This window comes from Melanotaenia boesemani, chromosome 4 (genome assembly GCF_017639745.1).
Source record: "Melanotaenia boesemani isolate fMelBoe1 chromosome 4, fMelBoe1.pri, whole genome shotgun sequence".
NCBI lineage: Eukaryota > Metazoa > Chordata > Actinopteri > Atheriniformes > Melanotaeniidae > Melanotaenia > Melanotaenia boesemani.
This window is the reverse complement of record NC_055685.1, coordinates 182610-470967: the sequence shown is the minus strand read 5'-3', so window position 1 is coordinate 470967 and position 288358 is coordinate 182610. Positions and strand designations below refer to the sequence as shown.

Here is a 288358-nt window from a genome sequence, read left to right as displayed (position 1 = left end):
ATTTTAAAGAATTTGGTTAATTGAAGATTTGAACATTAAATATTTTTAACCACTTGCAGTGACATTACATAACTTTTCCCTTTAAGAGTTAGTGCATATCAGATTAACAAGTGTAAACCGAGTTGATTATTTACGTCTATAAACTTCGTACCAAAACAGTTTTAATAGTTGGGGGTCAACTGATAGATACTAGCTGATTGTATAGCCTAAATATATTTTCTGGTATAATTACTTCTGAATAGTCTGTACAACAGTTTAAATAACTAATCTGTATAATTTCAGATAACAATATATATCAATTCTTGTGCATATTTGGAATAAAGTATCCAAGAACCACTGAACACACAAGAGTAATTTGTACTAAAGTGTGTGGTAATTAAATACTGCTTTGATTCAGCATAAGTTGTACTGAGGTTTTTGGTCGTGTGAAATCTTGAGAAATTATTTTTCTTTAGTGTTTATTAAACTTGAGTTTGTGTTTGAGAAGACATAAAACCTGTTAACTGAGTAAAACTCAAATCTGTTAGTGTTATCAGTACAAATAAAGTAAGGTTTGAGGTTTTGAAGGAGCAAAAATGCCGAGAGCAAAACGTGGGTCTCAGTCTCAGAAGCGCAGATGGGAGAAGGCAAGACAAGCTCGTGAACAAGCACAAGGTACCAGTTCTCAGAGCAGCAACCAGGTGTCCCAGACGGTGTCTTATGCTGATGCTCTAAAGAGAGGATCACACAGTGATGATGTTGGACAGACTTCTGATGGTCCCCAGGTAAACCAGAGTGTACCACAGCTGTCTCATGCTGAAATGCAGATTACCAACAGAGGCCAGAACAGTTCTAGCGAACCACCAGTTCCTAATGAGAACACTGTCATAGATACTGTCCAGAATGATCCCTCTAAAGGACAACAGGTAAACCAGAGTGTACCACATGTGTCTTATGCTGACATTGTAAAGAGAGGACATGATGCAACCGGACCATCTCATTTACACACCATGACCGAGGAACCTGAACCATCTGTGACACGACTCTCTGCTTCATACAGTCAGGCTTCATTCAAATATGGAAAAATGTCAAGGAATAAGCAATGTGTGGCAAACAGTTTGGTGTTTCTATCATATCTGCATGAGGATGAAAACATTACCAAACAAGATCTTAACCATGTTTTGGATAAAGGTGACGCAATGTACAGAGAGGTTCGAAAAAGGTTTAAAAACAGTACTTTCCTGGCAACTGATGAACTCCCAGATGAGGTGACAGCACGAAAGGCTAAATGTCATGTAGACTTAACTCAGGAGTCTCATTATGGAACATATGGAGGTGGAGAGACTGTTCTAAGCCTTGAGGAAGGACTGAGTTGTTTGTTGTCTGATGTACAGTACGCACTGTTGCTAATAACAGGATTATGTGTTGCAGTTTTCCGGACCGAATCTGGAGAATATGGTATTTTTGACCCACATCGTCGAGATACAGATGGACTGCCAGTGCCATTAGACACACATACGTTTGCAAGTGCTGTAATGCTGAAATTCTCACGTCTGAGTGATTTGATTGACAGGATCATATTGTCCTACTCTGCGTTTATGCTAGCACCATCTACTCAGTATGAACTCAAGCCTGTGTCATTTTACACTGCAAACCCATCCAGCTCAAGAAATGCTGTGTCACAGACAGACTGCAGAACGCCAGCTGTTAATACACAGACTCTGTCACATGATGCTGTTGATAAATCACACAGATATATACGCCATGATCACTCTGAGAACATTTCACCAGAAATAACAGCTAACTGTAATGTGGTCGAACAACAGGAGATTGAAACTGCATCATTCCAAACACAGGATTCTCCAGTACATCAATCAAACATGACAGCTCACGTAATGAACACTACAAGTGATCTTTCTGATAACGTAATGCAAAGTGTGTCTACTGATACCAGTATGCCATTACCTATGAGAGAAGATGAGGTTCCATTCTGTAATACCAATGTTGTACCAGAAACAAGTGAATTCTATTCATTCATTGCACATGATGATACTGTCTGTGATGCTGTTAGTGATTTCTCTGATACTGTGCAACTGGAAATCTCCCGGAAACTAACAAAGCTGAGTAAAGCTGAAAGGAGAAAAATGAAAAAGAGAGTAATGATGACCGAAAAACCTAGACAAAAAAAAGATGATAAAAAACAGAAAGAGAGGCAAAAATATTCTTCTAATGAACTTTATAGAAAAAAGAAAAAGTGTGCCTCTACCAAGAGATATCAAAACAACCTTGCTTTTAGACAGAAGAAAACTCAGTACATTAGAAATCAGTACAAACACAATCCTGAGTTTAGAGACAGACAAAGATCATACGTTAGAAATTCCTATAGAGAAAATGCTGAGTTTAGAGACAGACAAAGATCATACGTCAGAAATTCCTATAGAGAAAATGCTGAGTTTAGAGACAGACAAAGATCATACGTTAGAAATTCCTATAGAGAAAATGCTGAATTTAGACAGAGACAGAAAGAGTACATAAAGCATTGTTACAAACAAAAGGAGGTGTTTCGACAAAAACAAAAGACATACATCAGAAATAATTATAGACAAAGTGAAGCATTTCGAGAGAGACAGAAAACCTATGTCACCCAACGTTATGCAAATGACAGAGAATTCAGACTCAGACACAGACAGCTTATGAAAAAACGAATGAGAGACAGATACAATAACAACTGTTCTTTCAGGATGATGCATAAGATCAGATGTGCAACAATCATTAAAAGAAAATACAGACAGATGAACAGACAAACTCACAATGTAGAAACTGAACCAGAAAACAGAATCAATCCGATTGTAGAACAGAACCAGAGTGAGCCAGAAAACAGTTTAATCAATGAGGCAATCTCTGTCTTCAGATCAAACATAAAGGCAGGTCCCACCTTTGTTTGTTCTTCATGTGAAAAAGCATCTTTTCCCAACCAAGTCAAACTTTGCAAAAGATCAAATTATAAGAAAAATCCAGATGTAGTCGCACAGTGCCTGACAGGAAAGTACATTCATGTTTGTGATGAATCCTGTATAAATGAGCAGTGCTCTGTGCCCGATGAGAGAAAGAAAGAGTGGGTTTGTCACACATGCCATGAACATCTTAAAAAGGGGAACATGCCAAGACTTTCTGCAGCAAATAACCTTCAACTCCGTAAGATTCCACCTGAACTGTGTGATCTAAACATCTTGGAGAGACATCTGATAGCAAAGTGCATACCGTTTGCTAAGATCATTCCCCTACCTAAAGGCAGACAAAGACTCATACGTGGAAATGTGGTGTGTGTTCCCTCAGAAGTTAATGAGACAATTAACATGCTGCCTAGACTTCGGTCTGAGTCTCAAGTTTTACGAGTAAAGCTGAAAAGACGTCTGTCTTATAAAGGCCACCAGCTGTTTCAGTCTGTCACCTGGTCCAAACTTGTTCAAGCACTTCTCAAACTGAAGCAGGTCCATCCCCAGTATCAGGATATTACTATCCGAGATGAAGCTGAACTCTGTGATCCAACACTTCCTGATGCAGACGATGATGATGATGATGATGATGTAAGCATGGCAGAGGATGACTATGATGAAGCTGATTTAATGGAGATTGACATGATTGAGAAAGATGCACTGTGTGATGCAGAAAATGAGCCTGAACGTGATCAGGACATGCAGAGTGACACTGAACAGGAACACAGAGATGATGCAGAACCAGATGATCTACCAAATGGAGGTTTTGCTATAGAATCATGTCTTCAGCCTGTTGACATATCAGATGAGATTCTCTGTTACACCGATAGCATCTACTGTGTTGCTCCAGCAGAAAGAAATGATCCGATCAGCTTTTTTAAAACACCAAAACTCGAAGCCATAGCGTTTCCCTGCCAATTTCCTACTGGTCAGAACACCATAGATGAAGCTCGAGAAACATATGTCACACCTAGTGGATATTTCAAGTCCAGACTTTTCCACATTGATGAGCGGTTTGCTAGAGATCCTAATTATCTGTTCTTTGCACAATTTGTCACTGAAATTCACTTGGCCAATTCCAGCATGATGGTACAGTTAAGAAAAGGAAAGACTAAAACCAGAGATGGAAGACAAATAACCTCAGCCATGTTACAGGACAGAACAGAAGTTCAGAAGCTGGTGAGAAATAAAGATGCAGTCAGATTCATGATCCCACTAAGAGGAACTCCTGCATACTGGCAGAAAACCTCCAAAGACCTTTTTGCTATGATCAGACAGTTGGGAACTCCTACGTTCTTTCTGACTTTTTCTGCTGCTGAATTCAGATGGCCTGAAGTGATAACAGCTATAAAGAGACAGCAAGGTGAACAAGTAGATTTTGAAGCTCTAAACTGGTCAGAAAAAAGTGAAATTCTCAGATCAAACCCTGTCACATCCATGCGTATGTTTGATAAGCGTGTTGAAGCCCTGTTCAGAGACCTGCTTCTCTCTCCTTCACAACCTCTGGGAGAAATTATCGATTTTTTCTACAGACTGGAGTTCCAACACAGAGGAAGTCCACACATACATGGTCTCGTTTGGGTAAAAAATGCTGTAGAACTTGATGTGAATGACGATCAGACTATCTGTGATTTCATTGACAAATACATCTCAGCCCAGTTGCCTGACCCAGACACACAACCTGAACTGTACAGGAAAGTGAGTGAGCTCCAGAAACACAGTAGGAACCACACAAGAACCTGTTTCAAGAGTGTAAACTCTGGTTGTCGGTTTGGTTTTCCAAAGCCGCCCTGCAGAAAAACCATGATTGTGAGACCTGAAGAAGAAGGAGACATTAACGCTGCCAAAGAGAAACTGAAACCTTTCATGGACCTGCTTAATGAACCTGAAATTGCTTCCTTGACTTTACAACAGATCCTGGTTCGTTGCAACCTGACGCTGCAAGAATATGAAGGATGTCTTCATTTGATGAACAAAAAGATTGCCGTCCACCTGAAACGTGATCCCAAAGACTGCTGGATTAATGGTTACAACCCACATCTGCTGAAAGCCTGGGATGCTAACATTGATGTTTCATATATTGTGAATGCTTATTCCTGTGTGGAGTATCTCTGTAAATATATTACAAAACAGGAGACAAATCTTTCAAACTACTTGACAGATATGTTACAGAACGCAGACAGAGATCATGTCAATGAGTGTGATGAGATGCGAGCCGTCATGCAAGCTTATTCAAAGAAAAGAGAAGTCAGTGCTCAGGAGTGTGTGACTCGTGCATGTGGAATAAAAATGAAAAAATCTTCACGAAGCACAATTTTCGTTCCCACGGAAGAAAACTGCTGTAAAATGAGTCGTTCTATAGCATTCTTGGAGGAACTGCCACCAGAATCTTGTGACGTCTGGATGACAAGTTTGAATGACAAGTATAAAGCCAGACCTGAGAGACCAGAGTATGAGGAGATGTGTTTGGCTGATTTTGCTGCTAACTGCAGGTTTGTCAAGAGTGAAAATGCTAAAAAGGACGATGTCTTTCCACTGCTCAATGGACTAGGATATGTTCAACAGCGTAAAAATGATAAACCTGCTATTATCAGATATTACCACTGTTCAAAGGAAAAGCATCCTGAAGAATTTCATGAGAGATTACTGAGACTGTACCTTCCTCACAGATCAGAGCAGGAATTAAAGAGAAACTTTCCTACATATCAGTCTTTTTACTCTTCTGGATGGGTCGTGCTACCCGGATCAAACCATTCTGTCTATGTGAAGAACATTGTCAAACACAACAGAGACAAGTACGAGAAACACAGTGAGGCCATTGAAGAAGCACTGGAGGAGTTTGAGGAGAACAGAAACGTTGTGATCGATGAATGGTGTAATCTTGCTCCAGAATCTGAAGTTGTGAGGTTGGATTGTGATGAGGACCTGCTGGTAAGAGAGCTAATCAATGAAAACGAGCAGGAAAATGTTCCTGACCTTTGTCCTCAGTCTGATGCTGCAACAGAACTCAGTGCAATCAGACAAGCCCCTGCCATTGATCCAACTGTTCTCAGACAAATGTATCAGAACCTGAACCAGAAGCAGGCCTGTGTGTTCTATGCAATCAGAGACTGGTGCATCAAACGTGTCTGTTCTGTCAATCAAGAGCCATTTTTCTTCTATGTAAACGGTGGTGCAGGAACAGGAAAGTCACATCTTATCAAATGCATTCACTCAGAAGCATCAAAGATACTGAGCAGACTGCCGAGACATGCAGAGGAAGCCGACATATCGAGCCCTACTGTTTTTCTCACTGCATTTACGGGAACTGCAGCTTTCGGGATTGGTGGAACAACGTTGCATTCTCTCCTCCACTTGCCTCGCAGTTTAAAACCTCCCATTCAAGGACTTGGCAATAAACTGGATGAAGTCAGAGCTGAACTGTACAATGCTGAGATCATTATCATTGATGAGATTTCTATGGTTTCCAAGCAGCTTTTCGCCTATGTGGATGCCAGACTGAAACAGATCAAGGGTAATAACAGACCTTTTGGAGGAATGTCAGTCCTAGCTGTTGGAGATTTTTATCAGCTGCCACCAGTACGACAGTCTAAACCTCTCTGTGTGCACGACCCATCTCAGATTGACCTATGGCAGGAACATTTTCAGATGATCACCCTGACTGAGATCATGCGTCAGAAAGATGATGTTGCCTTTGCAGAAATGCTGAACAGGATTCGAGTGAAGGAGAAAGATGAGGAACTGTCTGACTCTGACAGAGAATTGCTGACACATACCATCACTCAACCAGAACTTTGTTCCACCGATGTTCTGCATATTTTCCCCACAAATAAGTTGGTTGAAGATCACAACTCAGCAACGCTGTCTCGGTTATTTTCTGACATCATCACTATTGATGCAGACGACTTCCAGAAAGATTCTCGATCACAAAGAATGACACGGCAAGACAAACCCAGCAAAGGAGGACGCAATGATTTACCTGACACCTTGAAACTTGCGGAAGGAGCTCGTGTCATGCTCACCAGAAACATCGACATACAGAAAGGATTGGTGAATGGTGCCTTTGGTACTCTGATGAAGGTGATTACTTCTGAGACGGATCAACGCATCACAAAGCTTGGGCTGAGAATGGACAGTCAAACAGCTGGAAGACGTAGTGGACCTGCAGGATCTGACGATCTGGTTTACGTGGAGAGAGCAGAGGATACTGTGAAACAGAAAGGAGTGGTACGTAGACAGTTCCCTGTAAAGCTGGCCTTTTCTTGTACCGTGCATAAAACTCAAGGCTTAACAACACATGCAGCTGTAGTTTCCTTGAAGAAGATCTTTGAAGCAGGCATGGCTTATGTGGCTCTAAGCAGGGTGACTTCTCTCAGCGGACTGTATCTGTTGGACTTGGATGAGAAGAAAATCTACGCCAACCCTGAAGTTACTACAGCCATCCAGACCATGAGACAAGCCAGTGTGGATGACATGATGCCTCTTCTTCCTCTGAGAGAAACCGTAAGCAGGCCTGACACTCTGACCGTCGTCCATCACAACACAGAGGGACTGCCATCTCACATCGATGACATCAAGAGACATCATGAACTGTGTCTGGCCGATGTACTGTGTCTAACCGAATCTCACCTACAGGGCTCCTTTGTTGCAGACAGTCTTCAGCTGGATGGATTCACCTTGTACAAGCGTAACAGACACGTGTCGTACACAAATGTTCCTCAGATGGCCAGCAGATGTGGCGGTGGAGTTGCTGTTTATGTGCGATACCACATTCAGGTGCATGAAAAACAGTATTTGCATAATGTTACTGATCTTGAATTTGTAGTTCTGAAGGTTGAGGCTCCAGTCCAGGCACTGATCGCAGCTGTGTACAGACCCCCGAGCTACAGTTTGAGGCGCTTCCTGGAAAACATGGTAAGCCTTCTGGATGCACTGGAGACGATGGACTGTCACCCTGTAATTGTTTGCGGCGACTTTAACGAGAATCAGGTACCCACTTCTCCCAAGCCCATTTTGGAGCTGTTCCAGTCTAAAGGTTATACACAGCTGATCACATCTGCCACCACAGACAAGAACACACTACTAGATCTTGTATTTATATCCCAGCGTCAGCAGTGTCTCCATTCTGGTGTGATGAGGACGTACTGGAGCTACCATAACCCGGTGTTCTGCATCGTTTCCACCAGTGAACCATGAACATGTGTGGTGAGTTTTAAAGAGGACGTTCATTTGAAAAACACTTTACTTTGTATTTTGGTGTACAGATCAGTGAAAAGTGTGCAAAAATTTAATAAATCATGAAGAAATCATGGTACAGAGAAATTATGGGAACAGAAATAATGATACAGAATATTTATAGAAACAGAAATAATGATACAGAATATTTATGGAAACAGAAATAATGATACAGAAATTTGATGGATAGAGAATTAATGGTACAGAACCTTTATGGATAGAGAATTAAAGGTAGAAAATAATTATGGAAATAGATTTTTGGCCTGTGCATTTACCTGGGTGGGTGGGTTTGGGTTGGTAAATGCACAGGCCAAACATGGTAAGCCTTCTGGATGCAGAAGAATTCCCATGAAGTGCAGCGGCTGGTTTTGTACAAACCAGCCGCTGCACCTCATGGTAAGCAGCTGTACTGCAGCAACTGCAGCACAGTTGCTGGTTTTGGGCATACCAGCAACTGTTTGCAGCATCCAGAAGGCTTACCATGCAGTACAGCTGCTGGTTTGTATACATCCAGCAGCTGTACTAAAGCTGTTCAAAATAACTACATCAATACACCAGAAAGCATGAGCTTTCTGGTGTATTGATATACCAGCTGATACCCACAGGGTGCAGGGCATGGTGGGTTGGGGGTGGGGTGGGCAGTCAAAGGAACCATCACTGATTTATTCAGCTATTCACAGTTTCATTGCACTATCTGTGTGTACTTAGAGCTGAATGGCCAAATCTTTGACACGAGGATGTTTTTACCGGCAGAAAAGATGTTTTTGTTTAGAAATTCCTTTTTTAGACGTGTGTACTCCAGACAGGACACATGTTCTCCTGTGTCCTCTGTGACAACTTCATCCAGCACAACCATCTGCAGAAGATCTACACCATCACACTTCTACATCATCTTCATGAACTATTGGTGCAAACAAGAGACACCACTGCTGGACCACACAGAGAAGTCTTCTACATGCTGCCATCCCAGTCTTTCTTCAAGTAGGTGATGAAATGTCACCTGTGAAGCTTCACCTGACCGCCTGACTGGGCCTAAGAAAGATTATTGCCATAATGCTGCCATGCTGCACACCAACAACAGAGGAAGCAAGACTTCACGGGACTAAGAGACTCCTCCTCCTCCTGCCAGTGACCTGGGTTCCTCACAGTAGAAGAAAAGGTAATGAAATTATTCATTATTATTGTAATTAATATATATTCATCCATGTTGCAGATTACAGCATCTAAAGAACATTTGCTTTCTGTTTATCAGCTCTTCCTCTGCTGTGAGTCTTTCTTTTCACCATCGATCCTCATCAGAATACTGTCATCAACACTCCCAAAGCATCTGGGTGTGAAACTGCACTGGCCAGGAGAAGACTGGACCCGCAGCACATTTAAGGTATTTCGTTATCATGTGTTATGCAGGCTTTCAGCTGGTGGTCTTAGAAAAATTGAGTTAATAACAAAATGTGTTTATCCATTTCTTTTCCTCAGGACCAGTTCCATGTTCATGCCTGCACGACACCATCAAAGAGTAACCTGTGCTGACTCTTGAGTCAGAGACCAGCCATGTTGCTGCAGGGAAACGTTGCTGAGGACCAGTCAACATTTCTGGACTAACTTCCTCTTATCTGTGTAGCAAAAGGCCTTCTCAGTAAGACTCAACCTTCCTGTGTGCAGCAGAGACTGCACTGGTCCATGGAGGCAGCAGATGATCAGCCTCTGGAAAAGGAAACCATCCCATGGTGATCACACCGTACATCTTCACTGTGACAACATTTTCTCAGACTCTCTGGTCTGCACCAACACACAACAGAACTGAACTCAGCTCACACCATCCATCTTTGTAAAGACTATATTTTATAGTACAGTTTCATATTATTTATAGTTAAATAATTAGTTTTGCAGTGATAACAGTAATGAAAGAATCACAATAACTGACAATTATAATAAAAAAATTATTTGAAAAAACAAATTTTTAATATAAATTATAGGTTCATAATTGCCAAGTGAATTCTATTAAATTAAAAATAGATTATTTCCCTGATAATAAATTATAATGTTGTAAAGGTTTTAGTTTTCTTTGTTCTGTTAGCCTTCTCTTTGGTTCCTTTGGCTGCCCACCCACCCGAAGACACTCTGTTTATCTTCAGAGTGTGTTGGGGTGTGAACAATTGTCCATATTCCATATAATCATATGGAATATATAATATGTATATATTTACATGAATGTGTCTGTATGGGTATGTGTATATACATATTTACAGTATTTTGTGTCAGTTGCTATTATTGTATATTATAAGAATAACAGATATGTTTATAATTATCATTAGAAATGATTATTACAGTACAGTAATTATACTGATTATTTGTAGAAAGCATCCAGCGGGACTCACACATACATATGTTAATCTTTGGATGCTGACTGTGCCTAATATTTAGGCCTTAACAATAATAAATTGCCTAAGTGAAATAGGACATTGCAATGCCATTTCAAAACTTGGCATTTTCCACCATAAAGACTGCAAATGCAGCTAATAGCAGGTCCACAATTCAGTTAACAACCACAGCATCACAGTGTTGAAGCTGAAGAGACGGCCAAGCTAGCAAAGCCTGGAACATGTTTGTGTGAGTCCTGCTCAAGTGTGGGGTATCTGCTGGTATGTAGGTAGAAAACACATATATACACTTAACCTGGACTAATATAGACCCCAGTTAGAGACAAACATCATATAAAGAATATAATGTGACCAAATATATTGACAATGATCCTCAGGGTGTTCAAAGTAGTTCTGAAATGCCCACAACTACTGAGGAGGTCACACAGGCCACATCCAGAGATGTGAGTCGTCTTGTAGTTTTACGTTCAACCTGGGGTAATTCTGGTTATATGTACATAAATTACGCTTTTAATATGATTATCTGGAGTGGGGCTGGGTCTATGAAAGACTGTGTGTACCCACATCGAAGCACAAAAGAAAAGTCTGATGGGATGTGGCTCCACATATCCATTTAAACTGTGATATGTATTTTTTTAATTACTATTAATGCCCAACAAAGGGTGATGTTTGTTTGAGTGTGTGCTATTAATAGCTTTTTGATTTTCAAATGTATTATTCCATATAACTGCTGGCATTTAATATGATTACGTTTATCAAACAAAGCCAGTGCTTTCTGTAGGGTGGAGAATTCTCTTTTTTTTGTTGTTGTTTTTTTGTTTGTTTGTTTTGTTTAGTTAGATTCTCCTAATATTTTATTTACATTTTTTAATATATCTGTTAAACTGTATTGTACTTGTGAATGTTTCAGTCATAATGTTAATATAAATTATATTTGCTTTGGATATTGCCACATTTTCTTGGAGAAAATGTTTTAAATCTGTGCTGTCATTGCAGATATTCTGCTTTCTTTGTTAAAATGGCTATTTTTTTCTAATAGTGATATCACTTTTATGTGTCATATTTATTCAATCTGAAATGTTATCAAACTCTGGTTAATCTATTTGTCTAATTTGTTCCATAGTTATAAAATTAATTGCTGCCACATTTATTTTTTAAATTGTCATTCATGTTACTACATTTACAGATTATTAAGTTTCAATGTAATCTATGGCTTCCTAGATTAAAAATGTCTAACTTCTACTTATACAAACACCACAGATCTGCTTTGTAGAAAGAATAATAAAAATGCACATTTTGAATATTGTCAGACTGAGTTTGAGATTATTCTCCTATTGAATTAAACTTAATTACTATTTATGCTAAGACTTCAGCAGAAGGTTTCAAGTTTTGAACTTTAAAGACTAATAGTGTTAACTTCAGCTGCATAAATACTTTGTCAACCAGCAGATTTCACCTGTCTTCAAACCTCTTCAACTATATTAAGCACATTTAAGTTAAACTTTCCATCATTTCATCACATTTTCTCACCAGTGTCAGCTTTTCTTTTGCTTTTTAAAATCATTTATTCCACTTTTCACCACTTCAGACCCTTAAAACTGAGAATCATATAGTTCAAGTATAACTTCATTTGAAATATATCAAAACAATCTTTAACAACCACATTTCAAGCACTCTGTCTGTCCGATCTGTTGTTTCCTTCAGCACCATGGACAGGAAAATTATTAGTCTGTTGTGGGTGTCCACACACCTCCTGACAGCACCACGGACAGCAGCACAGTTTGCGCTTCAACCTTTCACCCTTTCAGCACCTTTCAAGTCCAGTTTGAGCTTTACATCCTTCAACTTCTCACTTCAGCTTAATAAATATTTCTTCAACAAAGACATTTCAGCCTTTTTTAACCATCTTCAGCCATTTTTCAGCATTTTATTTCAATCATTCAGCATGACAGCATTCACACATGCTGTTATGCAATAACAGCTTTTTCTAGTTATTATTATTCTTATTATTCTTCCGCCGTTTTTGGGCACCTTCCTCCTTCCGCATTTTTTGTGCTATTTCAACAATTTTGGTATCAAAACGTTCAGCTCGTTCAGGACATTCCTGCTCTGACTTTTGGTATTGATAACTTTTATACTTTTTAAAATATTTAACTTTAAACAAAAATATTTTGCCATTGAAATCAATGGAAAACGTTTCAGCTCATTCAAAAACTTCCGCTTCTTTCAACTCCTACTACTTTTACATACTTTCAGCTAGAAACACCATTCAAACTTTAAACAACTCACAATGGATTGGGCTATTTAAAAATGACTTTTTTTGCCGATATGTTTTACGGTTTTGGATTTATGGAAGTTTAAAAATCATCAAAATCTTGATTTTCAACAAAATCTCTTGTCACTCTAGCGCCCTCTAGCTTTTCAGCCTGTTCCGCCACTCAAACAAATTCTCATAACTCCTACAATTTTCATCGTAGAGACATACATTATACATCAAAACGGAGGAATTTAAGTTGGCTTCGAATAGAACCAAGCACGACAGAGCTGGGACTTATAGATTTTGAGTTACGCCTCTCCAAGCGAGCAAAAGTCAACTTTTGCTCCTATACCCTTCCATTCAAATCAGAGGCAGGATTCTGGGTCAAAGTGCATTTCTCCTCTGTTTTTAACTCGCCACCATTTAAATTCTGTTCAAAGTAGGGATGAATAAATTACATCCCTGCCTTCCTCAGACCCTCCTGGCGCTCACGGTGAAAGAATTATTTGGATATCTCCTAAAGTTTTCTGTCAGGAGCGAGGAGTTCGAGAGGTGCGCAGAGTGATTCGGCAGTTCTGCTCTGCTCTTTTCCCAGTCTGTGCCTGTCAGTTAAGTGAGGGGCTGTTGTCATGACAACTCACTGAGTGCTCTCAGCTGTTAGGAGCCAGCTGACCTTTGACCTCATACATTCAGTCTTATTGATCCAGATTATGGATTTCTCACCTGGTTTTGTCCTCCTAATGAGTCCACATATGTCTCTGTCCTCTTCTCCTGTCTCCTCCTTGTCCTTGAGGCCACATGTCCTCCTCTATCTCTCCTCCTCTTGTCTGTCCTCTCATCATGTCCTTTGCTGCTCACTTATATGATTGACTGTGTTTCAGCTGCCAATTCACCTCTTTTTCAGCTCTTTCTGCCTTTTACAATCATTTGCTCTACATTCAACCAGTTCAGCACCTTTAATATTCACTTTCAGCTGTAAATCCTTTAACTATTGACTTCAGCTTCATGATTACTTCGGCTGGTGCTTCAGCAAGCAGACTTCAGCCATTTTCAGCCATGTTTCACTTTCTTAAGCACATTTCAGTTCAACTTTCCACCATTTTAACTACATTTAAACACCAATTTGTGCTTTAAATGGTTGAACTCTTCATTTCAGCTTCATATATACTTCTTCAACAACCATTTTTCAGCCATCTTCAGCAATCTTTCAGCACCTTTTAACTCCACTTTGAGCTTTCAATCCTTCAACTTTTCACTTCAGCTTAATAAATACTTTTTCAAAAGTCACATTTCAGCTATCTTTCACTATCTTCAGCCATCTTTTCAGCATTTCAGTACAATCATTCAGCTTTAAATACTTTAACTATTTAGCTTCAGCTTCATGATTACTTCAGCTGAGGCTTCAACACCCAGACTTCAGCCATTTTCAGCCATGTTGAACTATCTTAACCACATTTTACTTCAACTTTCCACCATTTTAACTACATTTAAACAACTATTGACTTCAGCTTCATATATACCTCTTCAACAACCATAATTCAGCCATTTTCAGCCATGTTGAACTATCTTAACCACATTTCAGTTCAGCTTTCCACCTTTTTAACTACATTTAAACACCAATTTGTGCTTTAAATTGTTAAACTCTTCATTTCAGCTTTATATTTCTTCAACAACCATATTTCAGCCCTTTTCAGCCATCTTCAGCCATCTTCAGCAATCATTTCACTTCAACCTTTCACCCTTTCAGCACCTTTTAACTCCAGTTTGAGCTTTAAATCCTTCAACTTTTCACTTCAGCTTAATAAATATTTCTTCAACAAAGACATTTCAGCCTTTTTTAACCATCTTCAGCCATTTTTCAGCATTTTATTTCAATCATTCAGCATGACAGCATTCACACATGCTGTTATGCAATAACAGCTTTTTCTAGTTCAGCTTTCATGTTTCTTTTTAGAAACTCCTCATAAGTTTCGAATTCATTCTGTTTTACTCTGTAATCCATAATGCAATAAATTAAATCCAAGAATTAAGAATAGTTTAAATGCTCAGCTCAACTAAATTGTGAATTTGCAAATTCACAATTCCTTCCAAAATAATTCTGACGTCATAAAGGCAAAGATGTCATGTTGCTTGGCAACATCATGATGCAACTATCAAAGCTCCACACCCTTGGAGAAAAAAAAAAGAGCCCATGGGATATTCTGTTACTATGGTGACGCTATCTTCCATAGTCCAGTGTGTTATGTTGGAAACACACACACACACCCATATTGCGATATTTCACTTTGGACATTCCCCAAAATAAAGTATATCATATAAATATATTTTCACATGTATGTATAATTTTGGTCTCAAGAGAAAGCAGAGACATGATAGATTACTACAGAAGTGTCAGAATCATATATGTGTTAGTGTGTCAGAGTAAATGTACCAGGCACACAGTAGAAAATGTAAATGTTTATCTCCTCTTAAAAGAAAACCACATTACTTTCAATCTTAAATGGTCTGTTGTTGCAAGCTGCTTGTTTAAAGACCAGGTTGAAGAAAAAAGTATTTTTCTGTTGCCCTCAGGGGATGGTTGCTCACTCGGTGTTGTAGGAAAATTAACCAACTCTCAGAGAAAAAACTGTTAATAGTAAACAGAATTGTTTACATTTAAACACAAACAAAAGTATCAACACAAACAAAAGTTTGAATACAAGTACAAATTTAGTTTGAATTTAGCTTAATTTTCAGCAGTAAACACCTGTTCATGTTCCCGTGGACACCCAACTTCTGTTAAAAGAAAATCTCAATCTGTTCTTTTGTACTTTTTCAGTGGTACGAAATAAAACAGATTTTTTCATTTCATTAATCCATTCATGAAAAAAATAAATAAATAATCTGAATTATTTTATATTACCTTTGACTCTTCTAATGTGAACACATTGAATTGTCCCTTTTAACTCATTTATTCTTGTTATATCCTGTTTTTAGTGAACTACAGCATTTACCAGCTGTTATATTGCAAAAAGATGGATAAAATCATGTTGCAACATAAAAAAAACATGCATGATCACACTGTCTTTGCTGTTATGGACAGAATAGTGAATATGAAGATGTAAGGGATATGGTGTTGGACTGCTATGTGCTGTTTCATACACAACCGTTTGCTTTGCTGGTAACACTATTTGTGTACATGCATGGTTTTTAGCTTCTGAAGCCATGCGGGGCTCCACTCCCCTGGATGTTGCAGCATCCAATGGACAACAACGGCTTGGCTCTGGCTTTGGAGGAGCCTGATCTGGAAAAGGTTTGGATGTTTATATGTGTGTGTGTGTGTGTGTGTGTACTGTCTTCTTCTATGGTTCTTTTTAGGCGTTACATATCACAAACGGTGCTCTAGCACTTATCAAACAAAGCACTGCAAAGTACTGCAGTTTTAAAGCTCAGAGGTTCTCACTTCACACACAGAATTGTTTGTCCATTCAGTGACACCGTAGTAAATCTGGTGGCACTAATTTAGCAGTTGCCATGCTTGTGGACCCACAGCAAGTAAATATAAATGGCTAATAACAGAATAAAAGTTATATTGGTAAAGTGATAAGATACCAATAAAACACAGTTTTTAATGACATATTAAATTTTTTCTGTCACGGACCTTTGATTTTGTTACACTGCATCTTTAAAGAAGTGTAATCAAAGACACCACAATTTAAAAGATTTGAAGTATTTGTTTTTTTATCTGTTTTAAATCTTTAGATGAACTGAAGTTAATCATTTTAATATGGCAGGAAATGTTTAAAATAGGATCAAGTCAACAGTTTCTATTGGGTGTGGTTATTTGTTTTTTTGTTTTGCAACTTAAGTTTAAACCACATGCCTTTGTTGTGTGTTTTCACCAAAGTTGTTTAACTGGATCCTCCGCTAATCCTTCTTGGGCTGAATAATTTCTGATCTTTTCCAGTTCATTTAAAGCAGGGATGCCCAGTTCCGGTCCTCAAGGTGCTCGGGACTGTTTGGGTAAAATTAAACAAGAGCGCCACCTATGTATGATCCCCCCCGCCACTGCACGTCAGATTCACTACGCATGTTCTACCTGCTTGAGCGAAAGAAAATTAAAACAACATATCTGAACCAAAATGGCCACATATGATGCCAGTCCCATCCTGAACACATCTACATGTCAATATTTGGATTAGTAATTGGCCACAACCCTGGCGACAGGAAGTCATGGTTTTTATTCAAAGACCCACTTATCTGGCGTTTGGGACACAACCAGGTCTAAACTGGGTCAGACAGCAGAAAACAAGTTGGTGATGATATCCGGTGAAAACTGTTGCTCTACGCTGCAGGGCGAGACCGTGGTGCCATGGCGAACTTTGATAAGACGCCATGACATCATAAATTAGTATAAATCTCTCAATTCCCATCCAATCCCCATCAGCCTTGCAGGGATTAATCAGGGTCTGGCGATGAACAGATCTATATGACCAATTCCGGTCTAGCCCTAAGCCCCGCCCACTTTCAACAGGAAGTGCTTTTTGTCAGACGCCGGGGTCCATCTCCTCAGGAATGAAACTTACACACTTGAAAGTTCTTCACAACAGGTCAAACCCTTTCATGATACCACAATAAAAAGCTTAAGTTCCTTTGCCAAATGTAACCATGGCGAATAGTAGTCTGACGCATGACACAGGAAGTCCTTGTAACTGACCCATTGTAACGTTGATCTTCACCAAACTCACCAGGGAGGGTCAGGCCGGGAACTTAACCACATTGACATATGCTGGAAAAATTGCAATATGGCTCTATAGCACCCCTACAAATATTTTATTGATCATAACCGCCTACTACACATTGACCGATATGGCTGAAATCCGGCATATTGATAGAACTTGGAAGGATGTACAAAACAGCCTCTTGGAGCTATATGATAACTTTAACAGGAAGTCGGCCACTTTGAGAAAAGTGTCATTTTTGGGGTCATTTTTGCATGTTTCATTGCTTTGCATTTAAACTGTTTCCTCCCAGAGATTTGATCATGCTGGCCTCAAAATCGGTCTCAACACTTCAGAGGCATGTGTGATAAAAAGTTATCAAAAACATTTTCAAAGGAATTGGTGTTCAGCGGCAGTGCATCATCAAGTTTTCATGTTTCGCCATCAAGCACGGAATCCATTATTTGTGACATACAGCACTCAATCTCAAGAATCAAGAATCTTTATTGTCATTATGCAAGGCACAATGAAATTTTGTTCAGCAGTTCTTGGCTTAAGGCACACAGTAAGACACATATAAATATAAAAATATAAAAGTATAAAAATAGAATAAACAGAATAAAAGAATAAACTAACAGTGCAGATCAAATCTTTAAAGTGACCAGGATGAATATATTACACATATTGCACAGTATTAAAGTGCAGTGCATTGGGAATGTCTGTCTGCAGGGGTTTAATGCTCAGTCTATGGGTGGATGGGGGGTGGATGTGTGAAGGGAAGGGGGTGATGGATTTCACAGCTCTGGGGAAGAAGCTGTGTCTCAATGGTCACTTTCTTTTGGCATTTAAATGTATTAGAGTATTACCTTTTTCTGGCTGTTACAAAGGCCAGTCAAACCCCTTCAAGACAGCAATCACTTGGGAATCAGAATGCAATGCTTGAAAAGTGGCAGGAGCAGAAGACTAGAAAATAATTTAAATGAGAACAGTGTGTAAAGATAATTACAACATTCAATGCTGTTTTCAAAAGATGTATTGGTTATCTGTTCAGATAACTTACCTTAACAGATATTCTCGATCTTAGTAATGTCAGCAGCATTCAACCTACTTCACAAAGACACTGAAACAAAAGCTCAAACGTTCTTCAAATACAGTTTGATTAACTTAATGCACAGTATAACAGAGTAATTCAAATCAATCAATTATTAAATCCTCTAAAGAGGCTTCTCTTTATAATAAGAAAAGACAAAATTGGAAAACTCAGCATGTAACATAAAGTTACAGTAAATCACAGTTTTTGTAATCAGTCAGTCCTTCCCTCAAATTGTCTCAATTTTCAGGCCTGATAGAAACAACAGCCTCCAAAACATGAAAATAACAGTAGTATTAATGCCAAATGTTTTCACTTTGACAATTGTTGTGGAATTTTGTTTATCAAAGATCACACACTAAGTGAGAATCAAACAAAGTATTTTTAATAAGAGCTGATCAGCAAAGAAGTTTTGGCTGTGCAAGTCTGAACAGATACATTTGGGTTTGGTTTATATAAACTAGCATGAGCTGATCACATCAAGACAAATCATTAGTCCTCTGTTTCAAAGGAATGTTACAAGAAGATTGGAAGGGGAGGTAGATGAAGCTCACTCAATTCTTATCTGGGTACAAGTCATCCTCCTTCCTCAGTAAAACACAAGACAAGGTTTTGTAACAATACAAAGTGCATGTGTATAAAATTTCCCATTACACCTTATTTCTCAAGTACTGAAAAAAATAAAAAATAAAAAACCAATAAAAAAAACAAAAACAAAACACTGTGAATTTGCTTCTAGAATCCACTAATCACTTTCTCAGAGACAATAGCAGAGTCAAGGTTGACCAAGGCAGGTAAGGGCAGCACTGTGTTTGGAGTGGGTGAATATACATAAAAATGTGCTGACATCAGCCCATTCAAAAGAACTCTGAAAACTTGGCCTTTAAAACGTACAGTCCTGTTTAATATGAACATCCAAAATTGTAAAGACAACATGATGGAACATGATGAAAAGTATAATATTTCTCCATTACCAGTCAAATCTTTAATGATCTCTCCACTCGTGATCTGCAAGATCCGAGATGAGGGTGAGGACTCGTGGGTTTACAGCTAGTTGCTTCTTGTTTTGCCTTTTTTTCCACTTTTGTTCCGTTCTCGGGATTGATGTTGAAGAAACACCTTAATGAACACAAAAAATTATAACCAATCACTAATCTAAATACAGGGGTGTGTTTTAAAGATGTGTGTGTGCGTGTGAACAGGTGGGCTTTTCCCTCCTACCTCTGAAGGAATTCAAGTGTTGAGTTCAGTTCCACAGGATAATGAGTGTTGAGGCAGTAGTAGCTTGCGTGCATCAAACAATTGGCAGATCTGAAGCTGGGGATTTGCCCGTTCACAATCTTTTGGTCAACACAGAGCATGAATTGCTTGGCAGCAAAGCAGGAGTCTCCTGCAAAGAAGAAGTAGAAAATAATTAATAACAAAACAGTCATTACCATCCAAAAGTGGACTTAAAAACAGGACAATGAATTACACATCATATTTGGCTTAGTTTCTTTTAGTAAAACTCAATATCAACTTATCACATACAATGATGCATTGTGTGACTGGCAGACTTTCCACATGTACTTCTTTCACCAGACAGGTTTCTTCCACGTAATGAATAGCAGAGAAGAAGGAGTATCTTGTCTTTTAGATCTTCTGAGCAGTCATCATTTTGTCCTTTCAGAATGTGCAGGTTTGTGACAAGTTGCAAAATTTTTCTGCTCTTCTCTGCACAAACAGTTCTCATAAAGTTCAGAAGCCGCTCTCCCTTTTTTTCTACGTTACAGAGGAAAGTTTCCTTCAATGGTACTCCAGTTAGTTCCTCAAAGTGGACTGCCATGCCACTTTCCTGAAACAAAAAAGGCCACTCCTCCAAGAGGGTTTGCAGTTCTGTCTCTTTATTTCTTTCCGTTGTGAGTAGTAGGTGCTCTTGATAAGATTTTTCACCTCGTGAATACTGAAGTTCAACTGTTCACTAAGCCCCTTCATTTCATCTTTCTCCTTTTGCTGGGTTTCTGGTGTCTCACTTACTGGAAGGAACTTCATGACCCATTTCACGCAGCCCTAAGTATCTTGTACTGCTGCCCTTTTTTCTGCTGGAATCTCGTCCGTGTCATATTCATCTGACACTTTTTTGTGTTTTGTCATCACAGGTGTTGAGGACCGCTTTACCTTGTCATCCCTGGTTTGTAACTGTTTCACACGGGAATGATAGCCTGGTCCCACAACAACGCCTTCAATGGCATCTTGCAAAGACTTTTGATACTTTGCAACCATTTTTTTTGGCCTTCTTGCTTGGGGATGGGCAGACCTTCATCATCTCCGAAACAACAATCCAAATCATTTCTTTACGCAGCCGTGGCTTTGGCCTTTTCTCCCTCTCCAAACACTGGATCAGTTCTTCTGGAAGAACTTTCCATGGAATCTCAAAGTAGTCAATCCAGTCTGGACCAGTAATCTGGTGGCTGTCAGAAGGTGAGGCTTGTAATGAGGAGCCTGATGAGGTAGATGGAGAGGATAATGCTGGCCGACGGCAGATTTCAGTGTTCTGTGCTGTAAAACAAAAATGAAATAATTAATCAAATGTAATGAATAATGTTTTTTGTTCTTGGCTATAGTAGAAAGGGAATTTTGTCAAAATGAACATACTGGTTTGTTTCCAGGCAGCAACCAATTTCCTTGCTTGAACTGGTCTGAGTACTGACAGCAGATCACTTTCTTGTACAAAGGTAAAATCTTCATTTGTCTCCACCCCCAATGATTGTAGGGTTTCCACCAAAATATCCAGAATTGAAGTTGGGAGTTCTGGCAGCACTCTGGTAATGGCACTACGTACGCTGTCATTATGTGCATCATCCATTTCTAAGTATAAAAAAATGAATTAAGCTCAATGAACTCCAGAATGTAAGCAGACCCAGACATCTTTTAGTGTGACAGTACACAGTGTTTTAATGGAACCATTTGGTATCCTTCTTTAATGTAGGATGGCAAAGGACAGAAATTAAGTCACTTATTTTTAGACATTTCAAATTTCATTATCTTTTCGAACTGAGTATACATAAGATAAGATAAGATAAGATAAGATGTACTTTATTAATCCCGAAGGAAATTTTGAACACCCGTTGCTCATGCCCCATACAAAAGCTTGCATATATTATAAATAAATAAAGTTAAGAGTTCTATTACTAAAAATGAATCAATAAAAACCAAGCAAAATAAAATAAGATCAATCATAATAAAATCACAAGTCCACGCTAATGTATTCCAGCCAGGGAAGCTCCATCTCCTCTATTCCTTTGACCGATCCTCGAATGTCCACTTCTCCTCTGCCCCCCTCCCTAACCCCGCCCCTCCAGAGAGTTGTGCAGCCTAATAGCAGAGGGAACAAAGGACTTCCTCAGTCTGTCCGTGGCACATCGGACCGATATCAACCTGTTGCTGAATGTGCTCTTCCTCTGTGATAGGACAGAGTACAGGGGATGTGTGACATTGTCCATGATGGAGCGAAATTTGGACAGAATTTGTTGTTCTGCCACTGACTCCAGCTTCAGTCCCACAGCCGATCCGGCCTTTTTAATCAGCTTATTCAGCCGATTAAGGCTCTTTCTCCTGATACAGCCCCCCCAACAAACCCCAGCATAAAAGAGCACGCTGGCAACCATTGACTGGTAGAATATGTTCATCAGTGTGCTACAGATGTTGAAAGATGCCAGCCTTCACAGGAAGTAGAGCCTGGTTTGGCCCTTCTAATAGAGGTAGTCCCAGTTTTTTTAGACCAGTCCAGGTTATTGTCCAAGATGAGACCCAGGTATTTCTAGGATGTGACTGTCTCTATAGCCACACTCCCGATACAGACAGGTTGTAGAGACGGCTGCTGTTTTCGGAAATCCACGACCAGCTCTTTGGTTTTTGAGGTGTTCAGCGTTAGCTGGTTCCTCCCACACCACTCCGTGAAGTCCTCCACCAGTTTCCTGTACTCCCTCTCCTCATTTCCTCTGATGCATGCAATAATAGCCGTGTCATCTGAGTATTTCTGCATATGACAGGAATCAGACTTGTGCCGAAAGTCAGCAGTATATAAGGTGAAGAGAGCAGGGGACAACACAGTCCCCTGTGGGGCTCCCGTACTACTGATTAGGGTACTAGATACCGTGTCCCCCATCCTAACAAACTGGGGTCTGTCTGTGAGGTAGTCTATTATCCAGGAGACAAGGTACGGTTCCACTTCCATGTTGATTAGCTTGTCTTGCAGTAGGGGGGGGGGGGGGGGGGGGGGGGGGGCTGAATGGTATTGAAAGCGCTGGAAAAATTGAAGAAAAGAATCCTCACAGCACAACCCCCCTCATCCAGGTAGGAAAGAGTCCGGTGTAGAAGATACAAGACAGCATCTTCCACCCCCATCTTCTCCCTATATGCAAACTGAAGTGGATCCTGTGCATGCTGGACCTGCCCCTTTAGTAGTTGCAGTACTATCCTCTCCAGAGATTTCATGACCTGTGACGTTAGGGCCACAGGACGAAAGTCATTCAGTTCTCTGGATTGCCTGTTCTTGGGGACAGGGATTATACATGATGTTTTCCAGAGAGCAGGGATTCTCCCCAGACGCAGACTCATATTAAAGACATGCTGGAGAGGGTTACCTAACTCCTCCGCGCATATCCTTAGCAATTTAGGGCACACCCCATCCGGGCCAGCTGCCTTCCTCACAGTTAGCCTCTTCAGCACTCCGGTGACCTGTTGTGCAGTAATGTGAGGGAACTTGGGGTCCAAGGAGGAGGATGAGCATTTTGAAGAGGGTGGGCTGGATGTGGGGCGGGGGGAGGGAACCTGTTGGCCGTTATTTGGTACGGACGATGTTGGGACAGAGGGAGAGGGAACGGCAGCAATAGAGTTAAACCTATTAAAGTAAATATTGAACTCAGTTGCTCTCTATAAGTCTGTACCACTTACTCCTGCATTCCTTTTTCCGCAGCCAGTAATAACCTTCATTCCCTCCCACACCTCCCTGATATTGTTCTCCCTCCACTTCCCTTCCACCTTCCTTCTATATGCCTCTTTTGCCTCCCTCAAGCAAAGTTTGAGCTCTCTTTGCACTGCCTTGATCTCCTCCATGACACCCCTTTTAAAAGCTCTCTTCTTTCTATTCAGGACCTCTTTCACCTCGCTGGTAATCCAAGGTTTATTGTTTGGGTAACAATGGTACTCAGGACAGAATTCTGCTACATACACTAACACCAGAAAATGAACAGTGTCATTTTTTATCAAAATGTGCACTAGTTCACCAAACTCCACACAATCAATGCTACCTGTAATAAGGAACTGTCCTTTCTTATATGATGTTCCTTTAGCCATGACTTCTACTGTGGCCTTTGTGTTTGTGTCGCTGAAATCAAATTGTCTGGCTGCATCTTGTATGGCTTTGCTGTACAATACTGAATAAAATGGAGAATGATCTTTAACTTGCAAGACAGCTCGTCTCATTGATCCTGCTGAAAGATAAGCATGCAGCCTCCGATGTCTTTCAGAGAGCGTATAGCAGAGATTTTTAAAGTTTTTTAAATTTCTCGCACAACTCTTGAAGTAACTGTGCTTGCTTTCAAAGCGCATTGTCCATAGCCTGATTATAGGGCCAAAATTTCAGAATGAGAGCTGGGTAATGACGCAAATAATGGTGCTTTGGTTTTAGGTTGCTTTCAGGGAACACAGCTTTCGGTGACTCTAAATATTCTTGAATAAGAATGTCGAGATGAGCAACCTGAGGAACAGAGATTTTCTGTGCACATACCATCTCCACAATGTCTTTCAGCTGCATTGTCAAATGCCAGATATCATCTGTTTTGTCTTTTACTTTGTCGCCAATTATGAGAGGCAGCAGCCTTAGGAAATTCCAGTTCTGTACAGCCTGGCCTGACAGTTTTAGCTGCTTGAGGGCTGACTTCATATGGCTTTGTGGAGGCATCAGAGTCACACTAACCGAACTGTTGAATCTGCCGATTCAAAGTAGAATACAGAGTTGAAAACAGACATGAATGCTATTCTTTCCACATCTGCAGTACCTTTAGTTTGGAGGCGATCAACAGCAGAAGTGTAGTTCTCAGGTGTACGCTCGGGTCCACACAGATTTGGGTCACCACCCTGAAATTGAGATCATGTTATCAGGCAATACCTACAAAAGTATTCTGAGCGACTAACATTTTCATGGAAGCCTCCAATACAATGTAAGCCCAAATTATCTCCCACTGTTCCTTTGACAACAGTTTCATCTGATCCTACTACCCCATTCATCTCTTATTCCTTCAAGTCAGTTTGTAATTCAGAAAAAACCTTTGCATGTCCAAATTCTTTGAAATCTTTCTCTCTGCATAATAACACAAGAAACATGTGGTCTGTGTCTGACAGCACATGAAGTGACAAGTTAGCAACCGATGCATAGACAGCTCTCTCTCTCTCTCTATATATATATATATATTTGTAAAGATAGTTGAACCTGTCGGTACTATATTTTACTATTCCATTACCTCTGTAAACCAACTGTGAAGTCACAACATCATGACAGTGAAAATAACTGAAATTGACTCATCAGGATCTCAACTGGTAGAGTCCATGAGACGTGTCAATCCAGAGGGGGACATGATGCCACGCTTGTCTATTCAGACTGCCAGATGCCGTCACTACAGTGTGCCAGTACCAAGTTACCTCTGGCATATAGATGGAAATCATAAGCTAATCCGGTCAATATTTGAGAGGGGGTTGTTGTGAAAATATTGGTCTGGTCCAGACCATGGTCCGGACCACTGTGATGGATGGTCCCTGCCACTAGGAGACATTTAAATCAGTGGTAGCAACATAATAAACATTTCAGATACCAATATAAGAGAGGCTAATTTTATAATTATTTTTCTTTTCTATTTTTTTTTTTACATTTTCCAAGGAAGAACAAAATTCATCATAAATGAAAAAGATATTTGGTAAAATATGAAAAATGAAGTATTAGAGCATTAGATTTTGAGTTATTGGTAGGTACCATTAAAATTCATTTGTTAAAACCTTTTTTTTTTTGTTTTGTTTTGTTTTTTCTGTTACAAATTTTCACACAACCTTTCCCCCCATGCTTCCACTTTACGGAATAACAGAGTGATAACCATTTATAGAAAATCAATGTTTAAACAGAATTGATATGAAAAAGGCATTGTCTTTGTAATGGACTTTCTGGACATAAATGGAAATATTTTAATCAACATTAAATTTATTTTTTATTTTCCTAAAATAAAATTCATTACAGTTTGCAAACCATTCCTGTACCCCTGCTTATTGTCTTACAGAATGATTTGCAATATTCTCTTCTGAAACCAAGTTTAACAAAAATTGCAGGAGGACTTAAATTTTTTAAAACTGATTATTACATTGTTTAAATCTACATATTCTAAAATTATGATCGACACATCAGACAAACAGCAGATTCTAAACTTTTTCAGTGATAAAACCTAGTCTAATTTTATAGAATGCCCTGTAAGACCCAAAGTCAAGGAAACACATTTTAAAATGATAAAAAAAAAAAAAAAAAAAAAAAAACATCTATCCAGTATCAGACATTTTAAATCATTTAAGATGAACCATGCTCTTTGTGTAAGGTTGCAGTAGAATCCTTACAGCATTTTTTTGTCCTGCCCTCTGTCAAACAGTTTCTGGGTTACTAAAAGAATTCAATCCTTTAGGCTTTTGACATTATGTCTACTTAATGGTTAACCTAAAATTAAATTTCTTTGATGTTATCAACATTATTATTTTATTGGGAAACTAGAGAAATTACAGAAGCGTGGAGCGGTCACCCAAATGAAACAAAATGAGACCTTATCGCGTTATAACGTGATAGTTTTATTGTAAAAACGTGAAACTTATTGCGTTATAACGTAATAATAATAATAATGATAATACATTTTATTTAAAGGCGCGCACCCAAGGACACTGTACAAAAGAACATAGTTACAAAAACAATAAGTACAAAACAAACATTAAAACGGTTAAAAACAATAAATACAAAACAAAACATAATACATTTTGTGGTGAAAATGTGGACTATAAACCATATTTGTCGTTAAATGGGGAAACTGTGCGTGCTACGTTCAGAGAAATGCCTAATTTACCAAATGGGATTAAGTTGTACTTCATTCAAGGATTCAAGGATTCAAGGATTCAAGGAACTTTATTGTCATACCAGCTCACATTTACATGTTTATGGTACGAAATTAGAACTGAGGTCCCGGTTTGAGCCATAAGAAGGAGGGCAATAAGTGAAATAAAATAAGACATGAAGAAAAATAGAAATATAGGCTAAATATAAATAGAATATAAGCTAAATACAATAGAATATAAACAGCAAAATTTTTTAAATAAAAATAACAGTAAACACTAAAGAGCCCAGTTTGCATGTGCAGCCTAGATAAATATGTGCAAGTATGTATGTGCATGAGGTAGTGATAGTCCAAAGTATAACATTTCTGATATTAATATTAATGATATTGCACTTATATGGACAGCAGGTAAACATGTAAACATGTGGACAGGAACTCCCCTGGGGGGAGTAAAGTGTTTGCAGTGCAGGTCTGTTTGTCGGAGGGGGGGTGGGGGGGGGGGGGGGGGGGTGGATTCAGTTGGGGTGGGGATGGGGGGGTGGGGGCAGGGCAGCAGGGTTTGGGCTGGTGTTCAGAGGTGGGGAAGTAGGGTGGGGTCTACAGGGCATGGCAAGAGTTCAGCAGTCTGACAGCTTCAGGGAAGAAGCTGTTCCTGAACCTGGTGGTCTTGCTCCTTATGCATCTCAGCCGCCTGCCTGAGGGGAGGGGTTGGAAAAGTCCATGTGCTGGATGGGTGGAGTCCTTCATGATGCGGAGGGCCCTCCCCCTGCATCGTGCTGTGTAGAGGTCTGAGGTGGTGGGAAGGCTGCTCCCCATAGTCCTCTGTGCAGCCTTTACCACCCTCTGCTGAGCCCTCCTCTCAGCGGCGGTGCAGTTGCCGTGCCACACAGTGATGCAGGTGCAGAGGACGCTCTCCACCGCGCAGCGGTAGAAGCTCCTCAGGACAGCGCTCCCTAGTCCGGCTCGCCGCAGCTTCCTAAGGAAGTAGAGGCGCTGGTGTGCTTTCCTGACCAGCTGGGAAGTGTTGGTGTTCCAGGTGAGGTCCTCGGTTATGTGCACACCCAGGTACCTGTAGCTGGAGACCACCTCCACAGCTACTCCTCCGATGTGCAGGGGAGGAGTAGGGTGCTTATCCTTCCTGAAGTCCACCACCATCTCCTTGGTCTTCTTCACATTGATGCAGAGGTTGTTTTCTCTGCACCACTGCACCAGGTGTTCCACCTCCTCTCTGTATTCCGACTCATCGTTGTTGTTGATGCGTCCCACAACCGCTGTATCATCTGCAAACTTCACTATATGACAGCTGGGATGTCTCGCCGAGCAGTCATATGTCAGCAGAGTGAACAGGAGGGGGCTCAGCACACAGCCCTGAGGAGAGCCAGTGCTGAGGGTGATGGAGGAGGAGGTGGAGTTATGGATCCTGACAGTCTGAGGTCTGTTGGTCAGAAAGTCCAGGACCCAGTTCCCCAGTGTGTTACTCAGACCAAGGGTGGAGAGCTTCTGGACCAGTGTCTGTGGGATGATGGTGTTGAAGGCAGAGGAGAAGTCCAGGAAGAGCAGGCGGGCGTATGAGTTTCTGCTCTCCAGGTGGGTGAGGGTTGTGTGGACCACTGATGAGATGGCGTCATCAGTGGAGCGATTTGGTGAAGCTTGGAGGACACTGTGTTGATGTTGCACCCTCAAAGCAGACAGGACCACGTCTTTGTGTCGGCAACTTGTTTCTCCCGGTCCCAGCGGTGCATTTATCTTTTATAATTTTCATTTTTATGTTTAGGCGTAATCACTGGTAAGTGTTATTAACTAAAAGCAGCGCGCACACTATGGGAGGAATCACCAGCCTCTTGAGTCAATGTCCTGCAGGTTTTCACTGCATCCCTGCTGCAACACACCTGGTTCAAATGAAAAAGTTCTCCAACAGCTTGTTGTTAAGGTCCTCACCAGCCTCTGAACAACCCATTATTTGAGTCAGGTGCTACGGAGATATTAAAAACCTCTGGCTCAAGACGTCCCGAGCTGATGATGCCTGCTCTACGGCAATTCAGGTACACACACGCACCGTGCGCAGGCAGGTGACGCACTGCATTGCTCATAGCTGTCCCACATTTCTGTGTGTACAATAAATAAGAGAACAACAGTTAATCATTGGTAAAAATAACTGAAATGTTAGTGCTTGATGACTATATTTACCATAAAATGTACTTTGCTCCAATATAGATGTAAAGGTGCTAAGCCTATTGCTTAAAGCGCCTGAAGTGTTGCTAATGGGAACTTTCCTGACGCGTCGTCGTCGCTGTCATACTCGTGCACAAAAGCCAAGTCCAAGCCATCTTTGTTTGTTTTGTTCTTTTATTACTAAAGTGCTCAATAAATCCATAAATTGCGGTGCTCACCGCTCTTTCCCAATGCACAAGTGTGGCTTATCCATACAGCAGCGTGTTTCATTCTTCTGTCCAACATTAAGGTGTAAGGATTGAGTGAACAATGAATGAACAATGAACGGTCAAAAACTGTGTTCACCCTCCTACCAGCAACACCTGTCACCTGCAGAAAAGTTCCCACCTAAATAAGCAGCGACATAGGCTACACAATGCTGCCACCTAGTGCCCAAACAAAATACAAGTGTTTAAAATGGCTCCTACAATAGATCACAACATACAGTACAGACTATGTTCTTACAACTTATCACGTTATAACATGACACGTTTTTACACGTTTTTACAATAAAACTATCACGTCATAACTCGATAAGGTCTCAGTTTTTTCAGCTCCACGCTTCCGTAAGAAATGAACCTTCCTATGCTTGTTTTAAAAATGTGTTTATCATATATTATTCGTGCCTAAGGAAAATGTCAGACAAGTATGCAGATAAATTTGTGGTGCATTTTTAAAAATATTTTTCCTCCAGAAAAGTCCTTTCATGTGATCTATATGTAACTGATTTACATGATTTGATGTTGGCTTTTTACTATGGTTTGATGACAGCTATGTCGCTATACTTTTCATTTAAATGTCCACTAATAATTTATCTTTATTTACTGAACCCCTTTGGTATGTTTTTTTTAATCCGGTGCATTTTATACATTTGTGTAGTGTACTTCCCTGATGATAGATTATATATATCAGCAGTATTAATAAAGAGAAAAAATTAAATCAGTGGTTTCTGTCAAGCACTGCTGCACCATCCTCTGGGGAAAAACTTACTTTCATCGTTTAAATTGATTTACTCTTTTTCACGTTTGATTTTGGCGATTTATATTTTAAATGTATTGCACTTTCATTCTTGTATTTTATTGTAATGCATCTTTGAGTGTCATGAGAAGCGGTCTATAAATAAATTGTCCCTGGACCACTGTAATGAGTGGCCCCTTCCACCAGGGGGCGACTAGATCAGTGGTCCTTGCTGTGGTCCTTAGACTCATCACCACAGAAGTACTCAATAGATTTTGATTCAGTCAAAAATTGAGATGAAAAGTGTGTTTGCTCCTTAATTTAAGCAGGCCTTTTAAATCTGAGAAATATAATGATAATGATAATAATAGGCTGAATAATAATTATATTTAGTATTAAATGGACAACCACATCTACTTTTGATATTCTCTCCATTCATTATATAATCAACTTACTCTAAACAAACACCGTTGAACATCTGTCTGTGGTTATTATTGAGCAATTATGTAGCAACTGTTTAATTTCATCCAGCATATATTTGACAATGAAAAAGAAAACAACAAACCCAGTCAGCTGCAAAATAAAAAAAAAACATAGTCCCGTTTTAAGGCCACATTCTTCCACTGTTCTCTTGCCATGATCAATATGGCGGACGCGTTCATCGTATCCTAGCAACGGGCCGAAGCGGCGCCTATTTTTGTCGAAGAATAACAACTTCCGGCGCCGAGATTTCGTCACTTCCGGGATTGAGCTACATCACTTCCGGGATAGAGCTGAGAAATGGCGGCGCCGTCGTCCGCCATCTTAACTGCAGTTGGGTACTCTTGAACTAGGCACCCCCCCTCCCCCCGCGCCATTTTGGATGCAACTCAGATATAAACTTGAAAAAGCTGTTATTAGCATAACAGCAAGTGTGAATGCTTTCATGCTGAATTATTGGACTGAAATGCTGAAAGATGGTTGAAGATAGTGAAAGATAGCTGAAATGTGCCTTTTGAACAAGTATTTATTAAGCTGAAGTGAATTGTTTAAATATTTAAAACTCAAACTGGAGCTAAAAGGTGTTGAAAGGCTGAAAAGTTTAACAAAAATGTGCTTAAGATTGCTGAAAAGATCTGAAACATAGTTGCTGAAAAAGTATATATATGAAGCTTAAGTCAATAGTTGGAAGGATTTAAAGCACAAGCTAATCCAGGTTTTACTGTTTTTGACAGATTGTCAATGTGGATCGAGGAAGCCAAAGACAAGTTTGAGTAACCTATATACTTTTTACAAATTGTTCCCAGACTTTAAAGTTTTACTCTGCCATTTACTTTAACAACATCTGCCCTCTTAACAGTCCAGAAGAAATGCGAGAATTGCTGCAGCAAATGCAGCACACTACGGCTCTGCTGCTGAACAGGATAGGGCAGTTTCCATCTGCTCCACCACAGTCCAGGCTGGAACCTACAAGGAGTGCAGTGAATCCTCTGCCTGCTGTTATCCAGCATCCCACCCCAGCGTTTCAAACCAATGCCCCTCGAATGCTGTCTGGGTCACGGCAGCTGCCTGCTCCATCCAGCCATACCCTGCCTGCTACTCTGAGCCCCATCCCTTCTGCTCAAACTTGCCACATCCCACCAGCTCTACCCAACCACACCCCACCTGCTCCACCTTGCCAAATCCCTCCTGCTCAAACTTGCCACTACCAAGCTGTTGCCCCTCGCAACACTGTTTATCAGCCCCAGCCTGACAATGTTCAGGTACAGTTGTCAAGGCTTTTTCGGCATCATCAAAGAGGAGTAGGTGCTGGGGTTAGAAAGAGGAGGCGGGAGACCCCTTGGTCCCATACTTTCATTTGTTTACCTGAGCCTCAATGGACTTGTATGCCCACAGTAGAGGAGGCTCGCTACTTTTCTTCTTGTGGATTAGGACGAAAAACTGTGTGGTTCCCACACAATGAAGGAGACCACTTATATTTTAGCGAGCATCTCTTCTCTGCGTTCCCAGCTCTTAGGGATGGCGGTGGGTTTGTCCTGGCCCGTGGCAGCAGAGGAAAGGTTTTGAAGCAAATGCCAATACCACTAGAGGGATACAGCGTGAGCTTTGCACGCTCAGCTTCTACAAGGGCTCCCTTGTACATCATCCCCCTTCAACGCAGCCTTACGCTCAGTCATCCGTCAGTTGAAGAGGCAGGTTTCAAACTTTTTCAATAGAGGTGTGTGTGTGTGTGCTTTTAGACTGTATGGATATTTAACTTATTTTTATTTTATTTTTTGGTACAATGTTGTAACCCAGGTGCCAAAACTGCTAAAGCTTGGGTTCTCACTCTCACTCCACTATGACTCTTTGCATTTGGTGTCCGGGAGTGTGTGTGTCATGTGATTACCTGTGGTCACATGGGCCGCGCTCAGCCAATCGTCACACTTATTATTCGGCAGTCAAACACTGCACGGGAGATGATGAACCCGAGAGCTAGGGTATCCGCCCTACGGGATAGCTTGTTGGAGGGCTGGTGGAGAGAGACCGCAGAGGGGTTGGCATAATCCGGTTTGTGACTGGGACGGGATGGCTTCCCTGGCGGATGAGGAGGAAGACATGGACAGTAGTCAGATAGACAGGATGAGAAGGATGAGTAGGGAAGAGAGGAATGTTTGTAAAAATAGGAAACGGAGTCTGAGGGAGGCCAGTTCTGATGAGAGTAGTGGAGCTGTGGGTCGGAAAAAAGTAGTAAGAGAGCAACAGAAGTTTAAAGTCATTTTGAAGTTTAGACATGAAAACGAAATAACTAAAGTGAGTTTGGTAGTGTTGGCCAGTGTTGGGAAAGTTACTTCCCAAGTGTAATATATTTCACATTACCAGTTACTTTCAATTTTAAGTAATACATTTCTTTACAATATTACTCTCTGTATAAAGTAATAAGTAACATATTACTTTTCAGTTACTTTTCACCAAAATAAGCATTTAGGACAAGGCATTACGCAATGAAGGTGCGCAATATTTTGTCATGGTGAATAGTTCTCATTTAAATGTAGTTCCTCATTATTATAGTATGTGTGTGGCAACAAAGTCTAATGAGGTTGCATCAGAAAGTAGTTGTTAATATGAACTGCTGAATTACAATAATGTAATGATATGGAAGAATTAAACGACATGATGTGATACAAACTCTTGTTCTACACCTCATTGTTCTTTTCGATTTCTCTGATGTATTCAAAATAGTGAGAGTAAACCCACTTAGAAAATGTCGAGTCGGTTGCCATCATTCCTCGTCCTTTTCTTCTTCTTCTTCTGTTAATTTAAAGCCGCCGCCCTCGTCTTCTTCTTCTTCCTCTTCTTCTTCTTCTTCTACTTCATATTTATTTTCGGCTGTTGCGCGATGGTTGTTTTATTATTTATTTGTCTGATGTTTATACTGACAGTTGGGATTGTAACGCATTACCGGACTCATTTACTGTAATAATATTACCAAAATATAGTTAGTAACGCGTTGTATTACTTCGTTACTGCCAAACGTAGTATATTAGAGTAACGAGTTACCTTTGTAACGCGTTACCCCCAACACTGGTGTTGGCCAAGGAACTGAAAAGGAAATTAGGTGAAGTGGAGATGGCAAGAGTGTTAATTTATGAGGCCAGATCAGTCTCAATAGGAATGAACTCACGCCAGGTTTTTCACAAATGCACATGCTCTGGTTTGCATTTGTATTTCAGAATCGGAAATGCACACTTGCTGTTTCACAAATGCACATGCTCTGATTCACAAATATAATTTTGAGGCACACTTGTAAGATTATACGAATTGCTGAACGTGCATTTACGAACTGCTTCTCATTTGTGAACATCTCTGCATTCGTGAGAGAATTCTCTGCGGTGGATTTTGAGACTCCCCTGACGTCGCAGGGTAACGAATGTCACCATTGGTTGACTAATCTGTCAATCAAATTTCCGAGTGTGATTGACAGATTCATCAGTCAATCAGGTGTGTTTGCATTCAGCCAATCATACTGCTCCTTACATTTTCTCCATACTTTTAAACCTGTCGCAGAGCTATTTGAGCATGGTAGTTCAAGTCCAACTAGCGGGCAGACATGGAGGAGACGCAACAAGTGATTGTTGCGTCTCCTCAAATAGCTCAAATTGACACGGTCGGAGACCGTAGTACCAGGAACCGGACCCAAATGCAGTAACACTCGGAGAGATGAGGTAAGATGCAAACAATATTTATTACAGTGATTGTGAGTGGCAAGGTCCAGGTCCGGTGGGTCTTTCTGTGAAGAGACTGAGGATTAGTGTGGGTCTGACAAAGAGCCTGATGATATCTGTTGTGGCTGCGGCTTACTGAATTCCAGAGAAAGGCTAGAGCTGGAGGGGGTAACCGGGAGGTGGTGAGAGTGTTCGGTTGCAGGCAGGGCGAGCAGGCAGGCAGTCGGCTTGGCAAGCAGTTGGTTAATATCCTGGGTGCTGTGGTTATCCAGGGGATCGAGATCTAGAGCTGAGGAATACAGATATTAAAGAGAGTCTTCACTGAGAACAAGACACAAGACTTGGGAAATGGCCTGGTTACCACGCAGTAAAGTGTGACAATCTGGCGAAGACTGGAGCTCCTGCTTGCCCCTAAATAGCAGGGAGTAGAGTTAGATAATGAGCCTGCTGATGTGAGACAGGTGGCAGCAATTGTGGCTCCAGACTCCGCCCTCAGTCCCCATGGTAACCTGCTCACCCTGACCTGCAAACTCAGACACACACCAAAACATGACAGTACCCCCCCCTCAAGGGACGCCCCCAGGCGGCCCAACAGCCGCCCGCCGCCGGGAACGGTGGAAAGCAGACACCATGGCAGGATCCAGGATGAAACGCCGGGGAATCCAAGACCGCTCCTCCGGACCGTAACCGACCCAATCCACCAGATACTGAAACCCACGGCCGCGGCGGCGAACATCCAGGATGCGACGGACCGTAAAGGCCGGAGCGCCACCAACGACCCGGGCGGGTGGAGGGGGCCCGGCCGGAGGGCACAAAGGACTGGTCAAGACAGGCTTGATCTGGGACACATGAAAGGTGGGATGAACCCTGAGCGAGGAAGGAAGACGGAGTCGAACGGCGGAAGACCCCACCAAGGAGACGACCTCGTAGGGACCAATGAAGCGAGGAGCCAGCTTAGGAGGCATATTCCGCAGAGGGATATCCTTGGCGGATAGCCACACCTTCTGGCCAGGTGAGTATGTGGGGGCAGGACGGCGGCGACGATCAGCCTGGCGTTTGTTGCGCTCAGCAGTGCGCAGCAGGACCGCTCTCGTCCGGGTCCACACCCGCTGCACCCGTTGCAGGTGATGCTGCACAGATGGGACGTCCAGTTCCCGCTCCTCCGTGGGGAACATCGGGGGCTGGTAACCCAGAGAGGCCTCAAACGGGGAACAACCAGTAGCAGAAGAGGACAGGGAATTGTGGGCATACTCGATCCAGCTTATGTAGCGGCTCCAGGAGGCGGGATTATTGGACGCAACACAGCGCAAGGCAGCCTCAAGCTCCTGATTCAGCCGTTCCGTCTGGCCGTTGGACTGGGGATGGTGACCGGAGCTCAGCGAGACCTTAGCCCCCAGGGCAGAGCAAAACGTCTTCCACACTCTGGAGACGAACTGAGGGCCCCTGTCCGAGACGATGTCCGTGGGGATACCGTGGAGGCGAAAAACGTGGTCCACCAGTAGATCCGCTGTCTCCGTGGAAGTGGGCAACTTGGCAAGAGGGATGAAATGTGCAGCTTTAGAAAAGCGATCTATAACCGTAAGAATGGTGGTTTTACCTTGTGAAGGAGGCAAGCCGGTGACGAAGTCCAGAGAGATATGCGACCAAGGCCGGCCTGGGACCTCCAACGGTTGTAGCAAGCCTGACGGGGGTTGATTGGAGGTCTTGTTCCGGGCGCAGACTGCGCAGGCCGAGACGTAGTCCTTGGCGTCCGCCTGCAGTGATGACCACCAGAAACGCCTCCTGAGTAACCTGATGGTACGGTGGATCCCGGGATGGCAAGTGAACTTGGCGGAATGAATCCAGTGCAGAACTGCGGAACGAGCCGGTGTCGGCACGTACTGGCGGTTGGGAGGGCCGTGCCCAGGGTCCGGGTCCGCAAGCAGCCCCTGGCGAATCTCATCCTCCACTTGCCATGAAACCCCACCAACAACCACCGATGGAGGAAGGATGCGCACCGGCTCCGTGGTCTCCTTATCTGTGGCATAGATCCTGGACAGAGCATCGGGTTTGGTGTTCTGGGACCCTGGGCGGTAAGAAATAGAAAAGTTGAATCGGTTAAAGAACAGTGACCAGCGGGCTTGACGGGCGTTCAATCTCTTAGCGTTCTGTAGATATGCTAAATTTCGGTGGTCCGTCCATACCAGGAAAGGCTGTTTTGCCCCCTCAAGCCAGTGCCGCCATTCCTCCAGGGCTAGCTTAACCGCTAACAGCTCTCTATTGCCCACGTCGTAGTTCTGTTCAGAGTTGGTTAAACGTCTGGAGAAAAAGGCGCAGGGGTGCAACTTGTCCCCCTTACCTGATCGCTGGGACAACACCGCTCCCACCCCAGAATCGGAGGCGTCCACTTCTAGGACAAACTGTCGTTCAGGATCCGGCTGTACCAGGATTGGAGCGGTGATGAAGCGTTCCTTTAGGTTGCCGAAGGCCTGTTCAGCCTTCGGGGTCCAGATGAATGGACTCTTCACTGATGTTAACCCGGTGAGTGGAGCTGCAACCATGCTGTAATTTCTAATGAACCGTCGATAAAAATTAGCAAACCCAAGAAAACGTTGCAGTTCTTTCCTGTTGGTGGGCGTGGGCCACTCGGCGACAGCCTTGACTTTCGTCGGGTCCGTCTTCACCTGCCCGCCCTGGAAGATGTAACCCAAGAAGGAGATTGATGAGACGTGGAAGTCACATTTTTCAGCTTTGACATACAGACGATTCTCCAGCAGTCGCTGCAAGACCAGGCGCACATGTAGTTGGTGTTCTGTTAGAGTGCGGGAGAAAATGAGAATGTCATCGAGATATACAAAAACAAAATGATGCAGAAGGTCACGTAAGACGTCGTTTATCAAGGCTTGGAAAACGGCAGGAGCGTTTGTGAGTCCAAAGGGCATGACCCGGTATTCAAAATGCCCGAGGGGAGTGTTGAAGGCAGTTTTCCACTCGTCGCCCTCTTTTATCCGGACCAAGTGGTAAGCGTTGCGCAGATCCAGTTTGGTGAAGATTCTGGCTCCCTGAATGGGTTCAAAAGCAGATGAGATCAATGGTAAAGGATATTTGTTCTTTATGGTGATATGGTTTAACCCCTGGTAATCTATGCAGGGCCGCAAGGTCTTATCTTTCTTTTGTACAAAAAAAAATCCCGCACCGAGGGGAGAAGAGGAGTGTCTGATGAGGCCTGCCTCTAGTGATTCGTGGATGTAGTTTTCCAGTACCTCACGCTCGGGTTTGGATACGTTATACAGTTTACTACCGGGGAGAGTCGCTCCCGAGACAAGGTCTATGGCACAGTCATAGGGCCGGTGTGGTGGTAGGGATTTAGCTCTGTCTTTACTGAAAACCTCGCCCAGATCGTGGTAGACTGCTGGAACGGATGATAAATCCACCGGACTCTCGGGCGGATGACCTGGTGAATTAGTGGGTGGACGTGCTGATCTAAGGCAGTTGGACAGACAGAAAAGACTCCAGCTCTCTATGCGGTTTTGACTCCAATTTATGTGAGGATTGTGCAAGGCTAACCAGGGGTAACCTAAGATGAGAGGGACATTAGCCACGGGGAACAGGAGGAAATTTACAGTCTCCCTGTGGTTACCAGAAACCAGGAGAGAAAGTGGACCAGTAGAATGAGTAATGGTGGTGAGAAGCCTACCATCCAAAGCCGTAACCGAGATAGGTGTTGTCAGCGCAACGGGGGAGAGGCCGAGTCTTTGAGCCGTTCCTGGATCCATTAAATTCTGTTCCGCTCCTGAGTCAACTAGAGCCTGTAGCTGATGGTCTGCTCCCGCTATCGTGAGTGTGACGGCAAAAATGCAACGTGGAGGATGTGGCTGTTGAACCCCGCCCACCAGTACTCCTGCCTCTACTGGCTGGCGCTGTCTTTTGGCCGCAACCGACATCCGGTAACAACGTGCGATGAAGAACCGCAATAAAAGCACAAATGATTGCGGGCTCGGTGTTGGCGTTCTTCGGCTGTTAGTCCAGCGCGTCCCAACTGCATCGGCTCTCCTCGTTCGTCTGGTACGGGCAGAGCCGGAAAAGCGCCGCTGGCAACCGGAGGCGGAGCTTCCAGCCCGGCTGCCGTCCTCCTACTGGGCTGAGAATTGCGAAAACCTCGTTCGCGACGTCTCTCGGCTAACCGGTTGTCCACTTGGATCACCATGACAACCAGGTCCTCGAACGTGGCTGCTTCCTCCCGCAGAGCAAGCTGATCCTTTAGTTGATCGCTGAGTGCATTGAGCAGAACCCCCTTCAGAACGTCCGGCGGCCAGCCAGTCTCTGCTGCCAGAACCCGGAAGTCCACCACAAAGTCCACTGCGGGTTGGCTTCCCTGTCTTATGTTTAGCAGACGTTTGACTGCGTCTGCTCCTTTCAAGGGATGATCGAAGGTAAGGCGAAGGTCTTCTAGGAAGGAGGAAAACAGAGTCGAATCAATGGTGCGTGTTTGGAAATAGGCTAGCGCCCATGCAAGCGCTTTTTCACGGAGGAGGGCGATGACGTAGGATATCCTGGCTGTATCTGAGGGAAAAGATCGGGGAGAACGAGAAATGGCTAAGGAACACTGTAGTAGAAAACCTCCACACTTGCTTACGTCCCCGGAGAACGGCTCAGGCGTGGGACAAGCGGCGTCACGGAAGACTGGATCGGATGTAACAGGAGGTCCAGTCAGGGTGGCAGTAGGAGAAGATCCGGTGGCTGCTGGAGAAGAAGCAGATAGTAATTGGTGAATACACTGCAACTGTTCGGATACTTTGTCCAGGCGATGGCTGCATAGACCCTGTTGTTCTCCGAGGAGGCGCAAAGCTTTTTCGTGCTCTCCCAGGAGTTTTCCTTGCCCTGCGAGGGCAGAATGAAGAGCGTCTGCTTGGTCCATGTTTTGGCCAGATTGTACTGACACGGTCGGAGACCGTAGTACCAGGAACCGGACCCAAATGCAGTAACACTCGGAGAGATGAGGTAAGATGCAAACAATATTTATTACAGTGATTGTGAGTGGCAAGGTCCAGGTCCGGTGGGTCTTTCTGTGAAGAGACTGAGGATTAGTGTGGGTCTGACAAAGAGCCTGATGATATCTGTTGTGGCTGCGGCTTACTGAATTCCAGAGAAAGGCTAGAGCTGGAGGGGGTAACCGGGAGGTGGTGAGAGTGTTCGGTTGCAGGCAGGGCGAGCAGGCAGGCAGTCGGCTTGGCAAGCAGTTGGTTAATATCCTGGGTGCTGTGGTTATCCAGGGGATCGAGATCTAGAGCTGAGGAATACAGATATTAAAGAGAGTCTTCACTGAGAACAAGACACAAGACTTGGGAAATGGCCTGGTTACCACGCAGTAAAGTGTGACAATCTGGTGAAGACTGGAGCTCCTGCTTGCCCCTAAATAGCAGGGAGTAGAGTTAGATAATGAGCCTGCTGATGTGAGACAGGTGGCAGCAATTGTGGCTCCAGACTCCGCCCTCAGTCCCCATGGTAACCTGCTCACCCTGACCTGCAAACTCAGACACACACCAAAACACGACACAAATAGCTCTGCGACAGGTTTAAAAGTATGGAGAAAATGTAAGGAGCAGTATGATTGGCTGAATGCAAACACACCTGATTGACTGATGAATCTGTCAATCACACTCGGAAATTTGATTGACAGATTAGTCAACCAATGGTGACATTCGTTACCCTGCGATGTCAGGGGAGTCTCAAAATCCACCGCAGAAAATTCTCTCACGAATGCAGAGATGTTCACAAATGAGAAGCAGTTCGTAAATGCACGTTCAGCAATTCGTATAATCTTACAAGTGTGCCTCAAATGATATTTGTGAATCAGAGCATGTGCATTTGTGAAACAGCAAGTGTGCATTTCCGATTCTGAAATACAAATGCAAACCAGAGCATGTGCATTTGTGAAAAACCTGGCTTGAGTTCATTCCTATTGAGACTGATCTGGCCTCATAGTTAATTGACGGTAGTTTGCTAATTGTTTGCACGTCGGAGGAACAGAAAAGAAAAGCGTTACAGCTGGAGCATATTTGTAAAGTTTCAGTGAGTGAAAGGAAAGTGATTGGGGGAAAGAAGACAGCTCGAGGAGTGATTACAGGCGTCCCTTTGGGTGAAGATTTAGAGAAGTTTAAACAATGCATGGGAGGAGAGGTGATTGGAATTAGACGACTGATGAAACGTGTTGATGGACAAAGTGTGGCGAGTATGTCGCTTTTGTTGGAATTCCAAGGAGCAGTACTTCCTGAACGGGTGAAAGTTGGGTGTTTGAGTTTTTTGGTGAGGGAGTTTGTCCCGCCTCCACTCCGGTGCTTTAAATGTCAACGATACGGACATATAGCAGCTGTGTGTAGGGGAAAGCAGAAATGTCCAAAATGTAGCGGGGATCACAAAAGTGAAGAATGCAAAGAGAATGTCAGATTGAAATGTGGGAATTGTGGAGGGCAGCATGCTGTTACGTATGGGGGATGTGAAGTCAGGAAAAGAGCTGTGGAAATTCAAAAGGTGAAAACAACGTGTAATATTTCCTATGCAGAAGCACTAAGAAGAGTTCAAGGCAATGGAGAAGAGAGAAAGGATGATAGACCAATACGGAACAATGTTGAAGCAGATGCCAAGATGACCATGGACAAACTGATTGTATTTTTGGCCTATATTATAAATTGTACAGATCAGGCTAAACATAGAACTGATAAAATTAAGATTATTGTGAAAGGGGCGGAAAGATTCTTGGGTGTGGAAGGTGTTACATGGGAGCAAGTCAACAAGAAGCTGGAGGAGGAGCAAAGGCAGGAGGGAGCAATTGATAGGATACCCTGATTGTCATACAATGGAACGCAAGAAGTTTAGTGGCAAATGGTCAAGAATTGAAAGGATACTTGCAGAACTGTAAGCAGAGACCAGATATAATATGTGTTCAAGAAACTTGGCTTAAACCATGCCTGGATTTTTGCATTAGGGGGTATTCATGTGTGCGGAGGGATAGGCCAGATGGAAATGGTGGAGGGTGTGCAATATTTGTTAGGAATGGGATGCAGTATAAAGAAATAGTGAAAGGAAGGGAATTAGAATTTATTATCATAGGAGTATGGGCAAAGGAGGGAAAAATTTTGGTGGTAAATTACTATAATCCGTGTAGGCGGTTAACATTAGAGAATCTCCAGGAGATTAGTATCCATTTGACGGGAAACATTGTGTTTTGTGGTGATTTTAATGCACATAGCACTTTATGGGATGGGTATGATGATGGAAATGGGCTAATAGTTGAAGAATTAATGGAAATAAAAAAATTAGTATGTTTAAATGATGGGAGTGGAACAAGGCTTAATGTACAAAATGGAAGTGAATCAGCTATAGACTTGACGTTAGTATCAGAATCTATTGCAGGTATTTGTTTTTGGGAAGTTGATAAGGAAACAACGGTTGGTAGTGACCATTATCCTATAGTGGTTAAGGTAGGGATCAGTTTGAGAGAAAATGACATGAGTGGACTAGAAAAATGGTGTTTTAATGGAGTGAAATGGGACAGATTTAGTTATATTTGTGATAAAGAAATGGGGAAAGTTAGTAAAAACGCTTGTGTTAATGATTTTAATAATGGGTTGTTTAATGTCATCCTGGTGGCAGCAAAGCAGACAATTAGAAAAAAGAAGCGAACGGGGGTTAAGAAGATTGTCCCATGGTGGACAGATCAGTGTAAGGAGGCTGTCCAAAATAGAAATAAGGCTTTTAAGGTGTTTAAAAGAAATCATTGTTTTCAAAACCTATGTGAATATAAGCGAAGGCTTGCTATAGTGAGGAAAGTGGTAAAGGATGCCAAGAGAACGTGTTGGAGAAATTACTGTAATACATTAGAAAGTCGGACAAATATAAATCAAGTTTGGAGAACAGTAAGGAGAATGTCGGGGGGTGATAGGAGGGTAGGGTGTCCCGTCATGACCTGTGGAGAAAGAACCTTGTTGGATGATAAAAGTAAAGCAGAACTGTTAGTACAGTACTTTAGCAAAGTGCATAGCACAGCAAATCTGAGTTTAGAAGAAAAGAAAGCAAGAAGGAGAACAGTTGAGAAATTTAAGCATAGTTTGGAGGAGGATGGGGACTATGTTGAGATGATTAATGCTGAGTTCACAATGTTAGAGCTGAATAAGGCCTTGGGTGGATGTGGAAAAACTGTTCCAGGAGGAGATGATATAACCTATTGTATGCTGAGAAATCTGAGTGTAGAAAGTAAGAAGGTACTATTGAGGTTATACAACCAAGTTTGGGCAGTTGGTGTTGTACCAGAGAAGTGGAAGGCGGCGATTATAGTACCAATAGTTAAACCAGGTAAGGACCCTTGTGCAGCAGAAAGTTATAGACCTATAGCGCTGACGTCTCATGTGGGGAAAGTGATGGAAAAAATGGTAAATCATAGATTGATTTATTTCTTGGAGAGAAAAGGCACACTGAAAGGTCATCAGTTTGGATTTAGAAGAGGAAGAAGTACAGTAGATCCCTCTTTAATACTGGAAACTGAAATTAGAAAGGCTCAAGTGAATAAGGAATGTGTTGTGGCAGTTTTCTTTGACGTGGAAAAAGCATACGACATGATGTGGAGGGAGGGACTATATATAAGACTACATCAGATGGGCATCCGGGGAAGAATGTTAAAGTGGGTGAAGAGTTTTTTATCAGGTAGATGTATATCGGTTCGCGTTGGGAAAGAGTTTAGCTCTGAATATGAGGTAGAGAATGGCACTCCTCAGGGCAGTATAGTGAGTCCAGTATTTTTTTCCATTATGATTAATGAAATTTTCTGTAATGTTGAAGCCTCAATAGGCGTGTCACTTTTTGCTGATGATGGGGTAATGTGGACAAAAGGTAGGAATATTAAATTTATTGTTAAAAAACTACAGCAAGCTATTTGCAAAGTGGAAGCCTGGACTCTAAGATGGGGCTTTAGGTTTTCAGTTACTAAAACAAAGGTTATGTTTTTTACCAGAAAAAAGTTAGATAATGATATTAATCTTACTCTATACGGGCAGAAATTAGAGATAGTAAATGAGTTTAAATATTTGGGATTGTGGTTTGACAAGCATTTGACTTGGAATTTCCATATTAAGAAAGTGGTGGAGAAATGTAAAAAGGTGGTGAATGTGATGAGGTGCCTTAGAGGGCGGGAATGGGGGGCTAGTCAAACAAGCTTGAAAATGTTATATGTAGCATTGATTAGATCAATTTTGGATTTTGGGTGTGTGGCATATGGCTCTGCTTCTAATAGTAGCCTTGTAAAGTTAGATCAAATCCAATATCAAGCTTTGAGGATCTGTTGTGGAGCAATGAGGTCTACCCCAGTCTCTGCACTCCAGGTGGAGGTAGGGGAGATGCCACTGAAGTTCAGAAGGTTGCAGATGGCAGTGTCATACTGGGCAAACCTGCGTGGACATAGAGAGGATCATCCCGGACTTGGAATGCTAAAGTCATATCAGGAGAAGGAGAAAGCACAGTTATCTAGTTTTGGGTGGATAATAGAAAAGATAACCCGGGATGTTGGGGTGGATGACATGGAGCTGAGTCCAACTGTCTCCCTCCCTTCTACTCCAATATGGATGGAGAAAGAGCCTGATGTTGATTTAAGTTTATTAGATAAGGAATGTCACAGTAAGATCAATGCAATAGGATATATCAGGAGAGCATATGGAGCATATGTGGTACTATACACAGATGCCTCAAGGTTAGAGAATGGTACTGTGGGCATTGCCTGTGTCGTTCCAGACATAGGTGTGGTTATAAGTCAGAGGACAAATGATAAGTTAGCGGTCTACACAGGGGAACTACTTGCACTGGTTTTGGCATTGCAATGGGTGGAGAAAAATGGTCCAAAGGAAAAATTTTTGATAATTTCGGATTCTAGTAGTGCTTTACTTAGCATAAAAAATATTCAATCAGAAACTAGGCTGGACGTTGTGCAGGAAATAGTACAAACAATAAATAGAATAAGATCAGCAGGGAAAGTAGTGATACTTATGTGGGCACCAGCACATGTGGGGATAGATGGTAACGAGTTAGCAGATAAATATGCTAAGAAGGGAGCGAATAAAGCAACTGTGGATTATCCGGTCGAATATAGTAAATCAGAGGTGAAAAGTATTGCTAAAGTGGGTATAAAAACAATGTGGCAGAAAGATTGGGATGAGGGAGTGAAGGGTAGGTTTTATTATACTGTCCAGGGGAGAGTGGGAGAAGCAGGGGTGTGTGCAGGCCTTAGCAGGAGAGAAGAAGACATTATAACACGGATAAGATTTGGACATACAGGACTCAACAGTACATTGAAGGTTATGGGGAAACATCTGACTGGAAATTGTGAATATTGTGAAGAACTAGAAACAGTAAAGCATGTTCTTATTCAGTGTACAAGATATGACCAGGAGAGGAAGGTACTTGTGGCATACTTAAAAGAATGTCAGGTCCATTTTACTATTGAGGCTATATTGAAGGGGTGCACGAAAAAAGGTGTAGTAAAAGCAATTATACGATTTTTGAAAGAGACCGGTATAAGTAGCAGGATTTAGTGGATAAAGGTATAAACCGAGCATATGGGGACCATCCCGGCCCACACTCCATTCCGGAAGGTGGCGGTAATGCATCTTAAGTTGTTTGCCAACCGCCATTAAACACCATATGAAGAAGAAGAAGAAGATGCACGGGAGATGCGAGGGATACACGGGGGAGAGTTGCTGCAGGTTGGTGCTTAATTATTTTATTCGCTTTTACTTAATGACAACCTGTGAAACTAAATGTACTGATTGATAATTCACAGGCGCTAACTACCGCTGCCCATATTGGTCGAAAGCCGCGTTGGCTGGCTTAGAAACTGTGGAATTGGTGAGTAACTCTGTTAGCGCTAGCTTAACTCAGCCGCTCCTATTAGTTTGTATGGGATAGCTTAGCCTAGCCGGTCCCATTAGGTTGTATAGGCTGGTTAGCCTGGCCGGTCCCATTAGTTTGTATGGGCTGGTTAGCTTCGTGTTTTGGGCTTGTTCTCTCACAACATCCATGGTTATACGAGACCAAATGAAATTAATCATGTTTAAACTGTCTTTTGAAACACTGTGACTTTTTAACGTATTTTGTGGCATTTGTAAAGGGCCAAACTTTATACTCCATTGGTGCTATTAATCCAATGCATTTTGATGCACTTGTGGGTTAGCATTTGGGTTATTGTTAAACCTTTAATCATCTATGATATATTTATCCATTATATTAATATAAATATAGCAAATATTTATTCATGATTATTGGATAAACAAAACTGAATTATTACTAGAACATTGTACAATATTGAGCTCTAGATTACTTAATATTCATAATGCAAACCGTATTATTTATTTTGAATACTGAATTGTGAATTTTGTGCACAAACTTATTGAACATTCGGTCCTGTTCTGCACAGGCCAGGTTTTTGGATGGCGAGCTAAGACTAGGCCACGAGCCTGGAGAGTCCACCAGGGTGATCTGAGGACCTGAATCTGAGAGACTCAACCTGCTTTAGCTGGGCTGGTAGGAGGCTCCTGCAGCCATTTTGAGAACTCTGCCCTTGTTCTTACTGTCCCACCAGCTACAGACACATCTATATACCTACACACTCTGGACTGTTTCTTTTTTTTTTCCCCCTTTTTCTTGAGAATTCAATCGTGTGGATTGCAATTGGGAGAGGATCAATAATCCTATATACAGTACAAGGTTGTTGGCATTGTTGTTGGGATTTTGGTATTGTCGCTAGTTTTGATATTGTTGCTTGTTTTCTTTTCTTTTGTAAAGCATTACACTGAATGATTAATAGTGTTAATTGTTCCTTGCGAATGGCCATTCGAACTCACTGTTATGTATGTTGTTTGTCTGTTGTTTTTCCCACAATATATGGTACCAACCCACACCAAAGAAAACCTACAGTCTCTGTCTACTCTCTCCATGAGTTGAGCCAGTCTTCTGACCTAGCCCAAACCTTAAATGATATAATGTAATGTTACCCAAGGCAGTGCTTTCATTATAACTATCATCACTTATAGCAACGTATATGCTACATATTCGTGGCGAGCTAGCCAGGAGTGAGTTTGTACAGGACTGAATTAAATATTGTGGTCAACAACAACAGTAATACATAACTATGGATGTTCTAGAGAAACATGGCATTAAAATACCCAATGCAGTTCTGGTTGAAGGTATGACGGGGACAGTAATGGGTGATGAGGTCATTGACTTTTTGAAACAGTATGGCGCAATTTCAAAAGCTGAGTACATTGTTGAACCCGAGTCCGTGTTTGATCGATCAATAATTGTTGAGTACAGTTCGGGTGCTGCCGTAGTTGCACTACGTCAAATTTTGCCATATACTTACGTTTGTGCTAATGACAAAGTTACGTATGAGATTTCTGAGTTGTCAATCATTTGTACGGCTGAGGTAGGTAAGCTAAAGACCAAAAATTACCTATCTGATTTGCAGAATTTGGCCAAACTCACCGGGAAGGACTACACGGAAGTCCTTAAAGGTGTGATGTCTCTGCTTGGCCACTCCATTACGGAGCTTTGTCCAGCCACAGCACAAGTAAAGGAGCCGCCAGAAGACAGTGAGAGTGTGACGCCACCTGTGCCTTCTGTTTCTACTGGAGTGTCACCTGCACCTCTGCCTTCTGCTGCCACCTCTGGATCACAAGAAGAAGCTTCTGCTGCCACAGTTCAGGATCCGGGGGGAGCAATACCAAAGGACCAGTCTGCTTCAACAGCTCGTTACACTACAAGACAGTCTCTTCCACACATGGCTGCTCCTGACTTTAATCCACCTGAAGTTCAGCTCTATGTGGTGGAACATATAATGAAGAATGAGGACAATGCAATGCTCCACCTTTCTTCACAACGTCTCAGAGCTTTCTCCGGCAGAGTTCCCCGACCACAGAATGAAACAGATTATGAAACATGGCGTTCCAGCGTAGATCTACTGTTGACAGATCCCTCTGTGTTTGATTTGCAACACTCACGGAAAATCTTTGAGAGTCTTCTGCCCCCTGCTGCAGATATGGTCAAACATCTCCGATCAGATACATCACCTGCAGTCTATCTCCAGATTCTGGATTCTGCTTATGGCACAGTTCAAGATGGCGATGAGCTCTATGCTAAGTTCATGGATACTTTCCAGGACGCGGGGGAAAAGCCGTCTGCTTATCTACAGCGTCTACAGGTGACATTGAACTTAGCAGTAAAAAGGGGAGGAATCTCTGGCACCAACATAAACAGGCATTTACTCAACCAGTTTTGCAGAAGCTGCTGGGACAATACTCTAATATCTGAATTACAACTCAAGCAACGGAAATCTAACCCCCCATCCTTTGCTGAGTTACTGCTGCTCCTTCGCACGGAAGAAGACCGCGAAGCCGCAAAAATATCCCGGATGAAGCAACATCTCGGTTCAGCTAAACCCAGAGCCACTACACATGCGCAGTATGCCTATACTGCCGGTGAAGGGACGGACGTGTGTGCGGCTTTGACTACTATAACTGAACAACTTGCTAAGCAGCTGGCTGATATCCAGAGGCAGCTGGCATCTCTGACCGCTGCTCAGTCCAATCCGAAGCAGGCCATACCACCAAAACCTACTCATGCCAGTAACCTTGGTGTAAGTCCAAAAGTTGGGAGGTCTGGTGCTCGACTTTCCAAAAGAACTCCACCTCATGGGCCCAAGCCAGGTTATTGCTTTCAGTGTGGTGAGGATGGCCATATAAAGCTTGGTTGTGATAACCCCCCGAACCCAGCTCTCGTTAGTGCCAAGAAGAAGCAGTTCACAGAGCGACAACAGAAGTGGCAAAAGTCAACCGCTAACACCCAGTCTTTAAACTAACTGCAGTTCCGGTCACGGGGCGAACTGGAACTGCGTCGGACCCACAATGTCCCAAGAACCTGACCTCCATTGAATGCACAGAGCTGACCGAAGCCATGCCCGTTGTGAAATCCCGACTCAGTCCAATCCGAAGCAGGCCATACCACCAAAGCCTACTCATGCCAGTAACCTTGGTGTAAGTCCAAAAGTTGGGAGGTCTGGTGCTCGACTTTCCAAAAGAACTCCACCTCCTGGGCCCAAGCCAGGTTATTGCTTTCAGTGTGGTGAGGATGGCCATATAAAGCTTGGTTGTGATAACCCCTCGAACCCAGCTCTCGTTAGTGCCAAGAAGAAGCAGTTCACAGAGCGACAACAGAAGTGGCAAAAGTCAACCGCTAACACCCAGTCTTTAAACTAACTGCAGTTCCGGTCACGGGGCGAACTGGAACTGCGTCGGACCCACAATGTCCCAAGAACCTGACCTCCGTTGAATGCACAGAGCTGACCGAAGCCATGCCCGTTGTGAAATCCCGACTGCCTAAGGGACTAATTGGTTCCCGGTGCACAGCCCAAGTCAGTATCGCTGATCACGTCTGCCAGTGTCTACTCGACACCGGGTCGCAGGTCACCACCATTCCAGTGTCGTTCTATAATAAGCACTTCTCCAATCAACCTTTGAAACCCCTCTGCGATCTGCTGCAAGTGGAGGGCGCAGCCGGACAAGCAGTACCATATCTAGGATATGTAGAAATGACTGTTACGTTTCCAAGAGATTTCCTCGGTGCCGAATTTGATGTATCCACTATTGCGCTCGTTGTCCCCGACGTACGTCAAGCATACCAGTCACAGCAGGTGCTCATAGGGATGAATACCCTGGAACCGTTATATGATCTGTATCTGGGAAGTGAGGTTTCTGGCTTCCAACCAGCCATGCATGGATATAGAGCAGTCCTACACCTCCTGCAGTTACGACACCAACAAAATCAGTCAGGCAGTGAGGGAGTCGTGAGACTTGCTGGTAAGATTCCAATCCTCATTCCAGCAGGCCACACCATTGTTGCTGAGGGCTCTGTCCATGTTGCCACTCCACTCACAGGTCAGTGGGCTCTTATAGAACACCCTGGTACGCCATTGCCTGGTGGGCTTTGTGTTAGAAGCTGTCTCGTCACTGTTCCCAGTCATGCTCCTTACAAGGTCCCAGTCATCCTCACAAATGAGTCGGAGCAAGACTTATCCATTCCTCCTCTGAGCGCAATTGCAGAACTTGCTATGTCACCCCAGATTTTATGCCATGACGTCTCCACCAAGAGCAACTTATGTGAGAATCCTCCGGATACTCTGCATTTGGATTTTGGTGACTCACCTATTTCCCCAGCGTGGAAAGAACGTATCACCAACCAGCTCAATGAAATACCCGAAGTCTTTTCTCAACATGACTTGGATTTTGGATGGACCAACAAGGTGAAGCATGCCATCAAACTGCATGACCCAACTCCATTTAAACACCGCCCTAGACCCATTCATCCTCAAGATATTGAGGCAGTCCGCAAACATCTGCGGGATCTTCTGGAAGCGGGAGTCATTAGAGAGTCGGAGTCACCGTTCGCATCACCTATTGTTGTTGTTCGCAAAATGAATGGTGAAATCCGCCTTGTTAGTGCATCTCCGATCAGATACATCACCTGCAGTCTATTTCCAGATTCTGGATTCTGCTTATGGCACAGTTCAAGATGGCGATGAGCTCTATGCTAAGTTCATGGATACTTTCCAGGACGCGGGGGAAAAGCCGTCTGCTTATCTACAGCGTCTACAGGTGACATTGAACTTAGCAGTAAAAAGGGGAGGAATCTCTGGCACCAACATAAACAGGCATTTACTCAACCAGTTTTGCAGAAGCTGCTGGGACAATACTCTAATATCTGAATTACAACTCAAGCAACGGAAATCTAACCCCCCATCCTTTGCTGAGTTACTGCTGCTCCTTCGCACGGAAGAAGACCGCAAAGCCGCAAAAATATCCCGGATGAAGCAACATCTCGGTTCAGCTAAACCCAGAGCCACTACACATGCGCAGTATGCCTATACTGCCGGTGAAGGGACAGACGTGTGTGCGGCTTTGACTACCATAACTGAACAACTTGCTAAGCAGCTGGCTGATATCCAGAGGCAGCTGGCATCTCTGACCGCTGCTCAGTCCAATCCGAAGCAGGCCATACCACCAAAGCCTACTCATGCCAGTAACCTTGGTGTAAGTCCAAAAGTTGGGAGGTCTGGTGCTCGACTTTCCAAAAGAACTCCACCTCCTGGGCCCAAGCCAGGTTATTGCTTTCAGTGTGGTGAGGATGGCCATATAAAGCTTGGTTGTGATAACCCCCCGAACCCAGCTCTCGTTAGTGCCAAGAAGAAGCAGTTCACAGAGCGACAACAGAAGTGGCAAAAGTCAACCGCTAACACCCAGTCTTTAAACTAACTGCAGTTCCGGTCACGGGGCGAACTGGAACTGCGTCGGACCCACAATGTCCCAAGAACCTACACCGGGTCGCAGGTCACCACCATTCCAGTGTCGTTCTATAATAAGCACTTCTCCAATCAACCTTTGAAACCCCTCTGCGATCTGCTGCAAGTGGAGGGCGCAGCCGGACAAGCAGTACCATATCTAGGATATGTAGAAATGACTGTTACGTTTCCAAGAGATTTCCTCGGTGCCGAATTTGATGTATCCACTCTTGCGCTCGTTGTCCCCGACGTACGTCAAGCATACCAGTCACAGCAGGTGCTCATAGGGATGAATACCCTGGAACCGTTATATGATCTGTATCTGGGAAGTGAGGTTTCTGGCTTCCAACCAGCCATGCATGGATATAGAGCAGTCCTACACCTCCTGCAGTTACGACACCAACAAAATCAGTCAGGCAATGAGGGAGTCGTGAGACTTGCTGGTAAGATTCCAATCCTCATTCCAGCAGGCCACACCATTGTTGCTGAGGGCTCTGTCCATGTTGCCACTCCACTCACAGGTCAGTGGGCTCTTATAGAACACCCTGGTACGCCATTGCCTGGTGGGCTTTGTGTTAGAAGCTGTCTCGTCACTGTTCCCAGTCATGCTCCTTACAAGGTCCCAGTCATCCTCACAAATGAGTCGGAGCAAGACTTATCCATTCCTCCTCTGAGCGCAATTGCAGAACTTGCTATGTCACCCCAGATTTTATGCCATGACGTCTCCACCAAGAGCAACTTATGTGAGAATCCTCCGGATACTCTGCATTTGGATTTTGGTGACTCACCTATTTCCCCAGCGTGGAAAGAACGTATCACCAACCAGCTCAATGAAATACCCGAAGTCTTTTCTCAACATGACTTGGATTTTGGATGGACCAACAAGGTGAAGCATGCCATCAAACTGCATGACCCAACTCCATTTAAACACCGCCCTAGACCCATTCATCCTCAAGATATTGAGGCAGTCCGCAAACATCTGCGGGATCTTCTGGAAGCGGGAGTCATTAGAGAGTCGGAGTCACCGTTCGCATCACCTATTGTTGTTGTTTGCAAAATGAATGGTGAAATCCGCCTATGCATCGATTACCGGAAGCTCAATCTTCAAACCATCAAAGATGCTTATGCACTGCCAAACCTCGAGGAGTCATTTTCTGCCTTAACCGGTTCGCAATGGTTCAGTGTCCTGGATCTGAAGTCTGGATACTACCAGATTGAGATGGATGAAGATGACAAGGCCAAAACAGCCTTTGTAACTCCTCTTGGGTTTTGGGAGTTTAATCGCATGCCACAAGGTGTCACAAATGCTCCAAGTACGTTTCAACGCCTCATGGAAAAATGCATGGGAGACCTGCATCTAAAAGAGGTTCTTGTGTTTCTTCATGATTTGATAATATTTTTCAGTACGTTGGAAGACCATGAACGTCGCCTGTTGAGAGTACTTCATCGGTTGAAAGAATAGGGCCTGAAACTATCTTTGGAGAAATGCAAATTCTTTCAAACTTCAGTGCGTTACCTTGGCCATGTAGTGTCCGAGCGAGGAGTTGAGACCGACCCCGAGAAGATAAGTGCACTCAAATCCTGGCCAATTCCTAAAAATCTGAAAGAGCTCAAATCCTTCCTGGGATTCGCAGGATACTACCGACGCTTCATTAAGGATTATGCCGCAATGGCTAAGCCGCTAAACAACTTGACCCGAGGGTATGCACCAGCTGGCAAGCAGGGCCGCAAGTGCTCCAACCCCCTTAAGGCTCAATGACTCAAAACAGCCATTTGGAGAGCGCTGGACAGCAGAGTGTCAACATGCTTTTGAGACGCTGATCGACAAATTGACAACTGCTCCGGTTCTTGGGTTCGCTGACCCGAAAAAGCCCTACATCCTACACACCGATGCCAGTAATATCGGGCTCGGAGCTGATCTCTATCAGGAGCAGGAGGGAGAGCTGAGGGTCATCGCTTACGCCAGCCGTGGGTTGTCAATCAGTGAGCCAAGGTACCCAGCGCATAAATTGGAATTTCTCGCTCTAAAATGGAGTGTAACGGAAAAATTTCACGACTACCTGTATGGAGCTAATTTTGTCGTTGTCACGGACAATAATCTCCTCACGTACATTTTGACGTCAGCCAAGTTGGATGCTGCCAGTCATCGATGGCTTGCTGCTCTCTCGACATACACCTTTACACTTCAGTACCGTGCTGGCAAGCAAAATCTTGATGCCGACGCGCTGTCCCGCCGTCCTCATTACCCCTTCGATGGTGATTCTCCCCAAAGGGACTGTGACTTAATTCATCAATTCACTCAGGATCATAGTGGACCAGAACATGAAATTTCTCCAGAGGTCGTGGCCGCCATTTGCCATAGCTATCATCACTTATAGCAACGTATATGCTACAATGTGCTTAGGTGCCAACAGTGATGGAGACGTGTCTTAGCTGCCAGTCCTTAATGCCACTTTGTGACTTGGCTGACCATATCCTGGAGTGGTAATAAAGACCATTAGTTTTGCAAAAATATATAGCACTATATTATATATTTGAAGATATAACTGGCCAGAGTATTTATCCGCTAATGACACATTGCTCTTATGAAAAACAAAATTTAACTGAAACTGAATCATTTTATTCTTTGTTTTGCCTTTCTACAGTACAGGAAAAGAAGAATCAAGGAATGATGAGTATGTCCCAGTTCAGATCATTATCTTAGGAAAACAAACATTTGTGAAACTATTTTTATTTTTTAAATAACCCACTTTTTTCAGAGACTACATGGATGATGACCTGGCTGTGGCTATACAGCAGTCTTTAGAGCTCAGTTAATTTATTCAAACATTACAAAAGCCAGTACTGTTCAGGTCAAACAAATAAAGTGTTACGATGGACCAGACAGGTGACGGTTTCTGGACCCACACTGCAGACACTGAATAGCCAGGAGGCAGAGGATGATTAAGAAAAGGATTTTAATGTAGATGTGAAACGAACAGGAATCCGTTTTCCAAATCCAAGGACCAGAGTGGTTGACTGCAGACTGGACGGCCGGGTGAGCAGGCAGAGTCAGACGTGAGGTTTGGGTTGGAGCCGAGGAAGTGGATCGGAACGGGGAAGCAGTCCAGAAGGTTGGCAGGCAGACGGAACAGGCAGGATCCAAGACACCAGGAGTCTAGACACAGGAATCAAGTTATTAAGCATGAAACTGGTTTCAACAGAGAAACTAGAAGGCCACGATATACCAACTGTGTAACTGGAGGATCCGGCGAGGAGTGGAGAAAAGCCTGGTGTTTAAATACTATGGTGGTGATGAGAGGATGAGGTTCTGGTGTGATGATCTGCCCAGGTGAGATGATTGCTGCTGCTGCTGAACTCTCCAGGTAGGAAACAAACATGACGCACAAGACAGACAGAGGGAGCCAGACGCACACTAGGATAATCTGGGGACACATATACACAGGGGAGACAGACAGGGACCCTAACAGTACCCCCCTCTCAACGGTCACCCCCAGGTGACCCACCGGGTTTCCCAGGGTGGTCCCGATGGAAACGAGAGACCATACTACTCTCTACTGACCTCAGATATGTATCCACACAATGCACACTTTGCACAGGTGTTATAAACGCTAATCAGACTCACTGGGCTTAAGTCACAGAGTTTAATGTTTGTTCACAATAGACAATAATACTGCCAGTCTCTAATGTTCACAAAATGGACTTAAATTTTATGGGTTCGTTTTCTTTTTTCACCCACTTCCCCCTCTTTTTTGTCGTTTTCTTCCCGCTTTATTCTTCTTCTCCTCTCTCTCTCTGCACTCTTTTTTGTTTCACAAAACCACATGACACTAATGCTAAGCTGCACAGTACATTTAGTAATATCTGCATATATAACCCAACACTCACATTTATTAATTCAAGTACATTTAATAACATTCAACACAGGCACACAACATTACGCATACATATTCATACACTTACACACACACACACACATATACACATTTATATTAACAAGAAGCATCCAACACTCACTTTTTCACCACAAGCATGACCATCCTTAGATTTATCACTTGGAATGTGCACGGAGCTGGGACCAGAGAGAAGAGACTAAAAATCTTTAATAGATTAAATGATCTGCAGGCAGACATTGTGTTCTTACAGGAGATTCATATGACAAAGACATCAGTTAATTCTCTCTCTACAACCCAGTTTCCTCATGTTTACTCAGCCTGTTTTAACTCCAGACAGAGAGGGGTAGCCATTTTGATAAATAGAAAAGTAACATTCACAGAAATCAGCGTTATCACAGATCCAGAAGGGAGATTCATCATAGTAAAATTATCTATTCAAAATATGAAGTTATGCTTAGCTAACTTATATGGCCCAAATGTTGACGATCCCTCCTTCTTTCACTCTTTCTTCACATCACTTTCTGAACACACAGATAGCACACTGATCGCAGGAGGGGATTTTAACATGGTTCTGGGCTCAGCTGATAGGTCTAGTAACACTGTAAATCATCGAAACTGGCAATCCACAAACACTGTAAAACAATATATGGAAGATTTTGGACTTTGCGATATATGGCGGTCTTATCACCCTAATATCAGAGAGTACACCTTCTTTTCCTCAGTTCACCATTCATACTCTAGGCTAGATTATTTTCTGGTTAGCAGCTCTTTGGTGAGTGAGATTTCAGAGACCCAGATTCACCCCATCACTATCAGCGACCATGCCCCAGTTTCCTTTACTTTGAGGAACACGAGAATCACACCACCGACTAAAAGCTGGAGATTTAATACAGCGTTGCTTAAAGATCCCGACTTTATCAGCTACTTTACAAAAGAATGGGCTATATACTTAGAAAACAATGACAAACCAGGAGTCCCAGCATGTGTTCTGTGGGAAGCAGGGAAAGCGGTAATGCGAGGCAAAATCATCTCTTTTGCGTCACATAAAAAAAAGAACGAAAACTCAAAAATATTAGAATTAGAAATAAGAATTAAATCATTAGAGGACGCCTACAGTGCTTCACCAGATGAACCAACGATGAACCAAATAAGGAAGGCTAGACTGGAATTAAATGAAATAATCAACAAGAGAACAGGATTTCTGGTGCAAAAATTACGCTTGGAGACATTTGAACACAGTAATAAATCCGGAAGATTTTTAGCTAACCAGTTAAAAATAAATAAGGAAAAATCTACCATATCGGCTGTTAAAGATTCAATAGGTAATATTACACATGACCCAGATGCAATAAACAACATCTTTAGAGATTTCTATAAAACTCTGTATACATCACACTTGGATCCATCAGACAATGATATCCATCATTTTCTTAACAACATAGATCTTCCAGGTTTACAGCAGGAACAAGTCACGGCCTTAGATTCCCCCCTCACAGCGGAGGAGCTACATGAAGCCCTTAAACATATGCCCTGTAAAAAAGCCCCAGGTCCGGATGGCTTCCCAGCAGAGTTCTATAAAGAATTCTGGTCAATACTGGCCCCAACATTTTTCAAAATGGTGACACAAATAAAGGAAAATGGTTACTTACCCCCAAACATAAACTCTGCCACCATTACTGTACTATTAAAACCAGGTAAAGACCCCACAATACCATCTAGCTACAGACCCATATCACTGATAAATGCAGACCTTAAAATAATTTGCAAAGCATTAGCTGGAAGGTTAGAGAAAGTAACTCCTCTCATTATACACCCTGATCAAACAGGCTTTATAAAGGGCAGATATTCCACTGTTAACATGCGGAGACTAATTAATATAATAGATTATTCTACCATCAATAACCTGGAAACAATAATAGTTTCTTTAGATGCAGAGAAAGCTTTTGATCGTGTTAACTGGAAATATTTACTAGCTACTCTAAACAGATTCGGCTTTGGCCCATCTTTCATTAACTGGATTAAAATCTTATACAGTTCTCCTAATGCGAGTGTTAGAACAAACGACCAGACCTCTCCAAGTTTTAATCTACAAAGGGGTACCAGACAAGGTTGTCTACTATCTCCCTCACTTTTTGCTATATTTATTGAACCGCTAGCCGCTGCAATTAGACAAAATAAAGCTATTAAAGGCATTCAGTCCAAAAATATATTTCATAAAATAAGTCTTTATGCTGATGACGTTTTACTATTCCTCCAGAACTCACAAACCTCTCTATCTGAAACAATCTCACTAATTAATAAATTCTCATCACTGTCGGACTACTCCGTTAACTGGTCTAAGAGTACAGTTCTACCCATCAACTGTAGCTTTCAAAATCTACCCAGCATCACCTTAAAATCAGGTAACATTAGATACCTGGGTGTAAATATTCCCTCCAGGCTCTCAGAACTAACAAAACTTAATCACACTCACCTTCTTAAGACTATAGAAGATGATCTTGCTCGCTGGAAATCTCTACCCATTTCACTCATGGGGAGAGTCGCCACTATAAAAATGATGGTTCTACCCAAAATCAACTATTTGTTTTCTATGATTCCTATGAAACCCCCCTCTACCTGGTTTAAATCGCTAGAATCACACATCTCCCGATTTCTCTGGAAAAATAAACCACCCCGGATCAGTTTAAAAACTTTACAGAAGCCGAAAGATAGAGGAGGATTAGACTTGCCTAACTGTCAACATTACTTCCTAGCTAATAGATTGCAATATGTCCTAAAATGGCTCAAACCTAGTCCACTAGATGACCTGTGGATAGACATAGAACAAACATTTTGTGACAATTTGGAAATTTCTGATCTTCCTTTTTTCAGCCTAAGTATAAAAAAGCAAAAGTGCTTTAAAAGTGTCAACATCAGCACTTCTCTGACAGCCTGGTGGGAATTTCTCAATAAAACCAACTCCTCAATAATACCATGTAAACTCACACCCATCTGGAACAATCCTGATATTCTACTAAACAAAAATATGCTAAACTTTAACCAATGGATTAACCAAGGAATTAAATACTTTGAACATATTATCCATAATAGAAACATGTTATCTTTTAATACACTCTCATCACAATATGGGATTAACAGCAACAGATTCTTAGAATATCAACAGCTCAAAACCGTAATACACACAAAATTCCCCCTTCACCGAACAGATCTGGAACTTCCTCCAATAGTAGCAGATTTTATGGACCTCTGTACCCCCAAATTACTTTCAAAAATTTACAGATTAATGTTAAAAATAGATGACTCAAATTCCCTACCTACTTCAAAATGGGAGATAGATTTATCCATCAATCCTAGTCAACCATTTTGGTTACAAATATGTCTTAATGCCTTTAATATGACAGCCAGCCCAAATTTACAACTCATACAATACAAAGTCCTCCATAGAACGCATTATACAGGACAAAGGATGTTCAAGATGGGTCTTAATCACTCCGATATCTGCACACAGTGCACAGGTAACACAGCAGATGATTACTTACACGCTTTATGGCTTTGTGCACCTGTCCAGAAGTTCTGGAATAAGGTCTGTAAGGATTTATCAACATGGGTTAGATGTAACATTCCTGCATGTCCAAAACTTTGTTTACTGGGTGACCTAAGTGACATTAATATAGACACTAACAAAGCACATATGGTCCTCACGGCCTTATGTATCGCAAAGAAAACTGTTCTAGTGAACTGGAAGTCTAAAAACAATCTAAATATTAACCAGTACAGAAATCTCCTGTTGGATCACATCAGTCTAGAGTCTGTATCGGCATCCATTAAACACCAATCAGTTAACTCTCAGTCTTCCTGGACCCCGCTGATTAGTCACATCATGTAGTGGGAAGGGGTGCTGGGGTCTAGTCGTTCTGTGGGGGTCAGGGGTGGGGCTGGCTGGGGGGCCTTGGGGGTCCATCGGCCGTGGCCGTTTCTCTGGGTCGGTGGTCGGGGGGGCCATTGAGTAGGGGACGGTGTGGCTGACTGGCTCCGGGGCCTTGGGGCCTGGGGGCTGGTGCTCACTGGGGGCGGGCCGGGGGGCGACTGGGGGTCCGGGGCGGTTGGGGGGCTGGCCTGGGGCTGGGCGGCCGGGTTGCTGGGGTGGGGGCCGGGCGGGGGGCGGGTGCCCTCCAGCTCGGTGGGCCCTTCCTGGGCCTCGGGGGGGCTTGGTCGCCCTGGGCATGCCATCGGGATCGGGCTGATCCGATGCCGGGCAGGTACCCTAGGGATTACAATGTGTCCGTTGGGTCTAAGGGAGGGGTAGGGGGTAGGGGGAGGGGGGGCGGCGGGAGTCCTGGTGGGCAGTGGGGATGGAGTCTGCTCTCCTTCTCACTCTCTCCCCTCCCGCCGGGGGCTCCTTCGGGGAGGATGGGGGCGCTGTGCCTTGGACCCGACCAGGATGCGTGTGTGCGGCCTGGGGCTCTCAGGTCCCCTGGTGTGGTGGCGTGGGCTGCCGGGGGTGGGTGGGCGTCCGGGGCGCTCGTGCGCTGGGCTCTTGGCGGGGCCGGGCCTTTGCCCCTCTTCCCTCAGATGGTCTTGGGGGGGGCGGGGGCGCCTACAGCGGCCAGCTGGGGAGTTGGCTGCCTGGGACGGGGATCTCTCTCCCAGTTGTGCCCCTCCTCGGGCCCGGCTGGGACGGGGATCTCTCTCCCAGTTGTGCCCCTCCCCGAGCCCCTCTCCTCCCCCGCCACCCCACATCACACACACTACACATAGGGCACTGTGGGGCGGGTGGAGGCGGTGGGTTTGGCTGGGGGGTCCCCATTGCGGGATCCCCCGGTGGACCCCTGTGACTGCCCGCCCCACCAGATTTTAATCACAACCTAGACATCAATATACATTTAGGGCCTCGGGGGGATGGGCACATGGGCTGTGGGTGGGCGGAAAGGAGCCACCGAGGTGGCCCTTCCTCCATCCCCTCCCTTTGTGACCTCTCTCCCCCCGATTTTATTTACATGTTAGACACTACCACATTTAACAGTACTGCACTACACACATAACACACACTCACACACACTGAGGGAGTCCTGAGGGGGTCCTGCCCTCTGTGCGGCCCGCGCCGCAGCGCCCGGTGCCCGCTGGGCCTGCTCGCCATCGCCCTGGGCTGCCCGGTGCCCCTGCCCCGTCGCGCCGGGGGTTCCGGTCTGGGGACCCCTATCTGGTCCGGGTGGGCCGCTGCTCTGTCTGCTTTGGCTGTCCCGGGCTTGGTACTCTGTGGATCTGCTTCGCCTTTGGGGCCTCGGGCTCCCCCCGTCCCCCGCTGATGCTTCGGGGTGCGGCGTGATCGCGGCCCCCTTGCGGGTACACATTTCCTCCCTGTTGCATGGTCACACATGCATATTAACTCACAAACGTGCTCGTCTCTCCATCCGCTTCTCACTAGATGTAGCTGATGTTTGTGTGTTGGCACGTTCATCTGCAGGTACGTTTGATGACTATTGTAATTTTTTATATTATCATCATTCTATCTTTCTTTCGGTATCATGTAGTACTGTGGTAGTTTATGTTGTTGTTTTTTTTTTTGTGATATGTTCTGGGCAGCATAGACAACTGTTATTTCCACATTTTAATCATGTCCTTTTCTCCCTTTTTTTTCTCTCTCTCTCTCTCTTCCTCTATCTCCCTGTCAGGTTCGGCACTGACATATAAGACTAAAGAAAATAAGATTACAATAAAAATAATAAAAATATCAAGGGCAGCCATGTATATAACATGTCTCCCTTGGTAGAGCAAATCTGTCAAGCAAAATATGGCACACAGACCACCGTTCTGTATGTTAGGATGCTGGACAGGACAGGGTTAAAAGAGAAAGAGAGAAAAAAAAAAAAAGAAAAAAAAAAGGAAACGAGAGACCATATCGTGGTCCAAAATGAGCCGGCGAGCAATCCAGGCCCGCTCCTCAGGGCCGTACCCCTCCCAGTCCACCAAGTACTGCAGGCCCCGCCCCCAACACCGGACATCCAGAAAGCGATGGACAGTAAAAGCAGGATGGCCGTCAATGACCCGGGCGGGCGGAGGGGGTCCGGACGGAGGGCACAAAGGGCTGGAAGCAACCGGTTTCAGCTGGGAGACATGAAAGGTTGGGTGGACCCGCATGGAAGGAGGCAATTTGAGACGGACAGCAGAGGGGTTAATGATTTTTTCAACGATGAATGGACCAAGAAAACGGGGAGACAGCTTGCGGGACTCACACTTCAACGGGATATATTTGGCAGACAACCAGACCGACTGACCTTGGACGTATTGAGGAGCCGGCGACCGGCGCTTGTCAGCTGACCGACGGTTCCTCAGTGAGGTGCCCTCCAGAGCCGCCCGGGTTCGCCGCCACATGGCCTTGCAGCGCTGGAGATGATGCTGGACAGAAGGAACCGCCAATTCCCGTTCCTGGCTGGGGAACAACGCGGGCTGGTAGCCCAGGGAGGCCTCAAAAGGCGAAAGTCCAGTGGCCGAACTAACCAGAGAGTTGTGAGAAAACTCCACCCATGGCAAGTACGAGCTCCAGGAGGAGGGGTTAGCTGCAGTGATGCATCGCAAAGCTGATTCCAGGTCTTGGTTGGTCCTCTCAGTCTGTCCGTTTGTCTGTGGATGGAAACCAGAGGAGAGACTTACGGATGCCCCCAACCCCTTACAGAAAGACCTCCATACCTGGGAGATGAATTGCGGACCCCGGTCCGACACGAAGTCCACAGGAATCCCATGGAGGCGCACGACATGGGATATAACTAGATCCGCTGTCTCCCTGGCTGAGGGCAACTTGGGGAGTGCCACAAAGTGAGCGGCCTTGAAAAAGCGGTCCACGATGGTGAGTATGACGGAGTTGCCATCGGATGGAGGAAGACCAGTGACGAAGTCCAGGGCAACATGGGACCAAGGCCTCCCAGGCACTGGGAGGGGCTGGAGAAGGCTGGCCGGAGGTGTGTGTGAGCTTTTGCCTCGAGCACAAACGACGCAGGCCCGTCAGGCTTGATGTTCCGGGTACCAGGGCGGTAGGTGAGGGTGAAATCGAACCGATCAAAAAACAGGGACCACCTAGCCTTTCTGGAGTTCAGCCTTTTAGCGGTCTGAATATAGGTCAGATTTTTGTGGTCAGACCAAACCACAAAGGGCTGGGAAGCACCCTCTAACCAGCGTCGCCACTCCTCCAAAGCCATCTTGCCGACATCGTAGTTGGACTCGGCAGGCGAGAGTCGGCGGGAGAAAAAGGCACAGGGATGCAGCTTGCCGTCCGAGCCCTGCCTCTAGGAAAGGACTGCCCCCACCCCTACATCAGAGGCATCCACTTCTACCACAAACTGCAACTCTGGGTCGGGCTGGACCAGAATCGGTGCCGAAGTGAACAGCGCCTTGAGCCGTCCAAAGGCACCCTCTGCCTCCTCGGTCCAGAGGAACGGACGGGACGGGGAGGTAAGTGCAGTTAATGGCGCTGCCACCTGGCTGTAGTTCCGGATGAAACGCCGGTAGAAATTGGCGAAGCCAAGGAAACATTGCAGCTGCTTCCTATTTGTGGGGGTAGGCCAGCCCTCCACAGCCGTGATCTTCCGTGGGTCGGCTTGAAACTCACCCCCTTTTAAGATGAATCCAAGGAATCCAACCTGAGAGACATGAAACTCACATTTCTCCTTTTTCACATAGAACCGGTTCTCCATCAGCCTCTGCAACACCTGTCGGACGTGGACCTGATGATCGGCCAGGTTTTTGGAATAGATCAAGATGTCACCTAAATAGACAAAAACAAACCGGTTAAGGAAGTCACGTAGAACATCATTGATCATGGCCTGAAAAACAGCAGGGGCGTTTGTCAACCCAAAAGGCATCACCAAATACTCGAAGTGACCCAGATGAGTGTTGAACGCTGTTTTCCATTCATCGCCTTCTCGTATCCGCACCAGGTGATAGGCGTTCCAGAGATCCAGTTTCGTAAAGATGGTGGCACCTTGAAGAGGGGTAAAAGCAGAGTCCAGTAATGGCAGAGGATACTTATTTCTGTTACCTTGTTGAGCCCCCGGTAGTCGATACAGGGTCTGAGGGATGAGTCCTTTTTCTTAACAAAGAAAAACCCTGGCCCGGCAGGAGATTTGGAGGGGCGAATGATGTCAGCAGCCAAAGAGTCGTTAATGTACTTCTCCATTGTCTCCTGCTCGGGTTTGGACAGATTGTACAGACGACCAGAGGGAAGGCGGGCATCAGGAAGCAGATCTATGGCACAATCGTATGGACGATGGAGTGGAAGAGAGAGGGCCTTGTCCTTATTAAAAACCTCCTTCAAGTCGTGGTAGAGGGCCGGAACACCGGACAGATCTACCGGTTCCACAGGCGTGCTCGAGGGTGGCGAGGCTCTCTCCGTGGGCGACAGAGCGGACCATAGACAGTGTTCGTGACAGAAGAGGCTCCAGTTCTGAACCCCACCTGGGGACCAGTTTATTTGGGGGTTGTGTTTAGCTAGCCAAGGATAGCCTACTACTCTCCTCCGTATGAGCTCCGCCCAACTGCATCGGCTCCTCAGGGGGCTGCACGCTCGGAGACTCGGGGGCTGGGTCACCATGCAACGCTGTTGTGGGGAGAGTAGATGTAGTGAGAGAGAGAGGAGTGGTTCGGCGCTCGCGCTGGCGGGTTTGCAGTCGGGAGTCAATACAACAAGTTAATGTTATTAGCTCCTCGAGGCCCGCCGGTTCCTCTCGGTATGCTAACTCATCCTTAATATACTCCCTTAATCCATGGTAGAAGGCAGCAGACAGCGAGTCTTCGGTCCAGTCTACCTCGGCCGCCAGGGTCCGAAACTCCAAGACATATTCCTCCACAGAGCGCCGACCCTGAGTGAGAGCGAAGAGGCGAGTGGACGCACAAAAAGGGACAACTGGAGCAGCAAAGACCCGACGGAACTCTTTAAGAAAAGCTGAAAAAGAGAGACCTGAAAAAGAGCGTCCAGCGAACCTTGCCTCCGCCCAGGTTAATGCTTTTCCTTGGAGAAGCCCCAACATAAACTGGATCTTAGAGATGTCACTGGCATAGGACACAGGTTTAAGTTGAAAAAACAATTCACATTGAAAGATAAACCCCTTACACTGAGATGACAGGCCTGAAAATGGTTCAGGAGTGACTGCTTGGAGGTCCTGTGGTTGAGTGATTCCGGAGCCGGACAGACTTGGCTGAGTTGTCGGAACTGCTGTGCCCTGTAACGAGGCAAGCTGAGCAGTGAGCGATGAGACCTGCTGGGTAAGAGTCTGGTTAGCGGAGATGAGAGTCCGAATGTTGGAGTCGTGTTGGCCCAGCAAGGTCCCCTGCTGAGTGACTGCCTGCTGTACATTAGCGGTTCTGAAATCCAGGTCTGCGGGATCCATGTTGGCCGGATCCTAATGTTACGATGGACCATGACGCACAAGACAGACAGAGGGAGCCAGACGCACACACTAGGATAATCTGGGGACACATATACACAGGGGAGACAGACAGGGACCCTAACATCAAGTTTGAATTCTTTGATGCCATTTTATTTCTACCTTCTCAGGACCAAGTGGCACCTGTGCAACAGTAAGTGTTGTGTACATTTTTGTAACAAACACATAGGCAAAACACTTATAGGAAATCTATATTCTTGGCAGACAATCAATAATTGTTATAGAGGACGAGGTTGGAGCAGCAGCAGGTGTGATAAAGTAAGTTGTTCAAACTAAAAAGCCACGACTTCTTCTATCACTGTATATTTCTTATTTTGATGGATTTCAATATTGTTTATTACTTTGTGCTTGCTAGTACTCAGTGTGAGGTCCAAGAGCAGAACCCTGTACTTGAGGTAGAAGTTGTCAGGACACCTGATGTTGTTCTAAAGTAGGTTATCTAACACAAAAATATAAATTCTCTGAGAATGATGTCTGACAGCTTTATTTTAAATGTTATTATCTTCATCTTTAAAGTTACTATTATTATTTGGTACCCCATAGTGCTCAGAGGCACACCCAGGAGCAGGTGATGGTGGAGGTGGCTGAACTGGACGAGAACACAGAAAATGAAGGGACAAGCGAGTGAGCGTTATGCACATTTCTATTTTTGTAAAATATATATATATATATATATATATATATATATATATATCTCTAACAGTGACGTGCGGTGAGGTTCATGGCTGGTGAGACACTGACTTCTCTTGTGAGGGATTTAGCAAACTGGACCGTAAACAGTATCAGGACAGAGGATTGGATTGGAAACAGGTTTATTGAATAATTGTGAGTAGCTTCCAGGAAAACCGGGTCTGGTCTCGTAGCCCGCTAGCGTGCGAGAATAGGAGAACCAAGGTGAGAACAGGTGACAAAATGGGGATTTATGTATACAGAAGATTACGTACCGGCGGGAGAAATAGGAGCGAGCCGGCAGAATTCCTGTACTGCAATAACAGTGAGGAGATCCGCTGCGTCTGTCGGGGCTGCTGAACCAGGACGGGTTAGCAAGGGTAGATAATGGTTAAACTGAGACTTTGAGTTGGGTATATGTTCAAAGAAGGGGGGTCCGGATGGATCCTCCAGCGGAAGGGAGAGAGAGGCAGGTTGCGTTAATCCAAATCCAAATCCACAATTCAAATCCACATCCAACTCCAATATTCACATCCACATCCAAATCCAATATTCACATCCAAATCCAATATTCAAATCCACATCCAATAAGACAGTCCAAGGGTCAGATTACCAGCAGGGTCCAAACAACAGAAAAGTCAGAATTACCAGACAGGGGACAGGCAAAAATCCAATATCCAGGTCAGAAGCGGGTTGGTGGTCAAAACAGGCAGGCAGGCAGAAATCAGGGCTGGAAACGTGCAGGGAGTTAACCAAGACGATCTGGCAAAGGAGTGGTGTTGTGCACTGGTATATAAAGCACGCAGCGCAGGTGGAGCGCATCAGTAATCAGGAGCGTACTGGAGGAAGGATGCCTTCAGGGACAGCTGGGAGATTCTGACTATAGGCAACCACCGTGACACCTCTGGAGTCCGATTAACTATTCTAAGAGCTGAAAAGAGCATCTTATTTCACAATTCATCCAACAGCATGCAACTATGCCCCCTTGAGGTGAGGCAGGTGGTACTCTCCCTCACCTACGGACTCTTATCTGCACTTTATTGTACAATCAGCAGAAATAATTTTTTTAGCACATACATCAAAGACGTTACACAGACTGTAGTGAGTCTTGGTGTATAACAAATATTTCTGTAAAGTTCATATTGGCGATATACTGAGGAACAGAAACGGGCACGCGTCATGCAACCCAGTTTATGTAGGATCGGGCAGTCAGACGAGAGGTGTCGCAGTCTGTCCTGCCACTCCTCCGTCAGCACTCCCCTGATCCTCCACACCTGTCCCTGATCCCTGCTCTCCAATCAACCCAACCTGTCACACCTGTCTCCCATTTACTCACCAGTCCTTATATACACCAGCACCACAGTCACTCCCTGTTGGACCTTAATCCTGCTCTCTGCATGGACTCACCCCTTCTCCGTTTCTGGTTCCTGTCCCTCCTTCAGTCCTGTCGACGTAAGACCTTTACCTTGTGTTTCAGATTGTTAAATAAAGAATGGTAAACCTGCCCTTGTCGCTGAGGAGTCCTGCATAACAAGGGCACAGCTCTTCACAGATCAGTGTAAAATATTGTTTATTTACACTGCCTCTCCTGACCGCACGTCACTGGTGTAACACTGTTTAATTTCTTCTTACCCAATTCAAAGCTGTATGTATGTAATGTATGTATGTGTGTGTGTGTGTGTGTGTGTACGCACGTGTGTATGTACGCATATATGGATTTTTTTTTTTTTTAAAAAAAGGCCTCTGCCAAGATGAACCATGTTGCATTGTATAATCACCACACCTCCCAAAAATGCAAATGTTGTATTTTTACAAGTCTCCAGATTTAAAAACTGTCCTTGGAGATCTTGAAAAAGGTCTTCTGAGAACTTCATCCCCCATCCACAATTGTCTGAATGTGTGCCGAGAGTTCCTGCTTGAAGGATCTTTCAGGGCATTTAGACGAACTCACTTCAATCCCTGTCATTGCTTGATGATCGCATTTGTTGATGACGAGGGACAGAGTGAGGGTGCCGTGGACGATGGTGGTCCCAGCAGGGAATACTTGCAACTTCTCATAGCAGCGCTAAGAGATAGACGCGACTTTGAGGGGCCAGAGAGCAGCAAAAATCTTTCCCTAGTACCCCGAGGTACTAAGTAATACATAGTGTTTAAATATAAAGTCCAATCATGACACATAGAAATGTAGAAACTATTTAATTTCTTCTGTCAGCAATTCTAGCTGGAGATTCTTACTTTTTACATATGTTGCAGGTCTGGAGTTCGGGGACTATAAAGTCATTGGTCAAATGCTATCCCTGGCCCTTCTCCAAGGAGGAGTACGGCCCTCTTTTTTGTCGTCAAGGCTGTATGCTTTGTTGTGTCGGCAACAAACACGCCCAGTATCAGTTGAGGAGGTTGGTGACTGGGAACTGCGCCAGCACCTGGATAAAGTGGGTAGCACAAGTACCAGGATTTATCTTTTTATTTAGGTTGTCCAACATATGTTTGATATCATTGTTCTCATTGATGCAGATTAAAGCTGCAGAAAACTTGGAGGAGGCCCAGCGTGCCGTTGAAGAAGGCTCACCGGCTCTGCATGCCCTGGGCTGTGCAAGGTCTCTTATAGACATGGAGAGCAGGCAGGCTCTCATTGAGGAAGCGGCAAAGGCACATGTTGAGGGGCGCACTAAAGCTGCATTAGACCAGTAAGTTACATCCCATGAACTGAATATAGCTATGTCAAGAGGGGTCCACTGTGTTTATAAAAAAATAAATAAATAAAACTATTGGACTGTTTTTTGTTAATGTAAGTTTATGATTTAATGTATAGTACATGCGACACAATACTGTGTATAGAAAATGGGGTAATGTGCCATACAAGCGTTATTGGTTACTAATGTGATTATTACATATACATACACACATTGACCCCTGGGGAAATTTGACTGAGACTTTTATTTAACTAGCATGTGTTTTTCTTGGTGATTGAGATTGACACAGGCGCCTCTCTAAAGATAAGACAATAACCTGAATACAATAACAAGAGACATCACTGGACAAAAATAATTCTCGGCTTTCATTTGAAGTTTTGGCAGTAAATTAATGCAAGTACAGATTTTTTTTATTTTTATTTTTTATTCGCAATTAAAATTTTATTTGAAATCTTTTTGACAGGCTAACTGAGGGATTGGACTGCCTCAAGGTGGCAGAGGCAATGAGGGACCATCCAGATGTCCTTCGGCCCATCTTCATTTCCGGACACAGCCAGCTGACTGTACAGAGCTTGATGACTTTTTGAGATTGTTCTTTCCCCACCTGGCAGCAATGCCCGAAGAAGTGAAAATTTGACACTTACGTTTTGGAGGGACTGGTTAATTGATGTTGGCGGTAAGTTATGCACAATGACTATTATATACATACTTTCTATAAAAGTAATTAAATATTACATTATTGTGTTTTCATTCAGATGGTTCACGATCAGTCAGCCTTGACAAGATTTTGATTTTTGCCTCTGGAGTGGACCAAATCCCTCCAATGGGCTTCCCCCAGAGGCCTCAAATCGAGTTTCTCCATGCCCCTCATGAAAGTGGTGCTTGACGGCGCTATCCTGAAGCCAACACGTACAGTGTTGTTTTGAGGCTCCCGATTCATCACACATTTGAGGACTTTGTGGAATACATGGAGTCAGGAATCCGTCAGTCACCAACTTTTGGCTTCATTTAGTTGGCTCATTGTTAGCCGAGTGTAGGGGATCAGTTCATTTATGCACGTGCGTGCGCGTTGTGTGTGTGTGTGTGTGGTGGTGTATGGGCGTGCTGTGTGCTATTGTTGCCAGTAATTTTATTATTCACGCCCCTGTAAAGTTTTACTGTTCAAAATGTCTTATATAAATCATTTTGTTTACTAAATAGACATGTTGTCTTTATGACATGTAAGGAAAAATCACACCTGAAGATGTCGGCATTGTTGACTGGTGGTGTAAATGTTTGTTTTATGGAGTTTAAGAAAGACCTAAGTTTTATCATTCCCAGAGTTTTCATAATTTTGAATTCTCAACTGAACTGGGTTGATTGAGGAGAGGATGTTTCACTTCTGTTCTACTGAATCAACTCAGTCCAGTTGACAATTGAAGCTTCACAACTGTTTTTTTTTTTTGTGCTCTAGGACAGCATTACAATAAGTTCATACTTGTATTTAAGGCTTTTTGGTGTGAAAATGATAAAACTATGTTTACTGCAACCAGATGTTTGGGAAGGCTTTAATTCCTCAATAGAATGTACATCCCCTACCACTGATTGTCAAAATACATTGTCCTTTGGTGTTTATTTAGATACTGTTAAGTTTTCATTTATTTTTATTGCACTGGAAATTTGTCACATAAAAATATTAAAAAGGCTTGATTGAGGACTGGAGGTGTAATTTAATCTTTAAATCTAACACTTTTTGTTTGTGTTTTTTGTTTTTTCTGAAGGAGCATTTTTAATGTTTTTTGATGAGGTGTAAGTCCTTAATAAATTATATTGGATTTAGGACAGGGTTGGTGTTGTCTGTATTTGGTGTGTACAATAAAAACCACACAAGGCCTTATAAGATGTGGATGTATTGTTGGGCCAAGATTTTTATTTTTTTTTTATTTGGCCAAAATGTCTTTCCATTCTTATACATTAGAAAGCTATTATTCTTTTCCCCTCTGTAGACTTGATTTTGGTCAATGGTATCATCACAGTTCTTTAAAACATCAAAAGTGGGTATATAGTCCAATAATAACCATATAAAAAAAAATTGTATGTTCCGCCCCAGTCTTCATTACATTTTACAAGCTCATTCTGTCAAAGTTGGTTAGTGTGTCAATAGTGAACAAACTGTTTTGCCAAACCTCAAATTACAATATGAGATATTTGGAAACATGGAAAACAAGCCATTTCCTTTACTTGTGAAATAATTTAACTTGTTGGGAGTAATATTAACTTGTACATTTTTTTTTTAAAAAGTTTTGTGGATGTATCCAAAATTCTATTTGCGTTAAAGAAGTTTTTCCCCACTATGGCTACATCTGAAATTTACTTTGTGCCTATGGTGGCCCTCATGCTGCTGTAAAACTTGAATACACAATGGGCAATGATTCCCTGTTTTGGGGCCCCAAAACTTGGCAATGAGTCCTTAGAGTCCCTGAATGAAGGCACGGATGGTATTTTGATAATTTCAAATATTAAAATGTCCTCCAAGGATAAGGCTGTTCTCAACTGAAATATAAATGAGTTTCATAAAAAAAAAAAAAATGCTTAGCGCTCATTGACCAATTATGCCCCCTAGTGGTATACACTTTCAATTGGTTGAACTATGATTAAACAGTCCAGTGGCCCAGACTCTAGTTACCATGCAGAGCGATCTGAGTCCTGCAAATGCAGGCACACATTTATACTTTGTATAAATAAATATGTGCCTATACAATGTGTGTACTTCTTTATACAAAGAACTCCAGGGTTAATTTTAAAGTTTTAGACCAAGAATTAACCCCTATCATTAGCCCAACGCTGTTTGCGCTAGGACCCCTTTGCTGTCCCAGTTAACGCCTGAAGTGAATACAACGAGGTCAAAAACGAAACATTTTGAAACCTTTTATATTGAAAGTCCAGCATTTTTGTAATACTTAAACACTTAGATGAGACATTGTCCAATTTAACAGTTATTTATTAATGACGAGGGCAACAGCAACAGAGACCAACGACAAGGACCAACGACATGAACCAACGACAGAAAGCAACGACATTAACCAATCACAGAAGGTAAGGAGACGTGCAGAGTGCTACAACGTCTAAATAGATATGCAGCAAACACATATGCAACATAGACATATGCAACAAATACTATGTTCGACATTTACATATGCAGCAAACAAATATGCAACAAAGACATATGCAACAAATACTATGTTTGACATTTACATATGCAGCAAACACATATGCAACATAGACATATGCAACAAATACTATGTTCGACATTTACATATGCAGCAAACACATATGCAACATAGACATATGCAACAAATACTATGTTCGACATTTACATATGCAGCAAACACATATGCAACATAGACATATGCAACAAATACTATGTTTGACATTTACATATGCAGCAAACACATATGCAACATAGACATATGCAACAAATACTATGTTCGACATTTACATATGCAGCAAACACATATGCAACAAAGACATATGCAACAAATACTATGTTCAACATTTACATATGCAGCAAACACATATGCAACAAAGACATATGCAACAAATACTATGTTCAACATTTACATATGCAGCAAACACATATGCAACATAGACATATGCAACAAATACTATGTTCAACATTTACATATGCAGCAAACACATATGCAACAAAGACATATGCAACAAATACTATGTTCAACATTTACATATGCAGCAAACACATATGCAACAAAGACATATGCAACAAATACTATGTTCAACATTTACATATGCAGCAAACACATATGCAACATAGACATATGCAACAAATACTATGTTCAACATTTACATATGCAGCAAACACATATGCAACAAAGACATATGCAACAAATACTATGTTCAACATTTACATATGCAGCAAACACATATGCAACATAGACATATGCATAAAGCAACAACACTTAGCAAAAACATTTAAGAAATAGACATCAGCCAAAGACACGTAGCAACAACACAGACCAACATCTACATACACACATTACATGTACTTTTTTTTTACACAAACGGAACCTCATAGTCTCTTGTATTATTTGTGGGTAAGCCCTATGCTGACCACCGGTTGGTTCTTGCACCCTGACCAATGATAAGAAACTAGTTTTTTATCTAACCAATCACTGTAGTGCCACTGAGCCCGCGAAGTCAACCCAGGAGAAGCAGAAAAACTTCCCGCAAAATCATTTTGTGCGGGAAATTGTCCTGAAAGGTAAGTCTTGTTAACATTTCATAGGGTGAAAGTATGAAAATGTTTTTTTTTTTTTTCCGGGTTGTGATGTGATAATCATTTTTATTGGATTTACTAAAATTATGGGAGGGGCTTAAGTGTACTTGGTTCTTAATTAGAACACATATTTTCTAAAGAAATTATTAATATAACTTTACTTAACATTAACAGGACTCGTGACCTGATTAAGTGTTGTGACAATGGCTATATTAATTTCAACCAAGTTCAATATGAGTCTCTGTCAGACGTGACCTAACTAGGCGAGAGGCACCCAACTGCACCCAACTGATTCCCTGTCTCCAACTCCGGAGACAGGGAATCATTTCATTCTTTGGGTGAGGAGTTTTTCGTTTAGGATTTGGCAGCCGGTGAATGATTATAACTTTCTATTCTGTAGTTCTTATTTAAATTTCAGTGACAATAGAAGGGTGCTCCAGAAAGCATCTGTTGTGATAGTCATATCTCCAGTACATAAACATATAAGTATGAACAATAACAACCTCTTTTGCAGGTTTTGAATGGCCTCACAAAAGAAATCATGGTGTATGATTCCATGAGGCACCACATGGTCATTTCTCCACAGGACATGGATATACTCAGGTATTGCTTTATAATCTTTATAACATTGGCACCTCTAAATGGCAAATGGGAAGGACCACAGAGTGCAAATGCAAACAGATAGACGCCAATGGTATATCATCATTTCATATTTGCAGTTGTTTCTATTTCAAGTCGAGCATGGCAGCTTCCACCATCAGTGCATGAATGTTTGTGTGAATAGGTGAATGTGAAGTACTTTATATATATGTAAAGCGCTTTGGATAAAAGCGCTATACAATGTTGAAACCACTGACGAATATTTACCCTATTGTCAGTTCTTTGACCGACCTTTCAGGCTCACGTCCTGTTGTTTCCTCTCTTGGATCTTTAACGACCGGTGAGACTCCAGTCGCGAAGTGATGGGCGAACCTTTCCACCTCGATTCTTGTGGCGCGAGAATAAGCAATTTTACCCCTTTAGAATTCCTGATTATTATCGTCCGCTCATGCAGAGATAGACCTGAGGAGTTATTCTGGTAGATAAGCCAACCTTTGGGTCTAGGAGTATGAAGCTACCGTACTATCGTCCTAACAGGAAAACTACCTGGTATTGAAATAATAACCTAGCGAATCCTTATGTCTCTTCGGGCGTTGGGGAATCTGGGGTTCACCTGCTCGTTGTGTTGTCCTCTCCTGTCCTCAGTGGATGTGGACAAATATAAGAGAAATAAGTTTGGTTGGGAAGTTAACCGAAGTTAACTATAACCCTTTTATTCAAGTTTTCTTTTATTGGTAAAATACAGAAAGAATAAAATAAAAAGAAAGAAAGAAAAAATAATAAAATTCCCTTTTCGGGCTTCCCGTTCAGTGAGGGTTGAAAAGCAGAATATAAGAAATAAGTATAAAGTAAAAGTTTCCCTCAATGGGTGATTCCGCTTTCGCGGTCTACATCTCCTCTAATAATGATTCAATCTCCCTTGGTAAGAAGGGGAAAAATCTATCTCAGTGAAGGGATGAAGGTCCAAAAATCTCTGCAGATTCTCCGCCGCAGCTCCTCAAAATCTCCGGACAATCTGTCTTTTCACAAAATCACCAGTATATATACATAACTTAAAAACCATCCCATCTGGTACCTTCCCACTAACAGAACAACACCCAAAACCAACCCACTTAGTAATTTTCCATCGACAGAAAACAACTTAGAACCAACCCACTTAGTAATTTTCCATCAGCAGAAAAGCATACGTGAGCATCCTACAAGTTGGTCCCTCCTTCTGGGTTGCATCAGAGCTGAAGGAAAGAAGAAACTTTTCCCTGCCCCGTTATCTATCTATCCTCACAGTTTTTCACACAAAGGCTGCTTGTTAATATTTTCTGAGTTTGCTGGGAAATTCCGCTCTGCTTCGGAGCGAGCAGATAACAGGTGACTCCCTTCTTAGTCTCCCAGACCTCCTGGGCCTCTCTTCACTTCCTCAGTAGTGTAAAAAACTCTGTCTCTTATTTGCATCTTATTTGTGAATGCACTCTCTGTAAGCTACAAAATAATAACACTAAGCTATAGCTCTATTAATCAAAACCAAAACCTAATGAACATCACTAAATCTAAGGATAATAATGTAAATAAGCAAGCAAACAGGAATATATGAAATGTGAATAGGTAATACATAACACATAGAAAAACATAACTGAGTATTGATCAGGCAGTCCATAAACTCAGTCTTTTGATTAAAAACATCATCTCACATCATGTGTGCCATAACAGTCATAGATTCAAACTTTAATAAAACTTCTCTCCCTCCTTCACTCACTGAGAGCAGAAATCGGGGGTTTCCAGCAGGTGTTATCTGTCGAGATAAGGGCCTCTGCTCCCTGACCGTTGCCTTAGCAACGGCTCTCTGGCCTAGAGCAGTGTTCACGCCGCCATTGAAGAGCGAGGCCTTCACAACAAGTACAGACCTTTTACCATTTTACCATTAGGCTTATATTCTGTTTTTTATATATATATATATATATATATATATATATATATATATATATATCACTTTGCAGTACTCTGAACTGCCTGCACAAAGATGGAGTCCAAGGCCTGATCTCAGAGGAGCAAATCAAGGTTTGTAACATTTATGCATTTAGTTTTTACAGTTGCACTCATAAGTTCACATACCCTGGCAGAATTTGAGGTTTTCAGGTCATTTCCAGAGACTCTGAATGATGGTGGGAAAAAAAATTATGCATGGATATTGGTCTGATGAACCTATTGATTATCATCTTATTATCTTTACTCTTTTACATATAGTGAAAACAGAAACAACTCAAATGGCCCTGGTCAAGTTTACATATCCTTGCTTCTAGTACAGCGTATTTCCCCTTTAACAGTAATAACAGTTTGAATGATGGGAGTTAAAGATCAGACACCATATTCTCGTTCACAAAAAGCTTCTTCTTCTAATGTCTACCAAAACTGAAATATTGGAGATCTTCTTTGTAAATTGCAGAATTGTATTGATATAATTTTTCAGTGCCCCCAGGAAATGGTTGGAAACCTTCAAAATTCACTACATTTTATAATGCAGGTAGGAGTCAGGGTGGTGGTGACATGTAGGGAAGACATAAACTCTTAAACCAAACTAGTAAACTCTATTTACAAGATAAGTAGCAGCATGACAATAATAATAGCTCCAGGAGGAAATGCAGAAGTGTTGTGCAGTTGTGGGAATTAATAGAATGACGTTTAAGTTATTCTTTAAATAAATATTATTCACAAAAATGTCAGGTGACTAATAAACAGCATTGTAAACATACCACCATAGTGGTGATCCATGGCAGGGAGCATTGATTTAGTTTAGGTCCATTTATAACATACAGTGAGTAATGTGCCTGCACACCTTCATTTCATCACCCACAAATGGCAGAAAGAACACGTAGTTTATCCATTTAAAAACAACAGGTGACTAAACTGCTATGACTAAAACAAAATAAAATCATAATAAATAATAGGCCTAAATTAAAGCCAATTAGTTCCATAAATATATTAAAGAATGCAAATGGTACCATCTAAAAAGAAATATATGGTCATTCTTTTTTAAAAAGCTGAGTAATCCATGTGTGGTTGTTAAGGCATAAGAAATATTCCACTGAATCAAAATCTATTGAGTACTTCTGTGGTGATGAGTCTAAGGACCACAGCAAGGACCACTGCGCTAGTCGCCCCCTAGTGGCAGGGACCACTCATTACAGTGGTCCGGACCATGGTCTGGACCAGACCACTATTGATGCAATAACCCCTACTGGTGCATTGGGAATGTCTGTCTGCGGGGGTTTAATGGGGTGGATGGGGGGCGGATGTGTGAGGGGATGGGGTGATGGATTTCACAGCTCTCAACACTCCATCTGTACCAAACTGAAAATGTTTCACTTTATTTCCATGCCAACCACATCTACATGTCCAGATGTTGTCATCTGGAAATTGCTCAACCCTGCATGGCGAGACCGTGGCGCCATGACAAACTTGGAAAAGACACCATGACATCATTAATCAGTATAAAACCATTAATTTTCATCCAATCACCATCACACTTACAGTGATTAATCAGGGTCTGCGCTTGAACAGATACATTTACTTCTGGTCTCGGCCTAAGCTCCGCCCAACAGGAAGTGCCTTTTTTTTAGACACTGAGGTCCTTCTCCTCAGGAATGAACCTCACATACTCAAAAGTGCTTCAGGTCAGGTCAAACCCTTTCATTATACTACAGCAAAAAAACTCAAGTTCCGTTGTCAAGCAAAACCATGGCGAATGGCGTCCACCGCCATGAAACAGGAAGTACTTGTAACTGACACGATGTTCTCCTGATCTCCACCAAACCCGGCAGGGAGGACAGTGGTTGGGCCTGGAACTGATTCAAATAGACATATGCTGGAAATATGACTCTATAGCGCCCCCTATAATTATTTAATCTATCAGCCCTAACCACTGCATTGACTGAAAGTGATGTAATGTGGCATATTGATGTAACATGCCAGGACACAGAAAACGCCTCTTCATGTCCAGATGTTGTCAACACCATAGCCCTGCCCCCTGGAAACCTTGCTATTGGTGAGTATTTGTATAGGTATAGGTTTCCCTCCCTCTAATTGAGATATTATTTATATTTTTTTTCTAACAGTGGTTAATATAACTAAGATACTATTTTATATTTCAGCACAATTAAAATTAAAAACTTTGAAACCATTTCAGTATTTTTTATGCATTTAAACAGCTTGAGTACTTGAGTTTTTTTCATGCAATTAAAAATATGAGCATTTCATTATCTATTCACATCCAGTTAAAAACTAGCCATTCTTATGTTGAAAACAGTTTGTCATTCATACTGTGGTGTTATTGACAATATAAATTTTGTAAAGCATATGAGTTTTTTTTAAACATATGTCAAAGGTCAGATCTGTGGAGAATAAATTACTTAAACAGTTGTCACTATTAGGCTGAATGAATAATTATTTCTATTTAAAATTTTAAATCTTTTCCCCACCCCTTGCAGAGAGAAGCATGAAAGATCCCCGCATTGATCGAGCAGTTGCTGTTGGTAAGAAGATTGTGAGTAGCTTCTCATTCAGCTGGAAGAGACCTGGCCACTGCACAAAGAGAGCTCAACATTCCTGTACACCAGCTGATCAGTGAGTCTCCTACCATGTGGGGATCCCGTCAGAAAATGATTGAGCGAATGCTGGAGCAGGAACGAGCCATTTCTCTGGTTTTGTCTTCAGACAAGAAAACACGTCATCTTGTTCTGACCTGGCAAGACCTGGAAGTTTTAGAGTCAGTGCAAAAGGCTCTTAAACCACTTGTGGAATTCACTGATGCTCTGTCTGGTGAGGACTATGTTACAGTGTCCACAGTCAAGCCTGTGCTTCATCTTTTCAACACCAGCACCTTGGCAGTTCAGGAGGATGACACTCAAGCCAGAAGCTGTTGACAGGCTTGTGTTTTTAGCACAAAACCTCTAGACACATATTTGTGCTGAGTGGTTATTGCAAACAAGCGATAGACAAAACCATGCCACCCACTTCAGTGATTTAAAGTTTGAATTTTGTTTTTGCATTCACATATTGGACTTCCATTTATCTATTATTTTGTATTCTGTTTTTTTTTTTTTTTTGGGTTTATCACAAACTTGAACAAGCAGAAAAAGTGCACCTTGTTTATTGAAATGTGCTAGTTAAGAATTCTTGCTGATGCATTTTACTTTTTGTTTTTTAACTTATGGACTTCTGCCTCTATGCCAATTTAATTTTAAATATATTTATTTATTTTGTTTAATTGTCTTTTACAACAAATGCAGTCTTGCACAGAAAAAATGCACTTTAATTTGTAAAGTTTTGAAATGCCTTTCAAGGGGATGCTTGTTAAATTATTTTTTGTTGTTGTTGGTAGCCTAAACTGTTCTTGTTAGATGTTTAAGGACCAGGTCACAGCAAGGAGACCCGCTGTGTTGTTAAAGAATATGAGTGTAGATCCCTGGTTTAAAAATAAAGTTTGTTAAATTGAACTTTCTTGTGATTCTCCTCCCCCTTCATCCCTTTAACAGTTTTCTTAAATTATTTGACTTGAGTCTTTTTTATGTATGACAATGTTAAAATCAACATTTACACAAAATTTTAGAGGAGATTTCAAAACCTTGAGATATATATCGTGCATCGGGATGTAAACAAAAAGATATCGGGATATCAGTTACAGGCCATATTGCCCAGCCCTATCTGGAATTAAACACTTTATCCATTGTGGACATGTGCATTGCATTTCTCTGATATAGGAGGAAACCAACTTCAAGTGGGTCTGTCGATTTGCATTCTGCACTACATTGGGCATAACCTGGCAGCTTTTTTATTTTGTCTGCAAAAGTTTCCTCCCTCTGAATATTGGGTGCATGTATGACTAAGCTAGGGTCCAATTCAAAAAGACTGTCAGTATCTCGGCTTGCACTTGATTTGGAAACGTCATTAACTTCTGGAAGAGCTGAGGAAGTCTGGTGTGTTTGATCTGAATCCAGTTTACTAAAGGGAATGTCTGGTTCATTCACTAAATTGCAGCTTAAAATGCTTGGGGTTGCAGCAGTTTCCTTGTTCAAATGCAATTGAACTATTTTCTTGATCTTCTCCTTTTTCAGCTTCTTCCTGGTCTGTCTCCTCTTTTTGAGACTTGTTTGAGTCCTTTTGTGGCTGATCGCCAAAGCACGGACTGCGCATGCTCAGATGCAGCATGGTGTTAGCAGCATAGTGTTACCAAGGCAACACATACAACGGAGTCTTGCTCCCCACCCTACCCGGCAAAAATCCTTACTGAAGCTACAAAACTCAGTGACACACATTTTGTAACTAATGTACAAATTCTTGTCTCTTTATTAACAATCAAAACAAAGTCACACTGAAACACTCTAAACTAAACAAACCGCTACAAAAATTATGAATAGAACAAAATAAATAACATTTAGTTAAAAATAAATAACTTTTAGTTAAAAAATAAACAACTTTTAGTGCAAAAGTCCAGGGCAAGAAATGGCACAAGTGCTAAACCTAAAACAATGTAAAGCGGTGCAATCAAAACACACATTAACCTATACAAACTGCTACAGTTAAAATGAACAAAACTAAATAATGCAAAACCAACATCAATCAAGCAATCAAATTTATTTTTGAAGCATGTTTCTTAAGTAAGTTATAACACAAAGTGGTTTAGTTATGAAGATAATTCCCTCATGTCCTTTCAGCCACTCAGAGACACAAACAGGCTATCTGCCTGTATTTATTCATCTTTATGACATTTCTGCATTCATTGTTCTTCATTTAGATCTGCTTGCTACAGATCCAGATATTATTTAATTGTTAGATAAAAACACATCATAAAACATAATAGTACTACAGTCATTATTCTTTGTTGAATTAACCTACATTCCTCACTGAGCGCCTCTGGTGGTGCATCTGGTGATTATATAATATAATATAATATATAATATAATATCTATATATCTATATCTATATCTATATCTACATATATATATATATATATATATATATATATATATATATATATATATATATATATATATATATATATATATATATATCACTCTTTCTCTGTACCGCTCATTCCACTACAAGGCAGCCAGATGGTGGACAAGGCACGTTTTACTATATTAATACCTTGTTTGATATGGGAAGAACCGCCTATGTTCGGATATTAACAAGGCCCTCTGGCTCCATCTAGTGGCCAGTAGCGGCATCTGCCGCTGCGCCTGTTGTCGCAGTATTACGGTAGTCGGTTGCGTGTTTTTACCTCAGAGGACGACGGATATGGCAGCGGTTTACAAACAGCAGCAGCTCTCTAACTCTGGGTGAGTCAAGCTCAGAAATATATTCCACAATGTTTTACATATGAATCTAATAATGGATGGAACTGTACCATAATATGGACAGTTTATCCGCTGTGTCTGTGATCTCTGATACCGACGAAAATGGGTTTGCACCCCGGAAGCGACCAAGAACCGTTGCACAAGAGCAAATATACAGTTGTGTTAAATCGTACGAATCCGTTTTTAATCCCCGCAGTGTTATTTAAAGGCGAAACAGACAGATCAATTATGGGTTTACTTGCTTTTATCCGATTTCAATGTAAATCGAGGCTGGGATGAAGAGAGAGACATGGCTCGTGCTCGTGCCAGAGATTTAATCACACTCCCAACAGGAACTTCTGGCCTGGCAGGTTAGTTTGATCAATAGACAAGTAGCCTATATATAGACAAGTCCATAGTAGGCTGTGCACGAGTTTAGTCTAATAGCTAATATGGGTTACATTGTAGGAGGTCATGTGTATGGAAGAACACCCTCCTTTTATTGGAGGTTAGTCTGACAACATGGTCTCAGTCAACATAGACTCACATCTCCCCCTCATGGTGGCTGTTGTTAGTAGTAAGTTAGTTAATTCATTTTATTAAAAGAAAGAAAGAAAAGTTAAATAAAATCCAGTGTCACAAGTTTACATTAAGGCTAAAATGGCAATAATCCCACAGCTTTAAATAAAACCTAACTGAGTCTAATGTATGATCAGTCAGAGATACAGTTATGTGGTTTGTACAGTCCCTTACCCTGTACATACAACTGCACATACAACTGCACATACAACTGTACACGAGCTTACACAAACTAGCCTGACGAGTCGTTAAACCAACACTAACAAACATTTGAATTGCACTGCTTCATCTCGGCATCTTGATCATCAGCCTCATCCGATCATTGTAAGCTGCAGAAAGTAGCCACATTTCTTCCTTCTCGGACTGGTCGGAGACAGCATACATTCACGTGCAATGGACTTGAAATAGTCCAATTTTCACCAAATTTACAGATCAACATATTGACTTGTGCAGACAGTTAGCAGCATTGTCTACAGATGTTCATATCATCAGACAGTTCATCAGATTTATAATGTCCTAAGTAGAGCTGTCACTAAACATTTTAATCAGATGAATCAATTCTTACAAGGTAATTAATCATGATTAATCAGCATTCGGGACTATAACTGAAATAAACCTGTTTTTACTGTATTGTATCAACAGAAGGAGCCAATGCTAACATATTTAAAGTTAACTGACTTTCACTTAGGTAAACGTCAGATGTCCAAGGCTCAGTAAATGCAGCATGTAATTAGGGCTGGACCATAGACTGTATATAAAAGATGGGCGGAGCCTCCGTGACGTCACCCGTAGGTTTTTTTTTTTTTTTTTTTGCCCTGTCCTGTCCAGCATCCTAACATACAGAATGGTGGTCTGTGTGCCATATTTTGCTTGACAGATTTGCTCTACCAAGGGAGACATGTTATATACCCTTGTATATATACCCTGCCCTTGATATTTTTATTATTTTTTATTGTATCTTATTTTCTTTAGTCTTTATATGTCAGTGTCGAACCTGACAGGGAGATAGAGGAAGAGAGAGAGGGAAAAAAAAGGGAGAAAAGGACAGGATTAAAATGTGGAAATAACAACTGTCTAGGCTGCCCAGAACATATCACAAAAAACAATATAAACTACCACAGTACTACATGATACCAAAAGAAAAATAGGATGGTGATGATATGAAAAATTACAATAGTCATCAAACGTACCTGCAGATAAACGTACCAACACACAAACATCAGCTACATCTAGTGAGAGGCGGATGGAGAGACGAGCACGTTTGTGAGCATGCACGTGTTAATATGCATGTGTGGCCATGCAACAAGGAGGAAATGTGTACCCGCAAGGGGGCCTACACCCGTAGGTTTCTGAAGAGCAAAAGTGAAGCTCGTTGGGCGGTTCTCACCGTCGCCATCTTGGCAGCGTCACATGTTGTTAGTCCGGGAAAATACAAAATTGGGCAAAGAGGTGGAGCTGAGAGGGGGACTATGAAGGTGGGGGATTGACACCCATCAAACTCCGAGCTGCGTGTAGCTAAGAGCTAACCCGGAGCTAACGGTAGCTAACGGTAGCTAACCAGCTAACGGAGGTAAGCAGGCTGAAGCTAAGGCGCACTGCTAGCCCACTAAAAACCGCGGTTGTGCTACACTCTCCGTTCTTGTTGCAGATATTGGATATCTGCCAATCGAAAGGACACGCCCCTAATTTTGCAGAATTTCCAGATTAAATAACATCCAACCGGATGAGTTAGAAGAAAATTCACCCCCCTCACAGTTGTCATGAAGGTAAACTTGACCTATTAATCCTAAAATGGATTTTTGTACCAGTTTTTAAACATGTTTATTTCTGCTGTGAAGTTGGTCTTTTTAACATGGGAGTCTATGGGGATTTGCTCTGTTTTGGAGCCCCTAGTGGATGAGGGGGGAACTGCAGTTTTTTGCACTTCTGCATAGGCTTCACATTTTACAGGCGGAGGTTGCTGCTTGGGCTGGACAATAATTCAATATTAATATATATTACAATATACTTTTTTTTTTTAATGGATATGAGTTTTGAACACATTTCCGATATTTTGATATGCATACAGTTTATGGTTCCAGCGTTTCATCAGTGATTCAAGTCGAGCAGAAAGAGCCGCAACACATCGGTTATGTAAGTGATGACGTACACCACAGACACGGCCGACCAATGAGCCGACCATTGAGCCCGACCATTAAGCACCGTTGTTAAACCTTTAAGAATAACATAATAAGCCTGTGTTGTAGTTTAAAGTTAAAGATATTAATAATGAGAAAGGTAAAAGTTTGATTTGACCTTTGATGGTGAGTTCAAATTTCTTTGTTTGAAGGCTAAGTTAGCCTTGCTAAATACAAATAAAAAGTAAACATTAATTTATTGTACGGTTTTTATTTCTAAAATGTTATACTGGAGGAGTTTTGTAGACTTGGCAAAATAATTTTTAGTTTAACAGCATCTGTTGTGGCATTTTTGGCAGTTTTTCTGAGGCTTTTATATTATTTATATCGATATCGGAATTATATCGTATCGACCGAAATTAAGAAATATATCATGATAAAAGTTTTGACCATGTCGTCTAGCCCTACAGGTAATGTACTTCTATATGTTGTTCTGCATCATCTCAACCAAGTTTTAGATCTGCGGTTCCCAACTTGTGGTTCGGACATGGGCTCTGAGGCTTTGGACATTCAGAGCAATCGCGATCAATGTCCACACATCCCCCATCAGAACTTTTCTAGACCCGCCCCTGTATAGCTGAAGTATAAACCCTGTCTACCACCAGCCATTCACCGTGTTAGAGAAGGTCCTGCAAAAAACAACTCTTCAGGGTAAATATGTGAGGGTGTGAACCATTAACCACTAATTTCCACATTCTCAGGTGAACCATAAACAAACACAAATACGCAATACAAGCCGATCAGCTGATCACCGACAACCGTCATGATTCACAGAACAACATAAGAGTTTAGGGAGGAAGCAGCTGCTGTACAAACATGGTTGGGCAGAGATCCTGTAGAGCAGCCATGTTGGTGCAGAACGCAGGATGAGTTTTTAAAAACAACAGAAGAAGTGCGGGTGTGGAACTCTCACAGAGAAATGGGTGGATGTTAAAACTCCCTCATTCTCCACAAGGGCAACATCCATGGGTTGCTCCATTAATGTTATTTATTCTCAAATTCATCCATAGAGCCACCCAGCTTATCTTTTCCACCTTGCCTCTCCACGTCTTACAGCAGTAGATGTATGGGGCTCGTCAAGCCGCGCATGCTGTAACTGAATTAAAAATATTAACGCAAGTAAAGACATAAATTAGTTAAAACTGTTAACGCGTTATTTGTGACAACGCTATACATACATACATACATATATATATATATATATATATATATGTATGTATGTATAACGTCAACAATAACGCGTTAAACCAGCAGCGGTCAGAGTCCACAAACGTTAAACCAGCAGCGGTCAGAGTCCACAAACGTTAAACCAGCAGCGGTCAGAGTCCACAGACGTTAAACCAGCAGCGGTCAGAGTCCACATACGTTAAACCAGCAGCGGTCAGAGTCCACATACGTTAAACCAGCAGTGGTCAGAGTCCACAAACGTTACACCAGCAGCGGTCAGGGTCCACAAACGTTAAACCAGCAGTGGTCAGAGTCCACAGACGTTAAACCAGCAGCGGTCAGGGTCCACAAACGTTAAACCAGCAGTGGTCAGAGTCCACAAACGTTACACCAGCAGCGGTCAGAGTCCACAGACGTTAAACCAGCAGCGGTCAGGGTCCACAAACGTTAAACCAGCAGCGGTCAGAGTCCACAAACGTTAAACCAGCAGCGGTCAGAGTCCACAGACGTTAAACCAGCAGCGGTCAGAGTCCACAGACGTTAAACCAGCAGCGGTCAGAGTCCACAGACGTTAAACCAGCAGCAGTCAGAGTCCACAGACTAAGGCACGATAACTTTGTTTTTTACCAGTGAAGTAAATAAAATGTTTTCAGCTGGGTAATGTTTGACATACGGAAATGTAAAAATGTCTTTGTGTCTGTTTCTGCAGACCCCAGTGCAACGAGGACCAAGCTGCAACTGCTTCCTCTCTGTTTACAAGACCAAGTGCCAACAGCTGACTCATTTTCCCCAGTGGCCTCGGCTAGCAGTGGAATTACCCCGTATCGAGTTCAAGCCTGTAAATGTTGATCTAAACGCTCCTGAGCAGCTCTCGTTTGTTTTTTTTCTGACCATCTGGCTCCTTTCAGCTGTCTCCTCAATGCCTCGATGGAAATCTTTCTTCAGTCAACACCTTCGGTGGTCCAGTCCTGTCACTCAAGCCCTCACCCTGTCTGTGGTTACGTTCTGTGTCATTCTTCCTCTGTGCTGCCATCGACTGCTGTACTCCTACTACTTCATTAAGTCCATGTACCTGGACTCCATGAGTGAGGATGTCCTGCAGGAAAGTCTTAAGAGAGGTCAGGATGCTCTGCGCTTCTGGCAGAGTGCTCCCACCCCGACATCCTCCAGGCTCAGCGACGTCTCTCAGCGTCCGGAACTGCTGGTTACTGTGGTGACAGCCAGGCGGAATGAGGGGTGGGATTTCCACTACCTGCTCCAGGTGATGCTGCAGCTGAGCAGATTGGTGAGGAGTTGTGGGGAGCAGCGGTGTGCAGAGGTGCTGCTCTGCGATGTGGAAAGTGGCCCCCAGGAGAACCAGGACGCCAAGCTGCTGGAAGCCCACTTCAAGGTCATTCGGCGGTCCCCTCAAGAGCAGCAGAAGAACTGGGGACAAGTCAACACCTTTGAGAGGGAGAAAAGAGATTATGTGTTTTGTCTTCGCAAAGGATGGGAGCTGGCGAAGCCCAGAAACATGGTTGTTCTGGAGGATGATGCTCTACCGAGACTGGACTTTTTCACCGTTGTTAAGGACCTGCTGTCTCGTCGGTTTGCCCTCCAGACTCTTTACATCAAGCTGTATCACCCTGAAAGGCTGCAGCGTTACTGGAATCCTGAGCCCTACCGTATCCTGGAGTGGGTAGGTCTCGGACTGGTCGGAGCGACAGCCCTCCTCCTCACCTTTCCTTACTGGAATCCTTGCTCTTTTTCCTTTACTCTGTCACCGAGCCACCTCCTCTTCTTCACGCTCTATTTTATGGCTGCTGCAGAACTGCTAGGGCGGCACTATCTCCTGGAGTTGCGGAGAGTTTCCCCACAGCTATACACTGTTTCTCCGGCCACCGAGTGCTGCACCCCAGCCATGCTCTTCCCTGGCAACGCCTCGCTTAAGGTGGCAGATTACCTGGATGGATCCTTCTGTGTCAAAGGGAATGCCAAAGACATGGTCATTTACCATATGGCCAGGACGATTCCAGGGGAAAGGTCTCACAGTGTGGAGCCCAATCTCATCAAACACATCGGGGCTTATTCCTCAGTCAGGTCCAACCCATCCAGACCCAAACTTTTATGACAGAACCAGGAGGACATATCTCCAGCATATCAACTGTCTGGATGTTTTGAGATTTGGTGAGAACTGGTTTGATGATTTGAAACATGAAAAAGTTGAGTAGAAGTTTTAGATGTCTCATCTGCCACTCAGCCAAGCCCCTCTCACCAAGCTTCATCAGCGTCGTCAACTTTCATGTTTGCTACTCTGCTGAGAGGTTTCGCACTTGTCACCTCTTTTATTTCCCTTTTCAGAGAAGCCTAATCTTTATCATCATGAATGGATAAATGACAAGTCAAGGAAAAGGTTTGTTTGTGCGCTTACAAAACCTTGGCTTCAGGTTGTGATAGGATTTAGTCCAACTGTTGAATCTCATCCTTAAGAATGATCTTTGGTTGATACATGCTCCTAAAATAAATGCAGTTTGAAATTTAATGTGAATTAATCACAGAAAACCAAAACAAACAGCAACACCTGTTTCCACTGAGGCGAAAGCGTACATTTAAGTTAAGTTTGTCCCCAAACGAAAACATTGTGGTGTTTTAGATGCTGCTTGGTGGTAAAATTAAACACCACTTCACATTTCACAGGCAGAATGAATGACTGATTTAACGATCTACAGATAAATGGAAATAGGAGGAGCATCGGGACTGTTTTGGTCTACTATGGAACCATGTACAGAGCTAAAACACTGTCAGACTACCAAGCTGCTGTTGGAGATGACTACATCAGAACTTGGTGCCACCTGCAGAGCAGCGACATGACCAAACGTCTGGTCTGGCACGCTCTGCGTCAGGCTTCATGAGGTGACGGGGAACATTGTTTCCAGATTCCTTTGCTGCCTTCTGGTAGGGCTTCTCTCTCAGAGGGACATGCAGCATTGAAAGGCAACACACTGCTGCCTTTTCAATCTTTCCAACCAATTCTGAAACAAGCTGTTTTAAATGAAGCTAACAAACATTTGATAGTTTGATGCAGGGCTGTCCAAAGTCGGTCCTCGAGGGCCGCTGTCCTGTAGGTTTTCAATGTTTCCTGCTTCAACACACCTGACTCAAATGAAATGGATCCACCAGCCTATTAGGTTTTGCACAGTGACTCATTAATTTGAGTCAGGTGGTTTTGGAGCAGGGACACATTGAAAACCTGCAGGATTGTGGCCCTCGAGGACCGAGCTGGACACCCCTGGTTTGATGCAAACAGAATGAGACTACATGAACCTGGTTTAAAAACCACGTTGAGTTTGTCCTCAAGCAACCGTTTTCCTTTAGCTTTGCAGAGCTACTTAGTGATGTGGGATGTGTGTAGTTTAAACCATGACTTCACATCCAGGAGTAGTCTCCATGACAGCAGCTGCTTATTTTATGACGTTCTGATTGTACCCACTGCTGCCTGAATCCCTCGGCGGTGTTCAGCTCTCTGCCCAAACACTCGACTGCACTGCTGCTTTCACAGACGCAGGAATTTTGATTATCTTCTAGATACAAGAGTTCTAGTTTACTACAGTAAAGACTGATTATTTAACAAAAACCTAGGAGCTCACCGAATGTGCCTTTAATATTTTCCACTTTTAACAGACTCCATAGTTTAATTTATCTGAGTTTACATGTTCATACATAACCAGATCCTTCAGAAAATAGCAGAAGTTGTCAAAACGTTCGATCAGAGGCCTTTAAGAGTTTTCCCCAGTTTACCACCGATGACTCTGGACACATAATGAAGTTATAAGTCAAACTGGTTCCTGTAATCAGCTGTTAATGACCAAATGAAGAAAAGGAAAAACTGTATGATAGGTGTACAGGACTGTTATCCTAATGGGTTTTATGTTGTGTTTAAGTAGGAGACCAAGCGACCTCTGAACACGGCTGGAAGGTCGTATCGTTCAGACGGCCCGGCCTCCCAAGGCTGCCCAACATGTGATTAACTCGGCTTATTTGAGCTGCGGTTGAGTCGGATGTCAGTAGATAAGAAGCAGCCTGCAGCTGGTTGGCTTTGTTTAAAGACTCAAATCCACCAGCCTCAGATTTGTTGTCAGCAATAAAAAGTGTAGAAGTATCAGGTTTACTGCTGCACTCCCAGCGAGGAGTGGAACTTGTTAATCATTGAGCAGCGAGACGTGTTTCTCGTCTTTCTGCTCAGCTCACTGAAGTGTACTTTCTACCTACAGAATCTGGCTCAAAAATAAGACACGTTTTTATGAAATGTTCATCATTATAACACTCCAGCCTATCACAAGCTGATTTTAACCCAATTAAAAATGACAAAATATTAACACAGAAAGTCACTTTCTATTTAAAACTCACAAAAATCTATTCACAGACATTGTGTGCATAAAAAAAAAAAAAAAGCAGCTTAATAACACACAAGCATGAAATTCAGATGAATGTTAAGGTTCGTCATCTTTGTTCTAGCTGGTCACGTTTTAAGAGATTTATGATCCAGCTGTTCACTTTGTTCCTAATGTGTGGCTTTTTTGGTTTTTGAGAACATAATTATTAGGGACGCATCGATACCACATGTTTTTTCAAACCCAGTACAAGTACTTACATTTGAGTACTTGCTGATTCGAGTACTGACATGAGTACTAATAAATCCCCTTACAGCCCACTGGTAAGGAGAGCGGACCGGACGTGATGAGTGGGTGGGTAATCAAACGGGTGGTCCTGGCAGAATCTTCCTAAATATGGAGGATAAAGTGGTTTTTAGTGGATTCTCTTCACCGCTGGGACAAAAGCACCTACATTATTTCCTGTTTCTCACCCGTTATCTTGATTTAACTTTCACTGCACTTTATTAAATAATATGAATTAAAATAATTTAGAAAGAAAATATTTAAAATAAAGAATATTATTGTTAATATGAAGATCTGTTGATTAAAATGAGAAACAATCAGTTTTCTTTTCGTGTTGAGGTTTGCTGTTCAAGAGGATTAAAATAATTTCCTCTGCTTTAGTGAAATCAAACATTTAAAATGTATTTTGCTTTGATTCAAGTTTGATTTGGTTTTATGTCCAGCATACACATTTAATTATTATCTAAATGTTAATGACAAACATTTAAACTCTGGGGTTTGATTTGGCTCTCCATCTCTGGATGTCGTTTTCTTTCTCTGTGTGTTTGTAATGTGGAAACAACGGCCTGTTTATAGGAGACGATGCATATTAAAGTAAAGCATACCTTACGAGGCCTTTGGAGCTCTGCAGAGGTTTCTTTACTTTGTTTATTTAACACACCTTTTACAGCTGTGTGTGTAAAATAAGCTCGTCGGCGTAGGTTGGTCTTTTTAATGGGAATTAATTATTTAGACAAAAGACTCTGATCTTTGCTGGAAAATACAAATGAATTATTTCCTATTAGTAGTAAGCTGAATGATGAGCTCTGTCCACTCTGACACTTTAACTGTTTTCTACACTAAAACACAATAAATCCCTTGGTTTGACGTGACCTTGTTGTTGGAGACTTTGTTTACCAGCAGTAATGTATACCTCATCACACATCAATGAGGAAATGAAAGAACATGAGTGGCCACTGACAGGAGAACTAAAAGACATACAGTTTATGGCAAGTCCGGTCCTCGAGATCTACCATCCTGCAACTTTAGATGCAGCCCTTCTCCAAGATCAGATGTCATCTGCATGTCATTCAGTTCTGCAGAGGCTGGTAACGAGCCAGTCATCTGATTCAGGCGTGTTGGAGAAGGGCTGCATCTAAAAGTTGCAGGATGGTAGATCTCGAGGACCAGACTTAGGCACCCCTGGTTTATGGGATGGTGTGATTCTGTGTGTTGTTTCAGGACTGCCATTCATGTGCCTGCATGAGTGCATTAGCAACAGTGACCAGCATATTAATACAGAGGCCTACATGTGGAAGAAAAACTACTTTTTACACATGAAATACGAAGTCTGTGGTAGATATTTTACAAATTGTAGATAAAATATAACCGACTGGTGGGAAAAGTGGAAAATGAGCAGCTACTGACAATTCAATCAAATGAAAGATTAATACAGATTTATTAGTGAACAAAAAATATTAGAATAAAGTTTATTCTAATAAAGTTCGGTTGGTGGACTCCCGCATTCTGCATCCAGGCAGGATGTAAACGTGGGTTAGGGAGGCGGACTTCTGGGGAGGCTCCATCTTGGAAAACTGCAGAAGGTGGAGTTAAGGAGGAGGTGGGATGAGCGTTGTCTACAGCAGGGGTGTCAAACTCAAGTTAGTCCAGGGGTCACATTCAGCACAATGTGATCTCAAGTGGGCCAGACCAGTTAAATAACAGCACATTAACCTATAAATAAAAAACTCCAGATTTTTTCCCTTTGTTTTAGGGCAAAGAAGTACAAGAACCTTCTCAAGATGTTTACATTTAATCACGGATCCTTCTAGAAAACAAACAACCTGAAAATTCCTGTGGAAAATGTGTATTTTCATCATCATTTTGCCTCAGTTATACATTTACATAATTTAATTTATGTATTTATTTAGATATTTTATTTTGATTTATACATATATATATCTTGTAGACTTTATGACATTTTTGTTTATAAAATCTTGTACATTTTAAGATTTTTGAAATAATTAAACTTCACATGGAAACGTCTTTTTTTTTTAACATTTGCATATTTACTCATTTACATGTGCAGATCACAGTGAATCTATAAAACCACCCTTCATTTATTCACAGGTATCTGGAACTGAAAAATACAGTATTTCAGGATTAGATTATCTTGGTAAGGTATTTTAAATGTACACATGTGTACATTTCCACATGTGTAGCAATCCTGACTACCTGAACTGATTCACCTCAGAATAGAAACTAAAGTCAGATTTGTTAAGCAAAAATGACACAGAAGATGTAACAGGTTTTGCCTTTGCCTTGGAAATGTTTTATATTTAAACATAAAACTGCAACCTTACATGGACAAATTAGATAAAGTATTGCTGTTTCTTTAATTTAAAAAATTGCAGTTATTGTCATTTTTCACAGTTAATTCAGAGAGCAGGAAAATAGAAGTAAATTTCCTTAAAGGCTGCTTTCAAACAGACGACGTCTCAGTGTGTGTTGTTACAGATTGAGTTAAAGGTGTGTGCAAAGCTTTTTCAGTTTAAAATGATGTATAAAATAGAATATTTAGTTTCTAAGAACTTGTTGAAGGATGGAAACGGTGTGGATTGTAAATGTGTTGTTAAAGATCTTCCAGGACTGGTTTGTTGGTTGTAATTCGCTGACGGAACATTTATATGTGAGTTTCTGCTTCAGACCGCGGCAGCTTTTATAAGTTTTACTTCTTCCTGCTTTGTTGTTTTATAATTTGAGGTTGTGCATAGCCATGTGTGAAATAAATGAAAATGAAATATGAAATAGGAGCAGGAGCAGATTGGACCCTCTGGCAGGCCGGTGTTGGCCCCTGGGCCACATGTTTGACACCCCTGGTATAGAAGGAAGAAAAAGTAAATTTGATGACTTAGATTTCCGACTGAACTTCCTCCAAAGCTTTTATCACAGAGTGTAATTGTTTGCTTTGAGAGCAAGATTTCTGGTTTCCTGCTCAAATATCATCATGCTCTCTCAAAACTTTTGCTTTCCAGTATCTCGTTCTTCCTTTTAAAACTCTGCTCAGACTTGTTCTCGTTCCCTCACACTCTGACACTTTCTCTGCTTTCAAAACTTCTGCTCTTGGATATTTTTCCTCTCACTTGGGTTACTGAAAGAGCTGTCTGTCAAACCTCCTCCAGCCAATAGAATATGAGATAAATGGAAAAATAGTCCTCATCTTCTTTACGTTTAGTTTACTTCTTTTCTTTTGAGGTCACTATTGAAAAAGTAAAAAAGGTTACGCTCTGCTAATCCATTATCAATACCAGTGGTTCCTAAACTTTTTCTGCAGGGCCCCCTCTTCATTGTCACGGCCCCTTCCTCCTTGTGGCCGTGTTCTTTAATTATGTGTGTGTGCAGGTGAAGCTGGAGTGTACCTGGCTGTAAGTGCGTGCGTCAAGGGCCCGACGCACCGCGCTTATAAAAGACCCGCCTACGCCCGGCCTCTCCCTCTCTCTTTTCCTCGCTCCGCTCCCAGGCCGCACCTGCGCCCGCTGCACCTTGCCTTTTGTTTACTTTTAGTTTAGCTTTACACCATACAACACAGCACTCATTTCATTCCACACACAACCATGCATGCACCTACACTTCTGATTTTGCAAACAGCCACACTTCATGGTTATCTTATTTTGCCTTAGTTTTGGTTCATCATTCGTTAATAAATGATCATAATTGGCCTTATCTGTTGTTTGGCGTAATTTTGTTATAGCCGTGAGCCGGGTTATGACATCATTGACAACAATAATGTCAAGTGGTCAAGCGTAGAGCAAGATATGCCTTATCATGTTGTCTTGTCTTTTTTCTTCTTCTTCTTCTTTTTTTGGTACTTAAAATATGTTGTTGATTCATCATTGTTTGCCCATTAGTACTTTCACATGTTTCTCTATGTTTTGCTCGCCTCCAGTATGAAAACCACTGATCTATACCAACGTCACATACATTACAGAATTATATAAAGAATTTAATGTAACTGGGTGGAGAGTTGAAGTGTGGTTAGATGGAGAATTCATTAGGCTACATTTGGTGCAGCAACCAGATTTCTGACACTGAAACTAAGAACATGGTAGATGTTATGTAATGTTTTCAGTTTGTACACCTGAAAACACCGCGGTGAAATCAGTTTTAGGTTGGATATTCGACAGATATTCACACTGGAGCCTCCACCTCTGTTTTAGGGACCATCAACAAATGACAGGCTTTCCGTAAAACGGAAATTCTCACAAACGAGGTAAACAACACTTTCATAAACTGTCCATATGACCCAGTGTCTCCAAAGAAAAGTGGAATTCTGACAAAAACAGACAGAAATAACACATATATCTTTTTTGTTTTTATACAGGGTTCTAAATCTTTTGGATTGCTTAATATTTTAATGGAAATATATTAATTTTTTGGTCCTGTGATGAACTGGTGAACTGTCCAGCGTTTATCCTGCCTCTCACCTGTTAATGCTGTGATAGGCTCCAGCTTACCTGCGACCCATAATGGACTAAGTGGTTCAGAGAATGAATGAATGAATAATTTCTTACGTGAAAAATAAAATAAATTGTCCAATAGCTTCTAAGCCAAGTGGTCCAGTCACCAAACCAAAATAATGCAGATGACGAAACAAACCAGACACTTGTCTTCCGGATTTAGTTCACCTCTTGTCATTTTTTATATTAAAAATTTTATGAAAATTATCAATCATCACTATTGGGAGCCTATTTTTTTTCAATAGCTTCTAAACAAAGTGACCCAGTTATCATCTGCTTCAAACCAAAGTTGAATTGATGCAGATGATCATTTGATTTCCCCTCTTGTCAGTGGCAGATATCCAGCAAAGAATCTCAGGTATGAAGAGCTGGTCAGCACCTGGCCTACTGGTTAAAGATGCTAAATTCACTCCATGAGCTCCTAGCAGCACAAATGAGCCAACTGTTAAGGGATGGGACCCATCCTAAATGGCTAACGAAGGGACAGACAGTCCTGATACTAAAAGACCCCCCGAAGGGAGCAGTCCCATCCACCTATCAGCCAATAACCTGTCTCTCCACAGCATGAACGCTCCTGTCGGGCATATAGCAGCTAAGATAAGTGGGCACTTTGATCAATACATGACAGAGACACTCAATGGGAAACACCTCCCAAGGGGGTAGAGATTGAGAGGGCTAAGATCCCGTGGGACTTCCAGATACAGACCAACAAAATGGTGGTGGCCAACCAACCATGGCGAAGCAGCAAAGGAAAGCAGTAGTGTTCGCTGTAGCCATCCCCAATGATGGAAATATCAGGAAAAAGGCAAACTGGAAAATGGAGAAATACCAAGGATGCAAGGAAGACTTGGAGAAAGCCTGGAAGGTGAAGGCAACAGCAGTACCAGTGGTCATCGGAGCACTGGGGGCCGTGTCCCCCCATGTCTTTTGGGAGCAGTTTCCTGTCCAAAAATCACGATGTTCTGCCATCTGCATGGTTTCAGACAAAGAGAAAGTCTGTTCTTCTTAAGTTCCAGACAGAAAACGTCTCTTCATTTTAATAAACCCGCTCTCTTCTGATTACATCAGACGCACCGCTGCAGCAGGGAAAGGAGACATGGACGCCATGTTGTTGTCATCAAAGCCAGCGGCCAGAAAAAAACAAACAACAACAAAAAAAACTAATGCGCGATTACAAATTTAACGGTGTTAATTAAGCGTGGCGTTAACGCACGATTAATGCGATAACATGCCCAGCACAAATATATATATATATATATTAATACACTATATTACACTATGAAGCTACAGCTGGGCTGCCATAGACCTTTGAAGACTCCATGGCATTAGTTAAAGCAGATAAGTGGAGTAAGGCTATAATAGATGAGATGGTTTCATTTAGGGAAAACTTAGCTGGATCCTGAGAATACTGTCACAGTATGTCTCAGATCCTCGAGGAAAACATATGACAGCAGTAAAACATGTGTACAGGTACTTGAAGGAAGCCAAATACCTTGAGTTGTGTTATAAGAAAGATGACACTAAACTGGAACTGACTGGTTATTCTAATGCAGACTAGGCTAACAGCGCCACAGGTTATTGCTTCAGCCTGCATAGGGATGGTGCTATCATTTAATGGAAACACCAGCTGTGGCATTTTCATCATGTAAGGCAGAGTAGCTACAATCCAGGAAGCGCTTTTACCTCACACAGTTGAAGGACATCACAGTTTTCGTTATCTGAGGAAGAGAGGAAAAGAAAGCGAGATAAGACAATAAAGTAAGAGATACGACAAGAGTCAACACCAGAATGACTTTTACTGACTGCTGAGGGCTCAGAGAAGAGGCATGACGAAGATGATGCTGGGTTAGCATAGGGCTGAGGTTGAGGTTAAAGTTCAGTAGTGCTTCTTTACCAGAGCAGACTTGGACGAGAATAAAACCTCCACCACATTCTGTCCAGGTCTTTATAACACAGTTTATTGTCATGCTGTCTTATACCAGAGGTGGATTTGTTCTTATTTTCTCCATGAATACAGCTGATTCTTTTTTTTTTGCTTTCCTTGCTTACGTCTTGATAGCAGCAGCAGTCTGAGCTGAATTACAGGCGTCTGCAGAAGAGCATCAGATTCTCATTAGTTTAGTTAAACGGAGCATGTGAGTTTTAATTAAATGAGTTTGATGATGCCTACATCTGAGTTCTGTTGCATAAAGCACATCATCACCAATGAGGACTGAAAGCTCGAAACACGAGTAAGTATCACCTTTTCTCTATCAGATACTTCAGTGCTGCCTTTTGAAAATAAATGAGAAATATTTCATAATGATTCACATTTTTGCCAAGCATGAACAATCAGGATTTTACACTTTGTTTATAGATATTTAGCTGTTATGTTCTTAATTCATACATGTTTCAGTCATGGTGAGTCTGTTAGTAATTTTCTTAATCAACTGACAGAAACCGTCTGTGACAACCTCAGAAACATCACTGCTCATGTAGAAATCTAAATTTATATTCCTTGTCTGCTAGTGAGTAATTGGTTAAATGGGACCGTGCTGGTGGAACCTCCATGGCATGAAACAGAGAGGTGGCTTCTGGTGGTGGTGCTGGGAGTGGAGATGGTGATGGGAGTTGTGGGAAACATCTTTGTCCTGACAGTAAAAGTCACAGTAAGATGGCTCCATTCTTTTTATATGTTGAAGTAAAATTTCTCTCTTTTTATGTAAAGCACAGAAGAGCATGTCATACCAAGATTTAAATTGATTTACCTGTTTGGTTTGCTACATTTTCATAATTCAAATATAAAAATATGATTATAAAGAATGGATTGTGCTGCAGTGAGATTCAGTGAAGCTAAACAAAGTCAGATGGAACAGGGGCGGAATTAGAGGTGTATCCAGGGTTGTGCTGGCCACCTCTGAAATCTGTTTGGACACCCACAGGTGCCACCTCAGGTGATTGACAGGTCACTGGAGGAGGAGGACAGAAAACATGGCTCACCGGTATCACTAAACCAGTTTAAAGTCATTTTAAAGTAGATTAATTATTCATTCATCCTTTACTTGACTTTGACTGCATTCGATTAGTTTTAGGATAATGTGGGGAAACCATGTCATATTTAGCTGAGTGTATTTCGGGATTCAACTCAGTGAATCAAAATTTTCACATTGGAGCTGAAAGATGCTCAGAGAGAACCTTGGTATCCACGTTATTAGCACTGACTTAGCTAGAGCTACATCTTCCAGCTTAATTTAATCAGGAAGCTAGCAAGCCTGCTAGCTGATTTTAAAGTACAGCACAAAAATGTGGAAAGTATATCCTGTAACCAGTCTGATTTTGTATAGGAAAATATAAGAATGAAGACAAACGGCGATATTTCTGATTTTTAGTAAAGAGGAAGGACACAGATCAAGAGAAGACAGACCCCAGACCCAGTATCAGCAGCCCAACAGCTCCCAACATGGAGCTAGGCACACAAGGATCCCCCTACTACCACATCAAGCTTCACATACTCCACCCTAAAACAACCAACTAACCTTTCTATGGACCTTTTTCAACTTGTAAATGTTTCTACTTGATACAGATTATTAATGTAAAGATGTTTTATTTCTCATGTCTCTCTCATATTGCCACAATTATCCCAGCAGTGAATTTGAGTGTGTGTTATAGAGAGGTGCACAATCATTTCCTTTTTGGTATATGAACACCCTGATAAAATCTTGCTCTTGATCACCACAGACGGGGGCTCTGTTTTGTACAATGGGAGCTGGGTTTTCTCTATAAAGTTTTTGAAAGACTGGAAAATGTCCTTCTTTTGTGTGTGCTCTTTCATTAGCAGTACTGTCAACAGCTCCTCTTTTCTGTTTCATATGTTTATTGGTGTGTGTACAAAATGGTGTTAACAAGTACCACAATCAGTTTGAAGCCAGCACAGTACATGCTTTTAACTTTCCTTTACACACAATGATTTTTTTTTTCCCTCTTACATATTTATACAAAACATAAAAGATAACAATAAAACGAGACCCAAAACTAACAAGGTAACCGAAGTAAATAAACCCCCAAAACACAGGACCAAAAGGGGTGCCACTATTTTAGATAGTCTCAAAATAATTCAGAAATGGATGCCACTTTTTGTAAAATCTATTTGAACCGCCACTCCTAGAGTATCTAATCTTCTCAACTTTTAAAAAATACATACCCTCGTTCATCCACTGCATGCTAGAGGGGGAATTTGTTGACTTCCAATGAAGGAGGAGATGACGTCTGGCTATCAGAGAAGTGAAAGCTAAAACCTCTAAATGTAAAGTAGAATACCAGGTGTATTCCTCTGGAAGACCAAAGATGGCAATATGTGGGGAAACATCAAGAGGCTTCGAGAGCACCCTCAACATTGTGTCAAAATACGTCCCCCAAAAATTCTTAAGGGACTGGCAGTAGAAAAACACATGTGCTAGATTACAAGGTGAGCCCGCTCATCTATCACAAACATCTATTATGTTTGGGAATATTTGAGACAATTTTGTTTTTGAGAAATGACACCTAAACAGGACTTTGAACTGTATCAGAGTCAAACGAGCACATATGGAGCTCCTGTGAATAGTATTTAGTGCGGCGTCCCACCAATGTTCATCAAGGGTAAACCCCAGCTCATGCTCCCAAGCCTCCTTTGTTCTAGTCGTTAGGAGACCATCGTAGGACTGAATGGTGCAGTAAATTTTTGAGACAAGAGACTTCTGTAGAGGGTCTAATCCTAGAAATTCATCCCATACCTGCTCAGGAGGGGGATGAGGGAAGGCAGGAAACAGGGACTTGGCGCAATTCCTAATCTGGAAGTATCTAAAAAGATGTGAGAGTGGGAGATTAAATTCACGAGCCAAATCTGCAAAGGAGCGAAAAACCCCATCCCTATAGAGGTCCCTAAAACTTTTCAGTCCCCTATCATGCCACAGGGTAAAAGTGGAATCTGTAAATGTGGGTTTGAACATATGATTCCTCAGCAAAGGGGTTAATGATGAAGCAGGGGTAAATTTAAATTGCTTTCTGAATTGAAACCATATTCTGAGAGTGGCAATAACCACTGGGTTGGAAGTAAGGCCAGAGGGGTTAGTCGAGACCGGGCCGGTCAGTAGAGCAAGAAGAGAGGACGAAGGACATGAACAGCTCCTCTTTTGCATTCATGTCAGTAAACACCATCCAAATAAAAATGCATAACTGGGCTGTGTTACACTTACATCTGTAGACTCGACTAATCGCAGTCCACAATATCCTTCCAAAGTTGCCGGCTCAGACCCTCGGCCATGGCTTCAGAGTGGCATGTAGCTGAAGAGCTTTGATTGATGATAATATTTCCAGTTTGTTTAAATTCTCGGGACAATGAATCAACTGCTTTGACGTTTGCCACTTTTATCATCTCTCTGTCTTAGAGGGACTTCTTGTGCTTTTTCCTTTTTCATAATAGTAATGGCAGACTGACAGATGAGGCAAATGCACTTAGAATATGACAGTGAAAAAACATCCTATAACGTATGGAAGTGGTAGGTTTTAGGCTTCTTACTTGGCCCTAGCTATGCCACTCATTTTTATACCTTACCGTTAATTTAGTTTAAATAAATTGTAGACTACCTATGCAGCACAGTAGTTTGCTAGAGTGCAGAAGTTTATGAGGTTAAACTTGCATACGTACAGTGACAACCCATGTGTCAAAAAGTAATCAGGTGTCAGATTGGCTGCCCCTGTACTGTATGTCAATCAATATTGTTACGACTACGAACCCTTGTAGTCCAGGGGAAAATGGCCATTAACAAAACATGACAGAGTCAAGATGCACATAAGAAAATAAATTTATTCCCAACAACGGGGTCCTATTTACAATGTTTACACTGGAAACCAAACACAAAATATATCCCAAACAAAAGAAACAACATACAAAAAAATCACTCCGCCTTTAAATTAAAGCTCAATTACAAACAAACTCTAGGTGTCATATCCTCCTGAGACCCGACAACTCATTTTTGTCCTCTGTGAAGGACATGAGTCTCAGACCTCTAAGTCAAGCATTGTTTATAGTATGTATGTGATTAATACTTTTCCTTTAAGAAAACATCTTGAACTCTCTTCTGATGCCCCTGTTGTGGGGGCGTGGCCAACACAGCACATGCAGTGTCTTTTCAAAATGGAGGGAATTTCAATTTTCACGTTTTTCATGTTTTATGGGATAAGGTTTGTGCCACTGGGGAGCGTATCTGAATTCTTTATATTTGAATTTGAATCATTCAATTTGAATCTGAATATGCCTTTTTGAATAATTGCTTTAAAAAACTGAATCCAAATGACCATATTTGATATTGAATCTTTGTTTTTGTTAATGTGTATATTGGTAAAGTCGAAACTTTTGTATTTGAAAAATTCAGATCTGAAATTCAAACTTTTGTGCCACACATCCGGGACCTGACGTGAGGCAAAACTAGTCGATCGCAGATGGAGCAACGTCAGTTTTGTGCAGTTGTTCTCAACGGCTACAAGCAGAGGGAGGGCGAGGGGAAGGTGGAGGCGGGGAGAGAGAGAGAGAGAAATGGAGAAACGCTAAGATCCAGGCCAGCCACTCGCTACAACGGCAGTTACTGTTCCTGCAATGGCACTTACCGTTTCTGTAGCGATAGTTACCGTTTCTGTAGCGGTAGTTACCGTTTCTGTAGCGGTAGTTACCGTTCCTGTAGCGGTAGTTACCGTTTCTGTAGCGGTAGTTACCGTTCCTGTAGCGGTAGTTACCGTTTCTGTAGCGGTTGTTGCCGTTTCTGTAGCGATAGTTACCGTTTCTGTAGCGGTAGTTACCGTTTCTGTAGCGGTAGTTACCGTTCCTGTAGCGGTAGTTACCGTTTCTGTAGCGGTAGTTACCGTTTCTGTAGCGGTAGTTACCGTTCCTGTAGCGGTAGTTACCGTTTCTGTAGCGGTTGTTGCCGTTTCTGTAGCGGCACTTACCGTTTCTGTAGCGATAGTTACCGTTTCTGTAGCGGTAGTTACCGTTTCTGTAGCGGTTGTTACCGTTTCTGTAGCGGTAGTTACTGTTTCTGTAGCGATAGTTACCGTTTCTGTAGCGGTAGTTACCGTTTCTGTAGCGGTAGTTACCGTTCCTGTAGCGGTAGTTACCGTTTCTGTAGCGGTAGTTACCGTTTCTGTAGCGGTAGTTACCGTTTCTGTAGCGGTAGTTACCGTTTCTGTAGCGGCTGTTGCCGTTTCTGTAGCGGCACTTACCGTTTCTGTAGCGATAGTTACCGTTTCTGTAGCGGTAGTTACCGTTTCTGTAGCGGTAGTTACCGTTTCTGTAGCGGTTGTTACCGTTTCTGTAGCGGTAGTTACTGTTTCTGTAGCGGTAGTTACCGTTTCTGTAGCGGTTGTTGCCGTTTCTGTAGCGGCACTTACCGTTTCTGTAGCGATAGTTACCGTTTCTGTAGCGGTAGTTACTGTTTCTGTAGCGGTAGTTACCGTTTCTGTAGCGGTAGTTATCGTTTCTGTAGCGATAGTTACCGTTTCTGTAGCGGTAGTTACCGTTCCTGTAGCGGTAGTTGCCGTTTCTGTAGGGGTAGTTACCGTTCCTGTAGCGGTAGTTGCAGTTTCTGTAGCGGTAGTTACCGTTCCTGTAGCAGTAGTTACTGTTTCTGTAGCGGTAGTTACCGTTCCTGTAGCGGTAGTTACCGTTCCTGTGGCGTTAGTTACCGTTTCTGTAGCGGTAGTTACCGTTTCCTCAACGGTCTCAGCGGTTTGCCACTGTGGGCTGGTTGCAGACTTTTCACATTAGTGGTAATTCCTAATACAAGAAAAATATGCGTAGGTTTGCACAGATTAATCTGCACCTCAAGTGACGTACATACACCATGTAAGCTATAACGGGCCAGCTTTTTTTTTGCAATGGTTTGGAAACATTTTAGTAATATCGCTTATTGATAAAAAAAAAAAAAATGCTGGGATAGGCTCCAGCTCACCCGCGACCCGAAATGGAATAAGCGGTCAAGATAATGGATGGATGATAAAAAAATACTGACACGTTTATTGTTAACACATAAAATATACTACATATATATGTGTATGTGTATATATATATAGTAACTTTCCAGATCTGTTCCATTTTGATATTAAATAATTAATGCAATAACCATCATGTAGGCTGAAGATCAAGCCCCTTCATTGTTCTTCTTTCTGCGACCTTCATATGCCAGAGGAGGGCACAACCTTGGAAGATTAAGTCCGTTTTGTATTTGGGACACCATTTAGTTGTTTTGTGTGATTAAAACATGAATGGTCTGGGTGAATACTCGATTCTTATTTGGCTGTAGGGTGTCCATATGGACACCTATAAAAGAAGTTACGGTCAAATAGCCTTATTGTTGTAAATTGTTGTTTTAACGCTAGTTGGTAACCGTGGCAACAGAAATTTGCCGGGCTGCAGACACGCCAGATCACGTATGTGACGGCGCATCGCTGTGAAAGCAGCTTGCAGGCTTATTGGGCTCCGTCAGTCCAGGAGAAACGAGAAACGCTACAGAAACGGTAAGTGCCATTGCAGGAACAGTAACTGCCGTTGTAGCGAGTGGCTGGCCTGGATCTTAGCGTTTCTCCATTTCTCTCTCTCTCTCTCCCCGCCTCCACCCTCCCCTCGCCCTCCCTCTGCTTGTAGCCGTTGAGAACAACTGCACAAAACTGACGTTACTCCATCTGCGATCGACTAGTTTTGCCTCACGTCAGGTCCCGGATGTGTGGCACAAAAGTTTGAATTTCAGATCTGAATTTTTCAAATACAAAAGTTTCGACTTTACCAATATACACATTAACAAAAACAAAGATTCAATATAAAATATGGTCATTTGGATTCAGTTTTTTAAAGCAATTATTCAAAAAGGCATATTCAGATTCAAATTGAATGATTCAAATTCAAATATAAAGAATTCAGATTCGCTCCCCAGTGGCACAAACCTTATCCCATACGTTTCTTCATTTACTGTCTTAATCTTGTTAAGTGGTCATTAAACGAAAGGATGTTTTTAAAAATCCATACAAATAATAATACACTATTATAACTGCACCATTACAATGTGTGTTAAGCAAAACATAATAAACATTGTTTTTGAAAAAAAAATGTTGCAACACGTTTCTTGTGACCACAATACTTGAATTGTCATAAAAAGATTTAAAAAGAAAAACTTTTTTTCTCCCGAGTCTCAGGAGGATAAAATAGGTCATTTACAAATAATAACATCAAATACCATTTAATTTAATTTAATTTAATTATTTTACACATGGCTATGCACAACATCAGATTATAACAGAACAACAACATCAATAAAACATTTCTTGTTGCACCACCATGATAGAAAAGGAGCAGGAAGAACTTAAACTTATAATACCCGCCCCTGTCTTAAACAAAAACTCACATATATATAACATATAAATGTTCTGTCAGCTCGTTACATGACAATCAACAAATCAACACTGAAAAATCCTTAACATACACATTACAATCCACACAATTTCCATCATTCGAGTTCATACAACCTAAATATTCTATGTTTATACATAGTTTTAAACAGAAAGATGTTTACACACATCTTTAATTCAGTGTGTAACGACTTCCACAATTTGACACCACATATTGAAATACACACGTGTTTTAAAGTAGTCGCTGCAAACTGGTGTTTAAAATGAAATTTTCTTCCACTCTCCTGCTCTTCTGAAATAAAAACAAACAACTTCTGCAAACTTTCCAGTAATACTTTGCTTCTTGCCTTATGCATAACTAATAATGTTTGTAACTCAACTAAATCTTTAAGTTTCATACGTCTTGACTTATGCTCTCTCATGGTGTGCTCTCTGGAGTCGACCTTATGAATAATTCTTATTGCTCTTTTTTGTAAAAGAAACAATGGCTTTATATTGCTTGCATATAAATATTGCTCGCATTACCCCACACTTCCACACAATAACTTAAATATGGCAAAATAAGTGAACAATACAAAATCCTTAATACATTATAATTCAACACATACTTTGCTTTGTTCAAGACGTATATATTCTTTGACATCTTCATTTTAATATGAGCTATATGAGATTTCCATGTCAGTTTGTTGTCCATTATCACTCCCAAAAACCTAAACTCAAACACTCTCTCAATATTAACACCATCTATATTCAAAAGAACCTCGTATGTTTTTCTTTTTGAAAAAAACATAAACTTAGTTTAAATACCAAAAACCTCACACTGGGTAGAAAACAGCCAACAGACGAGTTCTGTCCCAAAGTGGCGAGCGGTGTCCCAAATGTCCACAGCTGCCCGGAATAATGGCAATTCCCAGCATTTGAAGGTGATGAGTCCTCCTGAATGGCCAGCTGCAATGAGTCCTGAACAGCCAGCGATCCATCCAGGCGGAGGAGGGCAGGTCCACAGGCGCAGGTCCCACGGCCAGTCACCTGGAAGCACTGGCACAGTGGCATTTACATACACAGCAGCAGGCCGACAAGCATGGGGCCGTAACAATGCCATAGTGCAGATGGAGGATAGCCTATCATCTATGATGACAGACATATCAGGCACCCCTGCTGTAAAGGTTTTGATAGAAATCTGGTCAACCCAAGCCTGCTAAGATCTGACACAGCTCCATATTTAGCTGTTATGTACTAGAAACCAAAGTTGCTCTGCGTTAACCAATAGATGAACAAAGCTTTCTTCTTCTTCAGTAGTTCTTGGTGCAGCGCCACCCCTGGTGGAGGGTGGAACACGTTATTTAAAAGGTCAAATTTATTTCAGAAATGCAGTGTGACTGTAAATCTTTGTCTAGAAGAATATTGCACCCTCAACTGAATCGAGTCCCAAATTGGACCGAATCTAACGGACTATCCTTTTTTAGTGCGTTAGTGAGTCTTTACTAAACAGATTGGTACTGGTGGCTTTTCACATTTATAAAGCTGAGTTCTGTGCTCTGCATTTTCATTAATTCACAGTTACATTCATTCCTGTCTTTCGTTTACAGTGCAGGGGTCAGTTCTGCTGTCACTACTGGCTTCCATTCTTCAGTCTCACCATATCAGATTTAGGTATGACTTCCACTAACAGTACATCATGTATATGTAATCAGCTTTCTCTCAGTCTCTTTTATTTTACTAGACTGTGATATTGAATCACACTGACCAGAGCACTGTGCTGTCCTGGCTGTTCGCTCCTCATCATCTCTGGATCCATGCTGGCCATGCTCACTGAGGGTCAGAGGTCACCATGGTGCGAGGTGGTCAGCCTGCTGAAGTTTGCCTTCATCACCTCGTCTATAGGAAGCATCGGTACTGTATAGCTTAACACACACATTCAGAGATGACTGGCACCCAACGTGGAAGCGATGGGAATATATCAAATCAATTGTTTGATTTGAAAGCAATATTTCTTGTTTTCAACTGTATTTGGTACTTTGGTTGCTGTTGTGATGCATCTTGTTGTTGTTGTCTTGGTTATTTTAAGAACTCCTAATGACTGTCAGCTTAGTTTACAGTTTTTCAGTAGAGGAGTGGCAGTTGGTTGTCTGGTGTTAGGTTGGATTTAAAGGTCGTTACGTCTATCTACTGTATCTTTGTCTCCTCTTACTTTTTCCACTTTCCTTTTTTCTACTCTCCATTAATGTCCTTTTTTTTCTGTCCCCTCCGGTCAGGTCCAGTAAGATTACATAAATTCCATAAGACCAAATAAATAAGATAAAACTATATATTTAAACAAATAAAAAAATCAAAAATTATATTATGAGATTATCAAGAGGAGTCTTATACCCATAAAGATCCTTATGGCAGAGCAAATTTGTGTGGCACAACACAGGAGGCAGACCATCATTCTGCTGCTACCATGCTGGACAGGACAAATTAAAAAAAAAAGAAGCCTTCTATGAAGAATTCAGCAGGCTCCTCACCAAGGCCAGACAGGAGGACAAGCTCATTTTACTCGGGATTTCACTGCCAGAGTGGTATCAGATCATGTCACCTGGCCAAACATCCTTTTTCATCATGGCATCAGCCATTGCAATTCTAATGGCCTATGCCTTTTTTTCCTGTGTGCGCAATATGAGCTGACTGTATCGAACACCTTTTTCATACAAAGTCATAAATAAAAGAACACCTGGATGCACTCTCACTCCCAGCAATGGCACATGCTAGATTACATCATAACCCGGCAGAGAGACAGAGATGACGTGCATATCACACACTGCATGAGAGGGGGGGAATGCTGGTCAAGATAAACATCCGACTTTCCCTGAAGAGGAAGAAAGTTCAAGGGAAAGCCTATCTGTAAGCTCAATGGTGGACACCTAGGACACAAAAACAAAATGCTGGAAGACAAGATTCAGTAAGCCTTGTGCTGCTAGATGGTAGTACTGTATCTGCTGATCTGGACAAAGGGCGAAGTCTTCAAGGATGCATCTATAGTGCATATCTATAAGAGGAAAGGGTTGGAGGTAGCAGCTCTAAAGTGGAGGTGGCAGCCATCGAGTTTGAGGTGGCAGCCATCGAGCTGGAGGTAGCAGCTCTAAAGTGGAGGTAGCAGCCATCGAGTTGGAGATAGCAGCTCTAAAGTGGAGGTAGCAGCCATCGAGTTTGAGGTGGCAGCCATCGAGTTGGAGGTAGCAGCTCTAAAGTGGAGGTAGCAGCCATCACGTTGGAGGTAGCAGCTCTAAAGTGGAGGTAGCAGCCATCGAGTTGGAGGCAGCAGCTCTAAAGTGGAGGTAGCAGCTCTAAAGTGGAGGTAGCAGCCATCGAGTTGGAGGCAGCAGCTCTAAAGTGGAGGTAGCAGCCATCACGTTGGAGGTAGCAGCTCTAAAGTGGAGGTAGCAGCCATTGAGTTGGAGGTAGCAGCTCTAAAGTGGAGGTAGCAGCCATTCAGTTGGAGGTAGCAGCTCTAAAGTGGAGGTAGCAGCCATCGAGTTGGAGGTAGCAGCTCTAAAGTGGAGGTAGCAGCCATCGAGTTGGAGGTAGCAGCTCTAAAGTGGAGGTAGCAGCCATCGAGTTGGAGGCAGCAGCTCTAAAGTGGAGGTAGCAGCTCTAAAGTGGAGGTAGCAGCCATCGAGTTGGAGGTAGCAGCTCTAAAGTGGAGGTAGCAGCCATCGAGTTGGAGGTAGCAGCTCTAAAGTGGAGGTAGCAGCCATCGAGTTGGAGGTAGCAGCTCTAAAGTGGAGGTGGCAGCCATCGAGTTGGAGGTAGCAGCTCTAAAGTGGAGGTGGCAGCCATCGAGTTGGAGGTAGCAGCTCTAAAGTGGAGTTAGCAGCCATCGAGTTGGAGGTAGCAGCTCTAAAGTGGAGGTGGCAGCCATCGAGTTTGAGGTGGCAGCCATCGAGCTGGAGGTAGCAGCTCTAAAGTGGAGGTAGCAGCCATCGAGTTGGAGATAGCAGCTCTAAAGTGGAGGTAGCAGCCATCGAGTTTGAGGTGGCAGCCATCGAGTTGGAGGTAGCAGCTCTAAAGTGGAGGTAGCAGCCATCACGTTGGAGGTAGCAGCTCTAAAGTGGAGGTAGCAGCCATCGAGTTGGAGGCAGCAGCTCTAAAGTGGAGGTAGCAGCTCTAAAGTGGAGGTAGCAGCCATCGAGTTGGAGGCAGCAGCTCTAAAGTGGAGGTAGCAGCTCTAAAGTGGAGGTAGCAGCCATCGAGTTGGAGGTAGCAGCTCTAAAGTGGAGGTGGCAGCCATCGAGTTGGAGGTAGCAGCTCTAAAGTGGAGGTGGCAGCCATCGAGTTGGAGGTAGCAGCTCTAAAGTGGAGGTGGCAGCCATCGAGTTGGAGGTAGCAGCTCTAAAGTGGAGTTAGCAGCCATCGAGTTGGAGGTAGCAGCTCTAAAGTGGAGGTGGCAGCCATCGAGTTTGAGGTGGCAGCCATCGAGCTGGAGGTAGCAGCTCTAAAGTGGAGGTAGCAGCCATCGAGTTGGAGATAGCAGCTCTAAAGTGGAGGTAGCAGCCATCGAGTTTGAGGTGGCAGCCATCGAGTTGGAGGTAGCAGCTCTAAAGTGGAGGTAGCAGCCATCGAGTTGGAGGTAGCAGCTCTAAAGTGGAGGTAGCAGCCATCGAGTTGGAGGCAGCAGCTCTAAAGTGGAGGTAGCAGCTCTAAAGTGGAGGTAGCAGCCATCGAGTTGGAGGTAGCAGCTCTAAAGTGGAGGTAGCAGCCATCGAGTTGGAGGTAGCAGCTCTAAAGTGGAGGTAGCAGCCATCGAGTTGGAGGTAGCAGCTCTAAAGTGGAGGTGGCAGCCATCGAGTTGGAGGTAGCAGCTCTAAAGTGGAGGTGGCAGCCATCGAGTTGGAGGCAGCAGCTCTAAAGTGGAGTTAGCAGCCATCGAGTTGGAGGTAGCAGCTCTAAAGTGGAGGTGGCAGCCATCGAGTTTGAGGTGGCAGCCATCGAGCTGGAGGTAGCAGCTCTAAAGTGGAGGTAGCAGCCATCGAGTTGGAGATAGCAGCTCTAAAGTGGAGGTAGCAGCCATCGAGTTTGAGGTGGCAGCCATCGAGTTGGAGGTAGCAGCTCTAAAGTGGAGGTAGCAGCCATCACGTTGGAGGTAGCAGCTCTAAAGTGGAGGTAGCAGCCATCGAGTTGGAGGCAGCAGCTCTAAAGTGGAGGTAGCAGCTCTAAAGTGGAGGTAGCAGCCATCGAGTTGGAGGCAGCAGCTCTAAAGTGGAGGTAGCAGCTCTAAAGTGGAGGTAGCAGCCATCGAGTTGGAGGTAGCAGCTCTAAAGTGGAGGTAGCAGCCATCGAGTTGGAGGTAGCAGCTCTAAAGTGGAGGTAGCAGCCATCACGTTGGAGGTAGCAGCTCTAAAGTGGAGGTAGCAGCCATTGAGTTGGAGATAGCAGCTCTAAAGTGGAGGTAGCAGCCATTGAGTTGGAGGTAGCAGCTCTAAAGTGGAGGTAGCAGCCATCGAGTTGGAGGTAGCAGCTCTAAAGTGGAGGTAGCAGCCATTGAGTTGGGGGTAGCAGCTCTAAAGTGGAGGTAGCAGCCATCGAGTTGGAGGTAGCAGCTCTAAAGTGGAGGTAGCAGCCATCGAGTTGGAGGTAGCAGCTCTAAAGTGGAGGTAGCAGCCATCACGTTGGAGGTAGCAGCTCTAAAGTGGAGGTGGCAGCCATCGAGTTGGAGGTAGCAGCCATCGAGTTGGAGGTAGCAGCTCTAAAGTGGAGGTGGCAGCCATCGAGTTGGAGGTGGCAGCCATCGAGTTGGAGGTAGCAGCCATCGAGTTTGAGGTAGCAGCCATAGAAGTGCAAAAAGCAGCTATAGAAGCTGATGTAGCAGCTGTAGATGGGGAGGGAGCAGCTGCAGAGGTTTAGGTAGTGTGACGTTCATCTCTGGACTGTGATGCCATTTTGCATTTTATTCGTGGAAGCAGGTGATGTGACAAAAATACTTTGAGGCAAAAAGAAGAACTCCTGATGCCAGCTTAATGTATAATATAAATTGATGGTTTATTACAAAATGTGACATCTTAAACAGATATGCATCTCTATGAGGTCTCTGAAGCCGATTGTGGAAAACCGGTTTGTCCATATTATGGCAGCCTTTTTATATGCTCTGACAAAAAACATTCCTAAACTGACCTTTGGAGCCAGTCATAGGACATAGGACAGCTACAGAAGTTGATGTAGCAGCTGTAGAAGTGGAGGGAGCAGCTGCAGAGGTGGAGGTAGCAGTCATAGAAGTCCAAAAAGCAGCCATGGAAGTTGATATAGCATCCGTAGAGGTGGATATATATATTCTTACAATTAATTGTGGTATTAAACGCTGCAATTAACGAATCATAAAGATCATTCAAAATCGTAGCTTTACGATGTGCTGGCCTTCGCCGGGTGGCTGTTTGGGGGGGCCTGGTCCTGGTCCTGTTGCGGGCCCTCTGCCTTTGGGGGTGGGGCGGCCGCCTCTGGGCTCCTGGGGTCCTGGGCTCTTCGCTTGGGCTGCCCTGGGTGGCCGGTCCCTGGTGGGGCCGCCGGCTGCTGATCTTGGCCCACTGGGGCCTGTGCCCCGGGACCGTGGGGGGGTCTCCTCTGCCGCCCTTCGGGTGGGGCTGGAGTCGTCTTCGTGGTGGGGTGGCTTGGGTTGGTGCTCCGGGTCTGCTGCTGAGGGCCCGGGCCTCTGGCCCTGGTCTATGAGGCCAGATCAGTCTCAATAGGAATGAACTCACGCCAGGTTTTTCACAAATGCACATGCTCTGGTTTGCATTTGTATTTCAGAATCGGAAATGCACACTTGCTGTTTCACAAATGCACATGCTCTGGTTTGCATTTGTATTTCAGAATCGGAAATGCACACTTGCTGTTTCACAAATGCACATGCTCTGATTCACAAATATAATTTTGAGGCACACTTGTAAGATTATACGAATTGCTGAACGTGCATTTACGAACTGCTTCTCATTTGTGAACATCTCTGCATTCGTGAGAGAATTCTCTGCGGTGGATTTTGAGACTCCCCTGACGTCGCAGGGTAACGAATGTCACCATTGGTTGACTAATCTGTCAATCAAATTTCCGAGTGTGATTGACAGATTCATCAGTCAATCAGGTGTGTTTGCATTCAGCCAATCATACTGCTCCTTACATTTTCTCCATACTTTTAAACCTGTCGCAGAGCTATTTGAGCATGGTAGTTCAAGTCCAACTAGCGGGCAGACATGGAGGAGACGCAACAAGTGATTGTTACGTCTCCTCAAATAGCTCAAATAGCTCTGCGACAGGTTTAAAAGTATGGAGAAAATGTAAGGAGCAGTATGATTGGCTGAATGCAAACACACCTGATTGACTGATGAATCTGTCAATCACACTCGGAAATTTGATTGACAGATTAGTCAACCAATGGTGACATTCGTTACCCTGCGACGTCAGGGGAGTCTCAAAATCCACCGCAGAAAATTCTCTCACGAATGCAGAGATGTTCACAAATGAGAAGCAGTTCGTAAATGCACGTTCAGCAATTCGTATAATCTTACAAGTGTGCCTCAAAATTATATTTGTGAATCAGAGCATGTGCATTTGTGAAACAGCAAGTGTGCATTTCCGATTCTGAAATACAAATGCAAACCAGAGCATGTGCATTTGTGAAAAACCTGGCGTGAGTTCATTCCTATTGAGACTGATCTGGCCTCATACTGGTCTGCCTCTGGCCTCCGTAGAGGCATGGTCGCATTTGCATTATCTCACTCACTCCTCTTCATCACTGATCACTCCTCTTCCTCATGCTCTGCATGCTGACACAGTCACTGAGGTGTCCAGTGGGTTTTAATACAAAGAGATAATTCTTTTTTTTATTTTTCCTGTGAGTTAGTATCTGGTCGCTGTTATGTCTTTTTGATTTGGTTATTATTTAAAAACTCTGAATGACTAGCAGCCCTGTTTTTTTGTGTGTGTGTTTCTGTTTTTGTAAAAGTTGTAGGAAATGTTCTGGTGTGTTCATGTACAGGTGTAACAGTTTGTTGTCTGGTGATGGTGTGGATTGAAGGGTCGTTTCCTTCTGTCTGTGATCTTTCTGTCTCCTTTCTTCTTTTGCTCTTTTTGCTAGATTATCATTTTGCTGCTATGATGCTGGACAGGACAAGTTGAAAAAAAACAGAAAAAAAAGGAAAAATAATACAATTATGTGGAATCCGTTGAAATAAAAAAATTATGTTCAGTCAAGGAATCATTTTTTGAGTGTTGGCTCATAAATAAAAAAGCTCTTGTTTTCTGAGAGCAGCAGAAATGAGATCTGTAACGTAAGCTGGGGTGTTTGTTTACTTCACAGCTATCCTCTGTGTCCAGCGGCTGATTGGAGCGACCTCTACTAGAGGTGGCTTCTTCGTTGTCATGGTAGCAGCATGTTTGGCTTCCTGGGTGACAGGCATGGTGTTCGGGTGTGTCCCTGTCGTCTACAAATGGATCAGGTATTACAACTTGTTGCCTGAATCAGCTTGTGCTCCACATTCCTCTCTGATTGTTCTGGTGACATTTCCTTCAGGTATGATTCTGCAGAGATGCTGTGCACCGTCTTCTGGGAGAGCAGCTACTCAGACATGTTGGTCTACATCCTATCTGCTTTGTCCATCTGCATCTTCCTTCCCTTTGTCCTCATCTGTGTCTGCTCTGCTCTGAGTGCTGGCAGCTTCTGCTCCAGCTACAGGTAGCATCTCCATTTAATGTGTGTCCATGTTCGTGTCTGGTCCCACACACGAACATGGACACACATTAGACCTCGTCCTCTCATATGGTTTATCTGTGTCTAACTTGGAGATCTGTGATGAGCGATTTCTGATCATATGCTCGTTGTGTTTGAGGTTGCTTTCTCCTGTGCTGATTTTAAATCTAGCGCTCCTGTTCAGTGTCGTTGGTTTTTTAACTCTTTAACTGCTGGTCAGTTCTCTGTGGCTTTTAACCAGCTCTGTGATCTCCCTACCTCTGCCGACACAGAGCAGCTCAGCTCCTGGTTAGACTCTGTGGCTCCAATGAAAGCTGTGAAGCTCAGGGTTAAAGCTGAACCCTGGCTTAATGAGGAAACTCAGGCAGTTAGACGGGAGTGCCGCAAAGCTGAGCGGAGGTGGAAGAACGAGAAGCTGCAGGTTTCCTTCCTCATCCTTAAGGACTGTTAGCGCTGTTACCAGGACACGATTAAGGAGGCTAAAAGAACATATCTGGCAAACCTCATTGAGTCTTATCGTCATGACCCACATGTGTTATTTAAAACCATAGACACTGTTTTAATGCCCCACAGCCTGTTAGCTTGGAGGCATCAAGGTTGCTACTGCAAGGACATCATCTCTGCTCCTGCATCTGACCCCTCTGTCCCTGTTCGTTGTTCTGCGTCTCTTGAGGAGTTTGAGTTGGTATCTTTTTCAGTTCTGAAAGATCTGATTGGCCATATGAAGCCATCAGGTTCTCCCCATCATGTTGTCCCTCCTGGTTTCTTGAAAAAAGAGTTGTTTTGTTGCCCTAGTATAGGGCGTTCTGGCCGTTATTAACAGTAGTTTGTCATCTGGAGTTGTTCCGTTGAGTTTTAAACATGCTGTGGTCCAGACCTTACTTAAAAACCTGGCCTTGATGGCAGCGTGCTGGCCAATTTCAGACCTATTTTGAGGTTGCCTTTTATTTCTAAACTCTTAGAAAAAGTTGTCCATGCTCAACTCCAGCTGTTTTTAGATGAACATGATGTCCTGGAGGTGTTCCAATCTGGTTTTAAAACCCTGCACAGCACCGAGTCAGCTTTGATAAGAGTTTTTAACAATATCCTCTTAGCAAATGACATATTATTCTTATTTTATCAGACTTAACAGCAGCTCTTGACACTGTGGACCACAACACTTTAATGGCTTGGTTACGCCTCCTAGTGGGCATCAGTGGTACTGCATTGGAGTGTTTTAAGTCCTATCTCTCCGACAGAACCATGAGCGCGAGTTTTGGAAATTTTGAATCCAGCTTTGTTCGACTTCCTTCCCCAGGAGTCGATCTTAGGGCCCCTGCTTTTCTCTTTATATTTACTGCCCTGGGATCAGTCCTGAGAAGCCGTGGCATGTCTTATTACTTTTACGCTGATGATAGTCAGATATATGTGCCATTAAAAAATAAAATGCTTTCTCCCTTGCACCTCTTCTGGCATCTCTGAAGACGTCACACCTGGTTGGCCCTAAACTTTTTATATCTTAATGAGAATAGAACTGAAGTGATGGTGTTTGGTCCCAGTGGCTTTTGTGAACCCTGCTCCTTTGATTTGGGTCCTTTGGCAGGTTTTTTAAAGCCAACAGTCTCAAACTGGGGTTTTAAGATGGACAGTGATTTTAAATCGGATCGTCAACTCAGCTCTGTAGTGAAGTCCAGCTTCTTCTACATCAGGCAGCTTGCTAAGGTCAAACCTTTTCTTGAACAACAGCACTTTGAAACAGTAATCCATGCCTTCATTACATCTCGGCTGGATTACTGTAACGCTCTTTATTTCGGGGTTTGCCAGTCCTCCCTCGTACGTCTGGTGCAAAATGCAGCTGCACGCCTCCTAGCTGGAGTACGTAAGAGGGAGCACATAACCCCGTCCTGGCCTCACTTCACTGGCTGCCATTTTAAAATTCTTTTATTTGTTTTTAAATCTTTGAATGGCCTGGCCCCTCCTTCTTCTCTGAGCTACTCCACCCCTACATTCCTGCTCGGGGCCTCAGGTCAGCTGACCTGCAGCTCCTGGACGTACCGAGGTCCAGACGGAAGCTCAGGGAGGATCGAGCTTTTTAGGTTGCCGATCCAAAATTATGTAATGAGCTCCCTTTCCACATTAGACAAGCTTTCTCATTGTCTATTTTTAAAACTCATCTTAAAAACCCATTTTTATTCCTATGAATGTTGTAGTGTGCTGTGGTTTGTTTTATTTATTGGTTTTATTTGTTTTTTATTTATAGGTTATGTATGTTTATTCTTTTAAAATTGCTTATTGTTTTTAAACTGTTTTAAAAACAATGAACAATGTTTTTATATATTTTATTATATTATTTATTTCCCTGTTGGTTCTTGTATTTTATGTGTTGCTTTGTCCATTTATGTACAGCCCTTTGTTTCAACTGTGGTTGTTTTAAAGGGCTTTATAAATAAAGTTGAGTTGAGCTTAATAAGTGCTGAGAGACTAAATTACAAGCAAGAAGTAGGTGTGACAATGAACTGGATGCAGTGAACGGGAAGTAAACAGAATACACAAGGGAATAGCCTCTGCAAAATAAAACAGGAAACAAGACAACAAGAGGACTGAAAGACAAGCAAGACCAGAAACCAAAGATCAGAAATCAAAATAACAACTAAACCATGAACCCAGAAACCATGACAGCATGCTTATATAAATTATCCACACCATCTGCAGTCTGATCTACTGCAGAAACCACCAAGCACCGTGTGCTTTTCATTACCCAAACAGCCTTAACAGTGCTCACTGTTGGTCCAGTTTAATGTGTTGCTATGGTGCAGTCTCATGTGGTAATTAACAGGTTGAAAGTCTTTTTGTATGTGAGGAATTCCAGTGTTAATTCTTCTTCATACTTTTTTGTTTTGTGTTTGTCACAGTGAAGAAGAAGCAGATCTGTCTGAGGTGGCTCCTCTGTTAGCAGCTTCATATATGGTCTGCTATGCCCCCTTCTTTGTGTCCGAGGTACATCAATAAAAATAACATACAAGCTAATTCATCTTTACATACACATACACATACACTGTAAAAGCAGAAGGACAAGAACATCTCACCTCCACTGCTGAAGTGATGATCTGACATTACAGAAGTTCAGCTATCACAGAGCAGGACAGCAAGGGACATTAAACATGTCAACTTAACACTTTAAGATAAAACAAGAAGTACAGACTCAAGTAACTAGTCATAAAACAGGGGCTTTACAACAAGAGCTTGTAAACCAAGGCCAAAGTTAACAAAGGAGAGCTTTACTGGAATCATACAAAAACTGAGGAGCAAAACCCAAACCCAAAAAATCTAACCCAAAAGACCAAAACCTGAAGACAACAAGCAAAACCCAGACACTGAGACCCTCAACTCTGTACCCATACAAATAAACCAACAATAAACAGAGGAGGTGTCCTCAGTTTTCATCTGTCCAATACCTACAATGCAGCCCTGACTCTCCTTCCCAGGCAGTTTAGGAACCATTCACACCTAGAGGCAGGTCCAGACGGGCCCACGGGGGCAGCGGTGGCCTTAAATGGCGCAGTCCACAGCTATTCTGACCTGGAATATAAAGTATCCAAGGTTTTCCTCAATGAAATGGGATTTCCTGGTATCATAGATAAAATGTGCTGTGGTTGTGTTTGATATTTTGATTCTTTGGCTGCTTGGTTTGTACACAAGTCCACGTCAGTTCTTGTCCAACTCAGAAACAACTGCAAAACTGTGCCAATGAGGAACATTTTATTAGTCCAGGTAAAATGCTGATGAGGGAACCTATGAAGGGAAAAATGTGCCAAAATGAACAAATGTGTAGATTTGATGTGAAAACTTGTAGAATACAATGTGAGAAGTTGTGCATCAAAAATCTGAACTTGTATGTCAAAATTTTCTGCTGTAAAGAAAACTCACACACACATGAACTGAATTTGAAGTTAGAGAAAAAATAGTCCATCTGACAAATTATCTTCCATAGTTTACTTGTACTTGTTTTTGGCTAGGGTTAGTTTTTGGTCATTTATAAGTTAGAACTGTTCAGATTTGTTCAGCTAGGCAGCAGTCACCTTTCATACACACCAAAGAGCGTATTCACTTGATCTTAATGTAATTCTTTATACATTTTGTTAGAGCATATGTTTGTTTACTCCTAAAACACACAGTGGGGTAGTCAAAACGATGGTTAATGAGGTAACCTTCCCCAGGTTGATGCGCAATAGCGATATCTGCCAAGAGGTCCGACAAGAGAAACTCTGGAGACGTTGTTCTCACGACCGTTCACTCTGATTGGCTCAACTATTGATGACCCACGTTGGGCTCACAACTATTCACTCTGATTGGTTAAGCCCCAAACCCCCCACCCCCCTCCTCTGCTCTCACATCTTCAGACACAAGTTAGTTATATCTCGCAAGGAATGAGCCAAAAGTCAGGCCACAGTTTTATCACGCTGTGACTCGCGAGAGCACATTTGTGACTTGCAGCAGCAGATTCAGGAACTTAATCAGCATGTCACTGTGTTCATCTGGTTGTAAATGATGGCAGCCTTTAAATGCTGATGTCTGAGGTTGTAGATAACTCCATATGGAGTGTGTGTTTGTGAACGTTGTTTACATGATACAGACTTGGCTTATGTTAGTGCATGAGATATTAGGTGCGACCTGCTGGACCACACATATCTCCAGAGGTGAGTTGATGTATCACTGATTCTTGGGAATTTGGATAAAACAGGTTTTAAATTTGAAAATAAAAAGTTTGTTATTTTACAAAATCTGAAGTTATGTCATTAAAGACCATGGCTGTTCAACGATGTACCAGTGCAACCTCCTCATTTTTTTTTTTTTAACAAAATAGGCGTTTTTACTGTTAACTCTTTCTTTTTGTCAACACCGCCAGACCTAATAAAAAGCTACATTTCTTTTATTAATTTGGTCTAATATATTTAGAGTTTTTATATCATTATTTGGCATTTTTTGTACATATATTTGCTGTTAATTGTTGAACATTCACTTTTTTTTATTTTCTGTACAGTTCTTACATCAAACATTTACTTTAAGCTTAAATTTAAAAAGAATTGTTTTTTTTAATATAACAAACACATTATAGCACTGAAAGAGACTATTACTTTATTAACTTAACTGCACTGAGGAAACATACTGTAAATGATTTGTTTAAAACAAACAAAACTCCATCTGACGGTGGTGACGGTGGCCTCATTTCAACATACAAAACGTGTACCACTCAAGTCTGACAACATGCTTAACAACTTTATTTAACTCTTTTGTCCAAAAATGAACAATCCTGAAAACATTTCTAAGCTATTTAAGGTAACATTAAGCAATATCTATAAAAAAGTTCCCCACATGATCAAATATCAACTCATCAATTGACATAATCTTAAACCGTCACCTAGTGCCCCGTACTCAGAAAGTAATACCTTATATTCTTCTGTAAACTGGACTATAAACTGCATATTGGGCATGAACAAAAGTTAACAAATGACAATTGCAAACACTGTGGCCATGATGAATGACTTCTGGACGGCTTCGAGGAGATTCTGGTCCACCATCCGGCAGCTCAGGAGGGGAAAGCAGTGCTCCGTCAACACTGTACAGTAGGGATGGGAGGCTGCTGACCTCAACTCGAGACATTGTGAGATGATGGAAGGAATACTTCGAAGACCTTCTCAATCCCACCAACACGTCTTCCGATGAGGAAGCAGAGTCTGGGAACCCTGGTGTTGGCTCTCCCATTTCTGTGGCTGAGCACCCCCTTTTTGGAGACGGTGTGCTCCATCTACAGCCTCCCCGGTAAGGTCTATTCAGGGGTGCTTGAGAGGAGGGTCCGTCGGATAGTCGAACCTCGGATTGAGGAGGAGCAGTGTGGTTTTCGTCCCGGTCATGGAACAGTGGACCAGCTCTACACCCTCTTCAGGGTCTTTGAGGGGGCATGGGAGTTTGCCCAACCAATCTACATGTGCTTTGTGGACTTGGGTAAGGCATTCAACCGGGGACTCCTGTGGGGGGTACTCCTGCAGTATGGAGTGGCAGGCCCCCTTGTACGAGCTGTCCGGTCCCTGTATGACCGGTGTCGGAACTTGGTCCACATTGCCGGCAGTAAATCAGAATCTTTTCCAGTGCAGGTTGGACTCCGCCAAGGCTGCCCTTTGTCACTGATTCTGTTTATAACTTTTATGGACAGAATTTCTAGGTGCAGCCGAGGTGTTGAGGGGATCCGGTTCGGTGGCCTCAGGATTGGGTCTCTGCTCTTTGCGGATGATGTGGTTCTGTTGGCTTCATCAGGCTGTGATTTTCAGCTCTCACTGGAGTGATTCGCATCCGAGTGTGAAGCAGCTGGGATGAGAGTCAGCATCTCCATATCCGAGACCATGGGCCTCAACCGGAAAAGGGTGAAGTGCTCTCTCCGGGTCTGCAGTAGGGTCCTGCCCCAAGTGGAGGAGTTCATGTATCTCGGGTTCTTGTTCATGAGTGAGGGAAGGATGGAGCGGGAAATGGACAGGCGGATTGTTGCGGCGTCTGCAGTGATGCGGACTCTGCATCGGTCTGTCGTGGTGAAGAAGGAGTTGAGCCAAAAGGCAAAGCTCTCAATTTACCGGTCGATCTACGTTCCTACCCTCACCTATGGCCAAGAGCTGTGGGTAATGACCGAAAGAACAAGATCACGAATACAAGTGGCCGAAATGAGTTTTCTCTGCAGGGTGGCCGGACTCTCCCTTAGAGATAGGGTGAGAAGCTCGGTGATCGGGGAGGGGCTCAGAGTAGAGCTGCTGCTCCTCCACATCGAGAGGAGCCAGATGAGGTGGCTCGGGCATCTGGTTAGGATGCCTCCTGGACGCCTTCCTGGTGAGGTGTTCCGGACACGTCCCACCGGAAAGAGGCCCCGGAGAAGACCCAGGACACGCTGGACGGACTACATCTCTCTGGCCTGGCTTGGGAACGCTTCAGGATCCCCCCAGATGAGCTGGTGAATGTGGCCAGGGAGAGGAGTCTGGGTTTCCCGCTTAGGTAGCTGCCCCCGCGACCCGACTCTGGATAAACGGCAGAAAATGGATGGATGGATAGTTTTCTGTCATGTATAGTGAGTTATGTGCTTAACTGTGCAGAGCAGGAAAGAGTGGTGTAAACCCACAGACAGGTAGATGAAATGTCACTTAATTAGATGTCTTTTTAACTGAAAAAGTTTTCAACTTAAAGCAATTATAAGAAGGTATTTATATTATATAATTAATATATACTTTACATATTGAAAGTATACAAATTTTCACTGCTTATTCTTTGTTCTGCACATCAAGTTATATTAAAATAGATTTATACAGTTTGTACTGTTAAATACTAAAAAAGAGCATTTTGGAAAAAAACACATAACATTCCAAAGTAGACAGCTATGCTATCAGAAAAAGCCTTCTGCTCCTCCCTCTCTGAATCCTGCCTTGTTGCTCCTGTCCTCAGCCTTGTCGTGTCACCTTCAGCTTCGGTAGGGCATGCCAACAATAACTGCAAGCATTGCTCTGTCCATTTAACACTTGCAGCAAATGTTTAGATTTTCCTTTTTTTAGCAACGTCTTTGACGTCATCAAGTACAGTTCCTTGCATCCTCAAAAGTTTGTACTTCTGACAAGTCCATACTAGCAAGTACACAAGTACGTTCTAAGCGTACTTGGTATTGCGAAACAGCCAAGAATTAGTCCAGTTCCCTTCACATCATGCTCGTAGATCACCATGACATCAGAAAAGTTTTCGTCTCTTCTGTTGACGCCACATAATGAACACTGACAGATACAGAACTTGATACAGAAATTATTTGTTATTCTTTAAAATTTAGTGTAGCCCAAATCATTCATTTAAAAAACAAATTTAAACTTGTATATTTTTTAAAAATCCTACATCATTTTTATTTAATATTGACCCACTAACAGATTTTTTTACTGCTCTATTCGTCAGCTGATCCTGCTGGGAAGACTGGACCTGATACCAGCCCCTGACTGGTTAAGGACACTGTCCTCAGTGATGGCCTATCTGAACTGTGGTCTAAACCCTTTCATCTACTGCTTCAATCATAACTTCCGGGAAGTGGGCCTGGCTCTTCTGTGGACCAAGAGGAGACCAGTATCAGAACCTGTTCTCACTGCTATCACCAAAATGGGGGCATAGACATTGTCAAGTTCATATAATGTCCTGTTTAAAAAAAATAAAGAAAAAAAATAGATATAACATTATAATTCCCTTCAGGGGATTAAGATAGTATTTTATGTTTCATTTCTGGTCTTTATCCCATTTAGGTTTAGGTGTTTCAAACATGTGGTCAGGAAATCTTAAGACTTCAGTTGGAAAACAGCTGATGGGTGGATGTATTATCATTCCTGTCAAGATATATGTAGGTGACAAGGGATCTGGGAAAAATTTCCTGTTTCTATTTGTTTTTCACATGTTGTATGAAACTTCTACATCATAAAGTAGACAAATATCTAAATGTGGAGTGTTATCATCAATAACACGTCCCTTAAAGATTTTCAGCTTCAAGAAATTGAACTGAATTAGTTGAATTAGTTTCTGTTTTTTGCTGAAAACTGAAAAAAGTACAGTGTTTTTCACATTATTTTAAATAAATCCATGTGTTTGCTGCCAAACTAGTTCTTAAAGTGTTTCTCAAACATTGTCTTGATGGTGTTCTGGGTGGAGGAATTCGAGGATCTGGGTACTGTGCCAAGCAGTGACGTGCGGTCAGTGGAGGCAGGTGAGGCAATGCAGAAAAAAACATACAATAAATATTAATATTTTCCACTGATCTGTGTTAAAAATGCATTTTCTGTATGACTCTAACACGTTTTTGACAGTTTATTAAGTAAAAATGGCCAAATTTGAGTATTTCCCGTTCAAATCCAGGGCAGAAACCCGGTGGAGGAACGGGCGAGCTGTACCTCAGCTCTGACTGTGCCATCCAACACAAACTGGGTTGCATGACACGTTTTCTGTTCGTCAGCATATCGCCAACATGAACTTTACAGAAATATGTATTTGTGAGAGAAATATTCCCGTTTATCGTACAATAAAGTGCAGAGGAAAAGTCAGCAGGTGAGGCAAACAGTACTCTGCCTCACATCAAGGGGGCGCACTCACACACCAACACGGTGTGTGAGTGTTGCAACTTAGCAACCTTTTTTTTGTTTGTTTTTTTAAAGTCAAAAATTCATCCAAAAATGTTGTTTTTCCCATGAAAACTCACATTTTGTTAATCAAAAGGTTGTAAAATGAATTGAAAAAGGTTAGAAATAACGATTTGTACTTGAAATAATAATTTTGTCCTTCAAACTTTGCTTTCATCAAAGAATCTTCTTTTCATTATCTTAACCGCTTATTCCATTACGGGTCGCGGGTAAGCTGGATCCTATCCCAGCATTTTAGCAGGTGAGAGGCAGGTACACCTGGACAGGTCACCAGTCTGTCGCAGGGCCGACACAGATATGGACAAATAACCATTCACACACACACTCTCTCCTAGGGAGAATTTAGAATAACCAACTAACCTAACAGGCATGTCTTTGGATGGTGGGAGGAAGCCAGCGAACCAGGAGAGAACCCACGCATACACGGGGAGAACATGCAAAACTCCGAAAGAATCTTCCATTTGGCAGAACTTACAGCCTTGCAGACGTTTGGCATTCTAGCTGTCAATATGTTGAGGTAATCTGAGGAAAATTTCACACCCATGCTTTCTGAAGGACCTCCCACAAGTTTGATTAGCTTCCTGCATAGTTTAGAGCTTTGCTTTGGGTCATTGTCTTGTAGGACAAAATTGGCTTCAATCAAGCGCTGTCCACAGGGTATGGCATGGTGTTGGCAAAATGTGATAGCCAACCTTATTCAAATCTCCCACTTCACCAGCACCAAAGCATCCCAGACCACCACGTTTCCTCCACCATATTTCACAGATGGCATCAAGCACTGCTCCAGCATCTTTTCATTTGTTCTGCTTCTCACCACAAAATGTTCTTCTTTGTGATCCAAACACCTCAAACTTAGATCAGTCTGTCCGTAACACCTTATTCAATTCTTCCTCTGTCCAGAGTGTGTCTTAATCTTAATCGTTTCCTTTTGCTGGCTAGTCTCAGAGATGGCTTTTTCTTTGCTACTCTGCCCAGAAGGCCAGAATCCTGGAGTCGCCTCTTCACTGTTGACGTAGAGATTGGGTGTTTTGCAGGTACCATTTAATGAAGCGGCCAGTTGAGGACCTTTCAGGCATCTGTTCTCAAACTAGAGACACTGATGTGCCTTGTCCTCTTGCTCAGTTGTGGCACCGGGGCCTCCAACTTCTCCTCCTATCGTGGTTAGAACCAGTTTGTGCTGTTCTTTGAAGGGAGTAGTACACAGCTTTGTAGGAGACCTTCAGTTTTCTTGGCTATTTCTCTCATGGCATAGCCTTCATTTCTCGAGAACAAGAATACACTGACGAGTTTCAGTAGAAAGTTCTTTATTTCTCCCCTTTTTTAAACTAATCGAACACACAAATGCTGAACCTTCAAGATACTGAAACTAGCCAAAAGAATACCAATTTTATTGCTCTTTAATCAAGTACAACAGTTTTCAGCTGTTCTAACATGATTGCACAAAGCTTTTCAAATGATCAGTTAGCCTTTTAACATGATAAACTTGGATCAGTTAACAGAATATGGCACTGGAACACAGGAGTGATGGTTGCTGAAAACGGGTCTTTGTACAGCTATTCCAATAAAAACAGCTGTTTCCAGCAAGAACAGTCATTTACCACATTAACAATGTCTAGGCTGTATTAATTTATTGTTCTATTAATTGAAGAAAATGCTGCTTTTTATTAAAAAATCACAGCATTTGTCCACCAGGTGATGACGTTTGGCCTCAGTTAACATCCTGATGTGAAGTAGTGGTAGGCATCGGTACTCTTGTATGCCTTAAAGAATTCACCGGTGTAGTAGGATGGATTGTAAGTAAGATAAATGTAGATGTCGGCAAAAGACAAATTTAGCAAATGTTGGGCAGGTTTCAGAGGACTCAGCAACTCAGATGATATAAGTTATTGATCAAACTCTAAAATACAGATTTTTTTTAAATGGCGTTGTTTTTCTCTACCAGAGAGATGCGTCATTTTCCCGTGAGAACAGTTGATGGCGCTAGGTCTTAAAGATGGCGGCTGCAAGAAAACCGTGATGTCAGTGAAATCCATGAATAGATACTTGTTTTGTTACTACTGTAGTTCTATTTAATATTTATTTATACTTATTTGTATATATACCTTTATATTTTTTTAATACATTCACATTCTTATATATTTCTCTTATTTTTATTTTCCTGATAGTATAACAGTACGGGGTGCAACGAAACTTCAGTTTCTCTGAGGGAACCTCCCAAAGGGATTAACAAAGTTGTCTGTAGTCTGAAGTCCCTGGGATTCCAGCACCCAGTCACACTGGTATCCGAGATGTTTTATGGTGCGCTCGATATGAGTTGGAGCTCGGAAGAATGACGTCACTCTAGCTAAAGGCTTTCATGTTGATGAAATGTCTGATCCTTAGCATTGCATAGGTTTATAATTAGATTTCCTTAACACTGAACGTGACAATATTTGGTTGCAGCAGTAACAGACTGCCTTTGCTAAGTCAGTGAATTCTAGACTCCATGTATGGACAAGGTTGTAGGTTTACTAGTAGAGGTCCATGTAGAGCGTACTGTGTTTTCCATGTTTAATAGTTTAAGAAAAATTTGAGACAGTAAGGGAATTTTATAGAAATATATGGTAGGGAAAATAAGAAAGTTTAATTAGTAATGGATGGGTGAACTGAAGTCAAACCCTGCAGATTAGACTGAGGACAGGTACTCTCCTCTGTGAGAAAACTTAAAGGACTTTAACAGAGTCAATAAAAAGAAAAGAACTTTGTAATTTGCTTCAATTCAGTACTTAAATTTTCCTAGAAATATTATGCAGAATGACATTATAGCTGTAGGATGCTTTAATTTGTAGTTAATAATAAAAATTCAGAAGTTTGCATATAAAATTAACATCTAAAAGGGGGAGAAAAAAAGTTTGAAAAAATGATAGCTGTTGCCTTTAAAGTTATCATATTTACTTAATGTGTGGGGGATTTAATGTGAGACTGAAGATTTTTAGAATAAAGAAGCCACTTTAAAAACGGATAAAAGATAATAGTGTGCCGCATCGAGCAGCAACGCGGGATCTTGGAAGGGGCGGGGCTTGTTAATCATGATTTAAAAGGGGTTCCAAAACTGAGGAGATCGTGGGTTTTTGAGAGGAGGAGAATTCTACTACATTACAGTGTACGAAAACAAATTTAGTCCACATCAGCAATGAGCTTATTTTGGATCACATTTAGCTTTTAGAGATTTTGGGAAACAAATGTCTGCACGAGAAGCCGTTGCCAGGGTAACTGCTAAAGGAGCTCAGAGTATGAGAGAAGGGGTGGAAGCGGGTGGTGCCTTCAGCATCACAGGCAGGCTTTATTTCCATTTCTTTATATAGTTTTTATTTATATAGCCTTGCCAAAAAGCAGACTTTAAAGTTAATCATGAACTTCATCAAGGAACATCAGAGGAAAACCAACAACCTGCAGGGACCTTAGACGCCGAGCTGGTTTCTGTTCACCATCAGTAGAGAATTTTAATTATTTTAAAAGTTGGTTTATTACAATTTTCATTCTTGTGTTTCTTTCAGGTGCAACCTCTCCAAGCTGGAGAGGTAGTGTGCCAGAATAGAGGCAGAGTTAAGCTGACATGATTAAGAAAATACTTTTTAAAATAAAAATCTATGACACATCACAAAGTTCCGAAAAGCATTTTTTCTCTTAATACATTTTAACCTGTTAAGCCCGACGGACCCACCAGTGGGTCCAACAGGTGTAAACACAAGTTCATGTGTGGTAAAAAAGTTACTTTAGTGATGTAAGGATATTTTATTTATAATGTTCTTAGAAGAAGAAAAACTTAATGCCACTAAATCAACTCTTCAAGTGCATTTAGTCAACAAAGTATTTGTTTAATAACTTTAAAATACGTATGCCACAAACAACAGCTCACCATAACCAGTAACAACCGAAACAAAATGCAACAAACAACGCCTATCCGTTCACATCCACCCCAACATGATGGTATTCAAATGAAACTAGAAAAGCTGCACTTTCATATGATACCAAGCATAAAAAGATATTCACCGGCACCTCACGTCAGTCTCAAAACAAACACAAGCTAACCTTCGCATATCACAGCAGCCTTATCAGATAGCATGTTTTATCACCAAATACACCAAATCCCAAAGATATTCTCACAAACTGCGATATTTTGTATTTCCTTACCTTTTGTGGTCATTTTCAGTCTGTCCACATTGTTCTTTAACCAAAACTCACAGCGTAGTAATCCATAATGGTGAAACTGCGTCATGCGCTAACATGTCATATGCTCCCATTTTACAGCCATGTTGTTGTCTTTGTTGTGGGTCTTGGACAGTTAAATAAGTTTGGTCAAATTCTACATCTAATGAGCTTTCCAACGATATCTACACTTGGACGACACTTTAATCTGTCAGGTATAAATGCTTGGCGTAGAACAAAGGAGCAAAAGGTGCCATTTGGCTGCGTTACGTACGTGGGCGCATCGGAAAGAGCGAATATCGAGACAGCGTTCATTTTGACTTTTTATCCATTTAGAACGAAGGATAAAAGCCATAAACATGTCCAAGAAATTACAAAAAAAAACAAATACACTGTGTTAGAAAGCTCTGGAGGAAATACAGACACAGCATAATTTGGCACAGTTTGGGTATCCAAGTGACCCAAATGGAGAGTCGGCCTGGTTCTATCCACACTAAAACCTACATTAAAGCTACGAGCTTTGTTCTCTTCTCAATGAAACTTTGAATGATTTCTATCATGATGTTTTCATCTGTGTAAAAAAAAAAAAAAACCAAAACATTAGGCGAGGATATTTTTTTAACCTATGGTTTATCACAATTATGCCACAAGAATATTAACATTTACAATTTTTCTGACACTGGATTTATACTCCATAGGGTCTTACCTATCCATTCAGACCAAGGTTATGTATATTGACCTGAAATTACAGAGTTATTGTTGATTTAATTTAAGTAGGTCTGTTCAGGCAAACTACACCTCCAAAAACCCTCGGGTTCAAGAGGTTAATACAACTGTATAAAATCACTAAAACAATCACTATCCCCGTTGCAAACAAAGCACCCCTTTCCCTCATACGTTCCCGTTCCGCTAGCTGTGTAGACTATACTGTCAGTACAGATTTGGTTTACTTGATATTACACCATCATTCTGTTACCTAAAACCAATCTTACCTAATTAACCCCTCTTTATTCATTTATATGACCAACAGAACAAAGATATCACTCATGGTAGAAAAAGTATCCTTTATTGAACACTTAACGTTGAAAGATGAGACAGGGATGACAGACATGCAGTGAGGAAACCATGTCAACGCTTTCTTTCTGATGCATCAGACGCCCACAGATGGAGCTCTTTGACCTGGTCAAATGATTCAGAACACTAAGCCATTTTCATGCATTTGGGTCAAAGTTGACTCGATGTTTCATGTGGTCTTGCTTTCACCATCCCTAGTTGTGGGGACAAGGTTTTAATAAGTAAATTAACTCACAAAAACAAAAGACTATGTAGCAAAAAACTCTAACATGGTTTGACACTAACAAAAACATTAACAAACTAAGGCATAGACTACATCAACCACAGAACAGCAGTAAGCATCTAATAGCAAACAAGATGAAAATGGACTGGCAAAGGGGAACTGAAAACCAATGGCTTAAATGCACTGAAGGACTAGACAAGGAACAGGTGAGGTGAATAGCCAAGTGAACTATGAACAGGAAACAGAAAAGTACCCAGACTAACATGACCGTATAAATACAAAAAACCAAGAACATAAACCATGAACATAACAAAAAACCAAGAACATGAAACAACAGTAAACCAAAGAACATCAACAGTGAATCAAGACAAAATAGGAGATAAAAGGTGGAAATAAGGTATTACTATGATAACGACGAGGACTGTTGTAGAATAAAATTTTACTTATTAATGCCTTATTGCTTCATACATTTACTTTGTTAAGAGTTCATTTCATTATAAACATTTATTCATTTATTCATTGATTGTTACTAGATTACACTTTTTATGACACTTTTTACATTGTACATTTTCACTCATCACGCTTTAATTCACTTTAAGGTTAATTGTCATCATATACATGCTCTGTTAAAGAGTTCACTACGAGGGTAAGATGACCTTTATCTGGTCCTTCTTCAGATAATGTTTTATAGTTTCCAATTTAGAAGCCATAGAGTCTGTTGGTATGTGATCAACTATAGTTTTTTGGAGGCTAAAATCAGGCAGCTTGGAGAGAAGTGAGGCCAACTATCAGAGGTCCAGAAAGGGGCAATGAAAAAAACAGGTACCCAGGAGGTACAGCCAGATGCCCATACCTGAGCACTATAAACTGCCAACCAACGACTCCAAGCCTTGGCCACCCCACCTAAGAGGTACACGAGAGAAACTGAAGCAGGGCGAATAAACCGGCTGGAACAACACCTCTCCCCTGAACACTGTCTTGTTGAACTGTTCCCGACTGGCAGGAGCCTCAGAACCCTGCAGACCAGGACTGACAGGAACCGGATCAGCAGTCCACTTTATTGAACCGATAAACCGCTTCTCCACTATCAGCACCCTAACCCCTAATTGCTCCTGACAGGTTGTGGTTGAACGCCTTGCATGGCAGCTTCCACATCAGTGTGTGAATGTGTGTGTGAATGAATAATGGATACACAATGTAAAATGCTTTGATAAAGTGCTACATAAATCTAATCCATCATTATTATTGCAGTAGAGGAATGGTATAACATGAGTATCTTTCTCAGGGACACCTCGACATGAGCTCAACGGCTGGGGATCGAACCAGCAACCCTTGGGCTACAGGACAGCCACTCTACTCACTGAGCCCTTAAAAGTATATAGTGTAATGTACTGTATACTGATTTTGATATTTGTAGTTGTTATTGTAGGATTATGTTTCACTATTTTGTGTGATAAACATTTATTAGAATGGTAGGATTATATTAATCCGCTCAGTTTATTGTGTGGTGCAGCTTTACACGGTGGAATGTTTATAATATAACAAAGTAGATATGCAGGCTTGGGACACATGAAACTATTTTAATTATCCCAAAACTGCAGAATCTGGTGTGCAAACTCTCTGTGACTCTGCAGCCACATACACAGGTCCAGATGGAAGAGCAGTGCCTGATAAGAAGAAACTCTCCCCAACGCCAGTCTGGACTCAGATGTTGGGTGCAGTGGATCAGCCCCCTGACCTTGGACCAGCTTAAAAACATTGGAGCTCTAGTTAGGTTTTGTCTTTCTCCTTCTGAGCAAAGACACACTTTTGTCTGCTTGCCAGGGAGAACGACCAGAGCTCTGCACCAGCACATTCAATTTTGATGTAACCTGAATTGTAAGAATAAATCTTTTGAACTAAGTTTATTGTTTCTCTCCTGACTAATCCCAATTAACGAACACGTGAATCCTTGACCAGGTAAAAGACCAGGATTCAACATTATTTATATTTGTGTATATTGTACACAGTAGACACCACTATATGAGTCTGCTTTATTACTTCCTACTTATTTCATTCCTTTACTTATTTTATTACGTTTTACTAATCCTAATACTTCCATTAGGGTGACATCGCCGGCAGAAATTCCCTTATATGTGTTAATTCATGGCGAATAAAGCTGATTCGGACTCGAACACGTGGCATATTTCTCTGCTAAACTTGATCCTGCAGCTGCAGCGGGTCCTGGCTGCCTGCAGGCTGTGGCTGAAGCTGATCTCAGCTTCTCCAGACGTAGTGGGCTATTCTGACCTGACAGTTTTGGTATCCCGTATTGTGTCAATCATCTGGTTGTTGTCACACGTGTCTACTTTGAATATGCCAAATATTTCTGTGGAGTGTTGTACGACATTAAACCTGTCCGCTCGTCCTCCCACAGAGGATGACGGTGATGCTGTGTGGCTGCTCTTGAACAGACTTGCATCCCCAGACCTGACCTGACTGACACCCCTCTGCTCAATCCTGACTTGGTGCTCTGTATTGATGGTTCTGCTTCATGTGATGTGAACACAGGCATTAATCGTTTGGGTTTGGATGTGTGTACGGATCATGACACTGTTATGTCTGCTGGATTTTTCTGCTCAGTCAGAGCAGATTTGTCTCTATGTGGAGGAATCAGTTCCGCTCTCATAACTTCAATTCAACACAACCACAGAGTTTTTAAAAGGGTTTCACGTCCCTGCTTCCCCCCCAGACGAGGAGCTGTTTTTCTGACACAGCCAAAGAAACACTTTTATTAAATTTATACCTTCATACAAACACATTTCAACAGCAGTTAACAGAAATCAGGAAAATCAAGTTAGCTCATTAAATCATTTCGGGATGTTTAAATAAACGGATTATGTAAATGTATTTATTCTATTTCATTCATTTATTTGACAATGCAAAGAAATATAAACTACATGAAGTACAACTCATGTTTTGGATATTGAGTATGTAGCATTAAGCTAATTCACAACTCTCATCCCTGGTTGGGCTTTTCAAAGAAGAGGGAGGAAAAAATTCTACAACATCCCTTTAAAGTTCAGAGAAAAGTAAGAGAAAATGTTTCTTTGCTTTTTTTTCCTTCTCTTTTGGAAAAGAATTAAGAGCATAAATGTTTTTCAGCAAATGCTTGTAATAAAGTTAATAATATTTGAAATATCACTAGGAGAACAAACACTTACCATGGGTAACCAAACACAACCATAGAGATGGCTCAATGAGCTTTATCTCCACATTTTATGATAAAATTTATCAGGGGTCACTGACAATTTTGCTCTATGAAATGTAAGAGCAGGCAGGACCTTCAAGAGATGTAAAACCACACATTTCTAAAGCCAATATATATATATATATATATATATATATATATATACACAAAAACAACAACAGTAATATAAGTATTTCCTACAAAATGAACCTAATCTGAAAACCAACACAAACACACATGACTGTGATGACGTCTTTACATTTTAAAGGAGGGTAAGTTCTTGTTTCTAACATTTACTGTTTTAGAACCTGTTATCTCTTTCTCTTCTTTTTTTTTACTATGACTATGTTTTATAGAAAATGCTGTCTAAATGTGGTTCTGTGGAAGGAGATCTTACTGACCAACATTCTGGTGGCTGCCGTTTTCCTGTCTTTGGATTAATCCACAAAGTAAAATTAGTGCTGATTTATTAACACATTTGAACATTAATTAATTTCAGAAAGCACGGATTGATGAAGTCTGTGAAACTTTGCGAACTATATATTTTTTTGGTATAAAGCAGACCAAACTGACTTTTTATCCATAATTCTGAGGGCTTATTTATTAAGTTAAAGTTGTTTGATTAAGGAAGGGGCTGTTTGATTTTGACATTGAGGTTTAAACTAGTGCACTGTAGCCACCAAAATACAGCTGTACTGACAAAAATATGAAAATAAAAACTGATCTCTGCGTATAACCTGAGATGATGAATTCGTGCACATCACCAGCACAAAGATCTTTCCCTGTGTGTTGGACAATCTGCCCTCTGGTAGCGGCAGTGTGTTTGAAAACAACGAACTGTGTGAGTGAGCTGGGACCAGAGACAGAAGTGTTTTTACGCTGGGCTTTTGTCGGCTGTGCTGTTGGATGTACGGTTGCATCCTCTGCAGCAGGTTGACGCCTCAGTCTGTGGAGAACAAAACAAACTTTGTGAAGGGAAGATGTTCTTGTTAGAAACACCCAACATTAACAACACTGATTACTATCAGATAAAAAAAAGTTGTCAAACAAACAGACTCTACTGGAGTAGAATGTGGAGACTTTTACAACATGTAGGACTCACCTGGGGAGGGGGTGACCACGTTGACAAGCATGTACTCCCCATGTTCATCCTTGAGCTGAGTTAGCACGATGTTGGAGAAGAGAGGATCATCCTCATTCTTAATGAAACATACACTGGCGTAGTGAAGCTCATCCTGCTCCTCGGGCGGTCTGAGCACTGCTGCCAACATGTCCGATTCTGGTGCCATATTGTGCTGAAGAAGACATTTTTCATCAATATAGGTACTTAGTTATGGAGGCATGTATGTAATACTACTACTACTACTACTACTAATAATAATAATAATAATAATAATAATAATAATCATCTCTTATTTTCCTTTTCTTATTTTCAACAGATTTGAAATGACCATACAGACCAGTCTACATGATTTTCAATAGAAAAAACGTGAGTGTGGTTCCAGCAGTGACACCACTGCAGTATTCATGTTAGTGTTGAGGATGATGGCAGACCCCTTCCTCCTTACCGGTGCACTGATGTCTAGCCTCCCTCTGGACTCTGAGCTTTGTTTTGGTGACCTCTGTCTTCTGAACAGGACAACAAATAAACTGTGAAAACCACCGTCACATGATGTCCCCGAGCAGGTGACTGAATTAAAGATGTATACTCCAGTAAAACTGAGCTGCTCACCCAATAACGATGCAGGAAAAAACAAGTATGATGGTAACAAACATAGCAGAAATGGATCCAGCAACAGCTGATTTCATCGAGCCTGAAATACAGATTCATACTGAATTATACAAAGTTCTGGTGCATTAGCTGCCAACATGAAATAACTAGAGCTGTCCAGGTTAGGACCTCAACGCAGAGAGATTAATCTGTGGAAGAAATGCATTCATATTTATTTAAACTATTATTCGTACCATGAATAAAATCAGAGTTCGGCATTATCTCAGTGAGAGAAAACTGATTTTGTAGGTGCTTTGTCACAACAGTGAACCCAGTCCACCAAAACCACCAAAGACCACTCCTCCCAGGGCTCCAGCCGCAGCATTTTTTCATTGTGTTCCTCTACAGTCTATGCTTAGAAAATATTGGAATATGGCATCTAAATACATTGTTATGCTGATGGGTTCCAGGTTTACATACCAGTAAGGTGAAGAGATACCCAGGGCCTGTTGCACAAAACCAAGATAAGGGATTTAGCCGGGATTTGTTGCTCATCCCGGGTCAACTTACCCATGATTTGGTTGCACAAAAGCAGGATTGGGGAAAGTGGGATGTGTTATGACATAAGTTACCATGAGATTTATTCTGTGGAACTAGTCTGCTCTAGACCAGGCTAAGATCCAGGTTTTATTTAGTCTCACCCCTTATTACAGTCAGCAGTCACACAAACAGAAACCAATATTTATTCATTCTGTAGCAGGCAGTAGATCAACTAGAACCACTGTCATTATTTAATCATTTTAGATAAATGACTTTAGATGATTTTACAATCATTAGATAAAGTACACTTTCCCATAGACTCTATAGAAACTACAGTTACACAAAGACTGATGTTTATTAAATAGGGATAAATCAAAGCAATTAAACCATGAGCTTTGTTTAAAACTGAAGTGGTTCCTAAACATTTTGTGCCACGACCCCAAGATAACATACACTGGTGCTTGGACTAACACACACATGTTACATACACACACACACACATACATACACACATATATATATTTCCTATATATTGTTTATTTCTCTGTGTTGGCCATGCAATGACCTGGCGACCTGTCCAGGTTGTTGTCCAGGCCACTCAACAAACCTCTACATCCCAGTCAAAGAGGAACTGTGGTAGAACACTCAGTTACTAACCTGCAAGTTTATTTTATTTGGTGATTACATACACACATAGGTTAAATATACACACACACTCAACTTGCAAATATCTCAAGAGTTAAGTTTCCTCAATGCCGAAAAAGCACATATAGAAATGAACTGTACTTACGATGATTCAGTACCACTGAATCTCCACCCCCTCCACCTCATCCAAGTCCAAGAGACAGCGAAATGAGGATTCACCTGGAGCTATTTCACCAACGGGGAACGACTCAACAGATGTTCTGATCTCCATAGATAAGAAACTCAGCAGTTTTGATGCGCGTTTGAGTCTGGTAGAAATTCTCCACAAAGAGTTCCAGGCGCTACGTGAATCATTAGAATTCAGCCAGAAGCAGGTGGAAAGTCTGGCTGCAGAAAATGCCGGTCTCAGAGAGACGGTAAAATCCCTCACCGAGGGCTTGACCCGTCTCTCAGATGAAAATAAGAAGATTAAGGAAACGGTGATCGATCTGCAGGCGCGGAGCATGAGAGAGAACCTGGTATTTGCAGGGATTCCAGAGCAGACGGAGGAGGACCCTGAGACCACGGTGAAAAACTTCATCAAAACCCACCTGAAGCTCCCGGAGGAAACGGTGAAAAACATCTCCTTTCACAGAGTCCATCGGCTCGGCGGGAGGAAACCCGGGTCCAGCAGACCAAGACCCATAGTAGCGAAGTTCGTCAGCTTCAAACAGAAGGAGCAGGTGAAGAACCAGGGCCGCGAACTGAAGGGGACCAACTTCGGAGTAAACGACCAATAACCGAGAGAGATTCTGGACCGACGGAGAGTCCTGTTTCCCATCAGGAGGAAAAAGATCGCCGATGGCGCTCGCGCTGTCATCGCGGTGGATAAACTGTTTATTAATGGACAACTGTACCGCGACCCGGACATCACTCCGTGGCTCTTCTGATCCCAGGTGCTGTAAGTCAATCTCTCCAAATGATCACTCTTAACTCGCCATTATAGATCACTGACAGTAGAACACACTGCTCGTCTCACCACAGCCTCTACACCTAGATCGATGTATTTTTTTCTGTTTCACCACTCTTCTCACTTTTCACTTTTCACTATCTTTCTATTTCACGTCTTCACTGTTAATTGTAATCCAGCTCGTAATATCAGCAGCGCACGCAACACCGTCAGGACGCACAGCCGCACCTTACATGATACATATAAACACTCGCGTTTTATGTATGAGAGAACACGCATTAAGGTAGACTACATATACGGACATTTAACATACGGACAAACGCGCGCAATCAGGCTGCATGCAAACACGCGCGAACACGCAAGAGGGGCGCACAAAGACACACGCGTCAGTAACACGCACACTCAAAAAACTGAAACGTTGAGTTTAATTAAATATATTGTGTCAACAGGTTCCACGAAATTGAATTGGGTTACTTAAAAATTAAATTTTTGAGTCCATCTAACATAATAAACTTGTGTTAGAGTAAAACAATGATTTTGAGTTAAGCCAACTTAAAAGAATTACTTCGGATCAACAAGAGATATTTAAGCTCACCCAAGGTCAATTATGTTATGCAGACTTAAACAATATGTGTACAGGCTACATAATTCTAGTTTGTCAACAGGTTCCACACAAATGAATTTAGTACACCCAATGCATTTTTCATATTTCTTTTATTCACAACCTTAACATGGGAGTGATTATATAAACACTGTTGATAAAACAATTATTGACCATACTTTAAGGTGGTGACATTGGTGTAGACTGGCACAACTGCCTCAATGCAAGAACAAAACATTTTCAGCTTTTAAATTTTCATAACAAACAACTTGCTACAAATGCTCTTAGTTTTCCTTGTGAAATGTGTAGTGTAGGTGTAATAGGTTCAACGCCCTCGATTACAATGCCAACATCAGCTGGAGGAGTAGTAGCATCACCTCCCTCAACTTTGATGGTGTAGATGGCAAAGGTAATCTGCTCCAGCTCCCTTTGAACAGCTTCACCATCGCAGTCCTTTACATAGGAGAGTAAGAAAGGACAAAACCCAAGAATGAAATCAAGCATATTTTTTAATTCCAAATGTACAAACTTAAAAGTAGAATGCATAATAAAGTTGTTGTATAGGATTTCAATAGCTTGCACAGGTGTACCTAATAAAATACATATAAAAAAAAGGTATATAAAACTGATTCCATGCAAATTATAACTAAGTAACAAGACTAATTATTTAAGATTTGATTGAATAAAAAGGTAGAAACTAAAATCTCAAACCTGATATTCTTTGAAGAGGATGCTGGGGTCTTCATTGAGGTAGAGACAAAGTGCCCTCAGGATGCACTCCCTTCTCTTTTCAACCGTTTCACTCTGAAGAAAAAAAAAAAAAAAAAAAGAAAACATTGAAGCATCTTCCGTCTTGTTGTGAAATCTCTTTCAAATCAAAAACTGAACATTTCATAATGTTCACTTATCGATACACCTGAAAAAAAAGAGGCCTTGGTTTGGTGGGAATCAGGAAATTGTCATTGTGCTTTATGGTGAGAAACTTTCAGTTACTCATTCCAAATGTCAACATCTGATCCCTAAACACAGTTCTGATCACTTTTAAAAGGCACACCAAGTAACATTTTCATGTTAATCATCTTCGTAAGTTGGTCAATGTTAAAATGACGCATTACAGGATGAATGAAGACCCTCTCGGCCTCCCCCCCGGCTGTCTGTAGCGAGAATATCCCACTTGTAACTTCAGGGACACCAACCAGGAGACTCCCAGCGCGCGAGAGGGAACGCTTTACGGCAAACAGTGTTTCCGCTTCCAGCAGAGAGAGACAGAGAGCTGTAGAGCAGCTAGCGGTTGTTGCTAACATGAATTCATGACAGAGAACACAGAGATACACAGAAAACTCTTGTCGGATATGATCAGATGAAGCGAAGAAGAAGAAAAGAGCTTCAGAGCGAGTGAGAGAGGACTCGACACGAGTCAGCGTTGATCAAGACATTACAGAATGAGGAGAGCAGAAAGAAGAAGAAGCTGCAGGCTGGATGCAGACCTCACGTTCCTGCTTTCAAAGAGTAACAGACATTATTATGATATTATTATGGTATTTGTGTGATATTTGCACAAGCGCTGATTTATCTCAGCTTTGAAGTTTGATCAGTGAACTGAGACACGGCTGACGCTGATTCCTGTAATGTTATCACAAAGCCGGTAGCAATAATAAATAATAAAGCAGTAATTATTTGTTTCTCTTCCATCTTTTCCTGTAAAGTATGATAACACAGACACATAGCTTTGTATTCACTGGTACGCGTTACTCTGATGTGTTTCTTCATCATCTGTTTGCCGTAAAGCATTCCTTCTCTCACGCTGGGAGTCTCCCTGAAGTTGCAAGTATGGTATTCTTGCTACAGACAGCAGGGGGGGCAGGGGGGTCTCAATTCATCCGGTAATGTGTCATTTTAGCATCGACCAACTTACGAAGATGATTAATTAATATGAAAATGTTACTTGGTGTACCTTTAATTGTGACGTGACTGCACAGCAATTTGTATGAAATACACACGAGTTGCTGCTCAGGCTTTGTAAGCAAAAATCAAATACTATTTTTTACTAATTAGGGCACATTCACAGATGTGCTTGTTAGTCAAGATCACCATATAATTCAATGTTTTACAGCAATACATACCTGTGAGATCGGTGCCAAAATTAGGCTAATTTCCCGCCCTGCAGAGCCCCCTTTATTCTTGACCAGTTTGATGAGCTGGGCAGTGTGTTGGTCAAGTTGTTCAAAGAACTTTGAGATGAGGGGAGTAGTAGTGATCCTCACAAATTCTGCCTGCAACTGAAAAAAACAAAACAAACAAACAAAAACAACATATTTTTGGAAGATATTAAGAAATGACTTCATACAAGAACATCAACAACATTATAGCCAATTTAAGAAGCATTTCACACCTCTTCCACAGTGAACAATCCAGGCCATCTGATCTTGAACTCGGCAACCATGGGCTTGTCTCTGACTACCTCCTGCCTCCTGTATGCAAAGGTCATGGCCATCTTCTCTCTGACTACTTTATCAAAATGTTAATTGTTAGTTGATAAAAAAATTGAAATGAGAAAATTAAATCAATGAATGGGGTTTATTATGTGCTCCAAGTGGAACAAAAGAATATAAGGCTGTCACTTAATTTAAATGTTTCTAAAACAAATATACTGCCAACAAAACGCAGTCATTAATTGGTGAGCTGTGATCATACCTGTTGAGTGAGTACAGTGCCTTAACCAGCCAGCATGCAGCACAGGTTAAAGCAATCCTTCAGGACCTGAAAAATTGCAACATGATGACATATGTAAAAATGTTGACAGATTAATGATTTAACTTCTGCTTTAATATCATTCTCTACCAAACATTCACTCATCCAACTCAAATAAAAAATATTTCATTTAAAAAAAGTAAAATAAAAAATAGTGAATGGGCTTGTGGACAATCCATACCTTTCACAGCCTGAATAAACTGAAAATGTATAGGAGTGACTTAAATTTCCCTCTAAGGGATCAACTGAGTATATATATAAAGAAACAAAGGACGAGGCAGGCTTAGCTTTCAAAATTAACATTAAATTGAAGGAAAACCGCATGTTTGCTCTATGAGGCAGCACATTTAGAATCTAGCTTACACAATTTCAGGTTTAACAACAGTTAATTAAACTCAATAAACAATAAAAACAATGCATTGGCTGAATAAAAGACTATTATAATATTGAGACAGTACAGCACGCGGGCAAACCCACTTCGTTTGCCCGTTTACTGCTGTGTGGCGCGCAGCGTCTGTTCGAAAACGCTAACTGTAGCACGAAAAGCTAACGTTAACATTTTAGCTAACTTAAATATGAAACGGTTTGACCGGCGTAACCGAGTCAAAAGCACACCCGCTAGGATATTAATACATTTTGTCTGCCTTTTCTTGCCGTCTTTGGATATTCACTCACCTACAAAATATGAAATGTGCCTGAGAATCGGTGGGGCTAAGCGGGAGGAAAGCAGACCAACATGAGTAAGCAGTTTTCTGCTTTCTCATTAGCACCTCAAAATAAAGAGCACATCTTGTATCACAAACCAAAATACAATCACGCTTAACATTAAAATATTACGAAATACGTATAGGAGAAAATAAATATTAGCTTACCTTTTTTAAACTCAACCAAAAGATCAAACTTTCCGCCAGAAAATGCACAAAGACGTTGTCCTTCAACTGGAATTACGCATGCGCAGTTTCTCTATATAATTTATGGCAGCAGACATTTTACTACTGCCACCTTCTGGATGGAAGAAGAATTTCAGTCCTAATTCACTTGACATAAATATTTTATGTTGAAATGACACATTAATAATTTTTAAAGATAACAACAGACAAAATTACATTGGATTTATTAGAAAAAAATGTTTTAACTCATTAAATACATGTATTTTAAGTAAACTGAAAATAAAAATATAATATAAAGTGCACAACCCCCCTTGTTCATTTTTTTGAGTGCATGAAGCATTAAACCGTTCACAATAACCATGTTAAAAATCGTCTGTTGGAATGTACATGGAGCCGGTTCCAGGGAGAAGAGGTTGAAGATCTTTAATAAATTACAGGAGCTGCAGGCTGACATTGTCTTACTACAAGAGACTCATTTAACAAACTCAACCATAGATCTTCTTAAAACAGCTCAGTTTCCTCATGTTTACTCAGCTTGTTATAATTCTAGGCAGAGAGGAGTAGCTACTCTTATTAATAAGAGACTAAATTTTGACATAGATAGCACAGTAGTGGATCCTGAAGGCAGATTTCTGATAACTTTATTATCTATTTGTAATATCAAATTATGTATTACCAATGTGTACGGCCCCAATGCAGATGATCCCTCCTTTTTTCCACTCCCTGTTTGCTACACTCCAGAATTATTCAGATAACAGAATAGTGCTAGCTGGTGATTTTAATGTAGTCTTGACTGAACAAGATCGCTGCAGCACATCAGGCAGTCATCGAGTCTGGCAGTCGTCAGAAACTATCAAACAGTACATGAAGGATTTTGGTCTTTGCGATGCTTGGCGCTCTCACCATCCTAAACTAAGAGAATACACCTTCTTCTCTTCAGTTCACCACTCCTTCTCTAGAATAGATTATATTTTAAATAGTAACTCACTAATGGGCGACATTTCAGAGACTCAGATACATCCAATCAGCATTAGCGATCACGCACCAGTTTCATTCAGTCTGAGAATCAAAAATAATAAACCGATTGGTAAAAGCTGGAGATTTAACACCTCTTTATTGAAAGATCCTGAGTTTATTGATTATTTTAAAAAAGAATGGTCAATTTATATAGAAAAAAATGACATGCCTGAAACTTCAGCGTGTCTCCTTTGGGAAGCAGGAAAAGCAGTAATGCGAGGGAAAATAATTTCCTTCTCCTCACATAAGAAGAAGAAGGAAACAGCAAGAGTTTTAGAATTAGAACTCAGGATTAAATCATTGGAGGAGGCTTACCGCATTTCCCCCGAAGAGCACACAATGAATAATATAAGGAAAACTAAATTGCAGCTTAAAGAAATTATAGATAAAAAAAAACACAGTTTTTAGTGCAAAGACTTCGCTTGGAGAACTTTGAACATAGTAACAAATCTGGAAAGTTTTTAGCAAATCAACTAAAAACAAACAAGGAGAAAACAACAATCTCCTCTGTTAAAGATCAAGACGGAACATCAGCCATGACCCAGACAAGATAAATGACACGTTTAGAAGCTTCTATAAAAACATTATATGAATCACAGATTAATCCAACAGATGAACATATTGAACAATTTTTAAACAACATTAATCTACCAAAACTAAAAAATGAAAATAAAATAACTTTAGACTGCACCTATTACTGTAGATGAACTCCACGAAGCTCTCCAACATATGCCCAACAATAAAGCCCCGGGTCCAGATGGTTACTCAGCAGAATTTTACAAGGAATTCTGGACAACGCTAGCTCCTACATTTTATAATATGTTGTTAGAAATACAGGAAAAACAAAAAACACCGCAAAATATGAACTTAGCTAATATAACACTATTGCTAAAACCAGGGCAAAAACCCCACACTTCCATCCAGTTACCGTCCCATATCTTTAATAAATGTAGACCTGAAAATAATTAGTAAAGCTCTTGCCAGAAGGATAGAAAAAATAACCCCTCTTATAATACCATCCGGACCAGACAGGTTTTATAAAAGGTCGACATTCATCTACTAACACGCGTAGACTAATTAACCTCATAGATTACTCTACTTTTACATAATCTAGAATCCACAATCATTTCTCTAGATGCAGAAAAAGCCTTCGACAGGGTAAACTGAAGTTTCTATTTGCAAACACTAGACAAATTTGGGTTTGGACCTGCTTTCATAGAGTGGATTAAAATATTATATAATAACCCAAATGCATGTGTGAAAACCAACGATCAAACTTCTCCAAGCTTCCGCTTACAGAGAGCACCAGACAGGGCTGTCCACTCTCCCCCTCACTTTTTGCCATTTTCATAGAGCCGTTAGCAGCTGCTATTAGACAAAATATAGAAATTAAAGGAATCCAGGGCAAAAACATAGAACATAAAATAAGTCTTTATGCAGATGATGTATTACTTTTCCTTCAGAACTCACAAACATCACTCTCTGAGACAAATCACAGTTATTAATAAGTTCTCATCAATATCTGATTATTCTATTAACTGGTCTAAGACTACAGCCATGTCCATCAACTGTGACCTACAAAACATCCCTAATATCAAAATACAGACAGGAAACATTAGATATTTAGGTATAAAATATTTCCCCCAGATTATCAGATTTAACAAAATTAAACTATGTTCAGCTACTAAAACAATAGAAGATGATCTCTTACGGTGGAGGCGCTTACCCATCTCACTAATGGGGAGAGTTGCCACCCATTAAGATGATGATTCTACCTAAAGTTAATTATTTATTTTCAATGATACCACTAAAACCCTCCACCAGTTGGTTTAAATCTCTGGACTCTTCATATCCAAGTTTCTTGGAAAACAAAAGCCGTCACGTATCAGTCCTTAAAACCTTACAGCAGACTAAAGATAGAGGAGGACTGGATCTACCAAACTTTAATCACTACTTTATAGCTAACAGGCTGCAGTACATCTCAATGTGGCTCAAACCCAGTTATCTGGATGAGCCGTGGCTAGATGGGGAGCAGGCTTTGTGTGAGGACTTAGTCATCTCTGACCTGCCGTTCATACAGCTCAACCATTAAACCATATAAGTGCTTTAAAAGCCTTAACATCCGTTTTTCCTTAATGGCTTGGTGGGAATTCTGTAAGATAACCAGATCTTCCCTCTTTCCATGTAGACTTACACCCATCTGGAACAACCCTGACATCCTGCAGAACAAAAAGATGATAAACTTCACTCAATGGAAGACTAAAGGAATACAACAGTTAGGACAGATAATAGAAAATGGAAAACTTTGTATCTTTCAACACAATTGTCTCACAGTATGGAATCAACAGCAATAAATTCTTAGAGTACCACCAACTAAAATCAATTATATGTAAGAAGTATACCCCTGTACAGTTAGACTTGCAGCTTCCTGTCAGAATAGCAGAATTCTTGAATCTTAATACTCCAAAATTATTATCAAAAATATATAGATTACTTGCAAAGCTAGAAGACAGGATATCTCTCCCAACTTCAAAATGGGAAGATGATTTATCTAATAACTTTTGATCAGAAAAGATGGTCACAAATATGTTTAAACACGTTTAAAATGACTCAGAATTCAAATATACAACTAATACAATTCAAAATTCTCCATAGAAACTCATTATACAGGACACAGGATGTTCAGGATGGGCCTTTCACCATCAGAGTATCTGCCCACACTGCTCTGAGAACAATTCTGATAGCTACATCCATGCGCTGTGGTCCTGCACACCTGTCCAAAGTTCTGGATTACGGTGTGTGAAGATCTCTCAAAATGGTTTAAAACCAGTTTTTCTGCAAACCCCACACTTTGCCTACTGGGCGACCTGGGTGGACACTAACATAGGAATACACTCCATAAACTTGGTCCTCGCAGTCTTATGCATCGCAAAGAAAACTATCCTTGTGAACTGGAAAGATAAGAATAATTTGTCTATCCAGCAGTTTAGAAATCTCCTGTTAGATCACATCAGCATTGAGACAATGTCTGCCTCCTCCAGGAACCAATCAGATGACTTTCATTCCCTCTGGTCCCCTGTGACTTGCTACATCACCTAATGTAGGTGGAGGATTGCGGCTTCGCTGGGATGGGGGTGGATATGGGTGGGGGGTCCCTGGTGGCTTCGGGTCTCCGGTTGTCTCCTGGGTGGGGATCTCGGCTGCTCCGCTGCTGGGTCGGCTGGGGGTTCCGGTCTGGGCGGGCGGCATTGGGTGGGCCCCGGGGGGGGCCCGGCCTCGTGGCGGTGGGGGGTGGCTGCCGGGGTGCCTGGGTCGGTGTCCGTCGGCCCCTGGCCGGGTGGCCGGTCGGGCCCGGGGTGGGCCGGGTGGGGGCCCCGGGCTCTGGGGTGTCGGGTCTCCCCCCTCTCCGGGGGGGGGGGGGCCCGCCGCTGCGGGGGGGGGCCCGGGGCCCGTCCGGATGTGCCGTGCCGGGGGTTGGTCCGTGCCCTGGTGCTTGGTCGCAGCCCCGGAACCTGGGTGGGGGTGTGTTTGTATATAGGTGGGTGTGTGTGTGTGTGTGTGTGTCTGTAGGTATGCGGGTGTGTGGGTGGGTTGTAGAGGGATGTGTGTGCTGTATGTGTGTGTGGGTGTGTATGAAGGTCTAGGTGGGGTGCGTGTATGTGTGTGTGAGTGGTGTGCGGGTGTGTGTGTGGAGGTCTATGTGGGATGTGTGTGTGGGTGTGTGTTGAAGGTGTGTATATATGAGTGTGTGCACGTGGAGGTCGAGGTGTGTGTGGAGGAGTGAAGGAGTGGGTGGAGGCGTGATATGTATGGAGGTGCTTGTGTGTATATGCAGGTATGTATGTGAGTGCGTGTGTAGTGGGTGTATGTGTATGGAGGGGTATGAGAGTGTGTGTGTATGTGGGCACCGTGTGTTTGTTATAGGTATGTGCGTGAAGTGTGGTGGTGGAGGTATGTGCACGTATTGAGGTGTTGGTGTATAGAGGTGTGTGAGAGGGTGTGTGAGTGGCTGGGGAAAAAAAAAAAAAAAAAAAAGTGTGTGCGTTTGCAGGGGTTAGGACGTGTCCTCTGGGGGGCGCCCTGCCGGGGTGTTGGGGGCATGGGCCTGGGGTTCCCTTCCTTTGCCTCGCCACACCTCCCACTCAGAAAGAGGAAAGTGGCCCCTTGGGCTGGTGGCTGGCCCATGGGGGGGTTCGTGGCGTGCCTGGGTTGGGGTGCCTGCTCGGGCCTGTGACGCCCTTCGGGGCCGGCGGGGGACGGGGCGCCCTAAGCCACTGGCTGGTCGTCTTCCAGGGGGGAGTCTTACTCCCCTCTGGACCTACATCTCCTGACCCTCCCCCACTCTTCACTACATACACAGGTAGGGCTGTGGGAGTGTGCTTGTTGCGCTGGGCGGGGCAGGGGGGTCATCATAGTGGCCCTGTTGCTTCGCCGAGCGGCAGCATGCCTCCCAGCTTTTAATTCCACTTAGTCAATGAGCACAAATAACATTTGCAACATACAAACACGTTCTTGGGGGGTGGAACATGCGAGGTCAGGTGGGTGGGACTGCTCAGGTGGCCCCACCCCCTCCTCAATGCAGTTAACTGCACCCCCAATATTTAACCCTCTTTTTTAAATTGCAAACAGCACATAATATATTCCATCACTAGTGGGGGAGGGGAGGGGGGATGGGGTATCCACTACTTCAAGCGCCCTGTCTCCATGGATGGCCCGGGGGCGGGGCGGGCCGGGTGGCCTGTCGCGTTGGCCCGGGGCGTAGGCGGGCTGTCCCGGGGGGTTTTGGCTGCTGGCCCTGGGGGGAAGGTGCTGTTTTGGGGGTGGGGAGTGGGGGGGCGGGGGCGGGGTGGGGGGTTGGGGGCCTGGCTCGTGTCTCCTCGCCTCCTGGCTGGGGCTGTCCCCCCGTGGCGTGGGGTGGCGGGAGGATGGTGGTGGGGGGATGGTGTTTGTGTGTGTGTGTGTTGGGGGGGGTGGTGTGTGGGTGGGAGAGTGGTGTGGGTGTGGGGGGATGGGTGGTGGAGGGATGGTGTGTGGGAGGGTGGGGTGTGTGGAGGTGGATGCGTGGTGTGTGGGAGGGGGGGGGTGTGGGTGTGGGAGGATGAATGGTGGAGGGATGATGTATGTGTGGGAGGATGGGGTATGTGTGGGAGAATGTATGGTGCAGGGATGGGGGAGTGAGTGGGAGGATGGATGGTGGAAGGATGGTGTGTGTGCGGGAGGATGGTTGGTGTATGGGAGGGAGGATGGTGTGTGTGTGGGGGAGTGGTGTATGTTTTGGGAGAGTGGGGTGATGGAGGGGTGTGTGTGTGTGTGGGAGGATGGGGTACGTGAAGGTGGATGTTTGGTGTAGGAGAATGATGTATGTGTGGGAGGATGGGTAGTGGAAGGAAGGTGTGTGGTGTGTGTATGGGAGGTGTGAAGGTGGACTGAATGGTGTGTGAGAGGGAGGATGGTGTAGTGTGTGGGAGGATGAGTGGTGGAGGGATGATGTGTGTGTGGGAGGATGGGATAGGTGTGGAGAGTGGTATGGTGGAAGGATGGTGACTGTGTGGGAGGAAGGATGGTGTGTGTGTGGAAGGATGGATGGTGGAAGGATGGTTGTGTGTGGTGGGAGGACAGAGTATGTGAGGGTTGAATGGTGGTATGCGTGGGAGGATAAATGGAGGAGTGTGAAGGAGAGTGTGTGTGTTTGTGTGTGTGTGGTGTGTTGGTCTGGGGGGGGGCAGGACTGGTTCTCGGGGTGGGCGGCTGGGCGCTGGGGTGTGGGGCTGGCCTCTGGTGGTGGCCGTCTGGGCGGGCCGGGTCCCCCCGGGTGGCGTGCTGGCCCTCGGCCTGTGGGGGAGGGGGGTGTCCCTGCGCTCCTGGGCCCGGGCCCTCTGCCCCGTCTGTCCCGGGCGGCCGGTGCCCGGGGGGGTTCGGGGACTGCTGGCCTCGGCCCGCCGGGGCCGGTGCCCTGTGTCCGCGGGCGGCTCCTGCTGGGTCTCCTGCTGCTGCCTTCCTGGGCGGAGCGAGTGGTCGTCTCTGTGGACCGGTCGGGATCTGTTGCCTGCGGGGGGGCTGGTGGCCTGGGTCTCGGGACCGCTGGCCTGACTCTGGCCTCTGTTCAAGTGAGGTGGCATCTGCATGATCACTCTGCATGGTCACTCCTTCCTGAACGTCTCCACACAGTCTTTGCGTCGCCGTGTGGCCGAGTTCTCCAACACATCCACACAGGTTTCTCTGCGCGTGTTCTTGAATACAGCAGTTTCACTTATATCTATTATCATATTTTGTTTCTTTTTTAATTATTTCTGTTCTTATTATTATTATTACTCTTACTCTTATTATTATTATTGTTACTATTATCAACTAGTTGTGTAATGACCTACTGGCCAGGATGATCTTAGCTATATATGTTGTAAGTAGTATGGATTACATGGTCTTCTGTATGATGTTTCAAGTCCCCACCCGCACTCCCCACACCCTTTCTGTCCCTCTCTCTCCCCTCCCTCTTCTCTCTACTTTCTTTTCTCTCTCTCTCTCTCTGTCCCCTCCGGTCGAGTCCAGCATTAAGAGTCTGATTTAATAAAGTTTTTCATCAAGAGGGACTTTATACATGTAGTATAAATCCCTGCTTGATAGAGTAAAATTGCCCAGCACCAGACAGCAGCCAGACAATCATTCTGTTTGCAACGATGCTGGACAAGACAGGTTAAAAGAAAAAAAAAAAAAAAAAAAAAAAAAAAAAGTACCACTGAATCATCACAATAACTTAAATCATTATAAATAAAAATCATATTTAAACGTATATAAATTAAAATCAACAGACTGAATGGGAGGGCTGGACTTTTGAATGGGCCCATGGAGTCGGGTCTTCCTGGTGGTAAGGTGATTTATTGGTTCTGCCAATTAACCTTTTTAATAATCAAGCTAATTATAAGCCCACAATGAAGAAAACTTACTTGAAGCAGTGTTCGAATGTGGGCTGAACTTCTGTCCTCTTCCATGTTGTGCTTCACAGTTGTAAATTCCACCATGTTCAGATCTGACATCAGTTATGATAAACGTCTGTCCAGATGATTTCGGTGAGTCTTTGTCCACCTTGTGCCAGGTGTTGTTAGCTGCTGGGTCACCATCGCTGATGCAGGTCAGAGTCACTGAAGCACCCTCCACTAACTCACCAGAGGGACTTACTGACATTGAGAGAAACTGCGGGACATCTGTAGAGAAACAGGCATTTATTAATTACGTAGATTGCTTAATAAGCTTACATAACTTTGTAGTGCTGCCATTCACAGCATTTTAAAAATATTTGTGAGTACTTTATCTTAACACCAAAATGTAACCAACTCATGTGGAAATCCCTGAACGGGTGAGTACACAGATGCAGGTAAGAGCGAAAGCACCATAACAGGGAGGTCGCCGGGGGATGCGATGGTTCTAGAGGCCAAAGCAATGCCAGAGGCACTAGGGCCTTCTTTGCAGCGTTAATTCTTTTTGTACTTACATTGGACATCTGCGTGGCCAGTTGAGGACGTTCCCTGATCATGCTTATTCATAGATGTGCAGAGATAGAGCCCACTGTGAATCCACTTGTCAGCGATGAAGTTATAAATGTTGTCATCTCTTTGAAGCAGTGTTTGGTTCTCCTTGTACCAGGTGTAATTAGGTGCCAGGTTAGTATTGCTGATGCAGGTTAGAGTAACTGAGCTGCCTTCATCTGTCTCAACAGAGGAAGTAGCTGATGGTAAGGGAGGCTTTGGAGCATCTAGAGGGTAAAAGATAGGAAATCTCTGAATCTCTGTCAACAGAGTTTTTATAGACAAAATTGTATTTTATATTTTCTACGTAAATAGCAATTCTGGGGTGTTAGGCCAGACAGGAAGTTTCTGGTTAGTTAGAGTAGGGATTACCTTTAAGCCCACTGACCTGCAGGTTTTGGATTTTCCTACTGAAGCTGGTTGGTTTCTCTACTGCAACACCTGACCCAAATTAAAGGGTCAGTAACAGGTTTGTGCAAACTTGACAAAAAGTTGTTGGTCCTTTGCCAAGGGCCCCGAAGCTTAAGGTTTCTGCACAGTATCTGAGCTGATCCTAGGACTAAATTCTCCTTTACGGAGCTCTATGATATTGTTCCTAGCATCTGCTGGAGCCACCCTCTGGTGTTCCAGTTGCCACTGGCACCATGCTGCCTCCACTCCCCACATCTTTGAAACCCCCCTTTTCAGTAATTTGTATTTTTCCAACTTTTTTGTATCTTTTTCTTGATGTTGTTGTCATTCATAATCTATTACCAATGCTTTTATAGGCAGCTTGTTGATAACCATGATATCTGGAGAGTTTATTTAATCTTTATTAAACCAGGAAATGATCCACTGAGATTAAAAATCTCTTTTACAAGGATGTCCTGGCTGTCCAAGCTGAAGCAACAGTACAGACTAAATGCAGATTACAAACAAATGTAAGATACTAACAGTTATGCAACCAACCTTGACCTCTATTATGTGGTTTATTTAAAACTTGTGGTTGTGCTTCTTCTTTGGTCAGGTCACTGTTGGAAATTTCAGTGAAGTTTCTATCTGGTTAAACAACAGAGAAATAAATAAAAAATACAATCTGGAATCTGGAAGTTCCACAGGTTCTGTCATTTTCCACCTTATTCGAAGGTGTTTCCAATCTTGTTTCAGGAATTTTGAGCCCAAACTTGATAGAGACACGACTCCAATCACTCTAAGAGCATGGTAGTCTTGAGGACTTGCTTGATTCACACTCCACTTTACTAAGTGCTTTGACAATGTCAAGCAGTTACAACAGCTGCTCCTTTGGTTCACTGTTCCTGAAATGATCACTGACCAAGACAAAAAAAGCAGGCGCATGAAGACAGTCCAGCTCATTGATTGGCAAGAATGATAACAGAAGTTTTCCCCTTCAATCAGCTCATTCACCACAAATAAACAAAGGATGGAAGTTTATGCAGCCTTGAGGTTTCTGTTTTTATTTTGCTGTTCACACCTAATGTTGTTTTCACTAGAATCTGTCCAGTATGAGCAGCAGAAGAGGCAGCGAACTTCCAGCATGATGTGCTACGACGTGCTCTACGTCACTTTCTCTCGTTGGTTTGCTGGAGTCTGTTTGTTATCACACGGCAAACAAAGTGGACCAGAGTTCACTTGTTTGGTCCGCACCGTAGTTCGAATGAGTCTTCAAACTATTCAATAAACGTACTGCCCATTTAAAACAGACCAACTAGACCAGTGCGAGTTTGTCATTCAGAAAAACGAGATTACTTTTGGCAGAGATTATTTTTGGCAGAAATTCCGAATTTCCAAGGACAACTGGAATGAACAATTAGTTTCAGAGTGAGATTCACTTGAGGTGAGTCTTCATTACAAGGAGAAGTTGCTCACACTGGTATGTGCTGTCAAACGTAGAGAGCCTTTGAGCTGTTGGGCAGTTGTGTTGGAGATAAAACATGGAAACCGTGCAGCTCGTACTTTTTCCTCAGTGTCAGTTTGGAGTTTGATGAACTCTGTTTGGAGGTTCACAGCTGATCTTTCTACATCAACTGCTAAGGAGTAACAAAAGAGTTCAAAATTAATTTCCTGGGATCCAAAATAAAGAAATTGTCATGTGAACTGCAAATTGTGCAGATGGAAACATCCAATCTAAGTGCAATCTGGGAATTGTAGCATTTCAAGTACTGCATACTAGTAGGCCAGCTCTTATGGAAATAAATAAATATCTTGAGGGCTTGTGAAAACTGGTACAGGTCAGTTTGATATGCACGGTGTAAAGGATCTGTAGATTCCTACAGAAGGATATTTAAATGGTTAAATATGTGCAGCTGAAGTCAGTCCTGAGTTAATCTGGTAAAAGTCAGTGTTTTCCTTACATTTCAAACCAATGACTGCGTATCCAGATGTTCTTCTCCCCATCTCATTCTCAGCAGAACAGTAATACTCTCCAGAGTCAGAGGGCTGGATGGAGCTGAAGACAAACTGTGGATCCTTACTGGGAGGCTGAAGAGCTGAAGGTCTGTTCTTCTTGTACCAGGAGTAGTTAGCTGCTGGGTTCGCGTAACTGATGCAGGTAAGACTTACAAAGTGGCCCACTATGATTTCACCAGCAGGACTCACTGACACTGAGGGAGAATTTGGAGCATCTGGAGGAGACATTAATAAATTATGCATTACATTATAATAAGGGATGGAAATCTTTTTTTTTAAATCTAATTAATTACAGGCTTTGTAATTATTACTCTTTATTACTCACATTTTAAACACATATCAATATTTGCCCTAAAGAGCAATCTTTTTCTTTTAAATGGATCTTAATGGACAACCAAATCAAATAATTAAAACACACATTAATATTGTAAACTTTCAACTTGAACTTGATTTCAAAACAGTAAAAGAAGAAAAATAGGCCAAAAATTAAACAGAGCTTTAACTAGCAGCTCCAGCTGTTCTCTAATTAAGAGTCTACAACATGTTAAAGTACTTTTAACGTTTTAGTTGTGTTTTGTGCTCATTCTTTATTAATAGGCATTAATATCTGACAGTAAACCAGCAGCAGCTTTGCAAGTTTCATTTTCAGTTTGGTCCTGGAGCCTCCTGCTCATTTGATCATTTGTCAAACTTATTGGATAAACAGTACCAGTCAAAAGTTTGGACACGTTTTTTCATTGAATCTAATGGGAAAGTCTGTCCAAACCCTTCCTGTATTTTTGCATGGGTAATACTGGATGACATTTTAAAGTACAAATACAGTACCAGTCAAAAGCGTTATTTAATAGTCAGGAATATGATGCCTGGCCTTGCAAAAACAAAAATGCTAAATTTATTCAAATTTCAGCTGTCTATTGTTTTACTGAATTCGAGCTTTGCCTTTAAATTTTATTGTCATAATATGTGTTTTAGTTATATGTCTAATTTGTGGCAAAAGAAGCAAATCCTGTTTTTTGCGATACGTAAAATAGTTTTGTTTCACTGATGATTGCCTGACTTATGAGTTTGATATTACATTTTATTGTATGTGGAATTATTATCATATATTGTTTTTAGAAGAAGACCAATTATACAAGTTTCATTTTATACATTTTTCTATGGATCTTGGTTTCTTAATAGTATGCATTACATACAAGTTTTCAACAAAACAGATACAAACTTTACAAGATTTATATATATTTTGTCCATATGGGGTACCAGGTCATTGGCTACATGGAGAAGTTCATCATGTTATGTTCAGATGAAAGTTTGTAACACACCTCCAGTCTCTCCTCCATCACTCTTGTTTTTTTATCTGTCCTGTCAGGCAGAATGAAAGTCTGGTTGCTGTGTTGTGCTGAACAAATTTACTTTACCAAAGGAAGGTTTATGGCTAATAGTCTCATCTTATTTTCTTTATTTCTTTATTTCTTTATTTATTTACTGTTATTTATTTATTTTGAATCATGGAATCTATGTAATCTTGCTGGACCTGACCGGAGGGGACAGAAAAAGAAGGAAGAAGCAAATGGGAAAGAAGAAAGAGGGGACAAAAATACAACAGAGAGAAGGCAAGGACCCTTTAATCCACACTATCACCAAACAACAAACTGTTATACATGTACATAAACACCACAAAATTTCCTACGGCTTTTACAGAAAAACAGAGCTGCCAGTAATCCAGAGTTCCTAAATAGTAATCAAGTAAAACAAAACACATCACAACAACCGAAGTATCAGATACACACTCTCAGAGAAAAAGCAAAAATATCTCTTAGTGTATAAACCCACTGGACAACTCAGTGACTGTCAGCATACAGAGGATGAGGAATGAGTGATCAGTGATGAGGTGAAGGTGAAGGAGTGGTGAGTGAGATCATGCAAATGCGACAATGCCTCTACAGAGGCTATCGGTCTTTGTCAGACACGTGACCTAACTGGCCGACACGCCCCCCTGCACCATACTGATTGCATCTCCAATAGAAACAAGCAATAGGAGGAGCAGCACTTTAGTTAGCAATACGTTTTAAAACCCTTTACTCAGTCGCCAATATGGAGAAAAAGAAGAATGATGAAAGGATACCGTACAGAGACAAACTTATCTGGGACGCCCGGGATCGGTATTTGGCCAAATTGTCAACAATCAATGACATAGAGCCTTACGACCCCACAGCTAAGGAATGGAGCTACGATGCTACATTACTAGCTCCAAGTTCATCGCTGGACATAAGCTACCTCGTTTATGGTATCAGTGCTTACACGTATGAACAGTTGAGAAAGTACAAATCTCTGGAAGCTGACGAACATTTCAGGAATGGCTGGGAGCAGGATCTGTTCACACTTCCACCGCAGGACTGCAGGACACAGTGTCAGTGCAAAGGGAAGCTAAGCTTCTGTTAAGTGAGCTAATGACTGGTGGGTTACTTTACTTGTTTTGTCACATTTTCTTTCCTTCTTTAAAGTGTCAGCATAAATGATTCATGTGCTTTACAATGTTGCAAATAAAACCCACTTCATATTTATATTACATAACTCAAAAAGAAAAAAAAGTTTGAAATGATCTCATAATCCTACCCCTTTTTCATACAACATAACTACTCAAGCACATGTCAGTCTGACATAAAGCATCACCTGTAATAATATAGACATCCTTATAAATGAAGCAAAATATAGCAAACGTATGAACACTGTTGGAAAGTGTTGCTGTCTGTCTGCCAGTGTGTCTTCAGGTCCTGCACTCCCAGCACCTGAGTGACTTCATGACTTCATCATGGAGGTCTAGAGCCTGCAACAGCTAAAGAAGACTTCTGGATCTGCTCTCATCGTTCCTCTTGTTGACTAATTTGCACATAGTTTGCAGTTTTTAGCACAATTGCTCGTTATATTGTTTCAGTGTTAACATGCAAAGATGTGGAATTCTCTCTCTACATGACTTGAAGATATTTTGCCACAACTTCAGTGTTTTTATTATATCACGTGTGCATATTCTGTATTTTATCTTATAGAAATTTGATCTGTTTAACGTTGTGCTGCTGCTGTTTATTCTGACTGAGAATTTCAATAAAAACTTTTATGAAAAAGTAAAACTGTAAAGCTTCTCGTCTGGTTAATCATGTTTCTGTTCAGTGTTTATCTCCACAAGATTTTTAATGTAATTAAAATTTAAAGTGATTTTCATTATCAAACTGATGCTGGTGATTTATGTGCTTAAAAGGCAACGAAGAGTCAAAATACTTCAAAAATTCCTTTAACACACTTTATTATTCATGTTTAAGTCATGTAAAAAAACAAAAAAGTTGCACATTTTTGCTGCACAAATAGTATGAAAAAAAACTTACAACTGTCTGACTGTACACACACATCTTCATCATCATCATCATCATGTGTCTTATCTTCTCTGATCAGCTGATCTCCATCTTCTCCAGCCTCTCTGGTCTGTATCTAAAGCTTTCCTCTCCAGCATCAGGTGTCCTCTTCATGGTCTGTAGATCTCCAGGGTCTGCATCCTGGTGTCCTCTTCATGGTCTGTAGATCTCCAGGGTCTGCATCCCGGTGTCCTCTTCATGGTCTGTAAATCTCCAGGGTCTGCATCCTGGTGTCCTCTTCATGGTCTGTAGATCTCCAGGGTCTGCATCCCGGTGTCCTCTTCATGGTCTGTAAATCTCCAGGGTCTGCATCCTGGTGTCCTCTTCATGGTCTGTAAATCTCCAGGGTCTGCATCCTGGTGTCCTCTTCATGGTCTGTAGATCTCCAGGGTCTGCATCCTGGTGGACTTCATGGTCTGTAGATCTCCAGAGTCTGCATCCCGGTGTCCTCTTCATGGTCTGTAAATCTCCAGGGTCTGCATCCTGGTGTCCTCTTCATGGTCTGTAGATCTCCAGGGTCTGCATCCTGGTGGACTTCATGGTCTGTAGATCTCCAGGGTCTGCATCCTGGTGTCCTCTTCATGGTCTGTAGATCTCCAGGGTCTGCATCCTGGTGTCCTCTTCATGGTCTGTAGATCTCCAGGGTCTGCATCCTGGTGGACTCCATGGTCTGTAGATCTCCAGGGTCTGCATCCTGGTTGACTTCATGGTCTGTAAATCTCCAGGGTCTGCATCCTGGTGTCCTCTTCATGGTCTGTAAATCTCCAGGGTCTGCATCCCGGTGTCTTCTTCATGGTCTGTAGATCTCCAGGGTCTGCATCCCGGTGTCTTCTTCATGGTCTGTAGATCTCCAGGGTCTGCATCCCGGTGTCCTCTTCATGGTCTGTAGATCTCCAGGGTCTGCATCCCGGTGTCTTCTTCATGGTCTGTAGATCTCCAGGGTCTGCATCCCGGTGTCCTCTTCATGGTCTGTAGATCTCCAGGGTCTGCATCCCGGTGTCCTCTTCATGGTCTGTAAATCTCCAGGGTCTGCATCCTGGTGTCCTCTTCATGGTCTGTAGATCTCCAGGGTCTGCATCCCGGTGTCCTCTTCATGGTCTGTAAATCTCCAGGGTCTGCATCCTGGTGTCTTCTTCATGGTCTGTAGATCTCCAGGGTCTGCATCCCGGTGTCCTCTTCATGGTCTGTAGATCTCCAGGGTCTGCATCCCGGTGTCCTCTTCATGGTCTGTAGATCTCCAGGGTCTGCATCCTGGTGTCCTCTTCATGGTCTGTAGATCTCCAGGGTCTGCATCCCGGTGTCCTCTTCATGGTCTGTAAATCTCCAGGGTCTGCATCCTGGTGTCTTCTTCATGGTCTGTAAATCTCCAGGGTCTGCATCCTGGTGTCCTCTTCATGGTCTGTAGATCTCCAGGGTCTGCATCCCGGTGTCCTCTTCATGGTCTGTAAATCTCCAGGGTCTGCATCCTGGTGTCTTCTTCATGGTCTGTAGATCTCCAGGGTCTGCATCCTGGTGTCCTCTTCATGGTCTGTAAATCTCCAGGGTCTGCATCCTGGTGTCCTCTTCATGGTCTGTAGATTTTATTTTTATTTTATTTATTTAACCTTTATTTAACCAGGTAAAAAAATGTTTGAGAACTAGTTCTCATTTACAAACATGACCTGGCCAAGAGGCCCCAGCAGGAATAAATAACGTACATACATATAAACAGACAACTGTGCATACACAGGACCACAATACAACAATACAATACAAAAAAAAAAAAAAAAACGCAGAGTACAAATATATAAAAATGAAAGGGGGAAAGGGAGTAGAACACAGTATATAAGACGGATTTATGTGAGAGAAAAAGTAGTGGAGAAATGTTTGTATATAAGGGAGAGTCAGCATCGTCAGCAGGAACAAGTATCTACAATAATCTGTTGAAGTCTCTGTCTAAACAGAGAAACAGATATCAGAGCTGGAAGTTTGAGAGTGTTCTGCAGTGTATTCCAGTCATATGCAGCGGCAAAGTGGAAGGCGTTACGGCCAAAAACAGTGGCGGTTTTGGGAATGATGAGCTTAATAAATTCGGTTGACCTGGTGTGATAAGTGCTGCGAGCGAGGTGGAGAAGAGATGAGAGATAGAAAGGTGTCTTGTGTAAGATTGACTTGTAAATAAAAAGAAACCAATGATGGAGTCGCCGAGTGTGAAGGGAGGGCCAGCCCACCAATTTATAGAGATCACAGTGGTGGGTGTGGAAAGGGGCGTTTGTGGCAAAGCGTATGGCTGAGTGGTAGAGAGTGTCTAGTTTTTTAAGGGCTGAGCTTGGTGCCATTTTATAAATGATGTCGCCATAGTCAAAAATTGGGAGTAAAGTCAGTTTGACTAAAGTGCATTTGGTTGCGTAAGTGAAAGAGGCTTTATTACGGAAAAGAAACGCTAGTCTGGCTTTTATTTTGGCTTGGAGATTATTTATGTGGGTGACGAATGACAGAGATGAATCCAGCCAGATGCCCAGGTACTTATAGGAGTTGACATAATCCAAAGCCGTGCCGTCTAGGCAGGTGAGTATTGGTAGGGTGTCAGCGCCAGTTTTCCGACTAAAAAGGATGCACTTTGTTTTACTGGAGTTGAGGCGAAGGTGAAGGTTGTGGAAGGACTGCTCTACTGAAGTGAGGCTGAGTTGATGAACAGCTGCAGCAGCTTGTGGGGAGGGGCCGACTGAATACAGAATGGTGTCATCGGCGTACAGGTGGATCCGAGAGCTGCCAGCAGCTTTATCTATGTCATTGATGTAAATGGAGAAAAGGGTGGGGCCCAAAATAGACCCTTGAGGCACACCTTTGGAAATAGTGAGTGGTTCTGACATGATATTTTCTGCTTTCACTAACTGGGCACGGTCAGAAAGGAAGCTGGAGAACCAGTCACAGCAGGAGATGGACAGACCAATACTGGAGAGCCTTTGTAGAAGGATCTTATGGTCAACTGAATCAAATGCCTTGGCAAGGTCAATAAAGGTGGCTAAGCAGACCTGCTTGGAGTCTAGTGCTGTGATGACATCATCCAGGACCTTCGCGGTGGCTGTTATACATCCATGGCCAGGCCGAAAGCCAGACTGCAGGTCAGATAGAATGTGGTTTGAGTCAAGGAAGCAGTTTAGTTGTTTGAGCACTAGCTTCTCCAAGACCTTGGCTAAACACGGAAGTATGGAGATGGGTCGGTAGCAGTTTGGATCCGTGCCGCAGCCACCTTTGAAGAGTGGAGAAACCATGGCTGATTTCCAGTCGGAGGGGAGGATGGAGTACTGTAAGGACCTATTAAACAGACTTGAGACAGGTGCTGCAATAATGTGAGCAGCTGCTTTCAGGAACATGGGATGAAGACCATCAAGGCCAGCAGATTTGTTTGGATCCAGCTTAGTGAGCTCATCCTGCACTTCTAAGATGGAGAAAGGTGAGAAGGAAAAAGGTGTGTTGTTCAATGGAGAAGGCTGAGAATCTAATGAGGCTGAGTCGACCTCACTTGCTGAAGCCAAATCTGGACCTGCGACAGGGGAAACTTGGGTCGCATTGACGAAGTGATGGTTGAGAAGTGAGGCCATGCGAGCCTTATCAGTAATAACAATGTCATTGAATATCATAGAGATTGGTAGCTGAGGGGAGGCAAGCTTATTCTCCATGATCTTGACGGTTTTCCAGAACTTCCTCGCATCAGAGCCACAGGTGGAAAATTTCTCCTTAAAATGGGAGATTTTAGCGTTCCTGATGGCCTGTGTTGTTTTGTTCCTGAGTTGCCGAAAGGCAAGCCAGTCCGCTGGGGATTGTGTGGAGCGGGCTTTCCGCCAAAGGGTGTTCTTATGATGGATAAGTTCAGCCAGATCATGGGAAAACCAGGGGCTATAACGATTCTTGATTCTGCATTTTCTCAAAGGAGCATGTTTATTGACAATTAGACTGAATGTATTTTTGAAAAAACACCATGCCTCATCCAGGGAGGGAGCAGAGCCAACTCTATCCCAGGTCACCGCCTCAACATCCTGAAGAAAGGCTTGCATGTTAAGATTCTTGAGAGAGCGCTTGGTTACAATGACTGGGGGTCTTTTGACTGAACAGCCAATGCGTACACAGGCAATAGCACAGTGATCGCTTATTTGGCTGAAAACACCAGACTGATAGTTAGATGGGGTGTTGGTGAGAATGAGGTCAATCAGCGTGGAAGATGAGGGAGATTTTAGATTTGGTCTGGTGGGCTCAGATATTAATTGAGTAAGATTTAGAGCATCAAATTGCTGCAAAACTGTGTCAGGAGGGTTAACCATATCCCAGTTTAGATCACCCAAAAGAACAAACTCAGAGGTTGTGAATGGTACAAGGAGCTGACTAATGGCTGAGAGTGCAGAAGCTGGTGCAGAAGGTGCTCTGTAGCAGACAGCAACAGTGAGAACAAAACTGGCTGAAAGTCTAAGCTTTAATATCAGCAACTCAAACTGTTTGGGGACAGACTTAGATAGAACAGAAGCACATTGCAAATGATCTTTAACATACATGGCTACACCACCGCCCCTAGTGGCTCTGTCTTTACGAAATACATTATAACCTGGTATAAATATGTCCTGATCAGTGACACTTTTTTTTAACCAGGACTCGGAAACAGCTAAAACATCAGGATTAGCAGTATGTAACAGTGTTTTTAAAAGATCAAAATGCTTTGGATTTAGCAGGCTGCAGATATTTACATGTAAAAACCCCAGGGATTTGCGGTTACAGAAGTCTCTGAATAACAGTTGTGAAGTAGCAGTAGGATTATCTATACCAGGACCAGGATTTGGGTGAACATTCCCAGAGATAAAAAGCATGAGAATAATTAACAAGCGCCAGATGGCAGCACCGAGGGAAAGTCGTTGTTTAACCTTTACTGAAGGCATAACCGCGAACAGAGAGTTAGAGTCAGAGAGCTGCTGCAGCAACATGGATGAAAAGGTCGGAATAAGATAAAATACCTGAGTGGTAGGAAGTCCGAGAGATATCGTAGTCCAGAAGGATGAGACATCTGTAGGCTGTAGGGTAAAGTCCATTGTACTCCCATAGCGCAGCACTATAGCAGGTCCAGGTGGGGGCTTGCAGGCAGGTCTGACAGCCTCTGGCTGTGTGTGCAGGACAAATCCGAGTAGCATAGTCCAGAAGGACAATGTAGTTAGTACGGAGAAACGCATGTTACAACGAGTAAAAGCACACAGACTCGAGACAGAACGTGCGCAACCAGGAAACTCCGGCGCCGCGGCCAGTCCGAGCTGTGGAGGTCTTTAAGCCGCTGATTGTGTTTGTAAACACACAGCGACGCGACCAGATCCACAGAGATCCACAGAGGAAAAAAAAATAGTCCCACTGGATGGTCAGCCAGCGACTAACCATAAAAGCCACCAAAATGTCAAACAGTAATCCAATTGGCCAGATGGACGCAGCCAGCGCCGCAAAACCTCGTCCGCCGAAGCCAGTAGGAAGCGCAGCACGGCCCGCCGCACAACAAGCCGGACCGCAAACCACGATGCTAACCACAGAAGCAGCCAGTCACCGGGCTCGGAAAAGCCGTGCTTTACAGGTAGCCAAGGGATCCAACGCTGAACCAGCCACGACAAGCCGTGAGACTACAACGTCGCCGGGAGCAGCGGTTGCGCCGTTAGCCGAGTCAGCTAGCTGAGGATTAACCCAGGTACAGCAACACCTGAGCGGCAAGCCTTGCAGACAAAAGACCAGATCAACCCTCGGGGATACGATCAGGTAACTTCCAGAAAAGTGTTGCCATTCAAGACTGCAATTAAAAGTGCTTACAAAGCTTAAAGAATATCAATATAGACAGACTCAGACACGGACAGATAGATGAGACATCCTGCCGGCAGCCATCTTGGTCTTGGAAGTAACGAACCCAGTTTTAATCCAGCGTCTGCATCCTGGTGGACTCCATGGTCTGTAGATCTCCAGGGTCTGCATCCTGATGGACTCCATCTCTGCTGCTGCAGCGTCTCTTTCCTCAGCTGATCGTCTTCTTCGTCCTGCAGACCTGCAGCGTTTGTGGATGGAACTGATGTGTCCTAGAAGCAGGGATGGTGTCCAGTCTGAGCCTCCATCATTTCTTAAGCTGGTTGACCTGCAACCACGTTTGTTATTAAAAAACTAGTTAATAGAATAGAATAGAATAGAATGCCTTTTATTGTCATTATACACATGTACAACGAGATTAAGCCATAACACTGGATGCTTCCATTAGTTTCACATTTTGAACCACTTAATCCAACTAGTTAACATCCATCAGGTCTCAGAGGACTCTTGGTATTTACCTGTATCTTTAAAATCATTCACTCTGTTACGTTTTATATAAAGATGATTAAATAAAATAAAAACTGATCAAACACACACAGATGAACCCATTTTTATTTTCCTCCCTCTTTGTCTCTAGGTTACAAGTGAAGTTAGCCAATGTGACTATAGTGACTTTAAAAAGCCAAATAAAGTATATTCATTAACATTACTTACACAATAAAAACAACAGCAACAACAGAAAACTCTCCTACTTGCCTTTGTGAAAATGCCAAGAGCAAACACGCATGAAGAAAGATATGGTCTTGTCTCACCGCTGCGACCCAGGCCATCCGACGCCTCATTGTTACATCCTCAACCTGCTGTCCACAGCCTCGTTTACAAATGGAAAATCGAAAAAATCTAACGTTGTGGCCGACTTTTCTACCGTTTTTATGTCGTGTGATTTAGTATGGCAGCCTTTCACACAAGACTCTCCTTTTGTCAAAGATTAAAGTGCAGGCAAAGACAGTGCACAGTTGCTTACGACGAGGATGGCGATCGACCCACAATACACTGCGGTTATTCCAAGCGTTACATCATCTGACAAAGATCAATGGGCAGACCAGGGCAGCCCAGAGACCCAGGTCAGCAGCAGCAATCCCTCGAAGACGACCCCAGTCCCACCCAGAGGGTGGCATAGCAGAGTCCCAGCCAGAGCTCCACGCTGTAGCAGGGGCACAGGCCTCAGTGGGCCGAGATTGGCAGCCACCAACCCTGCCAGGCACCGGCCATCCAGGGGGGCCAGAGTGAAGGGCCCAGGTTCCCAAGAGCCCAGAGGCAACAGCAGTGGTACCAGGGTCATCCCTACAGCAGTAGTACCAGGACCATTAATATCGCAGTAGTGCCAGGGTCATCCCTACAGCAGTAGTACCAGGGTTATCCCTACAGCTGTAGTACCAGGGCCATCCCTACAGCAGTAGTACCAGGACCATTAATACTGCAGTAGTGCCAGGGTCATCCCTACAGCAGTAGTACCAGGACCATTAATACTGCAGTAGTGCCAGGGTCATCCCTACAGCAGTAGTACCAGGACCATTAATACTGCAGTAGTGCCAGGGTCATCCCTACAGCAGTAGTACCAGGACCATTAATACTGCAGTAGTGCCAGGGTCATCCCTACAGCAGTAGTACCAGGGTTATCCCTACAGCTGTAGTACCAGGGTTATCCCTACAGCTGTAGTACCAGGGCCATCCCTACAGCAGTAGTACCAGGGTCATTCCTACAGCAGAAGTACCATGGTCATCCCTGCAGCAGTAGTACCAGGGTCATGCCTACAGCAGTAGTACCAGGGTCATCACTACAGCAGTAGTACCAGGGTCATGCCTACAGCAGTAGTACCAGGGTCATCCCTACAGCAGAAGTACCATGGTCATCCCTGCAGCAGTAGTACCAGGGTCATGCCTACAGCAGTAGTACCAGGGTCTTCCCTACAGCAGAAGTACCATGGTCATCCCCGCAGCAGTAGTACCAGGGTCATGCCTACAGCAATAGTACCAGGGTCATCTCTACAGCAGTAGTACCAGGGTCATCACTACAGCAGTAGTACCACGGTCATTCCTACAGCAGTAGTACCAGGGTCATCCCTACAGCAGTAGTACCAGGGTCATCACTACAGCAGTAGTACCAGGGTCATTCCTACAGCAGTAGTACCAGGGTCATCCCTACAGCAGTAGTACCAGGGTCATCACTACAGCAGTAGTACCAGGGTCATTCCTACAGCAGTAGTACCAGGGTCATCCCTACAGCAGTAGTACCAGGGTCATTCCTACAGCAGTAGTACCAGGGTCATCCCTACAGCAGTAGTACCAGGGTCATCACTACAGCAGTAGTACCAGGGTCATTCCTACAGCAGTAGTGCCAGGACCATTAATACCGCAGTAGTACAAGGGTCATCACTACAACAGTAGTGCCAGGACTATTACTACAGCGGTAGAACCAGGACCATAACTACAGCAGTAGTACCAGGACCATTACTACAGCAGTAGTACCAGGACCATTACTACAGCCGAAGTACCAGGACCATTACTACAGCGGTAGTACCAGGACCATTACTACAGCCGAAGTACCAGGACCATTACTACAGCCGAAGTACCAGGACCATTACTACAGCGGTAGTACCAGGGTCAATATTGGCTACATGGAGAATCTCATCATGTTATGTTCAGATAACATTTTGCAGCTTGTAACACACCTTCTGTCTCTCCTCCATCACTCGTTTATTAAACAGTAAACTGACGTGAAGTTGCTGCTGCTGCTGATTTAAAAATATCTGCCACACCGATGTAATGCACTGTTTTTTTTTTTGTTTTTTTTTTTGACAAGCAGGTCAGTCGGCCATTTTCAGGCCTGAAAAAGACAATTAAATAATAAATAATAAAAATAAGTATTAAGCACCATCCTCATTATCGTATTGACTTTGAAATTTTAGTTTGTGACAACCCTGTTAGTTAGTTAGTTAGTATTTAGTTAGTTTTATCTACAAAGCATCCTGCTAACTATTTTACTAAACAGTATAATACTTTTAAAGATGAAGTCTATCTTAAAACCTTAAAAGTGTTATGTAGCAGCTACTTTTCCTGGAGCTTTGCTGATGTAACAGGAGCGTTTGTATAGCAGCAACATCTGGACTACAGCATGTCTTTGGCAACGGGTCTGAAACAAGTGTTTACTGAATCTACAGTTATTATTGTAGCCTGGATGGTATCATTCACGTCTCAAGAATCTTAACTTTCCTATGACGTGTAACATGTGTAGGTATTTGGAAGGAAGACTGAGTAAAATACATATTAATTTGACTCGTCCCAAGCATGGGACGGCTGGTACCAAAGGGTTCATTCTCTATGTTGTCATGAATTCTTGTTTTTGACAGTTTTTGGCCACAGCATCAAACAGTTTACATCAGAAAGTGTTGATCATCATGGGGAAACTTACACACTGCGGGGGCTCTGTGGTTGTTTTGTTTTATAGCACAAGAGATTTTATCTTCAGGATAAATAATGTCTTTGTAAGAGTTTGTGTCTTCGCTGATTTTGCGTCTGTTCTTGAACCAGATGAAGGAATGATGGTCAGCTGGAGCGCAGCTGCTGTGACACTTCAGCTGTGCAAGGACAACGTTCTGAGCAGCAAATATTCTGGTCACCTGCACCTGGAGAGCTGGAAGGTGATCAGAAGAATCACGATCATTCATATCAACTCACCCAGGATGTCTGTTTTAAAGCAGGTTTGGTGTATTTCCATCAGTTTGTGTTTTTTATTACCTGTGACTGTCAGAGTTGTTCCATGCAGATCGGTTCCCCATCCAGAGCCTGATGTTTTTAATGCGAAGCGATATTCAGCTGAATCGCTCTCTGTCAGGTTATAGATGGTCAGAGTGGAGCTTTTTCTTCCTTCAGAAACCTGAACGTGGTTTGAATACTGAGGGTCGTTTTTAAGATCTTCAGGTTGTGAGTGCGACCGCCACCGGTGACTGCGTCCAGGACTGAACCAGAATTTTGATTTGATTGATGGTTGTGTGTAAGTGACGGAAATGTCCACTGACGAGCCTTTGATTGCACAGATTCTTCTTTCATTGTAGAAAACTTTGTCACATGACTGAGTCTTACCTGAAAGTGAAATATTTTTAATAAATGGTATAAAAACAGTTTACTACAATATTTTATGTTGTACAGTTGACTTGTTTTTGCAACATACATGACGTTGTGAGCCTGTACTTAAAGTGAAAAAGACAAAAAGCAAGTTATGGAAACAGATGGAAGTGTGTTGGAGGATCATGGAGTAGACTCACAGAACGGAGCTGAAGGAAAGTCCTCGTGTCCTCTTACAGCACAGCTAACACTGTCTTTTGGCCGAAAACTGTCTGAATAAGTAAAATTCTGTTCACTCATTTTCTTTCCATTTTTGTACCAGACGAATTTTGGACTACCAGGTAAGAAACACCCGATGTTACACTGCAGATGATGATTAGTGAAAGTTGATTGGGTGATCTTCACTTTGGGATCCAGGTCTGTGAGGAAGGCACATACATGTTTTTGACTGAGATGACAACACAGACACATTTCATGATTTTGTAAAAGATTTGAGAAATACTAACAGAACAATGAGCGACTTCCTGAGACGGTTAAAACGACTCCAGGAGAACCAGTAAAGCTTCCACCTGGTTGGTTTGTAATGAACCTGAACCTGTATTCAGCTGAGTCGCTCTCTCTCAGGTCTGAGATGGTCAGAGTGCAGCCATCTTCATCACAGTGATCCTGAACACGACCAGCATACTCTGCCTCTGACTTCAGATCCACAGGTTCATTATCAGCGTGAACAAGCCAAAATGCTTCAGTAACACTGACATTCAGGTCCTTTTCTCTGGTCGGGTGTCTGTACGTGCCGTGTATTTCTACTGTTGATCCCTTCAGAGCACAGATCTCAGCAGAGCTGTACGTCACCCCCCAGTCGTCCTGACCCTGCACCACTGCAACGCAGAGCACACCACAAACCACATTACAGGCATACGACGCATCAGGATGTGAACGTGTGTTTCTTCTCTTCCTTCACACTCAGAGTGAGGCAGAAAACTATCACCCTGCAACAGTTTTATTAGAAGTATGACTTCCTGAACTATAACAGCATGAGACTGCTGCCACATAATTTAAGAGATGTGAGGAGCAAGTTTCAGTGTTATTACTGATTTATCCCACAGCAGAAGAAAGACGGATATATAACAGGAATACATACTGCAAATAAAGAGTGGAAGATGTATTTTGTATGGCGTCTGGGTTGTATCTGAATCCATAATTAAACACAAATGCTTTGTAATTTTTATGTGAATTTTACCCTGATCAGTCTCAGTGAAATAACTATGTTAACTTCACTGTGTAAATCACTTATTAAGTGTTTTAAATAATGTTTTCATATAAAATAAAACCTAAAAGTTAAAGCTGTAATAATTAAATCATGTCTGTGGTGATGCTATTTAGAAAGTGAAACAATCAAGTTTCACTTTCTCCACTTTGAGTGAGCCAGAGCTCGTTTGTTGATGGAAAACAAGTCATTGGTCAGTCTTTCATTCATGCTGGTTTATTTAAACATCCATATGACACAATATTTGTATTAATACTATTTAGTAAATGAAGAGGTTCACCTTAAATCAACACTGACAGCAAAGTTGTGGGACACAAAGAGAAGTTGTAATTGGACCCTTAAAATATCCAATAAATACTATTGCTTCAGATTCTGTTGTTATTGTCTCAATGTTTGATCAGAGTTTTCTACCTGCTTTTAGTTCCAAACTGAAAGTGCATAAACATAAAAGTGACCACAGTTACCGAGTTTGTTTCCAACTCAAGAACATTTGCAAACCACTGAGCACTATTCATCTCTTAACTGTGAGTCAAAGAACTGATGACTGAAGCATCATTTAGAGCATGAATGCAGTTCTGCTGCATGAAACAGAAACAGTTTTCTAACAGTCTTCCTCTAAATGAAAGAAAGACACAAACATCTGGCGTTTATGCCACATTGCTCAACATATTCTGCTGTATTTACGGAATGAAACAAACCCTCTACACCTAGGATGTCTTAAAAATGGACAAACAGTACCTGCTGCACAGAGGAGGAAGGTAAAAAATCCGTTCACTGCTGCAGTACATCTCATAGCTGTGAAACCTGTTATATCAGCATGTGAGGAAAATACCAAAAAGTTGTGTTAGCTTTTCTTCATCAAAAAGACAAGATTGCGATTTACGCTAGTAGTTCCTGCTGTGGTTGGAGAAACTGAGTCTCTGCTCCTGCCTTCCTTCCTGAACCTTCATGAACTGAAGCATACAGATAAACCCCGAACTGAGACGAAAAAAAAACACGAAAAAAATGGTGTAATAATGTGTTGTGTGCAGAGCACAGAAACTTTATAGAAGTGACAGGAGAAGAGTTTTGAAAGAATCAGGTTTTACATCCATCCTTTCTATTAAGCCTACAAACCTGTTGAAAAATGATGAGCTTCTGTCCATCTCATGGCTGGACTATTATTAGATTTCTGTTCACATACTCTACTGGATTTAATTTGTGGTGATGCAGCAGCCGACTAGAAACCACAGATGTTCATGACCAATCGCTTAGTCAAAACGGTTTTAAAAGAAACTTTCTATTCTGCCTTTAAGTGCTAACATTACTGTTAAAATTTAACTAATTTATTATATATATTATATGTTTTATTTAAATCAAACATTATTAAGTTCTCTGACATAAGCAAACAGCAAAGCTTTGATACGGTTTCACAGTTCTTCACAAGTTACTACACCTTAACTATGTACAGTCAAACAGAATAAGCAGTGAAGGCTTCAATTGTTCTTTCAACTGTTCTTTAATGTGCTTTAAAGGGTTTGGCTTGCATGTATTTCCAACATCACAACCTCAGCACAACTGCAAACACCACCTGTAGACTGTTGGCTGCTGTGCTCATAGAAGTCAAGAAACATGCTTTTCAAACTCTGGTGTCCAACATCTCAGAGACGGTGGGAAAAGCTTAGCTGTGATGTGATTAGACAAACAGATCTCTACAAGTTACAATAAACCTGCCGTCTGAAATATTCACTTATTGTAATCTGCACAACGCAGACATGACATGTTTACTCATACCACACACGGTGCATGTTTAATAAGTGAAGTTACACGTCGTCTCCTCTGTCTGTGGGGCTCTGCTCTCTTTCTTCCCCCATGAAGAAGTATCGCTGCCGCTGGATTCTTCATCTCCAGACTCTCTGTGTGCTCTTCCAGTCTTGATGTTAGATGCCTGATGTGATCGTCCATCGTTATTATTCCCGTCATGCAGAGCCTGAACACAGCGGCCGCTTCGCTCTCAATATTTGCTTCTAGGTGGTGTTGTTTTATTCTGGCTTCATTTTTCACAGGTTGTGTGGTGCTAAAGTAAGACGTCACTGTCGCAGACAGTTGCTAAGACGGCGGGATGCCTCAAAAATCAGGAAGTTTAAGAAATAAGAAAAAAGCTGAGACTGGAGAGAGAACAGAGGGGTGGACAGTACATCACCCAGTCCTTCAGAGACGAGGTGGTCAGTTAGTTCGTCTGATGGAAAGTTGTGGAACATCAGCTTGTTGTCTCTTCTAAACTTTGTTCATATAAAAATAATAATAATAATAATAATTTTTATTTGTATAGCACTTTATATTGCTGGGAATCTCAAAGTGCTTACGGAAAACAGGAATAAAAAATATTATTTTACAGAAGGCTTTTTTAAAATTATTTTTTAAGGAAGTTTTTAAGTTTTGCTTAAAAACTTCTAAAGACTGTGGACTTCTCAGGTGGTCTGGTAGGGGTTCCACAGTCTTTGGGCAGCAGCTGAAAAGGCTCGATCATCCATGCTACGAAGCTTGGTCCTGGAAACTTGGAGGGTGTTTATGGTTGTAGAACGGAGGGTTCGTGAGGAGGGGTGAGGGGTGAGGAGTTCCTGTAGGTAAAGAGGGACATGTTCATAATGCACTGGTAGCTGAGGAGGGAGACCTTGTATTCTATTCTGAGTAGGATGGGGAGCCAGTGAAGAGTTTTCAGGATGGGGGTGATATCATCTTGCTTGCACACCCTCATCAGGATCCTGGCAGCACTGTTCTGGATGTATTGCAGTCTCTGAATGCTCTTGCCAGGGATTCCTGATGAGGAAGTGCGTTACAGTAATCTAGCCTGGAGGAGACAAAGGCATGGATGAGCTTCTCTTGCATCTGCCAGGGTGAGTGTTGGACAGAGATTTGTAGATGGTCTTGAGGTGAAATAATGAGGTCTTACAGAGATGTTTGATGTGGGTGTCATAAGTAAGGTGAGGTTCCATTTTAACACCCAAGTTAGAGGCAGATGTGGAAAGGGGGATGTTTTGGCCAGAGAAGGTAATGCTAGTGATGGTGGAGGAGCAGAGCTGGTGTGCAGTGCCAAAAAGAATGGCTTCTGTTTTCAAACTATTCAGCTGGAGGAAATTTAGCTTCATCCATGCCTCTGTCTCCTCCAGGCAGGTGGTCAGTGTGGATGTTGGCAGCGGAGCAGAGGAGGTGGGGGTTTTTTTAAGATAGAGCTGTGTGTCATCAGCATAACAGTGGAAGGATATCCTATGTCTGCTGATGATGTTGTCGAGGGGGAGCATGTAAATGGTGAAAAGGGTGGGGCCTAACACAGAGCCCTGAGGGACACCACACGTGACATGAGTATGAGATTTTGAATTTCCCTGCTAAGACCGATTTGAATGGTTGATAAAAGTTTCTAGTGCAGCAGACTGGGTGACAGCTTTCAATCCAATCAGATAAATATTTACATTTTCTAGATATCAACTTAACTAGCAACAACCATATAGCATCATATATGTTTCCCTAAAGCTTCACCTGTGAGTCTACAGATCTGGAGATAAATTAGACTTCATGTGTTGCTACATGAGGGAGACGATGACATGGAGGACTGGTAGTCAGATCAGTTTCCCTTCACATTGTAGGTGAAATCACTGAAATGACTGTGATGCTATTACAAATGAAATTACATCATTGGAGATACTATATAATAGAACAGTTGATAGAATAGAAAGCTGGACTTCAGGACTTGATAAGTGGTTTTCCAGGGAGAAAACTCCACGTTGGGCTCTTGGTGAAAAACGCTGAGCAGGGTCAGTGATTGTGAATGGGACTACAAGCATGACTCAGCAATAGTGCACCTTTACCACTCCTTGATATCTTGTTACACAAAGTTCTACCTTTTAAAATGTGATTAATTATAAAGACACTCCCAGCTGTTGTTTGTGCTATAAATCGCCACAGTGGTTTGCTTGTGACCGTATTACATTCAGTTCATATAAAATAAACCATGTGAGGTCCTGCTAGCTTGTTTCTGAGCCTACTTATTTCACCATTTGCTTCTGATTTCATTTTTTGTTTCCTCTTGTTCAGCGATAATGTTCAATAACACTCACAATACAATAAATCCTAAAAACGAGCGGCCATTTTGTTTTTGATGATGATTTAGCTGAGATTTGATTTGTTTCTCCACAATTTATAAATGTATTTCATTTTCATGAGTGGCGAGGTGCCTAAGGCAACAAAGGATTTCTGTATTATTAAAAAAAAAAAGTTAACGCCATCTGGGGGTGGCAAACCCCAGAAAACCTAATACCAAAAGGTAGGTCCCAAATAAAAATGCATCAGGGCAGATGGTTTCCTATAAAACAATTACATTTATTTAAAACAATTACTTTTAAAAAAACAATTAAAACATCTAAAACTTGACAATTTCTGAGTATCCCTATATGATGGGGTTAGAAAAAAAAGGGTTAAACATGCAACAGAATGCTTTAATTGAATCAAAATTAGAAGCAGGCAACCAAAGAAATAAAAATTTAAAAAACAACAAAAAAAAACCCCAAACAATATTACAACCTGGGCTGCACCCACAATGATGATCAGTCCGTGCTTTACCCCTTACTAGGGCAAAAGAGCAAATTGTCAGTCGCAGATGGACTGGAAGAGCGGGCAGGAAACCAAGCGGAGACAAAACAGCAGGATATCCACACATAGCTTGGGACGCGCTAATCCCCGTATCTAAAAGAGAAACACAGACCCTATTACCTGGATTAATGTTCTGCTCTGCCTGCAGAGCAGATGCCGTCTTACCAGTAGCTCCACCCCCCTCCCATGGGGAGGGAGAAAGAAGAGACCAGGACTGGATGAACTGCCCTGGCACCAAACTTGATTGTCAAGCAGTACGGCGCCGAAGTGAAACTGCATGGCATGCAGTATTCAACACGGCCTGGACAGCCAGTGTACCCCAACACTGCAGAGAAACAAATGGTAACTACCAAAGGCTGCCACAGCCCCAACAGAAAAGGACAGGAATCACGGCACTTACAATTGCAGGGGAGATAATAGTGACACTGGCCAGCATACAGCACCCACTGCAGGGACAAACACCTGCCCAGATATCAAGGCACTGTACTCTGCCCAGCAATCAGTGCCATATGCACTTCACCTTGCAATGGCAATGGTAAGGTGGTGAGTGAGGAAAACTGAGGTGAGAGAATCCCACTCCACTACACATGGAAGAGGTTATTTTGTTTTTCAGGTTTTTTATTTTAAAGTAATTGAACTTGAGATAATTTATTGTTTAAGTATCTAAAAAAAAGAGAGATGTTTTGGAATATAAAGTATCCGTCCTTGCAGCAAATAAATTAATCTAAATGACCTTCATTGTATTTTCAGTGCTTCACCAAGTAACCTCACTGTCATGTTTTTCTTTTCAAAAATATAGGTATGATGGTCCAAAATATCATTAAAATTGCTCATTTATGTATTACAGTATCAAAATTTTTCAGGGGGGGCCACTTCAGTTTCTTTTCATGGGGGCCAAAATCTCTGGCAGCGCCCCTGATGATTAACAACTTCAGTCCCTTAAATCCCGTAAGCAGCTCGACGGGATGGGTTGTTTGGCTCTTTTCAGAGAGCCGGCTCTTATGCCTCAGCTGAAGAAAAGGGAGCTGAGGGCTGGCACCTGCTGCAGACCTTTGCAGTAGCATTTTCGAGGATGTAGCTGAACAGCAACTTTTAAAATAAAGCATTTTTTAAGGCTTGTTGCATATTATATTGCATGCAAAGCATGCATGTGTTATTTCTGAAGTGTATAATAGTGACTGAATAGTAGCGGTACCTGTCTGCACTTATCTCCACACACACCACCTCAAATGGTTGCAGGACGCTGCAGACCTCTTTCACCAGCCCCTATTCCTCTTGGTTAAGAGCATCAACTGGTGCATTGATGAGGGCCAGGGTGGAGATGATGGCATCTTTTTTTTCAAGAATAAAAAAGTGGAGTTCTACCTGGTGCCAGACTCTTGTTTGGGCCTCAGTTCAGGCATCTCCATCTGGCTTTGTGTGGACTTAAGTTTCTGTGCTGCTACTGTGCTGCCTTCACCTTGTCCACGGTTGTTTTGACCACCTTCGGGGCATCTCTAATCAACAGGTTTAATGTTTGTTCCGGACATGGGTGGTGGATCCACTTCAGAATTTTTGTTTGCAGCATTATCACTTCGTCCTCAACTTGCCACTCGTACTAGCTCTGTCGAGTTTTCTGTGTCTGTTGTTGAACTCAAAACATTCCAGCAGGCAAGATGTCATCTTGTAAATTTCAGTGAAGTGGCAGGTGACAGACATGAAAGAGCAGGTTTTTCTGGAGGTCCAGCAGTCATTTGTCAGACAAACTGATGATGCTTTTTTTACCCTTTCTTGTTCATTTAATCCAGAGTTCCGTTCCATCAACGTTGTTTATGTGAATGCCGATGAGTAACCATGGTAACTGATGCACCATAACTAGCCTGCTCGGGGCAGGCTAACGTTTAGCTTAGCTTAGCTGTGTCTCAAAGGTCTGATACAGGAACTGCCAAAAGAAAGTTCCACCTGGTACAACGCTGCGTTCCCGCCCTCATTCTGGTATAAAATAAGAAACACCTGTTATCACATCACTACTTTGTCTGGAATAATCAATAAATCTGTCAGCACCATGTAACTAAAGAAACGCAACTATACACGTACTGAACATGAACATAAATTAAAAGAACATGATAGTCATTAAAACTAATTAACACCTTATTAACCCCTCCCCAGGTTCAGGAACCTGACCTCCACTACCTCTGGTTGGCTACCAGTAAAACTGGAGCCCCGTCCATACAGGCCGAGGGTGTTTAAAGAGAGATAGAGAAAGAGAAAGCTGGTCTAAAGAGATGGACGTAGCCTCTTCTGACTGGTGATCCAGTACAAACTGGGTTCGTGATGCGTTTCTGTTCCTCAGCATATCCAATATGAACGTTATAGAAATATGTGTTATACACCACAACTCTCCACAGTCTGTGTAACGTCTTTAATGTGTGTGTGAGAGAATTATTCCTGCTGAACTACAATAAAGAGCAGAGAAAAGTCAGCAGGTGAGGCAGCTGTACTCTACCTCACCTCCAGGGGGCGTAGTTTCATGCTGGTGGATGAATAGTGAAATAAGAAGCTCTTTTTGTTCTTACAATGTAAATGTGACTCCAGAGGAGTCGGTGGCCTCACCAGCCATGAACCCACCGCACGTCACTGATCTCCATCAGCTTTCTTTGTTCAGCTGATGAGAAAATGAAGCTCTCGGTTTGCTCTCTTTTTCTGCTGCTCCTCTTTTCCACCATCCACTCGTCAGGGCTTCCTACGTTCCTCAGGACCTCCACATAGCCAGGCTATGTAAAGCCTCGCTTGGATTAGCCTCAGCTAGATGCAGCTGGAATGTGTTGGTGGAACGAATGAGCCTTAATTCAGAGATGGTGTTAGTTCAAGTGAGACTTTCCCCATACAGCCTGGCTTTCTGTAGCTACGTTGGTGGAATACTTCCCAGGGTCAGGTGAGCTGGCTCACCCTCTCTCCTCTAAGTGAACTGTAGGATGGACAGTTCTCATATGTCTATGCAGGTTTGTGGTGGAACCTGCTCTCATGGTTATTTTAATTTTGCAGTGAAGGCAGTCTGCTTGATACTTTCCAACATTTTTAAACTGCCGCCAGATGCTGCTTCGCTTTCAGGTGTCACTCATATGACGCAATGCACTCACTCACGTACTCTCCTCACAGCTTTCTGCTGTCTCACTTGCAGTGTGGAGCTGTCTATCCCCCCTCTGTTTTCACATCATGGTATGATCCTTTATCCTCACATGTTATTGGCTGCCTGTCCATGCAGGCCAATCCAAACAAAGCAGTGCCGTGGGCAGAGCTGGGGCTGAGCGCTAAGCACACAGCAAAAAGAAAAAACTGATCGGGCTCTCACTTGGGGCAATCCGGCTCTTCTGATTCACTACGGAGCATCGGCTCTCAGAGCCAGCACTTTTGTGCATGACAGACCACTAATACCTCGGCCTCAGCTGGTGTGGTGACGTGACTTTTGTCATGCAGAACCGACATATAGGAGCAATGCTCACACACTTCCATGTCACACACTCAACGCATGCCCGAGCAGACAGGCTCCAGCTAACATTACTAATGAAGGGCTGCATGTACCCTGAGGTATTTCTACTGTAGTGATTTAATTTTGGGTCTGCCATAACTCCTTTGTAAAGACTGAAAACTGTTGTTTTTATGTGCTTTGTTTGTTTTTAGTACTGGCTGCTGTTGATTTTAGTTAGTATTACATATTTAAGTTTTATTTAGTTAATTATAGTATAGGATTGGAATTTGTTTAGCTGTAAGGTGTCTCTTGTTTCTAGTGTTGCGTCTGGTGTAGTTCTCCATCCACTGGTATAATTAGGATACTGGGAGTTCACTTTAGATGGTGGTTTGTGATTCTGAAAACAGGTGAAATTCAAAAACTTAGAATAGTGTGCAAAACTTAATTCAACTTAAAAAGGTAATTAATATATTATATTATATTATATGCAAATGAGACATTTCAAACATTTGTTATAAGCTTATGAAAACCCAAAATTTAAAATCTCAGAAAATTTAAAGTGTAAAAAGGTTCAGTGTTGTCGCCTCTAAGTGCCAAATTCTAACCAGCTAATTCATCCCAAACACCAGCAAAGGCCTCCTGAGCATTTAGATGGTCTCATTCCAGTAGAGTCCAGCATCATGGGGGAGGCTGCTGACCTGACAGTTGTGCAGAAAACCATCACTGACTAACTCCACAAGGAGAAGAAGCCTCAACAGGTGATTGCAGAAGAAGCTGGATGCTGTCAGAGCGCTGCATCAAAGCTCATCAATAAAAAGCTGAGTGGAAGGAGAAGCTGGAACAAGCAGCAGGATGAAGCAGCTGGAGAGGATGGTCAGGAAAAGGCTCTTCAGAAATGTGGGGGAGCTTCACCAGGACTGGACTGAGGCTGGAGTTAGAGCTTCCAGAGCCACCACACAGACGGATCCTGGACCTGGACTTCACATGTTGTTTTCCTCGAGTCCAGCCGCTCCTGAACACAACACATCAGAAGTTTCTGACCTGGACTAAAGAAACCAGGACCTGGTCTGCTGAGCAGTGGTCCAAAGTGTTCTTTTCTAGTGAGCAAATTCTGCATCTCGTGTGGAAATCCAGGTCCCAGAGTCTGGAGGAAGGCTGGAGAAGCAACAATCCAAGACCCTTAAAGTGAAGTGAAGTTTCCACAGTGGGTGCTGGAGCCATGTCATATGGTGCTGGTCCACCAGGCTTTATTAAGTCCAGAGTCCACGCAGCATCTACTAGGAGGTTCTAGAGCTCTTCATGCTTCCTTCAGCAGAAAAGCTTGTTGGAGATGCGGACTTGATCCTCCAGCAGGACTTGGCACCTGCCCACATTGCCACAAGAACCAGAACCTGGTTCAAAGACCAAGGATTACTGGGCTGGACTGGCCAGCAGACTCCTGACCTGAACCGTAGAAATCTATGGAGTGTTGCCAAGAGAAGGATGAGACATGAGACCGAGCGATGCAGAAGAGTTGAAGCTGCTATTGAAGCATCCTGGTCTTCATTCCACCCCAGCATGACCACAGGCTGATAACATCCATGCCACGCCGCATGGAGGCCGGAATCCATGCAGAGGGGCTCACACCAAGTACTGAGTTCATATGCATGCATATACTATTCTGATGGTCAACATTTCTGGATTAAAAATCCTTTTTAATTGATTTCATGTAATAGTTAATTAATTTTTGGGGTTTTCACAAGCTGTAAGCCATAATCCTCAAACTTATAACAAATAATTGCTTAAAATCTGTAACGAGTCTACATAATATATTAGTTCCCCCTTTTAAGTTAAAATACTGAAATACGCTTTGTGCAGTATTCCAACTTTTTGAGTTTCTTCTGTACTTAGTATACCCCCTTCGTAGTGAGTAGTAGGTTTCCTAGCCGTAGTATGACTATCGTCTTGTCCTTCTTCTCTATGTTCTTAGAGTTTTAGCTATTTAAAAATAAATGGGTCACACTGTGGCCTCTTCATCTTCATTCCCTGTGCCCTAGTACTCAAAGGTTACATTATCTTTTGGTTTTCTGTCAACATCCTATGTTACTGTTACGGGAAATTCTTGTCAGTTAGGTAGTCTGTCTCATTTCACATATGGTAAGTGGCTTCAGAGTGCACAGACTACGTAGGCCACTTCTTTTTGGTGAATTATGTTTACAGCTATGAGCAGGCAGCTAAATGTTAAAAATTAGCTTATCTCACTAAGATGATGCCAAAATCTATTGGATTACATTCACTTGTAAACTATTTAGCAGCTTATTATGTCTCACATTAGCAGCTAACGCTATGACCGTGGGCTGTCACATCAGCAGCTGACACTATGACCATAGGTTTTCATATCAGCAGCTAACACTACGACCGTGGGCTGTCACATCAGCAGCTAATGCTATGACCGTGGGCTGTCACATCAGCAGCTAACACTATGACCGTGGGCTGTCACATCAGCAGCTAACACTATGACCATAGGTTTTCATATCAGCAGCTAACACTATGACCGTGGGCTGTCACATCAGCAGCTAACACTATGACTGTGGGCTGTCACATCAGCAGCTAACACTATGACCGTGGGCTGTCACATCAGCAGCTAACACTACGACCGTGGGCTGTCACATCAGCAGCTAACACTATGACCATAGGTTTTCATATCAGCAGCTAACGCTACGACCGTGGGCTGTCACATCAGCAGCTGACACTATGACCATAGGTTTTCATATCAGCAGCTAACACTACGACCATGGGCTGTCACATCAGCAGCTGACACTATGACAGTAGGTTTTCATATCAGCAGCTAACACTACGACCGTGGGCTGTCACATCAGCAGCTAATGCTACGACCGTGGGCTGTCACATCAGCAGCTAACACTATGACCGTAGGTTTTCATATCAGCAGCTAACACGACGACCGTGGGCTGTCACATCAGCAGCTAATGCTACGACCGTGGGCTGTCACATCAGCAGCTAACGCTACGACCGTGGGCTGTCACATCAGCAGCTAACGATATGACCGTGGGCTGTCACATCAGCAGCTAACGCTACGACCGTGGGCTGTCACATCAGCAGCTAACATTATGACCGTGGGCTGTCACATCAGCAGCTAACGCTACGACCGTGGGATGTCACATCAGCAGCTAACGCTACGACCGTGGGCTGTCACATCAGCAGCTAACGCTACGACCGTGGGCTGTCACATCAGCAGCTAACACTACGACCGTGGGCTGTCACATCAGCAGCTAACACTATGGCCGTGGGCTGTCACATCAGCAGCTAACGCTACGACCGTAGTTTTTCATATCAGCAGCTAACACTATGACCGTGGGCTGTCACATCAGCAGCTAACACTATGACCGTAGGTTTTCACATCAGCAGCTAACACTACGACCGTGGGCTGTCACATCAGCAGCTAACACTATGACCGTGGGCTGTCACATCAGCAGCTAACACTATGGCCGTGGGCTGTCACATCAGCAGCTAACGCTACGACCGTAGGTTTTCATATCAGCAGCTAACACTACGACTGTGGGTTGTCACATCAGCAGCTGACACTATGACCATAGGTTTTCATATCTGCAGCTAACACTACGACCGTGGGCTGTCACATCAGCAGCTAACACTATGACCGTAGGTTTTCATATCAGCAGCTAACACTACGACCGTGGGCTGTCACATCAGCAGCTAACACTATGACTGTAGGTTTTCACATCAGCAGCTAACACTACGACCGTGGGCTGCCACATCAGCAGCTGACACTATGACCGTAGGTTTTCACATCAGCAGCTAATGCTACGACCGCGGGCTGTCACATCAGCAGCTGACACTATGACCGTAGGTTTTCATATCAGCAGCTAACACTACGACTGTGGGCTGTCACATCAGCAGCTAACACTATGACCGTAGGTTTTCATATCAGCAGCTAACACTACGACCGTGGGCTGTCACATCAGCAGCTGACACTATGACCGTAGGTTTTCACATCAGCAGCTAATGCTACGACCGTGGCCTGTCACATCAGCAGCTGACACTATGGCCGTGGGTTTTCAAATCAGCAGCTAACACTACGACCGTGGGCTGTCACATCAGCAGCTGACACTATGACCGTAGGTTTTCACATCAGCAGCTAATGCTACGACCGTGGCCTGTCACATCAGCAGCTGACACTATGGCCGTGGGTTTTCATATCAGCAGCTAATGCTAGGACCTTGGGCTCCACCATGTTTAACAAACACTGAAAGTGTGTCTCAATCAGTCCACTTCTATACTTCCAGCACTATATTTAAGGGCATAGTGCGCTGACACTGAAATTTCAGCAAGAACAGTGCACTGAAAGTACCCAGATGCTGCCCTAAACTTGGCCAAAAATCTAGTGTGAAACAATGGGCTGACATAGCGGAAGGGGAGAGCCTTTCGACCAGTTTTCCAGAGCTGAATAATGGCGGCCAACGACTCAGCGGTACCCGTGCAGGCGGAGGATATTTTGTACAGATGACGTATGACGTTATTCTATCAGAATTCTAATGTAAACGGCAGCATGCTTCCTATCTCTTCTACCCCTTACAACGGTTATGGATTGGATTATTTCTTGGAGAGTGTAGTTATACAGACTCAGTAGAGTTAGCACACATAAATGTTAGCAGTTTTTTAGCTGGTTTCGCGGACATAGTTAGGCTATACGTGTTAGAAATTATGAATGCTATAGGTTCTGTATGTTTGTTCTTCATTGTTGAACCTCCAGATTAAGCACTGTGGTGTCTGTGGCTTAAACAAAATGATCCTTGATCTGAAAACTGATTCGGAAACAACGCCAGTTAGAGAGCGAGTACACTTCGATGGTACCGCTGACTAAGCTGCAGCTGAAAAAGTTTTCAAGATTGTACATCACTTTAGATTTAGAAGAGTCTGCAAAGTACACATAAAGTACACAAAAAACATAAATAATGTTAACATTCATATGAACTGCCAATGTGTGTTGACCGTAGGTTGCTGTGGCATCAAACTACCGAGCCAACAGTGGCACTGAGGCGTGTATGTGGCAGTACCGCCTGGAGCTAGGATGCTGCTGTGGAGAAGCGGAGGAGGCAAGAGACAAATATTTCAATAAAAAGTTCTCTGCATCCCTGTGTTCATCCTCTTCATTAATTCATTTCATATTTAAAAAATGATTTCTAAGTATAATCAGTTTCCTGTTGCCAAACGTGAACTGTATCAGTGTAAACGCCAATGGGAACAGATGTGTATAAAGTACTTTAATTCAGTGAAGATATCTTTGCATATTTAAAAGCTAACAGGTTTGGGGGAGACCTGCAGAGACACATGAACGTGCTGATAGTTTCTATTGTTATCAACTGAGGTAGATAGTGGAGGCCACGGTTCTTTGTTTCACTAATGAGGCCTTTTAAATGCATTTAACAGCATAAAATATGATGACATGCAAAAACGTATGTGAACATTATTTTGGATTTGGATTTTGGAAAAACTTACTTGAACAGATTGTCCCTGAAAAAGTATTAACGGAGCGGCGCTCCCATCAGGCAGCATGTAGGAGGGTCATATACCTTAAAATAAATAAATAAGCATATTCTAACTCATGTTCAGCCAGTAAAGGGAGGATCCTACGTCAGCCTTCGATGCAGCGTAGTTTACAGGTGGGGTTACGTACGGAGTAAACAAAAGAAAGTCAAATCAAGAGTTGTAAATTCATTCAAAGCAGGCAGAAGGATCGCCTTCAAATGCGGGAACGTCCCTACCGGTAAGTCCAAAACGTTACTGCCCCATTTGGGTCAGCACTGACCCACCATAGGGACTACAGAAGAAAGAGCTTAGGACACACTACCTTCCAGTGCACTCACGTAAGTGTGTGGTTTGCGACATGAATGTTTTAACCACACACACGCACATACTCTGAAATAAATTTAATAATGGATTGGTAAATGTAGACAACAATCTTTCAAATATCATATTTCAGAAGTGCATGTAGACAAGTCAGATCAAATATTACAGTAATTTAAATATTCACAGATTCTTGTACTAACAGACTTTGATGCAACCTTGTCTGAGTCCAGCTTCATATCTTGTCATCATAGTGTGTAAGATGAATCACTTATACAAACTGCACAAGGATTTTTAAACTGCAGGTCATCAAGCAGCACTGCATTTCAAACTGTAGAGAAATCTCTTCGTGAGCTCAGAGACAGCTCTGAAAACCATTTTCAGTCAACAGACATCAAAAACTCCACCACCACTTCTTTTCTTTGGGCTGGGATTATGTTCTGAAGGGAGGTAGACACCAGTTCTATGCTGATTTCACATTTTAGAAAGTTCTAAGCTTCCGGATAAAAAAGAAAAGTATCCTCTTTATTCAGCACAAAGTTAAAACCAACACATCATGGGCCTCTTCAGTCTCTGAGTATCTACTCTCAACAATACATTTGGTACATCAGATGCTGCAAACATCTCTTTCAGTCTGGTTTATTTGAACAAGACAAAGTTTAACAACATTCTGGATTTATTACAACAGCAAGACTCCACAGTCTTACGTGGTACTAAACTGGCTTACCTTCAGTCTGAAAAGAGTCCAGAACGAAACACATCAGATCACAAAGAGAGCCACAGCTGTTGAAACGCTGGAATTTATACCAAGCATGAAATTAAATAATAACATTTTCTAAATCTTTCTTACAGCAGCAGCTGGACTGTCAGGAGTAATGTTACAACAAACAGTAAATGTACAGAAATATACATGCTCCTTTCAGCTTTTTCAAATGTGATGCTGAATATAAATAATTTCCTGTCACCTTGTTTGACTCCATGAAACGTCCAAGCACAAGATTGAATCAAAGACAATATTTCATGTAGTCTGTTGGTTTTCTTAGCTATGTACTTATTTTTCTGAATTGTTTTATATTGACACAAATATTTATCCTGTCGTCTTCGTTGCAATGCTGAAGGGCAGCTCTCTACACCAATCAGAGATCGTAGCCTCACATTTTTGGACCAATCACACGCCGCGTCGGCTTAGTTGGGCGGGTTCAAAGCGGAGCGACGGGCACGGTCTGCAGCCATTGATGCGCCGAGTTTCCAGAAGGACAAACCGACTGAAAATCCTCGTATCTGCGGGCCGGTGCGGACTGAAGCCATGGTGTCTCACTCTCTGGCGCTGCCGATGATCTGCTTTACCACGCTGTGGGGCCTGGTGGGGGTCGTGGCTCCGTTTTTAGTTCCTAAAGGACCTAACCGCGGGTAGGTTGTATACTCGACTCTGATTGGTCACATTTGACAGAGTAATGAGATGTTTCGTTCATTTTGTACAATGGGATTAACGTGTAGCTGCATAACTGTCTTTGATCTTAATAAAATTAAATAAATGTCTAATTTTGCTGCACGTCCTGCAGTGTTTTGGCTCAAGTGATGGAGGCCGTGCGTCATTCAGGCGTCTCACCCCCCTCATCAATGAGACGCTCTGCTCTGGGAAACGTTGTTTTCATGCAAACTGACTTTCATGTACATCACATACGGTTAGAGAACGCGCACCGATGTCATCCGCGCATAGAATTGTGGGAGCAATGAACCCTTTGCGTGTCCTCGCGGTCTGTTTGCGGCGCTTCAGCAGTTTGTGTCCGCAGCTTGAGCAGCAGCCTCGTGATTAGCGCACCAAAAGGAAATGAAGCAGCAGATTTTCATCCTCTGTCTCCATCTTAAGATACGACAGAACAGGTGAGGTGGTACACCTGAGAATCCAGGTAGAAAGGCTTCCTGCTGCAGGGTCTGAACATGAACTTCCTCCAGCAGGCTGGATGAGTCCCAGTCTGGTTCTCTCACTCATTCTGGACTGGATGAGTCCCAGTCTGGTTCTCTCACTCATTCTGGACTGGATGAGTCCCAGTCTGGTTCTCTCACTCATTCTGGACTGGATGAGTCCCAGTCTGGTTCTCTCACTCATTCTGGACTTGATGAGTCCCAGTCTGGTTCTCTCACTCATTCTGGACTGGATGAGTCCCAGTCTGGTTCTCTCACTCATTCTGGACTTGATGAGTCCCAGTCTGGTTCTCTCACTCATTCTGGACTGGATGAGTCCCAGTCTGGTTCTCTCACTCATTCTGGACTGGATGAGTCCCAGTCTGGTTCTCTCACTCATTCTGGACTGGATGAGTCCCAGTCTGGTTCTCTCACTCATTCTGGACTGGATGAGTCCCAGTCTGGTTCTCTCACTCATTCTGGACTGGATGAGTCCCAGTCTGGTTCTCTCACTCATTCTGGACTGGATGAGTCCCAGTCTGGTTCTCTCACTCATTCAGGACTGGATGAGTCCCAGTCTGGTTCTCTCACTCATTCTAGACTGGATGAGTCCCAGTCTGGTTCTCTCACTCATTCTGGACTGGATGAGTCCCAGTCTGGTTCTCTCACTCATTCTGGACTGGATGAGTCCCAGTCTGGTTCTCTCACTCATTCTGGACTGGATGAGTCCCAGTCTGGTTCTCTCACTCATTCTGGACTGGATGAGTCCCAGTCTGGTTCTCTCACTCATTCAGGACTGGATGAGTCCCAGTCTGGTTCTCTCACTCATTCAGGACTGGATGAGTCCCAGTCTGGTTCTCTCACTCATTCAGGACTGGATGAGTCCCAGTCTGGTTCTCTCACTCATTCAGGACTGGATGAGTCCCAGTCTGGTTCTCTCACTCATTCAGGACTGTTCACTGGTTTTACTTCTTGTGCTTTAACAAGCTGTGTTAAATGGATTCATTTCTCATAAATGAATCCACACAGATGATAACAGATCATTTATTTGGTTTCAGAATCAAAACATCAGAACATTTATAATAAATACTGATAATAAATGAACATAAATGATGAGTCTGATGGTGAAGCTGCAGCCGACAGCTCGCAGGTTTGATTCCGTCCGTTTTTAAAATGGCTGCTTGAACATTTAATGATCAGTAGTTTATAGATCCATGACAGGAGCAGGAACTTCCACCAACACCAGGTAAACACCGACACCTGAGACTGAAACCGGTGGAAACACCTAAACCTGAACTTCATTCATTGTTCAGCAGCTTGTGAGGATCCAACTTATTAATTAGTGTTTCTGCATCGTAACAGCAGTGCCTGGATATCACATGCACGTTCAGTATAAATCTGTTACCTCGTCACATTTCTACGTCCTCATCATCTGCATCGTCACCCACAGATGCCTCATGCTGAAGTTATTTAGTTAGCATCCTGCTAACTGTCGTCTCATTTGTTTGTTAGCCGTGAACAGAGCTGATGCATAATGTTGACAGGAAAGTAAATAAAAAATGAAATCCCAGTGGTTTTAGATGATGTGTGACTGATGTCTCTCTTTGCTTTGTCAGTGTGATTGTCACCAGTCTCATCCTCACAGCAGTCTGCTGCTACTTGTTGTAAGTACAAACTTTTCTTTTATTTGCTGTGCGCATTTTCTCTTTTTGCTTATTGTTAGTGTGTTTTTGGTGTGTATAAGAGAACAGACCATCCTTGGTTCCGTTCCAAGTCTTAGACATCCAGACGGCCAACGTGACTGAACAGGAAGTACGAGTCAGAATCCGGGCGATGATGCAGCAGCTTGTAGAGGCTCCTCCAGCTGCAGGAAGGTGGCGTAAAGGTGGATGATCAGGCTCTCTCATGGTTGTGCTCCGCTCTTCTTTCCAGCGTTGCTTCAGGTCATAGAGGCTTGCAGCATTAGTTTCTCTCTGAAAGTCCCACCACAGCATCTCAGTCAGGCGGGGGTCTGGACTCTGACTGGATCATGTCAACACTTCTTTTATTTTTCAGTCATTCTGCTGTGTTCGATTTCATTGTCCTGTTGTATGAGAGTTTCAACCAAGCTTTAGCTGTCACACACACGGACTCACATTTGACTCTACATTCATGGTTCACTTAATGACTGCAAGGTGTCCAAGTCCTGTAACTGCAGAACAAGCCCAGATCCTCCAAACTTCCACATTGTTCCAGAAATCTTGCGGTTTGTTTGGATGTAAAGCTTGTTACATACTCTGTGAAAAGTTCTCGAGGTCATTTCATCCTCAACTTTCTGCTTCACTCTTTTCTGCGTTAAGCACGCCCTCCTTAAATGCCCGAGCTAAATTTAGCCTTTTTGCTGTTGTGGCCTCGAGAACCAGAAAAAAGTTCCTGCTTCTCTGGGAGGATGTTACAGCCGTACGTTTGTAAACTGTGTAAAGTCGAGCTGCCATGTTTTCTTTCTTATTTTTTTCAGAGTGAAGAGTCTTTCTGCTTTCAAACAAGCCGTACTTGTTTAGTCTTTTTTAACTGGACTGCCATGAACCTTAACGCTGATCATGCTAACTGAGACCTGGAGCGTCAACATGTGGCTCGTGGGTTTTTCTCCACTCTGACTTTACTTGCTGGGACGTCCACTTCTGGGAAGATTGGCAGCTGTCTGGAATGTTTTCCACTCATGAATAATCTTTCTCTTTGTAGGATGAACTCCAGACCATTTGAAAATGACCTTGAACCCTTCCCAGACTAATCAGCAGCATCGGTTGTTCTCCTAAGGCCAAATCTGATGTCTTTCCTCCTTGACACTGTGTTAACACATCTGAATGCTGCAGAGCAGAAAATTGACAAGACGTCTGTTTTTTATAAAGAAACTCACACTTTCTGATCTTCCTGAGACTAAAACTGTGGCACAGAATAAAGAATATAAAGCCACTTCAACACTTCAGTGTCAGATCCATGAGAGGTAGGACCATCTTTCCACCACTAGAGGGAGCTCCAGCTCCTTCTGAGGGGCAGCAGGCATAAAAAGATTCTGTTTCATTAAAAACAACACACACAGTTTACAGTGATTTGTTGGATAACTATACAAAAATATATCTGATCCAATCAGAACCTGCCTGGCCAGGTGAGTTCTGAGGTTCTGAGACTATATGGTAAATCCACAATGATCCATGATAACAGCATTATTTATCACTACTATGTTGCTGAGAGACCTGGAAATTATACAGGTTAAACCTGTGGCTGGTTAACCCCTTAACACCTAAATATATTCACAAGTAAATAAAAACCAATTTTTTAGAAATCAGGGAAAAAAGACTGAAATAAAAGCAAATATAATATATTACATAAACCAATATCTCTAATAATAACAAATAAAGGAGTGAATTAAAAACAATAAACCAATTAAATATAAAATTTGTTTATAAAAATAAAATTTGGGACAGCAGGGGTTAAACTGTCAGACGCTGGTTAAATTATCAGCTGGTTTATATGTTTTGGGACTGCCCAAGGATAAAACCTTTTTGGGCAGAGTTCCATAAGGTGCTAATCGGTACCCTCAATTTAAACCTGCCTTTAGAGTTCTCTACTCTGTTCTTGGGAAGCTTTGATAATCAGTATAGATGTGCAAACAAAACTCTGTTTGCTATTTTAACATCTGCTTGTAAAAAAGCATTTACAAGACTCTGGCTTCTTCCCGAACCCCCCACAATGTCAGAATGGATCGATATTGTAAATGATATATATCTCTATTCGTTGTTAAGTTATGGAACAAATGGGTTAAATATGTGAAACCCCTACGACCAGACTTTGTAGACAATTAAACATATATTTGTAAGACAACTCATCCCTTTCACCTTCAACATTCTGGATATTTATTTATTTGTTCCTAAACTTATTTATTTTTTACCTTCTCTCTTCCCTCATAACTCCATGTGCACAAGTTTGATTCTCCCAAGTTTATACAAAGTGTTGTTTGTTATGTTTACATAATAATAATAATAATATATATATATATATATATATATATATATATATATATATATATATATTGTTTTTTTTTGTTTGTTTGTTTTTTTTTAAAAAAAGAGGTGGACAACAAATGGAAAATATACTTTTCCAGGGTTTTTTTTTTCTTCTTTTTTGTAATTGTGTATACCTCTTCTTGAAAATAAAGAATTAAAAAAAAATGATCAGCTGTTTATACCATCAGCTGTTTAAATCCCTCTCTGCTGCTGGTAACCACTGTTTATAAGCAGCTCTGTGCTCCCATCTTTCTGTCACGCTGGTAACGACACATTTAGTCAACCTGCAATGAGCTGAAGACAGTAGTAACCATGGCAACGGAGACAGAGATAGGACTACGGCAGGTTGTTTTTGCTGTGATTGATTAACTTATGGATTTGTTGTTCAAACTGAGAATGTTATTTCGCCATGGTGACGTCTCCCTCTTCCTCTCCTCAGCTGGTTGGTCGCCATTCTGGCTCAGGCCAACCCTCTGTTCGGCCCTCAGCTGAAGAACGAAACTATCTGGTATCTGCGCTATTTCTGGGAGTAACAGGGTGAGTTTGTCTCAGAATCCTTAAATTAAACATAAAACCTGATAAATCTAAACAAAATCTGTAATGATCCATGATAACAGCATTATTTACCACAATTCACCATAAAAACATCACCATCACTACTATGTTGCTAAGAGACCTCTATTTAGACCTGGACATGATGATGAAGCCACTTCCTGTCAGACTTTCCACCAATCAGAGAGCTTAGATTGACGGTAACGTCCAATCAGGAGCAGCCAAAGATCAACCAGTGAGCAGAAAGTGTGGCGTCTGTAGCGTCTACCAGTTCAAAGTGGTGGTGGCCGGGCTGGAAGGGGGGGGCTTCGTGATGTTCAAAGCTCTCTGTGTGTTATTTCTACAGAGTTCTGTTAGTAATAAATTCTGCTTTCTTCTTCTGGTCGGCCGTTATGCTGCTATATCTATTCATACATTCATTTTACATCATTTTAAAGGCATCAGGAAGTTGGTAGTAACGAGGAAATCTAATCATTTTTTGTACTTGGAAACCGCGTTTTCCACCAAGTAGGCTGTGACAGCAGAAATCTGATCGTCATGACTTCTCACAGGACGATCAGCTGTTCCTGCTTGTCCAGAACAAACATGGTGGATGGAAACTATAAAAATGAACCCGAGGACCATTTCTCACGTTTCCAAGAAAAATCTTGTAAATAAAATTTAATTCAAACCAGCGTGAACTAATAAAGAGCTAAAGTCCAGTCCTCTGTAAAGCAACCAGGTGCATGTCCACCCCGAACGTCTGACTGAGGAAAACGTCCGGTGTTGACTCGGTTTTTCCCGTCAGCACAATTTAAAACCACACAAAAGGAATGACAGAGGAATTTGAAAGGAATTAGTTTGTTTTCCACAAGCGTGCGACCCTCTTAGTCTTACTCTAAGTGATTGTCATTTTTGTCCATTGCAGGACTCTTGGACGTAGCGTCGCTCATCATTCCTTTTCTCTGGTTGCTGGACTTAATTTCACTTCACCCTGACCCATCACACACCTCCAGTCTGCAGATGTCATGGATTATGCCCTAAGTTGCAGTGTTTTGCATTCGCTTTCTTTGAAACAAGGGAAATCTTCTGAATATTGTACAGCTTCAGAGACGCATGCGGCTGTGGCTCTTCAAGTCGTTCGGATGAAGACGAGGAGAGGGAAACCCCGGCGTTGTGTGTCAGACGTAGATATTAATGTTCCATTTTGAAAAAGTGTGATTGTGTATTTGACTTGGTGTTGTTTCTGTGTGATCGTGACTTTGAGTGTATTTATTTTGGCTTGTGGACACTGATGTGAGCTGCTTGTAGTCACCCGGTTTGTCCACGCCGTCCGGACATGTAACTGTTATCTGTGATGTAACGCTGTGTGTGAAAGCTCCGTCAGTGTGGGTGTATGTGAAGAGTCATCCCCTCCACTACAAACCACTTCAACATGAAACTCTCTCCCACACTCCATGGAGGTCCTCGTTGCCATGGTGATCTCATTACCCAATTCAGTCCTCCTGCACTCGACCCCTCCTGGTAAAATCCTGCCCATCCTGGTTCTGTGTTGACAGTCTACAGCTCATACAGTCGTTTCTTCATGACTTCTTCCTGGGTTCACTGACAGTGAGATCTCCACCATCCGTGTACTACAGAGGAAGTGTGGGGTCTTCCTCCTCCTGGTGGGCATGACACTCGCCCTCTCTAGGAGTCGTCCAGACCACATCAGCTGGTTGCTTCCAGCCCTGAGCTCAGACTCTGGTGATTCTCGTTCCAAAGATACAGTTCTTTCTGCCAGACCCGGCAGGAAAGGTTTGTTTATCCCAGCGTTTCTACATCTGCCTTGTAAAAGTTACAGATGTGTTGTTGTTCTGACACACCTGAGTCATCCACAACCACAGTTACACCCCCCTCTTTTCTCCTCATCTCCAGCCCTGAGCACCAACACTTCCCTCCACACCACTCACCCTCCCTGATCTCCAAAACCACTTTGCGTCAGCCAAAAAGAGACTAAATCAAAATACAGCTACTTTTTAGAAAGGCCAAATTGTGTTGTATCTTTTGTGTAGCTGTGGTTGTGGCTCATTTCTCACTCCGGATCAGGAACTCGCACAGAACCAGATGAACCAGAAGTTGTTGCTAGAAGCTCAGATGGTGTTGTGAGCATCACAGAGGTACGTTTGCGTTTGTTCTCTGAGGATTATGTTTCCAGAGCTGACACTTCAGCTGACCCCTGCCTGTGTTCTGACAGTGAACGCACCACAACAGATCTGCTGCTTCATTCTTCCCTCCTAAATCTCCTTAGTCCTCATAAAAGGCTGTAAAGATGAAGATGGATAAATTGTGGTGAGTCACCATGGCAACTGAAATCAAATCAATTCCTTTTGAAAATGTTGACTGAGATGAGATCCTGCTTGTGACCTGGTATTATTTGTAAAGGATCCTGTATGAGTGGTGTCGTATGTGGGATAAAAAACAATAAAGATTTGTCTCATACAAACTGTGTATTAAATCATTCATGTTCCTCCCGAGTAGAAATTAAATGTGTTTAAAACATGACCAAAAACCCTATGTTTCAGTTGTTTTTTTTTTTTTTTATTAAAAGAGGGGCACGTTATGAATATAAGTAAAAAACACAGAATATAAATTTGTACAGAGCATTGCTGTTAATTTACACCTGTTGTCGCTTGGCAGGTCACAGACTAACATTCAACAGGTACATACATAAAGGTACAAACAGGTACATAAAGGTACAAACATAAAAAGTAAAGTTGAAAGTTGTAATAAATATTGCATAAAGTGCACATTTCTAGCACATAAGGTTGGAGTGTGGTTATTAGAATATAAAACAAGTATAATTCTGTAAAAGAAAAAGGCTCATAATTTAATGACACAGGATAAGTGTATACATGCACATGCACATGTCAGCATGTCGCACGTAACAAGATGTAACAGGAATAAAACACAAAAGACCGACGCATTCGGCCTGCAGCCACATCTGTGTGCTGCAGAGCATCTGTCACCTCAGCAGGTCTTCCAACAGTGCTATGAATCAAAAACAAGCACACACACACACAGTTGTTTGTCCATTCAGAGACATCGTAGTAAAAATGGTGGTACAAATATGGCAGCGGCCATATATGTGGACCCACGGCAAGTAGATAGAAATGGTCCATCGTAAGAGGATAAAAACGCAACCCTTATTTTAGTGAAGTGATTAGATACCAATAGAAACATTTGACTTTTGATATTTTTATTCAAAAGCAAAAAGTGTGTGTGTGTAAACTAAATTAAAATGTTCTTAGAAAATGCTTAATCTTTATGTTTATTAAAAATCTAATCATGGTGTTAAATCCAGACAGCCTCACAGACATGATTTACTTCACAAAATTCTTCAATTTGTCATCATAAAAATGGCATTGCACATTTTAAAACTAAGAAATTTCTTGTAGGAACATCAAATAAAGTTTGGAAATCACGAGAATTTATTAACAGCTTAAATAAACTACTCTTTGGTTGTGAAATGAAGACCAACAGAAGACTTGTCGGGTCCAGGTTCAGCAGCGAAGGCTGCTTTGATCTGAAATGTCTTCTCCGGCTGACTTGTAGGAGACTATTGGAGTGGGGGAGGATGCGGCTGGGAAGCTGTCTGGGATGAGGAAGCAGGCAGTGGTCTGGAGTCTGGCGCCTCAGGTTGTGGATGCCAGGTATAAGGGGACTTATTGTCAGGAGGAAGAGCAGTCGTCTTTCGACCGGAAGGTAAGCGGATCGATTCCAGGCTTCCACTGACTACATGCCAAAGTGTCCTTGGGCAAGACACTTAACCCCACGTTGCCTCCTGATGTGCCTATCAGGGTGTGAATGTGTGTGTGAATGGGTGAATGTGATAAGTAGTGTAAAGCGCTTTGAGTGGTCAAACTGACTGGAAAAGCGCTGTATAAGTACAAGTCCATTTACCATTTAATGTAGGTCAGGAGGCGGTTGGTACTGGTAGGACACATCAGTAAATGTCCTAGTAGGGGCTTCATATGAAGGCCTTTTCGTTGCTGGATGAAACATGGCTGATTGTGGCTTAATGGGAGTTGGGAAAGCAACCATTTCTCTCATAATCTGCAGCTCACTCATCATCCTCCCTAATAGGTCATATAGCCCCGGGTTCCTACCTGGATCTTCATAAGGAGTCGTGTCAGGTATAATTTGAGGTGAATAAGGTTGATGACCTGACACCTGGTTCATCTTCATGATGAGTGGTTGAAGTCTGGCTGTGTAGGATACAGCGGAGTTTGACTAGGTGCACAGGAGTAGTGGGATCTTGAACCAGATCTGGTTGTGAAGTGGACAGGCTGTGTTGGTAATTGATACCCGTACCCGGAGACTGGTTTAGAAGTTGGCTGTTGGTAGGTCGGTGGTAGGGGGACAACTGAGGGGGGGGATTAGGAGGACCCGGACCGTAATATCTGGGTTCCAGGTTCTGTTTGCTTGCTTGATACAAGCTCCCCTCTAAGGATGTAACTAAGGCCTCCATGGGATCTGCTCCATTCTGACTTATAGGGCTTTCTGCCCTTGATGAAGACTGTGTCTCCATCTGAACTCCTGCCTCTGATGGGTGCGGTGACCTCTCTTCAGTACCCCGTGCATGCTGTGCTGTGTAGGGCTGGAAAGGCTGGAAGGCATGACTCAGATCATAATATTGGAGATAGGCAGGTAGGTGAATCTGACGTTGTGGTCTACCAGCTTCTGGTTGGGATGGATTGAACTGCATGTCTTTGGTTTACTCTGTGATCCAGGGTGCAACACCTGTCATCCATTTACTTCTCACTCAGGTTTGGTACAGCACTAACTAATATTAATTGGAATAAGGTGAATATTCAACAGTTGAACTGTATAGCTTTGGTCAACTACGCACACGAGGGACACAAGTCTCTGGTTTGCTGCAGGATATGATCCGCTCACCATCTGGAATGTTCTCGCTGGCGCCTGTGTTCTTCACATTCATTTTTCTACTGCTGCAACCAAGAAATGCACCAGTCCTTCCAGATTTCTTTGACTTTGTTAGGAAAACAGTCAGATTCTCATCTGTTCAGCTCTGACATGTGCAGAAACAGTCAGAGCCACCTGATCAATCTTTAATAAGTATTGTGAACTTTGGAGAGCAAAATAAATTGAATAAATGAACGTGCCTTAGTTGAACCAGTGTACTGTTAAGATGAGTACATGAAAAGTGGTGATGGTGGGGGAGCAGGATTTCCACAACGCTGTCCTCCGCTGCTAACAACAAATCTGAGATAATTCACTGTATGCAACTTTGCACCTTTACTGTTACTTTGGCAGTTTAGTAATAGTTAAAATTACCCACTACCTTTTTAATTTACTTTTTTGTTTTGTTTTTACTTAGTTAGTTGATTAAAAATTCAAATGACACAAAAATATTCAGATTATTTCTGATGTTTAAATCAAACTCTATTGTCCATTTTCCCGTCATCCAAGCTAAAATGTATCCATTTTTTTGTGTTTAGTTTCACTTTATCTTCCTGTTTTCTATTATTCAGGAATAATGTTCTTTTATTTTTATTTATTTATTTTTAAAAAGCATCAACCCTTGTCGTCCTTGAGGATCTCTACCTCCAAAGCTCCTTTTGTGAGGAAACCAGTTCTGAGCTAAGCAGGGAAACATGTTCTGGTCCTTATTTTGACCTCCTATCAGCAATTATCCACCTTTCACCATAAACATGTTCTAGACATAAAGAAATCCAGTTTACCTGTCAGAGTGATGATGAAAATAAAGGATTTGTAATTAATGTTGGTGGTGTCATGTTGCTGCTCATCCCTGTGTTTAAACCAATCATCCAGGCAGCGGCTGCAGCATCGCTGAGACGTGTCTGACGTTAGTTTTAGTAAAAACCTCGACCACGCCGCCTTCCTGCTGCAAAGCAAGAACAATTCCGAGTCGGTCAGGTACTTTATGTAAGGTGGCCTCGAAATCATGTGTGTTGGAAATAAAACAAAGATTTTGTGAAGCATCTCTTGTAATTTTTGTGGATTACATCACATCACGTTTCTCCCACAACCACAGACTTAGAGAAAAATCATATCTATTAAGTCTGTAAAAGTTCTACAAACCACAACCATTCGAGTTAATCATCCTCAGTCATTCAAGTTAATTTAAACTCAACTTTAAAAGTAAAGCCAGCTAGTTAGATTTTACAGTATTTTCTAACTGGTCAGTGGCGCTATGAATGAAAACACTTTGCTGCTGCTGCTGTTTTTATTTATTTATTTTTAAATAACACACTTTAACACGGGTCTTAACAGAATTTATTTAGTGGGTATAACTAAATTCTAGCTGTTATTAATACTAATCTTAAATAAGTCAGATGAACTTTGGAGTGGAAAATGTTGAATAAATTGAAGTATTTAAGTTAAATAAATGTAAATAAGATGCATTTTGGCAAATATGTTCACAAATTAGAAGGAATTCATTGTATGCAACTTTACACTGCACGCTTTTACTTTTACATTGTGAACTTAGTAAAAGTTGAAGTATTTTTTTAAGTACCTTTTTATTTGGTTGATCTATAATTAAAATGACAAATAGGTTTCCAATTATTTCACTAAGAGGAAAAAAATTAGAACTAAATGAGTCGAAGTTTCTCTTGTTTAGTTTCCACTTATCGGCTTGTTTCTCACTGTTACGATGAATCACAAGTTACTGCGATGATGTGATTTATCTGCAGTTCTTTTTCTGGTCACTAGGAGTCGCTGTAGTCTAAGCTGGGTTAATTTGAATAGATGCAAACAGTAGAAGGAGACTCTAGTTCTGTTAGAGGAAGTTATAGGCTAGTGTGCTAATGCCTGTTCAAGCATGTGTAAGAACCTTAATAAAGTCTTACATTTAGAGTCAGTGAACTTCAAGGCAGTTATTTAAGAATAATAAAATTCATCTCATGTCTCCTTGATGATCTCTACCTCCAAATCTCCTTGTATGAGGAAACCAGTTCTCAGAAAAACATTATCTGGTCTCCATTTTGACCTCAACAATAATCCACCTTTTACCAGTTAAGCTGTTAGAATGATGAATGATAATTTATGATGAAGATGAAGGATTTATCATTATTTTAGCTAAAACCACGTCCACACCAGCTTCCTGCTGCAAAGCAACAACTTTTTACAGAGTTACAAAAATATCCAGGAGGTATCCTGAGCTTCCTGCTCTCCTCCCTCTGATGTAGGAGGGGACCCTACATCACTCAACAATTATAGAACCATCTCTAATTTATCTGTTATTGTCAAAGGTTCTTGAGGGATTGGTGAGCAATCAACTGAAAGATTTCCTGAACACCAATAATATTCTCTCTCTACATCAATCAGGCTTTAGGAAACAACACAGCACCATTACAGCATCATTAAAGGTTGTAAATAATAAAACTCATGTGCTGTTCTTTTTCTCCGTCTTTTAAAGACCTTCAGGACTGACAATCATTGCATCCTAAAGCAAATGCTTCTAAATATTGGATTGTCTGAACAGGCTGCAGGCTGGTTTGAAAATGACCTTTCTAGTAGTCTCTCTAGTGTTACAGATGTTTTTTATTTTTTATGTCAACACTCTGGGTCAAAACATTTCAAGTACACAATTTCATTTCTATGTAGATAATACTGTGCTTGCGGTCATGTAGTTGAGATGTGCTTCTGACATCATACAGTCCCGACTGCTTGATTTGAAATTAGCGCTGAATGAAATTAAAACTAAAGCTATGTTGTTTTATAATGCTAGGAAGGCAGTTGACACTCCTCCCAACTTTAAAACCTTGCGTGGCGGCCACAAGAGTTTATAGCTCAATATAAGTATTTAGGAATTTTATTTAAGCACATTTAACTTTTAGATTCCATATGGAAAACCTCGTTAGAAAACTTAAGCTTAAGCTTGGTTTTTATTATATGAATTAATTCTGTTTCTCCTATCTTGCCAGAAAAAGCTGGTTAAAGCTACTTTCCTTCCCTTGATAGACTATGGCGACCTGCTGTAAATGCATGCTTCTGTTCAGTCCTTGTACTCTCTGGACGCTGTGTACCACGGTGCCTTAAGGCTTGTGATGGACTGCAAAGCTCCCACTCATCACTGCATCCTTATGCCAGAGTTCAGTGGCTTCCTTATCCAAACGCAGACTTTCACATTGGTATTATTTTATCTATAAATCCATTCATGGCCTGCCTCCCGCTTACCTTTATGATTATATTTCATTTAAGTCAAGTAACTACTGTCTGCGCTCTAATGATTTTCATTTCCTGACAGTCCCCAAAGCTTGCGCTGAAAAAGGCTTTTATATTCTCTGCTCCTGCAGCCTGGAACAGCTAACATACTGACCTAAAACTGCAGGAGCTGATTTCAGTTAGAGCTTTTAAAAATGTCTCAAAGAGCTGGGAGGCCGACTCAATAGGTGTCTGCGACTGCTTGTCCAGCTAACTATGCTTTCTGTATTCTATTGCCCTGTTAGATTTATATATACACTGTATGCTTAATGCGCTTTGTTTTTTGATTGGTTGTTTTAATGATTACTGTCTGTACTGGAATTAGGACTGCTGCTGTCTTGGCCTTGAAAAAGAGATTTTGTAATCTCAATGGGACTTCCATGGTAAAATAAAAGTAAAAATGAATAAATAAATAAACAATAAAAATGTGTTGTGTTGGATTTACTGCTGATCCAAACAGCTGCCCATCTGGACCAGAACACTTTTGAAAAAGAGATTTTAAATGGCTGGAGATTTTATTTCCTGATTAAATAAATGAGGATCTAAAATCTATTTTACAACATGTTTTTATTCATATGATTAAATAGCTAAACCTTTATTACAGCTAAAACCGATTAAGGCCAAATAGACATTATTTTAAGGCATACTTACAGATGTCCATGCAGGCCTACAGAGGGTCAGCTAGGAGACGCAGATAAACAGGAACAACCACCATTTACTCCATAATATAAAAGTAGGTTGTCATGCTCACGCAGCATGACAGCCTACTTTTCTCTGAGAGAGCATTAAGATTTAACACCCTTTATGCAAGCAGCCATATGAGCTGACCTACATAACACCAGCTCCATAATAGATGGGTTATGTTTCACAGCTGATGCAAGTTAACTGATCCATATTTTTATTCCATATTCATGTTTCTGTAGGCTACATATTGTGTAAAAAAAATAAATCCAGTTAAAAAAATCCCCACGTGAACAGAATCCTATTTAAAATATTAAATGTGCCTTTTTAAATCAGGGCCAGAACTAGAGGGGTGACTGCAAGGCAAGGGAAAAAAAAACATCTTTCCAGACCCGCATGGATCACCAGTATCACTACACCATTTTGAAGTAAATTTTAAAGTAGCTTCTCAATCCTTTAAGAATTTGGACATTTCTAGAAGAGATTTTGTCCCTGTGTAAGTGTAAATCCTAATGTTATGTAAGGCTATTAACCTGATGTTAACTGACGCTCCATAGCAGTGTTAATCTATATGCAGGGGTGCCAACCTTTCAATAATCCATGATGTGAGATTTGGTGGAACCAACCAAAATTTTGCCATTTACATGGTAGCAAGACGTAAGAATCATTTTGTCTCATTTTGTTTAGGTTAAATCATAAAATACAGCACTCAGGAGTAACAAAATGTAAAAGAAGGGTTTACAAATAGTTTATTAAAAGTACCAACAAAAACTTCAAAATAAAACAGGAAACAACTACACAAAGAAAGTGAAACTAAAACACAGGGAATTTCACAATAATAATAATTTTTCAAAATCTGTGTGCCTTGTTGGACTGGCTTGTGGCCTTTTTTGTGGCCTTAACAGCTGATCGAGATGGTGAGAAAGTACAAAAATGAATAAATGCCTGCCCTGCCATGGACAAAGTTTCATGTTAAATAGGTCAGCTGTTAATTGCACATAAAAACACAGACACCCCCCCTGCAGTAAGCCCCACCCCGTCGCGGACGAAGCTTCTTGTGGGGGATGAAATGACCAGACCAATGCAAACGTTTTCTTGTTCTTGCTTCTCGTAGAGTACGAAACAAGCTTTACTCTCTGCTACAAGGAGGACAGCTCAAACTCTGTTTTAGTTCAGATGCTGCTCACCTCTCTAAGAAATTAATATTCAGCTGCCCCTTCATTTTCTTACCCTATGTTTTTTTCTCTCTCTCTCTTCGTTTTCTGGCATCTAGACTTCTTTCTTTGGGAAATATGGGACTTTCTCCTCTGGCTGTCCAGAAGACAAGTGCATGAAACAAAACATCGCTTATGTGCTTCCCTACAACCTACACATGCACACAACCGAGTGAGACACACGAAACAAACAAACCGACAAGAACAAAAGGGGGGGACACAGCCCCTTCACCCGATGGATGGATCGGTAAATCCCCTACATGAAAACCCAGAGGCAGCACAGGAACCAAACCACTGGGTTGATTTGTCAGCTTAATAAAAAAAAAAAACGCAAAAAGCTGACCAAAGGCGCAGGCAGAAACTTTGAAAACAAAATATGAAAATGACACAGAAAACAGTAGCAGGCAAACCTATAAGGAAATAAATACCATTAGCCACTTACAAATGACAACCACCAAAAACCCAAATCCAATAGTTTAAGAAAAAAGAAAGGAACCCTACCCCTGGTTTACTGGGACAGGCAGCTATTTACTCCTCCACCTGATCTCTCCCAGACACTGCAACTGAGGACGGTGGTCACAAGCCAGACCCTTGATGCAACCTGTTAAAATCCGACACTTCAAACCAAACCAATGAAGTACTGCCATGATTGCTAATGGTTACAAAACAAAAACTACCTCAGCAGGAATAATCACACAGTGCTGTTTCACCATCCGCTCAGGAGAAGTGGCTTCTCTGCTCTACTCATCCCCCCCATTATAACCACCTGCACCTAGCTGCTACCAGGGTGGAATATTTCCCATATAAGGAAATAATTCCTGACGAGTTGCCCTGTTGTGCAGCCAGGGCCCGCTATACTCGGCAAAGTTAACCAATTAAAGCTGTGGAGTAATGAGTACCAGCCAATTGGAGGCAGAGTAGAGTGGGTCATGGCCCAACTATCATGGCCCAAAATGACAACTGGGTTCACAAATAATGGTTTGCATCACTGGTGTTCAGAATTGGGTACACACAATGCTGGCTGAAAAAAAGTGGGTATACTCCGTATACCCGCGTATACCCGCATATACCCTGGACTACACCACTGTGTATAGGATAATTAGATATTTATGTGTTGATCTGCACATCACTGCTATTGTAGGCCAGTTCTTACATATCCATTTATTTATTTATCTTTTTCAATGGTACACCGGATCTCATTGCCAATGCGTGAGCGTTGTACATGCTAGCACTAGATTAGTTTTAAGATAATGTTGGGAAACCAGGTCATATTTAGTTTTCAGTTTGTGTATTTAGGGACTGAACAGCTCAGTTCATCAAGATTTTCACGTTGGAGCTGAAAATAAACTATAAAGATGCTCAAAAGTATCCACATTACTGACTAAGCTAGCGCTACATGATCTAGTTTCTTTTAAAGAGGCTAGCAAGGCTGCTTTTAATTTTAAAGTAGCTACAGCATGAAATTGTGGACAAATATAGACCATTCTCAGTTTTCATCACTGATCACGTGACTCACATGTCGGTAATGTTTGTGGGTGCCAAAAAGATAAAGCAGGTGTATTGCTATGGGCTCAGCTGCCACAGCCAGCTTTTCACATTTAAAAAACAAAATAAAAAAGTATATCCATGCTGTACATTTGGATTTTCCAGTCGACATCCCAAGAATGGGATTGTATTTTCCAGACTGCCTTCTGAGCCTGAACGACGGGCTAAATGGGTTGCTGCCGTCAATCGAGAGAACTAGGAACTGTCAGAGAGCTCTCGGCTGTGTAGCAAGCATTTGTTGGTGGAAAGTTAATGGAAAATTTTGTTTCGTATGCTTTCCAAGTCTACTTATGGTGGGCAGTTTGAATTTTTAATATATTTATTCATTTTTTTTAAAAAGTAACGACAGCGCATTGCCAAAATGCAGCAAACTGCAGTGGTTTTAGTTACGGCGCCCCAGGACCAGACACTTCATGTCATGGGTTCGACACACAGGAGGCCATAGATAGACAATAAAGGCTAGATTTCTCACCCGAGCTGCTGGCCAATGGAGTCAAATGTCCGCACTGGTGGCCATTTTGCCGCAGTCAGACACTACAGATCCCTCGAGAGAGCAAGCCTGTGGCAAGATGGTCGCCGGTGAGGACTTTCGAAACTCTGCCATAAAAAATCTAGCCTTTATGTAGGAGGCTACCAACGACAGCAACAGGTGAAACTCATCGCCACCCAGGTAAAACACAAGGGACGCAACAAAAAGCAGCGTCACGCATCACGCTCTCCGATCGCTTTTCTCCAAGAACTTTGATTAGTTATGATACTTGAGGGAATTTCAACATTTTTAAAGCAGTTCGTGACAGATGGGGAAAGAAAGATGAAGAGTCAGAAGCTGACAGAAATCTTGCTGTTGACTCTATTGTACTAAAGAGAAAGTTAACCCAGTGTTCATCCTATTTTACGAACAAGGAAGCAGCATGGTGAATATCGTCATTTGATGGCGAACCTCAAGGCTGATCCAGTTAAATCCAGAACCTATGTTTGGACAAATTCACCCTGGCACCACACGGCTGCCTTTTGTTTACATCTCTATATCCTTACGTGAAGTATGGTAATGTCTGGGAAAGTCAGACACAGCTAGCATCATCTGTTCCAGCATGTTGTTTGCAGACTGCTCTGTCCAGCCTGCTCTCAGCTCAAATGGAATATTTTTCTGTTTTCCTGTGTCGCCTCGCAAGCCTCTATGTGCATATCTATGTGAACAAGCGCAACATTTCACATGCACAAATGTCGCCTGCCGCTTGGCTGGAGCAAGGCAGCGATTTTCGCTTCCTGCAGGTTCCATGGGAAATGAATGGAGAAGAAGCTATGTTGCCTCCCGTGTGTCCAGCCCATTGGTCTGTTATTAACGGACATGTAATTGGGGCTAATTTTGTCTTCCCCTGGGTAAAAGTCTGCCCATTGTTCCCAGTCTATGTCCTGTCCATATTCGTGTTTGTCTGCACTCCTGAGAAAAGAAGGCAAAAGGATGATCTGGAGAAGTTTGAAAGATGACAGAAAGCAAATAAGAAAAGAGAACAAACTACATCAAAGTTTTTTAAAATGGTCTTTTTCATTTGTTTAACTCTTGAACAAACATTCAACAAGAAATTGAAGTAAAAATGTTGTTTTTGTGTAACTAGGAGGACAGTCCCGGTTAATAAGTTTATATGTAAGTCATGCTTCATGTAAAGCAGCAAATGAACAAAACATTCTCCAGGGTCTCACACTGTAACTGCGAACCCAGTGAAACTGGTTGGATATTTGACTAATGGTACCTCCACCGCAGACCACCACAGTGACGGCAGTTTTCAGTGTTAATGAAAATCAGCTGCCCCATGTACAGAAGCTGCAGCTCCACGGTGCAATCCCAGCCTGGGGCCCTTTGCTGCAGGTCATTCCACATTCTCTACGACCCAACTACCCTGTCCAGCTACTACTAAAATAAAGGCCACTAGAGCTTTTATTTCTCATGTTTTTCTATTGTAGCCTCACAGCAGTGGATGTGAGTGTGTGTTAGGGAGAGGAACACATCGTTTCCTGCATTAGTATTTGATCCCCCTGGTAAAGTCGTCCATCTATAAAAGTCTAGCTCTGCCACTGAAAATGACATTTTTCTGTTTTTGGCATCTTGCTTCTCCAGTCTGTCCTGAAAACCAGTAGGATTCCCTCACTAACCAAGTTAGCTGTTACTGATGAGGCGCTCCACTTGATTCAGAACCACACAGAGACCCTGGTCAGGGGTGTAGCACAAAATTCTGGGTCCTATGTGCAAACCATCTTGGTGGGCCCCCATGTAGACTTGAATGATAGTTCTCACGCATACTTTTCCAATGGTGTAAAACTAAGATAATAACTATAATCTTAGTTTACCCTTCCTTTATCTCGATCCATTATCTTCTTCCAATGAATCAGCATTTAACAGGTGAGAGGCAGGTACACCTGGACAGGTCACCAGTCTATTGCAGGGCCGACACAGACAGAGACAAGCAACCATTCACACTCACACTCTTACTACTAGGGAGAATTTAGAGTGTCCAACCTAACATCATGTCTTTGGACAGCGGGAGGAAAATGGAGAACCCGGAGAGAACCCACACATACATGGGTAGAACATCCAAACTCCACACTGAAAGACTGCTGTTCCAACCTCCCCCCAGCTGAGGCCCGAACCAGCACCTTTCTTACCACCACATCACCGTGCAGTCCTTAGTTTAACCTCTAAAAGTCAAAATGGCTTCTCTGACCATAGTCCTGGTTCATCTGACAGACACTCTTCTGCATAGCTCAGCCTCTCACTGTCTTCCTGTTCCTCTTCTTTCCTCTCCTCAACCTCCTCACTACATTCAGAGCAGCCTTCTCCTCCCATTTCTTCACTTGCATCTTCTACCTCTCTCTCTGCCACAAGGAGGACAGACAAGCCCCCATACAAGCTAGACAGATACAAGCTTATCTTAACATACACTAGAATAAAACGTGATGTGTTGCAGAGATTCTTTAATTTGAATCAGCTACAGATGAATTAATATAAACCTTTACAGCCTCCATGAGTTCATCTTGTCTCACATCCTCAGTGATCATCTGGACTTGATGATGGACCTGATGATGCTGCGTCTGAAACTGAGGACCATGTGGTTCACGATGTTAAACTCTGCTCGTGCTGATATTACAGTTTAAACTGGTACTAAAAGATTCAGTATATCTGATTGTTATGCAATAAACCTTTTGCTAGGTTACGTCATGTTTAGTACTGAACCTCCTGTCTGACTGTAAACTTCTTCTACTCTGTGTCTGAGCAGGCTGCAGCTTTCTGCTTCATGTCGCTGCCTTGTTTTCTAGTTAATGCACTGACCGAAGTAATTCAGTAATAATTATAAAAGCCCTTTTTCCAGGTTAGATATTTTATAAGGTATTAAATCTGTTATGAAAGCATCAGCAGTGGGTGATATAATAATCAAACTCTGACTTATTCATCAGTCACTGTGGCCTTAAGGTTGGAAAATCCTCCTTCTGTTTAACTCTATTCTTTTAAAAAATGATGGTAGATCATTTGTTATCAACGTTACAGATTTTGGGGTCTGGTGGTTCAGTTTTTCAGATAACATGATGAACAGTGGCATCTTCACAATCCTGAAATGACAAGAAATCCATTGATTAATCCAAAGATGTGATGACTGATTGCTGGGAAAGGGCTAAAATATCGATCAGAGTGGAACTGATGTTTATTGTAATGTCTGTAAAAGTCAAATGATTTGCTGTAACAAGTTTGATGAATTTCTGATAATAAATCAATTCAGCCACGTTGTCTATAGACAACTGCTGCTGATATCAGCCTCCCACGTCTCTTTTCTAAGACATTTTTAAAAAGCTGCTGCCCCTCAGTTCATTAGGTTTCTGGCTTCTCTCTCTTTTCTGGTACCCAGACTTCATGACTTTCTCTCTGTATGCAGGTGGCCAGGTGTTACTGTGTGGGCTGCTTAGGAAACACTTTATTACTACAACTGTCATTATTTTTCACAGACAGCCGTATTACTGCATTTTCATTTTCAAGCTGGTCAGAATTCTTTGTCCTTCTGAGTCAGAGATCTGGTTTCAGAAACTTTCAAGGTGATTTTTCTAGATTTCCTGCTGGATTTCCAAATGCCATGTCCCATGATGTCCAGGTGTGAAGTCAGGAATAATGAAAGAAATCCAGTTTGGACTTTTTGTCCTCCCTGGAAGGGGACATGACTGCTGTATGAGTTCTGGAAAGGATTCAAATGCAGATTTGTTGAAGGATGGGTCAGATTTGTACTCAAAATAAGACATTTCCAAATTCCTCAAAAGGTTGGATATGCTCCCAGTTAAAGTTCATTTAACCAGGAAAAAGAAAAACATGAGATTTTAAACGTTTTGCTGAGAGGGAATTGTCTGATCCTCAGCACTGCATAGGTTATGATATATTTGGCTGCAGCTGTAGTAGTCTGCTGTCTAGATTCAGTGAATTCTAGGCTCCATACATGAACCAGGTTATAGGTTTCTTGTATGGGTCCATATTTAGTATCACATGTTTCCATGTCTAATGAGTGGTTCCAGATGTTAGCTTAGGAAAGTTTTTTTTCTTGTAAACCTATATTAGACCACAGGTATGCACGATCACTGAGATCCTCTATGATCGACCGAGAGACCTCACAGATTCTGCAGATCAATTTAAGATGTCACCTTTTGTAATAAACCTTTTTTTAATTTTTATTAATTATCAACCTGGTATCTGGAGCTCTTTTTACCTCCCAAATATCTTTGTCACATCACCTGCCTCAAAGTCAAATTTATTTATAAAGCACATTTAAAAACAACCTGAGTCGACCAAAGTGCTGTACTGTAACGCAAAGCAGAGAAAATCTCATGATACAAAATACCAGAATAAAATAATATAAAATGACATTAAAAAACATAAAACACATGAGAACATAAATACAATAAAAACTCAATGAGAATGCTCGAGCTGGAGGAAAAGCCAGTGAGAAAAGGTGTGTTTTAATAATGATTTAAAATGCTCAACACTCTGTGCTGATCCTTTGTTAAAAGGCAGAATGTTCCAGCAGCAACAGAAAAAGCTCCGACACCTCCACCCTTCAGCCTGCTTCTACGAACTTTTAAGAGCAGCCTCCAGTAATTCCCATCAAGAGGCTCCTGATGAGACAAGAATCACCGCTTTTAATTTAACATAAACCCTCTCTTTTTACAAATCAGACCTATCTGGCAATTTGCATGATGTCCATATCCAACCTACACACCTTGTTACGCGTACCGAGCCCACACCAAGTAAAATACACACAGCATATACACACATTTACTTTACACAGTTATTTACTGTACCTTCTGATCAAAGCAGAAGAAGTTTAAAGAGAGAGAAAAAAGAAAAAAGAAAATAAAAGGGGAACATGAGGTCTAGCTCTCTATTATTTCTTCTCAAATGCTCCTAGATTCAACTGTAGTCTCCTTTCCATAATAAAAACCTGTTTTACTTTGTTCCTCCACTGCATGATACCAGGAGGTCGTGGTTTCATCCAGGAGACTGTAATCCTTTTCTTTGCAATAACAAGCAGGATTCTTAATAAATGTTCTCTGTTCTTGTCAGTGAGATCTTTAGGTATTATTCCCAACGTCACATCAAACTGTACGCGGACATTCAGAGCTCTTTGTATTTCTTTTTGGACATTTTTCCAGAGATTTATAAGCATTGGACAATCCCAGAATATATGGGTAAATTCCCTTCCGATCCACGTTCCTCCAGCACAAGTTTGATTTATTACAGTTTTCTGAAGTGACAACAGGTGTGTTAAAGTACCACATCTCCACCTTCCAGTCAGACTCCCTCCACACGGAGCTGTAAGTTAGTTTATATCCAGATGGAAGTGTTTCCTCCCAATCTTCATCTGTTATGGTTATATTTGCTTCCAGTTCCCACTTTCTTTTTTACAATCGAGTTGCATTGTTTTATAAAGTTTTGAGATCAGTCCTTTTTTTTAAATTCACCACTTATAACTGACACCATCAGCTCTTCTACTTTAGTTAATTCTCTTTCATTATGGTTGTGGAGGAAATGTCTCAGTTGTAAGTATTTATAGACATCATTATTTGTTCAGTTAAATTCCTGTTTAAGTTGTTCAAAAGATTTCAGGATTGGTCCTTTAGAGATTTGGTCAATGAATATTAATCTATTCTCAAAACTTGTGTCCACTAAATGGTACAAAATCCAGATTTTCTTTGCAGCTCTGCTTACTGAACTTGATAAATTTAACGTCTTTCGTGTGTTTGACCATGTTTTCATTGTCTCTTTAATCCAATAATTCTGGATCTTAAGACTCTCTGTACTCCTTTTGTTGTAAAGGGCAGTAAGTCTAATGAAATCTTCGGGCAGGCCCTCTGTTTATTACATCTTTATCTTTAGTTATCCATGAGGATAAGGGCTGGAAGTTGGGCTGCCCAGTAATAATTCCTTAGATCAGGTAGCTTTAAGCCTCCCTTATTCTTAGTTGGTGAAAGTGTTTTTTATTTAATTCTTACTTTTTTGTTAATCCATAGAAAGTTAGACACAAGTTTATCCAACCTTTAAAAGTGGATCTTAAAGCTTTAAAAGTAGAACAGCAATCTTAGCAATATATTCATTCTAATTATCTCCATTAGATTTAGGAGTAGATGCTCCATCTATCCAGGCCTTTCTTAATTTGATGTTTCTGCTTTTCATAAAATACTGTAACTGTGAGATTTGAGGGGTAATAATCACACCTAAATATCTGAATCCCTCATCATTCCATCTGAAGTCTGCATGCTCCTTCAGCTCTGCTGGGCAGTGACCCGAACTCATCATAGCTACTGATTTACTTTCACTAGTCAAATATCCTGAAGTTTTTCCATTTTCTTCCAGGTTCTCTTTCAGTGCTGGTATTGATTTTAAGGGGTTATTTAAAAGTACCAAGAAATCATCTGCAAACAGAGATATTTTAGGCTCTACTCCTCCCTCGTCCCTTATTCCTGATATTTGTGTATTTTGTCTGATAGATTCTGCCCATGGACCAATACTTAGCGCGAAGGGGCTCAGACAGCCACCCTGTCTGACTTCCCTTTTGAGATAAAAAAAAATCTGAACAACAACCGTTCACCCGAACTCGAGATTTGGGGTCTTTGTAAATCACTTTTACCTACTCAATAAATTTCTGGTGAAATCCAAATGCTGTCAGTGTGATTTAGAAAGCTCCAATTAGCCGGATAAAAGGCCTTCTGGCATGTAAACGTAGCAGCAGAGTAGGCTGCACTTGAGATTAAAATATCCTCCTCAGGTTGTTTACGCTCTGCCTGCCTGTCTGATTGAAGTAATTTGACAATTTGTTTCTGCGTTCTAATACTTGAAAGGGTTTTTAGATTGTTGCAGAGTAAACTTACAGGTCTACATCCTTCACATAAGGTTGGATCTTTTCCTTCTTTGTGTAAAACTGATAGAACTGCTTCAGACCATGGTTTTGGTGCATCCCCTGAAGTAGTTATATACGCAACATAAGTGATAATTCCTCCTTAAAACTTCTCCCCCGGAAAACCATCTGTTCCAGGCGATTTATTTATTTATTTATTTTTAACTTGTCCTGTCCAGCATCTGTTCCAGGGGACTTATTACCTTTAAGTCTTTTAATGGTATCCAGAATTTCTTGTGTAGAAATTGGTCGGATCACTTCTGTCGCATCTTTGTCTGATAAAGTTGGCAAGTTTATTTTTTTGAGAAAATTCTGCATTGCCTCATTATTGAACTTAGTTTTGTCCTCATCATATAAATTTTTGTAGAATTCTGCAAAAGATTCAGCTGTTTCTTTGGGTTTCACCACAACTCGGCCAGAAGTGGGATGTTTTACTGATAAGCCTGTTCTATCCATCTGGGCCTTTCTAAGTTAGCTAATAGGCAACTGGCCCTGTTACCCATTTCATAATATCTCTGTCCTGTAAAGCGTAGGGCCCCTTCTGCTTCATAGGTTTCAAGGTTCTCCGACTTATCTCTAGTTATTTTCAGCTTTTTAAATGCATACTTGTCGGCTGTCAGGGTCTGTCTGGGGGTGAAACTCATCACATTTACCTATAAAAAGTTCAATATGGAAAATCTTTCTTTCTAAAGTTTTGATTTAACTTTCAGGTCATTTCTAAAATGAACTTTGTTGTTCTGTCTTCTCTTTGTAATTTAGATTAACATGTGTTAGACTGATGTTCAACTCGGCCTGTTGTTGCACATGTGGGCCCAGATGTGAAGCAGTTCCAGCGGGGCTCAGCCCAGAAGCTGCGCTGGGCCCAGCTGGGGTCAATGGGTTCGGAGCCGCAGCTCTCCCGGTGTCCTCAAAGACAGGTCGTGTGACCCCGCCCCTCTGACGAAGCCGTGTCGTAGACGAGAACCATATCCGTTTTCACTACACGTCGAGCTGGCGCCAGCAAAACCGGAAGTACGGGATTTACATTTCATAATAAAAGACAATAAGCTGTAAGGTGTATTTTATATTTAACATGGCATAAATTAATCTAATCTAATCTAATCTAATCTAATCTAATCTAATCTAATCTAATAGTTTTATTTCAATCAGTTTATACAAAGTCTTGTTTCTTTGTTTTTATATTCTTCAATATTTAGAAGGATCTCAGATCTGAAATCAGTTTAAACAAAATATTCGTCAATTTGAATGTTGTGGCTGTAAATGCACTTTTTGTTTACCATGTTCTCCAGCACCATTTTAGTTATAAAGTCACCTTCATGAAATTCACCACTTTTACTGTCATGTTTTGGTACGTTTATGGTATTTGTAAATAAAAGATGAAGGGATATATAAGAAATATGTATTAATCAAATAAAAACACATCACTGATTATACATCAAAATCACCCTTACAGAGAAACCATGTGGTTTTCACATGCAAAGCCTACATGTTTTTATTGTCATATTTTGTGTTATTTTAAATCTAGAGTTGACCATACAAAACTAAATCACTTGTGATTATACGGATTTCATGCTATTGCCATGAGAATGTTTCAAATACATGTTTACCATGTGCAAAATATCGGTTTTATTTGTGTTCCACACGTTTGACATGTACAAAACATGCATTATTTTTATCTCCAGCACTTTGATTAAGTAGGATTGTTGTAAAGTGCTTTATAAATAACATTTTACTGATTGATGTGGAAAAAAAATCTGTAGGGGATATTTGTTAAAATATAATTTTATTTAATCTTATGTGTTTTTTTTTTTTGTTTTGTTTTTGGTTTTTTTAGATGAAGATTTTGCCAAATCAAATGAGCAAAATTATTAACTTGCTGTAAGAAGCTTCCATTTCTAAAATGTGTTGTGGTAAACAGCTGAATCTATATTTTATCTTTATTTTTTATTTTATTTACTTATTATTTATTTATTTGTTTATTTATTGTTTTTGTAAAATTGTAGAAATAAAATAACTTTCGTCTCTTTAAAAAACTAGGTTTTATTTTGAATCTCCAACCGGAAGTTGTCCACCTTAAACCCGGAACTTGACGCTCGATGTAAACAATTCGTAAACTTAATTCATGTAGGATTCGGTGCTGAGAAGTGTTTTTCATCCGCTCCCAGGTAAGCGGTGCAGCTCCCTCCTCTTCCTCCTCTTCATCCCGCCGGAACCTGAAACACAAACCGAACCGCTGCGACAAGAGTGACAGCAAACAGACCCACGCCCTCCATCTCACTGCTCGATCAGTACAGAACAAAAAGTGGCTTTAACCTGCCGGACCAGGACCACGAGCCACTTTCCAGCTGGTCCCTCGCGGGCCACACCAGGTCACACCGGGAGAGGGTCCGCCGCGCGCGCCTGCAAAACTTTCTCCATGAAGAAAATAATCTTCATTGTTTTTACTGTGTCACACTTTCATTTCCACAGCTGCACGTGTGTGTGTGCGCCAATGAAAGGCAGGGAGAAGCGCGAGGAAGAGGAGGAGGAGGAGGAGGAGGAAGGGGGGGGGGGTGTTCATAGTCATCTTTTCTGTCCTGTTTATCCGCCATGTAGGCCGTCTGTGTGCGGGAACTAACTTCCTACATGTGGCTGTAGGTGGGACGCCGTTTGCGGCTCAGCAGCTGTCCGAGCAGGACCATCTGCTCCACTCCGTGGATGGTGTGGGATCATTTCATCCGGAGAGGCCGTGGCCGACATTTTAGCCCGGTCCGGGCTAAAGCCTCTGGTCGGAGGGGACATCCGAGGACACGCGTGGAGGTAAAGCGGGGGTCTTGGTGTGGGTGTGAGGTGGGAAATATGCCCGTTAGGTCGGAGTTACACCACAGACAAACTCTGACAATAAAAGTGGATCCAGAATCAGGTTTTAAGGGTCTGTTGGGATTTTAAAAAATGGCCACTTTCACAAGGGTTTTCAAACATGGCAAACATTTAAAGGCTCGTTTTAAATTCTGTACAAATGTTTGAACAGAAAAGATGTTTTATATGGACTCGTTTAAACTGCTGAATTACATCTTTGTTCTGCAGAATCCATTTGGAACTTACATACGTGAATTTCCAGTATTTAAAGAAATAAGCTGTTTATCAGGGATCACGGCGTCGTTTTTGTGGTAAAGCAGCTTTTTTTGGTTTGGCCTGTAGCAAGCAGCCAGTTGCAGGTGGACAAACAGCAGGAAAGTTGCTGTTTTTATTCTTTGCTTCAACTTTAATGTTTAACATGGGTCCAGACAGCTGCTTGGAGAGCAGCCTTTGTACCTGCTGTGTCTGCAGCTGAACCACGGGCTCAGAAATCGGCCCTATTAACAATTAATACCGGGCATCCGGTGGCACTGCCAGCTGCGCCCCATTTTTATTGTTGTCTGTGCGCTGAAAGGATCCCTGTTGTCTCGGCTGGATCCTCCGCTTTGATACCGGTTGAACTCGTGTTTTTCGGTAAGAATGTGAGATTTTTTCTTTTTAAACACAAAAAGAGGCGCGCGCTGTGAATGATCCGTGTGAAATGGAAGCGTGGATGTGGAAGCGCGGCGGCTCGGTTCGCCTCCCCGTGCCCTGCGGGACACGCTGCTGGCTGCCACCATGGCACCTTCCCTCCGAGCTCCGGCGCTGTTTCTGCTGCTGTATCCAGCTGCGGAGACACTCAGCGCGGCTAGTTCCCATAAGGTCGGCTGCTCTGGTCGGTTCCGAGGCTGACTGGAAGTTGGGAATGTCGCGGATGCGCTCTGGAAGGACGTAGAGAGGCCAGGGGCTGCAAACGGGGTCAGGCACGCTCTCCATCGGAGAGGGGGAAAGCGGAGCTCCAAGGACATGGAGAGGGGGGATCCAGGTCGTTTACGGTGTTAACAAAAATTCTGAAGTGATTATGTAATTCTGGACGACAGAAAGAATTCTCAGACTAGACGGAGCTTTGTTCGCCGCCAAGAGAATTGGAGCTCTAATTTGGTAAATCGGTTTCCAAGACAGACGTCGCTCCTCTCCCGGCTGCTTTTCCTCACACTTTTCGGCCACATTGTCGCCTCAGCCTCTGATTTCGACTTCCTCGGTTTCCTTTTTCCTCTTTTTGGTGCGTAACCTGCGTCCGTTCGCAGCAGAGCTGTCTGACTTTTTCAGTCTTTCCTGAAGAGGCCTGCAGCGGCTGGAGGTTCATTGTCTGGTCACAAGGCTCGTGCTCTGATTTCTCCTCCTGGTCCTCTGTCAGAGTTACTCACTTCCACCATCAAATGCGACTGGCTCGCACAGGGATGAGAGGCTGTGCGTTCTGGTGTGGATGGTCACAAGAAGCAGAAACATTTTGTTTAAAAAAGAAGCAGGAAGGTAAAATTTCAGAGTAATTCCTGGGGGATGTAAAAAAAAAATGCTCCCTCTCTCTCCTGCTCTTTTGCAACCTGCCTTGCAGCGTTGAGCCCTCGGCATGTTAAATAATGTTATTAAACTAATGATAGTAGTTCTAGCATCATTAGCTCATGTTCTATATTCTGTATGCAGGTTTTTTGTGTTCAACAACGTGTTTGGTGGAAGGAGGCGTCCAGAGACGTGGTGTTAGGTAAACAGGTCCCTCATAAATGAGACTGCATGTCTTAATGGGACCTGTCCGTATAAATAAAAGTTAAAATTAAATAATAATGATACACATGTGGCCACTTCTAACAGCATTTCTTTGCACCAGCTCTAATTTCTACTGTAGTGCATCAAAATAGCTTCACAAGAAATCAAAGCTCAAGATAAATTCTTAAACTGAAGGAAATATCGTCTAGAATAAATCCAATAACATCAAACTGCTCTTCAAAAATATACATTTAATGTGTCAGCAAACAAAATACAAGATATTACAACTATGGCACAAAACTTACGTGTCCAGCCCTGATTTCACTTCTACTTGAATCTTTTCTAAATTCTCTCTTGTGCCTGTAGGTCTAGAAATAAAACGTTTAATTTATCAGTTACTCCACTGTCTGTCTGATCCAGCTGTCTGTGGAAAAATACTGTTTCTGTATTGAATATTACTATATTATTATTATTTAAAGAATTATTTGTGTTTACAGTGATTTTTTGGGGGGGTTGATATATCATGTAATTGAATGGTTAGAACACCTGTACAAGCAGAGGTGGTGATATGAGAGAAAATATTCCATTCAGGCATTGACATTAAGATTTTTTTTTGGGGGGGGGGCTAAACTGAATCCAACATTGACGTAATGATTTATAGGATTTTTTGAGTTAAACACATCTGTTGGCATGAAAAACAGTTTGGTCTATGATGCAATCATTAACATCACAGAAATGTTCTTTAACTACACAGAACAAAAAATCCTAAATTCATCAACTTAATGGAACCTTGAAGAAAATTCTGATCATGAACAGACAGAATTGCAAACGCAGTGATAAACCGTTGTTACACAGATCATCATCCTTGTAATATTAACAATAATATAAGTTAATTGTCATTGCTTTGAATAATAGAACGAAATTTAAAAAAGGTCTTCACTACACACTCACTCCCACATGTGTACAGGCAGACATCTTCAAACATGCAATAAATAAACACAGTTTAAAAGATAAAAAAGTCCACGGACAGTTCAGATGGAGGAGGTGGGGGGCCGTGGGATAGGGTTCAGCTGAGGGGTAGAGGCTGTGCCGTAGCCTTGTTGTATGGACCTTCAGGGCCCTGAAGCGCCTCCCAGAGGGCAGCAAAGAGAAGACATGGTGGAAGGGTTGTGATGTCTGGTGACTCTGCAGGCTTTGCTTAGACAGTGTGATCTGTAGATGTCTTTCAGGGAAGGGAGGGGGCAACGGGCGATGTCGGTATGCTCTCTATAGAACAGGAGTGTCAAACGGCAGGTTTTAGTTATATCCCTGCTCCAACACGCCTGAATAAAATCAAATGGATCCAACAGCTTCTTGTCAACTTCTTCACAATAACCCATTATTTTCAATCAGGTGTGTTAGATCAGGGGAACAATGAAAACCTGCAGGATACCGGCCCTCGAGGACCGGAGTTTGACAGCTGTGGTGTAGAAGGTTTTCAGCAGTCCAGAGGAGATGTCATTCGTCCTCAAAATCCTGCAGAAGTCCAGTCTCTGGTGGCCTTCTTCACTGCAGCAGTGGTGTTGATGCCCCATTTCAGGTCGTTGCTGATGTGAGATCCCAGGAACTTGAAGCCGGACACCTGCTCCACCGCTTGTCCGATCCTCAGCGGCAGGTGATCGTTCCTTTTCAGTCGGGTCCAGGAAGAGCTCCTTAGTTTTCCTGATGTTCAGGGACAGGTTGTTTTCTGCACACCAGCCGGTCAGTCTGTCATCTCTCATCGTTGTTTGGGATGAGACCTATGACAGTTGTGGGTGAGAGTCCCAGGTGTAGAGAGAGACCCTGGTCCCGTAGCTTCCTGACAAGTATGCTGGGAACAACAGTTTTAAAAGCAGAGTTAAAATCCACGAAGCCTGACATATCCTCTGCTCCAGAGGGGACATAATGTGGAGAGCAGCGTTCAAGGCATCCTCTGTGGATCTATTTGCCCTGTAGGCATGGTCCAAGGTGGGAGGGAGAGTCGTCTTCAAGTGCCCCAGGATGAGTCTCTCAAAGCACTAAAAGACTATTGAGGTTAGGGCCACAGGTCTGTAGTCATAGGGGAGTTGCTGTTCACTTGTTTTGGAATGATGGTAGCAGATTTAACACAGGCGGGGACAATAGCATTAACCAGGGAGAGATTAAAAATGTCTGTTAAAACCTCTGTGAGCTGGTGAGCGAGTCCCTGAGAACCCTGCCTGGAATCCCATCAGGGCTTTTTCAGCATTGATTTCAGGACACGTTCATCCTTGTATGTGTGTAGGGGGACAGGGTCATCAGCCTCGGTCGGTTTGTGTGGTTTGACATCGTCTGACGGTCTCTCAAACCTTAGTTTAGTTATTTAGCTGCTTTTCCAGGGATGTACTCCCAGAGTTTGTGCTGGAGACCCTGCCATACGCATGCCGTGTCCACAGTCGAGAAGTGGCCTTGGCCCTCTGTCTGTAGGCGCCCTTGGCTGTTTTAATGCCTCGTGTCTGGCCAGGCTGTACTGCTTCCTGTCCCCTGGTTGTAGGCTGCGTCAAGTTCCCACAAGAGGTATATAGCTATATAGAATTTGTGATGTTAGAGGAAATGTTTGTCTTCACATCATTATTTTTCTACTTTTCATGTTAAAATTATTATGGTCCTTTTTTCAGGGATCTGTACTAAACAAAAATGTATTTTCTGGTCTTTACAATATTAAGTCCCATACGTTCCCCTGCTTGATGGTGACAACAGGCCAGGTTAAGAGACAGATGGACAAACTACACCATAGGAAGGCTGCAGGTCCGGATAGGATCTGCTCCAGGATCCTGAAGACCTGTGCCACCCAGCTGTCTCCTATTTTGCAGCACTTGTTCAGAGGGAGCCTGAGTCAGGAGAGAGTTCAGTTCTCTGGAAGACGTCCTGCTTGATTCCTGTCCCCAAGTAGTCAACACCATCAAACCTCAATGACTGCCGTGCCGTGGCCCTCACATTGCATGTAATGAAGGTGCTGGAAAGGCTGGCCTTGGCCAATCTAAGATTGCAAGTGAAGGATCTGCTGGACCTTCTGAAATTTGCCTGCCAGCCCCAGTTGAGCGTAGACGCTGGTAGGTGTACTGAACATTGCTTTCACACTGCTTTGACAATAAATAAAAATGGATAAGTTGGCAAAAATCTTGCTCTGAATAAAGAAAAAAAAAAATCCCTGGGCTCACATGTAGCATTTTACTTCTGTCCAGACACCTGACGGCATTTCTCCTCACAAAGTTTTAGCTATCTGGCCTCAGAGGTCACAGCTGAAACCCTGAGTCCAGCTTCAAGACGGTTGTCACTCAGCCTGGACCTGCACTTGCATTTATTAAAGTCCATAGTGGAGAAAGCTTCTCAGAGAGATATGTGCTTCCAGAAAAGGCACATCACACAGCTAAACACTGTTGACAATCCCGGGAAGGGCAGAGGCACTTCCCTCAGAAAATGTCTGCTTTCCCCTGCGCCGATCTGAACTTAGTCTTTAGCAGCTGTTGCACTGCGAGTCAATAAGTTCCTTTTGCAACTCACTTGGGACGCTGCCCACATCAGCTGAGACGGGGGCTGCGAACAGCTGGGAAGTTTCATGGTGGCCTTTGGCCGGATCAAACTCCTGCAGCAGACACGTAGTCCTCTCCACAGAGTGCCGGGCCCTCCTCCACACAGCCATGCCATGTTCATATTTCAGACATCTGCTGCACTGTGCCTGTTGGTGTGTGGCACAACCGCTGTGTCTGTGTTTCCCCCCCCCCAACTTCCTTTGTTCCAGCGCTACCAGTCTGTGTGTTTTATGGGGTCGTGCATGGGGGTCCATCAGTGGTGATGCCGACCAGTCTGTTCCACAGCGAACCCGCGCGCTCCAGCGCATCACACAGCTGCAGAAATATATCCATGGCTCTAGTGCATCGGACACACACTCAGTAACTCCTCTGTTACTCCGACTGCTCATTGATACCTTATAAAAATGGCTAGCTTATCAAGCGCCACAGAGTATACTGTGAAAGCTTGTGCTTTGTATTGAACAACATTCTCTTCTCCGGACACAAGATATCAGCAACTTGCTGAATGCAGGCTTTCCTGCTTCGGAGATTAACTCACCAACCACATGGCAGCATCAGGTCCTTTTTGGCTTTATGGAAAAGACTTTGCTGAGAAGTTAATCCTCTGTGTAGCTGTGTCGCTCCTTTTTTCCTCTCGTTTCCCACCTTTTTCTCATGTTTAGTCGCGTAACAACGTTTGAGATTGTATTGTATATTTTTTTTCTTGCATATCAGGCGTGTTGGAATTCCACTCAGCTCCACAAAAATACTGTGATATCTGTCTTTACTGGAATATTCTGTGTTTACTGTCCACCTTTCTTTTCTGCTTGGGAAGAGACGTATTTGTTGTCTGCTGCAAAGCACAGACACCTGCGCATCTTTTGAAAAACAAAGGCTCAGCGCGGAGGTGTTGGGCAGGCCGGATAGAAGGGTAGGACAGCCGGATGTGGCCCGGGGACCAGGAGTTTGAGACCTCTGCTCTAATGCTTGTAACAGCATCCAGCCACTGCTGCTGGGTGAGAGGCTAAGGGGTATGGAGGTCCAGGACTCCATGGTCTCCTGGTTTACTGACTACTTGACAGGCCACAGTTTGTCCGTCTGGCAGCGTCCTGTCTGATGTGGTGGTCCTCAGGGAACTGTGCTGTCTCCTTTCCTCTTCACCTTTTACTCCTCTGATTCTCAGTCTAACACTGAGTCCTGCACCTTCAGAAAGTCTCTTTATGCCTCAGCTGTTGCTGGCTGTCTAGGAAAGGAAGGGGAGGAGGACAGAGTGCTGGTGGACCAGTTTATAGAGTTGACTGGCAGGAATCACCTACATCTGAATGTCACTGAGACCAGAGAGATGGTGATAAACTTCCAGAGGAAGAGGACTCCTCTACCTCCACTGAAAATCCTGGGGCAGGAGGTGGAGGTTGTTAAGACTTAGAAGTACCTGGGAGAGACCATGGACCACATACTGGACTGAAAATCCAACACAGATGCTGTTTATAAGAAGGGGACGACCTGGCTCTGCTTCTGGAGACACTCAGATCCTTCAGTGTCTGCAGCAACATGTTGGAGATCTTTGACCAGCCTGTTGTCTCCAGTGAGCTTTTCTTTGCTGCCGTGTGCTGGGAAGCAGCAACACCAGCAGACTGAACACACTTAGAAAGACGGCTGGAACTGTGGTGGAGAGGAGGTGCTGAACAAACTGGTTTCCATCCTGGAGAACCCCGACCTTCCTCTCCAGCAGAGCGGAGCTCCTTCCCTACCAGACTGAGACGCTCCGGCCGTACGGACAGATACAGGAAACCTCTCCATAACTGATCAATAAGCCCTCTGGCAGACTGGCCAGGTTCTAGCTGCTGCTTCTATCCACCACATTTTGTTCTACTTTTTAAATTCTATTTTGGTTTGCACATGGTTTTTCTTGCATTTGATTTTGCACATCCTTTTTTAACTTTATATACTTCTTTATTCTCTTCTTCTCACTGATTCTCTCCTGCTCTGGTATTTAGTATGTGTTTATATTGTATTTATGATCTGGTTTATGGTTTAGTATGTTTTGTCTCAGCATCTCTTCCTCTTTTTGCGCAGCTTTGATTTTGTCATCTAACAAAATAACATCGTTCATACTAAGGAAAGAAGTTTATAATCAGAGACTTAATAACAGCTGAAAAATAATTTCTGTGTAACCTAAACTTTTATGTTGACTCACTTTAAAATAACTCCTGATGTCCTCCTTTCTTTTCTTTGCTCCTGAAGTTCTGACTGAAGATACCATAGACATATATACGAACAGTAGTAAATGTTGGTATCGTAAACCCTGTGGTTGGTTCCTAACTAAAGGCTCTCACATAGAGCTGGGCGATATGGCCTCAGATCAGTATTGTGTTTAATTGAAAATGTTCCCTCGATTACAGTTAATTAGCAGTTATTATAGTATTGTTTTATTTTTAGCCTTCATAGCTTACTGAAAGATTTTGTTGCAGATTTTTCATAATCGAAGAGCAGATGTTGATTTTTGTAATAAGTAAAGGAAAGCACACAGTTTAATTATATATGGTCATATAATGAATATTTTTAATATTTATCATATATGCAAGATCATTTTAATAATTGTCATAAGGAAGATTACATTGATTATTGGTCCTGAATGTCGATCTTTGATTAATTTTCAATAACTACTCTCACGCAAAAGTATAGACTGGATGATATTTCATGACTAACAAGTGCCTGAAATAAAAAACAGCAGATCTGAAGAAGCTGTAGAAACTAGTACACACCAAACTCCCCATCCATATCTTGGCTTCTAGTCCTCTGAGCCAGAAACCTCACGTGATCTAACAAAAACGAAGAAGAAGAACCATGGAAACAACGGGAAAACACCCAGCATCAGCATGGCTGAGTAATGATGGTGGTCTTAGGACTACGTTAACAGAAAAATCCAGAACAGAAAACAATAACAGGCTGGAGACGATGTGAACACGGACAGTCACAACTCCGGAGGCGTTAGCTTTACCCACACACGTGAAGATGTTTGGTCGTAAATATTTAATATGTTTAATAATTCCGATTGTCGGACACGACCTGTTTGAGAGCCGATTGTCAGGACGAATTCCCTCTTAACACCACACCACCACCACAGGAACGAATTCCCTCTTAACACCACACCACCACCACAGGAACGAATTCCCTCTTAACACCACACCACCACCACCACAGGAACGAATTCCCTCTTCACACCACACCACCACCACCACAGGAACGAATTCCCTCTTCACACCACACCACCACCACAGGAACGAATTCCCTCTTCACACCACACCACCACCACCACAGGAACGAATTCCCTCTTCACACCACACCACCACCACAGGAACGAATTCCCTCTTAACACCACACCACCACCACAGGAACGAATTCCCTCTTCACACCACACCACCACCACCACAGGAACGAATTCCCTCTTCACACCACACCACCACCACCACAGGAACGAATTCCCTCTTCACACCACACCACCACCACAGGAACGAATTCCCTCTTCACACCACACCACCACCACCACAGGAACGAATTCCCTCTTAACACCACACCACCACCACAGGAACAAATTCCCTCTTCACACCACACCACCACCACAGGAACGAATTCCCTCTTCACACCACACCACCACCACAGGAACGAATTCCCTCTTCACACCACACCACCACCACCACAGGAACGAATTCCCTCTTCACACCACACCACCACCACCACAGGAACGAATTCCCTCTTCACACCACACCACCACCACCACAGGAACGAATTCCCTCTTAACACCACACCACCACCACAGGAACGAATTCCCTCTTAACACCACACCACCACCACAGGAACGAATTCCCTCTTAACACCACACCACCACCACCACAGGAACGAATTCCCTCTTAACACCACACCACCACCACAGGATCGCTTTATAGGAAAATCTTGTAAGATAATCGGGCGTTTGCTGTCCTTGGTCGGGAAAGGGCAAAAACCGGGACAAAAACAGTCTAATAATCTTTGTGTGCGCACCCAGGTTTGCTGACCTGCAGCAGTATGAGATGAAGAGCCTGATGCCTCTTTTAATCGTCAGTATGCAGTAATCTGTAGAGGAAACCGTCTAAATCCAGATATCTAGTTGTAGGTGCAGTTTACTTAATTCATGTACATTGTAGTAATGTCAACTTTGATTTTGATCCTAGTTTCATTATTTACAGGCAAAACTGTTAATTATTTTCACTTTTAATGTAACTTTGGAATCTCATATATTTGTTGTTTTGTGTTACAAGCATAGACTGTATATAAAAGATGGGCGGAGCCTCCGTGACGTCACCCGTAGGTTTCTGAAGAGCTGAATTGATGCTTATTGGGCGTTCCCACTGTCGCCATCTTGGCAGCCTCATGTGTGTCGTTAGTCCCAGAAAATCCAAAAATGGGGAAAAAGGTGGAGCTGAGAGGGGGACTGTGAAGGTGGGGGTGGATGATTGACGTCTATCAAACTCCGAGCTGCCTGTAGCTAAGAGCTAAACGAGCTAACCCGGAGCTAACGGTAGCTAACCAGCTAACAGAGGTAGGCAGGCTAAAGCTACTGTTAGCCGGCTAAAAACCGCGGTTGTGCTGCACTCTCCCTTCTTGCCGTGGATATTGGATACCTGTCAATCAAAAGAACACGCCCCTAATTAATGCCTAATTTCAAGATTAAATAACATCCAAACGGATGAGTTAGAAAAAAATTCACTCCCTTACAGTCATCATGAAGGTAAACTTGACCTATTAATCCTAAAATGGATTTTTGTACCAGGCTTTAAACGTGTTTATTTCTGCTGTGAAGTTGGTCTTTTTAACATGGGAGACTATGGGGATTTGCTCGGTTTTGAAACCAGCCCCTAGTGGACGAGGGGGGAACTGCAGTTTTTTTGCTCTTCCAGATAGTCTTCACATTTTACAGGTGGAGGTTGCTGCTTTGTTATAAGCAGGTGAACAGAAAGAGGGAGCTTGTACCTGTAAGAAGGTTTGTGGCAGCGAGGAGTTTTGTTTGATAAATCATCATTTTTGTGGAAGACACATTGGGAACGTGCTTCAGCCGTAAACTCTGGATTTAGATGAGTTTTAATGGAAAACCTACAATGGTCTTGTTTCTTAGTTTCCAGAATTCCAGTATTATTTCTGTCTCAAACAGCTGGAAGCTAAAGCTAGCTAGATATCCCAAGTCCAGTTAGAGGTCTTGCGGCCTTTTCATCTGTTTTCTCTGAAAGAAATCCAGAGTTCATATGTGGAATTTATTTATTCTTTACACAACAGAGGAGATCTGTGTGTTGTTTGATTTGTTAGGTTTGTATTCTGTCATGTTGGCATCAAAAAATAGAAATAAATAAAAATTATAAACGTAAAAGGACTGTTCATGTGATTTTACACATTAACAGTGTTGGGAAATTAATTCAGAATAATCTTGATCATTTTTTTTTGACCAAGGAAATCTGTAATGGTGACACCCCTGGTGTTTATTTAAATGCAACAAATACCAAAAGGACTCATGTCTTTAAAGATGACTAAATGTATGTCACCTGTGAGACGTCAGATATCCGGAAAGAAGCTCCTGACGCTGCTGACACAAGTTTTTCTGAAGCCGAGACGGAAACTGGCCCTGGGACAAGTTGTTGTTGGTACAAGCAGAGAGCTGATGTATAAAAAAATTCTCTGCGCCATCATGATGAAGATGCTTATATGCGCTCTTCATCACATGCATTCTGACTGTGTGTTTACACAGTGAGAGTTGTTAGCTGCTCACTTTGTGTGTCAAACAGGAGTTTTCCACGCAGCGTGCCAAGGCAACATCAGCCAATCCTCATTTCCTCATTCCTGTGAGCCTGAGGTCGGTCCACACATACACAGAGCGGGTTATAGCATTGTTCTGAATCACTAAACAGGCTGTTTAAGCTTCCTGCCTTGGCTTTTCTACAGGTGTTGAACAGTAGGCCTGCATTGTTCCCACTCTGCGTGTTACCCAGGGTTTCATCATGTCAGGCTGAGCTGGTGTCCTGATTTGTAAACTGAGGTCAAACTGTAGTGGGCAGAGCTAAAAAAGACGTGCTTATCCGGGCTATCTGTCGTTCTCCGAGTGTGTTTCGTCACTGAGAGCAACCACAAGCAGACATGTCGTCTTCATCACAGGGAGATGCCTCCTCATCCTCAGCTGCATCATAGGCAGTAATCATCACTTCCTGCTGAGAAGTACAGCGTTTAAAAACAGTACTGAGCTTTAATAAACATGTCAGTCATAATTATCAGTCTGGAGGGCAAATACCAGCGTTAGTCCTCAGATTGTCACGTTTCTATCTATCTAGAACTTTGGTGTTGGAACAAAAACAAAGACAAAAACAAAATGAAAACAAAAGAACACTCAAATATTTTTGGCTTTAACCCTTTAAACTCTGCTAGATGTCCAGCGCTCCAAGGGTCTATCACTTAGATCAAAACCAGTTCCTCAGGAACGGTAGTGTGTGTGTGTGTATGTATGTATGTGTGTATATGTATGTATGTGTATATATATATATATATATATATATATATATATATATATATATATATATATATATATATATATATATCCCAAAAATGGAATTATATGATGGGTAGAGGCAAGTCTGGGCTTCCCTGTTTGGGCAGCTGCCCCTGCAACCCAACCCCGGATAAGCAGCAACAACTGGGAAAGCACTAATATCAGCCTGTAATCTCTTGATTTCAAATAAAAACATCTGCTTTCTGCTGCATGAAAACTTTGTTGTAACCTCTGTTAAAACAGGAAGGTATTTGTCCTACATTTTCTGGCAGCCGTGGCTTGTTTTTGCTTTGCTTTCATGTTGAATTAGAAAATGCCTACGAACACCATCAGTCTGATCAGAAAGAGCTCGTTTCATAAAACACAGTGGGAGATTAAAACATACTGAAGGAAACATGGTCTCATGGAGAGGTTTGTTGTCTAAATGACACATTTCTAACGTGCATTTTACTTTCCTGAGTTTACTGATCAAACACACTAAAGTGGTGTCATGAAAACGATGAAGGTGGTACATAACAATGTGCTTATTAGTCTTTCTTTAAGGACTCGTTGTATATGAGCATGACATATGCTTTAACGATGTGTTTGTGACCTAAACTCTGGCAGCCTGCTTCCATCTGTTCCTCTAGGATGCGACGCTGCCATCTGCACAGCTGTGACATGTGAAGAGACTCCTGCGTGATCCTCTTGAGCCTTTAGGTAAGAAACATTGTCTTCCTCCTGGTTTGTGCGGTGACCTCTTCCTCCGTGTGATCTCAGAACTGAACTTTGTTGTGTTTCTGCAGCAGAATTCACGTAAACCGACGCTGCGTCCGCATCCTGACTCCCCCTGCCTCGGGCATGCCTCAGGTAAATCCAGGAGTTGTTCCTGCTCCCACAGTTTTAACAGTGCTCTGGCCTGTGTAACATCTATGTAACAAAAGCACCTTTAATACTTAGAAAAAAACCTGAGTTTCAGTAGAAATATGTACATTACTAGGCATGAAAATAACTAACAAATAACTTTGTACTTCTTACAGTCAATGCAGATGCTATCAAAAAGACAGCTTTTTAAAGAGAAATGTACGAGTCAGGCACTGACCAAATTACATAAAAAAAAAAAACATAATTAAGTTTAAACACTAATATTTGGTTGGAAAAACGTTTAAATTTATGGAAGCATTCGCTGTGGCATTGTTTCGTTAAATCTTCTGCAATGTCACAAGATTTACTTCCATCCAGAGTTGCAATGGGGTTGAGGTCTGGACACTGTGGTCCATCCATGATGTCTCCTGTTCCCTGAACCACTCTTTCACAGTCTGAGCCCCATGAGTCCTGGCACTGTGCCATCAGGGAAGATGGAATAACCTGCTCACCCAGTGTAATCAGGTAGTCAGCTGACCTCATTCTTTGGACACATAATGTTGCTGAACATAGACCTGAACCTAGACCTGAACATAGACCTGGGCCTACACATGAACATGGATCTGACCCACAGTGAACCCAGATTATAGACTGCCCCCACAGGCTTGTACAGTAGGAACTAGACATGATGCTGCATCCCTTCATCCTCCCCTCTTCTTACCCTGATGCTCCATCACTCTGGACTCATCAGACCACATGACCTTCTTCCATGGCTCCAGAGTCCAGTCTTTATGCTCCCTAGCAACCTGAAGCCCTTTTCTCCGTTTTCTTATGGCTCCACAGCTGTTCATGTGGAAATGTTCTAGCTTTCACTACTATACATAGCCCTACTGCTGTTTTTCTTCCATCGGATTTCACCAAACTTTTAAAGTGATCAACGGTTACGGCCATTCAGGATTTTTTTTAACCACATTTCTTCCTGGAAGACTATCGTTTCCCACCATCCTGTTTGACATAAATAAAACTGAAACAGTGGAAATCAAGAAACAAGACCACATATCTGGAATTAAATACTCTTCTACAGACCATTGCACACTGACGACTAAAAGTGAGTCCTCACCACTTTGTACAGAGGAACGAGAGCTTTCTAATCAGCGGCAGCTCTCTGTAGCATGAACAGTACTTCTGACCAGAAGGCACTGAAGAGAGAGGAGAGGGCTGTCGAAAGGATCATTGGAATCTCGCTGCCTCCTGAAAGGACCTTGGTGGAACAGCGTTGCCTCTTAAAGGAATTGCTTTCTAGGGGCCCCACTCAGCCTGCCCGAGGACCATTTCCCCTTATTCATGTCCCGTATTGTCTTTTTCATGTCATGGTTTGCAGACTGTTGATCCACAATGACACCTTAAAACCAAAAGAAATCTGACAAGGATGATTTAATCCATTAGTTTGGAGGGAATAGCTCTTCCTCTGTCGTACGTTGCCATGAAAACACGAAAGGAAAATAAAGCAACACAAGTGGTAACATGCAGATGTTTAGCTTTGTTTTCCTTCCTGATCTGATGACATGATTCAGACATAATGTTTTCTGGAAAACCATTATGTTGAGGGATCATTCTGGTGTTTTAACTACAAATTTTTATTAAATAATTTAAAAATGCTTTGTCCATTTCAGCCGGGTATGAATGGGATGGAGCCTGTGTTTGGCGAGGCCTACGGGGGCCACAGGGGTCTGCTGAGCCCCTGCCCAATGGCCATGTCACCACAGGGGGGCAGGACTGAGTATGACCAGGTGAGACAGAGACTGCTGTGCAACTTTTGGTGAAACTGGAAGCATCTTTAAAATGTTCTCTCCACCTTGCAGAGTGTGCTCCTCATGCTGGGCTCCTCGGTGTCGCCTAGGAAACGACCCTTTGAGTTGCTGAGCGACCTCGTAGATGACGGGGGCTTTGGTGAGGACCAGCACCCGGAGCGCTGGGATGTGTCTGCACTGGACGAGATGACTCGTTACACCAAGCTGGGCCTCGGCGTCGGGGGGGAGCTGCTGGCCTGCTCTGAGGAGGCTGTCCTGATGGGCCGCTGGGGGAGGAGCAGGGAGGAGCAGGAAGAGCAAAGGGGCGAGGAGAGGAGGAGGGGGAGCAGACACACATCTCCTCTCAACACCCAGGAAGTCCAGGCTGCTGCTGGTGGGAGAGAGGAAGGGCATGTCTCTGTTTCCATAGCAACACAGAGGGAGTTATGTGCTGCAGGAAGAGCGGCAGTAGGAGGACAGGATAGGGGGATGTCAGGAGAGTGTACAGTGGAGGTGTATCAGGTGGAGGAGGAGGTGTCAGCGGGGCTGGTTCTGGAGCACTGCAGCGAGGAGCACAACTACTCCCTGAGCCAGGTAGGGGAGCCGCGGCTGGCGTCGGCACACAGTTCCCAGTCTGAGGAGGAGCAGGAGAAGGAGACGCAGCAGGAGGAGCAGGGCAGCGAGGAGAGCCAGACCGTCACAGAACTGGAGCTGGAGGAGGAGCAGGAGGAGGAGGAAAGGGCAGAGGAGGTGGAACTCTCCAGCACCTCGGAAACTGAGTGTGGTGAGTTTTTAGCTTCAGTGTCTGATGAGAGTTTGCAGTCGGACCTGAACAGATCTGAGGGTGGAGCTTCGCTGTCATGTCTCCACCCTCAGACCTGATACCTGCTCAGGTCCGAGGATGGAGGTCGTCATTTAATTTCTTTTATAGATCCATTTTTCCATGTCAAACCAAGAAAACATTCCAGAAAAGGGTGGTTTTCCCATTTAGTAACGTTCCCATTCCTTCTCGCTGATAGAGAATCTCACGCGTTATTTTTTCCCATTCTGCCTGAAAACATGTCTGCAGGTGTCGACAGGTTTCTGTTTGTTTCAGGTCAGGACTGCAGACCAGTCAGTCCAGCATCTTCCTCCTCCTCCTCTTCCTCATGCTGCCGTAATCTAGCTAAATGTACTTCTTCGTTGTCTTGTTGGTGAACGTCCCTGGAAAAGACTAAGGCGACAGATGTTGGTATAAAATCTCAGAACTTTTCTGCATTGATCCTGCAATACGACTGCATACATCACAGAATCCTGATCCGACCCCGTACACAGTATTTATATAGCATACATAGTCATCCTCGTACTGAGGGCTTGTGGCGTGCTCAGTGTCGATTGACCAATAGGCAAGGAGCTGACCCTAAAACATGCCATGAAAGACCGTTCCCTCATTTACATGATGAGGCAGAAAGGCATACAGAAATGTAAAAAGGAAACACAGAAATAAATACGCTTGGAAAAATAAATGCTGGAAGAAAATGCTCAGATAAGTCAATATGACTGAGTAAAGAAGTGTCAATGAATAAAGTGGAAAATCATACAGTGAAAACTACAGGCGTAAAAATAAAAAAGCACCAAATAAATAAATTAATCCACCTGAAAATTAAATTTCAACAGAAAATTCATAAATTAAAACAGTTGACAGTGACAATAGAAATATTACATCACATTTATACTTCTCAATGGAAAAACTATTTTTTGTACAAATCATCGGTCGGTTTGAGACATTTTTGTATTTCTGTGTTTATTTCTTATGTTGAAAGTTTTAATCTGGCCTACGTGAGCGAATGATTTTTAGCAGGACTGATGAAACTTTCTCTTTTAACCATCATAACTAAATGACTGAATTAAAGATTCTAGTCTCTAAAATCTGTGATTTTTAACACACTTAACAATGAAACCAGCGCTGACAGTGTGGAAAATCCTGTCATTGGAGACTGACAGCCAGACGACCTGCCTGTCTGAGAAGTTCCCGGACAGCATCATCTTTGGTCCAGCCCAAGCTGACTCAACCTGCACCCGAGTGTGTAATGCTACCGCTCCATGTCCGCTGCTGGGGCTCTCCGTCCATCCCTCGTCATCCTCTCCAGTGCTGCAGGGGGCTCAGATTGTACGGGATCCAGCCCCTAGTGCCCACACTCAAACCGTCCTTGTCCCCTTTTCTCCCAGACTACGCTGATAACTGGTGACTCGATAGTCAGAGACATCTGATGCTTTAACGCAGCCACAGGCTGCTTCTCTGCGGCCATGGTCCCAGGCATCATAATGAAGCTCCCGCATCTCCTGCACTCATTTCCATTCTCTATTATTCCAAAAAAAATGTGTTCATGTGGGAACAAATGACACAACCCTCAAACACCCGGAACTGACCATAACTAACTTTACTGATCTGCTCATACAGCAACTTTAACGCTGCAAATAAGAACAGCCTAGCTTACTTAAAACACAGTGTTCCGGTTTCTTTGCCACCGACCACCTTAAAGTTTTCTTCTTGATGTCAGATCTCTTATCAATAAGACTTTTGTCATTAATGATTTTATTATTTCTCACAGGCTTACTTGTATTTTTCTTACTGAAATAGGCTTGACATAAATGGTTGCAAGGAACTAATTGAAGCACCTCCTCCTTACTTTTCATCTCTACATTGTTCCAGGGAGGTTTGAGGGGGTTGCTGCTTTATTCTCTGATAATATGCAAAGCAAAAAGGTCTTCTTTGGTAGCTACTCTACACCAATAAAACATGCACCACTAAAAACACTCCTGACACACTCACACAGTCTTTCTTTAAAAGCTCCTGCCATCTCTAGTTTTTGTCCTCTTCTTCTTCTTCTTCTTCTTCTCTGGTTTGTGCCTTTCGCTGGGTGCATGTCAGCTAAACTGCTCAACACTGCTCACACGGTTTGCAGTGGCACTGTTTGCCGCATCCATCTTCAGTAGAGGTTTGTGTATGGATGAGACATGGCCTTGTTCTGTTAGTGTTTTTGTGTCTGTGGGAGATTTAGTTTGTGATGCTGTAAAATCCTGCATGATGAAAGGGAGAGTGTGTGTGGAGGGGAGTGTGCAGACAGTGATGTTATCTGCAGACTGGACCAGATGACATATTACATAAGCTGTCTGTGTGTCTGATGGCAGATTGGATTTGATGGTTTTTCAGTGTAAGCCTGATGAGATCTTCCTCCTCGGTTCAAGATGTGGGTCTGGTTGTTGGAGTTCTGGTTGCTCTCTGTTCTCTGCCTGCTGCTGCAGCTCTGTATTATTAATGAAGCCGTTATTCGCGACTCTGGACGCCTGAGGCTGATATGTTGTGACGTCTGTGCATGAAACAGCCTGTGCGTATGGCTGCTGGTGGTTTTACCATCAGGACGTTGTGGGTTCGGGCTCACAGCGTGATTCCATACAAGACAAACAGAAACGTGAAAAGCTGTCAGCTCTGATCAGTGTTCAGCTTTCATTTCAGGTTGCAGAGTTTCCTCCTAACAACTAAGTTACGCGTTCTCCACCTCAGAGAAAATGATAGCGTTCAGTCTTCTTCTTGGTACAGAGTCAGAACCGCCGGCAGGGTTCATTCAGGACAGGTTTCATACGTGATTCTGATTCTTGTCTTGTTCCAGAAGCTGATGTCTGCTGACAGGAATGACCTCCTGAACCGTCCTGTGTTACACTTCAGCCTCTGACGGCACACTGTTGATTCCTCACTATGTTGTGTAGAGAATGTGAAGAAGTTTCCATCAGCAGCTTGTGCATCATTCTTCTCTGAACAATCAGCTCCAGGATCCAGACAAATCTCTAGAACCAGCCTTCTTGACCAGTTTGTTCAGTCTCTTGCAGTCTGTTTTTGGTTCTGCTGCCCCAGCAGATGCAAAGCTGATTGAATTTCCACCACAGACTGATATAAGATATGAAACACCTCCTTCAGACATCGAAGGATCTCAGCTTCCTCCTGAAGTAAGTTCTCGTCTGTCCTTTCTTCTGGATCAGGAGTATTCAACTAAATTGTAAAGAAGTCCAACCAGCTGAGCTACAGTCTGTCCCAGGACCAGACTTTGATCAACACAGTGCATATGTGTATGACATTGTAGATTTTATTTTCCAATTCTGCTTTATTTTACACAGAAGGGATTTGTTCATGGATTTAAGTACATTATTGCATGAAAAATATAGTTGGCAAGAAAAAATGTGTTTCAGACTTTACATCTTTTAAAACATGAGTTTGCGGTTTAATGGCTCACCTGTGGAGCAGCTGTGACTCAGAGCAGGAAGTAAGAAACGATCTATTGCACTGCAACTGAATGCTGTTGTAGAGATTCAGCAGACTGGACCCACAGAAAGTCAGACAACTCAGAACTAGCTTAGGTGTGAGTTTACAAAAGCTTAGAAAGGCACTGAGAACAGCACAGACACGCCATTGCTGTCACAGCTCTGGGGAAGAAGCTGTCTCAGAATCTTTGTAGTGGTTTTAATGTTCCTGTCCAGCTTCCTTTTTTTTTTTTTTTTTTTTTTTTCTCACCTGTCTTGTCCAGCATCGTTGCAAACAGAATGATTGTCTGGCTGCCGTCTGATGCCGGGCAATTTTACTCTATCAAGCAGGGATTTATACTACATGTATAAAGTCCCTCTTGATGATATGAAAAACTTTATTAAATCAAACTCTTAATGCTGGACTCGACCGGAGGGGACAGAGAGAGAGAGAGATAGAAAAGAAAGTAGAGAGAAGAGGGAGGGGAGAGAGAGGGACAGAAAGGGTGTGGGGAGTGCAGGTGGGGACTTCAGACATCATACAAAAGACCATGTAATCCATACTACTTACAACATATATATTTAAGATCATCCTAGCCAGTAGGTCATTACACAGCTAGTTGATAATAGTAACAATAATAATAATCACAATAATAATAATAATAATAATAATAATAATAGTAATAATAATAAGAGTAATAATAATAATAATAATAACAGAAATAATAATAAAATTTTAAGAATAATTATAAGAATAGAGAGAAAAGGTATATTGAGGAAAAAAAATATGATAATAGATATAAGTGAAACTGCTGTATTCAAGAACACGCGCAGAGAAACCTGTGTGGATGTGCTGGAGGACTCGGCTACACGGCGACGCAGAGACTATGTCAACATACCGAATATACGGAGTGGAGACATTCAGGGAGGAGTGACCATGCAGAGTGATCATGCAGATGCCACCTCACCTGAACAGAGGCCAGAGTCAGGCCAGCGGTCCCGAGACCCAGGCCACCAGCCCCCCCGTAGGCAACAGACCCCGACCGGTCCACAGAGACGACCACTCGTCCGCCCAGGAAGACAGCAGCAGGAGACCCCAGCAGGAGCCCCCCCGCGGACACAGGGCACCGGCCCCGGCAGGCCGAGGCCAGCAGTCCCCGACCCCCCCGAGCACCGGCCGCCCGGGACAGACGGGGCAGAGGGCCCGGGCCCAGGAGCGCAGGGACACCCCCCACCCCCACAGGCCGAGGGCCAGCACGCCACCCGGGGGGACCTGGCCCGCCCAGACGGCCACCGCCAGAGGCCAGCCCCACACCCCGAGAACTAGTCCTGCCCCCCCCCCCAGACCAACACACACACACAAACAAACACACACACACACACTCTCCTTCCACTCCTCCATTCATCCTCCCACGCATACACCATCCATCCCTCACATACTCTTTCCTCCCACACACACACCATCCTTCCACCGTCCATCCTCCCACACACACACCATCCTTCCACCGTCCATCCTCCCACACACACACCATCCTTCCACCATACATTCTCCCACACATACCCCATCTTCCCACACATACATCATCCTTCCACCATCCATCCTCCCACACATACACCATCCTCCCTCTCATACACCATACATCCACCTTCACATACCCCATCCTCCCACACACACACACACTATCCTTCCACTACCCATCCTCCCACACATACACCATTCTCCCACACATACACCATCCTCCCTCTTCTACACCATACATCCACCTTCACATACCCCATTCTCCCACACACACACACACTATCCTTCCACTACCCATCCTCCCACACATACACCATTCTCCTACCCATACACCATCCTCCCTCTCATACACCATCCATCCTCCCACACACACACCATCCTTCCGCCATCCATCCTCCCACACATACCCCATCCTCCCACACATACATCATCCTTCCACCATTCATCCTCCCACACATACCCCATCCTCCCACACACACACACACACTATCCTTCCACTACCCATCCTCACACCATTCTCCTACCCATACACCATCCTCCCTCACATACACCTTCCTCCCACACAAACACCATCCTTTCACCATCATCCTCCCGCCACCTTATGTCCCGGGGGGACAGCCTCAGCCAGGAGGCGAGGAGACATGAGCCAGGCCCCCACCCCCCCCACATCGCCCCAGCCCCCCACTCCCCACCCCCAAAACAGCACCTTCCCCCCAGGGCCAGCAGCCAGAATCCCCCGGGACAGCCCGCCCACGCCCCGGGCCAATGCGACAGGCCACCTGGCCCGCCCCGCCCCCGGGCCATCCATGGAGACAGGGGCGCTTAAAGATCCCATCCCCCTTCCCTCCCCCACTAGCGAGGGAATATATTATGTGCTGTTTGCAATTAAAAGAGTTAAAATTGGGGGGCAGTAACTGCATTGAGGAGGGGGTGGGGCCACCTGAGCAGTCCCACCCACCTGACCTCGCATGTTCCGCCCCCCAAAACGTGTTTGTATGTTGCAAATGTTATTTGTGCTCAGTGACTAAGTGGAATTAAAAGCTGGGAGGCATGCTGCCGCTTGGCGAAGCAGTGGGGCCACTATGATGACCCCCCTGCCCCGCCCAGCGCAACAAGCACACCTCCCACAGCCCTACCTGTGTATGTAGTGAAGAGTGGGGGAGGGGAGGGGTCAGGAGATGTAGGTCCAGAGGGGAGTGAACCTCCCCCCTGGAAGACGACCCGCCAGCGGCTTAGGGCGCCCCCGTCCTCCGCCGGCCCCGAAGGGCGTCACAGGCCCAGAGCAGCCACCCAACCCAGGCACGCCACGAACCCTCCCAGGGGCCAGCCACCAGCCCAAGGGGCCACTTTCCTCTTTCTGAGTGGGAGGGGGGCGAGGCGAAGGAAGGGAACCCCAGGCCCACGCCCCCGACACCCGGCCAGGGCGCCCCCCAGAGGACACGTCCTAACCCCTGCAAACACACACACCTTTTTTTTTTTTTTTTTTTTTCCCCCTCCAGCCACTCACACACCCTCACACACACCTCTATACACAAACACCTCAAAACGTGCACATACCTCCACACACACACCTCAGGCACATACCTATAAAAACACACACCGGTGCCTCCATACCCACACATGGAAACCCCACCCCGGGTCCCCTGTCCAGCTTCCAAATGGAAGCAGTACAAACAGGGCGTTACCCGGGTGGGCGGGGTCGGCTGCAATGTGTCTGGCCCTCTTCTGGATTCAGGCGGAATAGATGGAGTCCAGATCTGGTAGACTGTGTTAAAGGCTGAGCGGAAATCCACAAACATGCTGCCGGTGAGTCAGGCTTGTGTGAACTGCTATTGAGACGGCTTCCTCCGTAGAACGCTTCTCTCTGTTGGTGAACTGCAGGTTGGCAGGGATGGCGTCCATGATGTGCTTTAGGAGGATCTGCTTGACACACTTCATGATGGGTGAGAGCGATGGGGCAGTGAGAGCGATGGGGCAGTGGGAGCGATGGGGCAGGTAATGGTTGGGGTTTTTTTTCTTTGGGCACAGGCACAATGATGGAGGACTTCAGGCAGACAGGAACCATAAAAAGCTGCAGGGACAAGTTGAAGATGTCCAGAGAAACTTCTGCTAGTTGGTCTGCGCAAGGTTTTAGTGTTAGACCTGACACCTGATCTGGAAGTTGATCCTCCTCCAGGTGGAGGTGGCTTGGTGCAGCTGCAGGGTAGGAGGCTGATGCTACCTCTGGCTGTGGAGGTGAGCAGTACTTCTGCTGCTGGAGAGTCAAAGCCTGGAAGATGATGTTCCAGGTGTCAGGCAGAGTGGGGTCATGCTGACCTGCTGGTCTCTGGGCTTGTACTCTGTGATGGTCTTGATGCCTTTCCACATGTTACGTGTGCTGTTGTCACTGAAGTGCTCGTCAACGCGCTGCTTGTACCGGAGTTCTGCCAGCTGGAGGCCCTCGTTCCAGTCTTTGCAGGCGCTGCTATAATCAGTTTGTCTCCTGTATCCCGGCTTTTAGCAGGGACCAAACTGTGCGGTCCACCCACAGCTTCTGGTTGGCGAAACCTGTGATTGTCTTTGTGGGCAGGACAGCATTAGTGCAGAAGTAAAGATAGGACCACACAGATGACGTGTATTAATCCAGATTAGCGTCCTCTTTGAACACTCCCCAGTTTGTGTGCTAAAAGCAGTCCTGTAAGGCTGAGGAAGCCTCCTCAGTCCAAACCTGAATGGTTCTGGTGGTGGGTTTGGTCCTGTAGATCAGAGGTCTGTAGGCAGGGATCAGCTCCACAGAAAAATTATCTGACATCCCGAGCTGCCTTATATGCTCCTGGAATGTTACAGTACACTGGCCAAGTATATTAAAGTCTCTTGTCTGTCTTGTTTATGAATTTGTGGAATTTGGGGAGGACAGATTTTAATTCCATGTAGTAAAGTTCTCAGCCACGATCACAGCCGCCTCTGGATTAGCATCCATCTCCCCGGTGATCAGGCAGCACAGCTCCTCCAGCGCTAACTTAGCATTAGCTCGTGGTGGTGTGTAGGCTGCTATGATCACGACCGAGCGGAGTTCTCTAACCAGTTTAAACTTCACTGCCAGATATTCCAGGTCGGGGGCAGAAGGTTCCAGTAATGTTCGTATCTCTACACCACGAGTGCACGTACAACCCCAAACCTCCGCCACTGGTCTTACCTGAAGCTGCAGTCCGGTCGGCACAGAACAGATGTAGCTCCACTGCTGCGTCGGGGATGTTGTTGTCCAGCCAGGTCTTGGTGGAGACTGCCACACAGCTGTCCAGACCAGGAAAGTAGATCCTAGTCCTCCAGTCCTCACTAAGACCAGGAAAGTAGATCCTAGACCTCCAGTCCTCACTAAGACCAGGAAAGTAGATCCTAGTCCTCCAGTCCTCACTAAGACCAGGAAAGTAGATCCTAGGACTCCAGTCCTCACTAAGACCAGGAAAGTAGATCCTAGACCTCCAGTCCTCACTAAGACCAGGAAAGTAGATCCTAGTCCTCCAGTTCTCACTAAGACCAGGAAAGTAGATCCTAGTCCTCCAGTTCTCACTAAGACCAGGAAAGTAGATCCTAGTCCTCCAGTTCTCACTAAGACCAGGAAAGTAGATCCTAGTCCTCCAGTCCTCACTAAGACCAGGAAAGTAGATCCTAGTCCTCCAGTCCTCACCAAGACCAGGAAAGTAGATCCTAGTCCTCCAGTTCTCACTAAGACCAGGAAAGTAGATCCTAGTCCTCCAGTTCTCACCAAGACCAGGAAAGTAGATCCTAGTCCTCCAGTTCTCACCAAGACCAGGAAAGTAGATCCTAGTCCTCCAGTTCTCACTAAGACCAGGAAAGTAGATCCTAGTCCTCCAGTTCTCACTAAGACCAGGAAAGTAGATCCTAGTCCTCCAGTCCTCACCAAGACCAGGAAAGTAGATCCTAGTCCTCCAGTTCTCACTAAGACCAGGAAAGTAGATCCTAGTCCTCCAGTTCTCACCAAGACCAGGAAAGTAGATCCTAGTCCTCCAGTTCTCACCAAGACCAGGAAAGTAGATCCTAGTCCTCCAGTTCTCACTAAGACCAGGAAAGTAGATCCTAGTCCTCCAGTTCTCACTAAGACCAGGAAAGTAGATCCTAGTCCTCCAGTCCTCACTAAGACCAGGAAAGTAGATCCTAGTCCTCCAGTTCTCACTAAGACCAGGAAAGTAGATCCTAGTCCTCCAGTTCTCACCAAGACCAGGAAAGTAGATCCTAGTCCTCCAGTTCTCACCAAGACCAGGAAAGTAGATCCTAGTCCTCCAGTTCTCACTAAGACCAGGAAAGTAGATCCTAGTCCTCCAGTCCTCACTAAGACCAGGAAAGTAGATCCTAGTCCTCCAGTTCTCACTAAGACCAGGAAAGTAGATCCTAGTCCTCCAGTCCTCACCAAGACCAGGAAAGTAGATCCTAGTCCTCCAGTTCTCACTAAGACCAGGAAAGTAGATCCTAGTCCTCCAGTCCTCACCAAGTCCAGGAAAGTAGATCCTAGTCCTCCAGTTCTCACTAAGACCAGGAAAGTAGATCCTAGTCCTCCAGTTCTCACCAAGACCAGGAAAGTAGATCCTAGTCCTCCAGTTCTCACTAAGACCAGGAAAGTAGATCCTAGTCCTCCAGTTCTCACTAAGACCAGGAAAGTAGATCCTAGTCCTCCAGTTCTCACTAAGACCAGGAAAGTAGATCTTAGTCCTCCAGTTCTCACTAAGACCAGGAAAGTAGATCCTAGGCCTCCAGTTCTCACTAAGACCAGGAAAGTAGATCCTAGTCCTCCAGTTCTCACTAAGACCAGGAAAGTAGATCCTTGTCCTCCAGTCCTCACTAAGACCAGGAAAGTAGATCCTAGTCCTCCAGTCCTCACTAAGACCAGGAAAGTAGATCATAGTCCTGCAGTCCTCACTAAGACCAGGAAAGTAGATCCTAGTCCTCCAGTTCTCACTAAGACCAGGAAAGTAGATCCTAGTCCTCCAGTCCTCACTAAGACCAGGAAAGTAGATCCTAGTCCTCCAGTTCTCACTAAGACCAGGAAAGTAGATCCTAGACCTCCAGTCCTCACTAAGACCAGGAAAGTAGATCCTAGTCCTCCAGTTCTCACTAAGACCAGGAAAGTAGATCTTAGTCCTCCAGTTCTCACTAATACCAGAAAAGTAGATCCTAGTCCTCCAGTCCTCACTAACACCAGGAAAGTAGATCCTAGTCCTCCAGTCCTCACTAAGACCAGGAAAGTAGATCCTAGTCCTCCAGTCCTCACTAAGACCAGGAAAGTAGATCCTAGTCCTCCAGTTCTCACTAAGACCAGGAAGGTAGATCCTAGTCCTCCAGTCCTCACTAAGACCAGGAAAGTAGATCCTAGTCCTCCAGTTCTCACTAAGACCAGGAAAGTAGATCCTAGGCCTCCAGTTCTCACTAAGACCAGGAAAGTAGATCCTAGTCCTCCAGTTCTCACTAAGACCAGGAAAGTAGATCCTAGTCCTCCAGTCCTCACTAAGACCAGGAAAGTAGATTCTCGTCCTCCAGTTCTCACTAAGACCAGGAAAGTAGATCCTAGAACTCCAGTTCTCACTAAGACCAGGAAAGTAGATCCTAGTCCTCCAGTCCTCACTAGGACCAGGAAAGTAGATCCTAGTCCTCCAGTCCTCACTATGACCAGTAAAGTAGATCCTAGTCCTCCAGTCCTCACTAAGACCAGGAAAGTAGATCCTAGTCCTCCAGTTCTCACTAAGACCAGGAAAGTAGATCCTAGTCCTCCAGTTCTCACTAAGACCAGGAAAGTAGATCCTAGGCCTCCAGTTCTCACTAAGACCAGGAAAGTAGATCCTAGTCCTCCAGTTCTCACTAAGACCAGGAAAGTAGATCCTAGTCCTCCAGTCCTCACTAAGACCAGGAAAGTAGATCCTAGTCCTCCAGTCCTCAGATCTTTACACTGGCTTCCTGCTGTTAGAATCCATTCAGGATCTTCTGGTTGGTTATGAAGGAACCAGATCTCTCAGGTCTTCAGGGTCAGGTCTACTTTCTGTTCCCAGAGTCAGAACTAAACGTGGAGAGGCAGCGTTCAGCTTTTATGCTCCTCACATGTGGAACAAACTCCCTGAAACCTGCAGGTCTGCTGAAGCAGTTTTACATCAGAGTTAAAACTTTTCTATTTGCTGCCTTTTATCAGAACAGCTGTTCTTTTCATTAAACCTGCTGGATTAGACTGTTTCCCATTTTACAGTTGGAAGTGATATGGAATCTTCTGTTTTCAGCAGTAATCTATATATTTAGATTAGTTAGTGATGTTTGAGTCCAACGACTTGAACCAGGTGGAGGAAGGTTTAATGGGAATCATTGAAAATAGATTACTGAGTTTAGGTAGAATCATCATTTTCATGGTGGCAACTCGCCATGAGCGATATGTGTAAGGATTTCCACCGTGTGAGATCGTCCTCAACTGTTTTTAGAAGCTGGACATAGTTTATCTTTACTAGTTCTGACAACCCGAAGGAATGTTTATTCCTAAGTCTCTAATGTTTCCTGATCATAGTGCAGAATCAGGATAATTCTGAAAAGGGCAGTTTATGGGGAAAACAGTGGTTTTAGTCCAATTAATGGAGTAGAAGAAGAAGAAATACTTTATTAATCCCTTTGGAAAGTCCTCAGGGACATTTGTGTTTCCAGTACAACCCGTCCAAGACTAGACAGCAACAACATATAACGCAAACAGGATCAGGCAGACTGAGGCAGCAGCCGTTTCTACAGCACTCCTTTGCATTAGACACAGAGATTGATGAGAATTTATCTGTAGATTATCTAACGAAGAGGTGATTGTGAGTTTTGGAGGAAGAGTAATACATCATTAGAATAGAATAGAACTTTATTGTTGTTGCAACAGAAGTGCAATAAAATTATAAAGCCCTCCAGTCAGTGCAAAACAGAATCCTCAGGAAGTGCAGTCTCTGCTGAGTCTCCGTCTTCAGTAGCTCAGAGGTGATCACAGTCCAGGTCAGGTCCTCCTCGATATGGACTCCCAAAAAGTGGAAGTCCTCCACCCTCTCCACACAGTCCCTGCTGATGAACAGTGGTGGAATGTCTGTTTTTTTTCCTCCTAAAGTCTGTGATCAGATCCTTGGTCTTTGATGTGTTAATGAGCAGGTTGTTCTCTGCACCACCCAACCAGCTGCTCCACCTCAGCCCTGTATGCGGACTCATCCCCACAGAGATGAGCCCCACAACTGTGGTGTCGTCCTTAACGATGGTGTTACTGGTGTGCAGAGGAGCAGTCAGATGTGTGGAAGGTGTAGAGCATCAGCACGCAGCCCTGAGGGAGCTGGTGCTGATGCTGATGGCTGCAGATGGATGCTCTCCCACTCTAACCCTCTGACTGCGGCCTGACAGGAAGCTGTTGATCCACATGCAGGTGGAATGTGGAAGTCCAGGCCCCCCAGTTTACTCACTAGTTTGTGAGGGAGGATGGTTTTGAACGCGGAACTGTAATCCACAAAGAGCATCTGGGTGTAGTTTCCCCCACTGCTCCAGGTGGAGCGCTGTGGCTACAGCTTCCTCCATCCATCTGTTCACCCTGTAGGCAAACTGGTGAGGGTGGAGACTTCTGGGGAGCAGTGAGGTGATGTGACCCTGTACCAGCTTCTCAAAGCACTTCAACACCACCAGAGTCGGAGCTACTGACCGGTAGTCATTGAGGCTGGAGATGTGTTGCTCCTGAGGCAGGAGGACAATGGTGGAGGACTTCAGGCAGGGTGGGACGATGGACTGAGACAGGGACTGGTTGATGATCTTAGTAAGAACTCCAGCCAGCTGGTCAGCTCAACACCCGTCCAGGGACGCCATCAGGTCCGGTGGCCTTCCATGGGTTGACCACCCGCAGCGTGCGCCTCACAGCGTGCGCCTCACAGCGTGCACCTCACAGCGTGCACCTCAAATCAAATCAAACTTTATTTATATAGCACCTTTCATACATGAAAATAGCAACTCAAGGTGCTTTACAGATAGTAAAATCCCCCAGAACCCCAACCCAAGGGCAGCAACCCCACCCCCCACCCCTTCCCATCAAACACACACACATCACAGAGGGTAAAAGCAAGTTAAAAGGACCAAGGAAACGCTGTCATAAATTCTGGGGTCTAGTGGTGTGGGGAAACACTGAGATAAAACACTGTAAAACCAAATCTAAAACAATCTAAAAACCAACCCTGGATATAAATGTAATATTGCTAAGACCCATAAAATAAGAGAACCTGTGAAATAAGAGAATCAGAATGATAAAACAAATACATAAATGATGAATAAATAGAAGCTGAATACAGCCTGTATGTTAAGAATAAAGAAATGAATAAATACAATAGTAATAATAAAAGAAATGATTAAAATGCTAAACTAAAAAGGTGGGTCTTGAGTCTGTTTTTAAAAATATCCACATGCATCTCACATCGTGCTCTGTTAATGTGAGGTTGAAGATGGCCTGGACAGCAGGGTGTGGTGTAGTTGCCTCTGGAGAGTCTGCCCCGAATCGGGCAAAGAAGCTGTTCAGCTCCTCTGCCAGTGAAGCGCCTCCTTCAGCAGCTCTGATGTTGGCTCTGTAGTTTGTGAGGTGCTGGAACCCCTGCCACACCTGCCTGCTCTTGTTACTCTCCAGGTGTTTCTCGATCCTCCTCCTGTAGTCTGTCTTGGCCTCTCTGATGCTTCTTCAGGTCGCCTCTGGCTGCACTGTGCAGAGCGCTGTCACCAGACCTGAAGGCGGTGTTCCTGTTTTTAAGCAGCTGCTGGACCTTCTGGGTCATCCAGGGCTTCCTGTTGGGGTACACCTGGACAGTCTTGTCCACTGTGACGTTATCTTTGCAGTTTTTGATGTAGCATAAGACGCTGTCTGTGAACACCTCCAGGTCTGGGTGTTCGAAAATGTCCCAGTTAGTTCTGTTGAAGCAGTCGTGCAGCTGCTCAGAGGATCATCAGGCCAAGTTGTTCCTGTCTTTTTGGTTCTGGGAGCAGTTTTCCGGAGGGGGGTATATACAGGGATCATAAGCAGGGACATGTGGTCTGACTGGCCAAGGTGTGCTAGCTGTTTAGCCTTATAGCCCAGTTTGATGTTGGAATATACCTTGTCTGCTGCATTAGCTCCTCTGGTGGCACACCTGACGTGCTGGTGGAGCTTAGGGTGCCCTTGTTAAGTCCACATGAAAATTAAAATCCCCTGCTTTGATGTGTGCTGCGTCGGGGTGTTTGTTCTGCTGTTTGCTAAAGCTGCTGTACAGTAGTGTTAGCATTTCCATCAGGTGGAATGGAAATAACGGTCACAAACACCACTGTTGGAAGGTACACAGGTTGCTTTCTGGAGCCTCAGATCCTTCATCTTGTTGGCAGGAGATGTGCATTTGTAAGGAAAATGCTAGGAAGCGGTGGTTTGTGTGGTTGTCTCCGGGGTCGGGTAAACACTCCGGCCCTGCAGCCCCTAATCTAATACTTGTTATTTGTTTAATGTAAAAATTTCCAGTTTACCCAGTCAAATGCTTTTTCTGCATCTAGAGATCATTGTGGTTTCCAGATTGTGGCTTAATCTATTAGACTGATTAATCTGTGTATTAGTGGAGGAATGTCTGCCCTTTAAAAAGCCTGTTTGGTCAGGATGTATGATAAGAGGCGTTACTTTTTCTAATCTTCCGGCAAACGCGTTTGCAGATTATTTTAAGGTCTGTGTTTATTAATGATACTGGACTGGTTGGAAGTGTGGGGTCTTTTCCTGGTTTTAATACTTCTGGCCATGTTTTGAGGTATTGTACCATTTTCCTTAATTTCTGAAACCATTTAGTGGAATGTGGGTTCCAGTGTGGTCCTAAGTCCTTTATAGAAATCTGCTGGAAGACCATTTGGATCTGTTTTTTTTTTGTTGTTGTTGTTTTTTTTTTACTGGGCTTCATGGAGTTCACCTGTTGGATGAATCCAGAATCATTCACTGTTCCTGTTGTAATGTCAGTCTTAGGTGATGCAATCCTCAGACAAACGGCCAGTTTGTTGACGAGAGACCTGGCAGAGGAGACAGGGCAGAGCCGGTCTCATTGTCTCCCCTGGAGGACGGTGAGGGCCTCTGTAGTTGTAACAACAGTAGTTGCCGTAGTTTGGGTGGAATAAAATCTGGCTTTTTCCAGCAGGTCAGCCCTTCCGTACTGGGGATAGACTTCCAGTCTTAAAATGCGGACGAAAACAAAAAAAAAAAAACATAAATAGCCAAGATCCTGGGGCTGCTGCATGTGCCTGCACCGCCATCTTGGCTCATTCATGTATGAGTATAAGACCCAGTGTAAAATAGTAAAATACTTAACAGAAATTAGCTCTTTACAATTGTTTGGTGCAGTTGTTTCATTTTTAATTATTGTATTTGTATTTATTTTGATCTCCATTAGATGATGGAGCTCAGATGTTCTATTATTTCTTCAACACAGGTCTTTAAAAACTAATCAGCCGGATGTTATTTACCTCATTTAAATGATGGCGGGTCCTTTCTGACTTTACATGGTCACATGTTCACCATTCGCCGGTACATGCATGTGCACATGCCTACCTACTGACAGGCAGAGAGCATCTGTCAGAAAATTTGAGGCGTGAATAACTGACAATAACCAGGCTTCACTAATTTACCCTCCACCCTGCCAGTAAAACTGACGTAGGATAGCTTGATCGTAGTTTTATTTAAAATTTACAGCATCAGCATCTCTGCTCCGTCGTACCAATCTGTGATGTTCAAAGCAGCCAGCAGGTTGCTATTCAGGTAACGGAGTGTGACGCGGTGCCGTAAAGCGTTTGAGCATCGTTTTTATTATTTGTGCTGTAACTCAGCATTGTGTGTTGTGACAGCAGAGGTGGAGGCGGAGCCAGCCAGGCAGCCTGACGAGCGCCCTGCGAAGCGCCGATGTTTCTGGGAGTACAGACGCACTCGGCAGTCGGCCACAAAGAAGAAACTGGGCGGTAACGTCCACTGGTCTCTGTCCTGGAGCTCCAGCACTCTTCCCAGCACGCTGTACCGCCGCGAGGGTGAGGGGCTGCGAACCACATCAATTCACACATTCATCAATGAGCAAAATTAGTTGATTATTGACAAAAACAATTGTTTTATTGGTTTTTAGGGTCAGACAGTTTGACCCATTTGGATTTAAGACATGAAACTTGATTGTTTGGGGGATCTTTAAACTCTGAAATAACCAAATATAATGTATTGAACAGCAGTCCTTCAGCATCTTTTTTTCTCTCACATGACATAGTTCATATCAGGAACTCCAGGCATCTGCCCTACATACAGCTTGTATAGCAGGAACTTTTCCCTCTGATGGATGAATTCTGTAGAACCCAGTAAAGTCATGTTCTGTCTTCTTTGACACATTGACATGCGTCAGTCTGATTGGTGTGTGTCTGCAGAGCAGAAATGTTGCTGGGGGTTGAACTCTGCTCAGACCGGTCATGACTTCATTCTGTTGTACTTCTTTCAGGTAAGAAAGGGCGCCGTAAAGCCCGGAAAACTGATGCCAGCGATCTGACGCCAAATCCCCAGAAACTTCACAACATTGGGGAGCAGCTGCAGAAGCTCAACGCTGCCATCGACGGCATGGGGCCGGTCCACACCCTCCCCGCCATGGCCCGAGCTCGCTCCCGCAAGGAGAAGAACAAGCTGGCCTCCAGGTACCACATCCTACCTCTTCTGAATCGGGCCAAAAAGACTCCTACAGGCTGTTTAGTTGAAATTTGTTTTTTAATTACACTCACCACCCAGTTTACCAACTCCAAATACCTGTTAACAGAAATATCTGAGCAGCCAGTCACATGGCAGCAACTCAATACATCTAGTCATGTAGATGAGGTAACGACGAGCTGAAGTTCAACCTGAGCATCAGAATGTGGAAGAAAGAGGATTTAAGTGACTTTGAACTGTAAACCTCTCCAGGGTTTACAGAGAAGAAGAGAAAATATTCAGCGAGCAGCAGTTGTCTGGACCAGGATGTCTGGTTGATGTCAGAGGTCAGAGGAGAATGGACAGACTGGTTGGAGATGATAGAAAGGCAACAGGAAGTCAGATAAACACTGGTTCCAGCCAAGGTCTGCAGGATATCGTCTCACATGACGATGAGTTCACTGGACTCCAACGGCCTCCACAGCCACCAGATCTCAGTCCAGTAGAGCAGCTTTGGGATGTGGTGGAACGGGAGATTCTCATCATGGATGCAGCCGACAAACCTGCAGCAGCTGTGTGATGCTGTCATGTTAATATGGAGAAAACCTCTGAGGAAGGTTTCCACCACCTGGTTCCATCTATCACACCAGGATTAAAGCAGTTCTGGAAGGAAAAGGGGTCCAACTCAGGACTAGAAGGTGGACCTGATAAAGTAAACGTTGAGATTAGGGTTAGGGACACTTTGAGTCAGAGCATAAATGTGAAGTTGAAGGCATGGTTTGAAAATGTAGTAACTGCTTTTATTTTCCAGATTTATTTAGTGTTTTTATTTGTTAACATTTGATCTGATGAACTCTTGCTTCAGTATTTAATAATAAACTCAAATAAGCATTTGAAACGTACCCCTGAAAATGATGTACGACAGAAGCGCGGTCATGGGAATACTTCTGAGCTGATAAGCTGCTGTTACCGAGTTCATCCTGAATATTTCTGTGTTGGAGGGAAGAAAGGCACAGATGCAGTGAAATGGAGGGAAGCAGGATGAAAAGATGAATCGGTGGAAATAAGGCAGGAATGAGGAGATGGATGACAAGTTAAACGTGAAAGGATGGATGGGTCATATAAAGTTCATCTGCAGGGAGGGGAGGGGTGATTATCTAATTCCACGCAACACACAGCATCTGATAAAAAACAGGCAGCAGAAATAAACAGGCTGAGGAAGTTTATGGCTAGAGAAGGTGTCTATTCCACTCTGATGTGACCGAGTTCATGTTAAAGACCGGAGAAGTTTCCCGTCTTTTAAAGTTAGATCGGAGGGAGCAGTGGGTTTATCCTGACCAGATCCACATCTTTCCGACCTCATTCTTTTCCCCAACCGTATTAAAATCAACATGATCAAAGCGCTCGGAAAACAAAGACGAAAACACTGTTCTGGGGGGAGTGAGTGGACTCGGTTAGTGGACCATGTCCTGACCGGCAACCTCCTGCCTATCCTGAACAAGAATCCATCATCCAGGTTTACAATCTTTTTCTGTTTTCAGTGAACTGTTTACCAGAAGCTAAAAGTATAAATTTTACAACAAAGTGACTTGTTTGTTTAGCTCCGTTGGTCGGTAAACGGAAGCGATGGGTCTGTAAGCCAAGCAGAGCTGCAGTACCGTGGCACAGGAAGGACAGCAGTGTTCCTCCTGCTGTGTGCCAAGCTAAGCTAATCACATCCAAATCCACTACATTTGTTTGGCCTTTTTAACTACAGTTATTCATTTTCAATCATCTAAATAGTCGAGCATGCTGAAGACAAAAGATGAGGTTCCTCTAAATCATGCTGAGGACCACAGCTGCCCTTTTATTTTAGATGTATTCTTCAGGAAGTAAAAGGCTGATTTGGTTCCTGCTTTTATTTAGCTGTTAACATGTAGCTCCAAAATAACACCAAAGATTTCTGGATTTTTTTGTTGGTTTTAATCCAGCTTTTGTCTACCCTTCGATTCGTGGCCCCCAGAGCATTTCAACCAGAGACTGGAGACAGGCGGCATTTTGCAGCCAACACTAAGCAGAATGAGGCCGGCACTGTTGCATGCAATCATTTCTCTGGCTCTAAATTACATCCATTTCCCATACAGACCTCCCCGAGAAGCCACAATTAAACACACAGAATTGGAGCCATAGATTGCACCCACATCTCAATAAAAGCACCATCAAATAATGAATTCAGCTACATGAGCAGGAAAGGTTTTCATTGGTTTAATGTCCCTGTTAAACACTGTTTCCCGGTGGCCTGGAGGAAGCACGACTCATTTATTCTGCAGATCAGCTCTGTAGGGTGTGCGCCTCCAAGCAGGAGCTGTTGAGGATGGCTGGCTGATTAGAGAGCCTTACATTTGACGATTAATTTCTGTGCTTCATATGGTGTATTATAGCATTTATACAGGTGATCGGGGATATCAACTGCAGCCGTGGATAATGACCCTCGTAGCCAAACCGAGGACCTCAAAGGAGCAGATTTTGACTTTGGTGTCCATCTATTTTTTATTTCTGAGACAGCTCTTTCCTCTGATCCAACAGGTAACTGCAGCCGTTACCTTCTCCTAAGCTGTGTTTTTTCTTTTTGGTCACACCTGCATTAAGTGTTCCAAACAGTATTTTCTGGTTCTTTCTACTTGTCCTGTAAGTACCTCTCAGATTTCAGAGAGAAAAAAACGTCCATCCACGCATTCTTAAAAGGATTGTTGCCACCATATATGGAGAATTAGAGACATTTCTGCTTGTTTAAGGTTTGATAAATCAGGGTTTTTTTGTACTTACACACATTAATTTCAGTACAACAGGAATTTAGAACCTTTTCTACGCTCAGTTGATAAAAAAATGGCCCCTGGAGAGGTTCGTCTTTGTAATTTGAAAGCTAATGTTAGTATCTCTGAAGGTGGGACACAGAGACGAGCACCTGGTGGCCGGGCCTTTGCCCATGGGGCCCAGTGGGGCTCAGCCCAAAAGGGTGACATGGGCCCCCGCTCTTATGGGCTCACCACCTGCAGGAGGGGCCACAGGGGTCAGTTGCAGGTGGTGAGCTGGGCGGCGGACAAAGGCAGGACCTTTCGCGGTCTGATCCTCGGCTGCAGAAGCTAGCTCTAGGGATGTGGAACGTCACCTCTCTGGCAGAGAAGGAGCCTGAGCTGGTGCGCGAGGTTGAGCGGTTCCAGCTAGTAGTGGTAGGCAATACATCGTTCGTGGTAATACCAGTATAATTTTTGACACCAGCCGAAAATGTAAAATCATGATATCACGTGAGCACAGGTCTCCAGGCCTCTGTCGCTATGGGCAGGCGCTAACATCCAGGAACTTCACTGAATTTCGTCACATCCGGTTATGTTGTCGTGAAAAGAATGGCGCTGATATGACAAAACCCATTGAATGTGCGCTCAAGCATCATTGATTTGTTTGTGATTATCGAACAAATTCTGTTCAATGTGCCAAAAAGTTGTGTAGTGGTCGCCTGCCATAAACACAATTATAGTGCAGATAAGAAGCAATCGTTCTTTAAGCTGCCTAAGAGACACAAAAGCCCAGAAAGACGCAACAAATGGTTAGCGGCTATCAACTGTGTTAATACTGACATGGAATGAAATTATTACATGACTTACATGGAAAACATGTTATTATTGTTGTGCACATTATTACATTTTATTTGCTATTTTGAACACTTACCAGCCATGCAAGTACAATGACCAGCAAGAACTTCACCATCTTTGTTGGCAGCTGTCCACAGCTGATGGCTGGGATCACTTGTGATGGTCTTACTTCAGCTTTAAATACCGCTGTACCATTGCTGGTAAAGTGATGCTGAACTACTCCAACAAAGCCTGATGTTAAGTAGCGATGTGCTTCCAGCAGCCGGTAATTTTTCTTTTTAGCTTGATGTGTGTAAACTCCTGACAAGCCAAAAAAACTACCTTGTAATAATTCCATCACGAACAGTATTCATGTACAAGATAATGCCCGACGAGGTGTCCATTGTCAGAAGTTAATAGACGACGCGGAACCGTCCAACATGGTAATTTCTGATAATGGACAATTCGTCGATCTACTATCTACTGGCTGTGTTGTCTACTGTCATTTCTCTAGATGTAATGTCACACAAACAGACGGTCCGCAATGCATGCGCACTCATTCAAAACATTGACAAACTGCATGAGTGAACGTGGCTGCTGCTTCAACACCGCTGTAACTTTTGGGCATTAAAAACTTAATAAAGAGGGACCAATATAAGACCAGCAAAATGCAACGACTATGGCTGGATCCACCATATTCCAGTATCAGCAGGAAATATAAAATAAAGCTTAACGGATATGCAGAGAAAAATACTAAATGTTTGACTCGCTGTTACTGGGAAACTGTCAAATTATGGGTATAATACCAAACATTACATGGTGTCAGAAGGGAAACTCGGACAGACCAGGCAAGAATGGTGCACTTCAAACCACCGCCGAACTTAAACCTGCAAGGGAAAGTCACTAAGAATTGGAGAACGTGCCTACAGGGCTACAAACTGTTTGCCTTAGCTAGCGGCGTGGCTGAGAAGAAGTGCAATGCGCAACTTTTCTACATATTACGAGGGAGGAAGTCATTAAAGTGAGTAAGACGTTTGTCTTTACCAACGATCAGAGGAACAAATTAGCTTCATTAAAGCAGAAGTTCACACGTCCTTCACCCGCATACAAGGCCCCTCAGAAACGACAGATGCCTATGTAACAGACCTAAAAAAAGGCAAAAGACTTTTGGTGACTAATAAGAATTGTATGTGGAATATGTGATGATCAAGGAAGAGCCAGGTTGCTCGCAGAGGCAGACCTCATGCTGGATTAGATTTGTGCCAAACACATCCACACAGATGAAAGCCTTACATGAGGACGCTGATATTAAAAATGTCATCACAGCAAAAACAAACAAAAACCGGAGTAGCACCAAAGAAAGTCCGAGGTCCTCTGAAAAGAAAGTTACCTGTGACAGATGTGGACACAAGCATGGACAGAGAAGGTGCCCAGCCGAAGGACAAACATGCAAGAAGTGTGACGAGAAGGATCGCTTTGATAAGATGTTGAACCAGTGGCCAGAAGATAAGATGCATGCTGTTCAGCATCATCAGGAATGTAATGATGATGATGATGATGAAGACATGTTTGTTGGGTCAATAGAAATGAGAAATATTGGAGCTGTTGAAAATGTGACACAGACAGATGGTTCGGAAGAGCTGATAATTAATGAGAATAAAGTCCGATTTCAAATCGACACCAGAGCCGACTGTAATGTCATTTTAGCCAAAACATTTCAAGTGTTGACAGCAAGCTGCGCATTTCGCTGCAAGTTAGTGGCATACTCTGGTCACAAGATGGAATCGCTGGGCAAAACATCGCTCATGTGCCAGGTCAAAGGTCAAAAACACCAGACTGACTTTGAAATAATAAAGATGCTCCAGCTATTCTTGGAAGAGAGTCCAGCACAAAGTTAAAAATGGTGAAATGGTTGTACAGCATGACAAAAACAGAAGACATGATAAAAAACTATGGACATCTTCTCACAGGACTTGGATGTTTACCATAAAGCTTTACCTTAATCTGAAACCAGTGATTCACGCACCAGGAGGATCCCTGGTCATTGAGCAGCTTCACAAGATGGAACAGTCAGATGTGATCACAACACAGAATGAGCCAACTCAATGGGTGAACAGTGATAGTTGTTAGAGAAGAAAAAGATTAGGATTTGTATGGATCCTAAAGATCTGAACACTGCGATAAGAAGAGAGCAAACCGAGGGTTTTATGAAATGAAGCTGGATGAAGAGAGCTCCACACTGTGCACATTTAACACACCCATTGGCAGATACCGCTTCAAGCGCCTTCCCTTTGGCAGTGTCCCAGATGCTCGAAGGGCCGGATGGTGTCGTAAACATTATTGATGACCTGTTAGTCTCCCCAGAGACTCACTAGAACAACATGATCAGAGGCTACAGAAAATACTGCAAAGAGCTGATGAAAACGGCCTGAGATTCAACAAACACGTTCAGAATGACGTAAGTTAAGTACACCGGTCACACCCTCAGTGCAGTCAGGCTGCAGCCTGATGAGGAAAAGATTCGAGCCATTACTCGACTGACGCCACATGCTGACAAACAAGTATTAAAGCGGTTCATGGGGATGGTCCAATATCGATCCAAATTCATCCCCAACATCTCTGAGATCTCTGCTCCGCTTCGGAAGCTGCTGCAGGCAGTGGGAGGAGCCTCAACAGCAAAGCTTCAGCCTGCTGAAGAAGCTCATAACAGGAGCCTCCACGCTGATATATTCGGTCAACAAGGCTGTGAAGCTCGCCATGGATGCCAGCTCTGAGGGCATCAGAGCAGTGATACCAAACATTACAATCAGTTTTACTGGGTCTGTTTGTTAGAAAAATCCAGCTGCTGCTGATTTGGGAATGTAAGGAGTATTTATTGGATCTAAATTTATTAAAATATTGAGTTTTTTTTATTCAATTTAAAAAAAGTTTAAAAATTAATATTTTCCGTACTCAACTGAGTTATTTTAAGCTCCTTAAAAAGATATTAATAGTTTTGTGACGCACCAGTGCAGAGATTACCAACTGTGGACCTGCTGAGCCACCGTCCTGCAGATTTTACATGTTGACATGCTGCAATACATTTGAGTCAAATTATTAATGGGTTGTGTGGAACTTGAAAACAAGTTATCGTATGGATCAGGTGTGTTGTGGATCAGGTGTGATGTGGATCAGGTGTGATGTGGATCAGGTGTGTTGTGGATCAGGTGTGATGTGGATCAGGTGTGATGTGGATCAGGTGTGTTGTGGATCAGGTGTGATGTGGATCAGGTGTGATGTGGATCAGGTGTGATGTGGATCAGGTGTGTTGTGGATCAGGTGTGTTGTGGATCAGGTGTGATGTGGATCAGGTGTGATGTGGATCAGGTGTGTTGTGGATCAGGTGTGTTGCTGCAGGAAAATATCTACAACTACCAGCATAGAGATAGATAGATAGATAGATAGATAGATAGATAGATACTTTATTGATCCCGAGGGAAATTCAAGCATCCAGTAGCATATACATATATTAAAGGTTAGTACTTGACATTAGGGGTTAGTACTTAAGCATACCTAGACTAATTTAAAATTAGAGGCAACGGTAGATAAAGAAGACCATTATTATGGTCTGTATCCTCTGCATTTCAGAAGTTTAGTGTAACATATTTACCAATCTGAATACATTTCCTTGTTCATCTCCAGCTTTTCCTAATTTGATAAAGCAAAGAAATCCTCCAGAGGAGGGACCGAGTACGTCAGTTTAAGCTACAGATCAGGGCTGTTACTAAATGCTGGCAGATAAACGGTGAGTACAGATTTTAAGTTGCTTGGATATTATAATGCATCTGCTAAGCAGACCCAACGGAAGCAGTTTCAGAAGTGACCTGAACATGACTTGGATTATTTAGCTTTTTCTAAGTTTGGCTAAAAAATGTTTATCTTTAGCTTCTTCTCACTTTTGAAGTGAACACATTTCTGAGTTACCTTAAAGCTGACGAGTAAGATTTCTGGTTGGACGCTCTAGCCATGCCAGATGGGACGGGTCTGCAGCCTTTACACGCCATCTTTCCTTTAAAAACAACTTAAAATGTTTGATAAATATCTACTATAGGAAATTTGTTGTAATTTGTGAAGAAACCCATTTTTATTTCTATTTTTAGGTTGTTTTTTTTTTTTTTTTTTAAAAAAAGAAAAACATATGTTTTGCAAAAAGAGGACAGACAGACTTTCTATGGGATGCAGATATTTGTGGAAAATTATGGTATTAATTTAAAAAAAGCCCATAAATTTTAATGACCAGGAAAATCGATTAAATAATATAACTGGTACTTTTAGTGTCATTATGCTGTGGAAATTCAGTGTAATTATTCCATGAACTGAAAATAGAACAACTGAAAAATTGAAATTGCTAAAAAGAAAAAAGTTGCTTTAGCATTTTTAGCCATGTATTGAGAGCCGTTGTGGAAGGTTCAGAGGGCCGCTCGTGGCTCTGGAGCTGGAAGGATGGTGGAGGTTTAAGTTTATAAGACAAGTACATGTACACCAACGAGACAAGAAAGTTTGTTTTCAATCATCTTCGTCTTTCCATCAATACCTGGTGGGCCAGTCTTGGCTCAAAGTGCCCGGGCTTTTTTTTGTCCCAGTCCAGCCTTGGCCGTTGCTGATTCAGGAATGCAAGAATATGTATTGGATTTTTTTTTATTCAATTTTTAAAAGTTTAAAATTAATATTTTCTGTACTCAACTCAAACAAAAATATTAAGATTTAAGACTAGTGCAGGAATCACCGACTGTTTGACTTGTTGAGCCACCGTCCCACAGATTTTACATGTTTACCTGCTGCAACACACCTGAGTCAAGTTGTTGGGGGGTCATTTACAAGCTGTCTATTCTACAGTCATTCAGCAAACCCTTTTCTCCAAAGCAAATTGGTTGGGCCGTAACGTTAAGGGTCTTGCTTGGGGTGCTAATATTCCTCCACTGTGGAATTTGAACTCGGGTTTCCCGCCTGGGAGATGGATGCCCTGCCAACTGAGCTGAGCATATTTATTAATCTGAATAAATTTCTATCTTCATTGGGTTTTCTGAATTTAGTAAAGCAAAAAAATCATCCAGAGGAGAGGGACCGAGCATTTGTCAGTTTGAGCTCAAGATCAGTGCTGCTATTAAATGATGGTAGATAAAAGGCGAGTAAGGATTTTAAACTCTTTGGCCCTTATAATGCATCTTCTAAGCAGACCAGACAGCAGGCGTTGCATGACAGATTTCTCATTACAACTAAAAGTGACTTGTGATTTGACTTGGACTTGAGCCAATAAGACTATGACACCTGCATTTGCTCTAGTTTTTAATAAATGGTATTGTTCTGTCAGTTTTCATTGATTAGCTTTGTAGGGATTGATCAGCATTCCTCACAGACTGAAATTCTGAAATAGAAATTCTCCATCAGATTCACAAACATGTTCGTAGACCATAAAACTCCAAGTATATTTCCTCTTAGTCTGGTTAATGGCAACCTTCTGTAAGTTAAAAGGATGGACCAGATTGCCTTACCTCGTAGGTAAACACATGAAAATGTCCATAAGAGGTCATGAGGCTGAAGCACCGTGTGCAGAAACAGAGATGAGCGAAAATGCCACAAGAATGCCTAGAAACAAATGTTTATATGTAGGATGTGCACTGAAACTTGTTTGTTCTAATTTCTGAAGTGATAACTAGGTTTTAAATAATTACACAGTGAGATTTAAATCATATAAAAGCAGCTTTGTGTACACACGGGTCATTAATTACTCCTGAACTTGGACAGCAGTCTGGTCCCTCGTGGTGTAGTACACCGTAGGATAAATTCAATCTCTCTTTACATTCTAAACTTTCTAAAGTAAGGAAAATTACTACTTCCTGCTGGTCTGTCCAAAGACATCCAGCATCATTTAAGATGAAGTGATGATGGAGCGACTGAATCTGATGGAATGAAACCTCCAAGTGAGTCTGAAGGTTGATCAGTGGTGGTAACCAGGTTAGTGGTGGTGTTAACAAGCTGACCAGGGCATAACCCTGATTTCCTAATAAAACTAATCATTCATTCGCTGTACCGCTTAGTGCATTAAGAGTTGCGGGTAAGCTGGAGCCTATCGCAGCATTAACAGGTGAGAGGCAGGTACACCCTGAACCAGTCCATCACAGCGCCAACACATAGGGGACAATCAACCATTCACACACACACACACACTCCTAGGGAGAATTTAGTCATCAATTAACCTAACATGCATGTCTTTGGGCGGTGGGAGGAAGCTGGAGAGAACCCACGCATACACGGGAAGAACATGAAAACTCCACACAGAAAGGCCACGCCCCCCAGGTTGTCAGAGAAACTCTGATTATTATTTTTTTTTCTGCAGGAGGGTTGTAGTAAGGAGCAGAATGAGAACTTGCCCTGGACAGGTTCAGTTTCATCCCAGAGACACTTTCATATTTCACATGCATTGTGTTTTGCCATTCAGTCTTTCTCAGTCACAGTTTGGAAACCTGCATTGGAATACCGGAGCAAAGCTGGCTGTTCCACAGAATGACTGGTTTTCCTGTGTTTCAGGGCCTGCCGGCTGAAGAAGAAAGCCCAGCATGAAGCCAACAAGATCAAGCTGTGGGGGCTCAACCAGGAGTATGGTGAGTGCTGGAGACATGGGATGAGTTTGTTCTGGGTTCTGCTGGTTTTATTAAACATTTCAGTCCATATAGCCCCTTCTTGACCAGAACCCTCTGCACAGGGGGCAGCATGAGATCCACGCAGTACAGAAATTTTTGCAGACACTAAAGCAGCAATGCTAGCATGTAGCATAGCAACATGATGGGGAGAAACTCAGCTAAAAGTCTCCACCAAGCATCGGCATCCAAACCCCAAGCAGTTATATGGGAATGTAAGAAAACCATGAGAACATCTCTGTCCAGTTTAGAGCTTCTGCTAATTTCTCCACTTCAAGCAAACCACACAAACCAGAAGTCACATGACAGCAGAGACTCTGCTGGTCCCAGAGACGTCTGTCTCATCACGGTGGGACAGAAACTCTGGAGCTAGCAGCCAGAACCAGATTCCAGCCCTTGTTTTGTTGGACGGCCTTTAGCTTGGATTCCAGCAGCTTCGCTGTGGCATTGTTTCATTAAGCTGCTCCAGTGTCACAAGGTTTATTTCCATCCAGTGTTGCATTCATTTTTCACCAAGATCTTGTAGTGATGATGGAGTCTGACCACTGCACAAAGCCTTCTCCATCACATCCCAAAGATTCTCCATGGGGTTCAGGACTAGACTCTGTGGTGGCCAGTCCATGTGGGAAATGTCTCCTGTTCCCCGAACCACTCTTTCACAATCTGAGCCCCATGAATCCTGGTGTTGTCATCTTGGAATAAGGCCGTGCCGTCAGTAAGATGGAATAACCAGCTTACTCAGGTGGTCAGCTGACCTCATTCTTTGGACAGATAATGTTGCTGAGCCTAGACCTGGACCTGGACCTGAACCTGGACCTGAACCTTGATCTGACCGACTGCAGCAACCAAACCACAGATCATAGACTTCCCCCACAGCTCAGCCCAGCTCACCTTATAGTCATATATTTGTTGAAATGTACCATTAGGTGGTTTGAAAAATTGAAAAACATTTGCAGTTTCATGAATATGTTGCTGAGCAGTGACCTCTCTGGGAAAAGTGGAATATCAAGCTTTGAAGCTGGTGTTCCTGCAGCCGGTGGTGTTTACTCTGCTGTTAGAGCTGATGATCCACTCAGAGGACATCTTTGATCTTCTATCAGCTGCATGTAAAAGCAGTTATTAACCAAAGTATGTCTGACACCACAACACCGTGGACTGTGTGAGAAAATGTTGCAGACATCCTGCAGCTTCTAACTTCCTCTGTGGGAGATCATGGTTCATGTAAGTCCTGCTGAATTCACCACGCAGATGTTGTCTTTACGTTACCCGAACAGTGGTTTTATCAGATGATGCCGCAGTTATAAAATTAGGATTTTATCCAAGATGAGCGACAGTTTGGAGATGATTTAAGTGTCAGAGTGAAGATATGTCGTCTATAAGCTGCTCATTCTGGGAATGAGAGCAGCTTTATCGGGAATTCAGCTGGATTAATGTCCACCTAAACTTTACTGATTTTATACAAAGATGCAGAAAGATGGCCGTTTGGTTCATGTGCAAAAGTTTTTAAACCTCCAAACACATTTTCTGGGCGTGTTGGTGTGGTTCTTGGAGCATCGATTTTAGTTTGATCTTGGGGTTCGTTTTGGTTTGAACTTTAAATTTGACAGACGGGTCGGTGCAGTAGTCAGTCTAGTTTTATCACCCAGGGCAAGATAATATTATTATATGGATATCACTATTATTATTATTATTATTATTATTATTATTATTATTATTATTATTACATAGTTTCATGATAAAAAGATATTTCATAGGGAGATATTCGGTAGGGACCGAATGTTGTTAACTACTGTTTCTGTGTGATTGTCTAGTGGCTGCTAGTGGTTCTGTTAATGTTAGAAAACGTGAGATTGTTGGAATTTACTGGGGTGGGATTATATAAGCTTATGCTTCCACCCACTTTTTTTGGTCATATATTTTATTTTATTTTTGTTTTTAATATTTGTCATTATGTTCAAATAAACTTTCAAATCCCAAAGACTTAATAATAAAGCGAACCTTACCTTCTGTGTGATGTCCTTGAACGGCTCATTCAAGCTTTTATCTCGTCTAGACTGGACCACTGCAGCTCCCTTTCTAGAGGGACTGATCCGTAGAGCGCCGAGACCAACAAGGACGGGGCTTTTCACAGCCTTTTCAGCTTCGCTCTCCCTGTTTCTGTGAGGTCTGCCAGAACTCGTAACGAATGTTTTCTGTTGGCTTTTAACTCTGGTTTATGTGCTTGATCACGAGGCCAGTCCCTGTGCTGTCTTGTCTTGTTTATTTTAACGTTGTTGCTTACTGCTTTTATTATTATTCTAGGATTTTAATTCACTTTGGTTCCTTTAAGGTATGTTGGAAGTGCTTTATAAATAAAGTTTTGATTTGATCATATTAAAAGAAAGCTGGAAAGTGTGTGTTCAATCAGCTCCACACTGATCTGGATTCTGTTGGTTAAAACTCGCCAGCTCTTCTAGCTTTCTTCCTGATCTCAGAGTCTTTTGTTTTACCTTTCTGAGCTCTGTTTTTTCCCTTTTTGCTCTTCTGGGGCCTCATTTATCAAACTGTGCGTAGCAAAGCAAACTACAGGTGGTGTACGTAGTGGAAAAGGAAATGCGGCACAAAATCATTCACATTTATAAAAGCGCCTGTTTCCGCTCATAAATCAAAGTAAAGTTGGTGCACGTGAGGGAACGCCTTGCCCCGCCCTTGTGGTGGCCATAAAAGGTCAGGTGATGCATATTCATCACATCATTTCCATGATGGCTCGGAAGGGGAAAAGAGGGAAGAAGCGACTTTTCCAGGAATGTGAGACTGAGATCCTGATGGACAAACGTAAGAAGGTTTTAGATAGATAGACATTCTGTGAATGTTGGAATGATTCCTGACTGAGCTGAAACACAAACCGAGCCTCATAGTAACGGGAGCAGCGGAGTGTGTGGAAACATGATGAGTGTGACCACACCTCTGCTCTGTCAAATCCACCCCCCATCTCCATCCTCCTCCTCCAGTTTGGTTCTTCCTTTTTCCAGCCTAACCAGTTTTTAGCCTCTCTGTCTGTTCCTGCTCCCTTTCAAACATTCCCATCATTCCTTATCCTGCTGCAGTTTTTACAGTAAATTTTTTCTCCTCCAGGCCAGAGGCTGAAACTCAGAAATGAACCTCTCTTTTTAAAATTCACTCTCTCCTGATCCGTCTTTTAAATTTTTACAAAACAAAACTGACTCAGAGAGAAGAGGAGGAGTCAGAATCACAGAGAGGAAGAGGAGTAGTCCTGACTCTGGAGCGTCTAGAGCTACTTTTATTCCTAGGACTACTATAGTATTTATTAGGACTAGATTACTAATTACTAGGACTACTATACTATTTCCTACGACCACCATAATAATTTCTAGGACTATCTAATTCCTTAGACTACTTTATTCATTCCTAGATGAACTGGGCTGCTGTCCTCTGGTTTTCACTGAAAATAATGTGGTTTTCTCTAAAATTTACTCCAACCAGTAATGCACATCTGGATTCTGATGCTTCTGTAAAAATCCCACGTCTCAGTTTTATTTTCAGACCATGATTTTACATACAGCCCTTGGAGTTGTGGAGATAGAATTCTTTTATTTTAGGTGTCATTTCAGACAGGAGGCAGAAAACATGGCCCCCACGAAGAAGAGGTTAAAATATGATTCTCTGAACTTCTCTGGATGTTTGCATCAGCTGGCAGCTGGTGAACACAGAAGAACGTGACGCCTGAAACGTCTTCACTGGTCCTGAATCAATAAAACACTAAATGAAATGTGACCGTGCGAAACGTGACGGGAGGAGTTTGATGAAACTCAGAGTCAACCCATAAACAGTTTTTATGTTCTGAACCAAACAGATCATCTTGATAATCTGGTGGTCCAGTTCCTGCTTGTGTCCTGGAGTAGGAAACAAATAATTTTCATCGGAGTTGATGATGGTGATGGAAGCTGATGGTTGTTATGGAAACAAGCTGCTTCACTGTTTGTGGATAGAAAGAGTTTTAGGTTGTAAAACTGGAATCTCTCAGATCAGAAGATTTGTTTGGTTTTTGTTTGTCAGGGTTAAGATGAAGTCCAGTCTCAGCCTCCCATTCCCCCACATCAGTACTGGTTTTCATTCTGATCTTCATCCGACAGAGAACCTGCTGGGAGCTCTGCTGCGGATCAAGGAAGTGATCCGACGGCGGGTGGAGAGCAGCGAGGAGGAGGACGCGGATGAGCGTGGGATGACCCAGCGTCTGGAAGACATCCTCAAAGAGTCCAGTGGTGAGAAACATCAGATCTGAACCAGAATATGGAATGATTGATTTCCTCTAAACTCTTGAATGCTCATGTACAACAGCCCAAAGTTGAAGTATTTATGGTAGAACGTGCTGTTCTCTAACAAGGTGATTAACCATAAAACCCAAGTGTCATGTATAAACCACGATATGTTCTGGTTCAAATACAGCTAGTATTTAAACAGTCCTCTTTGTCGTTCTGACATCATCCGACCAACAGTCAGTGTTTAAATTATAGTCATGATTTAACGGCAGGTCCATTAGTCGCTGGGCGGACCAAAGACTTCGTGCAGAGGATTCTGGCAGCCAGTGGAAGTGGTCAGACCCAGCGCAAAGAGTTTCCTCAGGGCGGAGATCAGGCAGCAGGGAAGATCCAACCCGGCTCAGCTCGGCCCGGCCTCCCCCACGTCCCCCCTCCCAGCACCACCCATCTGATCTGATCTGGACGAGCTGTTCTGGGCTGCTGCTGCTGCCTCTTGTCTGTTGGCTCTGCTGGAAGCGTCTGCAGGCTGCAACACATCCCACCAGGCCAGAGCTGCTGCTGACGTCTGCGTGCATGTGTGTGTAACATACTGTACGAGTGTGTAAAGTGTTCATCTTTCCCTGTATTTGCTGTATTTGTTTCCTATTGTGCCTATGAATAGACATTGCACTGTTTTGTAGATGGTTGTAGTCGTCGGCAAGGGGGCTGGCGGAGGGCCAGGGGCCATCTGAGGACACAGGAAGTTGAGCAGTCAGGAAGTGGGAGGAGCTGAGGCTGGAAAACAAAGAAGTGTGTGTGTGTGTTTCCTCCTGCAGGAGCTCTGCATACCATCAGAAACATCAGCAGCTGATGGCAGGTTGTGGTGGGAAAGGTCTCTGGTGCTTTAACAGACCTCTTCTCACCCCAACATCATCTTCATCACATCACTGTCATCAGCATGAAAGAAAACTTCCAAACAAAAGTGAAAGTGGCACCTTAAACCAAACTGACCAAAGATATCTGACTTTCTGGAAGAACTGGCACTCCTTCAGAACTCCTCCCACCGCTAGCGTCCTCGGCGTCTCCCCGAACCCTCCGCTCGACCCCTGACCCTATGATGTAGCGCAACTTCCTGAATTGCAACTATAACTAGAAACACTTGTAGACAGCAGATAAGTCTAATTTCTTTGGTCTTTTTGTTCTAATTTTGTTGTTTGTTGGGGGGAGGTGGGCGTCAGTCAAATTCTGCCTTTCTTCTGTGGTCTCTGCTGAAGCTGCAGACCAACCTGTCCACGTCTTCTGAAGCCTGTTGGACGTTAAAAAAAACACTTGAATTGCACTGTGGTAACGAAGCACCTTTGAAAGTCCACCAGAAGAGACAAAAAAAGACTGTTGGCACCTTTTTCTTTTTTTTATTTGTAAAGACAGATGTTGACGGAGCGACTTGCTGGGGCATGGTGCTGCCTCCTGATGAAGCCGTGCTGACCCGCTCCAACACGTCCTGCTGTGGCGGCAGATTGTTTGCAACACAACGCTTTTCCGAAGTGCCTGGAGCTGCAGGGAAACTGTGTTATCTTAAATCCTGTTACAAGGTGAAACTGAAGCTATGACTACTGGACCAGGACTGGCCTCACTGGGAGAAATGGAAGTTTGTCTCGTCATATTTTTGGCCGAAATATTTTCTTCCCTGATAAATCCCGCTCGTGGAGAGGAGCTGGTGCCAGACTCTAGGAAATGGATGGACTGGGAGCACATTCCCACCTTGACGAGCTTCGATTCAGACTGCTGTTCTCTGACATGCTGCTTCCCTGGAAAACCCACTTCCTGTCTGAACCGGGACCAGAGCAGCTGGTTGTGCATAGAAGAGTTTAGAAAGTTTATCGTTGCTGCTGTTTTTAGTTTCTGTAAATTCTGGAAAGTTCTGGTTGTGTAAATAGCAGGTTCCTGCTGGGCTGGCCTCTTAGCTGAGGTCCAAAACATGTACCAGCAGCAACTCAGGTCAGGACTGCAGGATGTGTGGACCCCGTCCTCACACATCCTGCATTGGGCTGTTTAGAGAGGTTTTGGAGTGAGTTGGATCCAGCTGAGCTGCTATAGGCTGCAGATGAAGACTCGTGTGAGACAGAAAACGGCCTGAAAGCAGCTACACAAGTGTAAATGATGCAGGAACTGGCAGAAATAACAAAACCAGTGGTTCTGATCACATCAGGTTCTGTTTCTGTAAACTAAAAATATTTCACTTTTTCTTTTAGTATTTTCTACTCAGAAAACTAGATTTGCATGGGACTAGACCAACAGCGAGGCAGCAGAGCACTGCCAGCCCACCTTAGCTTTCATGTGGCCATTTGGACCGGTGGACCCAGCAGGCTGAATAGACCCATCAGTAAGCCTAAACTGGTGGGACGTTGCTGACCTCCAGGTTTCCGTCCCCCGTCTGCTCCAGCGCTCTCATTGTCTGAGACACTCTGGCTTATCTGGTTTCAGAGATGAAGGGTTTTCTTCAGAGGAGACCTGGACATGGCCCTCAGCCGGGCCCCTAAGTGGTTCATCCGGAACCTTTTCATCCCCCGCTCCATCTCCACCCGCTGTCAGTCCAACAACTGCAGGGAGGAGGGTGTCCTCGTCCTCATGTCTCTGTGTCCCAGACCTGAGCCAGGTGGAGGAGGAAGGTGTCAGTTCAGACCTTCACGTCCATGCGGTCCACTTCCTGGCTCTGTAAATTGCTTGCAGCTCATTATTATGACATCACAGAGTTTAACACAGAGTTCCTGGCCAGCTTCGCGGTCCCGTGTTTCCACTGTTTCCAGGATAGCCGGTGTTTTTTAATTTAAACCGGTCTGTAGCAGCTGGAGCTTTTAATCCAAGTATAAACCAGTCAGCATCAGACATGATGTTTCCAGCCTCAGCTGTCAAGGTAGGTGGTAAGGTGGTAAGGTGGGAGGTAAAATGAATGTATGAATAGATGTAGCAGCATAAAGGTCGACCAGAAGAAGAAAGCAGAATTTATTACTAACAGAACTTTGTAGAAATAACACACAGATCAACAGTGACCAAACCTTTTCTCATCTCATCGTTCTCTCAAGTCTTGGCTTTCAGGAGAAAAAATATTGTTATTGAAACAAACACAACAGAAACTATTTCCATGTTTCCACTTTTTCCTCATTTCCAGTTATTCCTGCTACTATTTACCTGCTATCCTCACTAAACCAACTCCAGCTCAGCTGCTTTGTGGCGCCACCGTGCATCAGAAACGTCTTCTTGGCTTTATTCCAGCCATAGAGGAGCATTATTTTTCTTCTTTTCACACACACATAGAACTTTCTGCTCACTGGTTGATCTTTGGCTGCTCCTGATTGGACGTTACCGTCAATCTAAGCTCTCTGATTGGTGGAAAGTCTGACAGGAAGTGGCTTCATCATCATGTCCAGGTCTAAATAGAGGTCTCTTAGCAACATAGTAGTGATGGTGATGTTTTTATGGTGAAATGTGATAAATAATGCTGTTATCATGAATCATTGTGGATTTACCAGATAGTCTCTCTGAATAAAACTACATTTAGTGGCTGGATTGTAAACCTCCTGGACGGGATAGAAATGCCTAGAAAACCTCCATAGATCACCTAAAGAGTAGCTATCATCACATTTACCCCACAGAGATACACACCACCGCTCCTGAGACGCTGATGATATCGGTGATAGAGTTTGAGGCACTTGGCAGAATTTTAAGTGTTAAAAAAAGGATAAAGAAAACGACATTTATTTTTTATCCTGGCAGTTGAGGCTTGACTTCACATCTGAACCTCCACCTGTCCTCTGCGCTTGATGTTCACTCGGTTCTGCTCCTTATCAACGTGGGAGATTAAATGTGAAGGATTGCACAGCTGCAGCCTCGTAGCTGTTTAGCCCGCAGTTGCTGCAGACATGTCTCATCCATGTTCTGGTTGTAACCTGGATGATGTAACCAGGTACTGGTTCCTGTCAGCCCTCATCAGGAAGTGGCAGATCCCTCCCATGCATCAGCATGAAGCTGCAGTTCCTGTCTGTGTGCGACAGTGAAGGTAACTTTTTAGCCAAAACCATGTCAGCTGTTTGCAAGCCAAATGCCAGATTGGCCCTGGATCTATCTTAAAAGCCACTGGATGACAATGGAAATGAAAACCAAGAGACAAGCAAACATTCCATGATGTCAAATGCTGTACAGCAACCCGAACCCTGCATCTGTCCGCCATCTTTGGACCTGTTAACCCATTAACACACCTTCATCTCTGACTCCCTTCAGTCTGAAAAAAAAATAGTGCAAGAGATGGAAAAAGAAAAAAAAATTTAAGTGCCATTCAGATAGAAGCCTAATATTTTTCTTTGGTTTTGTGTGAGTGTACTGTACCTGTACAATGTATATTTTAATATTTATATGCAGCTGTTGTATTAAAAGTATATTTTTAAAATAAAACCCAGAGCTGTCTTTTATTTTATATATATATATATATGTACACATATACACACACTATAGATATATATATATTATATATATATTATACATAGTTGAGCCCCGTGGGAACAGGAAGTCCCGCCATTTTAACCCTTTATTACCTGTAAAACCAATTCAAACGCAATATCATCCTTCATGAACTCGTGGTTGAAAATATGACTTCTTGCAGCATCATGATTAAAATGGCTTCCTGTGATGGTTAAATCATTCGCCACGAAACAGGAAGTGGCTCTAACCCTGCCGTCAGATGACCAGTAGAGGTGATGTTTTCCTGTCATGGTTCTACATGAAAAACGAGTATAGCGCCACCCAGTGGCCAATTGGATTTTTCCTCTTGATAAAATCTTGGTCCGGTTTGTGAAAATTCAACACAGTTTGTAAGAAACAAGGTCACGAACGCTTCAGATGTCATCACTGGTCAGATTGGGGTGCAAGTTGGTTCTCTAATGAGGAAAATCACCTCTTGATGGAGACAAACTGGAAGAATGGGCATATGTCTGTGGGTGAGAGCGGCCGTGCAGCAGGAGGGAGGTTGCCGGCTGATGGGGCGGTGCAATAGGCCGACAGAGTGGTTGTTAAAGTCTCTCTGATGGCTGCATGCACTCTTTTTTTTTTAAAAAAAACTTGTCCTGTCCAGCATCATAGCAGCAAAATCATAATCTGGTTTCTGTATCGTGCTGAACAAATTTGCTCTGCCAAGGGGGGGCCTATGGGTAAGGCTCCTCTTGATAACCTGATTAATTAATTAATTTATTTACTTTGAATCATGGAATCTATGTAATCTTGCTGGACCTGACCGGAGGGGACAGAAAAAGATGGAAAATAGCAAAAAGAGCAAAAGAAGAAAGGAGACAAAAAGATCACAGACAGAAGGAAACGACCCTTCAATCCACACCATCACCAGACAACAAACTGTTACACCTGTACATGAACACACCAGAACATTTCCTACAACTTTTACAAAAACAGAAAACACACACAGAAAAAAATAGTCACTAAGAGTTTTTAAATAATAACCAAATCAAAAAGACATAACAGCGACCAGATACTAACTCACAGGAAAAATAAAAAGAAGAATTATCTCTTAGTATTAAAACCCACTGGACACCTCAGTGACTGTGTCAGCATGCAGGGGATGAGGAAGAGGAGTGATCAGTGATGAAGAGTGGTGAGTGAGATCATGCAAATGTGACCACACCTCCACGGAGGCCAGAGGTAGACCAGGGCCAGAGACCCGGGCCCTCATCAGCAGATCCGGAGCACCAACCAGAGCCACCCCACCACGAAGACGACTCCAGCCCCACCCGAAGGGCGGCAGAGGAGAGCCCCAGCAAGAGCCCCCCATGGTCCCGGGGCACAGGTCCCAGTGGGCCAAGATCAGCAGCCGCCGGCCCCGCCAGGGACCGGCCACCCAGGGCAGCCCAAGCGAAGGGCCCAGGGCCCCAGGAGCCCAGAGGCAGCCGCCCCACCCCCCAAAGGCAGAGGGCCCGCAACATGCCTAGGAGGACCAGGCCCCCCCAAACAGCCACCCGGCGTAGGCCAGCACACACCCCGATGTCCCAGCCGCACACCCCAGAACCAGGGTGCTATCGGCCCCCACCCCCCACCTACTCCAGTCTGCACCCCATATAACCCCACGCTCACACCCTCCCCCGCGTCGCACACACAAGCACTCACCACCACACTGTCACGCCACACACAACTCACCCACCATGCTCCGTGGGGGACACCCCAGGCGGACCAGAGGACAGCAAGCCCACAAGCACCCCCCCCCCCCCCCCCCCCCCCCCCCCCCGATCGTTTTTGGGGTTAATGTCCGATTCCGGCTGGTTTAAGCTGGGTGCTTTGTTAGGAGACAGTAACTGGTCCAGTCTAGTTACTGTCTGATAGATGGAGAGAAAAAATGGCAAAAAACAAACCAACAAAATGTTCTTAGTGTGATGTAATTAAACTTTCAGGTCAGGACATCTTATTTCTATCCTAACTGTAATTTTCAAATAAGAATGTTATCTTTATAGAAATCAGAAATATTTGTTGGTTCAAAGCTTTCAAATTATATATTTTTTTGCAAAGACTTCATTTAAGGGGATGATTCCTTTTTTTTAGTGGGTACTTAAAATTAATTAGTAGCCAGATTTCCACTCGTTAGCGAGAGAAACCTGAAACAGAAAAAAAGTCAATACCGCTAGCCACCAGAGGGGGCGGTAGAGATGGTGCTGTTACTGGTTTTATTCAGCAAAATAGTTGTTCCACTATTAAATAAAGCTAAATGAATATAAAGCATCAATGGTGGACGTCCAGAGCAGGAAAATGGAGAAACTTCATCCTCAGGACTATCTGGGATATTTTATATCCAGTCAGATCAGAAACAGCTGGTGATTCACATCTTTGCCGACGCATCATAAGCCAAAATAATCCGAGCACAGAAACGTTGAACCATCCCCCCCCCCCATTCTAAAAACCTGTTTACAGTTTCCGTTCTCCTTTTCTTACTCACATCTTCTACAACCTGGCTGCAGTTTCACATCCAACAGCTGAAGGCCAAAGCAAAATAAAACTGCTGTTCTGAGACCAAGCCCTCAGGAAGGACATGAACTGGTCATTTTTACTTCATAAAAACCCACTTCAAGAAAATAAAAGATCCCTTTAACATGCTGTAGGTTTAAACTGGTGCTTGGACAAAAGTCACCTTAGGAAGCCAGCAGCCCTTCAGAGAAGCCTCAGGGGAAACAACAGGAACATCTGGACAGAAGCCCTGAAGAGCACCTGATTCACGTCTACGGATGAAGATGAACCCCGGGTCAAACGGAGAGCCTCATCGCTCACAGCAGGGACCAGACGCCTCGCTCGGGGTTCGCTGCTCATCTCTTCCCTGACTTCACGTAGGACGGTGGGGCTCCTCGAGCAGTCAGGCCGTCGAAGCGTTTGTAGGTGTAGTTCCTTGTTCTTCACATCAGCCTCGGTGTGGTTGGACACCGGGCGGCTGGAGAAGGAAGCAGAAAGAGGAGCACAATCATTTCAGACGTAACGGAGGAGGAGCAACATATGTAGAGACATCCAGAGAGGGGAGATGTACCTGTTGGTGTGAGAATATCATCAATGTGGAGATGTGTGATGGCTTAAGCTCCACAATGGTAATGTTCACATATTTTCAGTATACATTAATTTGCAGATAAATATTAGACAGTATTTGTATTTGTTTTACCTTTCATTGATGATTTGGAGTGCACACATATCAACAATGGAAGGTTATGTGCTTGACATGTGTTTTCTTGTTTTGAGTTGCCGTGGTGGCGCAAGCTTCATTTCCTGGTTGATGAAAGGCGTGGCAAAGGGCTGAGGAGCTTTAAATCTGGGCGCCGGCTCGTCAGACTCTACCATGTGCTGCTGGATCATGGGGGGGGGGGGGGGGGGGTTTCAAGTTTAGTTAGTTTGGAGTCTTTGTCTAGTTATTGTCGTCCATTTTGTTTTCCCCTGTGTGTTATTTGGTTTGGCCAAACCACTATAAGTTACCCTCATTGTGTCATTGTGTTAGGTCAGTTTTTCCCTCAGTTAAGTATGATTTGTTTAAGTTACACTTTTGAGTATTGTTAAATTTAGTTGACCTCTTTTAATGGCCGGCTGGTTTATTCATTCTTTTGTACTTTTGGGTCAATAAAAACCCATGTTTTGAAATTACTTTCTGTGTCCTCGCTGCTTTACTGCTTGGTCCCTGACAAGGCGTCAACGATGCCTTTGATGTTGATGGGAATGGCTGCAGGTCTCTCTCTGCATAACATATCAGAGAGGTCAGATAAAGTCCTGACACGGTCACCCACAGTCCAACTTTGCATTTATGAGCTTGAATGAAAAGGCCAGAGAAGAAAATATGCTTGCTTTAAATAATGTGTACATGTCCAACATGAAGCAAACCCTCGGAGGCTGTGCAGAGTGACCTTTAATACCCTCTGTAACGCAGCAGCTGTTCTGGACACCAACCTCTTCTACTGTCTCCATGTTCATCACTGACATCCTGCAAATCGAGACATCCTGTTTGGTCTGGGCCAGCTGATTTGGCCCTGAATGCAACTCGTCCGTAACAGAAGAGAAATGAGCAAGAATATGAACAATTCCACAGAGAACGAAGCAGGTATGAGTGTAATTCAGACAGGATTTAAGCCCTGTTTACACCACACTGAGACGGAAAAACACAAACGTTTTGTTGAGTTTGGGCCTCTCGTTTCCACGGTAACAGATTTACGCCTGTTTAGGAAGTATTATCATCTCCAGTTGTAGTCTGCTTTTTTCTTTTTCTCTATTTTATAAAACTGAAGCAGTAAATTAAACGTAGATTATAATCTGAGTATGTTGAGTTACTTGGTGCTACTTGTGGTGGATTCATCCATTATTAAGGAAACCAGGACCTTTGCACAGCTAAATCCTTCACAAGTGAACCTGTAATAGCTTGGTGCGTTTCAGCCAGACCTTTTCATTCATGTAGCTACCATCCTGGTGTTTCTAGAAGGATACCCCATCTCTTTCATCATTTTAAAAATATGCCTTAGCCACTTTATTTTGTACTGAAACCGTTTGGTGCCATCGATAGAAAACAATAAACTCGGGGCTAAAAACAACCAAATTAAATGATAACTGCACATAAATGTGTACCAAAGGCACTGCTCCACTACTCGTATCATTTCCCACTGATTCAGTGATCGATGAGTTGCTGCTGTTTTATAAATATGAGAAAAAATAAGTGCTGTGTGTTATCAGCGCCCGTTTACATGCACACCAAAACCCTGATCATTAGCTGTTTTCTGGTTTTATAGGATAATTCAAGTGGTCATGAACACAGCAAAATCTGATATCTGATAACTGTCATTAGTGGATTATGAGAAATTGGAATAACACGCAGATTTCTCAACAATACTCTGACGTCTTCATGCATGCAGCTGCGTATATCTGATTTATTTTGTCTTCACAACATGAGCGGAAACCAAAAGGAAAACACGATGGCGTACAGCAGCAGCGAGAAGTCAAAGTCTGACTTGAGTCTGACTTAAACTGTTACACCAACAGTCTGATCTGCTAACAACAAAGACTAAAGACACGCTGGAAGAAAACTACGACCAAACAAATCTTCAAACGCCACATGCTCCTCTTACTGCCAAAGATAGTAAATAAAACTAAACTAAGCTAAAAGTATCCGTTACCTGAGACAAACAGTCCTCACCTGATGTGGTCGTAGTCCACCCCTTCAAAGAAAGGATTGGACTTGATGTCCTCCACCCCTACGGCACTGATCCAGTGCTCCTCCTCACAGCAAAACCGTAAAACAGACAAAATTAAAATCTAAAATTTAACGTTATTCTGGGCTGAAAAGTTACTTTCAGTCAGTTATGATGACTTAAAGGGATAAATGTGGACAGAGCAGGAAGTGACATCACCTCACACCATTGTGACAAAAATATCTGTAAATGAATTGATATCGAATCAGATTTAATCTAATCAAATCAGGAAATCAGTCGTGATACCCAGCACGTGCTCAGAGTCATGACGGCTTTCAGGGCAGGAATCAGGAACATGTGGATTTGACAGAAATGTGTTTGTCTTGACAAAAAAACAAACAACACACAGTACAGTCTTCATCTGTGGACCAGAGCCAATCAGAGGAAAAGACCCGCCCCTTTTCTGCCTTCAACTGAGCCTGGGTAAGGAGGGAAGAAACAGAGAACATTCAGAAAGATAAAATTCATGTGTCCAAAAACTCTAGAGCCCTGTGGGTGGGTGGATCATTGCATGGATGACTTTCTAAACCTTAAGAATTATGTTTGCAGGCTGTTCATGAAGCAGGTGCTTCATCACTAAAACGTCCACATAACTGTGGCTGCATGAGGCATCATGAAGAAGTATTGCTTGTTTGGTACTTCTCTGAAAAATGTGATGAAATACTTCACAAAATGAGACGCGGCGAGTTACGTCACATGGCTGCTTTTAGAAATAAAATGATAAAATATTTGATAAATATAACAGACATTGCCAAAGGCTTCCACATAGAGCTTAAAGTAGGGATCTGAACAGCATTAATCTGCTCTGCAAACAAAAAAATGTATTTCATAAAATCCAAGAACAAGAAGAAACATTTGATCTAGAAAGGCAAGTTATTCAACTTCACAGCACACAGAACAACAGGCTGAACAGGAACTAGTCTCCTTCTTACACTTAATGAACAGCTGATTGAGGTGCTAAGAAAGCAGGAAAATGTTTAATATCCAGGTGTCATGACTAACGAAATAGAATAGAATAGAATAGAATAGAATAGAAATACTTTATTAATCCCTTCAGAGAGCCCTCAGGGAAATTTGGGTACCAGTAGCAATACAACACCAACAGTAAAGCAGGACAAGCACAAGACACAATATATACAAGTACAAAGCAAAATAGAGGCAAATAGAATGCAATAAATATAACAATAATAACAATAATATAAGTTAATAAAACAATATAAACAAGCATTGCACACAGTAGAGGTGGTAGATTCCCAGTTCACTATTGCACGTATAAGTTATTGCAACTGTTTGTATGGGTTATTGTGCATGTGTTGTATCAGGCGGACTGCACACCTCCCTCTCCCCCCTCCTTCTCCCCCCTCCCTCTCCCCCCTCCTTCTCCTCCTCCTGCCTAATGCAGAGTTGTACAGTTTGATGGCTCGGGGGACAAAGGAGTCTCTGAGCCGGTTGGTCCTACTCTTGGGGAGGAGCAGCCTGTTACTGGTCAGGCTTCTCTGTGCACTGATGACAGTGTGCAGAGGGTGACTGGCATCATTCACAATAGCCAGTAGTTTTTTTAGTGTTCTCCTCTCTGCCACTGTCACCAGGGAGTCCAGCTTCATGCCAACCACAGAGCCCGCCCGCCTGATGAGTTTTTCCAGCATGTTACCCCCCCAGCAGACAACAGCATAAAAAAGCATACTAGCCACCACAGACTGATAGAACATCCACAGGAGATTCCTGCAGATGTTAAAAGATCTCAGTCTTCGCAGGAAGTACAGACGGCTTTGGCCCTTCCTGTACAGGTGATCTGTACAGCATGTTCAGTCCAGCTTGTTATCCAGCCACAACCTGAGGTACCTGTAGTTGTCTACAATCTCCACCTTATCGTCCCTGATGGTCACTGGACGTGGTTGTGGGCTGGACTTCCTGAAGTCAATAACCAGCTCCTTAGTCTTTGAGGTGTTAAGCTGGAGATGGTTCATCTGACTCCAGGTGACAAAGTCACTGACCAGATTCCTGTACTCGTCCTCTCCATCATCCCTGATACACCCCACGATGGCTGTGTCATCTGCAAACTTCTGGATGTGACACAGCTCTGAGTTGTAACAGAAGTCTGAGGTGTAGAGTGTGAAGAGGAGGGGGGCCAGCACCGTCCCCTGGGGTGCTCCTGTGCTGCTCCTGTGCTGCTAATAACAGTGTCAGATGTGGTGTCCTTTAGCCTGACGTACTGCGGTCTCTCTGTGAGGTAGTTACCAATCCAGGACACCAAGCAGGGGTCCACCTGCATCTCCCTCAGTTTGTCCAGAAGCATCAGGGGCTGGATTGTGTTGAAGGCACTTGAAAAATCCAAGTAGAGGATCCTCACTGTGCCCCTCCCCTTATCCAGATGAACTTGGACACGGTGTAGGAGGTAGAGAATAGCATCCTCCACACCCACACCTGCGCGATAGGCAAACTGTAGGGGGTCCTGGGCCTGTTGCACTTGGGGCTTGAGGAGATTGAGGATGAGCCGCTCCATCGTCTTCATCAGCTGGGATGTAAGTGCCACCGGTCTGTAATCGTTCAGCTCACCAGGGCGGTTTTTCTTTGGAACTGGAACAATACAGGATGTTTTCCAATCCTGTTTTTTCAAAAAAAATGACAGCATCTACATCAACATGGCCATCGTACAACGTTGACGTAGATGGCGTCTACATCAGCAGCATCACACTTCCTGAGTACAGTTTCACTCTGATTATGGTCTGTAAATGTGCAGAAATGTAGACTTTATGTTCACATGGATCCATTTATACAGTATAATTTCCATTTTTTATATCTGTAAAAAGAAATCTGAGTGCATGGCGGCTTTTATTTTGCCGTGACGGTGATCATTTCTGTAGCGGAAACCCAGAACTTCAGCTTCATGTTAGCATAAAGAACATACCTGGGAGGCTGAACAGGCTAAGTTAAGTTAACGAAGTTAAACCAGTGACTCCAACAAGGTTACCCAGCCTACCGATCTCATTCCACATCACTGATTCCACTGACTTCTTCATCCTCTGTGTCGTTTCTGAACAACTGCTGCTCTATCACCGTTTTCAGCTGTGTATTTTACTACCTGCAGTTTGGAATCTGCTGTATAAGATTTTCTTTTGGGGCATTTTGTTGGTTTTCAGTCTTTCTCAGTTGTCTTCAAGTAAATGTTTTAGTTCATTTTTTCAGTAGTACAGGGGCAGCAGGCTTAGAGCGCCCTCTAGTGGCTGTAGATGGTAATGTTTACTCCTTGGTTCATGTCAGCCAGGATGAAATTACATTTAACAACATGTTAAATTACATATATAAGTCACACCTGACAGGACTAGCCAAACTATGGAAAAAAAAGTGTGACTTATGCAGTAATCTCCAGTCACCACTGCTAATCACTCTTGTCCAGGAATGATTTTAGGAGTATCTTAAAGAATTGGAGGAGGACATGTCCCGGCTTCTACTGAAAAGTTTACAGCTGCCTTTTGATTTATGCTCATTTCTGTTGTGTGTTTTATACAGTTGATTATTTCATACAGTTGATTTTGTACAGCTGCTGTCTTGGTCAGATCTCTGCTATATAAGACATTTTTCATCTCAATGGGACTTCTTGCTTAAATAAACATAGAGTAAATAAAAACATTAATAATGTAGATTACCAACGCAAAAAGACCCTTCCAGAAAAACACAAAGTAAATGTTCAGATGTACCAGCTGCCTCCGGTTCCTCTTCCAGGTCTCTGCTTTCCTCTTAGAGTTCATGTTCTGAAAGGCTGTGCAAAAGATAAAGCTTTTTATTAGAGGATGATCTAATAAGGTTTGAGGCTCAAAGTAACCAGTCAGCATGCCAAAAGATAGAAAAGAAAATTACATTCTTAAATACTATACAATAAACAACATCATTTTCAACAACAGACTAATTTTGGGGCATCATTTAGCAAAGCTTCCACAGTAACCGTTCAGCATCCCGTTAACTCTTGTAATCTAAATGTCTGCATCTCCTCTCTGCTCCGTCTTCAGGATCCGCAAAACTTAAACCTGCTTTAGGAGCCTGGTCAGTCACTGGGCTTTTAAGAAGCCGGGCATTCAAATGAAGAAACAAATGAAGATGTGTGCACGCTGCTTCAGAGCGAGGACTCCCTGATTCAATCTGGTCAAATATCAAATTCCTTTCCTTAACCTGCTCCTCCACTCTGCAGGGATGATGTGTCTTTTTTCTTTTGGAGGTTTGGGACTAGTGGTCGTCCATCCATCCAAACAGCCGTGTTGAAGGGCCGTAGTAAAAACAAACTGATCCTCTAACAAAAAAGGGCTAAAAGAAAACTTGTGATTCCATCACAGGCAAGAGCAGCAAACCCTGCACAGCACTAAAAACAAAAATATGTCCTCTATCAGCCTCCGTAGATCCACTGTCAAGGTTTGTTTGGAGTTTTAGACATATTCTGCAGCTGCGTTGGTCTAAGTTGGTGTTGAGCTTGCTGTTCTTCTCCTGGACAAACTATTTATTCCAGAAACAAGCAAAGAAAGAAAGAAAGAAACGCTTTGCTGATGTATCTGCCGGCCGTACAGAAATGGCTGCTATACAGACGCCATAACTGTCACCTCGTGAGCATGAATGAATTATTTAGAAATGATGATGGATTGAAATGAACCTGCACTGACACTTGAAATGTTTTTAACTATCGTCAATGTTTCACTGCAAGCAACACTATCCACACAAAAGAAACTAAATTAATAATCAAAACAAGCCTAAAATTCAATCCAGCAATGAAGCATGAGATGCACGTGTGTAAATACTGCCTGAAAACTGGTTCATTTCATCCTCGATGGGAAGGTGCTGCAGGAATAATGAGATATATCTATGTAAATAAAGTGACATGAGACTCTCAGAATGCACTGACCAGGCTTGAAATGTCCACATAAAACACCACATCATGGAAACGCTGCTTCATTATTTCATATAAAAGCAGTTGTACAAGGATTAGTTACAATCGCACACAAAACACACAAAATGACAAGCAGGTGTGCTCGGACGCGAGTGTCTGAGGCTGCATGCAAACCACATTTAGAATAAATGGAAGGTGTTGCCTGACTTTGCTTACTGAGACCACTGGGCAGGCTGTGGTTCAGGTTTTTCTACAACTCTGTACGATGGGCCCTCTTCAGTCCCGTGAACAAACCGAAGTCAGAAAGCTTCACATGACCCTGCAAACACAAAAACACGCCATTACAGCTGCTAAAATCACAGCAAATAAGATGATTTAACACCTCCAATAGTTCATGATGCATTTACATGGAAATAATAATTCCGAAATGCAGTTTAGGCAAGGCAAATTTATTTGTATTGCACATTTCATGTACAAGACAATTCAAAGTGCTTTACATAACACATTACAGAAAGTAATACAAGTGCATTAAAAATAAATAAATAAATAAAAAGAAATGCAATTATTGAAATAAAAACAGAAGGAATATACTAAAAATAAAATAGATAAAATGAAAGAAACTAAAGTTCCAGTGAGGGGAAAGGTTTGAAGAGTCTGCTGTAGTTTTTCACAGAACCTGGTCTAAGGGAGTCCAGATGGCAAAATCGTCATAATATGAGGCTATTTTTCATTTTCACAAATAGAACAAAGGTTTCACAAATCAGAAACTGTATTTTAATGAATCTATATGTTGTTTGGAATATTTAAGTCCTGGTTTGAAGTGTCTAAGTGTTGTAGTTTTGATCAAGAGCTGTCTAATATGGTCTAGATTGCTCCAAATTCAGTGGAAACCCTGTTTACTTGTAGGGGACTGGCACCCCTATCCTTAAAGGGACTGAAATACCCTTTAACTTTTTACCATATAATGAATTGCTTTCCTACAGACTGGCTTTGTACTCACCAGAGTGAGGGTTCAGGATGTCTGATAAATTTGGTTAAAATCAATCTGCAGTATTCAGTACATATAAGTACAATAGGTTACTGCTTACCTTTGTTGTGGTGGGATCCCAGACTCAGACAACCCGAATCCTGCTCTGGATACTCTCCGTTGCCGTTCTTAGTGGATCACGTCGGGGTCACCAATTGAAGTTTTAAAATATTCTTTGTTGGCTTTAAAAGATTTGTTCACCACCTATAAATCAATCATCAGAAGGAAGAGTGTTCAAAAATCCACATTTTTAAAAGAAGGCAAAAACACCAGAGTTTGAGTAGAATTGACAATTCTTTGTTAAGCCAGTAATAAGAAAACAATACATATCTTCTCGAGAAGGAGGCCTGTTAGCCATAGCATCTGGTCCACTAAAACACAGAAGTGTCGGGAACCTTCGGTTCAGCCAAAAGACCCGCCTAACTAAATTATCCTCCTCATTTATAGTGATACAAAGCATTGTGGCTATGTGCGTGCATGTGGTGAGCCTTCATGTGAATGTGTATTTTGCAAGGTGGTCCTTCCTTCTTCCGGGAATTTGATTCCTCCAGGTCCTTCGTCTGAGGTGCGTCAGAGCTGAAAGGAAAAAGACTCTATGCTCTGCTTCACTATCTTTTTCTGCCTTTCTACTGACTCCCTTGTACTTTTTCCCACAATATTCACACAAAGGCTATTCTTTTAATGATTTCTGAGTTACTGGGAAATTCCGTTCTGCTAGGAGTGAATAGATAAGCAAAGAGATGTAACAATATTTAGATTACTCCCTAGTGGCCATCCAGAACATTGTCAAGGCCGCTAATTCTCAGCTCTTTTCTCAGTATTGAACTCAGTAACCCTGTATGAGTTTGTGTCCTGTTTGTGAACGCATTATCTGTAAGCTGCGAAGGAATAATAATAATCAAGCTGTAGTTCTATTAATTAAAAGCAGAGCCTAATGCATGTGTAAGGCATCTGACGGGACCAAAGCTTTTATGCGCAAATATCAGGACTGTGGACCTTGGATAGCAAATCAGTGTCTATAACAATCAGGTACAATACAGCTAACAGGCCCAAAGGAGACACAGTTTATCTGTGGAAGTGTTACAAAGGATTCAATTGTGTCAAACTCTAATCAGGAACTAGGTCTACTTAAAGGAGATTGATAGTAGCTGCTCCACTCTAAGAGTGTCAGTAATCTCCAGCCTACAATAAGCACCAGACTTGCTTAAGGATAATGACAATTTATTTACATACAACCCAAAATAACAAAAGAGACAATACAGGGTTTGTTGCACAGTTTCCTATCCTAAATTGTCCATGAGCCCGACCAATCGGGCTCCAGTGCGAGAATGCGGATGTTGTTCCGGCTGTTTGGCCAAAAATAAAATAGAAATTAACTAAAATAAAAAAATACCTGAGCTCAGAGTATTTAAAGTGCACGTTGGGGCCCTTAAGGTTACTCCTACCGCCTCCTTGAAATGATGCAGTGTCGAGCGGTATCAGCAACCAGCAGTCGGAGGATCAGCCTGCAGTAGTTCTTTCCCACCAGGCAGGATGGCTCAGCCAAATCATTCAGTGAAGATCATCATGAAGAAGTTTATGCATGTGGAACCGGATACCCCCGGGAAAAACCAGCCTACACACAAGTGTGCAGGGGAATTAGCCAACTTATATAATTCTTTCCACTAAACTAATATGAAAGCTCATTTGCAGACACAAAAATCAACTTAAACATAGTAATTTCTCATTTGAAAATGTAACAAACAATTAAATGCTCATGAAATATAAACGGAGCATACATAACGTTTACGCGGGGAAAACCATACCCTCACACATTTTTGTGGGGAAATTTGCATCCGCCGCCATATTAGAACTTGGCCTACTCAGCCACTAGCAGTCAGCAAATCAATTTCCTAATAACACGGCTAACACACATATACTGAACAAGTATAGCTTTACTGCTAACAACAACATTTCGGGAGCTGGTATAATATTTAAAAGAACATGTAATGGAGAAACAACTCACCAGAAAGTTTTGTGTAATGGCGACTACCTGTCGGCCTCAATTCAGCCTCATGCGCACACAGCTAACATGGCTTCTCACTCTAACAACACATTAAAACGTTTTGATTTCAACCATGAATTTTCCTTGAAACTCATCTACATTAATTAATCTGAACATACCCGACTCTCCGTGATATGGAAGAGAGAATAGTAGTGTGTTTCTTGTTAAAAAACCCGCGGAGGAATGGAGGAAAGTTGTGGCGCAGCAGCTCAGAACACGTTGCAGCAAGTGATGCGTTTATAGACCATCGGAAAAAAATAGAAATTTCATACACTAGCGAATAACCAGGGTTACACATGTTACTAAAATCTAAGGATAAAATGTAAATAAGTAAATGAATAAGAATGCTTAAATGAGTAAATGAATAATAAATGAGTAAATGAATGAGAATGCATATAAAATATTTGCAACAACTCCCCCTGTTGGACTGAAGGAACCCTTCAGTCCACTAAACCATCCTCCTGTGTGGTTAACCCTTAAATAGCGACTGTACGAGAGATCCGTTGTCTCCCGGAGCTTCAAACCCTCATCAACCAACACAGTACTGTTTGTACCTTTAAGCAGGAAGTCAGCTGCAGAAAATACGGTTAAGGGGTCTCAAACCTCAGTGTCCTCCCCTGGCACTTCTCCATCCAGGGGGTCATCAGAGTCCAGCAGGGACTGGACCTCCAGAAGGGGATACTGAGCTGGAGGAGAATACTTTTTGTCAACCGCAGCCTGAATAGAACGCTCACAGAGAGAACAGATTAGTGTAATACCACAGCAGCCACAGATCAATTTCATCTTAAAAATCGGCTATGAAAAAAGGAAAAAGAAAAAACAAACATGGTTCAGTTCCAAATTTTGTCTTAAAATAAAACGTATGTCTAATAGGATTTTTAAAATCTGCTGAATTGTTTTCAGTGAGAATCTTTTCAAAGTTTTAAATTAATGCCTTTGCTGTAAATACAACAGTGTCCAGGTTCATTATCTGTCTTTTAAGGAATGTATGGAAATAAGACCTGTCCTCTGAGTCATTTATAGCTTTGTGTGGTTCAGCACACCATCTCGGAAAGGGGGGTACTTTATAATTATTTATTTATTTATTTTTCTAAAGACAACTAAAATGGATAAAATAAGAAACATGCCCTATAAGCTTAAACAGTGCTGCTTTATAATAAAAATACAATACAATTTTAGAATAAAAATATTAAATTTCATTAGCTCCCAAAAAGGTCTAAGAAAGGAAGAAATTTAAATATCAAGTGAATAGTAAACAGTAGTTTTTATAATCTCTGGTGATGCTCTCAATTCCCGTTCCTCTATTTCCTTCAGTCCCTCCTGGTCTGAGAGTAGCATCTGAAATAGCTGTGGTCGATAGCCAGTGACGTTTTTTTGCTGCTTTATCTGCCGCTGCGTTTCCTCTGGCTTGCCTGTCCTGGTCTTTCGTGTGCGCTCTGACTTTAACAACTGCCACTTCTGTGGGTTCTAAGAGAGCCTGTGCCAAGTCCTTCATGAGTTTGGCATATTTAATAGGTTTGTGAGTGGATGTCAGATATCCACCTTTTTCCCACTGTGGAAGTTCCATATGTACAGCATTTACAATGTAAGCAGAATCTGAAAAAATATCCACTCTTCTATGTTTTGCATATTTTAAGGCTGCAATGATAGCTTTTAGTTCAGCTTTTTGTGCTGACTTGTGTTCATCTGTAATGATTTCAGCTAGGACAGTTTCAAACTGTCCATCTTTTCCCTGTGTATTTACATCTTGGACCACTGCAAATCCGGCCCTTAACTCCCCCTGTGCGCCCCTGAAACAACAACCATCTGTAAAGAGTGAGAGATCAGGATCAGAAAGAGGTGTGGCATACAGGCCAGGGCGAAAAGATGAAAGAGAGATAACTCTGGGCACACAGTCATGTGATTCTCCATCAGGGAAGGCCTCAGCAGCATTAGAACGGGTGCTCTCAAAGGTGATATGGGGCTGACACACAATGCGGGAAGTTTTTGTGCGTCTAAGAGGAGAGAGAGTGAAAGCAGAAGAGTCCAACAAAGCTCTAACTCCATGAGGAGTGTGTACAGTGAGAGGATGACACTAAACCACAGGAGCAGACTTCACCAGTAGAGCAGCGACAGCTGCAGTCGCGGTGACACAAGTTGGCTGTCGGACCTCCATGGGGTCAAGTGTGACACTGTCATAACGAAGGATATTGCGTGATCCCTCCTTAAGTTGATACAAGACAGAATGAGCATGTTTCCCTGACAATGAGGTGTCCAAGTGAAAAGGTAAGGCGTAGTCAGGTCTGGCCAATGCAGCCGCAGAGGCCAGATCCTGTTTAAGGGAAATGAAGGCTTCCTCAGCTGTAGTAGTCCATGAGAGTGTGGCTTTAAGATTACGGTGACCAGCCTCTGTGACCATGTCTCTGAGAGGACTGGTGCGCTCCGTGTATGAGGGGATATGATTTTTGCTATATCCCACTAAGCCAAGAAAAGAAAGCATGTCCTGAACAGTAAGAGGTTTGTTAGCATGAAGAATGGCATTTCTGTGATCAGGAGAGACAGTCAGAATCTGACCAGAAATAAGACGTCCCAAAAACAGAACTTCAGGTCTGCAAAACTGCATTTTATCTTTTGAAACTTTGAATCCACCATCTGCCAGTTTCTGTAGCAGGGACATGGTGAGGTTAAGACAGCTTGTCATATCCGTTCCAGCCACTAGGAGGTCATCTACGTACTGTAAGAGAGTGGTACCTGGAGGAATATCCAGGTCCTCCAGAAAAGTTCTGAGACATTGGTTAAAGATCCCAGGGCTCAGAACCCAGCCCTGAGGAAGAACACGATAAGTGTATTGCTGTCCTTCGAAGGTGAAAGCAAAGAGAGGTTGAACTGATGGGTGGAGAGGAATGTGAAAGAAAGCATTCTTCAGATCAATGACAGAGAAAAACTGGAACTGGGAGGTGATGGAGTTCAGGCAGGTATAAGGATTAGGGACTGCTGGTGGTTTGGTTTTGGTTATCTGATTAATGAGTCTGAGGTCATGAGCCATTCTGAAAATGTCAGTTCCTGGTTTGGGGACAGGAAGAATAGGAGTGTTCCAGGGAGAAGAGGTAGGATAAATAACCTGTTTAGCTTTGAGATCAGCAACGACAGGTCTCAATCCAGCCATAGCTTTTTCAGAAATGGGATATTGAGCTCGGAAGACAGGTTTGGGGGACTCATAGTCAAAAGTAACAGGGGAAACTTTCATAGGGGTCCCCACATCACCAGGCCCCTCAGCCCACAGGGAAGAGGGCAGAGTGGAGCAAAAGAAATCTTTATGTGGATGGTCAGTTTTTTCACGGCCATGCTGTCTGTCCAAAAGAAGAGTCTCAGGTGTAGCTTTGTCCTGAGTGAGGGAACAGATTTTGTACAGTGAAGTGGAAGGAGAAAACAAAACCTGGGGCAGCTGAGTGTTTACCCAGTCAGAAGCATCCGAGGCCTGCTTACACATAGGGCCTAAATCTTTAGCAGAATGAGCAGGACTGACTGCCAGAGTGACATGAGGGGCTGCAGAAGGAGACATTTCATAAAAGGATAACTGTTCAGGGGTTAAATCAATTAAAGCAGCCACACCTTGGGGGCCCAAAACAATGCCAGAGCCAGACAGGTCCCAGGTCCCCACAGCCTCATCTGTCCATCTGTGATAATAATCAGTGCTGGTGTCCCAGCGATCATATAACATAGTACAGTGAGGAGGGTCAGGAGGGGGGCCGTAGGGAGCATGGTGATGGATCCAGGGGGACCATTGAGCATACAGGGTGAGCAGTGACTGTGGTGAAGGTGTGAGGTCATCCAAAAGAAGCCAGAATATACGTGCATGTTCAGTTTGCATGCTGGGTGCAGAAGCAGGAGGGGTGGAAAGAAGCCATTGTCCATGTGAGGCAGAATGAATGAGACCAGAGGAAGAGGAGCAGTTAGTGGCAGATGTTGAACAGTCCCAGAGAAGCCAGTGAGTGCCAAAGTATCAGTGGAAAAAAGTTCAGGTGAAACAGAGGTTAAAGTGGACCATTTTGCCCCTGAATCTACCAAGCAAGTCACAAACTTTCCACCCACTCTGACAGTCATCATGGGCTCTGCCTCCTCCCCCATGACTGGATAGGCTCCTCCTGGGCATCCCTATTGCTGAGGTATCCACCCTCCAGTTCCAGGAGGAGGTGGTGGGGGCGGAGCTGCAGAGGCATAGGGTGCCTGCTGTGGGAGTGGCTGAGAGAAGGGACACTCCTTATGCCAGTGGTCGAACTGTCCACAGTTGAAACACCCCTGCTGTCCTGGCCCACCCCTTCCTCGTCCACCATGCCTAGGGCCACCCCTTCCACCACGTCCCCTGAAATTTCCCCGCCCCCTAGGAGGGCCGGAGTATGTAGGATAATAGGACTGCTGCGTAGCTGGGGGAGGGGCCTGTGGAGCTACAGTCACCGGGGCCTGAAGTGGAGTAGGGGGCGTGGCTACCATCTGTTGCTTAGCTTTTTTCTCTCTGTTTACATCATCTCTGAGTTTTGCTAACTGAAGCTTCAACACTGAGACCTCCATCTCCTCTTTGTGATTCTGCTGTTCCTTCTGCTTTTTGTCATACTGATTAAGATGATGCTTAGCAAACATGCAATAACGCTCAAAAGCTTCTGAAGGGAAAAGGTCAGGCTGGTCCCCTAATTTGTCCTTAACCTCAATAGGGAGGCCAGACTCAAACGCCTGCTTAAACAATGAACAGTGGACCTCACTACGGCTGGGGTGATGCCCGACCCTGTCAGTGTATGTAGTAATGCATCTCAGTACATAGTCCTCTGGTGTCTCTTTGTCATCTCTCTGGAAAGTCATTTTAGCTACATCACCCACAGGAGGGGGAAATGTTCTGCCAAGTGCCGCTGACCATGCAGTAGCATAAGGTCCTAAAGGGGTGTCATTAGGATGAGTAAAAGTTCCTGCCAAGTAATCAAGTTCCCTGAGAGTCAGAGTGGATGTACAAGAGGCAACCATCCCTCGCACATCTCCCAGAGCCAGTTGAGTCCCTGCAGTAAGAGAAATCATTTTGTTCCACCACATCAATCCCCCAGAAGTGAGAGCAGGTAACTTAGAAGTAAGAGAATGCATATCTGTCAAAGAATAAGGCTTGTAAACTGAGCCTCCAGCTGGGTGTTGCATCAGAGGAAAATTTCCTCCAAGTCGCTGTGGCATGTTCAGAAAGTATGGTGGGCCCAATTGTGGCTCGGTGAGAGGGCTCTGCGGTTCCACTGAAGAAATGTTTTCTGTGCTTTTAAAAGTAATCAAGTCAGAAGTGGCCATGCTGGCAGAGGGAGCGGGGTCCCGAGAAGGATGCCACAAAGAAGTGGAGTCATGTGTGACCTGTTGATGGTTCTGTCTAGAAATGTCCTCCATCTGCTGCAGAAAGGGGTTCGTGCTGGCTTTTACTGGAGTGGCACTCAAAACTCCTGCCACTGTCATAGAAAATGTTCCGTCTGAACCAGAAAGTGGTTCAGTCTGGGAGCAAGATGTGTGCTCAGTCTCCTGAGGGTGGTCTATAAGCTGACTAGTAACATTCCTTCTGCTAGAACTGTCCCTCTTATCCTGCTCCATTGATGTAGAATGGAGAAGTGATGGATACAGGGTGGTATGAGAAGTCAAAGAGTCTGCCCGAGCCTCCTCACAATCCAAAAATCCTCCTTTTACATTAATGATGGGCGCCTGAAGAGCAGGGCTTGGAGAGGTCTGATAAGGAGGTGGACCAGGACGGGAGGGAGAGAAGCTCGACTCCCCGTGTCTGCTACACTGGTGTCGCTGAAGTGCATACAATGCTGTTGCAGTAATATAGATATGATGAATAAAAGCTCTCCAATTCTCTGCTTCTTCAAATTTTTTCTTCTTCTTACTCTTATTAATCCTACTCGCGTTTTCCATTTCTTTCTTAACAACCTCCTTAGCTCCTTCTGCCTCAGATCCTGCACATTTTAACCATGTCAAAACTTTCCGAGGGTCAGGGTTTTTCACGTTCACCTGGCTTGTCTGCATTCTAGTCACACAATCTGACCAAAAAGAATCAAACTCTTTTTCTTTGCCTGCAATGCTTGACTGGGCTTGGTTTTTTACACGAGTTAAAAAGTTATCTTTCTTGCCCTCCGCAGGAGGGACTTGCTCTGCTGAAATAGACATGTTTTAAAATATGGACTCTGATGTATGTGAATGGATCGTGTCCCCGAGTTTGCTACCTTCACAGCACCTGCGAGATCACAGATCAACCTACTTCACCAGACCACTGGCTTATGTTAACACCGCTAGGTTTTCACCAGTGCGATGCTTCAGTCAAAATGTTCACTCAGCGTCCGGTGTGATATTCGCAAAACCCGGTTTTAATTCTCCACACAACAGAAGTCAACAATCAATACAGTTTCCCCACAGAGCAGAAAAAATTATCCAGTAAAAGGTCTGCTGTCTCAATCCTCTACTGTCCGGAATTAAATGAAGACAGCAGAGAGTTTTTTTTTTTTTTTTTTTTTTTTAAAAACACTTAAAGCTCTGTGTTTAAAAGCCTCCCCACAATACAATTCTCCCACAATGCAGAAATATCACAGTGCCACATGCAAAATTACCATAGCAAAATCACTAAAGCTCTGAATACACTCACAATGCAGAAATATTACACTGCTGTATGCAAAATACCATAGGAAAATAACTGAAGCTCTGATTTACACTCACAATGCAGAAATATCACAATGCTTTAAGCAAAATCACCACAGCTTCTGAGCTGCTGCTGTCCGGTTCTAGAATAGGACAGCGCAATCCCACACTTTTAGGTTATTATCTTCAGTTGCTCTATGTTCTGTGTATCAAAGCCACCACAGTTTGCTCTACATACAATTTATTTATATATATATATATATTTTCTTCCCCACAATTATTGTTGTAATTATATATTTATCTTAATATTTATATTTATATTTATAAATTATTATTCATAAGACATTAGACAAACATAAAACATACAACGGGGTACCCCAAAACTAGAAAGGGACTCGAACCCTTTTTACTCACAGGAGGACTCGAACCTCCTGCGGTGAGGACTGGCACCTCACCTTTACAGGGACTGAAACCCTGTTTACTTGTAGGGGACTGGCACCCCTATCCTTAAAGGGACTGAAATACCCTTTAACTTTTTACCATATAATGAATTGCTTTCCTACAGACTGGCTTTGTACTCACCAGAGTGAGGGTTCAGGATGTCTGATAAATTTGGTTAAAATCAATCTGCAGTATTCAGTACATATAAGTACAATAGGTTACTGCTTACCTTTGTTGTGGTGGGATCCCAGACTCAGACAACCCGAATCCTGCTCTGGATACTCTCCGTTGCCGTTCTTAGTGGATCACGTCGGGGTCACCAATTGAAGTTTTAAAATATTCTTTGTTGGCTTTAAAAGATTTGTTCACCACCTATAAATCAATCATCAGAAGGAAGAGTGTTCAAAAATCCACATTTTTAAAAGAAGGCAAAAACACCAGAGTTTGAGTAGAATTGACAATTCTTTGTTAAGCCAGTAATAAGAAAACAATACATATCTTCTCGAGAAGGAGGCCTGTTAGCCATAGCATCTGGTCCACTAAAACACAGAAGTGTCGGGACCCTTCGGTTCAGCCAAAAGACCCGCCTAACTAAATTATCCTCCTCATTTATAGTGATACAAAGCATTGTGGCTATGTGCGTGCATGTGGTGAGCCTTCATGTGAATGTGTATTTTGCAAGGTGGTCCTTCCTTCTTCCGGGAATTTGATTCCTCCAGGTCCTTCGTCTGAGGTGCGTCAGAGCTGAAAGGAAAAAGACTCTATGCTCTGCTTCACTATCTTTTTCTGCCTTTCTACTGACTCCCTTGTACTTTTTCCCACAATATTCACACAAAGGCTATTCTTTTAATGATTTCTGAGTTACTGGGAAATTCCGTTCTGCTAGGAGTGAATAGATAAGCAAAGAGATGTAACAATATTTAGATTACTCCCTAGTGGCCATCCAGAACATTGTCAAGGCCGCTAATTCTCAGCTCTTTTCTCAGTATTGAACTCAGTAACCCTGTATGAGTTTGTGTCCTGTTTGTGAACGCATTATCTGTAAGCTGCGAAGGAATAATAATAATCAAGCTGTAGTTCTATTAATTAAAAGCAGAGCCTAATGAATGTTACTAAAATCTAAGGATAAAATGTAAATGAATAAATGAATAAGAATGCTTAAATGAGTAAATGAATAATAAATGAGTAAATGAATGAGAATGCATATAAAATATTTGCAACACTCAGCAGGTGTTTGTGGCTTTGAAAGCACTGAAAAGCAAGAACATTATTCATACCGACATAAAAGCTGACAACATAATGCTGGTAAATCACCAGTTACAGCCTTTTAAAGTAAAACTGATCGATTTTGGCCTAGCTGTAAAGAAATCCGATTTGAAAGTGGGAGCAAAGCTTCAGCCTCTTGGCTGCAGGTCTCCAGAGGTCATTTTAGGCCTTCCAGTCGATGAAGGAATTGATATGTGGTCTTTTGGCTGCCTTTTGGTTGAATTGTTCACTTGTCACTATCTGTTTTCTGCAAATTCTGAATATGAAAATATGAGAACCATCGTGCAGTTGCAAGGAATGCCCCCGAATGATTTTATTCAGAATGGATTAAAGGCAGAACAATATTTTACTCGCTCTCAAGATTCTACTGTTGTGCTGAAAGTGAAGATAGTGACAACCTTTGGAATTTTATAAGTTCTCTAGATGAGCTGCCAGAGTTTCACAGTATACCTGATGACCCTGAGGACACGTTGGCTTTCATTGACCTTCTCAAGAAGATGCTGGAAATGGATCCAAAGAAACGTATCACACCAAGTGATGCCCTTAAACATGCCTTTATCACAGGGGATCCCTTACGTCCTGAACCTAATGGCTCACGGGTCACACCGCCGCAATTATCCACAAGGAATTCCCAAGTTAAGACTGCACAGAGAGAAACAGTAAATGACTCAGCTGCTCCTCTCTGTCAGGAATCGAGTCACATACAGAACTCTGCAAACACAGATCCAATGTGTTGTGCTGAATGGAATTTCAAAGATATGTTTTTCAAGCCGATTGGTAAATTTTTTTCAAGAATATTTCGGTGCTTCAGAAGCTGTAGAGCAAACACATGAAAGACAAATGTTTTCTCCCACCAGACAGCTGACCCACCACTGAAACTTTGCATGGCATTGCAGGCGCCTCCGCAGCTGCAAAGACAACAAATGTTTGTATATAAAAGGATCCCCCAGATCCCTAATTAATCAGCAAAGCTCAATATTCAGCAAATGATCTAGATGTCAGTTTACCAAAAATATCATTTGTTAACATCAGTATTTGCTGCAACAGTAAAAAGGTTTTTATGTTTGGACTGATGAGAGATGAAACATCAAGGCAAGATTATTTGTTCAGCAGCGACAGGGTGAGTCAAGGTGCTTTACAGAATACAAGAAGCATTATTTAACATTAAAAGCAAAGAAAAGGGATGAAGAAAGAACGTTGGATAAAAACAGCATTAAAACACGATCAAGGTTCAAAATTCAAGCTTAAAAGAAACATGCAGATCTGGACTTACAGCACATCAACAAACTACAGCGACATTAACAAGATCATCGTTCCAGCAGCTTCACCAGGGTCAGTACTACAGCAGCTCTACCAGGGTCAGTACTACAGCAGCTCTACCAGGGTCAGTACTACAGCAGCTTTACCAGGGTCAGTACTACAGCAGCTCTACCAGGGTCAGTACTACAGCAGCTCTACCAGGGTCAGTACTACAGCAGCTCTACCAGGGTCAGTACTACAGCAGCTCTACCAGGGTCAGTACTACAGCAGCTCTACCAGGGTCAGTACTACAGCAGCTCTACCAGGGTCAGTACTACAGCAGCTTTACCAGGGTCAGTACTACAGCAGCTTTACCAGGGTCAGTACTACAGCAGCTTTACCAGGGTCAGTACTACAGCAGCTCTACCAGGGTCAGTACTACAGCAGCTCTACCAGGGTCAGTACTACAGCAGCTCTACCAGGGTCAGTACTACAGCAGCTCTACCAGGGTCAGTACTACAGCAGCTCTACCAGGGTCACTACTACAGCAGCTTTACCAGGGTCAGTACTACAGCAGCTCTACCAGGGTCACTACTACAGCAGCTCTACCAGGGTCAGTACTACAGCAGCTCTACCAGGGTCAGTACTACAGCAGCTCTACCAGGGTCAGTACTACAGCAGCTCTACCAGGGTCACTACTACAGCAGCTTTACCAGGGTCAGTACTACAGCAGCTCTACCAGGGTCACTACTACAGCAGCTCTACCAGGGTCAGTACTACAGCAGCTCTACCAGGGCCAGTACTACAGCAGCTTTACCAGGGTCAGTACTACAGCAGCTCTACCAGGGTCAGTACTACAGCAGCTCTACCAGGGTCAGTACTACAGCAGCTCTACCAGGGTCAGTACTACAGCAGCTTTACCAGGGTCAGTACTACAGCAGCTCTACCAGGGTCAGTACTACAGCAGCTTTACCAGGGTCAGTACTACAGCAGCTCTACCAGGGTCAGTACTACAGCAGCTTTACCAGGGTCAGTACTACAGCAGCTTTACCAGGGTCAGTACTACAGCAGCTCTACCAGGGTCAGTACTACAGCAGCTTTACCAGGGTCAGTACTACAGCAGCTTTACCAGGGTCAGTACTACAGCAGCTTTACCAGGGTCAGTACTACAGCAGCTCTACCAGGGTCAGTACTACAGCAGCTTTACCAGGGTCAGTACTACAGCAGCTCTACCAGGGTCAGTACTACAGCAGCTTTACCAGGGTCAGTACTACAGCAGCTCTACCAGGGTCAGTACTACAGCAGCTCTACCAGGGTCAGTACTACAGCAGCTTTACCAGGGTCAGTACTACAGCAGCTCTACCAGGGTCAGTACTACAGCAGCTTTACCAGGGTCAGTACTACAGCAGCTCTACCAGGGTCAGTACTACAGCAGCTTTACCAGGGTCAGTACTACAGCAGCTCTACCAGGGTCAGTACTACAGCAGCTCTACCAGGGTCAGTACTACAGCAGCTTTACCAGGGTCAGTACTACAGCAGCTCTACCAGGGTCAGTACTACAGCAGCTTTACCAGGGTCAGTACTACAGCAGCTCTACCAGGGTCAGTACTACAGCAGCTCTACCAGGGTCAGTCCTACAGCAGCTTTACCAGGGTCAGTACTACAGCAGCTCTACCAGGGTCAGTACTACAGCAGCTCTACCAGGGTCAGTACTACAGCAGTTTTACCAGGGTCAGTACTACAGCAGTAGTACCAGGATCAGTACTACAGCAGCTCTACCAGGGTCAGTACTACAGCAGCTTTACCAGGGTCAGTACTACAGCAGTAGTACCAGGGTCAGTACTACAGCAGCTCTACCAGGGTCAGTACTACAGCAGCTTTACCAGGGTCAGTACTACAGCAGCTCTACCAGGGTCAGTACTACAGCAGCTCTACCAGGGTCAGTACTACAGCAGCTTTACCAGGGTCAGTACTACAGCAGCTCTACCAGGGTCAGTACTACAGCAGCTTTACCAGGGTCAGTACTACAGCAGCTCTACCAGGGTCAGTACTACAGCAGCTCTACCAGGGTCAGTACTACAGCAGCTTTACCAGGGTCAGTACTACAGCAGCTTTACCAGGGTCAGTACTACAGCAGCTTTACCAGGGTCAGTACTACAGCAGCTCTACCAGGGTCAGTACTACAGCAGCTTTACCAGGGTCAGTACTACAGCAGCTCTACCAGGGTCAGTACTACAGCAGCTTTACCAGGGTCAGTACTACAGCAGCTCTACCAGGGTCAGTACTACAGCAGCTCTACCAGGGTCAGTACTACAGCAGCTTTACCAGGGTCAGTACTACAGCAGCTTTACCAGGGTCAGTACTACAGCAGCTTTACCAGGGTCAGTACTACAGCAGCTCTACCAGGGTCAGTACTACAGCAGCTTTACCAGGGTCAGTACTACAGCAGCTCTACCAGGGTCAGTACTACAGCAGCTCTACCAGGGTCAGTACTACAGCAGCTCTACCAGGGTCAGTACTACAGCAGTTTTACCAGGGTCAGTACTACAGCAGTAGTACCAGGATCAGTACTACAGCAGTTTTACCAGGGTCAGTACTACAGCAGTAGTACCAGGGTCAGTACTACAGCAGTAGTACCAGGGTCAGTACTACAGCAGCTCTACCAGGGTCAGTACTACAGCAGCTTTACCAGGGTCAGTACTACAGCAGTTTCACCAGGGTCAGTACTACAGCAGTAGTACCAGGGTCAGTACTACAGCAGCTTTACCAGGGTGGGTACTTCAGCTACATACAAAGGGTCATCACAGCTGGTGATCATCATGTTATGTTCAGGTCAAAGTTTGCAGCTTGTAACAAACCAGCCGTCTCTTCTCTATCACTCATTTACCACCAAACCACATTTATTTACATAGTACTTTAAAATACAACACATGGTCGACAACAAGTAAAACACAAGACAGAAATAATTCATATGAACACTAAAAACAAAGAGGAACCAAAACAGTCTGAAGACAAGAAACGCACACTGGGTTAAAAGCCGAAGCATAAAAATGTGCTTTAAAGAAGATTGAAAGACATCATGTGTAAAGGGAGCTCACTGCAGAGCTTTGGGACCACGACAGAAAAAGCTCCATCATCTCATTTTCTTTTGTGGTTGAGGAACCAGCAGCAACATCTGGTCAGCTGACCGTAGGGAAGGGGGTCATGGCATCTTAACCAAGTTCACCACGCTGCCACGACCATGCCCATCAAAGTCACAGTTTTCAGTAGAAAGTATCACCAACTTCCTTTTTTCAGGTTTCTGTGACAAGCCCACTTGTAAAAAAAAGAAAAAGAAAAAGAAAATAGGATCCTTAAAGATCCTGAGTTTATCAGCTACTTTAAAAGAGAATGAGCCTTATATCTAGAAAACGACAATGTGCCCGAAGCTTCAGCGTGTGTGGGAAGCAGGAAAAGCAGTAATTAAAAGGATAAATAATTTCCTTCTCTTCCCATAAGAAAAAAAAGGAGATTTTTAGGATTTCAGAGTTAGAACTCAGAATTAAATCCTTAGAGGAGCTTACCATGTCTCCCTAGAAGAACACACACTGAACCATATAAAGAAAGCTAAACTTGAACTTAACAAAAACTTAACTTAATAAAAAATTAAAATAAACACAATTATAAAGACTTCGCCTGGAGAACTTTGAACATGGCACCAGATCTGGAAGGTTCCTGGCTGACCAGTTAAAACAAACAAGGAGAAAACAACCATCTAGTCTGTCAAAGATCCAGAAGATCAGCCACGACCCTGAAAAGACAAATAACACTTTTATTTATTTTATTGTTTAAAAAACAAATGAAATAAAAACAAAACAAAAGAATTAATAAATAACACTTTTATTTATTTTATTGTTTTTAAAAACAAATGAAATAAAAACAAAACAAAAGAATTAATAAATAACACTTTTATTTATTTTATTGTTTTTAAAAACAAATGAAATAAAAACAAAACAAAAGAATTAATAAATAACACTTTTATTTATTTTATTGTTTAAAAAACAAACAAAACAAAAACAAAACAAGAGAATTAATAAATAACACTTTTATTTATTTTATTGTTTAAAAAACAAACAAAACAAAAACAAAAGAATTAATAAATAACACTTTTATTTATTTTATTGTTTAAAAAACAAACAAAACAAAAACAAAACAAGAGAATTAATAAATAACACTTTTATTTATTTTATTGTTTAAAAAACAAACAAAACAAAAACAAAAGAATTAATAAATAACACTTTTATTTATTTTATTGTTTTAAAAACAAACAAAACAAAAGCAAAACAAAAGAATTAATAAATAACACTTTTATTTATTTTATTGTTTAAAAAACAAACAAAACAAAAGAATTAATAAATAACACTTTTATTTATTTTATTGTTTAACAAACAAACAAAACAAAAACAAAACAAAAGAATTAATAAATAACACTTTTATTTATTTTATTGTTTAAAAAACAAGCAAACCAAAAACAAAACAAAAGAATTAATAAATAACACTTTTATTTATTTTATTGTTTAAAAAACAAGCAAACCAAAAACAAAACAAAAGAATTAATAAATAACACTTTTATTTATTTTATTGTTTAAAAAACAAGCAAACCAAAAACAAAACAAAAGAATTAATAAATAACACTTTTATTTATTTTATTGTTTAACAAACAAACAAAACAAAAACAAAACAAAAGAATTAATAAATAACACTTTTATTTATTTTATTGTTTAAAAAACAAGCAAACCAAAAACAAAAAAAAGAATTAATAAATAACACTTTTATTTATTTTATTGTTTAAAAAACAAACAAAACAAAAACAATGTAAAGAATTAATAAATAACACTTTAATTTATTTTATTGTGTGCGCAGAGTTAAAAGATGGAAGCGCACAGTGCATGTTTCAGCTAAATATATACGGGAAAATGCAAAGAAAGATAATGTAACTTCATGGTTAACTTTTACCAACTAACATAACTGAAATCTAACAAACCAAACTTCATGTCCCATGCGCCCTGCTACATTAACCTGCCCCCCCAACACAGACAGAGGGCCAGTCTTATATAACCTTGAGCCCTGGTAATAAAATAGCTTCCCTAGACTCCAACCACTTGACAGGTGAGTCTATTATTTACACATAAATCCCACATACAGTTATGTTATTCAGTCACAGCAAACTTAAATAACCACTGGCACATTTTTATCAACCTAATCTTCGTACCACACACAGCTAGGCAGCAGAAAAATCAAACAATTCCTGGAAAAAACAAAATCCTGCATTAAACGACAATCCTTTATATCATTTAATAGTTTGAAGGGGATTGAGGGGGTGTGTGAGATGGTAGGGGGAGGTGGTGGGGTGGGGTGAGACTGAGAGGTTTGTGTGTATGTGTGTGCTGGTATGAGTGGGTCTTCTGGGGTTGGTGGCAGCTCATTGGGGGGGTTGGTATTATTGCTCTCTCAGATAATGCAGACACGGTCAAATTTTTGTCCCTTCTTTCCCGAAGCTGGATGTGTTCGCTCCGCTTCATCAAAAACCTGCAATTGAAGAAGTTTTACAATAATTGTAAATTTATTCTCAACTAATCTGTGGTTCAGTACAGCCGAAGAAAGTTTGTAGAAATGGTTTTGGTGGAAACTGGCCTAGCAGCTTACTATTTAAACTAAAATCAATTTTGAAAATATTTTCTGCAAATAGCTAAAGGCCAAAGAAAGGGACAGAAAAATAAGTAAAAGTTAAATAAGATAACTGCTCGAACACTGGCTCTCTAATTGATTAAACTTCATTTACAATGTCAAGGACTAAAACTGAAAACAAAGTTTCAGCAGTAGGGAAAGGGAAGGAGCAGAAACGACGTAGACCATGTCCACATGGGGATGAGTTTAAGTGTCGCTATAAAAACTTTCATTGTTTGGACATTTGACTCATAGAAGCAGCATTTTGCAAACACACATTTTTGAAAGTGGGTCCCAAAGTAAACTAATCTGAAAAATCCATAGTTTTGTTTCGGCGTCCTGCATTGATGATGTCTGTAGGAGCCCTTTTAAAGAAAGTGTATATGTTTTGTTTGGCCGCCAGGTGGCAGCATTGTACAGTCTTTTGTCTGTATAAGTAGGAACCTTCCTGCAGGCGACAGCAGGGCCGGAGCGGGACTCGTTTCAGCCCTGGAGTTTAATACCTCAGACCTATTATTATTAAAATCATGTAATTATTACCTTACATGTTATGTTTACAAGAGTACAATGTTCTGTAAAACCTTGTAATTCAGTATATTTTTGTAAAATATTTCTAATTCAGTGCAAGAAAGGGTTGCTTCACAATGTAGATTCATTTCAATATGAGTCCTCATCTCCAACATGATTGTTTCAACAGCATTAAGAAACCTTTATTCGTCCCTCAGTGGGGAAATTGCTTTGTTACAACAGTACATGTGCAGTAGCAGAAGCACGCAGGTCAGATAAAAAAGAACACACACACAAAAATAATAAGTACAGTATATGGTTAGACAAGTATTCAAAAGAAATAAAATGAGCAAATAAAATGTCTTTACACTGGAACAAATATATAAATACGGCAGCTTAGCCTCCTCAACTGCCCTGCTGGTGTTCTGCTGTGGGTGGTGATGTAAGAACGCCTGTAACATGGCGGCTCAGGGCGAGCAAAGTAGTCTATGCTTTCTCTCTCCTGTTCTTCCACCTCCTCTCTCTCACACTCCTCCACTTGGGATCGTGGATCAACCTGGTGTAACAAAGTAAGATTGACACTATTGGTTGATTTTTTGAAGAACTCACAGAAAATAAGGGAAAAAAAGAAAAAAAAAGACATTTCTATTGTATTCCTGCAGTTTAAAAGGTTTCTCTTTATGAAATAGTAAAGCCTAATTAGCCTGGTTGTAGTTACATGCATCCATAAGTAGATCTATTTTATCATGATGCAGTTGAATAAAAATGGTACAGAATGTAGATTTTACAGTATTTTGAAAGATCGTACTCTAAAAACTAACAAGCACTAAGTAAAAGTTTTTAAGGAATGCACCAGTGAAAACCATCAACAGTAAATATTATAGTAAACCCTGTAATACTGAAAAGGTTCCAGGATCTTTCACATGCAGTCAGATTATGTCTAAAGTGGAACTGAAGGATCTCACATGCAGCCTCATCAATGATTATAGGCTAGGATAACAATATTATAGGCTCCTGTTTGATTAACATGTACCGGAAGTTATTATTTATAGATTATAAAACATTGTCCGTTTTCACTGTTTTAAGTAATTCCCAGGATCAATATGGCGGTGCCACTGACATACGAAGCGGGACCAATGCACCGTCTACATATGTCTATGACAGAGACTACCCAGCAGCTAACTAGCATGTATAGCTAGCTAAATTGTTAAATGCTCTACTCGTAACTCTTGACTGTTTTGAGAGGTATCAAGCAAAACGAAAATAAACTACACACAAACTTGATTTAGATCTTGTTGTGTGATCTAATAATGCACGCAAGTCCGACTGTTTTCTTGCATGTGGCTTTATTACATAAAAAAAGTCATGATAATTTGCTGAGACAGATATGAGTGTTTCTATGACTGAGTTTACACTTGTTGAATACCCTTGCACTGCTGATGCAAGTTTCTTCCTGCTTGCTGTTATTCATGGGATCGTCCATACTTCCCCATCCATCCAATGAGAACACAAACTCCCCACATGAGGCGAGTGAGGACATCACAGTCTCACAGGGGAACTCAGTCTCACCATCCCCACTGGATCACCTATCAGAGTACCTGAAACATGAGAGGAATGGAAAAACAATCACCGCAAATCTATATTTTCTGCAGCTCCACCTCCATGCTCTTTAGAGGAACTGGCAGAGAAACAATGGCCAGAAACACAGATGGTAATAGACTTTTTTTGATTTAGAAATGACACTGGTGAATTATTGAAGAAATGTTTCTGCATTCTGAGAGGACAGTAATAATTAACAGCAACAAGTAGGACACTTTCTTGCCATCAAGGAAAACAGTATGTCTGACACAAATACATTTCATCATTCCAGAAATACCCCCCACAGTGAAGCATGGTGGTAGCAAAAATAATGCTGGTAGGATGTTGTTTTGTTTTTTTTGCTGATAGGCAGGTCCAGACCGGGACACTCTCACCTAGGCCATCCCAGCTCATATACTGCACGGGTATGCTAGCACTTGTGCAAGTGTATACACAGGCTAAGTAATCACCAGAGCCCATTATTCTATGCAGACCAACATTCACACAAAATTATCATCCACCAACCCAGTTCTTTTCTTTCCCCTATCCCCAAATAAAGACTCAATAACAACAGGCAAAGCAGGACTCCTATATCAGGAGGGCTTCTAAACTTAGCTGTTTGTCAGGAGTAGATTTACCTGTTTAAAGGTCCCATATTATACACTTTATTCCCAATCTGAGACCATTCATTAATATCTAAATGAAATATTTCTGCCATGGTATGGACAAATCGACCCTCAGTTTGAGTGCAGCGGCTTCTCTTCACCTCCCTCTTTTTAGCAGCTTCAGAAATGTGCCGTTTATGGTGGGCGGAACCCTGGTGGAGCAGCTCAGCTGTTGGCTCCGCCCATCGCTATCAGACTAATAAGGCCGAAACGATAAAATAACTGCCAGCTCTTACCTCTCCAGCTGTGTCACGGACAGTTGGTATTGAACCTGGCTTCAGCTTCAAACGGTTGGCGAAGCCTGCTTTCCATGCCCCCATGTTGTGGAAACAGTCCTCTTTGAAATGCTGGCCACAGACATGCAAAACCTTTGGAAGTTTTCCGGGTACATTTCCTCCAAAAATAAAATTAATCCACTCAGTCCTCGTGGGTTCAGTGGATGGAAGTAAAAAAACGTTTTCGTGTTCATTTATGCAGCCACAAACAGAACAGTGCTTCTGTCGCTTAGCCATGTCCGCTAACGAGGGTTGCCGAAGAGGGAAAAACACTGGGCGCTAGGTGATTTTTAGAGGGCGGGCTTTGAGAGCCGGTAGACGGGTCCATCGCTCTGTGGGGAGTGGTTATTGTCCCTTATGACGTCATAACGTACACGCTTTCAAACAAGCTCATTTCAGCGCTTACTTCCCTAGAGGTGGAGCAGGGGGGAGAGAGAGCGCCTGAAAGAGTTTCACACTTACGGGTCTCCTACACATGCGGGGGGACCAGTATGACTGTTCCAAAACCATTAAAAAGTGAATTTTGCATAATATGGGACCTTTAATACATTTGATATTATTTATATGATAATCCTCTGGTTTAAAACGCATCTGTATATAACACAGTAAAGCCTAATTAGCTGTAGGCTACATTAATGCATCCATAAGTAGATATATTTTATCATGACATAGTTAAATGACACAGAAAATAGATTTTACACAGTTTTGAAACCCCTTGTCATCTTGAAACATCATACTAAACACTAACATACAACGACCACTTATTAAAGGCTGTTTAGAAGTGGATTGCCCTGTTTTTACAAGAGACGGCGTCTTTTCTCTGTTCAGCTCAACAATGTGAATCAGAAACATTTTCAAATAGCACAGGTTAACACTATTCTTTAACCATCTCTCTATTATATCTTACAAGTGCAACATGAACTGCTTTTAACAGTTCATGTTGCAGCAGGATACTTATTCATTTACTCATTTACATTTTATCCTTAGATTTTAGTAACATTCATTAGGCTCTGCTTTTAATTATTGGGAGCTACATTATATAGTGGTGCTGAGGTGAAAACAGCATAATTATTATTATTCCTTCGCAGCTTACAGATAATGCGTTCACAAACAGGACACAAACTCATACAGGGTTACTGAGTTCAATACTGAGAAAAGAGCTGAGAATTAGCGGCCTTGACAATGTTATGGATGGCCACTAGGGAGTAATCTAAATATTGTTACATCTCTTTGCTTATCTATTCACTCCTAGCAGAACGGAATTTCCCAGTAACTCAGAAATCATTAAAAGTACAGCCTTTGTGTAAAACTGTGGGAACAGGTAGAAAAAAGTCAGCAAAAAAAGGCAGACAGATAACAGGGCAGAGCGAAGCATCTTCTTTCCTTTCAGCTCTGACGTACCCCAAAAGGAGGACCTGGAGGAATCAAATTCCCGGAAGAAGGAAGGACCACCTTGCAAAATACA

At 42.8% G+C, this 288358-nt stretch overlaps 5 protein-coding genes and 5 long non-coding RNA genes across 14 annotated transcripts; 7 read left to right on the top strand and 3 right to left on the bottom strand.

The window, feature by feature from the left end:
• Positions 1 to 34051: 34051 nt before the first annotated feature.
• LOC121638635 lies at positions 34052 to 35258 on the bottom strand. Its single transcript, XR_006010049.1, has 3 exons — positions 34469 to 35258; positions 34244 to 34396; positions 34052 to 34172 (listed from the first exon to the last, which is right to left on the bottom strand). It is a non-coding gene; the product is annotated as an uncharacterized LOC121638635 (long non-coding RNA).
• Positions 35259 to 52860: 17602 nt separating this feature from the next.
• Positions 52861 to 53279, top strand: LOC121637734. The gene is made up of 3 exons (XR_006009937.1): positions 52861 to 52942; positions 53104 to 53133; positions 53218 to 53279. It is a non-coding gene; the product is annotated as an uncharacterized LOC121637734 (long non-coding RNA).
• A 10590-nt stretch (positions 53280 to 63869) lies between these two features.
• LOC121637733 lies at positions 63870 to 64417 on the top strand. Of its 2 annotated transcripts, XR_006009936.1 has the most exons (4): positions 63900 to 63924; positions 63996 to 64049; positions 64147 to 64221; positions 64335 to 64417. It is a non-coding gene; the product is annotated as an uncharacterized LOC121637733 (long non-coding RNA). The 2 variants fall into 2 exon arrangements; XR_006009935.1 differs by having other exon boundaries at positions 63870 to 64049.
• Positions 64418 to 79269: 14852 nt separating this feature from the next.
• On the top strand, positions 79270 to 88801 carry pgap4 (post-GPI attachment to proteins GalNAc transferase 4). The gene is made up of 2 exons (XM_041983727.1): positions 79270 to 79354; positions 83984 to 88801. The coding sequence occupies exon 2, from the start codon at positions 84194 to 84196 to the stop codon at positions 85382 to 85384; it is 1191 nt and encodes a 396-aa protein (XP_041839661.1). The 5' UTR covers positions 79270 to 79354; positions 83984 to 84193; the 3' UTR covers positions 85385 to 88801.
• Positions 88802 to 110072: 21271 nt separating this feature from the next.
• Positions 110073 to 118788, top strand: si:dkey-9i23.8 (C-X-C chemokine receptor type 4). The gene is made up of 4 exons (XM_041983660.1): positions 110073 to 110301; positions 110376 to 110537; positions 113444 to 113528; positions 118503 to 118788. Exons 1-4 carry the CDS (start codon positions 110225 to 110227, stop codon positions 118710 to 118712), a joined length of 534 nt encoding a protein of 177 aa, XP_041839594.1. The 5' UTR covers positions 110073 to 110224; the 3' UTR covers positions 118713 to 118788.
• A 9228-nt stretch (positions 118789 to 128016) lies between these two features.
• Positions 128017 to 162960, bottom strand: LOC121638978 (basement membrane-specific heparan sulfate proteoglycan core protein-like). Its single transcript, XM_041984105.1, has 12 exons — positions 162803 to 162960; positions 161304 to 161675; positions 160998 to 161216; positions 160471 to 160815; positions 160145 to 160366; positions 147415 to 147684; positions 145030 to 145290; positions 144485 to 144742; positions 130172 to 130253; positions 130008 to 130068; positions 129542 to 129734; positions 128017 to 129385 (listed from the first exon to the last, which is right to left on the bottom strand). Exons 1-12 carry the CDS (start codon positions 162855 to 162857, stop codon positions 129381 to 129383), a joined length of 2343 nt encoding a protein of 780 aa, XP_041840039.1. The 5' UTR covers positions 162858 to 162960; the 3' UTR covers positions 128017 to 129380.
• A 6040-nt stretch (positions 162961 to 169000) lies between these two features.
• On the top strand, positions 169001 to 185541 carry LOC121638936. Its single transcript, XR_006010112.1, has 3 exons — positions 169001 to 169194; positions 169858 to 169859; positions 185528 to 185541. It is a non-coding gene; the product is annotated as an uncharacterized LOC121638936 (long non-coding RNA).
• Positions 177187 to 184960, top strand: atpv0e2 (ATPase H+ transporting V0 subunit e2). Its single transcript, XM_041984038.1, has 4 exons — positions 177187 to 177410; positions 179522 to 179569; positions 182388 to 182485; positions 183408 to 184960. Exons 1-3 carry the CDS (start codon positions 177307 to 177309, stop codon positions 182479 to 182481), a joined length of 246 nt encoding a protein of 81 aa, XP_041839972.1. The 5' UTR covers positions 177187 to 177306; the 3' UTR covers positions 182482 to 182485; positions 183408 to 184960.
• An 18114-nt stretch (positions 185542 to 203655) lies between the features above and the next one.
• Positions 203656 to 253952, top strand: LOC121638136 (CREB3 regulatory factor-like). 4 transcript variants are annotated; one of them, XM_041982653.1, is made up of 11 exons: positions 203656 to 203740; positions 204213 to 204374; positions 216902 to 216971; positions 217058 to 217121; positions 218789 to 218905; positions 218978 to 219689; positions 235560 to 235736; positions 236189 to 236378; positions 246543 to 246616; positions 250786 to 250914; positions 251184 to 253952. In XM_041982653.1, exons 4-11 carry the CDS (start codon positions 217113 to 217115, stop codon positions 251366 to 251368), a joined length of 1593 nt encoding a protein of 530 aa, XP_041838587.1. In that variant the 5' UTR covers positions 203656 to 203740; positions 204213 to 204374; positions 216902 to 216971; positions 217058 to 217112; the 3' UTR covers positions 251369 to 253952. The 4 variants fall into 4 exon arrangements, with proteins under 4 accessions (XP_041838587.1, XP_041838588.1, XP_041838586.1 ...); XM_041982654.1 differs by lacking the exon at positions 203656 to 203740 and having other exon boundaries at positions 204170 to 204374; positions 217061 to 217121; XM_041982652.1 differs by lacking the exon at positions 203656 to 203740 and having other exon boundaries at positions 204170 to 204374.
• Positions 253953 to 266593: 12641 nt separating this feature from the next.
• On the bottom strand, positions 266594 to 268872 carry LOC121638530. The gene is made up of 4 exons (XR_006010038.1): positions 268709 to 268872; positions 268551 to 268629; positions 267991 to 268160; positions 266594 to 266749 (listed from the first exon to the last, which is right to left on the bottom strand). It is a non-coding gene; the product is annotated as an uncharacterized LOC121638530 (long non-coding RNA).
• Positions 268873 to 288358: the final 19486 nt, after the last annotated feature.

What these genes read in the sequence shown, in the direction of transcription:
- pgap4 (XM_041983727.1), top strand. Translation starts at nt 84,194, where the DNA reads ATGCCTCGATGGAAATCTTTCTTCAGTCAACACCTTCGGTGGTCCAGT.
- LOC121638136 (XM_041982653.1), top strand. An exon ending in GCAGGACTGAGTATGACCAG is followed by an intron (nt 218,906 to 218,977) that starts GTGAGACAGAGA and finishes TCCACCTTGCAG; the next exon opens with AGTGTGCTCCTCATGCTGGG. An exon ending in CACGCTGTACCGCCGCGAGG is followed by an intron (nt 235,737 to 236,188) that starts GTGAGGGGCTGC and finishes TACTTCTTTCAG; the next exon opens with GTAAGAAAGGGCGCCGTAAA.
- LOC121638978 (XM_041984105.1), bottom strand. Translation starts at nt 162,857, where the DNA reads ATGAGATGTACTGCAGCAGTGAACGGATTTTTTACCTTCCTCCTCTGT. An exon ending in CTTTCCTTCAGCTCCGTTCT is followed by an intron (nt 160,816 to 160,997) that starts GTGAGTCTACTC and finishes TTTCACTTTCAG; the next exon opens with GTAAGACTCAGTCATGTGAC. An exon ending in CCACAGAGCCCCCGCAGTGT is followed by an intron (nt 147,685 to 160,144) that starts GTAAGTTTCCCC and finishes TGTCTCCTCCAG; the next exon opens with ATGCTCCAAATTCTCCCTCA.
- si:dkey-9i23.8 (XM_041983660.1), top strand. Translation starts at nt 110,225, where the DNA reads ATGGTAGCAGCATGTTTGGCTTCCTGGGTGACAGGCATGGTGTTCGGG. An exon ending in GTCGTCTACAAATGGATCAG is followed by an intron (nt 110,302 to 110,375) that starts GTATTACAACTT and finishes CATTTCCTTCAG; the next exon opens with GTATGATTCTGCAGAGATGC. An exon ending in CCCCCTTCTTTGTGTCCGAG is followed by an intron (nt 113,529 to 118,502) that starts GTACATCAATAA and finishes TCTATTCGTCAG; the next exon opens with CTGATCCTGCTGGGAAGACT.
- atpv0e2 (XM_041984038.1), top strand. Translation starts at nt 177,307, where the DNA reads ATGGTGTCTCACTCTCTGGCGCTGCCGATGATCTGCTTTACCACGCTG. An exon ending in CCTAAAGGACCTAACCGCGG is followed by an intron (nt 177,411 to 179,521) that starts GTAGGTTGTATA and finishes TTGCTTTGTCAG; the next exon opens with TGTGATTGTCACCAGTCTCA. An exon ending in GCAGTCTGCTGCTACTTGTT is followed by an intron (nt 179,570 to 182,387) that starts GTAAGTACAAAC and finishes TCCTCTCCTCAG; the next exon opens with CTGGTTGGTCGCCATTCTGG.